Below are 249940 nucleotides of genomic sequence, written 5' to 3' on the forward strand. Positions count from 1 at the left end.
GAATCCCCTCCTGCCGTTTAAGGTCACATAGTCACGAGTTCCTGATTAGGATATAGATGCCTTTGGAGGAGCCCACCATGGATTTCCTTCCCTTCCTCCTTTCTTTCCAAAAGACATTCATGTATATTTTTATTGTCATTGGCTTCACTGACTCTTTTTTTTTAAATATTTATTTATTTTGCCTATACGTATATTTGTGTGAGAGTGTCAGAGTTACAGATAGCTGTGAGCTGCTATGTGGATGCTGGGAATTGAACTCAGGTCCTCTGGAAGAGCAATCCAGTGCTCTTAACCATGGTGCCATCTCTCCAGTCCCCTCCTCCACCCACATGCCCCCGTTTTTGTTTGTTTTGTTTTGTTTTCTTTTAATTTTTTAGAGATAACAGCTCACATGCCCCAAGGTGCCCTGGAAATAGCTATGTAGCTGAGGATGGCTTTGAACTTCCGATCTTCCTGCTTCCATCTCTCAATTGCTGGGATTATAGCCACATACCACCAACGGTCAGTTTATGGAATGCTGGGGATGAGACCGGGAACTTGGTGCATGCTAGGCAATTCCTCTCTGGGTTGTGCCATGCCCCCAGCCCTCCTATAGTCATTTTAATAACCCAGAGGGCTGTGAAGAAGGGCTAGATGAGCACATTTGTTTCTGATGAAGACAGCAGAATAAGCAGACTTTGTTGAGTACTCCCTCGGGCTGCTCCTCTTAGACACCATTCGTTCCAAACACGCTTTTGTCAGCCAGTCAAAATTGGGAAGCCAGGTGTGGTGGCTCACACCTATTTTTCTAGCACTTGGGAGATTGGAGGGGGTTCAAGGCCAGTCTGGGGTTACACAACAGCTTATTCTCGTTCTCTCTCTCTCTCTCTCTCTCTCTCTCTCTCTCTCTCTCTCTCTCTCTCTCCCCCTCCGTCTCTCTCGGAATAGAGTTCCAGGGAAGTACAGATGATCCATCTGTTCTTAGAAGCGGTGCTATGGGTTGATTTGAGTGTGAGGAGGTATCCCCCACAGGCTCATGATTACCCCTGCTTGGTCTCCGGCCATCGTGATGTTTGAGCAGGTTGTGGAACATTTGGGTCACAGGGCACATGTGGCTAGCAGAAGTGAGTGGACTGTGGGTGGACTTTGAGGATTCTATCTGCTTCTGGTGCTGCCCTGAGCACTCTACTTTATGATCCATAAGAAATAAAGGGATACGGACACAGGCCACTACTGTCGTGGGTAGAGCCTCTCCTCTGCGGATCCTTCTTTGCCACTGAAGATGGACCTGGGAAACCTTGAGCCAAAGCAAACCCCTCCTCCTTTAAGTTGCTTCTGTCAGATTTTTTGGGGGGTGAGGTGGGGGTTGAGACAGGGTTTCTCTGTGTAGCCCTGGCTGTCCTGGAACTCACTCTGTAGACTCTGTGGCCTCAAACCCAGAAAGCTGCCTGCCTCTGCCTCCCAAGTGCTGGGATTAAAGGCATGTGCTACCACTGCCAGGCTTCTGTCAAAATTTTGTCACAGTGAAATGAAAACGAATACCAGAGGTCTGTAAGATCAAGATTCCCTCCTGACCTCCCAGGCCTGCAGTCTTGCAGGTCTCTAGGAGTGTGATTTATCATAAATATGGGGAACCATCCCCTTAGTCAAATAACTCCCAAACACTCCCTGGGCCTCTCTGTTATTCAGGCCTCGTTCTATCTAATGTCCCCAGACAGCCTCTTACCCGCCTACTAAATCTATTTTTCTTTTTTTTTTAAGATTTATTTATTTATTTTATGTATATGAGAACACTGTAGCTGTAAAGATGGTTGTGAGCCATTATGTAGTTGTTGGGAATTGAACTCAGGATCTCTGTTCACTCCAGCCCCAAGATTTATTTATTTTTATGTGTAAGTACACTCTAGCTGTCTTCAGACACTCCAGAAGAGGGCGTCAGATCTTATTACGGATGGTTGTGAGCCACCATGTGGTTGCTGGAATTTGAACTCAGGACTTTCAGAAGAGCAGCCAGTGCTCTTAACTGTTGAGCCATCTCTCCAGCCCCTAAATCTATTCTTCTTAATTTACTTTATTTCATGTTTGACTGTTTTCCTTGCATGTATGTCTGTGTACCAGGCATGTGCCTGGTGCCCCAGAGAAGGCGTTGGAACTACAGTTATGTAGACAGTTGAGAGCTGTCATGTGGGTGTAGGAAATAGAATTGGGGTCCTCTGTAAGATCAGCAAATGCTCTTAATGGCTCTCAGCACCCAAGTCATTTTTTTTTTTCCTTTTTCTGAGACAAGAGTGTCTCTGTGTAGCCCTGGGACTCACTCTGTTACTAGATTGCTAGACTGACCTCACTTGCCTTTGCCTCCCGAGTGCTGCCAGGCTCTAAATCTATTTCCTAATATAAAAAAAAATTGCAATGCAAGCCGGACATGTTGTTAGGAGGCAGAGGCAAGCAGATCTCCATGAGGCTGCCCTTATATATATATATAGTGAATTACAGGGTAACCACAGCTACACAGTGGGGTCCTGTCTGGAGGAGGAAAAAAAAAAAAGCAAAGTAAAAAATTAAAAAAATGCAATAAAGGCATCCAGCCTGGTTAGGGAAATGTAAAATGATCTCTAATTTCAGGCGATATGATTATATATACAGAAAAATAATGAAAACCCAAGAAAATGTTAGGACTAGCCACTGAAGTCAAAGCTGTCAGTGCAGTGTCATTTGCAATAGCATCAAAAGGAACGTTCAAGGTTGGAAGTGAAGTGCAGTGAAGGACTGAACTTTGTAAATGTAACTTTTGGTCTCCTGATGTGTTGGGGTCCAGGACTCACCCCACAGGACACATGGACACCAATCTCAGTTAAACGGGAAGAGTTTATTGAACACACACTCCAAGACTGATCGATCAGGGCAACAGCTTAGAGCTGTGTACTGGACATTCCTTTGGGGCAGCTCATAAAGGCTAAAACTGCAAAAACCACAATGAGCTCATATCACGCAGGGAGTGGAAGTGTTTCCTGGTGGTTGCCTCTGACTTAAGCCATTTTAGATGTAATAGTTCATATTGACCTTTAATTTGATGGGTTCTACATGAAGATTATAGCTGTGGAATTTCTTTCTTTCTTTCTTTCTTTCTTTCTTTCTTTCTTTCTTTCTTTCTTAGGTTGTGTGTGCCAGTTACCTTGGGTTTTTTTTTTGTTTGTTTGTTTGTTTGTTTGTTTTTGGTCTTTTTGTTATTTTGTCTTTTTTTTTTTTCCCCAGAGCTGAGGACCGAACCCAGGGCCTTGCACTTGCTAGGCAAGCGTTCTACCACCGAGCTAAATCCCCAACCCCAGCTGTGGAATTTCTTAAGATTAACAAACCTCATAATGTACGAGACATAACAGGGTCTGTGGTCAACACAACGTTGCTCTGAGTCAAGTTATTTTTTTCTGCATTGATGACTGGCAGGCATATTACAGCAACAATACGAAGTATCTGGCAGGCATGGAACAAAACGGCTACAGCTGTGCTGGGGAGACAGGCTTCAACAGATGTAATTGTCATTTCCGAGGCTTACTACTTCTGCTAACCTAGACCTGGTCCTGGAAGCTTCTAGCCTATGTACAATCTAACCTAGGGCCTAGAATGTTTTCAGTCTCTGGGACTTACTGCTAAATAAGCTCACCCCTTCCTGGTTCTTTCTCATCTCCGCTGGCTGGTCAACTCAGCTGTCCTGGCTCAAGCTCCTCTCCAAGTTGACTGATTCAGTCTGGCTTCTCTCTCTCAGCCTCTCCTGAAATGCCCTACTTGGTCTCCAACTAACTCTAGCAATCTGTTCTAATCTTCTGGTTCCTTTTCCTTCTCTGTCTGGCCTATTCTCTCTTCAACCTGTATGTAAAACTCACCTAGTAAAACTGCCCCCTTTCTCATTCTCTCTTTCTCTCTGCACCTCTCTCTTTAGTAGCTTCTCTTTCCTCTCTGTTCTCATTAGAGTCGGGCGTGTCCTATTCTGTCTTTCTCTGATTCTTCACTTTGTTCACCACTCAATGAGGCGTGACTTCAAACATGGGCTTCCTTCTCCAAGCGTTGGGATTAAAGGTGCCTGAACCACACCCAAACTAAAAACAGTTGTACTTTTTCAGTAAGTAACACAACCTTGGGGTTCAGTGTGATTGAATATCCTGCAACAGAACTCTGAAAAGTTTCAGGAGGTTATTGAAAGAAATGAAAGAAAAATCAGATGAATGCATACAGCTCTTTGGTACTAGAGCCTCCAGATCCATGATGTTTCTGTAAGAGGCTTGTCAGGTTGGGTCCCCTGCAAGAGAAGGTCACACAGTTTCAATATAGTGTGCAGGAAGAATGTCAGTGTTGGGAAACTTAGCACTGTGTGGTCTGCCATGATGTAACCAAGGCCCTGCCCTGCCCCTGGTAAGTCAGTAAAGCAAGCCTGTAGGAGTCAAGTACATGGTGTCTAAGTCAACCAGACCCTCACAGGAACCAAGCTCTTCCACTGTGCGTTTACTTATTTGTTTATTTAATGTATGATGAGTACACTGTCACTGTCTTCAGACACTCCAGAAGAGGGCATCGGATCCCATTACAGATGGTAGTGAGCCATCATGTGGTTGCTGGGAATTGAACTCAGGACCTCTGGAAGGGCAGTCTTACCGCTGAGCCACCTCTCTAGCCCCCACTGTGCATTTCTGTTGCTTGGCTATCAGCTCCAAAGTAGAGGTAGTCACACACTCACATTGAAGAGTTATTGCAAGGGTTAAGCGATCCTGTGTGTCAAGTACTCTGTCCTCATGTGGTTAAGGAATACCTTTCTGTTTCTTTATTTTTTTTTTTAACGTGTGTGTATGCACGCGCGCGTGTCGCGCGCACTCGTGCAAGTGCTCACAGTTACAAGCCATTGTAAGCCAGCTGTGGTGGATGCTGGGAAGCTAACTTAGGTTCTTTGTAAGAGAAGTAGGTGCTCTTAACTAACTTCCAGCCCCTGGGTTGTGGTTTGGTTGTTTGTTTGTTTTGGTTTGGTTTTTTAATGTAAGAATGGCCTATAAACCTCATGGATAAAATTTTTCAACACTGGTGTCCATTTCCCTCCCTTTTAGTCAGGGCCTGGCCAAGCCATCCGGAAACTCATGATCATCTTGCTTCAGCCTGAGTTCTAGGAATCCAGACACTTCCCACTATGCCCAAGCACGTTCCTTTGCTACCGCCTTCCCCTTGAGAGGCGGTATCAATTATCAGGGAGGTCTGAACACTTGGAGATTCAGCTGGGCATGGTGGCACAATCTTTAAATCTCAACACTCAGGAGGCAGAGGAAGGAGGATCTCTGTGAATCTGAGGCCAGCCTGGTCTGGAACATAGCAAGTTCCAGGCCAGTCAGGGATACATAATGAGACCCTATCTTAAAACCAAAAAAAAAAACCCCAGAACCAACCAACCAACAAAAAAATTCCCTGGTGACACTTTGGACTCTATGAGATATCAGTTGTTATTATTTACTTCAAATCACTTGGGGGGAACAGGAGGCAGGGGTGGGTTGTGTTTAATGCGGCCTTAGAGACGAGGATAAACCCCAGGAGCGCAAAAGCACGGCACCTCATAAGACAGGGAAGTAACTGAGGTGCCCGCTAGGCTAAAGTCGGCTTGCTTTGCCGGAAGTGAAAGAAAGACTCTTACCAAGGCCCAGAGAGGTGAGATTGCTGACTGGGATTTACATATGAGTTTAAAAAAACCAATATAAAGAATATTGGTACATTGGCTACTGCTGATCCCTTCGGCAGACAATCTAGATGAGAAGCTATCAGTAAATGCCTTAATTCTTCACAAACACTCAGGTTTACAGAAACAAGCCTAAAAACAAGACTCTTGGGCCCTGCTGAAATTTGCTCTTGGGAGAAAGAAGACCTTCATTTTTTGTTTAACCCCTCGTTCTTCAACTGCAGTTACATTTCAGGGAAAAGCAATTTTATTCTTTATATTGGTTTTCAATTTTGACTTGTCTCACTTCAGCTCCAACAAACCTGGCTTATCACTCCTCTTGATGAAAAGAAATACTGTAGGCTAGAGCGACCATGCAAGGCTGCATCCAGCTGAGGCTGCTTGCCTCTTCGACAGATCTTTTTTTTTTTTTTTAAGATTTATTTATTATTTATTATATGTAAGTACACTGTAGCTGTCATCAGACACTCCAGAAGAGGGAGTCAGATCTCGTTACGGATGGTTGTGAGCCACCATGTGGTTGCTGGGATTTGAACTCCGGACCTCCGGAAGAGCAGTCGGGTGCTCTTACCTGCTGAGCCATCTCACCAGCCCTTGACAGATCTTTTAATGATTCTTTTTAGGCAAGGTGTAATGGGGCACACCTTTAATGCAAGCACTTGGGAGGCAGAGGCAGGTGGATCTCTGTGTGTTTGAGGCCAGCCTGGTCTACAGAGTGGACAGAACAGACATGCCTACGTAGAAAGACCTGTTTGTTTAAAAAAACCAACACCTGTCTGGCTGTCGTTTTAAAGTTTTAGGTTTATTTATGTTTATGTGTAGACATGTGTTGCCTGTAGGTAGTGTGTTTGTGTAACTATGTGTGTGCCTGGTACCTAAAAGACCAGAAACTGCACTTACAGAAGGTAGTGAGCCATCATATGGCTGCTGGGAGTTGAATCTGGGTCCTCTGGAAGAACAGTCAGTGCTCTTAACCACTGAGCCAGTTCAAGTCCTTAACAAAAACTATGTAACATAATGTCTGATAATTCTATCTATCTATCTATCTATCTATCTATCTATCTATCTATCTATCTATCCATCTATCTATCCCCCTCTCTCTCTTCCTAGGAGGTACCATCAGACGAACCCAAGTTCATTGACATTTTTCAGAATAATGGCCCAGTACTCTTTCAAGGCCAGTGTCAAGGGGATGAACCTGTGACTCACAGAGGAGCTCTTGGCCAGCACACAGGCAGCTCAGCACTGTAGAACAAAAATCCACAAAAATGAAAGTGTCTGAAGAACCAGTATGTGGGGATAGTCCAGATTAAAGGAGGCACAAAACATGACATTTTAGTGGCAGAGCGTGGGCCTGGATCACTTTAACCAAGAATAATGAGTTTAGTGGCTTCTTCTGTTTGGGGTCTAGAGACTGTCAAATGGTGATCTTGCTCTGTTTGTTTTTCGACCTGTCAGAGTCATGACGATCGTGCTGGGGGTCATATAAGAAGATGCCTGTTTTGTTTCTTCAGAATGTCCCCCAGAGTGTAAAAAGTACCTTAGGTTTTTCTAAGAATGCCGGGCAGCAGGTCTCCAAGAGACTTGGTAGTTATTTTTAACAGTCCCCCCCACCCCCATGTTGAATTCCCTGTAGCAAGCCCGTGGTCTCCTGCTGACCTTCATTAGCCGGGCGGTGGTGGCGCACGCCTTTAATCCCAGTACTCGGGAGGCAGAGGCAGGCGGATTTATGAGTTCGAGGCCAGCCTGGTCTACAAAGTGAGTTCCAGGACAGCCAGGGCTATACAGAGAAACCCTGTCTCGAAAAACCAAAAAAAAAAAAAAACAAAAAAAACCAATGTTCAGGACGCCAGTCCTAGTCTGACCGCTCTGCTCTTCCTGTTTTCCAGCCTTTGCTTCCCCACCTTGTGTGGTTCCAGAAAACACTGGGAAGCTCTGCGTTGCTCACAACTCCCCTCTTTGCCTTTTCACTCCTCCTCATCGTGATAAGACTTCTGATCTTTATTACTTTTCTGTTGCTGTGAAAAACCACCATGACAAATCAACTTAGGGAAGAGAGAGAGAGAGAGAGAGAGAGAGAGAGAGAGAGAGAGAGAGAGAGAGAGAGTCATTTTGGTTTAAGGTTCCTCATGGAAAGAGTCCACCAGGGAGGAGCTGGCAGGGAGACCAGGAAGCGAGCCGCCGGCGTGGTGGTGGGTAGCGGCCAGCGTGGTGGTGGGTAGGAGCATGAAGCTGAGAGGTTATGTCTTCAGGAGCAAACCTGAAGCAAAGAGCAAACTGGAATTGAGGCACGGCTGTGAACTCTTAAAGCCCTCCCCCAGGGATATACATCATCCAGCAAGGCCACACCCCCTAACTTCTCCAAACAGCATCACCAACTGGGGAACAAGTGCTCAGATACTTGTGCCCATGGAGACATCTCATTCTACTACATGAACTTTAAAGCCCTTTGGATGAAGTGGAAACTTCTGGTTTCGTTGGAAAGTCAGTTATATCAAATGAGGTTTTGCTGGGGCACACATGAAAGGATGTTTTGCTAAAGCAGACACGTGAAGGAATGTTTTCCAGAAGCAGACACAGGTGAAAGGATGTTTTGCTATAGTAGACACATGAAAGGGTGCATGATGTTCAGAAGGAATATAAATGTGACCCCACAGGCGGTGGGAGCTTGACGTTGGTTTGACTTGCTAGTCTCTGCTAACGACACGCATGCATTGGTTTGTCTCACATTGCATTGCTGAGCTCCACTTGTGGTGATGCCATAGAGAGATACTCATCAAAGAATTTTTCCGGAGGTTCTTGTGGCTTCTTGACACTTCCTCAGTGGCCTGGGGGCAGTTGTCGAGCCTAGTGTTTTTTTGTTTTTGTTTTTGTTTTTCTTGCTGGTTTATGTGTGGTGTCTGCCAAGAGTACTGGACTGCAGCTGCTGATTCATATTTGGTGTTTGCTACTGGACTGAACTGCTGATATCCTGACATAGAAGATTAGACTTGCCTCCAAAGAAATATTTCTAAACAGGTCTACCTCCCCTGTGTCCTAATAACGTTTCATTTGTATTACCTCTGGTGGGTGGTGGGGAGGTTGAATGCTTACTAAAAATAGATTGAGAAAAATTTATGACTACATTTAGTGCCTTGGGCATCTAGAGGGTGAGTCTCCTTGTGTGTTATTTAGAGCTAGACTAGGTGGATGAGACTCTGTGTTAGTGGTAGAGCAACCCTGTGCACAGCATGGAGAAGGTTGCTTCTAGAGAGAGTCAATTATGGAGATTTCTTCATACAGTTTCCTGTGTTCCTTTACCCCTGAGGATGGGACAGTTGGGTGAGATATGAGAATCAAGAAAAAGTGTGTATTTAAAGCCACGTGTGGTTTCTGAGTTCCTTGTGTAAAAAGCTCCCTGGGACCCAGGGCAAGAGAGCAGAGCTGACGATAATGGCACATACCTGTAATCCCAGCATTTGGGAGACTGAGGCAGGAAGATCATAAGTTTAAGACTGGCCTGGGGTACCGAGTACATTTAAGGCCAGCTTAGAGCTTGAAGCAAGACTCCATCTCAAAGTAAATAATGCTCTTCCCCTTCTTGTTCCAGAAACCTGGGGGGCTGTGCTTGACTGAGAAGACATGGCTTGGTTTGAGAACCACACCATGCACAACCAGTCCTGAAAATGTCACAGTAATGATAGGACAACACCATTCTCTAAGCTATGAGTCTTTTGGGGTGGACTCTAAGTTTCCGAGGAGTATACATTTTGCCAAGAAGTCTAACAAGAGCCTGAAGAAAATACAGCCAAGTGATGCCAAGGACTAGTCAAGGAGAATGTGTTTGGAGTTAAAAGCTCTCTCTCTCTCTCCCTCCAGGGTTTCTCTGTGTAACAGCCCCGGCTGTCCTGGAACTAGCTCTGTAGACCAGGCTGGCCTGGAACTCAAGAGATCAACCTCCCTCCGCCTTCTGAGGGCTGGGATTAAAGGTACTAGACACCACTGTCTGGCAAGGTCTCTTCTTTTTTGTATGTGAGTGTTTGCCTACATGTATGTCTGTGTGTGCTATGGCATGGCGTATGGTGCCCATGGAAGCCAGAAGAAGCTGTGAGGTGCTCTGGAACTGGAGTTATAGACAACTGTGAGCCACCATGTGGGTGCTGAGAGGCAAACATGGGTCCCCTGCAAGGGCAACCGGTGCTTTTAACCTCAAAGCTATGTCTCCAGCCCCTACTTCCTGCATTCTTAAAGGCAGACCTACTACTTTTCTGCAAGTTAAACTTCACAGCAATTTGTAGAACTTAGGACTAAGGAACGTGTGTGGGGATGGCTTGTCATGAGCCCTGGCATAATGACACATGCCTGCCTGTAAGCTCAGTGCTTGGGAACATTAACACAGGAAGATCCAGAGTTCAAGGACAGCATGGTCATAAAGCCAGCCTGAGCTACAGAACAAGATCCCAAGCTGACAAAGAAACAGAGGTCATCCAGTGTCCTGCCTGGTTCTGCAAATCTAGAAAATCAACTATTCAGGTGAGGCTTCCCTGCCACACTTAGATTGCAGGTCCAGAAGGATGGGGAGCAAGGAGGAGCAGGGGGGAGTAGGGGGAGTGAAGGGAACAAAAAGTTCCTGTTAGGGACAAAGTCCCAAAGGAGTTGCCCCCGCTGTGTTTGCTGAGCTTTCAACCTCTACTTCCTTTTCTGGGAATCAACTTCTCCCAACTGCTGGTGGAAAACAGCCGAGCTGGACAAACATCTTTTCACCTCTTGAGTGTGGACGTTTGCTCCTCCGTGCCCTGTTTCTTGAGGGACTCCACCCTGGGGACTAGAAAGGCACATGTTTTCCTTTAATCTCTCCTCAGACTGTTTAAAGCACCATCACAGACTGTGCGGCTTAGAAACAGACGAACACATTTGTGTCCTTTCACGGTGTCGAAACTTAACCGAGTAACAATTACATTCAGGAGATGTGTTGCTGTGGTCAAGAGGAATTTGCCAAGGATTGCCCTGAGAGTCAGCCAAGACAAACCCGGGTTCTTTTTATCCTTAACTATTAATATCAGTTCTCAGATCACACTGTAAATATATGTATTTGGATGGATGGATATTACAAAAGCCATAGTAGAGTTCAAGGAGTTTTGAAGAGGCTGGACACGGAGGAAGCTGGAAGTGGATGGATATGTAAAAAGGGCATGGTGTGGGTGTCGGTCAGATGACTGAGCCTGGGGAGATCTGGGTACGCATACCACTGTGGAGCCAGGCCATGGAGTTAGAGTTGAGTGGAACTTCAGCGTTAAGTCTGGCTACAGAAATGAAGTGTGGGACTGTGAGAGCCATAGAGGTAACGTCCAGGAGGATTAACAGGCAGATGGATGGACGCAGTCTGAATAGACCCTGTGAGTAGCTGGGACTGAGTTAAGCTGAGCCAAGCCCTTGGGATAGTTGAGAGTTCTTTACCTGTTGGTCCTTTGTGACCCTGTGGTCAGAGACAGGCTGGTGGGGCCATTGCTACGTCAGGGTCAAGTGTCTTCCTCTTTGTAGGGACTAGGAGAGGGAGTTACACTCTTTCTCCAGTCTGGTGCCTGCTAATCTTAGGCCTGGTTTGCCTGACATGATTTTGCTATGCCCATGTGCTCCTGTAAGCTCAGTCTACTTCGATGAATTTATAAGGTAGCATCCTTTCAACTTAGGAATGAGTTATATATCAGCTTGTGGCTGGGTGTTGGTAACAGAAAGATAATGTTGCATTAAGTGTCCACCTAGGTGCAGACTCAGCCTATTTCTCTATTATACTAAAAACTCAAGTCAAAAGCTACTTATGAAGTGGAGCCACTCAGGGCATGACACGGCCTGGAAAGCCATTGCTTTATACAATATGGAGTGCTTGGGGCAAGTGTTCGGGTTAGTTTTTTTTTTTTTTTTTTTTATCAGTTTGAATAAGCTAGAGTCATCTGGGAAGAAAGAACACCAATTGAGGCTATGCCTCCATCAGACCTGCCTGTGGGCAAGTTAGTGAGACATTTTCTTGATTAATGATTGACAGGGGAGGGCTCAGTCCACTCTGGGTGTTGAGGACACTCTGACCTCAGACTGCCTCTCAGCAGGAGAGTTCTCATTATGTCCTGAGTTGACCTGTCCCTTTGTCTGTACCTACTTATGCATCTGACACAGTCTAGCTTGTGGTCCGCTGTTCTTAATCAAGGATGTCTCTGTAAGGGATTAGGGCTTAGCCATCATTGCAGAACAGTTCAATAAAGTAACTATGATCCTGACGCTAGCTTGCTTGGATTTGCAATGTGGCCCTGCCTTTCATTAGCTGTGTGATCTTGGGCACTTTACCCGACATTTCTGGTTTTAGTTTTTTTTTTTTTTTCTTTTTTGTCTTTTTTGAGTAAGTTAAAATGAAAATAGCATTTGTCTCATTGCATTGTTGGGAGGAGTAAGTAAAATATGTAAAGAGAGTGGAACAGTGCCTGGCTCAGAGTAGCTACACATAGCATCTGCTCTCAGCATCTTCATCAGCATCAGCATCAGCATCAATATCTTTATCACCAGCCTTTGCTCTCACTCATTCAACTCTACTCGCAGAATGCCACCGAGAGCCAGACTCTGCTCTAAATGGTGGGATTACAGTTATGAAACAGGGCAGAGCCGGGCGTGGTGGCGCACGCCTTTAATCCCAGCACTCGGGAGGCAGAGGCAGGCGGATTTCTGAGTCCGAGGCCAGCCTGGTCTACAAAGTGAGTTCCAGGACAGCCAGGGCTATACAGAGAAACCCTGTCTCGAAAAACCAAAAAAAAAAAAAAAAAAAAAAAGAAACAGGGCAGGTCTCTGTCCTCATGATGTCCATGCTGAGGGAGAAGGAAATGGAGATAAGCCAGCAAACATGATGACTGGCAGTTAAATAAAGAGACGAAAAGAGCTACAGACAGACACATCATGTGATAGCAAGGGACTCAGAGCCTCTCTGAGGCATCTTCAAGTTTTTGTTCTTAAAGACTTTTTTTTCTTTTAAACTTAAAAAAATGACATTCAAGGTGAGGTAGGGTCCAGCGTGGTGGTGCACACCTTTAATCCCAACACTTGGGAGGCAGAGGCAGGCGAATTTCTGAGTTCAAGGCCAGCCTGGTCTACAGAGTGAGTTCCAGGACAGCGAGGGCTATACAGAGAAACCCTGTCTCGAAAACAACGACAACAAAAAAACGTGAGGTAGGAGTGGATGGGTGGTTGGGGGAGCACCCTCATAGAAGCAGGGGGAGTATTGAATAGGGGGTTTGAGAAGGGGAAACTGGGGAGGGGGATAACATTTGAAACGTAAATAAATAAATAAGCAATTAAAAATTAAAAGATAAAAAAATGACGTGTGTGTGTGTGTTTGTATTTGTGTGTGTGTGTGTGGTGTCTACACCCACGTGTGCATGCATGGATTTATACCCCACACCTCCCCAAACATGCCTTGATGTATGTGTGGAGGCCAAAAGAAGACAACTTACAGGAATTAGTGCTCTCTTCCACAATTTGGGTCTCAGGAGTTGAACTCAGGCCATCAGGTGTGGCTGCAAATACTTTCGTGAGACCTTTAGAGGGACAACAGGAACCACTTTCTTTGTCTCTGTAGCACACTTTGAAGTTTCTTCCCTAACCCCCCCCCCCCCCCCCCACAGGCTCTTTGAGAGCCATGATAGTTAGTGTTGATTGCTCACTTAATGGGAGAATCTAACCTCATAGGAGACAGACCTTTGGGCAGGCCTGTGAGGGAGCGTCTAGATTAGGTTAGGGAGATCCATCCTAAATGTGGGCTGCACTATTTCATGGCCTGGGTTCCAAACTGAGTAGGAAGGAGAAAGTGAGTTGTGCACTAGCAGCCTTCCTCTGTGAGCCTTCTCACTGCAGACGTCATGACATGACCAGCTACCTCATGCTTCTGGTGCCAGCCAGCCTTCTCTGCCATGTTGGACTCCATACCCTGAACTCTGGGTCAGCACAATCCTCTCCTTTAAGTTTCTTCTGTTGGGTATTTTGTCACAAAAACAGTAAAGATGATGGATACAAAGCTTGCCTTTTGGGACCCTGATCCAGCTGAAGAAGAGCAACTGTATCAGCTCCTCGCAGTGTGGGCACTGAGTGTTTTCATGTAGGATGGATACATCAGCTAGAGATGCTTCAGGGAAGCTGCATGCCCAAACAAAGGGCTGGGGCCGAAGGGAGTCAAAGCCAGGAAAGAGTGAGTGTGGAGGGAGGAGGGAGTAAGAGAGCAGTCCAGGCAGGCCTAGTCAGGTGCTGTCTCACAGGAGTCTGGTCATGTTGTGAGTCTGAGCAGATGTAGGGCTGATAGATTCTGGAGTTCCAGTAAACTTTAAACAAGGCAGCTCGTTACCTATTGGGAGAGGGGATAAAATATTATTGGGATATGATGTGCATCCACTTACGTATTGTCTAGGGTCCTTTCTGTGTTAAGTGAAAGAGTTGAATAATTCTAACAAACATAAATCACATGTCCTGAAAAGCCGATTTTTTTTTATTGGCAGTAAAGAGGAGGAGGAAGATGATGGTGGTGGTGGTGATGATGATGATCATAAGTAGCCTGCTTCAGGCCAAAAGCTAATGAATACAGTAGTACAATATTCCTAGATAAAGGGAAGGGACTCTCAACGAGGGATTGTTAGATCAAGTTAGCCTGTAGCCTTGTCTTTGGGGGGATTATCTTGATTGTGTTAATTGAAGTGGGAACATTTGCCCATAGTGGGTGGTACCATTCCCTAGACAGGAGGTCTTGAACTGTATAAAAGAAGAGAAGTCCAGCTAGCTGCAGGCACACATGCACTAGCTCATTGCTCCCTATTCTTGACAGTAGATGTGACTTGTTGCTTCAGGTTCCTGCTGCCTTGACTCCTCCACAGCGATGACTTAGACTTATGAGTGAAATAAACCCTTTCTTTCTTAAAATTGATTGTGTCAGGGTGTCTTGTCACCACAACAGGAAACCAAACTAAGACAACTATTTTCTTGGGAAATAAAGGATAGAAAATGTCTCATAAATGTATGATTTTTTAAATACATTAAATATATATGATCTTTATTTCCAACAGCCTACTAGATAGTTCTACCATTACATTCTCTCAGCACCTCCATTTTAGTATATTTCATTCCCTTTCAAAGTTTCCTACCATTCTAACTGAATTCTATTTATTTTTGGCTACAAGTGACCATCAGTTCTTGGTTATCCTGTGACAGATTGCTCACTTCCTATAACCACAAGTTTTTTAGTTCTAGAGGTTTAATAGAATTTTTGATGAATTAAATTATTTTAATTAAGTTTTAAATTTTCTAGGTTGTTTTTATCATTTTCTTGTTTTTATTTTGTCCTCTTACTTTGTTGGAAACCTAAGAAAAAAAAGTCTAGATTACCCTAGAGAGGTAATTTCTCTTGAGAGGATGACAAATATCTTCATGAACTGGGGAAGAGACTAATGAAGAGGAAAGGAATTGACCACTTTTGAAAGCATGCACATGAACAATTATCTGCTTTTCCATTTCAAACCCAATCTGAGTTCTGAAAAGTTTTAAGATTCAGTTTTTTTAAGATTTATCTTTGTTATTCTGTATATGTGTGTGTGTGTGTGTGTGTGAATGTGTGTGTGTGCTCTTAACCATTTAGCCACCTCTGCAGCCCTTCTGATTCAGTTTTAATTTTTGTTCACACATATTAATTATAGATTATGTGGGTCAGGAACTTGACTCAATTGGCTAGTTATATCTTGAGGCATCTTATGGACAGCCATGGTCTCTCAAGCATGGTACCCAGCAGGGAACTCTGGACTACTTACAAGGGTATTCAGGGATCCCCATGCAAGGTTCTAAAACACAACGGAAGCGTTCTCTTAGGTAGTGACAGTCATCGGCCTACCCAGATTCAAGAGAGACGACATGTGGGTGAATCCTACCTTTTGATGATTGGAATGGCGAGTTTCCACTTCGGAAGAGCAGGTGGGAATGGCAAATACTTCTGTGACCATCTCTGGAACCTGCAGTCTGGTACATGTATGGTCTTGCAATTCTATTCCCTGCCTCCTCAGCCACACCACAATGCAAACATCACCTGGGTGGGAGTACCTTTGAAAGGTGCTTTCTGCATATTCTGTTCTTCCGTTCCTCTCTTCTCTATTGCTTCCCATACCCTGTGCACGATGAAGGCAGAAATGGGTCACCTGGCACACAGCCAAAACAGGGCCATTTGGCCTCACTAGATTTTGATATTAAATTTATGTTTTTGCAGAATCAGCTCCCCCATTGCATATGCTCAACAGCCTTGGCTTCCTGATGTTAAATCAAGGTTGGATGACAGCAGAGAACAATTCATCAGAGTCTGGAAGGTCTCCTGGAGAATCTTTAGAAGGGCTTGAAGATCCCTTTCTCATTCTCAATAGAAATGGTCTATACACAGTCAGAAACATGGCCCATGTAACCCTTGTGTATGTGACTTGCACAGACCTGGACAAATGTTTTGTTCTGTTTTGTTTGTTTGTTTGTTTGTTTTTGACAAGATTTCCCTACGTAGCCCTGGCTGTCCTAGACCATGCTGGCTTTGACCCTACAGAGATCCACTTACTTCTGCTTCCTTAGTACTGGGATTAAAAGGCGAACACCCCCACATCTGGCCTAGACTATTTTTATTTAGTCGATTCTTGGACTTTTGGAGAAATTGTTGGGGGTGGGGTGGGGGTGAAGGAGAGTCTTTCATGAAAAACGTGTAAATCCATCAATCATATTTTTTACCTGGACCAGCAGTTTTAGTGCTCAGCAAGTTGTTTAGATCATGGAGATAAGAGCTCAGGACTGGGAGTGGGTAGATGACTGACTGATAAGCACCTTAGTCATCACTTGTGTGTTACTAAGCTGTGTTGTAATTTGACATAAAGATGTAGATCAGAAAAGAGAAAGTTTGCAAGGTCGTATTTTATGAAGACATTAGACAAAGGTACATGTGGGTGTGAATAGACCCAAACCCTAGGACTCTCCCATGAGTTAAGAATTCTTCCCGTTGGCTCACGGCTGGGAGCTTGCTGTGTGTTGGAATGCCTGCTTGCCGTGTCAGCAAGACCAGCTTCTCGTTGATTTTCAGCCAAACATTTTGCACCATATCTTTCCTCTCTGGCCTGAGCTAGTCCAGGCTGGTGTCAGACAATCTGGAGAGCAGAAGAAGACATAGTTCGGCTGTGTATCGACACCCAGCATCTAGTTTTTCCACCCTGGAGTTGAAGAATCATTTCCTGATGCTCTAAATTCACCCAAACATTATCTGCACAAATATCACCACAGATATTCTTAAAAGGCATCCTGACGGGCTGAAGAGATGGCTCAGGGTTTAAGAGAACTGGCTGCTCTTCCAGAGGCTCCAGGCTTGATTCCCGGTACTCACATGACTGCTCACAACCATCTGTAACTCCAGTTCTAGGGGATCCAATGTGTTCTTCTGGCATCCCTGGGCATCAGGAATGCTTGTGTACACAAACATACACCTAGGCAAAACACGCATATGCATAAAAATATAATTAAGTAAATAAATAAACATATAAGTGCCACTATACTTAGATTAAAAAAAAATAAAAGGACTTCTCAAGCCCCACCCCTGAAGACTGTTCATTTAGGAGTTTGGCTTGGGGCCCAGGAAATATTTCCTTCAGCCATAAGTCACGTTTGGCTCAGAGTTCTGTTGAATCTAGCTCCACATCCCTTTTCCTTAACATCTTCTATTTTCTGATTGCTTCAAACTGAAAGTGTTGGGGTGGGTCTGTGGGGGGGCACTGAGCAGTCCTGGGGGACAAAGACTGACATAAATCTCCGTCTCTAAAATACCTTCATTCCATCTAGCATGGGCCTGATTTTTTAGCTCGAAGATTATCTGGCCAAGAGTAGCATTAGACCAAAATGAACAGTTTTGGCAGTACCCTGTTCTTCGTCTTGCCAGTGTTGTGTTTGGCAGGTTTTGTGGGAAGCAATCTGGCAAAGCAGATAGTTCATCCTTTCAGAAACATCCCTATGGAAGTGAGAGGTGAGAGCTCTCTTGTCTCCCCAGCTAGGGAGGTGAGAGATGTCTTCTGACTCCCCCTCACCCCCTTTTTTGAGACAGGGTTTCTCTATGTGACTCTGGGTATCCTGGAACTCATTATATAGACCAGGCTAGCCTCCAGCTCCAGATCTGCCTGCCTCTGCCTTCTGAGTGCTGGGACTAAAGGCGTGTGCCACATGCTCAGGTGATCCACTTAAAACTCAAGACACACTTCTCATTATTCCAGTTCTTCATCTTGAACTTCATGTCATTTATAATAATAATATTTATTAATTAATTAATAATAATAATAATTATTGACAGAATCTTACTCTGTAGCCCAACTTAGCTTGTTACTATATAGTTGAGCCTAGCCTTAAACTCGTGCCATTCCTGTCTCAGCTTCCTGTGACTGCCTGGACTACGTAGTGAAGGCAGAGTTATTAGGGTTATAGATGTGTATATACACATCTCTCTCTCTCTCTCTCTCTCTATATATATATATATATATATATATATATATATCTGCTTACCAGCGCTTTTCACAGTCTTTCAGTAGTTGGTTTGAAAGCAATCAGTAGGTCAATAATTATAAACCTGGTAACAGTCGTGAAGTCAGTGTAGAAGACTAAACCCACACAATTGTTTGGCTTAGTTCCTAGGGTTTGTTTTTTTTTTTTTTTTCCCCCTCATAGTTGACACTTTGGTTTTAGTCAAATGTGGTAGCTCCTTTATCTCCTGCCATGGCTGGCTCAGAAAAAGGCTGTGCTCATTCTAGCCAATGAGGCTGGAGGGGCTGAGCTCTGGAGCTCAGTCCCTGTTTCCCAACCCCTCCCTCCCTCCCTCCCTCCCTCCCTCCCTCCCTCCCTCCCTCCCTCCCTCCTCCCCTCCCTCCTTGTTTCCCTCCCTCCCTCCTCCCCTCCCTCCTTGTTTCTCTCCCTCCCTCCTCCCCTCCCTCCTTGTTTCCCTCCCTCCCTCCCTCCCTCCCTCCCTCCCTTCCTCTTTATCTTCTTTTCTTTATAAGATTGCATTATTTGCTGATGTGTGTGTGTGTATACATGTGTGTGCATGTATGCCAAACGCATGTTCACACATGTGTCACTGTATCCATGTGGAGGTCAGAGGATAACTTCCAGCACTTGGTTCTCTCCTATCCTGTGGCACTCAGGTCTTCAGGCTTGGCAGCAAGTGCCTGTACCTGCGGATCACCCTATCTTCTCTCTCCTTTCTCCTCCCTCCCTCCCTCCCTGCTTTCTTTCTTTTTAAACATGTTTTCATACTATTTTGTTCATATTCTTTCCCATTTCCCAACTCCTTCCCAGCCTCCCTACTTACCCAACTTATTGTTCTTTTTCTATCTTAACCCCTCAACATCCCTACCCCACAAAAACCCCATGGAATCTGATTTGTATCAGCCAATTACACTGTTAGTTCCAAAGATCTTCTCCCAGCCCCACACGGCAGTGCTGGTGGGAAATAGACTTCAGCCAGGTAAACAGAAGGATTTTTATTGGTACATAATCCTAAAGGCAGGTTTCTGTTTATCAGAAAGGCAAGTTTCCTAAAGTGGGTTTCTCTTTGCCAGGAAGCATCCTTAATCCTTCTTCCCTCAAAGTCTTAGGTCAGGGCACCTAGTTCTCAGTCAGTCTGGACAGTTTGCATCCACTCAGATCCCCACCCTGCTGACAGACATGTAAAATCTGCTTGCTTTTCTGTCATTTGCTCTTCTTTCTGCCTACTCCCACCCACCACCTACCCTGAGGAGACCTTGGCAGTTTGATCCCCACCCCACATAAGCATTATAGTTTGCTAGTCTCTTTGTGCCATAGCCTATTCTGTTAATCCCACAGAATGAGACTAAGGTGACCACCACCATTTGTTAGCCAAATTCGATGCAAACGTTATTAAATATTGATCAGGAAGAAGGATAGTGGCCAGGTCCATACTCAGGATTCCCACACAATGGCCAAGAATTACATTAGTTAGGTGCTTATAAAGGCACAGCCCACAAGGGTACATACTTTCTGCCTTCATCCAGTAGGGGGCAGGCATATATATGTTCCGACATATTTCCTGCCTATGTGTGATCAAGCACAGCCTGTGCAGTTTGTGCAACCAACCTTGTTTACGGAAGTGAAAACTTGCGGCTTGTTATCTCACACGAACAATGGCTCCCAGCATTCCAGGGAGTTATCTGTCCCCGGGCAAGTGGGGCTTACAGGTTAGAGGCATTTCTGTTTTATAGATCTTTTAACCACAGTAATGTAAACTTAAAACAGAACTTTAGCCCTCCTAGTATGTGTGAAGGTTCACATGTGTGTATGTGTGTATACAGGCTTGCATGTGTGTGTTTGCGTGCCAAATGTTAGCTGTGCTTGCTAACCATCTGGAGACAGCTCACAGAGGGCCTCTGAGTGAGCAGAATGGGCTTTTAATTGCTGAGCCATCTCTTCAGCCCCAGAAGTTGTTTTTGTCTCTCTTTGTTTCAGTTTCTATTGAGACAGAGTCTTGTTATTGGCTTACACTTGCTTCAAGCGGATGATTCTGCTGCTTCAGCTTCTTGAGATGCTCAAATTACAGATATGTGCCATTGTGCCCAGCTGGAGAAAATACCCCCTTTCCCTTGTTTTAGATTTATTTATTTTTATTTTATGTGTATGAGTGTTTTGTCTGCATATATGTATGTGCATCTTGAATGTGCAGTACCAGAGAAGACAGGGCTGAATGCCCTGGAACTAGAATAAGAGACGTGCTGTCATGTAGGCGTTGGAAATCAACCCTGAATCCTCTAGAACAGCAGCCAGTGTTCTTATCAATGGAGACATCTCTGCAGCCCTCTTGAGAAAGTTTCTTAAGGTCTTAATTCCATCTTCTCTCTCTCTCTCTCTCTCTCTCTCTCTCCCTCCCTCCCTCCCTCCCTCCCTCTCTCCCTCACTGCCTAAAGCTAGTTCCTCTGTGGTGGCAAAATGCTGACCAATAGTGTTGAGGGCAGTCTTTTCCAGACCTAGAGGGATGTCTTTCCTCATCCAGCAAGTCCTCAGATTGGACCACCTTGATCATGTGTTTGCTTGTTTTACTGAACTTGGGATCAAACCCAGTCATTATGAAAGCTAAGCAAATTCTCTACCATAGAGTCAGGTCCCCTCCCCTCCCCAGCCTCTTCTTCCTTCTTCCTTCTTCCTTTTTCCTTTGTGTGTGTGTGTTTGTGTGTGTGTTGAGACAGGATTTTCTTTGTGTAGCCCTGACTGTCCTGGAACAAACTCTTTCTCTCTCTCTCCCACCAGGCTGGCCTTTGCCTCCGGAGTACTGGGATTAAAGGCCTGTGCCACTGCCACCGGCTCTTCCTCTTTCTTCTTTGAGCCAGAATCACGCCGTACAGCTTAGATCAGGCTGACCTTGAATTTAAGATCCTCTTGTATGTGCACCAGTGCTTAGTTCCCAGGCCAAAGTTGCCTGATACGGCCAGTGAGAAATGAATCTCGACTAGGCACAGGTTGGGGGAGTCACAGCGAGACTGAGGCTGTGACAAGTTTATTACAAGTAATCAGACTCTTTATACTGTTATCAGAAACAAAATATAATGGCAGCTGAGAGGAAGAATACAAAGGTAGTTGCTAAGAAACAATAACATTTTCAAACTATACAGGGCACACAAGATTAGTGTCTGAGACCAATTGCCCTGTCAATTGGTCGATATGCTTCATTGACTTCTAAGGAACACAAATATCTTAGTTTGGGTTGTGTTGCTGTGAAGAGACACCATGACCATGGCAAGTCATTGGGGGCTGGCTCACAGTTTCAGAGACTCAGTCCATTATCATCATGGCAGGAAACAGCAATGTGCAGGCAGACATGGTGCTGGAGATAGAGCTGAGAGTTCTACATCTTAATCTGCAGGAGAGTCTCTGTGCCACACTGGGCATAGCTAGAGTATGGGAGACCTCAAAGACCACCCCCTAACAGTGACACTTCCTCCAACGAGGCCACACATACTACTACCAGGCCACACCTCCTAGTAATGTCACTTCCTATGGGCCAAGCATTCAAACCTTTTAGTCATACCACCTGATCAAACCACCACAACAGAGAAACCGAGGTGGCAGGAATACATCACTGTTTGAGGAAATGCCCCTGTTTCAGGAACTGAAAGCCACACAGTGCCCCAGGAGGTACAGACTTCAACCTGAACAACTTATGACACTTGTACCTCAAGCCGACTAGACCAGGCCAGTTCCATGATTCCTTACATTCTTGCTCAGCCTCTTAAAATTATCAATATACATGACTGTAGCTGGTTAATCATGTGTGTTTTAACATCACTTATAGATTGGCTTAGGTCTAGTGCGTTCTGGTCCCCCAAACAAACAACATTTCTTTACTGTATCCTTTACTGGAGATGGGGATGGGAAAATTATAGCAAGATTTCTGATGGGGTAGGATGCAAAGGATGCTGAGACTCTTACTTGCTTATCTGTGTGTGTGTGTGTGTGTGTTTGTGTGTGTGTGTGTGTGTGTGTGTGAGAGAGAGAGAGAGAGAGAGAGAGAGAAAGCAAGTACCACAGGATGTTATATCACTTGCCCTCAGTGCTCATTGACAAATGGGGACTCTAGGGGGAAATCCTTTTTTTTTTTTTTCCTTTGTTTTTTTTTTTTTTTTTTTTTTTTTTTTTTTTTTTTTTTGAGACAGGGTTTCTCTGTGTAGCCCTGGCTGTCCTGGAATTCACTCTGTAGACCAGGCTGGCCTCGAACTCAGAAATCCGCCTGCCTCTGCCTCCCGAGTGCTGGGATTAAAGGCGTGCGCCACCACTGCCCGGCCGGAAATTCTTTTCTTTAAAAAATACTTATCTGTATTTTACATTTTTTGGACAACAGCCTGTTACTTGAACAACTTCCAAGAGAAAGGCTATGCCTCTGAGCGAAAGCTGGTAACAAATGCTTGTGGGTTTCAAGTAGAGGTGTTGGCAAACGGGAAGTACTGGCCAAGCCTTACAGAAGCTCAAAACTGCTTCTCTTGTGCCCCTGTTACATCATCTCTGTTATATTTCCCCTGTACTAGTGTGGGGAAGTCATTTCTGCTTTCTCCAGAGATACCTGTCTTAGTCTTCTTTATAAACCACAGAGTGTGTCGGGAGCCTGGAAAGGAGACCGAGACCATGCGCATCATCAGAGGGACACGAATGCAGAAGTGAAGGAGCGGCTTGGTCCTCCACTTCCTTGGGCAGAAGGTGCTGAGTGTCCTTTGCTTTCTCAGAGGCCTCTGTGTGACACTGGCTGCAGACCTGTGGAAGTGGCTCCTGAGTTTGATGGCTGAAGAAACTTGGTTCCAGTTGTGAGGCACTGGCCATCAGGGGCTCTTCCTAGGACTTGCTGCCATTTCCAATACCTCTTCCTAGAAAACACACTCACTCACTGGTGGTTGGATCAGAAAGGATCTCTGTCGGTAAGGTAAGGTGTCTCCTGTCTGACCTGTGCTGGATGTCTTAGCCTGATTTCTGAGTCTCAGCTCTAAGACGTTCAGAGCTGACCAAGACCCTTTTGGAGTCATCTCGCTGAGATGAACTGACATTTTACTGTCATTTTGAAAGTCATACTTACCAAAAGGATTGGAATACTCTGAGGTGAACAGTTAAGGCACACTGGTGTCAGGGGGAAATCCATGTTGGGGAGGAAATGAGGCAAAAGACAAAGGATCATTTTATGTTTCCTGTTAATGTATCCACCACCCCCAAGTGGAAATGCCACCAGAGCGAAGACCTTGCCAGCCTCGTTAGATGTTGTATTTGTAGCATCCAAGATAGTCAAAAGTGCTGGGCACTGGTAGTATACATTTTTAATCCCAGCACTTGGCAGAGGCAAAGACATGCAGGTCTCTGAGTTCAAGGCCATCCTGGTCTACCACATGAGGTCCAGGACAGCCAGGGCTACACAGAGAAATTCTGTCTTGACAAACTGAACCAAGCCAAATCAAAATAAAAAAAATAGTCAAAATTATTCATATACTTGATAAACAGAAGGCTAGCTAGCTGGATAAATAAATCCTTATAGTTTTCTAGGGTCACATTCTGTGGGATTTCTTTAAAAGTTTTAAGAAGTAATTCTTATATTTATCTATCTGTGCTATAGTGTTTGTGAATCAGTTCTCTCCTTTTACCGAGTGGGCCTGGCTGTCAGGCATGGCAGCCAGTGCCTCCACCTACTGAGCCATCCTACCATCCCTTTTTTTGTTGTTTCATTTTATTTATTTGAGACAGGGGCTCATGCAGCCCAGGTTGGCCTTGAACTTATCGTGCAGCTGAGGATGACCTTGAACCCCCAAAAATCAGCCTGCTGAGATTACAGACTTGTCCTACCCTGTCTGTTTTTATATGCTGCCGGTTATTGACCCCACAATTTTGCACACGGTAGGCAAGCACTGTACCACCCAAGCTCTTGCTACCTTCCCAGCAGGAGTTCTCTTCCGACTCTCTTACAAGATTAGGTCTCTTTGCCGCCGAGGTTTCGAAGCACTTGAGTTGAGAGGCACCCACTACATTGATGCTTTCCCTCTTCTCTCCAACCCCTTCCCTGGAAGACTGTATAGTTGTGGAAATTGCAATTAATTAATTAATTTTCTATTTGCGTTGAGATAGAACCTCACTATGTAGCCCATGCTGGCCTGGAACTCTCAAGGTGAAAATCAAGCTAGCCTAGAACTCACCTGCATCTGCCCACTCTTCCCTTCCCCTACCTCCCAGGGCTGAAGCTACAGGTGTGCACTGTCAGTCATGCATGGCTGAGGTGGGCACTAGCTGTCTGCTCCGAGGTCAGAGAATTGGGGAATCCTCTCAGCTCAATGCCCAGGGCCTATGAGAAGAACAAGGCAGTGACTGCTGTCTGTGAAGGAAGGACCTGTGTCATCTATGCATCTCTCTCTTTATCCATTCCTTAGGTGATGGGCACCTAAGGTTGAGGGTGCTGGTTGCTCTGTCCCAGGACAGGTGCTCTGAGTCACATCCCTAGGATGCTCCTTAGAGGGAATCCACACTCCTCTCCATCCAGTGCCTTAACTTAGCTGTTTCAAGTCATGGTGCAATAAACACAGGGGCTCAGGCATCTCTGCTCAGGCATATGCTGCTGACATAGGGGCCATTTGCAGCTGTATTTACTTATTTCCTTTTTTTTTTTTGAGGCAGAATTTTATGTAACCCAGGTTGGCTTCCAACTTACTGTATAGCTGAGGACAACCTTGAACATAAGAACTTCCTGCCTCTTATCTCCTAGGTGCTGGGGTTACAATTACATGTCAAATGGGTTTTATATAGCACAGGGATGGAGCTCAGGATTTTGTGCCTACACACTGAGTGCTACACACTCAGTCTTTCAGTTCTTCTTCTTCTTTTTAAAAAAAGATTTATTTATTTATTTTATGTATATGAGTACCCTGTAGCTGTTCATATGGTTGTGGACCTTCATGTGGTTGTTGGGAATTTAGGTCCTCTGCTCAATCCAGTTGGCCCCACTTGCTCCGGTTCAGCCCAAAGATTTTATTTATTACTATATGTAAGTACACTGTAGCTGTCTTCAGAAGAGGGCACCAGATCTCATTACGGGTGGTTGTGAACCACCATGTGCTTGCTGGGATTTGAACTCAGGACCTTCAGAAGAACAGTCAGTGCTCTTACCCACTGAGCCATCTCACCAGCCCCCCTTTCAGTTCTTTATATAGTCTGGACAGACAGACACCTGTGGCCAGATGTTCGGTGGGATTTTTTTGCAGAAGAGTGACTGGTTCTGATTTAGTCAGGGAATTTGTAGCTAGAAGAATTCGTTCATCTTTTAGCTCCAAAGGCTTATTTCAAAACTGAAGCTTTGGGCTGGAAGGCAGCAGGTGTTCCTTATTTTAAAATTTCAGAAAAAGGACAAAGCCCTAAGACCTGCCACTAAGTAGGTTAAAAGACGAAGCTGATTATTTATTTGGGCGTGGTTGCCAGAGCTCTTGATATGCAAATGTACCTCAGAGAAGGTATGCAAATCAAGGCGGGGAGAAGTGCGGATCTTCCCCGGGTCTCATCGGAAGAGCAATAAATCCTTCCTTCCTTTCTGCTGCAGATTTCGAACTCCAGTCGCCCGAAGTGTGCTAAGTCGTTGCTCTGGCGGTGGGGTCCACACAGCCCGTTCCCATATTGCTGGGCGACCTCATCTGGTCTCCACTTCAGACCTGTGCCTCCTTGCTTACGAAATGGCACATTATCTTCTGAAAGTTGTAGGTGTAACTCTGCCTCAGCCCAGGCTGTTCTAGTTTGCTTGGAATCCGCATTGTTTTCTCTGGTTTGCCCAGCCTCCTACCCTGCTTCATTCGTGACATCTTGAGAGGCTCGATTCAAGCCTCCCTTCAAATCCAGAAGCGTTCTCTGACTGCAGCCAATCAGGGCAGCTTGCTTTGATTTCCCACGCTGCACCTGATTATCTTTCTGATTGAGTAAATAAATAAAGCTACTCGCGGTGTCTTTGGTGCCTCATTATTTGATTAAAATGAAATCTGCATCAGCCATTGAACAATAAGTTTCTGTTGGCCCGGGACTGTTTTACCATCTGTCCCCTGCACTGTGCAGGATTAGGCATTGTTTGTGTCTGTGCTCAGTAAAGGCCGGTTGGGAACAATGACAAAACAGTTCATCGTGTTGATTCATGCGCTGAACGTATCAGACAAGTGAAGAAACCTGCCACCACTTGGTCTCACCACAGTTTCCCAGAAGCTATTTTGGATTAGGGGTGGGGAGATGGGCAGCTCGGTCCTGACAAGCAGCTGCAACTGCCTTCATTTGGGCAGGGCGTGGAAGAACGGCTCTTTAGAATTTCATTCTATGGAGTGTACAGTGACTGGGCTTGGAGTCTTGGAACACACTTGACTAGAGCCTTAATCATGACTGACTGCTTGGCTCACAGGGAATGGAGCAGGTGTGTGCCCATCATGGGATACCCCAGGCAGGGACAGAGAGGTCTGCTGAGTAGGATGGAGGCAACTTGGGGGACTGTCTGGGATTCTAGGTAAAATGAAGGGTGGCAAGTAGGATCAAATACAGAGAATGGGGTATCCCCAGCTATGGTGAGCCCTGGTGCGTGTGCCGTGCTGGGATCAAACCTAGGACTTTGTATGTGCTAGGTGAGCACTCTGTTAACCGAGCTCCACCTGCAGCCCCTGGCCTCTATCTCACAGGTTTCACCACCTCCCAGTAGGGTGATCCTGGGGACTGAGCTGAGAGCACATGGGCCTCTGAAGGACTCTCAAGCCTGTAGCATTCCTAAGCCTCGTTTTCTCATCTGGAAAAGATGCATAGTAAAACCACGTTATGAGACATGAAACACTCACCAGGGAACTGAGAGAAATACTATGAGGACAGTTTGCTTCCTAGAAATGACCCAGGAAGTGTCGTCGTCTGTCACTGCAGTCCACCACAGTTAGCCTCCTCTTGTCTTAGGGACTTACAGATGAGTGATGGCCCTGGCCTAATAAGTTGCTTACCTTCCCCAGCCCTGACCTTAACTGCTGCCTCGGAACTTTGTACGTCCTGTCTTAACACATGCCTAACACAAAGTCATCTGACTATGTTCCTGATGGAAAAGGACACACGGCCATTAGCTCTCTGTGTTAGATCTTGGCCCAAACTTGAGCCATTTGATTGCTCAGGCTGATACATCTTCCAGCCTTCCTTTTTGTGACTTATCTAGATGCCCCTTCCCTAATTAAAGAAAGACCTGCATGATGTTATCTAAAGTCATCATCCCCTTGCAGAACACTGTCTAGTCCTTGCGCCTGAGCACAGATCAGAGCCAGAAGGCGCACAAGGAGCTTCAGGCAGAGTCACCCATTTTGGTCTTTCTCTCTTTCAGGAGCCAAGCCAGCCCTGAAGACCATGAACTTGTCTTCTGAGCATTGCAACATATCTGACTGGCTGAGACTAGAGGCAACCGTGAAGGCCTCTGTGTACGTGGTGGCTTTCTCAATCGCCACATCTCTCACCGTTGTCATTATCGCAATAGTGTCACAGAGCCTGCAGCTGAGGAAAGAGGTGCGGCTGGTCCTCCTCTGCCATCACCTGCTTTGTATCTCCTCCTACTGTGGCCTGGGGGTCGTCTTCCAAGGAATGCGGGCCTTACTGGCCAACAGCCCCCTCCTGCTGTGTTGGCTGGTATTTGGGGCGCAGCTAAGTGTGGGAGAAGGGATCCTCTTTACTCTGACCTTGATGGCTCTCAATACTTACCTCGCTATTTGTTATCCATTGACCTCTCCATCCTTTGTGGATTCTGCTAAGTACAGGATTCTAGCTGGGACTTGGACCATGGTTATACTCAAGAATGTTGGCTTATTCCTCATAGAGGGTACTAGCCCTACTCCGGCCTCTGTTTTCCAGTCTGCCCCGCTCTGTCCTGTGATTTTGAATGGTATGCCTGCCAGAGTCATTGGCGTGTTTTCCCTTGCCTTTCTTTTATCCCTCATTCTTGTGAGTTACTGTCTGATATACCGAGAAGGGAAGCGGGCTGGCCATTTTAACAAGTCAAACATCAAGGCCCGGAGAACTGTCCTTGTTCATCTACTTCAGATAAGCTTACATGTGATACCTACCCTGATAATCATAGGTCTGGGAAAGCGGTGTGGGGTGTTTTTCTTTGCTCTAAATCTGGCCCTTTTTGGTATCTTCGCTTTTGCACAGTGTTTCAACCCTTTGGTCTATGGGCTCCGCAACAGAGATCTGCAGAGCAAACTGTACCCTTGGCTGTGCTGTCGGAAGAAGCTGCTGCCTTAAAAAAAGAAGGGGCTGGCTTAAACAAAACTTCAGCTCTTTGGAATAACTCCAGACTTAATGGGTGTGCTAGCTAGGGCTGGGGACTTGATTTGTGTAAACTGTTGCCTCTATTTGGTTTTGAAAGCACTGCAGACTTCTCTGCTGTACCTCATTAAGATGAGCTAGTGCTTTTAACTCTAAACCCAGATGAGCATTTCTGACGGCCTGATCTACTGTAGCCATAGCACAAAGGACAGGAATCACGTGGTTATGAAGTCACTGGAAAGGCTAGAGGAAACGGAAGTCAGGGACCCCACTGATTGGTGTGAAAGACAGACCCAGCAACCATGGACTATGGAGGTTGCGTGGGCTGAGTAGGCACTGGACACTCACATCTTGACAACTTTGTTTGTTAGGAGAAACAGCAACACAATGTCTTCTACCTCCTTCCATCTTCTGTGTGTCATAAAGAAGCCTGTAATTGGTGTAACCTAACTGTCCATTGAGACCCTAAAAGCAAAGGAATCTGGGAAATGTAGTTCTTAGTGTTACTGATTTGGCAGTGTGGGAAGTTACCTCACTAGGAGGAATGAATGAGACTGGAAGAAGCCAACCCATGGGCCACTCTTACTACACATAGTTTTATTTACTATATAATAATGATACAGCGATGATATATCATTAATATAATGATATCAGCAATGGCAGGCATTACATTCCCCACACTATGCAAGCCATTTACACTACATCATATCCTCACAACAATTTTGTAATTGTTCTTGATTTACAAATGAGAAAAACTGGGGTTGAGAGAAGACTTACACGAGCCTGGGAGGCTTTAAATCTTGCAATTCTCATAACTTTTTTTTGCATATTTTTTGGCACAGAGTAATCACTTATCTTAAAAAATTAAAAAGAATTTATAGTTTTAGATTTTTCAAATCTTACTTTTAATATGGGTTCTTAAATGCTTTAACCTTCCTTCTATCCCATCACCCACCAGAGGTAGTAGAAAAGAAGAGCTGTTAGGATATGGGGGCAGTGGACCTGTTTAGAAACTGTTCTTTGGAGCAAATCCCATTTGTGTTATCAGGAGATCGGCAGTTCATTCACAGGAATCATCAGTTGCAGCTTGATCCATGTGCAAACACTTCACGAACTATCAATCTACGGTAGTGTTGGGATAGCAAACATGAATCAGCAGTGGCATGACCTAGCAGAGACAGCCAGGTCTCAGACGAATCAGCGTGAATCAGCAGAAAGAACCAGGACTACCAGGGACATCAGGAGAAGTTCTTTGCCTTGCCTCTCTCAAAGAAACAATGATCACTGAAGACTGGAGACCAAGAAGCCTTCTTTGCAGAGCTAGCTATGCAAGCAAGCCCCCCTCACAGTCTGTTGAGTCCTATTTATACTCCCTCCAAACATCACGTGTCCTCCATGGGTCTTACCTCACCACGTGTCTTGCCTCAGCACGTGCATCTGTATCAAATGACATCACTCTGCCAATTGGCTCAAGTCTGCAGAAGTGGCAAAAAGCATCAGGCATACCACCTTTGATGTGTTTATCTCTATGGAGTCCCTACAAACAATGACCAATAAACAATGGTAAGGCGTACCAATACCAACCAGCATCATCTATTGTCTGTTGGGTCCTTCTTAACATCATGCATCCTGCATCCTTTCACATGCTTGCTTTAAGCAAAACATCCTTCCACCTGTGTCCACTTCAAGAAAATGCTCGTTCATGTGTGTGCCCCAGCAAAACACCATCTGACACAACTGACTTTCCAAAGAAACCAGAAGTTTCCACTTCAAGAATTATTTGTGGGCTGGAGAGATGGCTCAGCAGCTAAGAGCACAGATTGCTCTTCCAAAGGTCCTGAGTTCAAATCCCAGCAACCACATGGTGGCTCACAACCATCTGTAATGGGGTCTGATGCCCTCTTCTAGTGTGTCTGAAGATAGCTACAGTGTACTCTGTGATCAAGTAATATTTAAGAAGTTTAGCAGGGCGTGGTGATAGACGCCTTTAATCCCAGCACTCGGGAGGCAGAGGCAGGCAGATTTCTGAGTTTGAGGCCAGCCAGGGCTATAAAGAGAAAAACAAAAAAACAAACCCCCAAAAAAACCCAAAAACCAAAACCAAAACCAAACCAAACCAAACCAAAAAAGAATTATTTGTGTGTGTGTGTGTGTGTGTGTGTGTGTGTGTGTGTATGTGTGTGTAAGCCAGAGGACAACTTTTAGGACTTGGTTCTGTCTTCCTTTTATGTAGCTTTCTTTACTTGGTCATCAGGCTTTCAAGACAAATACTATACTTGCTGAGCTATCTTGCCAGCTCAACTTTTTCATTTTTAAGAGCCAAACCAATTACCCGAGAAAGCCAGATCTTGACTCTCCACTTTGCTTTGGGTCTGGACACTGGGATATGGAGGAGATCCTCTTTCTTGTCCATCACTCTGACCACATTCTATGGTCCTTGGACCATCCTTCCTATCAGATGCTAGGGCGTCTGTGTCCTGCCTACACCCTTCAATGGTTCCAAGTTCTCCTCCTCCCTCCTCCATCTTCTCTCAGATTGAGAGATAGAGCACTTGTACATGCTAAGCAGGTATTCTGAACTACAGCCCCAACCCTCAGTTGCTTGTCTCTTCTCTAGGTGTTTACACTAAGTTTGCCTCTTCCTGCAACCCCAATCCTAAGAAACAAAGCTTCATCATGTCTTTAAGGGCAGGCTCTAGGTCTTATTTCCTTTGCCTAAGGCAGCAGTGCTTAGCAGCACTTAGCAGTACTTAGCAGTACTCAGTAGTGCTTAGCAGTACTCAGCAGTATTTAACTCAGAGTCCGGTAGACTTTAGAGAACCACAAACTGGAAAGAGGTGTCTTCCTCCAAACTCTTGCACCACAAAGCCAGGCTCTTTGCATTGATATAGTAAACACTTAGAGAATAAAGAATCCTTTAGGGCTGGAGAAATGGCTCAGCAGTTTAAGAGTACATACAAATTGCTCTTGTAGAGGAACCAAGGGTTCAACTCCCAACACTCACATTAAGCAGCTCTAGAGGACCCAATGCCATCCCCTGGACACCATAAACTCACAGGTGCACATATCCATTTACACACACTTATAATTATTTTAAACATAATTAAAAATTGTTTATGGATTTTCTTTGCAACCATCAACTCCCAAATAATGACATGGAGACTTATATTTATTATGAATGCCTAGGCCTTATAGCTAAGCTTGTTCCCAGGTGGCTCATAACTTATTTATTCTATTCTAAGTTCTGCCACATAGCCTGTTAGTTACCCCTCTTTCTTAGTCTCAGCCTGCTTCTTCTTGTGTCTCCCTGGTGAATCCTCCCTGATTCTCTCCCAGAGTTCTTATCTCTTCCCAGAAGTTCTTCCTTCTACTTTCTGCCTTTGCTATAGGCCACTAGCTTTTTTTCTTTTTCTTTTTTTTAAAAGAATTATTTATTTTATGCATATGAGTACACTGTCGCTGTCTTCAGACACACCAGAAGAGGGCATCAGATCCCATTACAGGTGGTTGTGAGCCACCATGTGGTTGCTGGGAATTGAATTCAGGACTTTTGGAAGAGTAGTCAGTGCTCTTAAACACTGGTCCACCTCTCCAGCTTTTGTCGGTCAGCTTTTTAATAACACAATCAGAAGGTGAGAGAGGGAGTATTTACAAAACACTGAGACAGGAGATGCTTAACAATTTCAAAGTCCCACCTGTAACTGGATCTTTGCCAGTTCAGAAATCAGCATTATTATAATACAGAGACAACCTGTATATCTCTGGGTCAACCTAGTCTACAAAGTGAGTTCTAGAACAGCCAGGGCTTTTTACACAGAAAAATCCTGTCTTGAAAAGCTAAATCAATAAAAAATAAAATAAATAAACAAACAAACAAATAGGCCAGTCCTGAAACCATATACACACAAACAATAAAAAGACTCAGCAAACTGTATTTAAATGTATTTGAACATAAACATTCACATATGTATACATGGATATATATATATATATATATATGTATATATATATGTATATATACATACGTACATGTATGTGAATGTATTAGTCAGTATTATATTGCTATGAGGAGACACTATGACCATGGTAACTCTTACAAAAGAAAACATTTAATTGGGGCTTATTTACAGTTTCAAAAAATAGGTTTTCTCCATAGATGAAATAAGCCAATTTAAACTGAATTAAGAGTTAAAAAGGGCAGGTTTACCTTGGCAAGTTCATTGGTCCCAAGGAAGGGGGCCAAGGAAATTGCCATGTAGACAGGAAGACAGAGAAGGGGAAAAGAGAAAGAGGGGAGGGGGACGGGGACGGAGACGGGGACAGGGAAGGATAGGGAGAGGTGTGAAATCCTTCATATTCCAAATTTAAGCTTGGATAAGATGCAGAAGGAAGGAGAGGGAGGAAGTGGTGGTTAAAGTCACTTGTAACTAACCGGGTTCCCCGTAAAACCTACCCTTCCCACATGATGTGCTGCTAATGAGACAGAAAGGGTGGGAAGATGGGCAAATATTTAGAGAAGTTGGACTGCAAATATCCCTAAGAAATTAAGTCACTCAAGCAAGAAAATGCAACTTATCTAAAAATTCCAGACCTCATATGCATGTTCCATTTACCCCTACTGTAGCCATGCCACTACTATGTGGGACTTTGCTGATCTCTGTTTAGCTTGGGAGCAGACAATGGCTAAAGTCAGACCAAACTTGGAAACTCTTTAAAAGCAAGAGGGAAAAGGTTGACATTTTTATCCTTGTAAGAGAATACTGAGTGAATTCAGGCCATTTAGAAGTTTCAGAAATTCAAACCACACTTAGAAACCTGAATTATTATTTTCCTCTGAGAAGGTCAAAGATTATGACTGGGAATGTCTGCTGGGTAGCCAAGCAATGACATGTACTTACACTGGTGGAGAGAAATTATTTAAAAAATTATTTTTATTATTTTGTGTGTGATTTTGCTGCATGCATATATGCATCATGTGTGTGCAGTAACCCAGGAGACCAGGAGAGGATGTTGGATCCCATAGGACTGCAGTTATAGATGGTTGTACTGTAGATGCTGGGAATTGAACCTGGGTTCTCTGTAAGAAAAGCCAGTGCTCTTAACCACTGAGGTACCTCTCCTGTACCACCAGAGTATTCCTAAGGGATAAGAGGACCATGTGATGACGGGTCTGGCCTTGAGGACATTGGAAAAGACTGAGCCATAAGGCTTCCTGCCTCCAAGTGAGGAGCTCTCTGATAAAAGGTTGGAGGATACTATAGAGGGCGCTGCTGAAGGAGAGGGTGGAGGTGGAGTAAGAACCATCTACCAGAGGCAAGCATCCAGAGAGGTGAACTCTGATTGAGTTCTGTAAGAAAGAATGAGTAAGCACCAATTTTCCTACCCAACACACAAACGTGTAGCTCAGATTTTATTTTTTCAAAACCTCACTTTTAAAATGGGTTCTTGAATACTTTAACTCCCCCTTCTAGCCCTCCACCCACCAGAGGCAGTGGAAAAGAAAGGTTATGAGGATATTGGGGAGGTGGCATGGAGGGGTGCTGCTTTCTGGCTTGCTCCTCTTGGCTTTGCTCAGTCTATTTTCTTGTAGAACCAGAACCACCAGACCAGGGATGGCACCACCTACAATGGGCTGGGCTTTTCAGTTTCAATGACTAATTAAGAAAATACCCTACAGACTTACCTGTAGCCTGATCTTATGGAGGCATTTTCTCAAATGAGGCTTTCTCCTCTCTGAAGACTCGAGCTTGTGTCAAGTTGACATAAAAATAGCCAGTATATGGGGACTTGCTAGGCCCCTCCAGCAGGATAAATAATGACAAGGAGGCATCTATAATAGTTTAAAGCTCAGGCCTTTGACTTGGACAGTGTCCTGGCCACTCTAAACTTAACCTAATTAGCCAGTGACCCACCATATGGCTAGCTCTATACCTTTCTCTGCTCCCTCCATGTCCTTTTTGAATCTCCCCTTAAGTCATTCTCTGCCCGCAAGTTCTGCCCTCCATTTTCTTCTCTGACTATTGGCTGTCAGATCTTTATTACAACTAATCAGCATCGAGACAATCTCTGGTACATTTCTAGATTGCCTCTAGGCATAGAGAGCTGTCTGAACTTCAGGTACCTGAGCAGGTGTGAAAGGACAAGTATTTACAAATATAAGGCTGGTGATGGGCCATAGAAATGACAAAACCAATATCCTGCCAGCATTTGGTCCTCTGCCCTACAGAATTAACAATTGAAAACACAGAGACACACCATTACACAATGTGAAAAAAATATTATCCCAACAAGCTAGGATAGGTATCAAGATGCTATGATGAAACCAACCTAATATAATGAGAAATAAACCTGCTAGCAAGCTTAATACCATCTGCAATCTTAATAATGTAATTATCCTAACATAGCTGACATACCCATGTAACATGCTCATGGACTGAGAACACAGATAGACTTGCCTTGCATGCTTAGGGCCCTAGATTTGACTCCAAGCACTACCAAAGCAAGCAAGCAAACAAACAAACACCTAGTAGTTCAAGACTTTTTTTGTAGTAAGAAATCAAAAGAAAGTCATAAATCATAAGTTCTGACTGTTATAAAAAGGACATATTTTGGGGAGTGTGGGATATTATCCTATCTCTCATATTTACTAAACTGAGATTCTTCTTTTTTTTTTAAATTTATTCATTTTACAAACTAATATCGGCCCTTTCTGTCCTCCCAGGACCCCATCACACAAGTCCTCCCTCCCCCATTTCATTCTACCTTCTCCTTATCTTTTGAGAAAAGGAAGGTATAACACCCCACCCCCACCCCACCCCCATATCAAGTCACTGAGTGACTAGGTGGATCCTCTCCCACTGAGGCCAGACAAGGCATTCATTTAGGGGCACGGGATCCACAGGCAGGCAGGCAACAGACTCAAGGACAGCCTTTGCTCCAGTTTTGGGGGACCTGTATGAAGATCAAGCTGTTCATCTACTACATATGTGCAGGGGCCAAAGTCCAGCCTGTGCTTGCTCTTTGGTTGGTGGTTCAGTCTCTGGGAGTCCCTGAAGGTACAGGTTAGTTGACTCTGTTGGTCTTCCTGTGGAGTCCCTGTATTCTTTGGGTCCCTCAATCCTTCTCTTAACTCTTCCGTAAACCTCCCTGAGCTCCATCTCACGTTTGGGTATGAGTCTCTACATCTCTTTCCATTGTCTGCTGTGTGGAGCTTCTCAGAGGACAGTTATACTAGCTTCCTGTCTGCAAGCATAACAAAGTATCATTAATAGTGTGAGGGACTGGTTCTTGCCCATGGGATGGGTCTCATGTTGGGCCAGTTATTGTTGGACATTCATGCAGTCTCTGCTCCATCTTTGTCCCTGCATATCTTGTAGGCAGGACACATTTTGAGTCGAAGGCTTTTGGGTGGGTGGCTATCCTTATCTCTCCAGTGGGAGTCCTGCCTGGCTATAGGAAGTGACCACTTCAGGATCCATATCCCTCACTGCTAGAAATCTCAGCTAGAGTTGCACCCATTAGACCCTCTGGGGCTGCCCCCTATCCCAGGTCTCTGGCATGTTCTAAAGATTGGCCACTCCCATTGCTGATTTCCTTCTCTCTCCCCTGCTCTCCATATGTATGATCTCCACCTACCAGCCCTCTCCCTTTCCCATCCCCTTTTCTCACCAGTTCCTTCCTTCCATTAATGTCCAATATCTATTTTGTTTCCCCTTCTGAGAAAGATTCAACCATCCTTCCTTGGACCCTCCTTGTTATTTGACTTCTTTCGGTCTGTTGGTTATAGATAGCATGGTTATCCTATACTCTATGGCTAACATCCACTTATAAGTGATTACATATTATGCATGTCCTTTTGTGTCTGGGTTACCTCACTTAGGATGATATTTTAATAGTTCTATCCATTTGCGTGAGAAATTCTTGATATTCTTGTTTTTAATGGGTGAGCAGTAGTCCATGTGTATATGAGCCACATTTTCTGTCTCCATTCTTTAGTTGAGGGAATCTGGGTTGTTTCCAGTTTCTGTTTATTATGAATAAAACTGCTGAGCATAGTTGAGCAAATGTCCTTGTGTGATGGTGGCACATCTTCTGGGTACATGCTCAGGTGTGGTATAGCTGAGTTTTGAGGTAGAACTATTCCCAATTTTCTGAGCAACTGCCAAGTTGACTTCCAGAGTGGTTGTACAAGTTTGTCCTCCCCCAGCAGTGTAGGAGTATTTCCCTTGCTCCACAACCTTGTCAGCATGTGTTGTTCTTTGAGTTTTTGATCTTAGCCATTCTGATGGGTGTAAGGTGGAATCTCAGAGTTGTTTTGATTTGCATTTCCGTGATGACTAAGGATGTTGAACATTTCTTTAGGTGTTTTTCAGCCATTCAAGATTCCTTTGTTGAAAATTCTCTATTTAGCTCTGTACCTCATCTTTTAACTGGGTTATTTGGATTATTGGTATCTAACTTCTTGAGTTCTGCTAAGGATCAACCTCAGCTTAGAGAGGATTCTGAGGAAGGAGTGTTCACCACCCACCAAAAGAATGACTAAAAGTCAAATCATGGGTACAAGCTGATTAGCCTTGTAATCTGCTCAAGATGGCTCCCTAGACAGCTCTCTGTAGATAGCTCTTGGATCTGTAGTATGCTCAAGATAGCTTTCTGCTCAAGACAGCTTTCTGCTTGAGACAGTTTCCTCTGCCTGAGACAGCTCTCTTTTGCTCTTTTGCAGGAAAAAGATTGTAAAAAACCTGTATTTGTTCTCCAAGCAGTTCTCTCTGGGTAGCTGCTAGAAAAAAAATTCTAAAAGAACTCTGTTTTCTCTCCAGACAGCTCATCCAGGTTGCTTAGCTCTTGCAGACCAAAGCCCAGTCTTTCATTTGCATATCAATTCAGTCATTTTCTTGAGGTTCTTTTTTGATTATCCCACGAGTCAGCATTTTATGACTGTAGCAACTTGATTCTAATAAAAGAACAGCAAATTCTTAAAAAACAAAATAAAACAAAACATGGCAAATGAATTCAGATATCTGCTTGCTATAAGTAAAGACAATAAGCTAGCTGGGTGGGCTTCACTCCTGGGCTTCAACTAGCTCTGTCCCAGGCTAACCTTGAATTCAGGAATCTACCTGAGTAGCCCAAACAATAAACTTAGCTGATGGGATCTTGCCATGAAATCACCACTCTCTAAATCTTGTTATTTCCTTCCTTAATATCTTTCTGACAAGATGGCTCACACTGCAGCAGCCTCTGTTTTTTAGGTCCATGAAGCCCCCTTCATGTAATTCATATTGCATCCTTATATTTTGCATAGTTGAGAATATATTGAACTCACGTTGCCAAACTCATTCTATGAGACAGTTTTATTCATATCCTTCACCTGTTTGACTATATTTTCTTGTATTTCTTTATGTTTATTTGCTTCCTCTTTTAATGCTTTTACTTGCTTGAATGTATTTTCATGTATTTCCTTAAGGAATTTATTCATGTCTTTTTTAAAGGCTTTTATTAGCTTCATTAGATTAAATTTAAAATCCTCTTCTTGTGCTTCAGTTTCATTAGGATATCCAGGGTTTGTTGTAGAAGGATAGCTGTGCACAACTCACCTCTGTAGGCTGTTCCAGATGGATCAATTGGGATAGTGGGCAACTCTTACTGGAATGGGATTGGTTGGGCAGGGTTCCAAGATCATTAGTTTTGGGGTTCTTGAAGGTTTCCACGGGGAAGTGGGATTCTCTTGGTTTCCCACAAGACTCCTCTGGACCGAAGAGTGAGTCCAGAGCTAGACAATGTAGCTCAGGGGACCATGTGCCACCCCCTGAGATTGTTCTTTAGAGGTGAAAACGACCAAAAGACTTTGTGTTATTGGAGAGTGACTAGACACAAAGATATCACATTATATCCATCAGCTTGACTACTACCAAAACCAACCAAACAAATAGAACACAGCATGTTGGCAAAGTTTTAGAGAAAATGGAGCATTGGTCCATTGTTAGTAGCATTGTAAAATGTGTGAGAATATAGAAAGAAGCATGGAGTTTCCTTTAAAAACTTGAGCCGGGCATGGTGGCACATGCCTTTAATCCCAGCACTTAGGAGGCAGAGGCAGGTGGATTTCTGAGTTCAAGGCCAGCCTGGTTTACAGAGTGAGTTCCAGGACAGCCAGGGCTACACAGAGAAACCCTGTCTCGAAAAAACCAAAACCAAAGCCAAAGCCAAAACCAAAACCAAAACCAAAACCAAAACCAAAACCAAAGCCAAAACCAAAACCAAAACCAAAACCAAAACCAAAACCAAAACAAAAATTATTGTGCCCCAGTGGAACCATGTGGTATGCTAGTTAGTTTTTCGGGCTGGTGAGATGGCTTGCCGGGTAAGAGCACCGAATACTCTTCCAAAGGTCCTGAGTTCAAATCCCAGCAACCACATGGTAACTCACAACCATCCGTAACAAAAGTCTGATGCCCTCGTCTGGAGTGTCTGAAGACAGCTACAGTGTACACACATATAATAAATAAATAAATAAATAAATCTTAGAACTGCCAAAATGATTTAGCAATTTCACTTCTGGACATAGATCCAAAAGAGTCAGAAGCAGAACATTAAAGAAATCTCAGCAAACTCTCCACTGAAGCATTATTCCCCATAGACAAGAGAGTTAGTGTTCCCTGCAGGCTCATGTACTGGAATACTTGGATGCTAGTTGGTGGGGTATTGTGTAACCCCTGAGATGTGGATCTAACTGAGGGAAATAGTCACTGGGAGAAGGGTGCTGGTTGCAAAAAGCACACCTTTCATCTCAAGAGGAATATCAGATAGTTTAGTCTGGAGCAAAATATGATTGAACAACCTGGGAGCACAGACTTAGGTTACCCCAAAAGCCATGTACCAATGTGGCAACAGTTTCATGATTTCTATGGTAAGAAAATAAAATCATAAATTAAGGCAATTTTCTAATACATTGGTGGGAATGCTGGATAGGTGGCTATAGCAAAGTGGGGGGACCCCTCTATCGGCCTCAGATGATATCTGATGACAATCTTACCCTTTGGGTTGGTGGAAGCTAGGGGACTATTAGTATATTCTAAAAGGGTTTTAATCTTATAGTCATGGGCTATTAGGTCAACCACAGAGGTAGGTGATGCGTGGCTCTGAAGAGGGCATAAGGTAGTCTAAGATAAGTTTTCCCTAGATTTGAAACATTCCAGCTCTTTATTCCTATGAAAATTCTACCAGTCAGCCACCATTATAGAATCCTTAACACAGCTGCAGCTTTAACTTCAGGTCACAGGACCTTACAGTTTGTAGTTTAATATTATTTCCTGGTCCACCGAAACGTAAACAAGTATCTTCACGATTCTGCCACCACAGTGATGAGCTACCCCTGGGCCATGCCTACCCTGCTGTGATGCACTGTACCCTCAAACCAAGAGGCAAAGCAAATGTGTGTCCTTTACATTGTTTCTTGTCAGGTGTGTCACCACAGAAACCTGACACTAGGAAGTGAGTCCCTGATGTCATTACTTGACAGGTGGTTTATACACATTAGGAAGAGGCCTGTGGGAGAAATAGAACGAGTTGGCCTTGAAAGCTAGAGCAGCCCTAAAGTTCAATGGGCTGTTCTAGTGGGAGATTTAAGGTTGAGACTGTCAACCAGGTTCATGAAGTTTCAGAAAGACTCTAACAGGAACTGGGGTAGAGGTCAATTATGTTACAGTTGGCATGGAGTCTGCCTGCATTCTAAAAATTTGAGTGAGACTGAATGTTAAAATATTTACATTTAATTTAAATTTAAAATATTTAAAATATAAAAATAAAGTGACTTGTTTAGTGAGGAAAATTTCAAGGCAGTGTATCACCTGGGCTATAGAATGGTTACTGCCTACTGTATTTACCCAGATTTACAGTGAGGGAAGGTGAGAAGACAGGCAAAATGTGTAACTTGGAGAGAAGGACTATAAACTGGTTGAAGTTGTGACACTAATATGAAGTTTGATGAGCAAAGGACCTCGATGCTTGTTAATGTTGGGGACAGAGCAGGTGTAGGTAAAGTACATGCAATTGTTAAAAGATTAGCAACATTATAGAGAAACCTCCGACTTTTCACAAGGACAACAGGAAAGGTGCTTTGAGGGCAAGAACCCACTCCTGGGAAGCTTCGGAAGATAGCAGTGTAAATTCATTTGCAATGAGAGTGTGTCTAACAATGACAGGGCCTCAAGGGAGCCCTGTTGAAAAATGGCTGCTTAACTAAGTAAGTGTCTTTTTAGTTCAGTTATGAAGTCACAGAAAGGCTGTGGTAGTTGTTCAAGGGGGACAGGCTGAATCTTGAGCTGACAGCAGCTGGGTACCATCTGCATGGTACTGATGTTGCAAAGTTCAAAATGCCAGAGTGAGGGAGTCATGAAAGCTTGCAACACGGTTCCAGGAGGCCACTGGAGCCAAGCAATGCGTAGCAGGGTGTCGTGAGCGTGCTGTGTCACAAACAGAGGTAAACGTATTTATGTCTTTCTAAAACATTTTATTGAATAATAACAAATCCACAAGCAGTGGTTTCACTGTCAGATAGCCCCACTTATCTTAATGACCCTGACCAAGGCAAACAGGCCATTCCAACATAATTACTAACTCTTAGCTGATACATTAAACATAAGTTTATAACTTACTAACAACATAAGTCATACGTAACTTATATCTCTATCTACCTCTATCCCTATATCTATATATTACAGGCTAGCTACCAAGAGTTAAGGTGGCAAACACTTGACAAGCCAGAGTTGGGAGACAGCTGGGAAGTCATGGGAGTCTGTAGGGTGAGATAACAAAGGACCTGGAACCCTCTGGATAGGCACTGAAGTCATGGTTGGATTTGACTGCAGGGTCATGGTTGAGCTGTAGAGTTGAGTTCCACTGCAGAGTCTAAAAGGCAAGACTAGGTCCAGATGAGTGGATGAGCAATTGCCCTGGATGGCAGTGCAAGATGGATCAATAAGAGGATGGTAGATGGCAACTTGAGTAATCTGTGGCAAAGTGGGGACCAGGCTGAATTGAAGGCATTGGGACTTCAGGAATTCTTCACCCATTAGTCCCTTGATGCACCTACAGAGTGGTCAGATGATAGGTTGGTGGGGACCATCACCATCACCATCACAGGGCCAGGTGTTCTCTTTAAAGGGCATAGATGAGGGAGCCACGTGCTTTCTCAGACTGGTGTGTCTGATATCTTGGGTTTGGTTTTTCTGATATGATTTTAATTTGCTTATAGGAATCTACATACAGTCCCAGGTCACTCTAACAAGTTTATAGAGAGGTCCTTCTCTATACCCAGGAGTAAGTAATTTATCATCTGTGTTGTGTAGTCAGGGTTAAGCAGATGGTGCTGTTCATACATCCAGCCAGACACAGAGTCATCTCACATCTGCAAACAGAATCTAAAGCTCCTTGTAAAAAGAAGTCTCTCAGCCGGGCAGTGGAGGTGAACACCTTTAATCCTAGCATAGGTGGGTCTCTGAGTTCGAGGCCAGCCTGGTCTACAGAGCAAGTTCCAGGACAACTAAGACCACATAAAGAAACCCTGTCTTAAAAAATCCAAACAAACCAAAACCCAAACCCCACCTCTCACCCTCCAGAAGGCAAGACACAATCTGAAAACAACAACAACTATGACGACAGAAACCCCTAACACATTCCTTTACACACTAACACCAGGCCATATTCTCTTCATGGGATATCCGAGTCTGCTGTGCATGAAGCTGTAAAGGTGAAGCCTATATTACAATGGAGATCAGAAATCCAGGAAGTTTGCCAAGGCAAGCTGCAGTCACTGGGTGGAAATGGCCCACGAGAGGAACTACAATGGCTTTGGGCAACAGAGCTGGAGGGCCAGGGCTAATCAAGCCTATGTACGGGAGCACAGATGAGGTCATCAGTCTCAAATGCAGAATGTGGAGCCACAGGGTGTTTTTGCATTTGCCCTGTTGGATTTCAGTCTTAATTTGGTTTGATATTTCCTGACTGTGTCTATTCCTTCCTTTAGTAATGGAACTGTGTGTTCTGTGCCATTGTATGCTGGAAAGAAGTGAATCCCCCTTTTGATTTAATAGGGGTTAACATAAGAGATTGACTTTAGTCTCAGAAGAGACTTTGGACTATTTGGGTAATGTTTAAACTGTTAGGACACTGGGAATTTTAAAACTTGGGCTGGATGCATTTGCATTATCAGATGACCATATACCTATGGAAGCCATGACAGCATGCTATTATTTGGTTGTAAAATGTCTGCCAATGGCTCATGCCAAAGGCATTGAACACTGGATCTCCAGTTGATTGTGGTGTTTTGGGATGTTATGGAACCTTTGGGAGGTAGAACCTAGCTGGAGGAAGCGAGTCACTGGGGGATGAGACTTAAGGTTCATAGGCTGACCCCACTTCCTGTGTCTCTCTGCTTTCTTGGATCAGTAAGATGTGAACAAATGGCCCCATATTCCTACCACCATAGCCGGGGTTGGTGTCTTCCACTCTTCCTTCTCTGCCTTGATTACCTTTGAACTGTGAGTCAGAATAAATCCTTCTTCTCTTATGTTGCTTCTTGCCAGGTAGTCTGTCATATGGAGAGAAAGTAATACTAAGAGGAAATAACTCAAATATCCACCACAGGGCTGGCAAAAGAGCTCAGTGGGCAAAGGTGTTTGCTGTAAAAACCTGACAGCCTGAGTTTAGTCCTCGGAGCCTACATAAAGGTAGATGAAGAGAAATGTCCTCTGATGCCCACACGAACACTGTGGTATGTGTGTGTGTGTCCCCCTTTAATCAAAAAATATTATCCATTACAGATGAATGGCTAAGCAAAGTGTTGTATAAGCTTACAGCACACAGTGGAATATTAAGTAGCCTTAAAAAGCAAGGAACTTCTCAGGCTGGGAATGAATGGTAGCACACACCTTCATTCCCAGCAGTGGAGAGGCAGAGGCGGAGAGACAGACAGAGAGGCAGAGGGAGGTGGATTTCAGGGACCTCCAGGACAGCCAGGATAAGAGAACCTATCTTAAAAAAAAAAAAAAATGTCAGATTCAGTCCTGAAACACTGTATGATCAAAATTTTTCTATCAATTCCAAAAGCCCCCTGTAATTTGTGGTTTCTCCTGGAATCCTTGTCCTGGAGCTTCTCCAAGTAAACTGAAGCATTTTTGGAGATGGGAAGGTCCAGCAGACATGTCTGAGCCAGCAGTGGGACACTTAGCCTGGGCCTGCTACCAGACCCAACCTGGTTAAATAAGAAATGAGGCCACACAGGTCTCTTCCAACTCACAACACAGAGCACATCTCAGCCACTTCATTACACTGGCTGGGAGGCTTGAAACGTGTGGCCAACAGCAAAAAGAGACCTTTTGCCCGCATAAGGAGCCCTCCCACACACGTGCCTAAGCAAGAGCGTTTGGCTTGTTGTTCTTTGCCACTCTTAATTCTCTGATAGACTTACTTCTGTTCTTGCTCGACTCTCATGTTACTCGTGTTTGATGACAGCCATTGAGAGCATTCCTGATCCCTTAAAAGGCTTCACTAGTTCCTTTTAGCTTCCAGTGTCAAGAGGGACCCACAGTGCTCTCTAGTGGTAGGTAAGTGCTCTACAGTCTTGGGCAGCAGTCTAGGGCTTTAACTTCTTATATAGACTGGCTATGTCTAGAGAGTTGCACTAGGACACCTGTTCAGAAGGAATTCCTACCTTCTTGTGGCCATCTGAGGGACCATGAGAGATGCTTGAGGACTGGGCTGGGTGAGTGGGTTGGAGAAGGGAAGTAAGCAAGGCGATAGGGCCAACCGTTCTGTGCCCAGGGCCATTTCTGCCTTCAGGAGAAGCTGGTCCTTCTGCATCAGTCTTGCTGGTTTGCTGTATCACCTGACTGCTGGACCACTTTCCTTCCCAGGTCCTTCTCCTCCTCCACACGCAAAGGATAGAATTCCTCAGGTTTCCATCCTTAGCTACAGTCTGTCCAGATGATTAGAGTCACTCTCCTGCTGCAGTTTCCACCTGTGTCCTCAGCTTCATGTGCCTCGTCTCTCCTCAGCTCCTCGGGTTCTAATGCTCAGCCACGTCTCCTCTGCAACCCACCCTCCAATCGCACTTTGCTCCTTCTTTGGAACTTCTATTTTATATAACAGGCTCCATACACCACAGACCTGGGGCTTCAGCCTGCCTTTGTCTTGTCTCTCACCTTCCAAATCCATCCCATCGTCAGTCCTATGGATACTCACTTTAAGTTTATTCAAAATTTTCCTGCTCCAGTAAGGTCCATCAAGTAAATAGGGTGTTGGTAATTTTTTAATGGTCATATATGAGGAAGTATTGAAGGCTGCCACTCAGCTCCATGAAGATCCTTAAAGCAGAGGAGAAAAGCTGTCCTCCCATGGAAACAGAGACCCATTTTTCCTCTGTAAGAAGGAACCAAACTGAAGCCATTTTGAGTAAACCTTCCATATTGAATAGTGGCCAGGTAAAGTTCCCAGGACCTCCTTGGGTAACTGACACCCTGCTTGGCAGATAGAGACATGTACATGCATAACTGACTTCCTGGTTGGCAAACTGAGACATGAATGCTAAGGCAAGTTGTCCCGCTGCAAACGAATAAGCCAACCAATGAGAACAGGAGCTGTCCACCACAATGGACTGTTTCTAGGAAAGTCCCCTCTCCCTAAATCCTGATAGATGGAAAATGTAACTTTCACTTGGCACAGATGTGTGTGAATTTCAAGCTTAAAAGCTCTGTAACATTCTGGCTTGGGGTCACAGTTCAGCTCCCGATCACTGTTCTGTATCCCCGATCAATCAATAGATGCTTGATTACAATAAGTTTTTTGTTATGGCCATAGACCTGGTATTTGAGTTGTGTTGGATCTAAGCAGACTCTGCCGTAAATCTTCTCTTCAAAGCAGAGGCTAATAAACAGTCAGCATTACTGTCAAGAAAGTGCTGACCCCCTTCCCGGCCAGGACAAGGGAGCAAAGGAAACAATGTCTGAAAACCTTACATCCCTGTGAGGGTTAATGTTGCCAGCTTGACAGGTGTTGTAGCCACCTAGGAGATCAACCACGAGGTACATCTGTGAGGCCTTATGTGTCTCTGGGTGTGTCTGTGAGGGGTTATTTTGATTAGTTTAATTAAAGTGGGAGGGCCCAATCTATAAGTGAGAGCATCATTCTTGGGGCTGGGGTCCTGTATTGAATAGACAAGGGCTGAGCTTGAACTGATCCTCCTGCTTCCATCTTCCATATGCTCTTCGTGTCAGGAAATCACTGTTTTGTTTTCTTTTGTTTTGTTTTGTATTTTGTTTTTTTGAGACAGGTTTTCTCTGTATAGCCCTGGCTGTCCTGGAACTTACTTTGTAAACCAGGTGGCCTCGAACTCAGAAATCTGCCTGCCTCTGCCTCCCAGGTGCTGGAATTAAAGGCGTGGGCCACCGCTGCCCGGCGTTTCTTTTTTTTTTTTTTTCTATTGATTCTTTGCAGGTTTCTAGTTGTTTGTTCACACTTACGAATGAGGGTCTGAGTCTGTGACCACAGCTCCTTCAGGGCTGGGATGGTAGGTGTGGCTTCACCCCTTCTTCCTACACAGGCACAGTACTAATGGACAAGGACTCTCTCTACCTCTACCTTCATGGCCTCATTATGCTCCGTTACCTCCTGAGTCTCACCTCCAAATACTGTGTAAGCTAGTGGGTCTCAACCTTCCTAATGCTGCGACCCTTCAACACAGTATCTCATGCTGTGGTGACCCCCAACCATAAAATTATTTTTATTGCTACTTCATAACTATAACTTTGCTGCCTCTATGAATTGTAATGTAAATATCAGATGTGTCCGATGATTTTAGGTGACCCCTGAGAACCAAAGGGGTCTCGATCCACAGGGTGAGAACCACTGCCGTACATGACTTAAGCTTCTCTCCTACTAACTCATGATAGAGATTTAATTTCAACACAGGTCTTGATAAGGAACATCAAGGCCATAGCAATGGCTATGGGATTTTATATGTGTCTTAAAAGTTTACCCAGTATCAATATATTTTATAATATCAATGGAATTTGGTAGTGACCGCACACTAAGCATTCTTGACCTCAGTGTCTTTCAATCAGCATGATAAAGGTTGGTTTACATTGTAAGTGACACGTGGGGGCGGGGATCTTTGCTTTAAACTTTGAATGAAACTGGCCAAGGGTCAAGCCAGTGTCCTGGGCAAGGAGACACAGCACCATCTCTGCTAGAAGTTCTCATTTGAAAGGAGCTTATAGGTAGGACTATGCCTGGAGAACACACCTAAGAGGTAAGGAAGGCTGACAACAGTTAGTGATTCTGCCAGGTGATTGCCCTTTGCCCTGGAGGGGGAGGGGGGTCTCTGCAGACAGAGCTTGGTTGGATCATCTTGCCACAAGCACTAAGTGTGTGGCATTGAACAACACTTGGTCTCATGCTTACTTCTTGCACGAAAGCCGTCTCCTTTGGACACCTTTAGTTTATATCCACTTTAATATCAAGATAGTTTTCAAACGCACAGAGACACCAACAGCTTTATTTTTACTGTCTAGTATTCATGCACTTTGCCATTGCAAGTCAGCTGTGAACAAGGACATCGTGAGCGTGTACCCCAGTGCTGGGTCAGTTGTGATGAGGACCACAACTACGAAGGTCCTCAGAGCTGGGACACTCAGAGGCTTGAAGGCAAAGTTCAGACACACACACACACACACACACACACACAGAGAGAGAGAGAGAGAGAGAGAGAGAGAGAGAGAGAGAGAGAGAGACAGAGACAGAGACAGAGACAGAGACAGAGAGAGAGTGGGAGCGAGCACAGGAGCTGAGCACATATCAGGTCAGGAGTTCATCCGCTAGGCACCCTTCTTTTGAGGTTTGCTCTTGGTACAGAACAAAAGTCCTTTCTGCAAGAGAAGAGGTTGACAAGTGAGATTACTCTGGAAGTTTCTTCTCTTGTGAATATTGATGTTTCCCCCCTTTAGGAAACACCTGTATCTAGAGATCAGGCTAGGTGTGGGGAGAGAAACGAGCTTCCCCAAACCGCTCCCCTTTTAAGTTTTCCCTTAGTGATAAGGTAATTCTCCCTTTTACTTAGACCTAAGGCCCAAGCTCTCCTTCCTCAGTCCCTTCTCCATTTTCTTTTTCCATTCATCCTCTCCAGGTAAAACCCATACATGGTCATCCCTGTGATGTTTGATGTGTATTTAGAAAAAACAAACCCTTTATTTATTATTATGGGAATGAGCACTCGACACAGTCACACATGGAGGTCAGAGGTCAACTCTGTGCAGTCAATTTTCTCCTTCCACATTTACTTGGGTTCTGGTGATCAAACTCAGGTTTGAAGTTTGAACAGATTGCACCTTTACCCTCCATGCCATATTGCTGGTGCCCCTGTTGTGGAGCTGGGGAGCCATGCAACTGGGGCAGGTGTTTGTGTGTCAAGACAGAAGTTAAGGTATATCCAAACCCCCAAAATCTCATTTTGAGACCAGCAGGAATAGGACTGTTCCTTTCCTGCACGTCCAGGTCCATGTAGCCTTACACTCCCAACCTCTGCCAACCCTGAGGTGGCCCTTTAGCCTGGCAGTCAGGTTACAGGTTCAACTTCCTCTCTCCTTATAAGGTCACATTTGGCAAGCACCTGGGATTCCTCTTCATGCAAATAAGGCATTCCCAGAACCCTGGCTCTGGTCAATGATGTCTATTCCCCTCAAAAGCCTCTACCCATTCCCCAAAGATTTAAATGGCCTTTGTTCTGCTCCAATTAAAGGAGCTGTCTCCTGAGAAGGCTGTTTGTTTCTTGTGCTCTCACCATCAACCAAGATCCTGTATTGCACCCACCTGCCCCCGTTTAGTTGGTGTGTAATAAGCCTGGATACCCAGAGGAGGAAACGCACACTGGGCGGCACCTTGTGATAATGGTTTGCATATTATGGGGAGGCTATGTCTAGGAATTGCAATGACTCATGCCTTCTGCAACTGTTACAAGTTAGAAAGAGAGTGTCACAAGGTGTAGAAGGGAGATTGCTACAGTTGAAGTGGCTGAAAACATCTCACATGTTCTTTATGAACCAGGCTTTCAATAGAAGCTTATCAGACTGAGGATACAAGGAATTCTTTGGCTGCAGCTGGTTTCCTTCCAATCCACCTACTCAAACTCACCAGGCTAAAGCTTCTTAAAGCTTTTTTTTTGTTTGTTTTTGTTTTTTTGGTTTTTTGAGACAGGGTTTCTCTGTGTAGCCCTGGCTGTCCTGGAACTCACTCTGTAGACCAGGCTGGCTTCAAATTCAGAAATCCGTCTGCCTCTGCCTCCCAAGTGCTGGGATTAAAGGCTTGTGCTACCACGCCTGGCTAAGCTTCTTAAATCTTACTTGATCACAGAAACCTTGGCCTCCATTACTCTCAGCATATTCTGCTTGCACTAGGTCTTCATCATGTGCATCTATCTGTGGTTCTAACTTTGCCATCTACAACGTTTTCTGCTTGAACATCTGGCTCTTTGTAAGTCATGCTGTTGAGTCAAAATGGGAATTTATCTACATTTTTGCTATTGAATTTCCACCCACTCTTCCAGGATATGAATCCATCACCCTTGGTCATTACAATACCTGCTCCAGCTGTCTTAATGTCTCCCCGTTACAACGTATAGCTTTCTTCCAGTCTTTTGATGTGGCCCTTCTCCCTTCATTTAAAAATTCCTTTACAGTGAGCCAATCTCCTGCCTCATTCTGAATGCACTTTTTTGAGACTCCTGTAAGAAAAAGACAGGCCATTCCAGGACCCACCTGGATCCTCTGTGACTTTACCACAGACCTCTGAGTCTCCCCGCTATGGCTTTTCACCGTCCCAGAGCAAGAGGGGATTCCTCTGGGGTGAAAGAAGAGGCTCCCTCTCTTAGCTTCAGGGGACCATAATCCCTGTAACAGGCCACCGAGGGAGTGGGGCAGATTCTTGTAGCAAGGACAGTGTCCAGTTCAGAGGGCTCACAGACAGACGGCTCATGTGGTTTCCAGATGCATCTCCACGGAAAAGTCTGGAAACTTCTTGGGAAGTCTTTTTGTTGTAGCTTTTGTTTTTTCCCTCTTACAGCCTGGCTAGCAGGGTCTGTTTCTTGACAAGTTACTCAACGGGTACACTCTTCCCTTCTGGCCTACCCATCATCCTGGGACCAGAGCATCAGAAGAGCAGGCACTCACCTTGTTTCAGTTTCTCTTGGAACAAAGTCCCGTTGGCCTTACCACAGGTCACAGGGAATGTAGGAGAGAGAAAATCCACTGCGTCATTCTTGGTCTTCTCTGGAACTGAGAGAGCAAACAGACTCGGATAAGTGAAGTGACCTGCACTGAGAGATGAGGTCCAAGGTCATCACCTGCAGACAGCCCAACTTCAGGACAAGTCTGCCAATTGCACCAGGAAAGATTTGGCAGCTCGGAAGCTCAGAGCAGGGATCTCAAGCTAAGAGTCAATTGAAACATTTGTGAAAGGGTTTTAAAAATAGCTCCTGGTAGTTCCTGCTTCCTTCCCCTCCAGTCTCATAGGGGAAGCAGGGAGAGTTCATGCAGGGCTGTCTCTTGGAGACAGAGGGAAGTGCTGTAAATGAGTGTTGAGTTTGAGGTTGGTGTAAGAGAAGAACATTAATTAATTAATTACTTTGGGAAGATGGAGCCAGGAGTGTTACGCTGTGGGAGGAGGGGCTTCCAGGACCGAAGAGCATGGATCTAAAGAGCCCCAAAGGATGCCCAGCTTAGAAGGAGCCAGGCTGGCATTCAGGCTAGCATGTGGACTGGTTTGTCCCATCACCCATCTCCAGTATCCTTTCAAAAAACAGTACAGTAGATGAGAATCTGGAGCCAGAGGCAGACTCTTGGCTCTGCGGTTTCCTAGAAGGACCGCTGAGGTTGCAATGCTGTTATCCAATTTGAGTAGGAGGTTTGCTGCTATCACATCCTAATTTGAGGGAGAAGCAGAGTCACAGGGAACCCTGAACTACTGTTATAAACCCTGTGGGGTGGGCAGATTAGCACAGTGTGGAGATCTATGGTTCTCTGTCTCCATGGAAACATCTTTGCTAATTCCCTATAGTAAGTAAAGAAGACGGATGTCCTGAATATGCTTGCAACAGATGAAGAGGCAGTGGGGGCTTGGGGTACTGTGAGCAACAAGTTCACATGCAGGGTCAGGCCATGAGCATCACCCCCTCTTTTGCCTGTTGCAGGTACCCCTTGTATCCCAAATGCAAGGGGCCTTTAGTTCTGAGGACTTCTAAAGCCATGAACCTGACCAGAAAAGGCAGTCTGCTGGTGAGTTCTCACTGGTGCTGGGTTTGGCCTAGCCTCATTTACCTATTTCAGTACAAGGCCTCTAATGATGGAGCCTGAGGAGCAGCCTGTGTGTGACTCCTCAGCAGCAGCCAGCCCTAGTCTAAGGAGCTGCAACAGCTGGTGTAGGCCCTCATTAGCGTGAGCAAACAACCGGGAGCCTGTAAGTAAGCAATTAAAGAGAAAAAACAATTTCCTGATATGAAGGAGCTTCTATGGAGGAAGCCTGATAAGGAAGGGGAGAAATGGGATGGAAAAAAACCTAATTAGCAATCCAAAGACCAGCTTGTGGATGCTTCCAGAACACAGGGAGAAATGCTAAAGTGATGGCTACACCTGAGAAGGTGGCATGTCCAGGGATGACCCGTGGACCAAGGGCCTGGGCAAGGTGGAAGGGCTGAAGTAGGGTGGCTGGAGATGTCCCAGACAGATCAAGACCATCAAGAATTGCATCATTCATTCCAACAAAAAGAAGGCAAGCATCATCCACTTAATAGATGGGGTGAGTGGCTCAGACATGGAGAGAGTGAGGAACCCTGACAGTGACAGGGAGCTGGCCCTGGGATGCAGACGGGCCAGAGCTATCTCTGTATCGTCTCGGCAGGAGGAACTTGCCAGCTGATGGGGTGTGTGGTACCTCCTAGGTTGCCCGTGCTCCAGCAGATGGCTCCACACCCAGAATTAATTGGATTCAGTGAGATATGAATATGGGAGGGGCATGTGCTGGAAGTCAGGGGAAGCTGTAGGAGGACAACAGTCAGCATGGGTCGGGGCTCCTGCCTCCTCAAGTGTTTCATAAAAAAAAAGACTAAAGAGGCATCTGGGAATATTCGCTTTCTCATTGTAAAGAAAAAAAAAAGCATTTAGAAACACCTTAAGTGGATTTTAGCTCCTCTGAGTCTTTTACCTTTTTCTTGAGTTCGATCATGACGATCAAATGACAGCATGATGGGCAAGGGCATGATGGACTTACCCCGCCCAATCAAGCCTCTGCATAAGCTCCCAGAGAAACAATCCACGCTATGCGCAGTACAAGGACCGTCCAGCAGAGGGAAGCATAGGCCCTGGTATGGGCATTCATAGTGTCCTGGCCACTGTCCTGATTTGTTAGTTGTTTAGGTATAAACAGAGGCACAAGGTAGCCAGACACAAAACAGAAAACAAGACTGATTCACTTCTGACCTCCAGTGCCACCCACACAGTAAACAGAAGGCACACAGACAATTGACCAAAAGTCTGAAAGAGCCTTGAAGAGAAGTCCCTGGGGCAAGCCACATCCGGAGACCTATCTATGCTCCTGCCCCTGGACTGGGGCAGGTGGAGGTGGGGGTGGGGGTGGAGTGGGAGGGGTGAGGAGAGGGGGAGGGGGGTTGGGAGTTGGGGGGATTTTCTTGTGAAAGCAATACTTATTTAAGGTGGTTTCTATGAGTGTGGAGCACAGAGGGAGCAGGAAGATAGGATTTCTTCTGTGTGACTATGAGGAAGAGGTGGTGGTGGTGGTGGGAGCACACAGTGTGCTCTGTTCTCGACAGGGATTAGTCTGTGGCCTATCTTATAAAACAGCAATTATAGTGCTGACTAAGAGAAACCAACTGGAAGGACTGGAATTTGCAAAGCAGTGAGGTGCTCTCTGCTACTGGGGGCTGGGAGAGTATCCGTGTTCCACGAAGGCGTGGAACATAGAAGAGCATCCCTAGTGACTTGCAGAACCTGGGCTGTTTAAATAAAAATAAAAGAATAAAGAAGAAAAGGAGGGAGAGGAGGAGGAAGAGAGAGGAGGAAGAGGGAGGAAGAGGAGAGGGAGGAGGAGGAGGAGGAGGAAGAGGGAGGAAGAGGAGAGGGAGGAGGAGGAGGAGGAGGAGGAGGAGGAGGAGGAGAAGAAGAAGAAGAAGAAGAAGAAGAAGAAGAAGAAGAAGAAGAAGAAGAAGAAGAAGACAACGACAGAGGGAGGGGAAAGGGAGGAGGGAGACTGTGGGGGAGAAACAGAAGACTCCAGAGCTCATTTCTTAAAGGAAGCAGTAGTTTTTGTGCGCCAGAGATGTGTGGTGGGATCAAGAGTTGGCTCCTCGAGTAATGGGGCTTGCTAAGTAAGCCTGGCACCCTGAATCTGATTCTAGGAGCCCGAACTCCACAAAACTCATCCTCTGCTCTCCATAATACTCACCCTCTGACCTACATACACACCCTTTGGCCCACGAGCCCTTTCATAACAGTGCGGGTTGCCTATGCATAGTTATGTCTGTATATGGGTGTTTTGTTTTGCTTGCATGTATAGCTGTGTACCACGATCATGCCTGGTGCTCCCGGAGGCTAGAAGAAATCATTGGATCTCCTTGAGCTGGAGTTAAAAGATCATTTCGAGCCACCATGTGGATGCTGGGAATCAAAACCTGCGTCCTCTGGAAGAGCAGCCAGTGCTCCTTAACCTTTGAGCCGCCTGGGAAGAGCCTGGATTTCTAGAAACAACCCTGATTCATAAGCTGGAGATTTTCAGTGTAGGGTGAGCAATATTCTCAAACACAGATTCTTGGCAGTGGCGATATTGTCCTCAGTGGTCAAACATTATATTTTGATAGGAGGGGGAAAAGATGATCAAGCACACACATAGTCCAGTCCATGCATGTCTATATATTAGTAGTCTTAAGCTATCACGAGAAGGTTGTGGTGAGAAAAGAAATATCCAAAGGGCTCTTTAGGGCAGTGGAAGTCTGGCTTAGAGCAGTCTGGCTGCTCTGACTGTGGGTCCCCGCTGGCTACATCCTGAGACCCATGGTGCCCCATCCTTACCTTGTGTGGTTTTTCCTGCTGTGCTGGTCCTCTTCCCATGCCTCTTTCTACCACTTGTTTTTGATGCCTCTTTGCTGATCTCTAAAAGAAAGAAGAAGAAATAAACACTGTTCTTTGTCAGTGGACACTCCGTGAGGAGTCTCCCAACCCTCGAAGGGCCTCACATACTTCAGAGCTGAGGATTGCAGACTCCAAGTTGCCTCCTCTCCCGAGGATGGGAAAGTAGAAAGTTCAGTATAGAAAGAACACTTCTGTCATGTCTCCAAATTACATAGTTGTCCCAAGAAGAATATGTATGTGCCTGTGTTGCTAGCTCACAATATAGTTCAACACTTTCCAAATGTCTGAGATGTTATAAAGTCTTATATGAATAGAAGACCTGTCCAAGATGGAGAGCCAGATGTGGAGGGTCACATGTTGAATCTGAGTACTTGGTAGGCAGAGGCAAATGTATCTTATCTCTCTGAATTTGAAGCCAGGCTGATTTACATAGTGAGTTTGAAGCCAGCTAGGGGTACATAACAAACAAACAAACCAAACCAAATCAAACCACTGTATCCAAAAAAAGAAAGGAAGGAAGGAAGGAAGGAAGGAAGGAAGGAAGAAAGAAAGAAAGAAAGAAAGAAAGAAAGAAAGAAAGAAAGAAAGAAAGAAGACGGTGCTAACATTTTTTGTTTGTTTGCTTTTGGCAGTCAGGTACATGGATCTTACTATGTAGCTCCGACTGGTCTGAAACTGGATATATAGACCAGGCAGGCTTCAAAGAGATTGGACACAAAGAGATCCACCTGCCTTTGCCTCCTAAGTGCTGGGATTATAGGCACAGGCTACCACACGCAGCTGGCGTAACAGTTTATTTAAGCAGAGAACAACAGTACCAGAGATAAGGATTCAGAGTCTAGCTGACAGATGATGGGGCTGGTTAAGAGCATGCAGTGCCCTTGCAAAGGACTGGAGTTCCATGTGCGGCCAGATTCTCTCCCCATCCTCAGCCACAGCCACAGCCAGGTGCGTGAGTTCAGACACAGCTCTAAGCATCTACCTGTTTCTCATGAAGCCCGACATCACTGAGAACTGCAGGAGCTTGCATGGACACCCGTCTTCTAAGTTTGTTTTTGCTTCAGAAATAATTTTCTCTCACATGCTTACATGACCAAATTATTTCACTTTAAACAAAGATTTTTTTAAAAATTATGTTTTTTAAATTATGAATAACGGAGAAACAGGTAGACATAAACAACACAGACGTAGACCTTGGGGAGTTCTTAGTAATCTTTAAGACTGTTAAATCTAAAGGGTTGACACCCTCTGCCTTAGGTCTCGACTGAGGTGACCTGTGGCTGTTTCTTTATCAAAAACTCCTTGGCCATTCATTGCCTCTCTTTGCCCCTCGCCTGTCCTCTCTGAAAATCTCTCTGCTAACACGGAGGTCATGTATCCCCCGACCCCTGCGCCAGCTCTGAGAGATTTGCCCAGGCTGAGCCTTCCCAATGGCAGGTGCCACCCACAGCCTTACCTTGTGAATTGGATGTCTGGGCACACCTCATCCTTGCTCTCAGTGTCTTGGTCACCTCCTTCACGTTCGTAGATGAGTCATCTTTCCACAAAGTCCTCCGACTCACCACCGCCTTGATCTTCTCTTGAACTCCATGTCCAGGTGAGGCCACTCCTGCTGAGACGACTCATGAGTAGTTGAAATGGAGGTTCCTGGAACACCCCTTCCTTCCTTCAAAGGCTCCCCATCCCAGCCCCCCTTCCAGATGGCTGTACCTCACTTTTGCTGTTTTCTCTTATGTGCACCATGCTTTCTCCCCCCACATCACCATAAGTTCCCACCCCAGGGAGCTCTTATAAGAATTAACCAGGTAGCTGGGCAGTGCTGGTGCACACATTTAATCCCAGCACTTGAGAGGCAGAGGCAGGCAGGTTTCTGTGAGTTTTGATTTCTTGAGGCCAGCCTGGTTTACAGAGCTAGTTCCAGGACAGCCAAGGGCACACAAAGAAAAACCAAACCAAACCAAAAACCAAACCAACCAACCAAACAAAGATTTAACCAAATAAATAAATATGGAGGGATTCGGGATTGGAGCAGATTCTGATTCCTGTTTCTAAGACTCGTAAACCACGAGGCACAGGCCTAGGATTCTTCAGGCAGTGAGGAAGGGACTTCCATGTAGCACCCATGTTCAGACAGGTAACACCCGAAGGCCACTGGGCACCTCTAAAGCATCGCAGGGACAGCCCTATGCCTGTCGTGAAGAGAGCTTCTGGGCTTCTGTGTCACTGGAGGGGTGGCCGAGGCCCAGAGGCTCTGCAGTGGACAGGACTGGTGGATGAGTGGCCTTCACTGAGGAGGGGAGGACACAGCACTTTTTCCTCTCGGGACTTTGGAAGCTGCCTCCCCAAGGACAGCTGCATCCACTGGCATGAGAACACCTTTCTGAAGCTTTTCTGGGGGCTTTTCCCCTGAACTGCCTCTCAGGGCTAGGACCCAGGCTCTTCTGCACCTTATCTCAAAGTAGCAAAGTTTATTTACTCTCCGTTTAGTTAGGAAGGATGGCTGCCATCCTAGTGTGTATAAATAAAGAGGAAACCTGACACTCTGCACCCTTCACCTTGGGCTGTGTAACCTGCCGTCAGAACAGGATTCCAACATGTTCCAGTTCACCATTCACTCAGTGGCAAAACAGGTCTGGTGAAATTTAAAGCCAGTTCGATGTGCTGACCAGAACTCCTGTGTGCCTGCCTACCCAGTGAGTTCAGAACAAATTCCATCAGATCTACAGCCTTTGCTGAAGCCTCCTCCTGTACCCCCTTGCTGGAGTCTCCTCCAGCATCCCCTTACCCATCATCTCATCTTGACGGGGCTTTTTTTTCTGCCGTCTTCTTTTGGAATTTGACCAGTTCAGACGTTTTTTTCTTCTTGCTAAGAAGAAAAGAAAACAAAGTCTTTTATAGTCACATAGAGCTGTCAGTCTTTTTTATTTAAAGAATTCAACTATGTTTTTGTCTGTTAATTGTGTACTTGCATGTGTGTGTGTACACGCACGTGTGTATATGTGTATGTTTTAACTCCGAGTTATCTCTCTGATCTCAACCCTAACCTTTTTAAATGATCAGCTGGGAAGGAAGAAGAGATCAGAGTTTTGAACTAGAAGGGACAAGCTTCAAGGACAAGTGTTAAAATGAGAATTCTTTGAATTAGTTCTTGGGGAATTAAGCTAGGGAACAGATAATGGTAGAGCCTAAGGATGACTTCTGGGCATGAGAAACCAAGAATTTGTGAAGGGAAAACAAGAACCAGACGTGAGGAGATAAAGACTAGAGCAGCTGAAGTATTAGATAGTTTGCCTGCTATCCCAGCACTTGAAAGCATCCAGGACCATGGAAAGAACTGAGGTGGGAGAAAACAGACTTGGAAGGCTTCCAGGAAGCAATGGGGAAACCAATGGATGACAGTATCAGAAAGGTCAAAGTGTTTTTATCATTATTATCATTATCATAATTATGACATTTATCAGTATGTGGAGGTTGGGCATATGTTCCATGGTACACATGGAGAGGCCAAGAAACAACTTGTAAGTTGGTTCTGTTCTTCCACCATATGGGTTTCAGGGATCAAATTCAGGTCACCAGGCTTGGTGGCAAAGACCTCGAGCCAGTGAGCCATTTGCCAGACCAATGACACATTTTAATTGACTGGTGACATCTCAGAGTAGAAGATGGGAGAGCGCCAAAGGCGAGGTGGGAATAGGTAGTCAGGTGGACATCCAACCTGCTTGCCACCATGAGGTTTAAGTGACAGATAATGGATGTTGCCTGCCTATGACTTACCAGAAAGCATTGTCCTTCTGGGGGAGGCTAGTGTACCAGTCACACCAAGCAGTTGTGGATGGGAGTTCAGTGAATTTGAGCAATGCTTGGTTCAATATGTCTAAGTGCCTTCTTGTTACCTATAATTTTTGCAAAGCCTTTGAGGAAGGCGGAGTGAGAAGAAAATGAGGAGACACCATGTGATTGCAGACACACAATGGATGCTCGCATCATGGATGCTAGGATGTGCTACAGCTAGAAGAACAGGAAGCGTCACATGGGAAAGGATGTCTGTACCTTTCTTGTTTGCAGGTGTGCAGAGTACTTCCTGGGCCATTTCCAGGTCATTTGCTGCTGGAGAGTCATCTTTTACCACTACAAAAGAAACGGAATTCACATCAGAGGTGAGCATGGACCGAAGAGAAAATGCAGAGGAAAGTCAGCTGGAGAAATTGGATAGCAGGGAGAGAAGGCAGGGGTCTGCCAGCCCGTAGGGTTCCACCTAGATCTGACCCCCTTGTTATCATTTTTAAAGTGTGTGTTATGCTTGCATGTGTGTCTGTGCACCACATGTATGCTTGGCTCCTGCAAAGGCTAGAAGAGGGTATCAGATACCTTGTGATTAGAGTTACAGATGGTTGCGAGCTACCATATAGGTGGTAGGAATTGAACTCAGATCCTCTGGAAGAGCAGCCACTGCTCTTAGGCACTGAGTCACCTCTCCAGTCCCGACCATCTTGTTATTGTTACCTATGCACCTGCTAACAGCAGATACATTATGAAATTTGGCTTGCTTTGATGCAATAAGAAAACCAGAGGGGCTTGAAACCATAACAGATACAAAGGTCCATCTCCTTAAAACTGTCTGTTTTGAAAATTGTCTTGAATTCTGGCTTCTTTAGGGTTTGGTAACTGAGGCACATTGTAAGCTGTCTACAGACTTTTGAAGTCATTCCTTTCTTTTCATATCATTTTAATATCATATATTCTAGTTTTCTGTACAATGTAGAACTGACTAGCACTGAAGGACATTTCCCATAGTCAGGGTGAAGTCAAGGAAGGAGAACCAGCCACATCAGCTACATCACCCACCACTGGGGACAGACGGGGCTTCTGTTTGCCTGTCTTGCATTTTATTGGGGCTGTTTGAGCATCACCTATTGCTGTGACTTCATTACAGCTACAAGGTCACACAGTCCAGGCCTGCCTTGTCCTCTTCTCTCTTGAAGCTCACTACAGTCTCTTGTGGCTGAGGAGTCACCTCTGTTTGTTGACACCGTAATGATTTAGAGTCTAAGTCTAGCAGGTGTGAGGGGACTTTGTGACTTTGTGATTGGTGGATCCATAAGTCTATCTTTCCAGTCCTGCTTCCTTGCCCTCCCCATAACTCTACCTCCCAAGCTTGGGTGAGGGGCAGGAAGCTTGGCTGAGATGGGAGCAAGAGCAGAAATAACAGACAGCCTTATAGCAAGAGGACTCAAATTCTTTTCTGTTTGGTAGGAAAGTGGAGATGAGCTTAAGCTATCCCAAGCAAGGTTGCTGAGAGTTAAGTCAGCCTTAACTAGCATCACCATGCATGGTGCCGGGGGAACCCAGAGGTCGTGCTCCTGAGTCATCTTGCTTGTTACTCTTGGATGTTAAGTTGTCTTTGACAACTGAAGGAGGAAGGAAGGGGTTCAGTTACTGAACTGCCTGTCAGGGAGGAAAGTGCATGGTATACACGCCCAGGAAAGGAGAACAGTAAGGCCAAAGGCGGATTACCTGACTCGGGTCCTGAGGGACTGTGGAGCATCTCTCGAGAGTCTTCCTTATCTTTTCTCTGGTGATCTCTGGAGGACACTGAGAAGAGGGAAGAAAAAGAATTGAGGCTTTCAGGATGAGCAGCAAGTAGGGGCCAGAGTGGTAAAGAGAACAGTGATTCTAACCAGTAAGGAAGGCAGGTGACCTGGGAAAGGTAGGATAGAGAAGGGACTGAATAGTTTAATAACAAGATCTCTTCTTCTTCTTCTTCTTCTTCTTCTTCTTCTTCTTCTTCTTCTTCTTCTTCTTCTTCTTCTTCTTCTTCTTTAAAAAGATTTATTTATTTATAAGTACACTGTAGCTGTCTTCAGACACCCCAGAAGAGGGAGTCAGATCTCATTACAGATGGTTGTGAGCCACCATGTGGTTGCTGGGATTTGAACTCTGGAACTTCGGAAGAGCAGTCGAGTGCTCTTACCCACTGAGCCATCTCACCAGCCCCTCTTCCTCCTCCTCCTCCTCCTCCTCTTCTTCTTCTTCCTCCTCCTCCACCTCCTCCTCTTCACTTGAAAATGTAGATAATGAAATCTTCTATTAACATTAGCTTTCCGATTATGTTAAAGTTATTTGAATGGCAAGTATCAGAGGAGTGGAGGAAAAGTTACTGAGTCCATACTCCTTTATTCCCAACTCTGGAACGCAATGTCAGTCTTCAGCAATGTCAGTAATACATCCTGCTATGGTTAATGTAACTAAACTTTATTTTTATAATGATGCTTTAGGGAAGGCAAGTGGCACAAGTCTGGAAGCTCAATTAGGTCCAACAGACATAAAGTTTTCATGATATTTTCTAATAATGTTAATAGCATATATATGTCTTAGAATCGGAGTCATCTAAAAATAAACAAAGGGGCTAGGGGTGTAGATCAGTGGTGGAGTGCTTATCTGGCAGGCAGTAGGCCTTGGGCTCTACTCTGGACATACTATGACATAGAAAGGAATGAATAAGGCTGAGACTCAAAGGCTTCTGGAGCTAGGGAAGAATCATCACTGTAAGTGTGCAACAATCTATGTGTCAACTAGGAACAGGAGAGAGAGAGAGAGAGAGAGAGAGAGAGAGAGAGAGAGAGAGAGAGAGAGAAAGGAGAGAGGGGAGCCTCACATCTACCAAGGAAGTGATCTTCCACTGCGCTACACCCCAGACCCACACCAGTATTTTTGACTTTTGGTTTGCTCCGTGAGTCTAAGGACAGCCCTCTCTGCTTCTCTCCCCTTTCTTTCTCCTGAGGTTGCAACCACAGCCTCTCATTTGGCATGTGCATAGTCTCCCTCCACAGCCCAGTCAGTGTTACTTTGCACAGAGCCAGCAGAAGGGCTGGGCATCCTTTGCAGGTCTTCTTTCTGACCATATCAGTTCTTAGAAGGGGGAACAAAATACCCTGGGAAGGAGTTACGGAGACAAAGTTCAGAGCAGAGACTGCCACACCTGGGGATCCATCCCATAAACAACCATGAAACCCAGACACTATTGCAGATGCCAACAAGAGCTTGCTGACAGGAGCCTGATATAGCTGTTTCCTGAGAGGCTCTGCCAGTGCCTGACTAATACAGAAGTGGATGTACATAGTCATCCATTAGACGGAGCACAGGGTCCCCAATGTAGGAGCTAGAGAAAGTACTCAAGGAGCTGAAGGGGTTTGCAGCCCCCTTGGAGGAACAACAATATGAACTAACCAGTAGTCCCAGAGCTCCCTGGGACTAAACCACCAACCAAAGAAAACACACAGTGGGACTCATGGCTCTAGCTACAAATGTAGCAGAGGATGGCCTAGTTAGTCATCAGTGGGACGAGAGGCCCTTGGTCCTGTGAAGGTTCTATGCCCCAGTATAGGGGAATGCCTGGACCAGGAAGCAGGAGTGGGTGGGTTGGGGAGCAGGGGGAGGGGGGACGGGATAGGGGGTTTTCGGAGGGGAAATTAGGAAAGGGGATAACATTTGAAATGTAAATAAAGAAAATATCTAATTAAAAAAAATCGTTACTGGCAGCTGAAGGAGGAGGGAAAAACCACAGGTTGCAGGGAAAAGAGTAAAATGGCCCAAAGCAGTGGTTCTCAACCTGTGGGTCTTGATTCCTTTGGCAAACCTCTATCTCCAAAACTATTTACACTGTGATGCATAACAGCAGCAAAATTACAGTTATGAAGCAGCAACGAAAATAACGTTATGGTTTAGGGTCACCACAACATAAGGAACTGCATTAAAGCACAGTAGCATTAGGAAGGTTGAGAACCACTGGCCTAAAGGCTCAGGAAAGGTGAAGTACCAAGGGCAGAAGTGGGAGTGTCCAGGAATAGGAAGAAGATGCTTTAGCATCTGGGCCTCCCTGGTCACTGGCAGCGCTTGTGATTTTCTTAGAGAGGGTTGTGTATGGGTGGATGCAGAGAAAGGAACAGATCAACAAAAGACAGCAATCTGGGGTTCTAATGGACTGGGAGCAAGCCTCTAGGTAGGACAGACAGGCTGGATCTGTGGCTTGCCTGGAGTGGTTTTTCCTTCCTGAATGCAGCCAGGGAGAGGCACAGCTTGGGGAGAAGGACTGGGCTGCTCATCCAGGATCTCAGTGATTGGCTGTGCGGTTGCTCTGGGGTCACAGACTCTCGGTGCTGAGGACAGATGACTTGGCAGCGATAGCTGGGGTCGGGGTGGTGGCAGCAGTGTCTGAAGGGAGCACCCTTCTGCTGGGTTGGCCAGGTCTTCAAGCAGGGTCGGTGGGGGTCTGTTTTTCTCTTCATAGGTATAACCAACTGGAATTAGCAAAGGAACACATGTCAGGACCCTGAAGACTCAGAAGTTATCTGGCAGACAGGATTGCCTAGTTCATCTTTCCGCACAGGACCAGAGGGAGAGTTACTGGTTTTCCCCAGGTGCACAGAACAGGTTCATCACCACATGAATCCATTTGTGGCCTCTTCTGACTTTGATTTATTCAGGCACTCAGTGCTATTTAGTCCCCAATCCATCACCAAAAATGGGTTGACCACATAGAAACCTACTACTGTAGAAGGTCCCTAAAATATATACATATATAAATGTTATTTAAATGGAGTTACCATATAATGAGGGAGACAATGCCCTGATAAGTTACCATATGCTACCAAGTACCAGGAATGGAAAACAGTCCATCTTTTTGGAGTTATTGGCTAAAGGAATCCCAGAGGTTCCTCCTACCCCTAAACATTACAGGCCAATGCTATCGATTATCCTCCACAACCCTGTTGGTAAGACCCTATTGCTGAGGGAGGAACAGACATGAAGCAATCCAGCTGTTGCTCCATTAGAAGCTTCATCCCTACTGACTAGTGTTCATAGTGTTGGAAGGTTCTATGGACACTACCATAGGAGGAGTTATCATCAATGTCACCCAGCTAGGAATGCTGTGAGCTACAACAGTGACCTGCTTACTTGATGTACTTGCTGATGCAATGCTGGCACAAGTGTTATGCAAGTGACCAATCACCTTTTGATTGGATGCGAGGACTGTTTTATGAAATGGGACCCACACTCAACACTGTTAATGTGGTCAACAGCACATGATTAGATGGGTCATGGGCTCTAGAGTAAAACCTACTACAGTTAATCTAAATGAATGCAGCCACAAAACGACTCCTGACGATGTTTTGCTATCCCCATTGTGCTGGCTCTTCTTGGTTGTCTTCTTGAGAACATCTGGAACGTAAAAGACTCAAGTGGCTGGGTACACCTGTGAGAGACTTTCCTTAATTAAGCCATTTGAGGTGGGAAGACCTACCCCAACTCTAAATCTTTTGAGTTGGAAGATCCATCTTTAATCTGGGCCACACTTTCTGCTGGCCATATATAGAAGTCCCAATTCTAACAAAGAAGATATTTGCAAGGAAGAGTTGACAGGAAAGGGAAAGTCTGTTTTCTCCCATGGAGTCAAGCTGGGTCTGTCAATCACACTCCGGGCTAGGCCCATGCTCAGGAACCGTTAGCCAACACAGAACGATGGACTCCATGTTTCTTGTTTGTCTGTTTTATTTGTGTTTACTTGTGTTTTTTGTTTGTGGGGTTTGGTTAGATTTGGGTATTTTAAAGAGAGAAAGACTATGAACTGGGTGGGTAGTGGGGGGAGGATCTGAGAGAAGGTGAGGGAGGGAGAGAATATGAAAATGGAATATGGAAAATCTTTTGAAAAATGACTGCTAAATGAGATAAAGTTTGGAGCTAAGATGAAAGGATGGACCATCCAGAGACTACCCCACCCAGGAGTCCATCCCATAATCAGCCACCAAACATAGACTCTATTGCATATGCCAGCAAGATTTTGCTGAAAGGACCCTGATATAGCTGTCTCCTGTGAGGCTATGCCAGTGCCTGGCAAATACAGAAGTGGATGCTCACAGTCATCTATAAGATGGAACACAGGGCCCCCAATGAAGGAGCTAGAGAAAGTACCCAAGGAGCTGAAGGGGTCTGTAACCCTATAGGTGGAACAACAATATGAACTAACCAGTACCCCCAGAGCTCGTGTCTCTAACTGCATATGTAGCAGAAGATGGCCTAGTCAGCCATCATTGGGAAGAGAGGCTCCTTGGTCTAGCGAACTTTATATGCCCCAGTACAGGGGAACACCAGGGCCAAGAAGTGGGAGTGAGTGGGTAGAGGAGCAGGGTGGGGGAAAGGTATAGGGGACATTTGGGATAGCATTTGAAATATAAATGAAGAAAATATCTAATAAAAATTTACAAAAAGACTGCAAAATAAAATGAATGGAAAAGAGTTAAGAAAAAATGGGTTTTAACACATAAAAATGGGTATTTTTTATCTAGATTTAATTTTCTCTAATTTTGATTTTATGGAATTTAGTTAATTGTGTGAAAGCTATAATTTTAACATAGGTCTCTAGAACATATTTGTGTTTATCATTTTCTTAAATAAATAAACTTATCTCCCTGGATCAAATGAAACAAAACCTCAAAACCTCCCTACCAGGTTCTTTTCTTTTTTTTTTGAGACAGGGTTTCTCTTTATAGCCCTAGCCTGTCCTGGAACTCACATTGTAGACCAGGCTGGCCTCGAACTCAGAAATCTGCCTGCCTCTGCCTCCCGAGTGCTGGGATTAAAAGGGTGCGCCACCACGCCCGGCTTCCTTACCAGGTTCTGTTGGGACCTTAGTCTTCTGGTTTCTGCTCACTTCTCAAGTTTCACTGCACCCTATGATCTGGCTGCCTCGATCTGAGCACCCTAGGATCTTCCTTCTCATCCCAACATCAGGCCCTTGGCTTTCCACACACTGTCCCCTTGAATAGATTGTGGTTGGTTTCTATTAAGATTGTTCCTCACCATTTATTTCAGAAGTAAAGATACCTTGACCCCTGAACAGGAACCTTCATAGATAGCAACAAAGGCTCAGAACAAAACCACAGAACTGCACAGCCAGAGCGATGCTTGAGCCCTGGCAGGGCTCAGATGAACTTAGCGTATCCTTAGTCTGTGGTCCACTGGCCCTGCTGCTAGGCCTAGAGGTAAAGGTGTCCCTCAGCTGCTCTCTTATCTTAAAGAATCCTCTCTCCCCTGGGGACGATCCTTTTGAGAGCGACACATCAATGTCACCAATGTCACAGTGCAGTGTGCCTGGTGTCTCTTCTTTCACTGTCTGCTGGGTCCATGTTCTCCAATCTCAAGTGGTTTTATTGCCTGGTCCTCTCACTCTCAGTCCAACCCTCAGCCCCGTGGCTGCCCCTCTTTGTGTTTCTTTATCTATCCAGTTCTGTAGTCTAGATGCCGAATGTCTCCTCAAAGCTTAGGTTCCCAGGTGACACTACAGGGAGACGGGATGATGTGAAGAGCTGGGGCCAAGAGGAGGTGTTAGGTCATTGGGAGCAGCTCTAGAGGAGATTGTGGGGTCCAAGTCTCTCCTTTCTCCATTTTCAGAACACACGGTGAACAGTTTTATTTTGTCACACATCCTGCGGTGATACAGTCTTGCTACAGGCTCAAACTGTATCACAGGTCAGAGCCCCCTAACTTTTTCTCATTGTAAGTTCATTATCATAGGCATTTTGTGACAGAGATAGAAATCTGACAAGTGACTGTGGAGTTACCTCTGAACTTCCCCTTCCTTCTCTGTCAGGAGCAACTAACAATGATGTCTCAGGTGGTTTTAAGGTCATGTGAAATGATCATATAAAATGTCTGGGACACCCACAGTCACAAAGAGATAGACATTGAATCCATTTCACCTCTCTCTTCTCCTCCTCCTCCTCCTCTTCCTTCTCTTCCCTCCTCCTCCTCCTCCTCCTTCTTCTTTCTCTCTCTCTCTCTCTTCCCCTACCCCCCCCCCCCATCTTTCTTTCTTTCATAGCAAGTCCTGACATTTCAGTTGCCCTATGTGCTCCCTGGAGATGGTCCTGTACTTCATATTTTCAAGATGGGTGTGTGTGATGGCTCACTTCTGTAACACCAGCACTTGGAAAGAAGGCTGAGGCAGAAGGATTACATTTTAAGCTATTCTGGACTACAACGTGAGACTCTGTCACAACTTACACCTGCACTAACATTCATTGAATAGCTTCAGTAAAAACACCTGTGTCCTATAGAGATTCGAATCGTGGAAGCTGAGGTCAGAGTCAGCCAGGATGACGCTTCCAGCAGCTGTTGTGAGCAAGCATGGTTTATGCCTTTACACAGGGAAAGCAGGCATTGGAATGTGCAATCCACACTGGAAACAAACCCAGGCTTTTACTGTAGCACCACTGCACATGTGACAAGGATTGGAGAAACCACATTACCGTTTCTGAAGCTTCTGAAAATTGCCACCAGGCTGGGGTATTCCCGTAGGTTGACCTGGCTGAACAATGTCAGCAGCACTGACGGCTGGAAAGTCTGCTCCAGACTGGTGAGAATATTGTGCACCACTTTGGACAGAGGGACCAGATTTTGACAGGCTTCCAGAGATTCCTTCAAAGAGTGGAGCAGAGGGTTAGTTTGAATGAGTATTCACTGAGCGGAGAGCTCTAGATTTGTGGTTTTCTATATTGTAAGAAAGCTACTTTGGGGGCTGCTGAGGATGGCTAAGTGGGTGCAGGTGTTGGCTGTCAAGCCTGATGATCTGAGTCTGATCCCTGTGATCTGTAGGGTGGAAGGAGAGCACAGATTCTACAGGGTGTCCTTCAGCCTCCACCTGCACACCATGGCACATGCGCACCTCACTCCCAAATAAATAAATTACAGTACATAAAAAACAATATAAAAGTCAGGCTTGGTGACACGCCTTTAATTCCAGCATTCAGGAGACAGGCAGTCAGATTGCTAATGTCTTCTAGTTGAGGGCATCCTGATCTACAAAGTGAGTTCCAGGACAGCCAGGGCTGCACAGAGAAATCTTGTCTCAAACAGAACAGAACAAAAACCTCAAATTTAAGAAATCTTCTTTTTTAATTTAAGAGGAATTTTAGTATAAAATATAGAGTTAAATCTTTAGGATAGAAGTCATTGAAAGAGAGAACTGGCTGCAAAATTCTTCCAGTGTCTGCTAGGCCTGGTTAGCTAGTCCTTGGGTGCCCAGATGGATCCGGTGATGGGACAGGTGATACCCTCCCCAGGTGGAGCCCTGTCCAGGTGGTGTTGCTGTCCAGGTGGGACCCTGCCCAGGTGGGAGTACTGCCCAGGTGGGGCCCTGCCCAGGTGGGAGTACTGCCCAGGTGGGAGTACTGCCCAGGTGGGAGTACTGCCCAGGTGGGGCCCTGCCCAGGTGGGAGTACTGCCCAGGTGGGGCCCTGCCCAGGTGGGGTCCTGCCCAGGTGGGGTCCTGCCCCAGTGGAGGAGGAGGGCATCCATCCCTGAAAAGACAGTCAGTAAATAGCCAGTTGCAACTGAGAACAGTGTCATAAAGGAAAGCACAGTTGTTGGAAGGAAAATGTGAGTCTCAGTGAGTGAGTGGGTACCCTCACTGGGCAGTGCATTGTGGGCTGTGGGCTGATGAAGGAGCTGGAGCTGTGTCAGACTTGGAAAAGGCTGCTGCAATTTTCTTTGTAGAGGAATTTTAATCCAGAAACAGGGCTGCTCTGGCAAGTGATCATCATATCCAAAGACCTTCTAGGTCTGTGTGATCTGGCTGGAATACAGACACACCTCTAATCCCAGGAGTCAGAGGCAAGCAGATCTCTGAGTTGAAGGCCAGCTTGGGACAGAGCAAGTTGCTTGTAAAGAAAAGCTTAGGTCCAGGCTTGGCAGTACTTGCTTTTAATCCTAGCACTCAGGAGACAGAGTCATACAGGTCTCTAAGTTCAGTCAGTCAGTTGAGTGCAGTGCAGTGGAGCTGAGTCAGGGAGTTGGGGTCAGTGCAGTGAGTGCAGTGCAGTGGAGCTGAGTCAGGGAGTTGGGGGTCAGTGCAGTGAGTGCAGTGCAGTGGAGCTAAGTCAGGGAGTTGGGGTCAGTGCAGTGAGTGCAGTGCAGACTATTAATCTAAGAACTCCAAGAGCTTCCAGCCACCAGAAGCTAAACAGGCAAGAAACAGATCCATCTTTGAACTTACAGCACCTACAATATACCCTATCACTAATACAGCCTCAAGACACCCTTTCTCCCAACCTCCCTTCCTGCAATAATGATCATGGTCAAGTTGGGCCTTCCATGTTCTAGAAACCTTGATGGGTTGTAGTCAGAGATCTCAATACTGGAACATACTTAATGAAGACTGGACAGCTTTGTGGAGGGTCCACAGGCCTCACCTTGTACATTCTCTCAGTGATGAAGGAATTGTCCCGGAGCGCTTCGAAGAAGGGGAATGGCTTGTTGATGGCATAGGCAATGTTCACCTTCATGTATATGAAATGCTGGAGAAGAGCCTTTTCCAAGGCTTTGGTCAGAGTGAACATCCTATAAAAAGAGGCAGGCTGAGAAGACAGGCAAAAGTTCTCAGGAGCATGGGGACTGGCTCTCTGCATAAAATGGATTCTCAAAGGTAGACACCCTAGTCTTCAAGCATCCCTTAGCCGTCTACAGAGCAAAGTCTTGCTAAAAGATCCATTGGTAGAGGAGATAAAGGCAGTGCCCAGCAACCACAGAGGCTGAGAAGGACAGACAATGGCATACAACCATCCTGAAAGGGATTTTAAAACATAAAGTGGGTTTTTAAAAATCTCTTCTTCACTGAGTATGTCCTATGTCCAGCCTTTATTCCAAGGATGGAGTTCACACAGCATTGCAAGGTGGTCACTGTCATCACAACTCCCTAACTGTGGTGAACTCTAATGCAGGCAGGGGTGGGGAAAGTGATCTCATGCTAGATTATACAATCTGGAGGGGGCTGAGTACTAATCGAATCTTGACATTCTAGATGCTGGTTTACAGTTGAGAGAGTGCTTGGCCACAGCCTGAGTGTATGTATAGAGAGAGTTGAATATATATGAGCTGGCTTAGAACAGATCACCTCAGTGTAGCAGAGCACTATCTCATACCAATGCTTATGAGAAAGAGACCTCCCAACATGCGGAGCTAGAAACCTGGTAATATTTAGACACTGAAAAATCACTCACAACACTTTGATGCAAGCAGACAACACATGAATAAAATCAGGAAGGATATATGAAAAATAGGATTGGTCAAAGTCAACGCTTGATTTTATGACCCCATTTCATTCTTCAGGATGGACCTGGGTCTTCTTATGGAATGTTTCTAAAAATCGACTGCTTCCAGATCATGAGAAAATAACCAGCGAGTTATAACAGAAAACTTCCAGGTGACAAACTGATGTAAGAAGGCAGGCCCTAGTAAACCTTGCGTTCACAGAGGGGGCGCTTTTGTTGTTGATTGGCAGTAGTGGGGATGGAGTCCAGGACCTGTGCATCTTAGGCAAGTGCCCTATCGCTGAGCTGCATCCCAGCTAGCAACACAGTTCTGTTTGTTTGTTTGCTAGTCTTAAACACAAAGAAGGCAAGGGTCCCCCTTTCCTCTTTTTAAAAACAGAATATTAAATATTAAAGAGTATTTCCAGGAATTTAATCCCAGCGTCACATTGAGTAGACTTGTCTGTCCCTTTCTTCTTCTTTCCCAATCTCTTAAACTTAGCAAAAAAAGTTTGAGGAGAAAACAAAAAGAAGCCAACTTCACAGTAGGACTGTAGAGCAGGGAGATGTGTCACAGGATCATCCAGTCCGGAGGGAATCCTGGCAGACCGGGGACAGGTGGGAGGGAAAGCTGTTGAGGCTATGCGTGGGGGAGGGGAGGCAGCGTGAGCATGTGCTCTGGGTTCTGCTTAGGATGGCAGCAGCACTCAGACCTACGCTGCTGTGGCAACTTTGCCATTTGCCACCAGCCACAGTTTCCGAAGATGGAAGTCAGATCTACAGAGGTTAAGTACCTCTGCCAAGGACACCAATCTACAGTAGAGTGTGTCTGTCTCTGATATTTTGTTTTTCACTGTGCAAGATATGGTATCTCAAGCCTGAGGAAATGGTGCAAGCCTTTAATGCCAGCACTGGAGGCAAAGGCAGTTGGAGGCCATCTGGTATATATATATATATATATATATATATATATATATATATATATATATATATTAAGTTCCAGGACACTCAGGGCCACACTGTGAAATTCTGTCCTGAAGAGGGGAAAAAAGATCCTGTGTCTCAGCTGCCTGCATGCAGGTTTTTATGTTAAGGGGCCTTACAAATAAATTAGGGAAAGACAAACACCCATTAGGAAAGACAAAGCCCCAAACAATCAATAAAATGAGCATCATATACAATGAATGCATAATTAAGCTGGAAAAAATCAGACAAGTCGGAAAGGCTCGACAGTGCACAGTACTATCAAAGTGACTAGGAGACGAGACATTAGCCACAGTCCCCGATAGGATAGAAGTGAAAAGCATTTCAAGTGTTCTGTGGCTCATTTGGAATCAGGGTCACCAGCTGTAAAAATTATATTTCCCTTGAATTTTCATGCACAGTAATGTATTTCAGTGAAATGACCATGGACTAAAACCAAAACAAAGCAAACATACAAAAACCATCCATAACCTGCTAGAGAGAAGTAAGGGCGCCCCTTACTTTCTTTTTCCCAATAGCTCCATAGTTAGGCAAGTGTTGGAAGATGATGACGGCACCGCCCACCGTGGACACTTGCAAGGTCCAACCTTGGGAATAGGCACTGGACACTGTCCCCAAAGTCTGTTTCAGAAAAAGAGTTGTGTGTATAAGCCCTCACTGCCCTCCCCTCCCCTCCCCTTCCTCCCTCTTATCCACCTCCACTCCAGGGTCCGAGCCAGGATAGGAGCCATGCTCGAGTCTCTGGAAAAGATTACTTAGCAAAGAGAGAACCTGGGAAGTCTAGGGTACAGCAGATAAAAGCTGACCCCAAGAATCAGGAATCTAGCTGCAGAGCCCAAGAGCAGAACGTACCTGGATGCCGGGGACTGCCACGGGTTCTCCCGAGTTCTCCCAGGATTAGTTAAGGGGTTCCTGGATCCTTCCTGGAAAAGCCTGACAGCCCAGTCTGGACCCGAAGTTATGCTGACTTGGAAGTCCCGCGGGGAGTCAGGCTTCAAGAAAAGAAAAACGAAAGTGATCTCAGCACACTGAGCAGGAAGCCAGCAGGCCCGCGCCAATTCCGCCCTCCACTTCTCCACCCCTGCCTTGTGCGGTTCCCCAGCGTGGTTAGCAAGCATTATGGGTTTCAGGGGCACTTGCTGGGAATCCAGATCTGCCTAGAGTGGAGTGACAGGCAGGGAGGCAAAGGATTAACACTGGAGAACACGGGAAGGGTGTGTCCACTGTCCCCTTCCTAACCTGGGGATCTATTCCCCCAGTGGTCTCATTGTAACCTTTAGGAAGTGTTCTCAGACTGGATTGGGGTGAAGGTTATCCTGAATAAAATTGCTAGAAATTATTAAATTAACAACAACAACAACAACAACAACAACAACAACAACAACAACCTGAGCTGGCATCTTTGAAATGTCTAGAATTTGTCAGGATCACTATGTGAGAAAATTGAAATAAAACAAAAGGCAACCACGTGACTCTCGAATGAGCCTGAGCTAGGGTCTCTGAGTCTTCAACTGAGAAGAGTTCTATGTAACCCCGTCTAATATTTCCCAAATGTATTTGATCCATGAGACACCCCCACTCCCCACCCCCAGGACACCCACGAGGCCTCTGGGACTTTAGATTTGAACCAAGGCTAGCCCACACAGGACAGAGCTTCTCTGTACTTCCTATGGAGACACCGACGGTAGAATTTGCAGCCAAGTACAGTTAGAACAGTAGGCTTGGCCCAGAGTGTCCCAGGGATGGGGACTGTGTGTGTGTGTGTGTGTGTGTGTGTGTGTGTGTGTGTGTGTGTGTGTAGGCTTGGCCCAGAGTGTCTCAGGGATGGGGACTGAGTGTGTGTGTGTGTGTGTGTGTGTGTGTGTGTGTAGGCTTGGCCCAGAGTGTCTCAGGGATGGGGACTGAGTGTGCACTAATGCTAGTGTGTGTGTGTGAGTCTGCATAAGAATCACAAGCATGCTTATGTGTCAGAAAATTACCCCACCCTCGAGAAACCTCTAAAGCAAGAAAAGTTATTACATCAGACAGATATGAATAAGGGCAAAGATTTCATTTGGAGTCACACATACTAGGACTACAGTAATGATGGTAAAACCTCACCTGGTAATTCACACCACGTGAGAGCTCATTAGACTTACACGTTTAAGACAGTTTTATAGATATGTAAAGATGCATTTACCTAAAGTGATGATTTTGGTGAACTTTACCAAATATAATCATGCCACAGTGATCACACAGGCCCAATCCTCTGCCCCCCTAAAGCCCCCTTGTTCTTGGCAGAAAACCCCCTCTCAGATTCCAGCCCCAGAGAACCACATATCATTGGTTACACAGCTAAGTTTGGCCGGTGCAGAAATGCCATATAAATGAACACATAAAGTGTACTCTTTTTGGTGTATGCCTTCGTTTGCATCCCTGTAGTCTCGGGACCTGTTCCTGCAGGTCAGTAATTTGTACCTCTTTAGCAGAGGTCTGAGCCTGGAGCCCTGGACAGGCCCTCGTCCCTAGCCACCTTTGTCTCTGCTTCTGTTTTGCCTGTTATTTCCAGGCTTCTGTTGGTTGCTTTTGTTTTATTTGCATCTTTACGCCTGTTTCTTTACCTTTCCACTTCAGGCTGGTTTTCTAACTTACAGAATGAGAATGAGCATTCCAGGTAAGAGCAACAGTTGTGCAGAATAAATGTAAGGCACCCATTCTTCAAAAATGGTACTGTCCCCGACTGGCTATAGCCTCGGCTGTGATCCACTTCTGAATTCTGTGAGTTGCCTCTTGTTCTCAAGACCATGGTGAAATTGCTGAAGCCCTGTGTTGCCTCGCTGTCAATGTCACACCTTAGCTAGCTGCTCTGCCTGGATTCTCTGCACTTGCCTTTGGTTGGTTGGAGGTGTGTGGGCGGAGTTGGGGGCGGTCTCTTGCTCTAGCTACCTTCAGAAGCTTCAAAAACTTTATGAAGCCACACCCGACTTTTCCTACTCTGCTGCTCAATTATCAGGTCCCAGCTTCTCTGGTTCTGACTTACTAGGGTGCCAGGACAGTTACAGGTCTGAGAGACTGCAGACAATCTAACTCTTCCTGGTCTTTCCAGGCACCGCCCCCGCTTAGGGTTAAGGGACCACTTCCTTCCTATCCTAACCAGCCAGCTGGCCTTAGACAGCTCTGAGCCCTTCGCTGAAACAGACCCTTCCACCTTCTTTCCTTAGAGGGCAGCAGGCGTCCCAGGTTTCTGGGGACTTGGGCTGTCTTTGCTCCTCCCCTCTGGGGCAGAGACTGGGGGTGGAGGGCAGTGCGTTAGTGCAGTGTTGTCATAGTTAAGCAATTTCACTTTCCTTTTTCCTCCTCTTTGGAGGCCCCTGAAGGAGTTCTCTCTGGGCTTCCCAGAGATTCAGAGGGGGTTCGGTCTACCCTGATCCCAGTTCAGGGTCCCTTGGAGTCTGTGTAGGGGATGGCAGGAGGCGACAATGAACTCAGCAGCAGGTAAGTCCCATTCTCTCTTGTCCCTTGTCTCTGCTAAGATCTGCCTTTAAATGTGTTACTAGGGCCGCCCAGGCTGGGTCCAAGGCCCACAGATATTTGAGACAGTGATCTCATAAGGAAAAGAAGAACTGGGCAAGGCAGCCTTCTCTGCAGTAGGCTAGCTGTCACCGAGTTCAATGGTCGCCCTAACTCCTCACTCTGCTTCATTTCGTTGCTTCTGTCCCAGAGCTTGTCTGGTGCTGTGTGGACTTCCTGTGAGCTCCTGTAGGAGTGGTTGGTTCATTGTGACTTCTGACCTCTCTTCTCTTTCCAACGCTCACTCTAAAGGACAGCTCTGTCCAAGAAAGATCATTTAGAGTAAGTTCAAACCTGATCCTGTCAATTGCTGATCTCCCCAGTCGTGTGGTTGAAGACAGCTCTGGCCTGAGCCCACAAGTCCTACTTAGGTCAGGTCCCCGGGAGTTTCCTAGCTCAGAGGGAGGAAGTGAAAGATGAGCAGGTGGGGAGTGGGTGATGCTCTTAACCCTTTCAGTTCCTGTTGGTTGCTGAGCTGGTTAGAAATGGATGCAAATTCTCTCTCTGTCTCTCTGTCTGTCTCTGTCTCTCTGTCTCTGTCTCTGTCTCTGTCTCTCTCTCTCTCTCACACACATACACACACTCATATTGCCCTAGTAGTGGGCATGGCTTGGGTCCCCAGCACCTATCCTAGGGCTTCCAACTGCCTCTCATGCCAATTCCAGATCAGACACCCTTTTCTGCCTTCCATGGACACTGTACTTGCGTGCAGGAAGCACCCTGAGACAGACTTGTACATACATAATTCAAAATAAAAATAGAAAAGATGAGACGAAGGTGTGTGATGCCCCCCACAGGGACTCAGTCAGGGCTACTTCTGCTCCTGCAGATGTCCTAAAAAAGCACCATTTCTCCTGTGACACTGGTCAAGTCCACTAGTGATACTAACAGTGTGCTGGGTCTTTGGGGAGTAAATAGGGTGGTTAATCACTGGCTCAGTGCCTTTCATATCAGCAGGTGGAGGTATCTGTCTCTGAGTGTGTTTGCAGTTTCTGTCTTTGAAGACATTTTTGTTGTGGTTATCAGTCTGACAGGCGTAGGGATGGCTGCATTAATCTTTGCTACCCTTGCACTATCTGTGGAATTCATAGCGTGTCTTACCTTCACTAGCCTGAGTAGAGATTTAATAACGTATTGATCTTTCCAAAGGATGTGAGCATAATGCCCACTTCTTTTAATTCTATGGATTTCTACTTTAATCTCATTGAATCTTTGTCTTCATTGGGATGAAATCGCTCCTCATAAGAGTGTCCATTTATGCCTCTCTTACCTTCTGACATATACAAAGCTGTATATGTCCCCTTAGCCACTGCCTTTGCTGTGTCTCAGATTTAATAATTTTTAGACTTCAGTGCTTTTTTAGTGTAGGAGAAAGGGTCACACTTTTGCTTGTCTTACCCCATTTTTAAAAAATTACATTCATTTATTTATTGTATGTGTGCAGGTGCCACAATGTGTCTGTTGAGGTCAGAGGACAACTTTGGGGAGTTGGTTCTCTCCTACTACCATGTAGTTAGTTCTTAGGGGAGCAAGCTCATGTCCGCAGACTTGGTGGCAAGGCCTGTATCAGCTGAGCCATCCTCCTAGACCCTCTTTTATTTACATTAGTTACAGTTTTTAAACGTACTCTGTTTTATAATTGTGCTATTATTAAATTATCCACATTTTGACTCATTATGGACACAGAGAAATACCTACCATGTTTGTAAATATTTTCATTTTACTCTTTTTTTTTTGGCTTTTCTTTCTTTTTATGCCCTTTTGGTTTTAGTAAAACATTTTATGATTTTTTTTCTTGAATTCCTTTACCTATTTTTTGTCTCATTTTGTTTTTCTTTTTTGTAGTATTGGGGATCAATTCTGGGGATTCTCTTGAGAATTATTTTTGGAGAAACTTTCATATCTTGTCTCTGTTTTTTCTAGACAGTGTGTGTGCACATGCGCATGTTCGCATGTTCGCTGCTCATTACTTCGTGGCATTTGTAGTTTAGTTTTGACACCTTGGCACTTTTGTATTTCTGATTAATTTGCTGCATTTTCTAGTTGGGTCAGTACATCACACGTGAAACTACAGTATTTGAATTTACCGTCTGTGAAATAATTTAGTTCCAACTCAGATTTTATGGGGAGTTCATTTCAGATTCCACATGAAACCTGGGTGTAGTGAGATCCCTAGAACCCACATGAAACCTGGGTGTAGTGGTGTGTGTTTTTTAACACCAGAATTAGGGAAATATAGACAGTTGGATCCCCGGAGATGACTGGCTAGCTAATCTGGCTGAATTAACGATATCCGGGTTCAGTGAGAGACCCCATCTCAAAACATAAGGTGGAGAGAAACTGGACTCCTTGCCCAGACATATGCCAGGCACATACACATGAGCAAGCACATATACATAGACAGCCTCCTTAAGTTTAAGATAAAAATTATTGTATAGTTTTTTATGTTATTACATGTAAATTTTAGGTTCTTTTTTTTAAAAAAAAAGTCCCTCTCAAGATTTTTTGATATCAGATAACTTTGATATTCTTTGTGTTTGTTTGTTGTGTAGTCCTGACTAGCCTGGAACTTGCTATATAGACTAGGCTGGCCTTGAATTCATGGAGATCCTCCTGCCTCTGCCTCTGAAGTTCTGTGATTAAAGGTGCGCATAACCACACCTCTTTTAAAAGAATTATGGAGAACCCCAAAAGCTATCTCTTGGTGTTAAATTTAATGAGATTTACCATTAATTATAAGTTATAGCTTCAGGCATTTAGAATATTTATCCATTAAAAGTAGTACCAAAGAGTTCATCATTATCACAAGTGTGCATCCTAATAAAAAATAACAAGATTTTCTAAGATAAAATTAAAGGGGAGATACAGTCTTGCTTTACCTTCTCACAAACGCCCTTACTTTCCTGCTTGGTCAAAGTCACAGACTGCCCTGTTTACTTCTGAGTTCAGTCTGCTGCGATGCCACAGCCCACGGGCATCTGTGAATATCACCCAACATTTTTGGGCAGAGGAAAGAGAAAAGGGGCAGATGGTATTTCAGGATTGTTCTGAGAATAGTTTGTCCTTGTTGGCATCTGAAAGAGTCTTGAGCAGGGGTCGTCAGGCTATACCCTGAGGGGCATCATTCTCAATTGTTTAGCATGTAGGTATTGGCATTTTAAGTGCTTAAAAAAAAAGACACATCTTCAGTGGCAGCATGAGGAGATGTGCTGATGTGGATGGGAGAAATCTCACCAGACTCCATCCCTAGATGAAGAGCCATAGCTATTAATGGCTGTTAACAAAGAGAAAATCAACCAGTATTCTCCAGGGATGAACCCTCTGTTAGGTTATCCAGTGCTTAGTGGTCAGCCCTAAACACACATGCATAGGAGTGCAGGTTGTATGTATGTGTGAGTGAGTGTGTGTGTGTGTGCGTGTGTGTGTGTTATGTATATATGTGTGTGTTTATATATAAAACAATAATTAGAGTGGTTTTGAGAGAAAGTTAGAAAGGAAGGCATGAGGGGATTGAGAAGAAAAGGGAGCAGGAGAAACGATGTAAATACAGTATTCATGTATGAAACTTTAAAAAAATATATAAATTTAAAATAAACAAAAGGCAAACATGTACCCCAATTTATTTGATTTAGTTTTCTTGTTAACTATTTAGGTTAGCATGAAAATGATGGGTCTCAGCATGGCATCTTCATACTTACATACCCTATTTTTGCTCATCCCCTTCCCCTCTTGCAGGAGTTGGTTCTCTCCTACCCTGTAGGTCCCAGGATTGAACTCAGGACATTAAACTATAAGGCGAGGACATTTATCCATGGAATCTTCTCACCAGCTCTCCTTCCCCCCTTTTTTGTTTTAGAAATTGATTTATTTCTTCATTATTTGAGACAAGGTTTCACTGTATAGCCCAGACAAACCTTGAAGTCACTAGATAAGGGCCAACAAGATGCCTCAGTGGATAAAGGTCCTGACCAGGCACCGGGACCTGAGTTTGATGCCCAGAACCCATACAAGAGTGAAAACAGAGAACCAACTCCTCAAAGTTGTCCTCTGATGTCTACATATGCAGATATTATAACAATACTAACACTAGGTAAAGTGAAAAAGAGGAAGTCGCTATGTCAGCCATGAAGATAGGATGCTGTGACGATAGGCATTGAACCATGCCCAGATGATTTCTCACTTCTGTCATATGAACATACGTCATAATTGGTTTCCATTTGCCACCCAGAATGGAATCAATTACACAAACATTCCTATGTGTCATTGGGCTTCTGGGCCTTTCATTCTCAGAGGATCCTCTCCCTAAACACTGTGGACAGAGAGAACTGGCCACCTGAGATGTCAGGCACTGTAGCAGCAGTGTGGTTAATAAGTGCTGGTTCTAAGCTACCAGTGAGACCCCATTACTGCAAGAGATGGGGAACCAGGAGGAGAGAAGAAAGCATGTGGAACCATGGATGAACCACACATGAGCCACACATGTCTCAGTCCTGGGTCAACTGCATTGCCTTTACAAATGAGCTGGAAGAAGAAGTTCTGCTTTTTTTTTTTTTTTTTTAAATGCCATTTCCATTTACCCTGAGGTTTATAGATTGTGTTCCAGTTTCATTTCTTTCTCTTTCTTTCTTTCTTTCTTTCTTTCTTTCTTTCTTTCTTTCTTTCTTTCTTTCTTTTTTTTTTTTTTGAGGCAGGGTTTCTCTGTATAACCCTGGCTGCTCTGGAACTCACTCTGTAGACCAGGCTGGCCTGGAACTCAGAAATCCGCCTGCCTCTGCCTTCCGAGTGCTGGGATTAAAGGTGTGCGCCACCACGCCCGGCCCAGTCTCATTTCTGTTGCTATGATAACGTACACTGACACAAAGCAACTTAGGGGAGAAAGAACAGGTCCAGGTTACAGGCCATCGTTGCAAGAAAGTCTAGGTGGGAACTTGAAGCAGTTGGTCATGTCCACAGTCAAGAGCAGAGAGCAATGAGTGCAAGCATGCCTGCCAGTGTTCAACTTGCTCCCTACACTTAATGCCACCAAGCCATTTCCTTTTACCTAGGGATTGGTGCTACCCACAGTGCACTGGATCTTTCCATATCAACTAGCATAATGCGGACAACCCTGGACAGAAATACCCATAGATTACCCTAATCTAGACAATCCTTTATTAAGACTCATACAATCCAAGATGATTATAGATTGTGTCAGGTTGACAATTAAAACTAATCACAGTACTGGACATGATGGAACATGATTTAAATCTGAGCACTCAGGCAGCAGAGGCAGGTGAAATCTGTGTGTAAGGATAGCCTTGTCTACAAAGTAACTTTTAGGCAAGCCAGACTTACAGATGATAACCCTGTCCCAAGCAAATCAAACCCAAAGCACCAGAACTTGCATCACTAAATGAGATGTTTAAATTTTTAATTTTATATTAGCAGACCATTCTTCATGTCAGTAATTATCCAGCCATTGGTGGCATCTTGTAAGCCAGTATCTACTTCTGCATGGAATCTATCCCCTAGGACAATCCCAGAGGACCAGAATGAAGAGGAGTCAGATGACTATCAGCTCATGTTCAAGCACTTCAAAGAAAACAAGGTGGAGATCGCAAGTGCCATCACCAAGCCGTTTCCTTTCCTCATGAGCCTTCGAGACCGAGACTTCATCTCAGAGCAGAAGTTTCAGGTGAGTGTGGAGAATGAACTCAGTCCTGACAGCAAGCCTGCCCTGTGCTGTATCATGCTGTACTTCTGGGTGCAGCCAATAGGCTGAAGCACCTCCAGGGATGAAGGGATATCACCTTTGTAAGTCAGAAGATAACTGGAGGGATAGACATCACAGGAACCATTTACATTCACCTCTGTAGTAATCGAGGCTGAGGCACATAGTGACAGCGACGAATAGCAAGCAGGAATGCTCCGAAGTGCAGAGCATCCCAGGGTCACTTGTGTAATGTAACAACAGAAACTAGGATGCAAGTAGACACACCTAAGATGGGCTGCCTTACAAAGCCTAATTACTCCAAATCCAGAGCCTGAGGCAGTTGGGTCATGTGAGGACAGAACTTGGGGAGTCCTGCTTGCTTCTCTATCTTCAAGTTGTTCCTGGTTTTTCAGGCAACCCTGAAGCCCTAGAATGAGGTACAGGTCAGTGATGGGATCTGCGGTGATAACAAAGACCTTTTCTTCTTTATGCACTCTCTTTGCCCTGTGGCTAGGATGCTATGCTCACTTGGTTTCCTCAAGCTCTTCAGACCAGCTCAGTCCTTGGGGAGTTAATTGTCTGGACCCCAAGGCTGCCACTCATGGTCTGTTAGGGCCTGGCTTTTACAGACATATCATTTAATTATTCATCAAACCCTCTCTTCCCTGTCTACTATTTGTCAGCATCAGAGCTTCTTTCAGATGAGCTAGGGTCTGTTAGTACAGAAGACATGTAAGATGTCACCTCGGTATTTGCAAAACTCAGACATTTCACAAAAAAAGTGAAATGGTGTTTGAACCAATGTAAGCCTCATATAGCCCATAAATCCATCATGACACAATTCTGCATTCACTATTTTAAGGAATATCAAGAAACATGTAAGAACCTGGTCCCAGTGGAGAGAGTCGTGTACGACATCCTCAGCACTGTACAGAAGAAGTTTAGCCGGGATCTTCTAAAAGTGATATTCAGCAAAACACATCTGAAGGCCTACCCCGACTTAAAGGAGACTCTAAAACACTTCTTCCTAAATGGTAACTATAGCTCTCACCTGCTTCAGGGAAGGAAAGACAATTTCATTCATTTATTCATCCATCCATTCATTTATTTTTTTTTCACTGATAGTTGACATATAATTTAATGAGAGACTATGTCATGCCAAGCACAGGGGGGATATAGGAAACACATATGGCTCATGTCGTCAGGAGCTTACACATAGGCCAAGTAACACAGAGATAACTGCTCAGCCGGGACCTGATTTTCATGCTATGAAACACAGTATGAAGGATGAGTTTCTTTAGACAGGAGCCAGCTCTATCTGAGGCTTGCAGACATATGCAATGGTAAAAATGCAAAATTTGTCATTCAGCAGAGTCCTACTTCAGTTTTCTTCTTTGAAGAGTAGAGAAATCACAAGGGGAGCCCAGGTTGGGCCCAGGCACTCAAGAGGGAAGCATGTGTCAACAGAGAGTGTGAAAACAGAGTGGACTTTTAGAACCAAGGTGCTGGCACGTTGTGGAATGAACATAAAATCAGCAGGTCTCGGGTAGAGAACAGCCTCTGTTGTTCCCACTGGCTCCCTGTAGCTTCAGCTTTCTGGCTCCCCTACCTCTAGAGGACTATCCCTTGCAGAAGGCACAGTCCATCAGTTCTGGTGTAGACTGTTTCTGCAGAACTTGGGTGTGGTCCCTGTTCCTATTGCTTGGGCATTTTGAAATGCAGCTCTGAGGGCCAAGAGCTGGGGTTTCACTCCTCACTTGCCACCCAAGGGTCACTTCCTGTGTTGCCAGCAGGATGCACTTTTTCAGTCCTGCCTGGGGAAGCTTCCTCTTCAGGGCTGTGCTTCTCTGTAACCAGAATAACTTCTCTGACTCAGTTCAAGCAGAGTCTCTCTATTTCTCTCTCCATCTCTCTATTTCTTCTTCTTTCTTTCATCCTTGATTTATAGTAGCTTTCCCCTTCCCTCCCTATCCCCCTTCCCTCCCCTTCCCTCTCCCTCCCTCCCCTCTTCCTCCTTTTTCTTCTCTTCCCTCCCTCCTTCTCTTTCCTCTCCCTCCCTCTTTTCCCTCTCTCTCCTCCTTTCCTCCCTTCCCCTTTCCCTCCTTCCCTCTCCCCTCCTTCCCTCCCTTCTCTCTCCCTCCCTCCCTTTCCTTCCCTCTCTCTTCCTTCTTCCTCCCTTCCCCCTCCCTCCCTCTCCACCTTCCCCCTTCCTCCCTCTCCCCTCCCTCCCTTCCTCCCTCTCTCCTTCCTCCCTCCCTCCTTCTCCCTTCCCTCCTTCCCTCCCTCCTACTCCCTTCCCTCCCTCCTGTCTCTCTAAGCCTTCTTTTCCCCTTCCGAAGCCCCCTGCCTTTCCCGTCATAGCTGTGTCACTTATAAACATCTGCCTTTACTTTAAGTCGTAATTGGCTTTCACACCCCTCTGATCATTTTGAAGAGCTATAAACCATGATATAAGCATTCCCACTGCCTGTCTGTCTCTAACCTTCCCGGGTACCAGAAGGCTTAGTAGGCCGCACAGAAACACCAGAGTCTGGTGTGCACCTGGATATGTAACTGAGATGCAGTTCGGCTTACAACTGAAATCCCTAATAGCTTTCTTTCCCTTCTCCCTGATCATGTCTACTTCATGTTACCTGGTCCTCAGAGAAACAGCAGCCAAGAGCTGAGGGTCAGCACCCACTCAAGCCTTGAGAAAGCCAGTTATACCTTCACAAAATCTTGATTTTACATTGAATGGTTATTCAAAAAGTTTCTGCAAATCATGTCCTTTATCTCCACAAGCTTGCAAATTTAGAAGGACAAACTCTGTTGTTCCACAGTGCTTTATGCCCAGGAAGAGCACTGGGGACCAAAGATGAGAAGAAAGTGATAAGGGTGAGCAGAAAGAGACAGACAGAGCAAGGCTCTGGGTGAGTGGGGCGAGCATCTCGGATGAGGTGAAGTAGCTCACCTAGGTGCTGGGTGCTAGAACCCAGAGAGAGTGCTTGGAAGTCTCTGCTTCATAACTGTCTGATTTGGTCGTTGTCTTGCCTCTCCTCAGTTTCTGACAGTCACGGGACTCATCAGAGGATAAATGGAAGAAATGCTGAAGAGAGGCCCAGACTGCCGTCAGTTGTTAGGGAAGGTGATTATGTTTTTAGAACACAAAATGACTCACTGATACTATTTTCCTGCCTTAATCCTTCTCTAATGACCATTTCCAACACACACATACACACATGCACACACACACACACACACACACACACACACACACACACACACATACACACACACAAGCATATAGCTATCCATATATCTACCAATCTATCCAACTATATATACCCATCCACTTACTCACCCACATACCAATACAAACATCTAGCTATCCATATACCTGCCAGTCTATGCTATTCATCTATCTATCTATCTATCTATCTATCTATCTATCTATCTATCTATCTATCTACCTATCTATCTAATCTATCATCTATCCATCCTTTCACTCAACTATCCATCCATCTAACCACCCATTCATTTCACTCCTCCTGATCCTCCCCATAGATGGATAGATGATGTTCAATATTTGAATTTTCTCAGGAGACACAAGCAGTATAGAAGCGTCACGTCAGGGTGTTTGAGTTCTGTCTTGAGTGTAGACCATACACTAAGAGAAGGAAGCCAAGAACTCTAGATGCAGCCAAGAATATTGAGTTATGAGTGACAGTGTTTCACCTAATTAGACATGGAGTCCTAATGTCAGCATTTGGGGTACACTACCAAAGAGCACTGGTCCCCTTCAGCCACTTTTCCATGGTTGGGACAGGAGCGTGGGCGTGATGAATAAAATGGAAGCTGAGCCTGGGAAAGACTTCTGAGGAGAACCTGGGAAGGGGATGTCCTCTTCATCCACAGTGAACAGAGACATCTATGATAGGAAAGGATGATGAGCAGATCACACAGAAAGGGAGAAGAGGAGACATTTAGATTCAACTTTGTGGGAAAACCAGGAACAGCAAGCTAACCAAAGAGACCAGACTGAGCTGGGGAAATGAGTGCTATGGGGGAAAGGGCTAGGCTCACTTACACCACGAGGTGCAGAGTTGAATATGTGGAGAAGATTATATAAAACAGAGATGCTAATAGACAGTGTAAAGCACTCATGAGCCCTACACACAGAGAAAAAAAGTGAAGAAGAGTGAGTTAAAAACCAGTGGGAAGCCAGTTAAATGACACTTGCTGCCAAGCCTGTTGGCCTGAGTCTGCTCCCTGGGACTCACATCAATACAGGAGAGGGCTGATTCCTATAAGTTTTCTTCCGACCTCTACATATGTGTCATGGTATGTGAGAAACTCTCCCACCCCAAAATGAATATATCAACAAGCAGCAGCAACAACAACAACAACAGTAAAAATAACAATAAGTTGAGAGCAAATCTTATCTTCTGGGAAGGGAGGAAACAGTTTGAGACTTTGGAAGGAAGGAGCTAGGAGTTGAAAGCAACTTCTGGCCTAAGGTGATTACGTCAGCTGTGGGGTTTCAGACTGTGGTGCCCCCAACTCTCAGAGTGGCATTGGAAAACATGCAGGGACAATCAGTCTCTCCCAGTCATTCTTATCTGTTCCCACCTGTAAGTTAATGATCCCCAAACATGAACTTCACACCTGTCAGCTTCCTCATCTGCAGGCCTGGCTATCTTCCTTCACCCCCTCCACAGACTTCTCTATCTGGATGCTTCAAAAACTGCTGGTGTCTCTGTTTCAGCCCGGGACACTATTTCTCCATTCTGAAGCAGGGTTGATACTGACTGCTCCTCCCTAATGTAAAACCGTCTTCTACTTACTACATCTGTCCATTTTTTTTTTTTCCAACAGAAAAGGCAAATCAGATCTCTCTAATTCCAATTTATTTTATTTTATATATATGACCATTTTGCTTGCAAGTATAAATATATACACCACATGCTTGCCTGGCATCCAAAGAAGTCCCAATAGGGTGTCACATTTTTGGGAATCCAAATTGCAGAGCATTGTGAGCTGCCACGTGGTGCTGGGAATTGACTCTGGATCCCCTGGAAGAGCAAAAAGTGCTCTTAACTGCAGAGCCATCTTTTCAGTCCCACAAATCAGATCTCTTATTTCATCTTAAGACTAAACAAACAGCCCTTGATCTCACATGCCTTTTCTCATTTCATCTTGCCCCATCAAACGTACTCTCTAGAACTCAACCAGACACTCAGGGAAATGCAGTTGGCAAAGCTTCCTCTCTCCGTGAGTGAGTTCAGCAACGTCCTGGTGTGAGCAGCATTGGCTCCTTTCCTCTCTGAATGCTGCAACTTCCTGTCTGCCTCTCTTGTCCTAGAGAAAGAACAGTGTGTGAAACTTTCTTAGTTATTTTGGTTTCTTGGTTCTTCTTTGATCTATTACCTGTTGTGGGAAATAGGGAGAAATACTTGTGATTGTTGCTTGGAACAACCTAACGCTTATGGGTAGAATATGTGGGTCCTTTACTCATGTCAAAGTATTGGTTACTGGAGAAGGACTGTATCTTGGTCTTCTGGCTACTTGTGATACAGAGTCAATGTTGTCATTTGGATTCCTTGTACTCCTGATTTTCTTTATATGAGTACACTGTAGCTGTCTGCATCACATCCCATTACAGATGGTTGTGAGCCACCATGTGGCTGTTGGGAATTGAACTCAGGACCTATGTGAGAGCAGTCAGTGCTCTTAACCTCTGAGCTATCTCTCCAGCCCCCTGATTTTCTTATATTCCCTGAACTTCCTGGTTCCACTTGAGCACACTGAGGTATTATCTGGTCCCTCTGCATGGTTGATTGACTTCTTGTTTCTCTTCAGCATCCAAAACAAATGATGAACAAGCAGAGGAGATGCTTAGCCTCCCACAATGCAATGGAGGAGGTGAGTCTTCATTTGTGAGTCTGCTAGAGAGAAAGACCCCACCCCTTTTCCCATCTGACCCTGTTCTTTACATACTCAGAAGAAGTCATAGAGGCAGAACCAAGGATCAAAATAATGGGGAATGAGATGTATAATGAAGGAACAGATGGGTGGTCAATCCTTCTCTGGTGACAGAGAAGAAGCCTTGTCAGGCTCCTCTTCAGAGTCTCAAAACATGGCCATTCAATGCAGGAGACACTAAGCCACCTTATAACTTTCTGTTTGTCAGAGGCCACGCTCCTGCGGCCATTTTCCTTGGCCATTCTGAGTCAACTGAGTAATTGTTTCCTACAGAGGGAAGTAGTTCTTGTGAACAAACGCGTGATGGACAAGAGCCCCAGGATGACCTGCCCTCATCCCCGAGACAAGAAGCAGGTGAGCGAGGGGAGCACAGTGTGGTCTGCAGGGTTGTGGAGGCTGAATTCTGAGCTGGGGTTTCCTGCTGTGTTTGCTCTGTATGCACATCACCATGAAGAGAGGGTCATGCACTGGCTGTTCTTTTATTTGCCTATGGCATTCTGGGTAATTTCAGGGTGGTAAAATGTCTTGAGAACATCATGAAAGAATATAATTTATTAGGTGCTCACAGGTCACCTTTTAAGGAATCTGCTGGGTGGGAGAACACTCTTTGCTTTTGTCTTTTCACATTCACTAAGGTCGTAATATATTGAAACTATAGGACAATTTCTTGTTCTAATTTCTTGATCTCCATGGAAACCAAGTAACATTGATTAATCTTTTTTTTTCCTTATCTTTTTTCTAAGAACCTGTCAAAAATTCTTAAAGGGAACTATTGTATCATTTGTCTGATACAATTCAATAAAACCCAAAACTATTTGACCCATATACTTCATGTTATCTGGACCATATACTTTCCATGCATTCTTTGATACATATGACATCCCTTCATTCCTAAAACTCTTAAGACTTAGTCAGGGGAAATTGTTACAAATTTAAGGCTCTAGGTACATAGAAGTGAATAAGATGCTGGCATGTTTCAGAACTTGAAAAGGGCAAGGAGATCAGAGATCAAGTTTCCAGATGATTCAACATGGGCTCCACGTTCTCTGAGACAGATGGTTAGGTTCTTGTGGTCTGAACCCAACATGGACGTTCAAGGGTCTTCTGACACTCAAGGGAGCCTACAAGGGCCCAGTATAAAGAGGTTTTACTTACCAAATAGGAATGCTTAGTAAGAGAAGAAGAAGAAGAAATATCTCAGAGAATTAGAAAGCATGTGAATGTAGTATTACATAAGAGTGGGGAGCCCCAGAAGAATAGAGCTAGGAAATATTAACATAGAGGCCATGTAAAATGTAGTACATACTGCAGAGGTAAAGGCGGATGATGAAGACAGCAGATTCCAGGGAGAGAAAATCTAATGCTAGCGAGAGGTGCAAAGATCTTCCCAAGTACCATTTTTAACTGGTACTAACCAAGTTGTTTTAAACTAATGAAGAACTATGTTTGTGAGTCCAATTCTCTCAGAATTGTAGAGGATATGTGCAAGAATTGAACTGAGCCAACTGGTGGATCTTCATAAGTGGCTATGTGTGTGTGTGTGTGTGTGTGTGTGGGCTGCTGGTTGATTTCTAGTAGGCAAGTAGAATGTTCCTGATTGGTGGCTGTCCAGAAGTATGACTATACAAATCATCAGTTGGCTTGTACAAGTTCATTTGCTGGATGATTAATCATTAAACTTAATGATTAATTAGGATTATTCTGGCTACTGCTTCTTTATAGAATCATAGAATAATGCATTTCCTTAGGAGTATAGGAACTTTTAAAGATTTGTTTTTAATTCTGTGTATGTATGTGTGTCTAAGTGTGGTTTGTGCATGTGCATATGAGGAAATCCTAGAGGCCAGGAGAGGATGTTGTAACCAGAATAGAGTTGCAGGTGGTTGTGATCCATCTGATACCGGTGCTGGGAACCCAACTAAGGTCCTCTGGAAGATCAATGGAAGCTCTTCACTGCTAAGCCATCTCCCCAGCTCCAGTACAGGAACTTTCCATTTTTGGTTTCTCTTTTGGGAAGTCCATCGTTTGAAGCTTACAAGAGAGACAAGTAGTGTCTGTATTGAAAATGTCTTTTCTGTTAGAGGACACTGAATCCAAACTCCTAATCCTACTTCATTAAGTAAGGGTTATAGATCAATGGTTTGAGAGAATTGTGTCTGTGGATAGGGAGAGAAAAGGGAAGTTACAGTATTTTAATAAATTATTGGCTTAAACGGCCGAAGCGGCGAAGGCGGCAGCAGCGGCGGCGGCGGCGACAGCTCTGGGGTTCGCTGTCTCGGGGTGTGTCAGCCACCGCTGCTGCTCAGGCCTGGAATGTACAGATGGCTGGCTAAGGTTCTCGGCACCATTCTTCGCTTGTGCGAGCCGCCCGCGCCCGGGGCCCACGCCTTACTCAAGAGGCGGCGCTCCAGCAGCACTCTGTTTTCTACTGCAGTGGACACTGATGAGATCCCAGCCAAAAGACCAAGATTAGATTGCTTTATTCACCAAGTGAAGAACAGTCTCTACAATGCTGCGAGTTTATCTGGATTCCCGTTCCAGCTGACCACAAAACCCATGGTGTCTTCTGCTTGTAATGGAACACGGAATGTGGCCCCTTCTGGAGAGGTCTTTTCCAACTCTTCATCTTGTGAGCTGATGAGTTCTGGATCCTGCAGCAGCATGCTGAAACTGGGTAATAAATCTCCTAACGGAATAAGTGACTATCCAAAGATCAGAGTGACAGTGACCCGCGATCAGCCACGGAGAGTCCTGCCCTCCTTTGGTTTTACGCTGAAATCGGAAGGCTATAATAGAAGGCCAAGTGGTCGTCGCCATAGCAAAAGCAATCCAGAGAGTTCCTTAACATGGAAGCCTCAGGAGCAAGGTGTGACGGAGATGATTTCTGAAGACGGTGGCAAGGGTGTGAGGCGTCCCCACTGCACCGTAGAGGAGGGTGTCCAAAAGGATGAAAGAGAGAAGTATCGAAAGTTATTGGAGCGTCTTAAAGAAGGTGCTCATGGAAGCACGTTCCCCCCCACAGTTTCACACCACAGTTCTCAGAGAATTCAGATGGACACATTAAAGACCAAAGGCTTGGTGGAGGAGCAGAATCATGGCGTCAGAACAACCCATTTTGTTCCAAAACAGTATAGAGTTGTTGAAACAAGAGGACCTCTCTGTTCAATGAGAAGTGAAAAGAGGTATTCAAAAGGAAAAGCTGATACAGAGAAGGTGGCGGGACTCCGACTTGAAAAGGAAGGTACAAGAGGACATCAAATGGAGCCTGATCTGTCAGAAGAAGTGTCTGCCCGACTTCGCCTGGGAAGTGGAAGCAATGGCTTACTCAGAAGGAAAATATCAGTGCTGCCTAGAGGTGTGGAGGGGCTGCTGGCAACCCTGCTCAGAGCCCTGGACTCTTCACCCCACACAAGAACAAATGCTAATTAATGTGTTTTGTTTTAAAGCGTTATTTCCATATGAATGTGGGAAATACAGGATCTGTTATATGAATTGTTCTGTGTGTTCACACGAATTCACTCACTCATTGGGCAGTGCCCTTTTCCCACTGCTCTTTTATAATTAGCTATAAATAATTTGGACTATTTGTTTCTGAAAAGAATGTTAATCAAACTGCCAGTTCCTGCTGCAGAGAGATATCAGCAGGGGTAGGAAGGAGGTGTTCGCTAGCTTCTCCAATGCTGGAGTGCGAACTGCCGACATACAGTTAAGGTTCTCTCTTTTAAGGCTTGAAAATGCCAGAAGAAATGACGATGCTCTGTTGTAGGGTCTGGCTGCCTTTTAGAGAGTCAGATGCTATGACATGGGCACAGTTCGTGGAAATGTGGCCAAGGAACTCGGTCTGTGCATCCTCGAAACGGGGCGTGCGCATCTTAGAGACTTTCTTTTCTAGAACCGAAGTAGCTTGGCTTCCTCTTGAAACTGGATTCAAAGTGTAACTGTGAGCATACATGTTAAGTCGTAGGTCTGGTGAGTGAGTGTGTGAGCCTCGCCAGGGAAGGGCTGGCCTGAGCTGTCTGCTTCCGAAGATGCTCCTCAATGGAAGCCTATTTTTCCTCAGAGTTTTTTTTTTTTAAAATATATATATATAAAGCTGAAATTAAGTTCTTGGCTCATCAGCATGCCCTACTCCAGCCCCACTGAGCCTTTGGAGAGAGATTTAGTACTTGGCTCTGAAGTTGCCAGGTTTACAGTCATCTATTTTGCATATGAAAGTTTGTATTTAACTTTTTTGTTCATTAAAAATCTTACAGATGTGGTTATGCATTTTTAATTTCAGAAAGTTGGTCAGAGCATATTTTGCAAGATCTAGTGCCTAGTGTTGCTTTTATGATGTAATAAAAGACTGGCAGAACCTAGAAAAATAAATTATTGGCTTAATATAATGCTATACAATGGGTTTTGATAGTATTCTTTTCCCATCACCAACTCATCCCAGATCCTCTCCAAATTCTGTCTCTTGCCTGTATTTGTGTGTCTCTTGCTCTCTCTTAAAAAATCAAAACAAACCGAAAAACAAACAAACAAAAATACTCAAACAAGAGAAGCCTCCACCCCCCAAAACCACAAGGTTTGTGTGGTCAACTACTCCTGAGTGTGGAGCCCACCCTGGATGGGGTTGGCATACCCAGTGGTGCTGTAGAGCTTGACACCCCATAGAAAATAAACGTCTAGATGAGCCACTGATCTTCTCAAGCGAATAACATTACATTGCTCATCAAGCAAAAGCAGAACATGAAAGTACTAAGATAACGAGTTTAGGAGAGACGGGAGAAGCTACTGTGATTAGGCGAGGCATTCCAGGGAAGGGACAAGGGCTTTTATCACATCTAGTCAGGTCCTGGTGGCTTAGAACAACTGATTATAGAGACAAGCACAGATGAACCTTTCAGAACCTCTGAAACACGTCTGTGTTCACATAATCTGGAAGTTCCATTTTCAAAAAGATCTCAACTTCACAGTTGAGGGGCTTTGTCAAAGAAAGCAACATTCCCCAGAGAATAGTCTAGAATGACAAGTACTGGTGGGGACGTGGAGCCACTAGTGAACCTCCTCTCTTGTTATATAGAGCTACTTGACAAATATGTAAAGCCCCCGCCCCCCCCCCCACCATTCCACTGTGAAGTGGAACCATTAGTTAAGTCCTGCTGATTATTAAGTGCAAAACTCAGAGTGGTTGTGAGAGCACAAGGAGGAGCCCGGGTTCTGCTGTGAGAGACTGGCTTTGAGACAGCAACCCCATGACAAATGGAAGGATGTGTGGTTCTCAGTGTGAACAGTGTGTTGCCATGGGTGGACTACCAGGTTCTCAAGAGAAGCAGGGGCTAAAAGGGGGACATCAATGACTTGACAGAAGTTGACTCAAGATTACATCCACAGTGAGAAAAATGACTTACTCTCACAGACTGGCAAGGCGCCATGTGCCTTTGTGAACGTTCCATGGTAGAGTAGGACCAAGCTTCTTTGTACTTTGGCTTCTGTCTGGTGGGTGGGTCCACATTCATTAGTTTGTGAGGCTGGCTTGGCTTGAGAACTTGTCAGACCTTCACGTCCATCTGTCCATCCGTCTGTTTTGCTCCGTTATTTTCTGCTATTCAGAGAGATGGGCGAATCAGGGGCAGACACAGGAAAAACACTTTTTAAAAGTTCCCGAGACTGAATGTAGCAAGAATAAACATAGAGACAGAATATTTGCTACATGCTGTACCTACACATTAAGATAGAAATTTCTCTATGTTGATTTCTACACGCATCGTTAACTAACCTGACTCAGAAATAAAAGCACCATGAAACAAGTTCCGGTTGAGACTGAGTCGCTTGGTGTGGTGGTTCAGGGACACTATCTGAATGGTGCACAAGCAGTCCAGCATTTGCATCTGTAGGACACTCCCAGCAAGCCTTCAGATGATCTTGTGGGGAACACCGTATGTGGAAGCTGGAGACCACCGCTCCCATACCTGAAGCCGAAAGCTTGTTGAGTAAAGGTCCTGGTAGGGGTGGGAGGAGACACTGCACTCAAAGCATATGGCTTCTGCGGAAAAGGCCACAGCTGGTTGTGCCTAGAGCTTCGAGAAGCAGGTAGTTCAGGGTCTGTAGACTTTGCAAAGCAGAAGTGGTTATGCACAGGCTACCCTGAAACAATCATCCAAGCAGTTGGCAGGTGACTACTGCTGATTGGCTGGATTTAAAATTTGTACCACCGCTTCTGATTGGGTAGATTTCAGATGCATGGTTAGCAAGCAGGTAGTCAATGGCTAAATGGGAAGGGTTGGGAATTGGTAACATCAGCAAAGGTTACCTTTGACTGTTTTCAAAGCACAGTTTTATTCTTCCTCGTGGAAGATAAGAACGTTAAATCTTTCTTTATGACTACATGTAGTAAATTAAAGGTGGGAAATGAGAAGTAATGTAGATGTGGAAAGAGAATGACTCCATTTGATCTCGGGTGTGATTGCTGGAGCAGGCATTCTGTCCACTTCTTAATCTTTATTGTTGTTGTTTTTATTTTTCCAGAAAGCAGCTCCTCTTTAGTTCAGACTATTTGTGCAGTCAGCAGTGGGGGCTCTCCTCTGTCTCTATCTCAGGATCCATGCACAGCCATTTTCTTAATTAGGGTGCTAGATACAGGGTGCTAGATTACGATGGAACCAAGAGAGGGGTTGGAAATGCTTGCTTCTGACCTGCTGTTCTATGAGAGACAAGGTGACTGTGCCCTAAAATAATCAAACAGATATAGTTTTGACAAAGGGGGCAAGACAGGAGAGGAAAAATTAAAAACAGGAACTGAAAGAAGGGAAATGTAAAAATATTTTGGAGGAACAAGAGAAGGGGTGGGATCAATACATTTACAGGAAGGTCATGTGTCACCCCTGGGGGGAGGGGCAATAGAAGATCAACGTTCAAGGCTACCTTGGGTTTGAGTAAATTCAAGGTCAACCTGGAAAATTAGGTGACAAACCTATGTACACCCACAATTTTGGCCCAGGAACACAGCAAACCACACGTGAAAAGAAGTGTTCCTGTGTCATGTGTTCCCCAACATGTGTGCCAGAAGACCTGGAAACAAGGATGGGGAGCAGCCAAGGAGGTAAGGAGTAGATAAGTCTGCCCAGCGGTCCTGGGTTAGGGATGGCTCAGTGAGAACCCATAGCTTCTAGTCCAGTCTAGTCCAGTCCATCCAAGAATTCAGTCCTCTGCATTTTCTTGTTGGGAGCTGAAGAGAAGCAAGAAACTTTTACAGAGCCATGTGGGAGGAGATAGAGTCAGTTGGTCACAGGTAGATGAAGTAGAAGAAATGTACTCTTTTTTAATTCATTAATGCATTCATTCACACCCCAAATACTGCACTCCCAGTCCCAGTCTCCCCTCCCCCCCTGAGTCTTTCCTTCATCCCCCTCTCCTTCGCCTCTGAGAGACTGAAGATCTCCCCCTTATGAGTATCCCTCCCACTGTAGTGTATCAAGTCTCTACAGGATTAGGTACATCTTCTCCCCCTGAGGCCAGACAGGGCAGTCCTCTGGTACATTTGTCCTGGGAGCCCTGGTCCAGCTCCTATAGGCTCTTTGGTTGGTGGCTCAGTCTCTGAGAGCTCCCAGGGCTCTGGTTTACTGTTGGTCTTCCTGTGGAGTTTCTATCCCCTTCAGGGCCTTCAATCCTTCCCCAAACTCTTCCATAAGGGTCCCTGAGCTATGTCCAATGTTTAGCTGTAGATATCTGCATCTGTTTCAGTCAGCTGCTGAGTAGAGCTCAGAGGACAGTTATACTAGGGTCCTGTGTGTGAGCATAACAGAGTATCATTAATAGTATCAGGGATTGGTTCTTGCTCATGGGATGAATCTCAAGTTGGGCCAGTTATAGGTTGGCCATTCCTGCAGTTTCTGTCCCATCTTTATCCCTACATTTCTTTTAGCCAGAACATATTTGGGGTAGAAAGTTTTGTAGGTGAGTTGGTGTCCTTATCCTCCCAGTGGGGTTCCTACCTGGCTACAGGAGGTAGCATCTTCTGGTTCCATATCTCCAGTGTTAAGTGTCTTGGATAAGGTCACCTGAAAAATTAAACTCTTCAAGCCATCACTTATCTTGTCTGCTGCTCTGAGGTACTGAGTCACACCCATTCTTCGCTGCCACCCAGGACTGCTGAGTCACCTTTTGTAGCTAGATATTTTTTAGCTGCTATGCTATGATAAGGCCACCCCTACTGTGTGAACCTCTGCTTTGGAGAAGGAAAGAGGTCAGGTCAATCTGGTGTGCATTCCCAACCAAAGCCCTCAAGTGTGTCAAAGAACCATTTAGGGCTTGCCTACAACACTTCCTACCAAATTCTCATTTTATTTGTACAAAAAAATGTGTTAACATATAAAATGTCTCATAGGGAGGTGGTGGTGGGGGAGGGCCAAAAATGTCTAAGGTTCTCCCTGGATTCCCAGTTGTCAGTTCCCTGTGCTTAGATTCTACTAAGAGGGAGGAAAGAAATGGCGATTCAAGCTTTGCTGTAGGCAAGGTCTCTGCAGTGTGAATGGTCCTAAGGGTTGTAACTTCTGTTTGTTATTTCTTTCCCCATCGCCACTTTCCATCTTCTAGAAGTTGTGGGCACCAGGAGGAACATTCCTGCAAGAAAACCCAGGAAGCAGAGAAGTAAGGAAACAGTGGCTGTTTACATGCTTTTGATATTACTGATAACTAATCCCAGAGTCATAGAGTAGACTTTGGTGACCTTGAACCTGTTATTTTAATGACAAGGACACTCTCTACATGTGTGATTAAGCTAGAAACCTTGGCGGGAAGTATGATTGTTTTGACCATTGGTGTAGGGGTGACTAATCTGATTTTATGGGTCAGGCAAGGAAATAGGTTGTCTCCTAGAGACTCCAGAAACAGGTGAAGGGTGGTGGACAGCTGGACTTCAGCCACATCAGACTTTTAACTGACATAACGCTTACATAAACTTGTGCTGTTTTAAGCTACTGAAAGACTGGTGCATATTTTGGAATAATCAGGAACTGCATAACCTTGGCCATGACAATGACATCCCACATATCTGAGTGTGTCCTCATAAGATGATATTTCTCTATAGGGTTTCAAAATCACCTACTGACACATTTCTCAGAACATACCCCACTGGTAAGCAATGGATGAGCTTGCTGAAAGTAGCATGCAGTTCCAGCATGTTCTTAAACATTCAGAAGTAGCTTTGAAATTACCCAATGAGGAGAGACTGAAGATTTGTTTGTCATTTGCTGTATTTTATTATATTAAATTTCATTTTATTTCTGAGACTAGCTCTCACTGTGTAGTCCTGGCAGGTCTGGAGTCTGCTTTGTAGACCATGGTGGCCTGGAACCCACAGAGATCTGCTTGCCTCTTGTTTCCTGAATATTGGGATTAGAGGCATGTTTCATCCAGCCTTTGGGACCTTTGAGGAGGAATTTCAAATACTAGTGTGGAAAAGGCATGGTGTGCTGTGACAGGGGATTTGAAAAACGCAGTGAGGACTCAGCAGGAAGTGAGGAGCGTTCTGGAGAAAACCTACATTTCCTCAGTCTACACCCTTCTATTTGAACATATGACCATAAAGGAGGGTTCAGTGTCTTTGCAATTCTTATTTTACATTGAATGTATAGTGGAAAGCACAAATCCTAAGCACACCCTTTGAAGGATCCTGCTAATTGTATGTTTTAACAATAAAATCTTGTGGAGACACAGAACATGACCTTGAAGCTGACAAGGTTTTCTGTGCCTTTCGTTGCCCCTCATTCATCAAGGCAGACACTTATTGTCCAAGGATACGTAGTTTAGGTTGTTTTTAAGTGCTTTATGAGTAAGTTTTCCCAGCGTGTTCTTTAGTGTAAAGGTTGCTTTCTCCACAGGATGATTCTGCTGTGAACTTTTGTTGAAGAATGCAGTGGCAGTTGGCTCCTTTTTATTGCTATGGAGTCTACTTTGTCTGAGTACCCCAATTTTTTTGTATGTTCTCCAAATGTTAGATCCTCAACATTCCCACTTTGGGACGTGACAACGGTGTTAGGAGTGCCCATGGAGACATCTCTCTGTGGCTCTGTGCTTTCAAATTCTTACAGAAACATCTAGGGGTGACATGCTGGTACATAGGGCACATTTTTTCTTGTCCCTCTGCCAAGATCCACAAAGACTGTGATGAGGAGCAAGCCAGGAAGATGCTGCACGCACAGGCCTATGTGGGGACTAATGAGGAGTAAACAGGAATGTCCCTGTTTTACAAGGCAATGCTGGCAAATGGACCTTTTCCTGCTCCGTTTGCTAGCTGTGGGTCCTGCATTCTATCCATTCTCTGACCATGGTTTTAACAGAGTGGCATCAGCTTAGCCCTCTCCGTGGGGCAGAGCCCACCAGAGTGAGGGTCTGGCAATAAAGGTGGGTGTCATCAAAGCTTCTCTGGGGCAACCCAGACCTCCTAAGTGAGAGGTATACCCTCAGGTGCCTGAGGTTCTGCTCTGATATCCTGCCATGTCATTCCAGAGGCTGCACCCTCACCTGTGGGCTTATATTTTTCAAAACCTACGTACATAGGGGTTCTTAAACACTCCAACATCTCTTACAGCCCACTGAACAAAGGTAGGGGAGGAAGAGAAGTTAATAGGAGGAGGGGGACCTGGACTTGTTTAGAAGTAGTTCTTTGGGGAGACTCCAGTCTTTGTTGTCAGCAGTCCAGTCCACTAGCAGAACACCAAACATGGATCGGCAGCAGAGGCTCGATCCAGAAGAAACCACGACTCTCTGCAGATCAATCTGCAGGAGGCTGCAGAAGGGCTCAGAAGCCACTAGAATATCATGAGAAGTTCTTTGGTGCATTTTTTCTCTATGAAATCACTTTGTGACAAGTGAAGATCGACAAAGAAAGCAAGGCTAACCAATGCAAGAGCATTATCCACTGTCTGTTGGGTTATACTTATACTCTTTCCAAATTTCACATGACCTCTCAAGGATCTGCTCCAGCAAAACATCACATGCCCCTTCTTCACAAGACAGCTTCCAGAAAAACACCATATGTCTGTTCTCCGCAAAGCGAGGATTTCATTTCACATGTCTGCTTCAACAAAACATCCTCTCATACGAGAGCTTCCAGAAAAACATGACATCACACAACGGAGTCTCCAACGAAATCACAAATTTCCACTTCACTCATCTTTCATTCAGACCATTTCCTTTTCTCACCCAGTCCCAGGCCATCAGGGCCTGAAAGTAAGGCAAAGAATTTCCATAGAAGGAACCAGAATTAGACTGGAAGCCCTGGGTACCAGAATAGAAGCCTGAGTTTCAGAGTAGGTCCATGTGTCACCTGTAGCTCCCTCCCTACTTCAATCCTGACCATTATCCAGGAAGGTCTAGAGTTCCTTTCTGGGGACTGTTCTCTGCAGTGAGCAAACTTCCCTATCCAGGTGTGTGTGTGCGCAGGACGTGAAGGTCAAAGAATTAGCACTGGTATGTGCTTTCCATTTAAAAAAAATAGGGGTGTTATTATCATACTGCAAATGGTCCCAACAGCCAAGTGTGTGACAGTGATGTTCCTAGCATTACAATGGTGCTGCCACTCTTAGCTGATCTGTAACCCAAATGTGGCTCAGCAGACTTAAGGCACCAACTAAACCCTCAAGAGGGTTTCAAAGTTCTAAGCCAGATGCCAGGGAAAACTGCTTTGTAGTAGGTCTCAGTCCCTGAGAGAAGCTAGGTCATTTCCCAGCAGGAGGTATCAGGCTATCATGCACAGTAGCCTCTGTAGGAGATACCCAGTGCCAGCAACCATTAGTAGAGACAGGCACTACTCAGTCACAGCATATTTCCATAGCCCCTGGGAAGGGTAGCATAACATGCTAGTCTTGACTTCTCACAGGACTGAGCAAGTATTCAACCCAGTTGGTTGAGTTGCCAGCTTGAGCAATGGCCATATCTGCTTTCAGTTTCATGTAACTGGCTTGAGCAGTGGGCACCAGCTTAACTGAGCTCATGAGCCATGCCCAGGTGAGTCTTGATGGAATTTTTCAGAAACTGGTTCTAGCTTGAAGTACCCTGGACCCCAGGAGTATCGTGGGGTTGGAATGTCCTTTAGTATGCCATTCTCTTTGGAAGACCACATCAGTCTTGGTGCTTCTTCTGTTGTCATTTTTGGGTCTGTTGTTGACTCTACTCAAGATGGATGTCTTATTTGGGAAAATTCACAAAGCTTCCCTCTGTGCAACAGGCCTTCACTTCCACCAATAAAGCTATTGTTCCCAGCCAATAACAATCAGTGAACATCCAGAGGGACCCTATCCCAAACAAAGTGCTAGGCAAGGATAGACATGTGCCATTGTCTTCTGACCTTTGCACGTGTGCACTGGAACGGACATGCCTGCCCTCATACACACACATGAACATGGAACACATGAACATGGACATACATACATCCTATATTTCAGCACACACAGATAAACAAATAATATCAATCCATCACTGCACCACTAGACAGACCTTCTACATCTCCAGAGCTGGAGGCCCATGAGTTTGGATAATTAAAGAGAAAACCCAACAAAAGATTCTACTAGGCTTCCTTAACGTCCCTCCACCCCAACCCTGGCCCTTCTGGTGTTATATGAAACATGTGAGAGGGTTCATGCTACAACTTGAAGAGAATAGAGACTAAGAAAACTCTCCACATGGAAGTTGAGAGCGTTCCTTGACTTCCAGTGTAGCATTCTCTGGGTTGGATTTGCACGGTAGATACATGCCCCAACATTTATCATTCCATTAGCAGGAATTAGCCTTCACAGGTGTTCAAAGGGAGGTGCTCTCCATGGCCACAGCCCAAGACACATGAAGAACTGAAATGTAACTCTGGCATCAAATTGCATATGACTAAACTGTTAAGAATTGTGCCCATTTCTAAGATCTGAAGTTTGAAAACAGTATCTGAATGCTGCTTTTATTTAAGGCCCAGAGAATTACATTATATCTCTGAATATCGATTCTGTTCTTTTGTTTTGTTTTGAAGGAAAAAAGAAAGGTCACAACTGGTCAAAACCAAAATGGAGAAATCCAATGAGTGTACAGAGAAAACGTAAGCAAACTGAGGGACTGGTACAGCTCTTGTGTTTATTAAGGTGTTGCCCATTGCACACTTGGGGGCTCGTGAGTTTCTGAGTCATGATTGTGTGTGTGTGTATGTGTATGTGTGTATGTGTGTGTGTGTGTGTGTGTGTGGTATTCACACAGGTACATATGGGTGCACATACTTGCCCCCACATGTGTGGGCCTGAGGAGGATGTCACTCTCTCACTCTCTACCATATTCCCTTGATAATTGTCAGTCAGCAAGCCCCCATGAGCCTCTTGTCTCCAGTCCCTTAACACTAGTTCTATAGGTACATACCTATGTACTTTTTACGTAGAAGCTGGTATCTGAACTCATAGCCTTATGCTTATCTATTTATTGCCCTGTACAATCTCCACCCTCCCACAAACATTTTATAGCTACATTAAGATATGGGTTAAGATGCTGTAACAAAGTGTCTTTTACAAACAGTTTGTTTCTGGTACATGTGGCGGTCCAAAGTTGAAAGGGAAGTGCTGTCATCCTCAGAATAAAATTTTTTATTGATTTAGAAAAATGTCTAGAAGAAGGATGAATGAAGCAACCAGGCTGCATGTTCATATGTTAAAATGTATGTGTGTGTGTGTGTGTATGTGTGTGTGTGTGTATGTGTGTGTGTGAGAGAGAGAGAGAGACAGAGACAGAGACAGACAGAGAGACACACAGAGATAAACCTGCCAAAGCATTAATTTTTGCCTAAATTCAGGTCTCTTAATTATTTATCTGTCTAGAGAGAGACAGATATACTTGACAGAAAAATAACTGACAGTCCATGATTGTAAATGTGCTCATTGAAGGACTGATGGGATGGCTCTGTGGGTGTAAGCAAGAGGCCCTGAGTTTGGATCCCTAATACCCACATTAGAGTGTGGGCATAATGTACATATCTGTAACCCCTCACTGGGGAGGCACATCCAGGTAGATCCCTCACGGTGCTTGATTAGTAAGTCTAGTCAGATCAGTGAGTCCCAAATTGACTGTCAGACCTGTGGCAACAGCAAGGTGGAGAGCTATTGAGGAAGACACCAAACTTTGATCTCTGGCCTCCACAGGCACACACACATGCACACATATGCAAAGATACATACATTGGTTATTGGAATAGATGTGATGTCTATATTTTTATTTGTTTTTTAAAATATTGAATATGATCAGCCTTTGTCATGAAAGGTATTCTTTAGGAATACATACACTTACAAACACACACACACACACACACACACACACACAGAGAGAGAGAGAGAGAGAGAGAGAGAGAGAGAGAGAGCACAATTGACCTTAGAATGTTTTGAACAATTTAATCACAAATATATCTACATGGTGGTGTTTCCTATAATCTTATACCTATATTGTGTATATATTTACAAACATCCCTGCTGTCTGATTTTAGTGATGGTCTAAAAGATTCCTTTCTCCTAAACAAAAGCTAAATGCTGTTTTCCAAATGATTATCAATTTTGTATCAGGTCTATGAAGTTGGCATTGTAATCCAACTTGATATTAATTTCACCAACTAAGAGTCTTATGCTCTTGACAGTGTCCTGGCTGTGCTGTTGACAAATGTGTACATTGTTGTTTGAAAAGGAGAAAAGGGGGCTGCATCCATTTTTTTGAATGCGTATTATGAAAACCACACTATTTGGGCTCAGGTTTTTGAAAACTCTTCCATTAATTATCTTCATGTGTAGGCAAATAGATTTCTTTCCAACATATTAATACAACTGAATCCTGCATGTGCTTTAACCCTGACTTCTGTCTGGAAGACCACAGCTCCTTGTTGTGAGCTCTTATCCACGGTGTGCGGAGAAAGCACCCTGAGGTAGCAGGATGCCCCCCTTGCTCCTTCCATTTCCCCTGTGGTTTGGCTCAACTCCGAGTTTGCCTGTGTCCCTCCTAGGTGGCAGAATAGCTGTTGTCCAGGCAGATTTCAAGAGAAAGAAAATGAAAAAGAACCCAGGACGCACTGCTAAGATCAGGGGTAAGACAGCTTCTGTGGGTCTTTCCCTTCACCCTTGTCTGGTAAGGTTGGGGGTATCTGAAGATTAAACACAAAAGAAAGCAAAACCAAAAACACTACTCAAGCTTACATTGATAACAATTTGAGAGTAAAGCTGTTAGGAGCAAGAGCATATATTGTATTTATACCACCAATGTGTCTCTCCTAATATCTTCTTTTCTTCTTAGTTGAACCGTATTTTTATGGAAATACTTTTCTCTTATATATCGGTTATTAAAATGGCCAGATTTGGAAGAGGAAAGCAGATTTACTCTCAGTCCTTTCCTTTCCCTCTTTTGGTGAGTTCTTTCTCATCTTGGATAGGCCCTGTAGCTTTCCAGGTCCATTTCTGCAGCAGCAATTTTCCACAGGAGAAGCTGAGAGCCCTTTCTGACCTGGTACCCAATTTTTGAGACAGGCAGACCATGTCTGAGAGAACAAAGAGCAAAGGAATGAACCTTCATGCTTTCTCCAATTTAAAGCACTTTCTCTCTGTTAGCCTGGGCAAACCCCAGACTAGAACATGCAAGTAGGGCTGGCACCACCCCGCTTTTAGTGTTCTCTTGGAGCTCTGCCTCTATTCCCTAGCAGCTGCTGTACAGCCATTGGGTTGGGGAGATTGAAGAGAACAGAGATGACTGGGTGCTTGACCAGGTGTCTTGTCTGGTGGAAGATGTTGGAAGTATAGGATGCTCTCTCTCCCATGATATGCTGCCATCACTTCCACAGTAGGGAAAGATGAGGGGCCAGACATCAGGTTCACTTCATTAAAGAAAATTTGCTTTCCTTTGGGGGTCTGGTGTTAGCCCCGCTGGCATGATATGATCCCACTGATGTGTTCTGTGGTCGCACTGTGGTTTGGCCCTTTGCCTTAGGATGTTTAGTATCCCAGGGGACCACCTCAACCAACTCAACTAGAAAAAACGACTTTTCATTTTTCCCTCTTCAGAAACTCCTATGTCATTAGTGACATGAGCAGACTAACAGGTCACTTTATTTGCCATTTACTAAATTGGTCCCAACTATTGAGCCTTCTATAAAGTTTTTGAATAAACAGCAGAGAATTGACAAATCTTTCATTCTAAAGTTTAAGACTGACCATAACAACTGTTTTTAAATAACTTTAAACCGTGTTCCGACCACAATTGCATTTATGGGGTTAGTGATGGATTTCAATTTAGTACATGGGCAAAAATGACTCCGGATGCAACAGGAACCCAGTCTTGCCTTGCTCAGTTATTCTGCTTGGAAATAAAATGTTGTAGGACCTAACATGTATCTAGATCTAAATCCCAATCTCCCTATACCAACTTCTCTGTTGGCTAAAATAGACATCAGTGTTTTCTCTATCTCTTCAAAATACAAGCCTTAAGCATGCTCAATAAAAGGTAACGCAGCAGACCTTATAGTCCCACAATGAAAATCACCACACGGCAATAGGGAGAAAAGATATCTCAATTTGCTGTGCTGGCTGATGCTGCTGCCAAAACTTTGACACCAAGCCAGGCTGGAGTAGAGGAGGGATAGTTGCCGGGATGAACCAGGTGGAAATCTCCCCAGTAGGCTATGAACATGGGACTTAAGAAGGAGGAGGAATGGGCTAGTCCCAAGCATGACTTAGCCTTCTAGAGTCTCAGTGGCATCTTGAACCAGGAGGAGGAGAGTTCCTTTGAAAGCCACTTTGAGTGGACGACCTTATGTTGCCTGGTGGTCCCACCATCCACAGAGAGGAAGCAAGAGTTTTAATTTCTATGACAGCGTATGCAGCTGAATTACCTACCAAGATGCCTCCTATTTACTCACTGTGTCTGAGAGAGTAACAAGAATTTTGATGCTGCAGCTGAAACAAGGTCCAGAGCCCTGGGCCACTACAAGACTGCCTGCCTTGACCTGCAGACTCTCAAGAGTGTATACAATCTCTGCCACACACAGGGTGCCACCCAGCAGTGATTGTACAAGAAGGTGACCAGAGTGTTGGGCAAAGACCTGAGTCCAAGTTTTCTCTTCTTTTGACCAAAATGGACTTGGACAAGTCCTTTGTCTCTCACCTCAGACTCATTTCTAACATTAAGAGGGTCATCTACGTCAACCCCTTCAGTCCATTGCAGGCTTGATCGCAAACTTAGTCTCAGTACCATGGACAGTTCACTGCAGGCTCCCTCCCACTCCATCAAAGTCTCTGCACTGATGGCAGGGAGAGCAAACTTCTCTTCTCTTCCTTGAGGTATTTTCATCTCTACTTCTGTGGAGTTGCATCTCTCCACCTCCTGTATTGTTTTCAGATTGTTCTAGAGCTATCTGGGCTTCTCTATCAGCTACAGACACAAAACACTCTTGTCAGGGAGAAATGAAGCAGGGCAGACATACAGATAAATTCGAATTGATCCACCCAGCTCTGCCTATCATCTCCTCTCCCTGCTCACCAAGTTAGTACTAAAATGGGGAGATAAGAGGACCATATCTGGCTACCATCTTTAGTAAATAGCACATCTGGACAGCTCCTGCCATAACCCAGCAACAGCTGTATGTTTCATGAAGCAATCAGTGGGGCTAACCAGAGTGAGTGGGAGTCAGGACAGTTTTATTGAATCCAGATTTCTCTGCTAATGTCTTATGTTTTTTTTTTTTTAATAAATTAGGGGTAAAGTATTTTGTCACTATGTATCTAATATGCCACTTGCAAGAAAGATTTAGAAGCTAGAGATGTAAGGGTCAAAATGTCCCAAGTGTTAAAGGAATGGCCCCAAGAGGGAGAAGGAGGAATTGAGCAACTGAAAAGTGAGACACAAGAAGAAATCCTCTTTTCAGGTCTAAGAAGACGCAGAAAAGAAAATGCCAATTTTAGTGCTGAGTTGCTTCCTGTGACGTGTGGTAACTTGAAGGGAGTGTTACACAAGGATAAATTCAAACAAGGTGGGTTTCATGGTTTTTATTTTGCAAATGCTAAATTTTAAAATCACATGCAATAGTGCAACTATTACTTAAGGAACTGTGGGGTAAGCATGGCTTGACATCAGGAAGGGATCCTGACGTGCTATTTTCACACTTGAAGAAACAATACATAATAGATGCTCACAACAATGTGAATATAGCCACGAGATGCCCAGAGACCAGAAAGAAGCCCATGAACTTCCGTCCATAGATGGAAACTACTGTGTAGTTTCATTCTGGTCAGACACAAATGGGAAGAGGCTATAAACATCTGTCTTCACATCCCTGCGTCATTAGCACCAGGGTATGACAGTCACGGGAAGACCATCACAGGACTGAGAATCAGAGAACCCAATTTCCAGCCTCAGATTGGCCAAACAAGATGTTCTCATTCTATAGAGGGAGGGAGGGGCTTTCTGAGCCTGAAATTTTTCATTTTGAAATAGAGGACAATAATTTAAAGCCTCATCCATGGGGATTAATGTATATCATTGATATAGCATATTCTTCAATAATATGCCATAAAGGTGTACAAGAAATAAAGCCTCAGTATGATGGTCTTCATCTCAGAGCTCTCTTAATAGAAGCCTGTGGATGACAGTTAACAGAAAAGATTACATTTTTACTCTATTTTTAAGAGTTTTAGTGAGTTATAATTCATACACTGTATAATTCAGCAATTAGAGTCTGTAGATAAATGGGATTTTCTTTTTTGGAACATCTGAAACAATTACCATGAGAATATATTTGCCTCCCTTTGTCACTCTACTAATCAATCGCCCACCTAATTCTGTTCTATAAATCTGCCCACTGTACCCATTTCATACAAACAACATTCTATAATATACACCACTTGTGACTGCCTGCTTTCATTTACCATGATGATTTCAAACCACACCTGTGTAGTTTATGCAAGATATAGTTTTCATTTCGGAATAACATGATATTCCATTGTATGCACATATTACATTTTCATCATTCCTTCATCAGTTTTGATTATTTCTGTTTTGGGATGTAATAAATAATGTTTGGAGAATTCAAGGACAACATGTGCAGGAATATACATACTCGGTTTGAGGCACACTGAAGGGAAGTTGCTGGGTCATGTGGTGAAAGATTATATGTTGAACTCACAACATAGTAAGGAATCAAATGTTTTTGGTGGTGGCTACACTGTTCTTTTTTTCCACCAGCAATGCAGGGGGCCTCCCACTTCCCTACGTCAAAAGCTGCTGTTTCCTTTCGTCTTCTCTTATGGTTATCCTGGTGGGTGTAAAATGGTGTGGTAGGAATTTTGTTTGCATTTTCATAATAATGAAGATGCCAAACACATCATTAGCATTTTAAAAAATCATAATCTCTATTTCCACGGGATAAGATTTATGTTTGATGCTGTCTACCTACGACTGCAGGGATGGACAAACACCTGTTCAGTATTCCCTTTAAATTGGATAGAAAATGATGTCACCTAATCCTGAGTTGCAGAAACCAGTGGCAGTCTTAGTCATAGCTGCAGGTTCTACCTCCACCTTGCCTGGGGCACCTGAGACTCTGGTTGTTCTCCAGTTTGAGACCTCAGCATCAGTCTAGACCCCAGTCACACTGTGGACCCCAGTCACACTGTGGAGTCGATTGCTGGCTTGTCTGTTTCTTGGTGACCCTGAAGTAGTTTTAAAAGGTGGTGATTATCATCTTTTTTTTCACGCATGAACATGAAAGAGATATGTAAAGTTTCATGAAGCTCTTAAGGGAACCCCGGGGTTGAGCTGGGACTCCCGAAGGCAGGCAGGAGGCTATTGACTTTCAGCACAGCTTTGATAGCTCTAGATCCAGTGTGGTGGGAGATCACGAATCTGGGCCCTAGGTACAAAGCAGGCTCAGAACTAACCTATTGTGGTCTTACAGGGATATCTGTGATGTCCATACAGTGTCAGGATGGAAACTGGTTCACACCCTCGGAATTTGAAACCATGGGAGGCTATGGAAAGTCAAAGAACTGGAAACTGAGCCTGCGCTGCCATAATTGGCCCCTGAAATTCCTAATCCAGGTATAGCAAATGAGGAGAGGGAGGTCAGTGCTTCAGATCAAATAACTATTGAGTTATGGGGAAGCCCTGATACTTCAGGAGAGAGACACCCTTTATTCACAGCCTCATGGAAGGTACACCCTTGTTGGTATTGACAAATGAGAGATACAGAACCTCTGAGGTGGAAATGGTCATTTTGAATAGGGGTTTTTGGAGAGAAATTTCTGCCTGAAGCCCAAGTAAGAGTTGACTGTCAAACAAGTGGGAGACAGTCTAGGGCAAAGAGGACATTCGAGGGCTGGAGAGATGGCTCAGTGGTTAAGAGCACTGACTGCTCTTCCAGAGGTCATGAGTTCAATTCCCAGCAACCACATGGTGGCTCACAACCATCTGTAATAGAATCTGATGCCCTCTTCTGGAGTGTCTGAAAACAGCTACAGTGTGCTCATATAAATATAGTTAATAAATCTTAAAAAAAAAAAAAAGAATAAGGACATTCAAACAGAGTTCCAATGAGGGCCCCTGTGTAGATATAGGGAGTGTGCTGTGTGTTTGGCGTAACCCATCCTTTAAGGTTTGTAAATGTAGCTTTTATTTGCTTGGAGTAATTATCATCTCTGAGGTTTACTGCCTCTGATGCTAACCTAAGCCTAGGCCTAGAAACTTCTAGCCTCTGTACAATCTTATCTAGGCCTAGAATGTTTTCAGCCTCTGAGACTTACTGCTGATTAAGCTCACCCTTTCTACTGCCTTCTGAACTGTGGCTGGTTCAACTCAGCTGTTCTGGCTCAAACTCCTTTACAAGCTGGCTGATTCAATCTGGCTTATCTCAGTTTCTCCTGAATTGTTCCGCTTGGCCTCATGCTAACTTTGGCAATCTGTTCTAATCTTCTGGCTCCTTCTCATTCTCTGGCGCATTCTGTCCTCAGCTGTGTCTAGTTTGTTCTCTCTTCAGCTGGTCTCTCTCTTCAAAAGCTCTCCTGGTAAAACTGCCTCCTTCTCTTTTGTTTTCCTCTCACTGCACTGCCCCTTAAGTAGCTCCCCGTTCCTCTCTCTTCTCCTGAGAGCTGGGCAGATCCTATTTTGTCACATCTTTTTCTGATTTGTCACTTTATCTGCCACTCAATTAGACATCACTTCCAAACACTGGTGCTTCCTTCTACAATCTAACTTCACCTTCATTGTTTGGGATTAAAGGTGTGTACTAAGGGTATATCTGTATTCTAGCCAGAGGGATTAAAGTGTGACCTAAGAGCTGAGCCACACTATAAGTAGAAAAAGTTTTTTCAGTAAATAACACAATCTCAAGGTTCACAGTGTTAACAAATATCCTGCAACAGAGGTTGTTGGTGCAGGATTTAATGCCACTGTAATTACCCCAAATCCAAAACTCAGACAAGAAATCAGTTATATCCTTGAAGTTAGAAATGGCAGTTGAAGACAAAACATCTTGGCAAAAGCTTTAATCTCAGAACTTCGGATTCAGAGATAGGAAGATTTCTGTGTTTTCAAGGCTAGCTTGATCTAAATAGCAAGTTCCAAGACAACCAGGGCTAGGCAGAGAGATCCTGTTTCAAAAGAAAAAAGAGAAAAAAAGAAATGGAAGTTCAAATATATGCTCATCATTGCCATCATTATTTGGTGTACAAAGTTGAACCCAGGGCTTCAAGTGAACTAAAGAAGACCAGCTCTAAGCTAAGCCCAGCCTTCTTATTTTACTTTGTTCCTATGCTGCTATGATGAACACCATGACCAAAATCAACCTGTTGAAGGAAAGGGATTATTTGGCTTGCAGTGTACAATCCATTACAGTGGGAAGCCAAGGCAGGTACTCAAGACAGAAATATGGAGGCATGAACTGAAGCAGAAACCATTGCTTAAGGCTTGCTCCTTGGCTCATATTCAACTTCCATTATTATATAACTTCGGTATACCATTTCTAGGGATGGTACCACCCACAGGGGACTTCGATTTCCTATATGAATCCATTATCAAGAAAATGCTCCCACAGAATTGCCTATAGTTTATCTGAGATACACAATTCTTCAATTGATGTTTGCTCTTCTTAGGCATGTCAAATTGACAGCCAAACTAGCCAGGACACATCTTCAATGTTATTAGAAACAGCTGGTCTCAGACATGATTTCATCATCTCTCTATTTAGCAAGCCTGAGTATTTATTCTAGAATTCTTAGCTTAAATATCTCTTCCCTTCCTGACTGTCCTAGTCCTTCAGCTCCCAGAGCTCCTTCTTAAACTGTATGAGATTGGTTCTGTATGCTGGCAGCCACAGCACATGCCTTTAATCCAAACATTTCTGAGGCAGAGGGAGGTGCATCTCTGAGTTCAAGACCTCTACAGTAAAATGGCCAGGATACAGGAGCAGGAAAAAAAGGAGGAAGAGGAGAAGGAGGAGGAGGAGGAGGAAGAAGAAGGAGAGGAGAGGAGAAGGAGGAGGAGGAAGAGAAGGAGGAAGAAGAAAGAGGAGGAGGAGACAAGGAAAGAGATCCTTTTTCTTTCACGAGCTTTTTCCTCATCCCCCCCTCCTAAATCAGGATTTTTGTCTTTGTGTGCTCCAAATTCATCAGAGTCTGTGACACTCTATATGCAAGCAACGACTGGCTGTTGACTGGGTGGTCCTGGTGGAAAGTCAAGCTGAAGTGGGTCAGGTAGATTTAAAGGTTGAATCAGTGATTGTAGGAAAACATTCTCAGGACTTAAGGAAGATGCAGCAGAGAAAGATGGATGTAAGGTGGGTCTTTCTAGCTGTCACAGGCTAGAGTCCATAGGTAACAAGAGGGAAATGGAGTCAGACAACCTGGGTCTGAACCAGGCAGAACTTTTGGAAGGAGGTTGGAAATGCAAGACTCATACCACTGAAATACGGATACCTACATACTCAGGTCCTTTTATCTTGCAGAGAAATTTTCTACCCAATCCTCCACGGATATATCGCAAAAGAAAAGAGGTGAGTGCTCACCATGTGAGTTTTACACACAGCATCTTACTGATGGTGCCTAAGTTGGGCTGTTATCCTTAACGTCACCTCTCATTCCCTCCTCTACTGCCTTCTTTTCTGGTTTACAGCCTGTGTCTTCCTTCCCCCATGCTCTTGTATTGTGTGTAGAGCTACATCCTCCTTGAATGTTGACTGCTTTAAGTTGGAGAAGTTAGTATGTTATTAGCACAGACTTCAACAGGCCACATATCACTGAACTCTGGCTTCAAAGCTCACTAAGAATCTGAACTCCAGGCTAGCGTATAATTTGTCCTTGGCATTAGTGTCTAGCTTGCTTGAATTCTGAATCCCCAGGATGTTTTGCCCACTCCATTTTCTAGAAGGAAGCTACGATATAACTTGTCCAACAATTACTTTAAAGGCCAGTGCCTCTACCTTCCCCGGCATGCTAAAAGCATCTCAGTCTGGGTCTCTCAAACAAGCTAGAACTGTCCAGCCAACAAAACCATCCTTAATTCTTGGGTGCAATATTTCATAGCAACAAGAGGCAGTTGCCTCTTATTTTGTGTCTCTGTTTGTAAGAACAGAATTCCCAGAGAAACAGAATCCAAGATCCATTTCCATTTTTATAAGTCTCCCAGCTTCATCTGCTCAGAAGTGTGGACTCTGGAAATTTCTATGTCACAGTCAGCATCACATGCCAGCTTCTCAACTTATGATAGAGCTGTTTAAACTTGCTGGTGATGACTGGTTTGTGTCAGAAAGTCTTGGATTCTCATTACAACCATCACATCTGCATTGAGATACCCAGAGTCTCTTTTCCCAAGTGAAGCCTTATTTTCTCGTCTGTGTGATGCTTAATTACAAAGTATACACAGAATGCCCAAGGACTGGAAGAGAAGATTGTAACAGTAGCCCTGACTGACCCCAAGTATTTTGTCAAAGTTGCTATCTACATTAAACAATGACCAATAGGGTGAAGTAGGGAATTCTAGCACAGTGGGCAGTAGCAGGACCACCTCTCAGGTGAGTATATCTTACATCATGCTTGTCTCTAGCTCTCAGCCCAGGACTGGAGTTAAGAGCTGTGACTCCCTGTATCACAGAAGGGAAGGATGAAAAGTCACTACAGCAGATGTACTAAGCAATGTGAATTCTACTGTTGCCTCTTAACATTGCAGCCAGCATGGCATCCCTTTGAGTTTTGAATACAGAGGAGGGAGGCCAGCAAGAGGAAGAGATGTGGCCCTGGGAGCCTTGGTTTTATTTGATTTTCAGGGGGAGCTATAGAAGGTGATGGATTTTTCTCTCTGGGGTTACTTGGACTCTAGGATTCTGAGCCTTATGGGTCCTTGACTATGATTGGAACATCTTCAGCCTCATTCTCATGGTAGCTACTCTGCAGCGGGGTGCTGTTGGCCATGGTGGACATATCCTGGGTTGGCAAAGAGAAAGAAAATAGCCTAGAGCCTTGAATGTTTGAGGCTAAGTAGAATTATTCATTTAGAAACCAGACCCTGCTTCCTTGCATGACTTCACAAAGGCTCCTTGGGGACTAGAGCCAGCAAGGGGACCTTGCTTTAATCCAAACAATAGTTTGATGATCCTCTTTTTCTCCTAGTAGATGCACACGTCCATAAAAATAGATATGGGGGGGGTAGCTATTTTAAGAGAAACACTTTAGGTAGAATGAATTGAACCAGTATTTTCAATCAATGAGTTCAAGAGTGAATACACTCTGTTAACAGTTCCTGGGAACCCCCTGAAGGTGCACGAGGCCACAACTTCTACAGACTTGGGTCAAAGTAAGATTGAGAAACACGTGTGACTGGTCAGGATGGAAAATCCCTAGTGAGAGATTAGGGAGAGGCCTTATGTGACTACAGTGTCTCCTTTGATCTTGTTGTTGGCTTTATCCTCTAATTTGTTTAGATGGGAACTATAAACAAGCTCAACACTTGAGCTGTTCCTACCTAAGAGCCTCTAAATAATTAAGCAAATTTTATAGGCAAGATGACGCAAGGCTGGAATCCCAGCACATGGAATGCAGAAGCAGAAGGATCAGGAGTTCAAGTTTAGCCTTGGCTATATAGGGAGTCCAAGGCTAGCCTGGGCTAAATTGAGACATATCTCAGAAGTAAGATTAATGCTGGTGATGATAAAACAAATTTAAGCAACTGTCATTTGACTGTTTGAATGAATAATCAGATCTTATACTCACTCAAATCTTCTCTTTCAGCAGAGAACACAGAACTTGCATCGTTCCCCAGCTGACTCTAGTGTAAGTACTGACTCCTAGCTACAATTCCTGAAAGGCCCTGGCTCGTTGGTGCTTTGCCTGTGACTTGGTTGCCTCTCCCTTAAAGAGACTCAACTCTCAATTTAGGTATGCTGTATGGGTGAAGTGCCATCATTACCAGACCTGTCCCACAACCAAGGCAGGAGGAGCCACACTGGGTGTTTGGGTCAGAAACATCCTACTACATGGCCAGCATGGGTTCTTGTATCCTCATTTACCCTAGAGGTGGGAGATAGAGTTCTAGATCACTGGAGTCCCTGGGACAGAACCTGACATAGCAGTGGGCCTGGCTGGCTTTGGATGAAGGGTAAGAGCAAATACAGGAGGAGACAGCATTTGCAAAGGGCAGTGTATGGAAAGAAAACATCCTAGCATGTATCCAGTGTGCAGGTAGAACTCAGGAGGCCGGGCCTCCTGTGCAAGTTCTAGGTCTGGACCTCTCCTTGTCCTGCAGAAAGTTGCCTACAGAGTGAGTGGGCTTTCACAGAAACCCTGGGGCCAGGTCTGAAGAGAGCCATGGGGGTCCACTGCTGATCGGAAGCAAAACCATCACACTGAGCAAATCACTGTTTTTTTTCTGTGTCAGCTTGGCTGGTGTTTGGGCATAGGCAAACCATCCTAACACCTAAGGTCCTGTCCATTCTCTGCTTGCCAGTATCCTTGGACTTTGTGGATCTTGCTAGAATAAAGAAACGTTTTAAATAAGCTTAAAGGTTAGTGTTCAGAAGACAAAGAGTCCGGTGCATTTGGGAAGTGAGAGGTTTGAAGCAGGATAGGTTTGTCATGTATGGAGCATGTTATAAATGGTAGAGACAAAGAAAAGATCAGGGTACAGTAGGAACATGGCCCAGAGTTTAGCAGGATGAGTTTGAGCTGCATCCAGGGAGCCCTAGAGGAGACATGGCTGGGCATTAAAACACAAGGAGCTGAGGAGAGATGAGACACCATGAAGCTGAGGACACAGGTGGAAACTGCAGCAGGAGAGTGACTCTAATCATCTGGACAGACTGTAGCTAAGGATGGAAATCTGGGGAATTCCATCCTTTGCATGTGGAGGAGGAGAAGGACCTGGGAAGGAAAGTGGTCCAGCAGTCAGGTGATACAGCAAACCACCAAGACTGATGCAGAAGGACCGATTTCTCCTGAAGACAGAGATGGCCCTGGGCACAGAATGGTTGGCCCTATCGCCTTGGCTACTTCTCCCACTCACTCACCCAGTGGTGGCCCAGTCCTCAAGCTACGCTTGTATTTGTCCCTTAGACAATCACAGGAAAGTGATTTCCCAACAGCCCATGGACTACGTAGAGGTGTTTCTTCCCCTCTTTTACACCATATCTTCTTCCTTCTCTTCCTCTCTTCTTTCCCTGATATTTTTGAGAAAGGGTCTCATGTAGACCAAAATAACCACAAACTCACTATGTAGCCAAGGGTCCTGACCTTCCTGTCTTGACTTTCCTACTATGTGCCACCATACCTGAATTGTGATTTTTCTGTGTTCCTATAGAACCACCTCTCATTTCTCACACTGTCACCATTCTCCTTGAAGTTGGGACCAGGAACGCATGTGTTCCTCTCCACATGTTATTCTGATTCTTCCTGGTTCCCGTGGTAACAGAAGTCATAGGAAACCCCAGCAACATACCAAGGGAGGTTGTGAGGAACTCATTTGAATACCTTTCTGAATGGCAGAAACAAAACCCACTAAAACTCTCCCATGAGGACAGAGTGGGGCAGGGAACTAATAGACCATCCTAGGCTCTCTCAACTATTTACGGTTTTTGTCTGTGTGTGTTTCATTGTTGTTGTTGTTACAAGGCTTCAAGCTGTCTTCAAAACCATGACTGTACTGCCTTAATCTCCTCAATGGGGTGCCTTAATCCATATACCCACCCCATTTCTGACTTTTCCAGATGTTTAGGCAGTATATAACATTGAGCCTTAATTTTGGTGTTATGCCAAGCTTCCCACAGGCAGCAGCAGTTTGGTCATAGTCCACTTCTGCTACTCCTTGAACACACATGTATTTGTACATTGGTTTTGATAAATAGATCTTACTCTATAGTAACAAAGAACAAATAATGTCAAAGATTAGCTTTTCTAGATGGAAATTAACTTTGACTCCAGGCAGTCTGTGTTAGTCTTGGTAAGACGTTCAAACCTCTGTTGACTTGAGGGATTCTTTTCCCTTTCATAGGACAAAGTATCTTTTATGCCTGCAGAGAGCAGTGCATTAACGAGTGCATGTTCATGTTCCTCTTACTTTCTCTGCTCTCATACCCAGGAAGCCACAGTGGCTGGGTCTAACTATAATGACCCCAACCTAGAATACACATCTGAAGAGGTTCTCTTCTCAGATGATTCTTCTGTTGGGGTTTTATGGCTGTGAAGAGACACCATGACTAAAGCAACTCTTATAAAGGAAAACATTTAATTGGGGCTGGCTTACAGTTTCAGCAGATTAGTCCTTTATCATCATAGTGGGAAGCATGGCAGCATCCAGGCAGATATGATGCTGGAGAAGAAGCCGAGAGTTCTACATCTAGATGTGCAGGCAGCAGAAGGAGCTTATGTGTCATACTGGGTGTAGCTTGAGCATGTATAACCTCAAAACCCATCTTCACAGTAAAACCCCACCTTCAACAAGGCCACACCCACTCCAACAAGGTCACATCTCCTAATAGTGCTACTTCCTATGAGCCAAGCATTCAAACACATTATTAACCTATGGAGAGCCATATCTACTCAAACCCCTACAATTCTAGATTATAACAAGTTCAAGAATAAACTTACCATGTCAATCTCCAACCCTGAGTGACTGACATGACTACAGTCCTTGGATTTTAGTGACAGTGACTCATGTCTCAACATGCCCATTCTCTTTGGTCTTGTGGGATTTTCTACAGGGTTCCAAAAGCCACAGATTATTTTTTGTTTTTTGTTTTCTTCCTTGAACCCACTTGCCTGGTCATCTGTAGTCATATCCTGCCATCTCAGAGGCCCTACCACAGGCTCTGGGCCCTCTAGACAGAAATCTCTACAGATTCTTTCTTCAATTCATGGTATGCTCACTGCTTAATTTACAGGATGTGGTATTCTCTTAGTTTATTCAATTCAATTAAATCCCTAGTACATCTCCCTTAGAGAGTCAATGTCATTATTGTTATAGAGGCAAGTGAACTAAGTATTTTATTTCAGAAACTTCTTTTATCTACATGCTAGAAATATTAGATTATGTAAAATCTTGTTTTATGGCTAATTGTCTTAGTTAGGGTTTTATTGCTGTGAAGATATAACATGACCAGGGCAACTCTTATAAAAATTTTTGTTTACATTGGGTCTGGCTTACGGTTCAGAGGTCTAGTCCATTATCATCATGGCAGGAAGCATGGCAGCATGCTGGCTGACATGGTACTGGAGCAGTAGCTGGGAGTTTTGCAACTGGATTAGAAGGCAGCAGAAAGTGATTGTGAACCTCTAGGTCTGGTTTGAACTACCTAGAACTCAAAGTCTGCCCCCTAGTGATGGAATTCCTCCAACAAAGCCATACTGGTTTCAACAAGGCCACACCTCCTAATAGCACCACTCCCTATGGGGGCCATTTTTATTCAAGCCAGCACCCTAAGATTCTGGGTCAGGATCTTTGGTTTCACAGGGAAGATGGGGTCTGGTTCATGCCTCCCTTCTCCCAGACTTCACTGAAGACCAGAAAGCCTTGTTTTGCAAATTGTGTTCCATGTTTTTCCTAAATCTACCAGGCAGAAGCATCGATTTCCTTGTAGATTCGTGAAAAGGCCACCTTGTGGAAGATTGCCAATGATGATGATGTTCTATTTTCTAGATTCAGAACTCAGATGAATGTGAGGTGTGCCGGGATGGAGGAACACTCTTCTGCTGTGATACTTGTACCAGAGCCTTCCATGAGGACTGTCATATCCCAACAGTAGAAGCTGAGATGTAAGTGGAATGTGATCCCTTCTCTGTCTCCTAGTACCTCCGCCTTGTTATATGCATCATCCTATGGAGTGGTAGTGTGGGTCTTGAGGTGGGAAACACAGGGGCTCTTAACAGATACCAAACAGGAAGACCCAGAGAGCTGTCTCAAGATGCTGTCAGCAAAAGGTTAATATTCTCTGTGTTAGGGAGCCATCTCTCCTGATATAAAGGCTGGGTCCTTTGCCTACACACCACTACTGCCTTTTCTCAAAGTTGTGCACCAAACCCTCTTGTCCAAAAGATTGGGGGTAGAATACACTACTTTTGTTTTCTATGTACTTATGAAAGAAAAATAAGCATGACTGACTACTTCCCACATTTCACCACATTGCAATGGACTCTTTGAAGTTCAAGATTCCCAGAATTTTTTTGAAAACCATTTTACTGTGCCTAGTCTCCATGTGCTCCCAGCAACCTCTGTCAGGAAATGGGGACCCACCACTCATTACAAAGCCCACTTTCCAAGGGCTGCCTCCTGCCATGACATTGACAGGGGGCTGGCAACTTAAGATTCTAAGTGGGGTCCTTCAGTGTCCGAGAATCCTTGCCCCAGATAGACTGTCAGCCATTCCCGAAAGCATAATAGCAGGCATAGGAACAGTGGCTGTTTTCACTGGTCATGTCCTCTGCTCACTTCCTGTCCATCCTTTCAGAACACCATGGAGTTGCATCTTCTGTAAGATGCAGTCCTTAGGAAGTCAACCGAGTCTTCCAGAATCTGAGATACTGCAGAGGGGGATGGTTCCCCAGGAACAGTTGGTGAGTCACTGTGAACCAATCTTTTCTCCTTTTCCCTGGATAAGGACAGACAGTCTTGGAGCCAGAAGAATAGCATTCACAGAGAGCCTGCTCCATCATAGTGCTGTTGCAGCATATAATTTGGTATAAAATTCAGTCATACAAGTTTATAACCAAGAGGCACTCATGTTGGGCAGATTTGCAGATGGGTTTGAGCGGTGCCTCCCCCCTGGGTACATGTATAGACTCTGCCTTTCTAAGTCACTTTGACTGAGTCCCTTTTTCTTGCAGAGGTGTGAGTATGTTCTCTTGAGAGTCTATTGCTGTTCTGAGAGCTCCTTTTTTTCCAAGATGCCATATTATTATTATGTAAGTAACGGTGGTGAACCCCTGGTCCCTGGCTTCCATGATGTCTCATGACTGAGAGGGCCATTGTGGGATTTGTGATCTTAATCCCTGAGGGGCACAGGCTCTGTTGTTTCTGTAGACTTTCTGGGACCCCATGGAAGGTAAATGCTGAGCCGTGGCATTCATTCTCCTGTGGCTATTTCCCTCACCAGTTTAGAGAGATGACTGTGGGTGTGCAAGAGCCTATGTGGTTGGACATAATCAAGAAAAAGCTGAGTGACCAGGCTTACTGCCAAGTAGAAGACTTTGTGCATGACATGAGGCTCATCTTCCGGAATCACAAAATCACGTTCAAGGTCAGCATCCATTGGTGCCTGCATCTCATCTTCAGGGTTACTCTGCATCCATTTTCTGCATGCTGGAAAGTTTAGTGTCATACATCTTCCTGTAATAAGGATCAATAAATAAGAGATCTGGAAGCGCCAGACACAGTGGTACAAGCCTGGGATGGTAGCATTCAAAAGGCTGATGGAGGAAGAATGTCTTGTGTTCAAAGCCTTCCTGGTATGAGACTATCTCAAAAAAGAAAAAGAGATCTGGAAGTGGATTTTCTTTTTGGTTTAAGATCTAGAATGTGTTTCACTAACAGGAAGGTTCCCAGCACAAGAGACCTAACTTCTTTCCTGGTCTACAAAGCTATTGGGTCACAAAGAGGAAAATTAAGCCAACACCCCCAATACACACACACACACACACACACACAGAGGAGAATAATTTTAAAAATATATGTATGTCAAAGGTGGGCATGGTGGCATAGGATTTTAATCCCAGCATATGGGAGGCAGATGTAGGCAGATCTCTGAGTCTGAGGCTAGCCCAGTCTATATATAGAACAAGTTCAAGGATATCCAGGACTACACAGAGAAATCCTATCTGGAACCCCCCCACCCTGTGTGTGTGTGTGTGTGTGTGTGTGTGTGTGTGTGTTTGGGAAAAGACACAGTGTGTGTGCATTTGAGTGTAGAAGTCTGTGGAGTCCAGAGGCATCAGTACAGTGAATTGAATTGGGTCTTTAGCAAGAGTACTATATGCTTAATCACCGCTCCACCTCTCTAGATCCTAGCTTAAATCTTTGTGTGAGTATATGAATATATGTGATGTGTATGTACACGAGTGTGTGCATGTTTATGTGAAAGTTCAGATGTGTGTGTCATAATAGTCACGAAAGTCAAAGTAGAGGGCAACCATGTGTGTCGTTTTTTTCCATCTCAGCTTCTTTGAGACAAGGCAACTGTCGACCACAGTGGAGTGCATGTAGCTTTCCACAGGCTTGGGGGGATCTGAACTCAGGTCCTCTCACTTGTGTGGCAAACACTGACCCACTGAGGCATCTCCCCAGCCCGAGATTGCCTCTTACTCCCCATAGGCAAGATTCTCAGAAATACCAAACTCTAAGGTCCTTTACATGTGAATGAACCACGCACCTAACGGAGATCCTCAGAGAATAGAAGTACCAAGAGGGAGGATGTGTTTCTGTCACTGATAATGAGTACCACCATTCTTGTCTGCCTTATGCTTTTTTTTTCTAGGACCCTAAGTTTGGTGAAATGGGACTTAGACTGGAGTCTAAGTTTGAGAAGAGTTTCAAGGAAGTGTTTGCTATTCGGGAAACAAATGAAAATAGTTGACTGAAATCAGAGACATGGCTGGTGTCCTGGCACAGTCTGCACACCTGGCCATGTCTGGCCCACCTGCAGCAGCAATGAGTGTTCTTTACAGACACTATCATTCCCGGATGATTACTCTTGGTCATATGGAAACAGGTGCAGCTGGGAGTTACAACTCCTGGCCTGGGGTCCATCCCCCTTTCTCCCCATGAAATCAAGAGTATGGTGCATTGCTGCTCTCTGCTCTTCAAGGGTCTAGGCTGGAGCCTGTCTCCAGCTGGCTTTGCTACACCACCACTCCAACCCCCTCCCCCAACATATATGTTGTTTTTCTTGTCTCTTACTCTCCTGAGAGCAATCCACAATAAACCATAAGCTTCCAAGACTTCAAACCATGTGGTGGCTCATTCCTGTAGCTTCAGTCCTTGAGAGGCTGAGGCAGGAGGATAGCTGCAAATGAAATGCGAGCCTGGGCTACATAGTGACTCTCAGCTACCCTGGCTTATAAAGGTTTCTGGAAAAAACAAACCACTCATCAAGTAAGACAGAAAAAGGCTCTCAACTCAGGACCTGTGTCTAGAAGACTCACTATAAGATAATGTCCCAGAGGCAAAGCCTTAGGGTGGGGTTCTCAAGGTAGGTCACTGTCCAACCAAAGGTTCTCAGGTGTTAAACCAGCACTGGGGCCAAATTTTAACCTGTAGAAAGGCATTACAGACGATGTGAGCTACACATAAAGTGGAATATTTGACACAAAGTGGCATATTTGATAGTAGATGGAGAAAAGGTCACTGAAAGAAAGATGGGGTCTGGTGACACTTGCTGCGTTGCACTAATAGATGGATATTAGTTCCTTAGATCTAGCAATCCCAAGTAATCATGAGGAAAGAGTCACTCATACCTGCAGCCATAAGTCAGACTGCAGCAAAAGCATGTATGTGCTGGGCCCTTGTGTTCACAAAGACAGAACTCCCAAGAAGACTGCATTCTAGGTTCAGGAAGTGTCTTGTGCCAATGTCAGGGTTCTGAGACTCAGAGTGAGGACTTTGAACCTGTTTCCCTGAACCTATTTGTCTATGAGAGAATCCCTTTACTCTTCCTTGGAATTAAGAGCCATCTGTGTCCCCCATCTAGCTTGAATAAAGACTACACAGGGGCCTCCCAGCATGGCTCAGTAGACAAACCAAGGTTAGGGCTGGAAGCCATGTGAAAGGGGCCTCACATTAAAGGAGTGACAAGCCTAGCCTACAGGAGAGGCATGGAGATTGTGTTTGGGTTTATATACTGGATAAAGAAAGCTGGAAAACTAAACTGGCTGACAGAGTTATCAATAGTTTAATTTTTAAAAACTTATCCTTGGTGAATTTCCCATCATGCACTACAATTTCCACTCATCTTCTAGTCCCTTCCTATCCCCCTCCACCCTGGCAACCTCCCCCCACCCCCAAAGAAAAGAAAACAATGACAACAAAAGCAATCTTGCCATGAAAGCTGCAGTGTGTCACACAGTAGACACAGTATCCAAACAGCTCTTCTTGCAAATGTTCATTGCAATGAACATTTGGTCATTGGTTTGATTCAAAGCTCTGCTCCACCATCAATACTGGATCCTCCCCAGGATGCATCTCAGATATCCTGTTGTTGCCTTGTGTCATGGAGATCCTGCAGCTTTGGAAGAGCAGGACTGGTCCATTCACCTGCTCCAGCAGTTCATAACTGGGGTAGATGATGGGGTTGGTCAGGTCAAAGCCCTGTATCTGGGCCTGGTGGTAGCTGAGTTGGTTAGCCTGGCACCCATGAGTTATCAACACTTAAGTGTTCTTCTGTGCTGTAGAAGCTAATCAGCCTAGTGATGGCCAAAGGTCATCGGTCTAGGCTGTCCCTGGGCAGCTCCTGTATGTTCCTCCTATTTTCAGCACACATTGATGAAGTGCTGCTTCATTATTGGAACCATGACCACAGACTCAGGGTTACAAATCTAACTGAAGTAGTGAGATGACTCTACTCTCTAGTACTGGAGAAAAGTCCATGAGATAGATGACCGTGCTCCTTAGGGTCACTCAGAGACATGAACTTAATGAGGTGATCAGGAATACTGCTGGGGTCATGAGCATCCTTGGTCAGCTTAGCACTGGCTGCTCTCTGAAGGATGGAACAATGGTGAGACCATCTCTCAATTCCTATTTCTATAGTAACAATAGAAAGATTCGGTTCCAGATAACCAGAATCACTCAACTGTTGCAGCCAGACTAAGTGATTTCTGTAGAGAGACAGATGGAGACCTAATGCTACTGAAAGCAGGACAATGGGGCAACCTATAAAAATACTGCTTTATACAAATCATCAAAAGAGTGGTGGGGAAAGAGGGCACATGGTGGAAGTCAGCTATCCTATTAAAAGCCAGAGGTAGAGGGAGGGCTGTAACCAGAGTCCCTTAGAAAGTAAAGACGACTTAACAAGTGTCTAAAACAAAACCAGATCTGATGCTATCCCTCCATCTCCTTCAGCAAAGAAAAGGAATTTTCAGGCTTCTTAGAACATTGCCTGCATCATTCCTGTCAATAAGGCTGCTACTAACTCCAGCAGAATGTGTAGAACAGCCATGTGTTTGCCACAGGTGTGTCTTTGCTGGAACTGGCTCATTTCTGTGAGCAGGAAAGCACAAGAGTGTGTGGTTCTGAGCTGTGTTTCTCTTCTAAAAGGCGTTCTTCATGGCTGTGCTGATCAGTAAGGGCCATGCCACCCTCTGAGTGGGTAGAAAGCTCAGGGGGCTTTGTCTGGATCCTCTCGTACCTCCAGAATCAAGCTGGCTACGGGAGTGAGCAGAACTCCTTTGCTGCTATTTGGTGAGAAATAAGGAAGCTTGTCTTAACTGTTGGTGAAGAAGCTCCTGCCTACAAACTGTTACTCAGGCAGTGACTTTGGAAGCAAAAAACCCAAACAACCTGAGATTTCTACAAAAGGAAGAACTCAGACAGGATTTGGGAGAGATGTCAAAAGTTGGGAGGCAGCTAGCCCAGAATTAACTTCCTGCTTCCCTTTGTTTGAACTTGGGAGCAAACACCGCCCTGTTTAGGGCAGGAAAAAAACAAAACAAAACCTTTGGCAGGAGGCTTTGTGGTGAGTATAGTCATGAAAAAACAAAACACAAAACAACCAGGGTCTGGAGAGTGAAGAGCAGATCTCCAAAAAATGAAAGTCCAGGGCTTGTCTGATGCCCTCTGAACTGAAAGCTGAGCATTGCCTTTCATAAACAGATTGCTTGCAATCTGAGCCATTACAATCATGTGTCCCCTCTGCTGCAACAAAAGCCTAAATTCTGGCCTAAGCAGGAGTTGGTCAGTAGCTACCACTCCAATCACTCTTGTACAAGAATGGGGCCTCAGAACCTAAGAACACTTTTACTTTGCCAAGTGCCTTCCAAACAATGTGTCCCATGATGTTTCTGTATCTTCAGTCTTTCATTTGACATGCAACCTCTTCCAGGATGGCCTGAAAATTGAAGTTTCCCCTCCTGAAACCTTTATTCTACCTTGTTTTGAAGCTGTGTTGTGTGGTTTTCCAAAGCATGACAGCCAAAGTTATGCTTTGAATTTTAATTACTGTGTCACAGAGATCTGTGAAACAAGAATGCCTCTGTGAAACGAGACGCATGTTTTCACATCCCTACACAGATTTGTTTGCACCAACTACATAGGATGTGCTTGATCACATGTAGGCAGGAGGTACGTATGTAGGGAAATGTGTCAACATGTATGCTTGCCTGATTGGATGCAGGCAGGAATTATATCAGGAAGCATAATTCCCCCTGATTGGACACAAAGGAAAATATGGTGGCCTTATGGGGCCACTCATTTAAGCTTCTGTGAAATTTGCCATTCTTTTGTGAATCCAGAAATAGACCTGGCCAGAGTTCATCCTGACAGTATCAAAGCTTGCTTCCAATTTGATTCAAAGTTATGATAGCCATCTTATTCTCACCCAGGTAGATTAACACAAGGCCAGAATGTTCTAGATTTCTGTATGAACAATTCTGCCAATATTATAGCTGGAAACTAGGGTGCGGGGTATTCAGCGAAGGGGAGACCCTTTAATAACATTCTTCTGGAGCTGCTTTGGGGTAAGTAGGTGTAGGTAGCAACGTTCTGTTCCCTGTGCACCTCACCTCCCAAGAGTTACACTTGACTGTGGAGCTGGGCCTTCAGGTCTCAGGAGTGCCAGTCAGACACTGGACAGTATAGTGATAGTTCCGCTCTCCCTGTGTGCACTCCTCTGGGTCTTCAAGAAGGAACTGAACCAGCAACATATAGACATTGAATTCCCATGCACACATTAGCTTTGAGATGCTTCTGCAAAGTCTTGTTACTTCGAGTCCTGTAAAATCATCCCAAAGTTTCTTATTCTCGATCGAAGTAGAAATGGAGACATGGCTAAAATGTGGGGCACTAAAAGACCCCAAAGGCTAACCTCAGGCATGGCCTCAGGCTACTCTTGTGAGTCATACCCACCCCAGCTTCATACCAGCCTATCCCTGTGCATGTGAGCTAAGGGATGAGAAAGAGGCAAGCAAACTCTCTGCTGGGAGACCTGTCAGGGTAGAGGCTCACCTCAGGGCACCAAGTCCCTCAGAGAAAGTGCTCCCAGAAGGAGGAACAGAGAGAACATGATATATCCTAATGATCCATGAGGGGCCTCCTAGAAAGACTCACTGGAGGTGACAGCTCATCACTACTTATCACATCTGCACCTCAGAAGGGAGGACCACATCTTTGTCCTCATGCCCCGGTGGCCACTGCTGCAGCTTCCTCCTGCCTTTGACTTCTAGGCTGGGATGACAAGTCTTCAGAGACCCAGGTCTTTCTCTGACCCAATGTCTATGGAGTTGGGGGATGTCCTCAATCCTGGGTCTGAGAAATCTTGTCCTGGTCAGATTCCTGGGTCTCCTGCTGGCCTGAGAGATACCTTGCAAGTGTTTGACCCTCCTTCCCTGCTGTCTCCTTACCCAAGTCACTTCAGCCAGGGACATGACAACCAACCCTGGGGGGATCCTTTTTCCCCTCCTAGACACAGGAGCAAGAGAGAACAGTTTAAGTTTCTGTGGAGGGGTTTTAATTGTTTTGTTTGTTTGTCCCATCTTTCCATAAAGAAGGCATTCTCAGAAACTGGCTCAGCTTGTCCTGGTGTACCCTTCTGCAATCCTCTAGGTCCCCTTTCTCCTCCCTGCTACAACATTCCAAAAATGATGGATGGGACAGGATCTCGCAGCAGCACCCTTGAGATTAGAGAATTACTTTCGTTTTTCTTTTCCCCATCAGGGTGGAGCCCTCTCTGGTTTCTTAGTGCTTGGGCTCACTTCCTGCTCTCAGCTGTGGCCCACAGCAAACAGTCCAGAAGCCTGTGCAGACTCCAAGGGATCAGAGCTCACTGTCCCAGGCCCCAGGCCCCAGGCAGGTGTTGGAAGATGGAAGACAGCAACGCCAGCCCCAGGTGGGTCTTTTCCCCTCTGTAACCTTTACCTCTGACAACACGGTTGATTTTATGTCTTGAGTTAGTGACCCAGGCTTCAGTCAGTCCAAACGGCCTGACATGAAGTAGCTTTGGCCTATAATGAGAGGGGACAGATTTGGGGGTGATGAGGCGAAGACACACACACACACACACACACACACACAGAGAGAGAGAGAGAGAGAGAGAGAGAGAGAGAGAGAGAGAGAGAGAGAGAGAACATCAGCATACCTGAACACTTGAGTTTGATAATCCGCTGCCGAGAGAGACCAGCTTGCCAGATTGTACACAAGTCATTACTGTCTTTATGACCACTGCTCAGCTGTCAGAGGGAGACTTTGGCCACAGCTGACAGGGACTCCGGTGGCATGGTTCTGTTATTATCTTGTGACCCAAGCGGTCTCAGTTCCTCTGCCTCTCTATGCATTAGAGCAGGACTCCTGCAGGAAAGTCACCTCAGGGAAGAAGTCCAAATAGCAGACGATGCTGGGTAAACAGTTGGCACCCGCTGCCCTGTTTCTCCTACCTGTCTGGCAGGACTTGTCACCAAGAAAGCTGTGCGCAGGCTCACTCCTGATTTAAGCTCTCACTGTCAGACCACGATCCAAGGAAGACAAAAGACAAGAAAGGGCCTTGATCGCAAAGGTCAGGGCAAGCCACATGTTTCTATTTCCCTTTAGTTTTCTGTTCTAGGTGGATGTTAGCTCTGGCAGGAAACAGTAGAATTCTGTTTGCCCCAGCAGTGGTAACTCAGATGCGCTACTGTGCATAAATAATGTTGGGCAGTGTTTTTGTTAGTACGAAGGAAGTCATACATTTTTTTTCAGTACTGCAGATGAACCTCGGGCTTTGAATATGCCTGATTATATATCTCTATTTTTTAAAACTTTGACTCAAGCTTTTGCTAAGTTACTCACAGCAGTGTGGAACTCATTGTATAGCTTAGGCTGACCTTGAACTTGTGAGCCTCTGAGTGACTGAGGTTACAGGCCTAGACCACCAGGACCATTTCAAAGTAAAATGTGGTTTATAAGCTTTCAAACTTGTGGAAATATAGAAAGGATAAGACCCCTCAGCTGCCCCCATATACTTAGCCCACTCCTTGGGCTCAATCTTCCTTATTTATATTTAATTTTAAGGCACAGGCTCTTGGTCTTTTTTATTATATTGTCCAGGCTGACCTGAAACTTGCTATGTAAACCTGCCTGGACTTGGACTTCAATAGAGATCCACCTGCCTCTGCCTCCCAAGTACAGGGATTAAAGGTGTACAATACCATACCTGGGTCTTTCTTATTGTCTACAAAATACTTATTGGGCGTGTGTGTGTGTGTGTGTGTGTGTGTGTGTGTGTGTAAGAGAGAGAGAAAAGAGTGTGTACACTACTAGGGAAAGTGCCTTTGGAGGACAGAAGAGGATGTCAGATCCCCTGTAGCTGGAGTTATAGATGGCTATGAACTGACAGACTGGGAGCTGAACTCCAGTCCTTTTGAAGAACAATCATTGCTCTTAACTGCTGACCTATCTCTGCAGCCCCTTTATCTTACCCAATGCATTTCGTGTATAATTTGTTTTCGTTAATGTGTATTTTCATTTTGTAATGTTGTGCAGTGTTTTCAGCCTTAGCCTGTTTTAAAAAGTAGAAACTTTGGCGAGGTCCTCCGTGTAATGAGGGTACACTTACTTTACTCTTTTTCACAGCTCCCTGCCGTTCAGAGCACTTGTATATGAACCAAGAAATGTATCATTCAACGTCATGTTTATTTATGTGTGCACACGTGTGGCAGCTTTGCGTGTGTCATGGAGTCAGGGGGCAAAGTAGAGGAGGTGGCACTTCCCTTCTTCCGTGTGGCTTCTGGGATCTGAGCCAAGTCTTCAGGCTTGGTTGCTGGCTCCTTTTCCACTGCGCCAGCATGCCAGTCCTTTCCACGAGTTTTAAACCAGTTTAAACCAATCTCCTTTTGATGAACTTTCGCTCACTACCATTGTTGACTGTCACCCACAAGCTGTGGGAACGTTGGCCGTATAATGCATTACGCTTATTGACTAGTATTTTGTCTTGTATCAAAGATATAATCAGGGGACTACGGAGACACAGGGTGTTACTTGCTTTATAGACGCTGCCAAATGGCTGCTGAGGAGGCAAAGTCTATGCATTTTCCTGCCAGTAGCTACTGAGATGAGGCCTCTTCCTCTCTCAGCCCAAGTATGCAAGGCAATAGAGATGTGTGCTGTTTTGCAGTCTCTCTATTAAGCAGGAAATGGGTTGTGTTTCTTATGCACTGGCCCTTCAGCTCCCTCTCCAGCACTGGTCTGTTTTCGATATCTTTAGTCAGGTGTTCATTTATTTTTTAACAGATTTAATTCATTTATTTTTCTTGTATAAAAACCCTTATGTGGTTTTTATATGCACTTCTTCTATGCACTGGCTAAATGTCTTGAGAAACTGTAGATATATTCTCTCTTGTCTTTTGGCACTGTGTATAGTGAGTTTCCTCTTATACAAAGTTAAATTTGAATTGTAGTATTGATCGTGTAAGAAAGACACATCCATAAATAAAGTGATAACGGAAGCCACTGAGAAAATCAAGCACCCTTGGGGTGTTGGGGGTTTTGTGTTTCTGCTTGCTGTGACTGCCTTTGAACCTAGAGCTTTGTGCTTGCCGAGCAAGTTCTCTACCTCTGAACTATATCTCCAGCCCTCCCTTTACTTTTTAATTTGAGACACAATCTCATTCAGTTGCCCAGGATAACCTTGAAACCGTAATTCTCCTGTTTCATCTTATGAGGCCTTGGGCTTAAAGGCCTGCCCTACCGGGCCTGGCATGAGTTTTTGTTTGTTTTGTTTGGATCACAGTTCTGTGTTCTTCAGGTAACATGTGGGAGTCTATCTCTATTCAGGGAAAGTTTGTTTCTTTTCATCTGTCTCTTCTTTTAAACAAAAGGATTCTACCCTGGAGCCACATTAGCCCCCCAGTTCTCACTGCTCCTGTGCTATCCTTGTTAGGATTTTTATCTTTTTATGCATAAGGCTGTCTCCGGGTCTTCCCCCATGACAACCACTTAACGTTTAGTAGCTTGGTTTCTTTCCTTTACAGCTTAAAAAAAAATCTGTGTGTGAATGCAGTGTGTGTATGTGTGAGTGTGTGCAGATGCAGTATTGTGTATGTGTGAGTGTATGTGTATGAATACTGTGCTTACATGAGCATGTGTGTGTAAATGCAGTGTGTGTGTGTGAATTTGTATATTCTTAGACCAGGGAGTAGCACCATTTGGAGGTGTGGCCTTGTTGAATTTGAAGTAGGTGTGTCACTGTGGGTGTGGGCATAAGATTCTCACCCTAGTTGCCTGGAAGTCACTAGGAAGTCACTGGAAGTCACTTCCACTAGCAGCCTTTGGATGAAGACATAGAACTCTCAGCTCTGCCTGTGCCATGCCTGCCTGGATATTGCCATGCTCCCACCTTGATGATAATGGACTGAACCTCTGAACCTGTAAGCCAGCCCCAAGTAAATGTTGTTTTTTATAAGACTTGCCTTGGTCATGGTGTCTGTTCACAGCAGTAAAATCCTAACTAAGACAGTGAGCATGTGGGTGTATGTATATGTATATGAATGCACTGTATGTGTATGTGTGTGAATGTTGTTTATATGTGTGTGTGTGAATGCAGTCTATGTGTATGTGTATGGGTGTTGGGTATATGTGAGTATGTGTGTGTGTCTGTGTGTATCTGTGTATTAACACAACATATATATATATACAGTATGTGTGTGTATCTGTGTATTAACACAATATATACATATACATACACACCATATATATGTATACATGTATATATATATATCACATGTGTGGATATCAGAGGACAATGTTGGGGAATAGTGCTCCCCTTGCACCTTGTTTGAGTTTGAGGCAGGGTCTCCTGTTTGCCTGTGTCCACTAGGTTAGTTGGAAGGTGAAGTTCCCAGGGAGTCTCCTGCCTCCATCACCTATGGAGCTGTAGGTGTGCTGGAACTTCAGGCATCTGCTGTAGCATCCAGAGTTTATGTGAATTCTGGGAAGCTGAGCTCAAGTCTTTACACTTGGGGATCAAGTCACTGAGCCACCTAGCTAGTCCTGATTTCTAACTGAATCTTAAATATTATTTCATTGTTTTATGTGTATGAGGGCTTTGCCTGCATGCATGTCTGTGCAACATATCATGTCTGGTGTCCCAGGAAGTCAGAAGAGTGTATTAGATTCCCAGGAGTTCCAGACAGGTGTGACCTACCATGTGTATGCTGGGAACTGAATCTGGGTCCTCTGGAAAGGCAGCCAGTGTTCTTAACCACTGAGCCATCTCTCCATCTCCTAATTTCTAATTTTAACAGAAATACATTGTGGTGAAGGATAATATAAATTTTACAAGGGGTCCTAGCTCATCTCCATGGTTTTGTAAGCTCCTCTGTAACCTTGTTAATTCCTTGCCTATCTTCACCATGTGTCTACATTGGTTCTTCTGCTCTGCTAAGTGCTTTGAGAAGACTTTTCCGTATAGCTTCTGGATCATTCTTCTAGACAGGGTCTTCCATTTCACTGTCCTTGTTTATTATATGGTTGCTGTGGTTATACCCCATCACTTATGGTTGGACATTGGGCTGCTCACACCACACCTAGATTACCACAAGGTGTAACCTGGGTGTTGTTTTTGTTTTCTATCTGATGTCAGTTTCTAAGGACATCATTGATCAATCAATCACCAAGGGATCCTATATTCCTTTGTGTTTCTGGGCACTCTCTTCTCTGCCATTGGCTATGGTGGCCCCTCTGCCATAAAGCATGAGGTGCCATCACAGTGGGTCCTGATCAGTGAATGCACTGTGTGAATGGGTTTGGATGAGAATGGCTCCCATAGGGCCATAGATTTGAATATTTAGTCACCAGGGAGTGGCACTACTTGTAAGGATTAGGAGGTATAGTCATGTTGGAGAAAGTGTGTCACTGGGAGTTGGCTTAGAGGTTTCAAAAAGCCCATTCTAATCCCAGAGTCTCTCTCTTCCTGCTTCCAGCTGGTCCAGATCTAGAACTCTCAGCTACTTCTCCATCACCATATCTTTCTACATCTGGCCATGCTCTCTGACCTGATGACAATTCAAATTGACAAGTCAAATTAAACCTCTGAAACTGTAAGCAAGCCACAATTAAATACGTTCTTTTTAAAGAGTTGCTATGGTCATGGTATGTCTTCACAGCAAGAGAACACTAACCGAGACACACTGTATTTGTGAGACTTCATTTGCTGCTCCCAAGCTACAGCAGCACAGAACACTCCAAAACAGGCAGAGCTCACATAACCTAGAGGAAACCACAGACCTAAGCTTGGAGCATTTCCAGCATGGGTCTGTCCCTTCCTCTTGTTCATTGTAAAGATGGTATGTGGTCTCTGAGTGAGGTAGGACTGGACTCCTGTTGACTGTCACCCTGTGTGGCTGCTGGTTTCTATCCCAAATATCTGTAAAAGTGGTTAGACTCAAGTTTCTGGCCCTGAAAATGTAAAAATGGCTCGTCTTTTATTTCTTTTTAAAGTATAAAGTGTGTTTTAAAATGAGATTTATTAATTTTGGTTTTCTGTATTAGTGTTTTGCCTGCATTTGTGCATCACTTATGTGCAGTGTACACCATATATGCTTGTTGCCCATAGATGTCAGAAGAGGGCATCAGATGCCCAGGAACGGAAGTTATGTGTGGTTATGAACCACCATGTGAATAATGGGAGTCCAACCCACGCCCTCTGCATGGAGCTATCTCAACAGCCCCTGACTCAAGTGTCTTGACCCTTAAGCCTCATGTTACCCCGTCTCCAGTCCCTTTGTCATCTATTGTATTTTTATTTCCTCTTCTTGTTTTATTTGTGGGGTAGAGGAAGTGGCAAGAAAGGGCTTCTCTGTGTATCCCTGGCTATCCTGGAACCTGCTCTATAGACCAGACTACTCTTCAACCCAGAGATTTGCCTGCCTATGCCAAGAAAGTCTATTACTCTCCGGGCTAGAGAGAGAGTGTAGCAGTTAAGTGGACACTGGTTGAATTCCAGGCACCAACATGGTGGTTTGCAGAGACCTATAACTGAAGTTCCAAGAAAATCTGACATCCATGGACACCAAGCACACATGTAGTACACTAATATACATGCAGTTATTATATTCATATACATAAATGAAAAACAATAAGTCTTTTTTAGAAGAAAAGAAACCAGATGTTCTGCAAGACAATGAAGGAAGGAAGGAAGAGAGGGAGGGAGGGAGGAAGGAAGGAAGGAAGGAAGGAAGGAAGGAAGGAAGGAAGGAAGAAGGATGAAGGAAAGGAGAAACAAAGACATAGAAATAGAGGGAACAGAAGAGTAATTTGTAAAGAAAAGATAATGGGATTTTTCAAATGGATAAATGATATCAGCTCCTAAACTTAGGAAAGTCTAAATGGGATGAATTAAAACAAAACCTTTTGTGAGGTCGATTCTTATCATGAAAGCATCCTGAGTTTGCCAAAAGCTTTTTCTGCATCTGTTGGGGGTGATATGTCCTGTATTCTATTCATGAGATGTAGTCCAGTTATCCATTTGCAAATGTTGAAATTTTTGCTTTGCTTCACCTAAGTGGGGGTGTAAAGCCTGATTTTGTGTGTCAACTTAACACAAGCTGGAGTTATCACAGAGAAAGGAACCTCCCCTGAAAAAAAAAATGCCTCCATGAGATCCAGCTGAGAGGCATTTTGTCAATTAGTGATCAAGGGTGGGAGGGCCCATTGTGGATGGTACCATCCCTGGGCTGGTAGTCCTGGGTTCTATAAGAAAGCAAGCTGAGGGGGCTGGTGAGATGGTTCAGTGGGTAAGAGCACCCGACTGCTCTTCTGAAGGTCCAGAGTTCAAATCCCAGCAACCACATGGTGGCTCACAACCATCCGCAACGAGATCTGGCGCCCTCTTCTGGAGTGTCTGAAGACAGCTGCAGTGTACTTACATATAATAAATAAATAAACCTAAAAAAAAAGAAAGAAAGCTGAGCAAGCCAGGGGAAGCAAGCCAGTAAGCAGCACCCCTCCATGGCCTCTGCATCAGCTCTTGCCTCCAGTGTGAGTTCCTGTCCTGACTTCCTTTGGTGATGAAGGCCAGCCTATGTGGAAGTGTAAGCTGAATAAACCCTTTCCTCCCCAACTTGCTACATGGTCATGATGTTTTGTGCAGGAATACAAACCCTGACTAAGACATGGAGTGACAGGAAGTGCCTGACATTTGTGGAAGGTCTTCTGGCTTGGTTTTCTGTTCATGAATTATATAAAGGAGGCTCAGTAGCCAGACAAGTTGATAGTTTATGCTCCTTAGACACAAGTGCCAAAAGCTATCCTTCGCCGGAAGGAAAGGCTGTCAGTTGGGTTACCCATTATATCTCTGACACCAGCTGGCTTCTTCTGAGCCTGGAAGAGGTGCTTATTTGGTATCCTTGGTCTACTAAGTCTAGAAGCTATGCTATGAAGTTAGCCAGGTTGCCTGTTTGGCTATTTGCTAGCTGAGGCCATAGGTAGGCTCTGAGCCAGGTGGGGTTACTTGCTGCTTAGTTAGGTAGAGCCAAACAATACTCTGCTATGAGATACAGACAACACACTGTCTTGGGGAGTAGACAGGCAGACAGACAGTGTAGCCAGACTGACCTGCTGGCTAGGCAGGAATGGTAAGTATGTTCCTTGGACAGATGGGCTGCCTTGGCAGAGCAGAACAGCTGACTGGGCTCTCCCACCAAGAGTGCCACTGATAGTGGAGACACAGCTGCAAACCTCCCCCCCCCCATCTTATCATTCTGCCCTGTTTGTTGTTTTCCAGTGGTCTATTGAGTCATTCAGTGTTCATTGAGCAAGACAGATGGAGACATCCACTGGGACAGAGTTCTGGGAAGCTCTATGTTTGTTTCTATACTGGTTTCCAGTATAGAGAGACCTTAGGTCCAGGGTCACAATCTTGGTAAGGCTAATCCTAGACTGAGGAGGGACAATGCAGCCAAAGCAAAATGCTTCTCTTGCCCTTCACACATGGCTTTGGTGGCCTGTGGGTAAGGTTAGTTTCATCTTCCAGTTGTTGTATTTGATTGTGGGTGGGTGGTAGTTGCTGGTTGGTCATTCTCTATTGGGGACTAAGTCATAGACATCCTGACATCAACAAGATTTGTTGTTGTTGTTGTTTTGTTTTACTTAATGCTGTCTGTCATTTCCTGGCATTCCTATTCAGACTGTGAAAACATCACTCAGGTAGTCTCTTAGCTTGGTTTCTGTGGCAGTGATACAACACTATGACTAAATACAATTTGGGAAGGAAAGGGTTTAACTGGCTTATAGTTCCACATCATAGTCCATCATTGAAGTCAGGGCAGGAACTCAAGCAGAATCCTGGAGGCAGGAATTGAAGCAGACACCGTGGCGTAGCTTACTGGTTTGGTCAACTTGCTTTCTTACATATCCCAGAACAACCTGTCCTGAGGTGGTGGTGCCTACAGTTAGCTGTGCCCACTCACATCAATCAAGAAAATGCCACACAGACATGCCTAACAGACAACCGTTGTGGAGGTATTCTTTTTTAATTGAAGTTCCTCTTTTCAAAGAACTTTAGCTTGTGTCAAGTTGACAAAAACCAAACAAACGCAATTTAATAATCCAAACTAAACAGGACATACTATGTGTTCGTTAGTCACATTTCCTCTTTTGCTTGTACACCAGAGAAAACAGTGCAGCCTGTCAACTTTCTCACTCTGTGCAGCCTTTTGAGTGTCCACTTTCATTTTATGCATTTGAATATAAATGCAATGACTTTTTACAGAGCTGTACACCCAGCACCACAGTATGAGTTTAGGATGTAGACCTCCCCCATCCCTAAAGGAATCCCTTGCAGCTATGTGCAGTCCATTCTTGTTCCCCTAAGTCAAGCAGCCACTAATACATCTTTCTGCATAGATTTCATTTATTGGCGTTTCTTGCAAATGGAATTATACATTATTTAGCCTTCTGGGTTTGGTTTCTTTCATTAAGGAATAAATGTTTTTGAAATTCATCCACATTGTAGAATGTATTAGCATTTTGTCCCTTTTTATTCCATAATATTTCATTGCATAAATTGTCTACTGTTATTTTTCTACTCACCAATTAAAGGCCATTTCAATGGCTTCTATTTTTCAGCTGTCAACAATACCTCCAGAAATATTTCCATATATTTCGGTGGGAATATTACTTTTCACTACTTCTATATGAGGACAAATAGTAGTGGAATTTTAAAATCATAATTAGCTTTGTGTTTAACTTTATTTTTTGTATGTCTGTGGTCTGCAGTATATATGCATGTATATACAAACACTCACATGTGTGAGAGCTCATGTCTGTGCAGATGCACATATATGTGTGCACACATGTGTGAGGAAGTCAGAGGTCCATGCAGAGCTTCCTTGTCCATCGGTCTCCATCTTGTACATTGAGGCAGGGTCTCTCTCGATTGAACCCATAGCTTCCAGTTCAGCTGTTGGTGCATTGGGGTTAACTCAAGACATTTATCTTATGTATGTTAGTTCTTCGAAGTCTTTCTTTCATATATAAAACCTTATAGTTTCCACAATCATCTATTGTACTGACAACCATTTTCCCATGGTATTTTCTCCTCTAGGATGTCCACTGAACACGAGAACACAGAGATGCATCCCTTTGAATGTATGTTCAAGCACTTCAAGACACAGAAAGTGGCCATTTCTAATGCGATAAGAAGTACATTTCCTTTTCTTGAGAGCCTCCGAGACCGTGAATTCATCACTGGTAAAATGTATGAAGTAAGTAAATTTACTTCATCATAACCTGGTAAACAAGCTCCAAATTAAGTTACACTTTGATATCCCGATTCAAACTTCAAGTCAGATGACTGACATGGTTTTAAGGTTGAACTTAATTTTTAAAAAAGATTTTGTTTCTTATATGCATGTGTGTGTTTATGTGTTCCTGTGTGTGTGTGTGTGCATTTGTGCATGTTTACATAGGATACCCACAGAGCCCTGAAAAGGGCTCCAGATTCCCTGGAACTGGAGTTACAGGTAGTTGTGAGCCACCTGATGTGGGTGCTAGGAATGGAATCCAGGTCCTCTGCAAGAGCTACACATGCTCTGACACACTTAGCCATCTTTCCAGCCCCAGGACTAAATTTTGACCAAGAAAGCTCATGGATTTCCATAGCATTTTGTAGAGTTATCAGTTACAATAATAAATTCATCAACTATGAATTAAAATTAAAATCTGGGTTTCCTATAACTGATACTTATCATGAAGATATTTCTGGAAGTGTTCTCTCTAGGGATTAAGGGAAATGAGAAGCTGAGGCCTCAGGAGATGGTACTGCTTCTATCTGAGGGAATGGTGTTCCATGTCAACTTCTGTCATCAGTGAATATTGCTAGATCAGAATAGGGGTTCTCCATGGACAAGCAATGTCTCGTGCATTTCATACCATGTAATATATGCAATTAAAACTAAACTAATCTAAACTAAAGAACTAAACTAAAAATCAAAGGTGATTTTAATGAACTGTCCAATTATTTTATCAAACTGACTTCATGAGATTTCAGTTAGTACGTTTTAGTTTAATAAATGTTTATTTTAAAAACCTAGCTTTGAGAACAATAAGACGTACAGAGTGTTTAATTCAGACAAAATTTTTTAAAAAGTTTATTTATTTATTTATTTATTTAATGTAAGTACACTGTAGCTGTCTTCTGACACTCCAGAAGAGGGCGTCAGATCTCTTTACGGATGGTTGTGAGCCACCATGTGGTTGCTGGGATTTGAACTCCTGACCTTCGGAAGAGCAGTCGGGTGCTCTTACCCACTGAGCCATCTCACCAGCCCCAGACAAAATTTTTAAAAACACTGTTTTTATTTTACAGGTGTAAGTGTCTTGTCTGTATATCTCTGTACCACATGTGCCCCTGGTGCCTTTGGCAATCAAAAGAGAATGCACCAGATCCTCCGGAACTATATAGTTATACAAATGGTTATGAACCACCATATGGGTACTGGGAATTGAACTCAGGACCTCTGGAAGAGCAGCCACTGCTCTTAATCACTAAGTCATCTCTCTAGCCTCTCTAGTGTTTCTTTTGCCTTATGAATATGCCACTCTCCAGTAGGGTTCGAAATTAGAGGGAATGGACCTCTTATTTCCTTCATGATAAATCAGGGTTAAACAGGAGGCCAGAACGTGTCCTGTTAATAAAATAGACTGCCAGCCGGGCATGGTGGCACATGCCTTTAATCCCAGCACTTGGGAGGCAGAGGCAGGTGGATTTCTGAGTTCGAGGCCAGCCTGGTCTACAAAGTGAGTTCCAGGACAGCCAGGGCTATACAGAGAAACCCTGTCTCGAAAAACAAAAACAAACAAACAATAACAACAACAACAACAAAATAGACTGCCAAATCTATTTAAAAAGTAGTCTTGCTATGAGATATACATCAGTTTACCTTCCTTAAAAAAAAAAGTGGGCTGGCGAGATGGCTCAGCGGGTATACTGACTGTTCTTCCGAAGGTCCTGAGTTCAAATCCCAGCAACCACATTGTGGCTCACAACCACCCATAATGAGATCTGACACCCTCTTCTGGAGCATCTGAAGACAGCTACAGTGTACTTATTTATAATAATAAATAAATCTTTGGGCCAGATCGAGCAGGGACTGAGCAGGGTTGACTGGAGTGAGTGGGGCCAACCGTAGTGAGCAGAAGTCCTAAATTCAATTCCCAACAACCACATGAAGACTCACAGCCACCTGTACAGCTACAGTGTGCTCACATACATAAAATAAATACATACATCTTTAAAAAGAACATATTTATTTTTATTCTTTTGTGTTCACATATTCTGCCTGCATCTATGTGTGCATAGCACTTGTGTGTCTGGTGCCCATGGAGGCCAGAAAGGAACACTGAATCATCACATGGAACTGGAGTTACAGATGTTTGTGAGCTCTTGCGTTGGTGCTGGGAACTGAACTTGGGTCCTCTGCCAGAGTAGCAAGCACTCTCACCCACCGAGCCATCTCTTCAGCCCCTCTACACATTTAAAAACAATTAAATATACTGTTTATTTACTTAGGAGCTGTGTGTGCATCTTTGTGTTGTGTGGGCATATGTGTATGAGTCAGGCGCTGTGTATATGGAGAAGAGACCAAATGTGGCTAGGTGGCTTCTTCTTCAGCTTCAGATGATGATCTGAGTCCCAGGGATGGAACGCAGACTACCAGGATTAATGGCAAATGCCTCCACCCACTGAGAGATAGCCCCATAGTTGATCTTTAACCCATATTTCCCTTTCAAAGTTGGCCCTTCTTACATGTAATATAAATGAATATGGTATCCCAAAGTCACCAGTGATTATTTTCAAAGAGACAATATTTACTTGTTTCATGAAGTAGTCATGCAAATATAAAGTTCCCCCTTAGAAGATATGTTTGGAGGGGATTGAGGTACCCTAATTATAACTATTTTTCTAGGGCTCTTCTGTGACATGGAAGCCTGCACTGAAATTTTCTCTATTCAATATTTTTATTTAAGGATTTGATAGATTCCTGTAGATCGCTGGTCCCTGTGGACAAAGTGATCTACAAAGCCCTGGATGAACTGGAGAAGAAATTTGACGTGACGGTACTGTGGGAATTGTTCAATGAGGTCAACATGGAGAAGTACCCCGATTTGAATCCCATTCGTAGAAGCTTTGAATGTGGTAATTGGGTTTTATATCGCTCCTTGAGAGCACAGTCCTTTTTGTTGTCAACAAATGTATATTAAGCTTTTATCATGTGCCGTATATCATGCAGAGCAATTGAGGATATAGCATTCAACAAGACTACTGTGTCATGAATCATATGAAAACTTATGACTAATGGCTGACACCCTCCAGATCTCTGCTGCTGGGCGTTTAGGCTCTCAGGACAATGGGAGGCATGCCATCATCAGGCTATGTAGAAGAGGGTAGGATTAGAAGTGCTGATTGTCAGTAGGGTAGCACTGTTGTGTCTCTCAGTGGGCATTCTTACATGGCAGTCCATCAAATTGGTTACCGCCCACTTTGAGTGACGACTCAGCTGTGGGTGCAGAATCCATCTTAGCATAGCACCTCATGCTCATAGAAACCAACAATGTGTGAGTCAGTTCTTCAACCCCGTCCTGCCCATCTTCAAAGCTGCCTGGGACTTCCCTTTGGTATGTGCCAGATCCTAGACCTTTGATCCATGAAAGCCTTTGCTTCTTCTTACCATTGTGATACCCTGGAAGTCATGTTTTTCTTCTATTTTACCTGTTGTGATATATATCTTCGCTGCCCTCTGAACACTGGAAGAGGAACACAGCTCACAGAGTTTGTTTTCCTTTTTTGTTCTTGACCTTGAATGTCTCTTTTCTATATGGGCAGAATAAAGTTGACTGTGGGAGTCTTCTCTCTCCCAGGGCATGATGGATGAATTTAGGCATAGGAAACCCATTGAGCTTGGAGTGACTGGAGGGCTATAAATTCCTAAATGTGTAATTTTGAAAAACTGCCCCTGGTTCCTGCTAGAGATGGCTAATGGTTTCCTCCTCTTCTTCTCTCTTCCTTTCCTCCCATTTCAGTGTTTCCCAATGAATTGTGTTTCCAAGGAATTGATAGAGGGAACCCAAACTCCCAGCTAAGTCTTGAACAAGGTAATTACAGCTGCAGAAAGTTTCTTATCTCCTCTGAGAATAGGAAATAAAGGTGACCATGAAAAGAGTGTGAATGAGAAGAATTAGAGACAGCAAGGTGGGCAGTGGGTATGAGCCTGGTGTTAGCTTTCCTGTACTGGGACAAATTACCAAGGAGGAGCTGGACATGCAAAACCCTGAGGCAGGAGGATTGTGAGTTTGAGGCCAGCCAATTTACATAGGAAAACTCTCTCAAAAACAAAACAACCCGGCCAGTCAATTTCTTTGGATTCATGGATTTAGAGACTTTAGTCCAGATGGTTTGACCACTTAAGGTCTATGGTGGGGCAGAACTTCAAAGTAAGGGATTGGGTGAAGCAAAGTTGTTCACTTTATGGGGTCCTGGGAGCAAGGAAAGAGAGGAGGTACCTGTGGCCCTTCAAAGGTACACACTTGGTGATCCAAGTTTCTTCTACTGGGCTCTGCTGATTAATGATATCACCAGAATCCATTAGTTCCATTCTGAGGGGCAGACCTCTAATATATGAGCCTTGGAATGAAAACTTTGACCAGCCTCTAATGGGAAGTAGGATCCTGGCAGAGCAACCATGACATCAGAGGATCATCCTGATACCCACGATGAAGGAATCTGAGGCCAGTGTCAGGAATCCAGACTGAAAGAGACTGAGTACTCAGAAGTCACTGCAATTTAGAAAAGCCCCTGAAGGAGATGATCCATTTTAAACTGTGAAGGGTGAAGCATTGTGGTCCATGGTAGCCTCAAAGAGGAAACACTCTGTTAGAGAGATGCTCCTGTTATTTTGTGTACCCTTACATCTCTTACCACAGATGTGTGATAGGTGGGACTTACCCACAGCAACCATATCTCCAGACACCAGCAGGGTGTCTTATGGTTTAAATTCAGATAAGGGGCTCAGTGTTATAATAAACAGAAAGAATGAAAGACAATGACAGAAAGATCCATTTAGTTTTTTGCTTTGCTTAGCATCTACTCTTGATTCCTGTCTAACCCCTGCTGCCATTAAGGATTGGTATCATTCAGATGGCCAGTTTATAGAGGAGAAAGCTAAAATTGGGAGAGACCATGTGTGGAGTGTTCATGGGGTCAAACGAAGCAAGAATCCAGGCATTCTGGAGGCAGGGTTTGTGTTCTTGAGCATGTACTGCTAATCATGAAAACATGAAACAGCCATAGGGGAAATACGGAGAGAAAACATAGGAAGGAAGCAAGAATGGAAGGGAAGGGAGACAAGCTGTCACTGAATCCTGAGGAGAAGGCCAACGGGGATGAGCCATCTGATATATACTTACTCAGAGGCTATTGTGTGAAAGGAGATAGGGTCCAAGGACTCCTGGGAACTCATGTAAGGCCACAGGGCAGGGAAGCTCTGGGGACCCATGTGGGCATCCTCTAGTCAGGGATATGAAGACCAGTCACCTCTAGGTGCTAGCGTGGCCCAGGCAGGACTCCACTCAGCCAGGGGTGATCCTTGTATCCTACTCCATGACCTGAGTCTGACCTCAAGAATCAGGGGGAACTTAACAACTCCAGATGAACTCTGGATTGGTTTCTCAATGGGCTATTTAGCCCTTTCATCAAGATAAGGAACCCTTCTGCTCCAACTTCTGAAATAAACATCTTGGTTTTTCTTTTTCTCCTTAGGACCTAGTGCCAGCTATTCTCAAGGAAGCCTGAATGGGTCATCCTTAGATCTCTCCTCATCTGAAGGTCAGTTCTTGCTGACTCTGTAAGCATTGCTGTCTCCTACCATTGATCCCAGTTTGCCTTTGTTACTGTGATGAAACACCATGACCAGAAGCAATCTGGGGAGGAAAGGGTTTAGTACATCTTACAGAATGTTGATTACTGGCTTGCTCAGCCTGCCTTTTTCCATATCTTAGGACTACCTACACAGAGTGATACCACCCTCAGTGGGCTGGGCCTTCTCATGTCAGTCATTTGCCTACAGTCATTTGCCCAGTGATTTGCCTACAGGCCAATCAGATAGGAGAAATTCTCTCAGTTGGGAGTCCCTCTTCCCAGATGATCTTATCTTGTTTTGTTGACAAACAAAATACAACGGAACTGAAAAGTCACCCATACACTGTGAGTGTGGGGATGCTCTTTCTTTGTGTTTCTGATGTCCACATTATCTACACCCATACTTTCTCCAAGTTTAGGGTTTAAATGTTGGGGCCTTGGGCTCCTGGGTTGCGTAGAAAGGGTTCCGGCTTCTGTAGGTGTTGCCTGTATATGCAGATCCACAGTGGTTTGCCTGTGATTTGCTTGACTATGACTGGATAGTGCTTACCTGCTCTGCTCTTGTGTCCAGTGGTGGTTAGAAGGGTGTGATGAGAAGGCTCCTTCTGTGAGGCAACACATGGTCCCCTTTGGGTTTACCTCATCAGATCATGACACATCTGGACCCCCTATATGATGCTTCATTTGCTATCACTGGGCTAACGGGATGGGAATCCCACTCTAGACAAGATGGATCACTAAAAAAAAATCCTTCGGTTTTTTTTTTCTATTGTTGTTGTTTGTTTATTTGTTTGTTTGAACAGGCTTTCCCAGTATAGCCTTGGCTGTTCTGGAGTTGTACACCAGGCTGGCTTTTGAACTCACAGAGATCAGCCTGCCTCTGCATCCAGAATGCTGGGATTAAAGACAGGCACCACCACTGCCTGGCTCCCTTTGATGTTCTAATTAATCTGTCTACTTCCTTAATTGAATATCTATTTAAACTATTACTAATTCAGAATATTCTAAATTCAAGGCATTGATTATAATGGTTTTCTTTTCTGATATATTGGATATTGATATAGGTATTGCATTTATCTTCTCAATAACTTAAAGATAATGATATGTCACTCCATTTTCAGAGGATGCAAAGTTCATTTCAGGGGTTCTCATCCTTCACCCAACTAAGTATTGGGATTCAGTTATGCCTTAAGATCCTGGCAAAGTAGAAATGTCTGAGCTGAAATTCTGCCTTTGTGAGCCTAGACAGGTTACCTGGTCTGTCTGGGCCCCGGTGTCATCTCCTGTGAAAGGGATGTGACAATGGTACATGCTACAGAGGGACGTTAAGTGACACTGTGAAGGGCATTCATAGATGTGTTTATTCTTTCATCGCTGTTGCAGGCATTTCTTGTTATTGTTGTTGATTCTCTGTCAGTGTCACTTGTACCTACTTCCAGAATCCAGACTTCTCACCACTGCATTAAATGGGTATTTTCTTCTGTCTGTGTATCTAACGTGTATACTGACTATGAATTATCAATTATTCCTCAGGCTGGAGAAGTAATGATAGAAGAAATTCCAACCTCATGCAGGCAAACCAAACTGAGAATCATCAGCTTGCCGAATCACCAGGCCACCTTGGTATGTGTGCTTTAGTGTTTATTCCTTTCCCACGACTCGTCTCTGGAAACACATGTCTAGCACTTTGGAAGACTTTCTGTGGAGGTTCCAGGTGGAATAAGCCACTTAAAAAGAAATTTTCTAAAATTAATACTTCAAACTCTAAAATGCTTTAAAAGATTGGTTGTTTTGTTTTATGTGTGTGTGTGTGTGGTATTGTCTGCGTTTATGTATATATACCATGTGTTCCCTGTCCCCCTAAGATGATGGAAGACAGTGTCAGATACCCTGACATTGGAGTCATGGACAGTTGTGAGGTACCATGTGGGTGCTAGAAACTTTACCCAGGTCCTCTCTGCTTTACAGCAAGTGTTCTTAACCACTGTGCCATCTTCCCATCCACCACCACACCTCCATACAAAAATAAACCGAAACAAGCAAAACAACAGCTTTCCAGAGTGGCTTTTGATATAATTGTTATACATTTCAAAATCTTCCACTTGAACTTTTTTTTAGCATTTGAAAAGATAGCAATATCTAAGAGCCTGAATTCTTGACTGTTTTTCTGCAGGTGCACAGGGTGGGAATAAGAAGCAATGAGTGGGTGGGATTGTGGTCAGTGATGAACAAAGGGAAGGGATGCAGAGGGGAGAAGGGATGCAGTGGGGAGGAGGAGTGCAGTGGGGAGGGGGGATGCAGTGGAGAGGAGGGGTGCAGTGGGGAGGAGGAGTGCAGTGGGGAGGAGGGGTGCAGTGGGGAGGAGGAGTGCAGTGGGGAGGAGGAGTGCAGTGGGGAGGAGGAGTGCAGTGGGGAGGAGGGGTGCAGTGGGGAGGAGGAGTGCAGTGGGGAGGAGGGGTGCAGTGGGGAGGAGGAGTGCAGTGGGGAGGAGGAGTGCAGTGGGGAGGAGGGGTGCAGTGGGGAGGAGGAGTGCAGTGGGGAGGAGGAGTGCAGTGGGGAAGAGGAATGCAGGGAAAACCAGTGAATTCTTCCTGAGTGTATGGTCTGGAACAACTCTATCTGGAAATGGCATCCTAATGATGTCCATGGCAGGGTTCAATGGGTGTGCATAAATAACGATCCACTCAGATGGGCTGAAGAGTGAACAATTAGCCATCGATCTGTATATCAATCCAATAGTCGGAGCCAACAGAGACAGGGACTGTGGTGCACACTCATGGGGTAAGGACTGTAATCAACCCATGACCCTGAAAGGCAGCTCTAACCTGTAGATTGGGACATAAAGTACACAGCCAGGGCCACATCCCATGTTAAGGCTTCTATTATTAACTTTTCAATTATTTTTCTCTGGAACTTAACATGAAACTGTACTGCATACTATATTATTCATTTACATACTGTTGAGTTTAGGGGACTAGAATAGGCTGGAAAGACAGAATCTGCTATGTGCCAGGGAGGTTCCCTGTAGGGAAAGAGAAGGTGTCAGTCCTGAATTTGCTCTGGGACCTGGTCCCCACTCAGCCCATGCTTGGCTCAGACCTTACCTCTGGTCTCAGGCCCCTGTTTTGACAAGATTCCTTTCTAAACAGCTTCCTACAGTGTTCCTAACAAGAGTGACATTTGCAGATGTTTATAGAGAATTGAGAAAGCAAACCCCAGGGTTCCTCCATCCCTATTTTGGGCCTCAGTTTAAACCCTGCCCCACCCAACCCTTCCCTCCTCCAAGTCCCTCCTTCAAGCTAACCCTGCTCCAGATTCTGACTACCTAATCACCCTGTCATTACCTTCTAGGCTCCTTTAGCCCCTCCCCCAGAGTTTTCAACTCTCTCTGTCTTCAGAGTACTCTCTCATTTCCTATTGGATCCTGATGCAATGGAGAAATAAGTGTTTATAAAACAAAATCCTTTCTAGTTTTTAGTTTGCCTGAAGGTGAACTCTTAGAAGACTGGTGTGAAACCGTACATATTAGTGCAGTGAGAAGAGATGTCCCCACCCACACCGACAGCAATGCTAATGAACTGGAAAGGAAACCTGTACTCATGCCTAGAGGCCCAGGTTCTGGGCCAGGGGGTAAGATGGACCCGAGGTGAAGGGCTCAGAAGCTCTGAGAGGGAGGCAGAGGAACAGGCTGATGTCTGATGCAGGAAGAAAATATTTAGGCATGAAGAGGCAAGGATGGAACTTGCTGTACTGTTGAGACCTGGAGCCGGTGGTTGGCAAAGAAACTCAAAAGGCAGGAAAGAGTTGGAAAAGCCTTGCTAGGGAAAAGAGGCTAACAGCAAGAGTCAGAGGAATTGTCCACGGAGTCACAAAGCACAGATGCCTTCCAGGCCTGGGAGAGCCATGCGTGCAGATTAGGCTAGAAGTAGAATCAAGAGATGAAAAGCAGGCTGAGGGATAATGATGGAAGCTGGGAAAGAGCAAGGCTCTGTGGGATCTCACCAATGGTCTTTTTATCTTCAGATTCCTGTGAACTCCAAGTCCAACTGAATAACGGAGATGCTACCCCGGAGTCTTACAGCCTATTGCCTCAGCATGAAGAAAGTAATTATTGCTGACCTTCCTGACTTTGTTTTGTCAGATGTTGTTTTGTTTATTTGTTTGTTTGTTTAAAAAATCTTAATTGTTTTCAAATTTGACTATCGAAAAAGTATTATGTATATTTGGGGTTGGCAGTATAGCTCAGTGGTGGAATGTTTGTCTAGCATGGGTGAGGTCCCTGGTTCATTCCCAGCATCTCTCTCTCTCTCTCTCTCTCTCTCTCTCTCTCTCTCTCTCATACACACACACACACACACACACACAATCTCAGAGGCCATGTGATATTTTAAATAGTCATTGTGGAATGGCTACATCAAGGTATGAGTATTACCCCATTTTTTTTTGTAACAAGAATACTTAAAATGCATTACCTCAGAAATTTCTTGAGAACACAGTATATTTTTATCATGTTGTACAATGGACCATTTTAAAGTTATTCTTCTGGACTGAATTTCCCCTCCTCACCTCCACTCTACCCTCTCTGAGTCAGACCCTTCACATGCCACCTAAGTGAAATCATGCAGCTTTTCTGTGCCTGGCTTGCTCCGTGTAACGGTCTTGTTCATCCGCGTTGTCTCAGTTGATGGCGTCTCCTTTGTTTTAAGGCTACCTGGAAGTCGATCCTGTGTGGATACTGCATTTTTCTCCAGCTGCTGGAAGCTGTTTAGGCTGATTCCAGATGTGGAGCTTGTCAAGCTGTGACTTGACCCCTTTAGCAGACTGATTTTAACTCTCTGGGCTATGTTCACAGTAGAGGATTGTCAAATCACATGGTGTTCTATTTTCAGTTTTTGTTTTGTTTTGTTTTTTTTAGGAAATTTCATACTGTTTTTTCTTCATGTCAGACTCTTCGCCTCCTTAGTCTTACGCTCAAAGTACCACTGCTGTCTTGCACTGGTCCTGGACCTGAAATAAACTGACATTTAAAACAGTGGGGGCCAGTAAGGTGGCTCTCAATTCTGGTGACCTGAGTTCAAGTTCCAGGCCACACTTGGTAGAAAAGAGAGAAGTTATTCCCACAGATGTCTTCTGACTGTCACACACACACTGTGGTGCACATGTGCTAAACAAAGAAACAAATGTAAAACATATAGAGGGGGCAAAGTATGAGGAGAGAAAGATAGAAAGATAAACAGATATCAAGAATAGGGCTAGATGGGGGAAGCCACAGAGAGACAATGAGGGAAAGTGGGCAGAATGGGCTTTAAAAAAATGACAGAAATTAGCATGTTATCTCCATTGAGAAGGGTAATACACCCCCTTAGCAGCATGAGCCTCTGATCCCCCAGATTACAGGAAACCCCACTTTTCTTGGGCTTAACCACTGTACATGATCTGTTGATTCCTAAACCCACACTGGTCTAGCCCAGGCCTGTCTTCTTTCTTGGCTTACTTTTTGCAAGTGTCTAAAGACCTGAAGGATGTCTGTCTGTGGCGACTGTTTTGTTGCCTTCTGCTCAATAATGTAACAAATGCCCCCCCCCCACACACACACACAACTTAGTGGCTTAAAGCTTCTTCCATCTTATTTGGCATCTGCATCTCCAGTCTGCCGCTGTGTGTGCATTCCCGTCCCCAGCATCCCATATATGACCCTCATCAAACTCACTTAAACTAGAGGAACACGATTCCCTTTGGCTCTGACTCTTCCATGTTGTTCCCTTCAGATCTCTTGTCTTCTGCCAAAGAGGGATCTTCCAAAAATGAACTGGGCTAAAGAGACAGCTCAATGATTAAAAAGGCTGGAGCTCTTACAGAGAACCCAGGTTCAGCTCCACAACCATCTCTAAGGCCAGTTCTAGGGCATCCTACACCCTTTTCTGACCTCCTGGAACACTGCATGTATAAACTAACATGGGGGGGCTGGGGGAACACCCACTTACATAAAGTAAAAATAAAATAAAATAAATGCAAACCAGTTCATGTGGCTTTTAAAGGCCAATGCTTTCTGTAGCTCTCATCATTTTTCTGCATTACCAGACAATGAGGGTTACAATGAGGACTGGTGGCCATGCTCATGCCCCTGTCACTTGCCTCTTCTCCTAACAGCTCGCCCCACATGCCTATTGTCTTCAGATTCTTGCATTTGCTATGTTCCTGTCTCTTCAGCTTCTGCAGGTTCTGGGCAAGATGTGATTTTGGGAGGCAGTTGGATGTAATCTCTTAAGTTTGAAAGCATACATGTCGCAGAGCTCAGTGATTACATTCCTCAGCAGAGAAGAGGAGAAATATGTGCGAATCACTAAGAAGTCATGGGAAAGGCTGGGAGTAAGATACACACCTCAGCCCTAGCACTAAAGAGAAAGGAGGATAGAAGAGGAGGGATCAGGAATTCTAGGTTATCCTGATCTAGGTTATCATTGGCCTGGGCTACATAAAGCCTTGTCTCAAAACAAATGATTCAACACACACACACATACACATGAAAGAACGTTCCTAGTAGTATTATTCTTAAAAACTAAATAATTGAAACAAAGAAAGTCAGCATATTTCTATAACATCAAAAACAATAATACAGAAGACTCTCACAAACATATTAATATATATAGTACTTATTTACATATATATATATAGTACTTATATGTACATGTGTAGATCTGGGTGTGTTTGGTTTCTTTAAGGATAGAGAACTAAAAAGATGGTTATGATTTCATTTATATTGATCACATAAGTAGCAAGATTAATCTAGGTCTTAAAATTGGAGAGAGTGGTTGGCTATGAGAAAGACCATGGGGACAGTAGAATGTGTCACCTGGAGGCCTCTGGAGCGCTGGTCATCTGCTTTTTAATTCAGGTGATAGTTTCACTTTACAATCATCTACCTCCCATTTTTATATATAAATGTTATACTGAAGTTAGAATTTTTAGTTTTATCTTCATTTATTTTTTTGAAACAGGGTCTTGCTTTGTAGCCCAGGCTATCTGTGAACTTATGTCCCGCCATCTTAGCCTTCCCCAACTGGGATTGCAGGTGTGTCTCACCATGCCTGGTTAATTTTTATCTTTAAAATATCAAAATCAATTCTCTATCCAAGGATTCTAGGAATGGCTAGAAAGGAAGATTAAGAGCAGAGAGGGCAGGAAATTTCAGGAAGAGGGATCATTCATGGTATTCAAAATGCTCTTCTAGAGAGTTAAATGAAAATACTTTGTGTATATCTGTATGTGTTTGTGTGCGTGCACATATGTGTACTTGTCTGCATGTATATGTGTGCATGTGTATGCAGGGGCCGGAGGTCAGTCTCTGGTTATGTTGTCCTTTGCAGCTATTGTCCACTTTTTTTTTGAACCAAGGTCTTTCATTGGCCTGGAGTTTACTAATTAGGCTAGGGTGGTTGGTGGTTGGCTGGCCAGTGATGTCACAGCATCCACCTGTCTATATCTGCTGAGTGCTGGGAATGCAAAAGGCTGCTGCCACTCATGTGTCTTTTTATGTGGATCCTGGGTCTCAAACTCGGGTCCTTGTGCTTAAACACCAAGCCTTTACAAACTGGGTTGTCTCCTCAGTCCTTGAAAATAATTTATTAATTGTAATTTGGCCAGGAGCTGTGCAACTCAACAATGAATTCCAGATTAATCCCTGTTTTGTGCAACTGATAGATGTAAAGAAGGAAAATTCATCATTTTCCTTGGCTGGTAACCAACAAACCCGAGCAAGGACCAACCAAAATGAGGACTCTGAGGTAATAGGTAAGGATAATGGAAAGAATTGTAACAGTATCCAGGCAAGGGGATTACATATGTCATCAGGGACCTTGGGGTAGCCCACATAGTCAGGAGGAGGCAGGAAGGGAAAGAGGCCCACCAAGCCAACCTTCAGACTAGCAGAAGAAAGTGGGGGGAAATTAAAGGCAGAAATGAGAAATGGAGGTTAATAAATGTTGAGGTCAGAGGACTTTTTTTTCTGAAGAGAGATGAGGAAGAGGAGGAGGAGATGAAGAAGAAGAAGAAGAAGAAGAAGAAGAAGAAGAAGAAGAAGAAGAAGAAGAAGAAGAAGAAGAAGAAGAAGGAAAGAAAGAAAGAAAGAAAGAAAGAAAGAAAGAAAGAAAGAAAGAAAGATAGAAAGAAGCGGCAAATGGGGATTGGTATAGGGGGAATAGAATTTAAGGAAAAGAGAGAGAAAATATCAGGGAATCAAAATACATATGAGAAGAAGTAGACAGGGAAACATACCCAAGACAGGCATGAAGCTGTCCATCACTGGATCCAGATGAAGAACAGGAGTGATGGACAGGGCCATGAAGAAAACTAAGGAGCAAAATGAGAATGAAAGAAAGAGGCATGCAGGGAAGTGTCTTAGTCAGGGTTTCTATCCCTGTACAAAACATCATGATCAAGAAGCAAGTTGGGGAGGAAAGGGTTTATTCAGCTTATACTTCCACACTACTTTGGTCATCACCAAAGGAAGTCAGGACTGGAACTAAGCAGGTCAGAAAGCAGGAGCTGATGCAGAGGCCATGGAGGGATGATACTTACTGGCTTGCTTTCCCTGGCTTGCTCAGCTTGCTTTCTTATAGAACCCAAGACTACCAGCCCAGGGATGGCAATACCCACAATGGGCCCTTGCCCCCTTGAGAAAATGCCTTACAGCTGGATCTCATGGAGGCACTTCCTCAACTGAAACTCCTTTCTCTGTGATAACTCCAGCCTGTGTCAAGTTGACACACAAAACCAGTCAGTACACCCACCTATCCCATTCAATATCCCATCCTCCACCTCCAACACACGTTAATGCTTGGGAAGTGCCTTACCACCCTGAATGTGCCTGATCTCATCTGATCATGGAAGCTAAGCGGAGTTGGGCCTGGTTAGTACTTGGATGGGAGACCGCCTGGGATTATCAAGTACTGTAGGCTTAGTTAGTCTTGGCTGGGAGGGAGCACCTCTGTATAGAGGAGATGCATGCCAGTGTCTGGGATGGAACATCTCTGTGCCAGTTGTGGGCTCACAGCCTTGAGTTAACTGTTTGGGCCTTCCTAGTTCTCACACTCAGGTGTCCCCTGCTGTGTGGGTCTGCTATCACCCCTAAGATGCTTAAGAGACTTTCCTTTGTACAGAACTCAGCAGTGGGGATTCTGATGATGGAGAGAACTTCTCAGAAGCTACAACCACAATCCCCTCCCAGCCAGGTAAGGAGACCCAGGTAACAAGGCAAGCTGTGGATATTTGAGTCACAAGCTACTGTGTTATGATGGGGTTTGTCCCAAGTCTGTTCTGTATGCTGGATCTCTAGGACCTGTTCTGTGCATTGATTTTTATTTGATTCTTTTGGGAGATGCAGGGAAATCATTACATACTATTTGGGGGATTAGGCTTATCAATCAATGGATCTTCTTATATTCAGATATAGTTATCCATTGATGACATGATACAAACAGTCTGTGTGTGTGTGTGTGTGTGTGTGTCTGTGTGTGGGTGTGTGCCCATGCATGTATTCATGGAGGTCATGAGACATTCCCAGGTGTTTGTCCTTTCCATCCACTTCTAACCTCCTGTTTGTTGTTGCATATGCCAGGCTAGCTGGACCCCAAGCTTCCAGGGATTCTGTCTCTGCCTCCTGCCCTGTTACCTGAACCTTAGGATCATAGACCTATTCTACAGTGTCTGACTTCACCTCATGGCTTCTGGGTATCTAAAACCAGGTCCTCATGCTTGTGGAACAAGCACTTTGCCTCCTGAGCCATCCCTCCAGCCTCATGAGTTTGTCTGTTTAAATGATTATCGAGTTTATTAAATGTTAGACTCATCCAGGATTTCTATAGAAAGCAGAAAGCTTACCATTCCTTTATTAGAAAGTCATAAAGCCATTTGTTCAGAAACTTAGACTACAGTCCAAGGAAAACTCATCAAGCTATATTGTGTAAGCAGAAATAGAAACTTGAGATAAAACATTCTAAGACCCAAAGAATTATTTCTGACAAAATTTTTCAGGTCATGGCTTACAGAGGAATTCCCCCAAATACTTTACAATTAATGTGCGCTTCTTTACAATATCCTTAAAGAACAACTAGAACAGACATCAACATCCTTTTTCCTAGCTTGAAAAAAGCAACCACAGATGGCATGTACCTGCGTCTTCTCCAAAGTCAAATGGATAACTAGACTGGCATTCTGAATTCTAGGTCAGTCCTTTTATAAACTGTGAGATAGGAAGGTTTTCAGGTGTGATATCATGGGCCTGTAATCCCAGCACTCGGTGGGCGGAGCTCAAGGTTATCCTTGACTGCACCTGACTCTTTCTCAAAACAAAGAGAAACACACAACTGTGCACATGTGTGTGTGTATGTGTGTGTGTGTGTGTGTGTGTGTGTGTGTGAGAGAGAGAGAGAGAGAGAGAGAGAGAGAGAGAGAGAGAGAGAGAGAGAGAGAGAGAGAGAGAATCAAATTGTTGAATTATCTCAGCCCTATCTATTTTGTTGGAAAACTTAAGATTCTATAGTGTGCCCTCAGTGATTCATTTTCCCTTTCTGATTTAAATCTGATTAGATCCAGAAGATTTTAGAAATGTGCTTCCTCAGAGAAAATACACTAGGGAAAGACCTGAGATCAAATGAAAATGCTTCTTGGTGTTTACAGTTACAAAAGATCAAACTCTTAAGTGATGCCTTCATTCCAGCTGCCAGAGTGTCTTCTAAAGGAAGCAGAAATGTTTCAGGTTTTAGACCACTCACATACTCTTTTAGTGTGAGCAAACCTCCCCACCCACTAAGCTCTCAAATGTGTTTATGGTTTCAATGCAAAGATTATTTTTTATAGACATGTGGGAGGTATCAGATCAATGGGGGATGTTCAACATAAGATTTTCAAGGCCTCTCTGTGTGTGCACATATGTGTGTGTACATTCATGTGTATGTGTGCATGTCTCTGTGCATGTGTATGCACATTCATGTTCATGTGTGCATATAGAAGTCAGAGGTCAACATCAGGTATTGCTCCTAAATAGACAACCATCCTGTTTTTTTGGAGAGAGAGTCTCTCACTTGGGGACTAGAACTCACCTATTAGGCTTCTCTGGCTAACCACAGAGCCTCAGAGAGCCACCCTCCCCATCTCTCTCTAGCTCTGGTATGACAATCATGAACCACCATGCTCAGCTCCTTACTTGAGTTGTAGGGTTCCAAGCCAGGTCCTCATGCTTGTGAGCCAAGAACTTTATCAACTGAACTATCTACTCAGGCTCTTCCACATAAGACTTTCAAGATTTCCCTACAAAGGACACAGAGGCAGGGATGGTGGGAATTCAGAAAGATGAGCAGGAGGGGTAAGAAGTCAACGTTTTAGGAAGAAAAGGGCTAGGTGATGTCAGATGGCCCCTTGCCAGCAAATTGCATCTGCTGTGGGGATCAAAATGGAGTCTCACCAACCTACTGGGCTGGGGATTTAGGAAGGCAGACCCATGTAGTCTGGATGGAGGTCAGGCTTTCTAAGGGAATGTCAGCGTGCTTCCAATTTTTCTTATTAGTGAGTTTTCTACTGTACTGGTTTTTTGCTCACAACCAGAGGGTTCCAAAGAATTCTTTTTTGTACAGTGACCGATATCAATGACTTATTGAGAAACCACATGCTCATGGCACAGGATTGTACCAGTTAAGATGATCAGAATGCAGCTTCTAGACTATGAGGTGGCCAAATTGCACTGAATGTCTTGAATTATAATCCAAGCATTCTCTACAAGCCTTGATTTAGCAACCCCAGGGTACCACCTTCTACATGTTTCTTCTTTGGTCTGGCTGGGAAATCAAAAGCCACCACAGAATAGTTTATTATCTGGACAAGCCCAACTGATAGATAAAATAAAATATAGCAAAACAATGCTAGTAAAAGGACACTCTCTTTACTCCACGAGACCATGTCTACTGATACTAATAAGGTGAAATCGTGCATTGAGTTTCTGCTGTGGCATAGTAAGCATAGAATCCCTATGTTCATTGGTGATCCTGATATCAGTCAGTAGCTTAGAAGGTCTTTAAAAACAAGTTATGCTATTTATTTATTTATTTATTTATTTTGTTTGTTTGTTTGTTTTTCGAGACAGGGTTTCTCTGTGTAGCCCTGGCTGTCCTGGAACTCACTTTGTAGACCAGGCTGGCCTCGAACTCAGAAATCTGCCTGCCTCTGCCTCCCGAGTGCTGGGATCAAAGGCGTGCGCCACCACGCCCGGCAAGTTATGCTATTTCTATAGTGAGCAGATTTAAATTGGCCTAAGGGCTGGAGAGATGCCTCAGCAATCAAAACCTCTTGCTGCCCTTACAGAGGACCCAGGTTTGGTTACTAGCACCCATATCACGTGACTCACAACCAGTTCATCTCTCCAGGGCAGAGACCTCCTTTTGATCTCCAAGGGCATGGAACAAGCATGCAACACACAGACAAACATTCATACCTATAAATTAAAAAAAATATTTTTAAAAGCAACGACAGATATCCCTGTCTAAATTATAGTTAAGATGTTGGCATATGTTACGTTTTTTAAATTGGGTTTAAATGAACAAAGCAGCACCTGGCCGTCATAGAGTCTTAACAGGGAGGCGAGGTAACTAGGCTATTGCTCATTTATAGATGAGAAAGCTAGAGCTACTCATGCTCAAGAGTCATGTCAGACGCTCACACAGAAACAAAGAGCAGATGGATGGTGGTGACCCATGTCTTTAATCCTAGTACTTAGGACTCGGGAGGCAGAGGCAGGTGGATCTCTGTGAGTTCAAAGCCAGCCTGGTCTACAGAGGGAGTTCCAGGACAGCCAGGGACGAGAGAAACCCTGTCTAAATAAAACAACAACAACGACAGCAAAAAGAATTACACAGCAGTCTAGTGTGGGTCCCAGTTTTATGGCAAAGGGCCTCTAGATTCAGTGAGGAGGACATTCGTTCAGTCTGCCTAGGACTGCAGGCTCATCTGATCTAAAGCCACAGAGTTTGATGCTGAGAACACATAATAGCTTTCCTCTCTTTTCTCTTACAGCGCCTGCATATTCCAGAACACCTCCAACACTGAGAACAGACAGAAGAGGAGGTAAGAGAAAATAAGGGCTCTGCAGGAGAGTGAATGAACTGTGTATTCAGCAACAGACTCACTCTAATTCTAGGCTCTAGTCTTCAAAGTACAACATAAATTTGCCTTTAATTTTAGGTAATTCCTACCTTAACTTTTATATCAATCAGGTAGGCTAAGTTCTTTAACAGATGAGTCCAAAATGTTAATGATTTCATATAGTAAAAGCCTTTTAATATTTCATTGGAGTTCCATTTTTTTTCCTCAATAAACATCCTACAGATTTTTAGATGAAGAGTCACCTGGTCCCTGTTCCTAGTGGTCATCAGGGAAATAGTCAGGTAGAAGAGTCTCCATCTTTGCCTCATACTCCCTCCCATAAGAACCCGGAGGGAAAAGTATTGCTGTCAAAACCTATTGACCAGGATTAAAAATCCACAGAAGACCCCAAAAGGAACAGAGGGCCAGTGCCACCAGAGATGGCCCTGGGGTGAAAGTTTCTCAGCTTCAGGCTTAGGTGGTGAGGATAAAAATCTTAACTTAGAGATCACACAGACTTGAAAGGACAAACATGGTTCCAAGGGCAGAGACCTTCCTACCCTGGCATTCCAGAGCCTTGCAACTTTTTTCCTACTTTCTTCCTTGTAGGATTTTCTTTTTTCTTGGTTCCACATCTTACACTGAGACTCTCGGTGACATTTCTGCAGTGAGAGGGTACTAGCATAGCACCCCTTCTCTGTCTCTGTCTCTCTGTTTCTTTGTCTCTGTGTATATGCACGCACACATGTGTATAGACAAGAGGATGTCATTCTTTGGGCACCATTCCTCAGTGGTTATCTATGAGACAGAGACGTTCACTGGCCTGGAGCCCACCAAGTATGCTGGGCTGGTTGGCCAGTGAGCCCCAAGGACTTGTGTGTCTCTACGTCTTTAGTACTGGGGTTATGAGCATCATGCGCGGCTTTAAACAAAAAAACAAAAAAACAAAAAACCCAAAAAAACCCATGTGTTCTGAATCAAACTCAGGTCCCCATGCTCGCCAACCACTATATTTCACCGAGTCCGAATCCATAAAACAATGCTTTCAGAAGCCTGGAGCTCAGTACTGAGCTGCGGAACTGGGGTGAAAAGCAAAGGCCGACTTGTCTTCACTCCAGTTCAGTATCTAATCTCAGAACTTCTGCTCCCTGACGTGCTTTATTGTGACCACACGGCACAGCATACCATACGCCACCTGGGAGGCCATCTGGAGGTTTTGAAAAACCAAAAAAAAAAATCTATCAGGTCTTGAAGAAACCTGGAACAAGTCTCACTTGGCTATGAGTCCTATGGCTCCGCCCAGCACTTCTCACCTCGCCCCTACTCTAACACCCCTCCCCCCATCCCTCACCTGCAACCCACCCTCTACTCCTACATCCCCCGTTTCCTGCTTCTGATCCCATTTAACCTCAACCATTTTGAACAAAAGCTCTCTTGCCCTCTTGGCCTTGCCGTTCCTGGCAGCTCAGCTCCTGGATATTTCTTGGTGCACTTGCCCCACCTCTCTGTTCTCTGGCTCCTGCTCCCACCTCCTCTCAGGACCCCTTTCAGCCTGCTGGCCATGTTCCATCTACAGTCTTCCAAATGGCCCTGACAGTGCTCTCCCTACGTGGTCTGCAAGGATCCCGCTTAACCACACCGAGAAGCAGCCATGTCCTCATTTTTTTTTCCATTCAAAATTATTATGAATTGGGGCTTGGTGGAATAATTGTAGTTGAACGGCAGTGTTCCTTTTATTATATTTGTTACATTTTACATTTGTATTATTACATCTATGCCAGACCCATCAGTCCCTACATATTGAATTTGTGGGATGATTTGCAGTGAGGACTAAAGGACTCAGGATCTCCATCCTGACAGAAAAGATCATGAAAGCATCTTTATAGTCCATATACTCTCTACTATTTAGGTAGTCAGAGAATTCCTATGACCGTTTTAGTTCTAGATTACTGGTTTTATTTTCCCTTTTCGTCCCAGATACTTCTGACACTGAGAGCTCTATCATCATTAGAAGACGGAAAAGGACAGGACGTAAGAACAATTTAAAATTCTAGATGTAGCAATTACTTCTCTGTGTTACTAAAGTTCTAAATCACTCTGATTTTTAGATACCCTTTAAAGTTAAAAAAAAAATTAACCTGGGATTTTAGATCCTTCAGATGATGCTCTTTTGGTTCCAGTGAGTTTAAGATATTTGCTATGACACATCTCAAAATATTCAACAGCACAAGCCCAGTACAGGCTCATTTTTTACCCCAGAGAAGAGGATGAAGTTGGTCCTAAGTGAAGAAGTTCACTTTGTTCCACATGATCGTCTGGGGCCCTGAGGTCTTAAAGATTTACTTTGTCATTCACCATGCCCACCACTCCACAATAAACAGAAATGGGAGCAGATGGTGCACAGATAAATTTCTGAAGGGGCATGAGGCACGAGAAACAGACACAGAAGAGAATGACCACCATAGAGTTGTCTCCACCCCCAGCACTGGGGACAGCTTTTGGAGCAAGCTTGACCAGCAGCTCTGATGGAAGCAAGGTTGGCCTGCTGACAGGATTGTCTCTGTGCCTCCCAAATAGACTGCAGGTCTGTCCTGCCTTCTCACATAGGCTGCAGGATTGCCCACCCCTACTTCTCCCTTCCACATAAACTGGCAGGATTGTGCCTTCCTACACACTCATACAGATTGCTCTGTATGTGTGTGTGTGTGCGTGTGCGTGCGTGCTCCTGCACATGTGAGTAGAGGCCAGAGGTTGATGTTACCATCTTAAATCTTTCTACCTCACTTTTTGAGACAAGGGTGGTCTCATTGAACCTGGAACTCACTCACTGAATCAGAAAGGGTGGTTGGTGAGCAGGCTTCAGGTGTCCTCCTGCCTCTATCTCCTCAGCTCTGGGATTATAAGTACCCACTTCTGCACCCAGGTTTTTTTTTATTAGATATTTTCTTCATTTACATTTCAAATGATGAACCCAGTTTTTTACATGAGTATTGGGGATCAGGCTCGAGGAACTTTACAGATGGAGCCATTTCTCCAGCCCTCTTTTCCAGTTTTTCTCAGAGAGAATCTCTTCCTAGGTTGGTTCCTAGGACACAGACTAGAGCTGTTCAGGACTTTTGTTTCTTCCTGCAGGAGTATTATATAGTTCCTCTTCAGAACTGAGTTCAGAAGAGGAATCTCAGGAATTCCTAAGAAGTGGATCAGGAGGATTAGGATGCTCAGCCTTGGCCCACAGGATGTCAGGAATTTGATGACCAAAAGCAAGCCTCCGGGACTAGATGCATTTTGTGCTAAACACGATGACTGCTGTGTGCATCCGGTTATCCAGGGAGCTTCTTTTCAATCTTAGAAAGTGGAGGAGGCAAGAAATGACTATGAACGCATGCTTAACAGGTTGAATCCTATCAATTAAATGGATGTGCTTATGTATTGCTGATATGGAAGAAATAAATAGCAGAATAATAGTTATTTTTTTTGCCGAGCAGTGGTAGTACATGCCTTTAATCCCAGCACTTGGGAGGCAGAGGCAGGCGAATTTCTGAGTTCGAGGCCTGCCTGGTCTACAAAGTGAGTTCCAGGACAGCCAGGGCTATACAGAGAAACCCTGTCTCAGAAAAAAAAAACAAAAAACAAAAAACAAAAAACCAAAACAAAAAATAGTTATTATATATATATATATATATATATATATATATATATATATATACTCACTGCCATGCCTACTGTGGTGGTTTGTGGAGGAATGACGCCCCACAGGCTCATATTTGAATGCTTGGTCATTGGCTACTTGTGAAGGATTAGGAGGTGTGGCATTATCAAAATGGGTGTGGTTTGAGGAAGTATGTCACTGGGGTGGGCTTTGGGATTTCAAATGTCCAAGCCAGGCCCAGGCTCTCTCCCTGATGCCTGCTGATCTAGATATAGAATACTCAAATACCTCTCCAGCACCCTATCTGCTTGCATGCTGCCATGTTTTCTGCCATGATGGTAATAGACTAAACCTCTGAAACTGTAAGCCAGCCCTAATTAAATATTTTTCATTATAAAAGGTTCTGTGGTCATGGTGTCTCTTCACAGCAATAGAACATTGGCTAAGATACCTCCTAACACAAAGATCCTGTATTCATAGGGTCATTTGTAATGGTAAAAGACGCAAAATACAACTAGCCAAGTGTTGAGGTTTGGTCTTTTGCTAACTATTACAATGCTGTGTGGGCCCCCAAGACCTGGAGTCTGCACATAGCCCCTGTGATCCCAAGTTATTTCTGCTTGGTAAATAAAGATGCCAACAGCCAATAGCTGGGCAGAAGAGATGTGGATGGGGTTTAGGTTTCTTGGGCTTGGGCTCAGAGAGAAAACACAAAGGCCACTTTCTTTCTTCTGAAGAAAATGCAAGAGGAAGAAGCAGAAGCAGACATGGGTTAGGAGTAAAGAAAATGTGGCTCTGTGGGCTGGCCTATTGGAATTAAGAATAGCCCAGATGAAACATAGTAGTAATTCAAGGTTATCGATAGGAAATAGATTCTAACAACATAGAGTATAGTATCTGCCTGCACTTGTGTTGTCCAAGGCTTATTGTAAATATAAAGGTTGTGTGTGTCTTTCATCTGGGAATGGAAATAGCCAAGGTGGGGTAGAAAGGCTGGTATTTAAATAAATTTTACAACAGCCAAGTGCTGTAATTATAGACACAAAAGTTTCAGACTGACCATTGTCAAATTTAGCATAGTTTCTGATAGATGCCCTTCACCACCTAGTTAGCTTATGTTATCTCAACATACTTTTGGCAAGATCATAACAGCCTTGAGATTTAGGAGGCCAACTCTTGCTATCCACATTTTGAGTAGAGGAAAGAAATGTACAAATGTGTAAGAGTTAAAAACAAATAAGGAAGGCTGAGATCTATCAACCCATGTGTCTCACATTTAGTGACTATTGTATGTAATGAGAGAAAGAAAGCTTGTTTCCATGGTCAGAATCCAAAAGGGTGGTTGGGAACCCAGAATATTCAGTTAAATGTATCAGAACCTTATATAACCAAGAAAGCATATTTAATAATAATTTAAAAGCATGTAAGGGTAAAGAGAGATGGCTCAGTGGATTAAAGTGCTTGCTACTCAAGTGTGATCGCACTAGTGTTCAATATAAAAACCAGGAAGGCATGACACCCTACTTTCCACTGTACAGGAGGCAGAGATGGAATCCCTTAGACAAGATGGCTAGCTAGACTACCAAATCTGGCAAGCTCATGGGTTCATTGAGAGACCCTGCCTTAATAAATAGAGGGGAGAATGGTGGAAGAAGCCAATATAAATTTCTGCCTCCTTGTGCATGTACACATACATGTACACCACACATACATGTAGATAACATGTGTACACACACACACACACACACACACAGGGGGCCTGGGGACAAAACTCAGTTAATAAAGTGTCTGCAAGGACCTGCATTTGATCCCCAAAATCTTGTTTGTTTTTTAAAAGAAAAAAATGTGCCTTATACTTGCAATCCCATGTCAGCACAGTGGGGACAGAAGGCTCCTGGGCCTCACTGACCAACCAGACTTGCCTACCTGGTAAGTTCAAGGCAAGGGAAAGATCCTGTTCCAAAAACAACACAGTGGAGTGCGACTTCAGAATGACACCTAAGGTTGTCCCCTGACCTCAACATGCAATTGCTTGCATATCCACCTGTATATGTGGGCATGCATGTACACAGATCCTAAGATACATGTATAATATGTGTAATGTAAGATATGTAAGAAATATTGTAACATATACTAATACAGTATGTGCCTACATGTATGTGATTATATATGTATATATATGTATATATATATGTATATATATATATATATATATATATATATATATGATCATCACAGTGACCATCACAGTGACCACTATTACTGACCACACAATGAGTACTACAACTTAACTACTGACTTTAATTATCACTATGGTCATCTGAGACTGGCTAACCAGCTCAATGAACACTACAACTGACCACCTTTATAGTCATGGTAGTCACTGTGGTTGTCATTAGGTTGGTGAGTTGTAGTGGTCTCTGTAGTGGTCATTGAAGTGGTCAGTTGTAGTGTTCACTGTGCCAGTCAGTAATACTTGTCCCTGTTGTAGCCATTGAGGTAGTTAGTTGTAGCAGTTACTGTGATGGTCGGCCATAGTGGTCATCGAAGTGGCCAGTTGTAGTGATCACAGTGATGGCCAGCTATAGTGGTCACTGTGGCAGTCACTGATGTGGTCAGTTGTAATGCTCACTGTGAGGCTCAGCCACAGTAGTCATTCTGTGAATGAGTGAGTGAGTGAATGAATGAATGAATGAATGGAGACAGAAAAAAAGACAACCATAAAAAAGAAGGAACAGAGGCAACAATTTTGTATACTAAATATCCAGAAATGATTAACAGAGAAATAAAGGGGAACAGTAAATCAGAGCACTGTGGACAAAAAGCAGCACAGGAGTTGGGCGACATGAAAATGTCTTCAGGTTGGTGCAGAGGCAGAGCAACAGCCAGGAAGTGTAGCAGGATGAGGCATGGTCTGTTGGATGGGGGTATAGTTACTAGGAAGCTATGTAATTTTTTCTCAGATCATTTGAGTGCCGAACATTCTGCAGGAACATGCTCAGGGTGTTCCTTGGTCACACCACCTCCAGTCCTCAGTCTATCACTTTTATCACATCTGATAAATCCAAACCTCTTCAATGAACACAGGAAGAGAGTTGGAAGGGATACAGCCTAGTAGGGTATGGTGGAGATCTTAACTACAGCATCTTTGTTTCCCTTGAGGGAACCAAAAAGGACTTAGCTGGGTTCCTTGATGGAGGCAGGGACTACTTGGTAGATGATGTAAGCAGAAAGAATAGGAAAGGCATACCTCTTGGTTATACCAGAAACATGCAGATAAAGTCTGAGACTGACAGGTATGTGGCACAGAATTATCACAGAAAATGGCAAAAGACAATAGTGTGTTCTGTGTGAGAGGAGCTGGCCTTTGGTTGCCATGACAGCAATGACCTGTGAGGTGAAACAATGTATATGATGGAGACAGGGACAAAGACATTAACATACAAACAGCCCCCAAATCAAGATAAGAAAGAAGAAACAACTAGAATAAAATACAAAACAGAAAGGAAGAGTGTGCTGAGTGTTCTTTCAACTTGACACAAGCTGGAGTCATCTGAGAGGAGGGAACCTCAACTGAGAAAATGTCTTGTCTTATTAGTGATTGATGGGAGAGGGCCCAACCTATTGTGGGTGGTACCACCCCAGAGTTGGTGGTCCTGGGTTCTGTAAGAAAGCAGGCTGAGCAAGCTGTGGGGAGCAAGCCAGCAAGCAGCATCCCTCCATGGCCTCTGTATCAGCTCCTGACTCCAGGTTCCTGCCCTGCTGGAGTTTCTGTCCCAACTTCCTTCCATGATGAATAGTGATGCAGAAGTATAAGCTGAATAGACCCTTTCCTCCCGAAGTTGCTTTTTGTCATGGTATTTTATCGCAGCAATAGTAATCCTAGCTAAGACAGAGATGGAAGTCGAAACAAGGTCACCTCATCAAGAAAAGATCCAGAGACATGAGCATGGAGAAGAATAAAATATACATAGATGATAAAGGAGCAGCCTGAAAACTGTGGGTCATATAAACTAGTTAATGTGTTAAAAGGTGATAACGATCTATAAGCGGGAGGTGGTATAAACAGGAAAGAGGAGAGAAAAGAAGAAACAAGGGAGGCAAGATGAAAGGGCCGCAAAAGCATCTGGGTACAAAGGTGTGGCAGACAGCTGCCCTGGGGTTTCACTATACAGTTCTGAGGCAGCAGAGTAGCCTTGTGCCTCACCCCGATTAATTACCATAAGCTTCACGTGGGTATTTCATCCACCCTGGGCTTCAGTCACCAGTCACAACCTAGCTGTCCTTAAAAACTTAAGTCTGTTTTGTAAACACAGTGCTTGGGGCCTCTGTCCAAGGTCCTGATGTTTTTAGCCTTCTTCACTTTGATGTCTCCCACAATGACAGAGTCAGTGTTTCCAAAACCCAGCCCATCATCTGGGTCACCACTGTTTCTAGATCTAATTAACTGAATCTGTGCGTTTGAGATGGTCACAATCATTTAGGAGTGGCAGGTATGAAGTGAAGAACCACAAAAGGGAAATGTATCTCAGAGGTAGAGCCATCCTTTGATGTAGACGTGTTGAATGTCACTAATGTTTGGGAGTCTTTGGAGGGGGCAAAATAAAAATTCCTTGCAAATCGCAATTAGAAGCAGAACTAGAAGTGGCATGTGTTTGTGTCCCATGCGAGTCCCAAAAGGTATGCTGAAAGGCTAGATTGGAAACTGACAAGCATCTAACAGGGTGGACGAGTCTGCCTCAGGGTCTTAGAATAAAGGTGGCTTATAAATAACAGGCACTGTGGCACGTGACCGTGGTTCAAAAAGAAAATCAGACTAGCTTAGCAGGAAGTGAGGGGACAGTCTCCCAGCTACAGGATGTTAGAAACCTGAAACCAACCCCCACTTCCTGCTGCAGTCAGTTGTGAGCACTTTGTATCGAGGACCAGGTCCCGTGAATTCAGATCCCAAGACCAGTGTAAAAAGCTGAAAACCATGGTGCACACTTGCAACCCTAGGGATGGGGAAGCAGAAACAGCAAGCCCCTGTGAGCCTGCTCACCAGCTAGTCAGTGCAATTGCAAGCTCCAGGCTCAGTTGAGAGACCTTGTGGCATAAAATAAATAATATGAAGAGCAAGAGTGGAGGATACCTGAGACAGACACATACACGCATGTACATGCACACACACATTCACACATACAATGCCCCCAGGCTTTCCCAGCAGTAATGCAAATTGCTGTAATACTTGTGACTTTTCTTTATACTTTACAGTTCTCTGACCACTATCTTTACTATACCTTAAATAGAGCAAAAGGAATGTTTTAAAAAATTGTAATTTAGTTTTTTTTCAAAATATTATATTTTCATCAGATTTATTCTGCTTTTAAGTGTTCCTTCTAGACTGGTATGTGTCTTTCAAGAATATATCAATATATATTAACATAGCATGTAATGACATTATTTGCATAAATTAGATAAATCTATATGTTTTCCTTTTCTTGCTTTGTAAAAAAAAGATCACAGCTGGTCAGGGGACACAGTCTACATTTTTACACACTATTTGTTTTAACCTAATAATGCTGACTTGTATACTTTTAAATGTGCACTAATTTGTCATACATAACAGGTTTCTTTATGATCTTTTCCTGTATTAATGTACTTTGATCCTATTTGCCCTTAACGGAACCGCCTTAAACCCTGCTTGAGGATCCTGTTAGCATCCGTTGCTTTCATTTTGGCATAGCAGTCATTTCTCACTGCCTGTTGTGTGTTCCTCTCTCCCTGCTCCTCTCTCTCTGCTGCCTTGCAGCCGCTCTTCCACGCTGTTAACTCCCGAGCACATGTATCTCTAGGATTTCTGTCTCACTCCTTGGCTTTCTGGTAAGTTATTAATAGAATTTATTGCCATTTCCCCCACAGTGGTCCCTAGGTCTCATATTGAAGTTGTAGCCATTTCCACCTGAAGATTTAAAAAAAAAAAAGGGATTAAAAAATGTTCTATATTTGATTTTAGAGTGCTTGCAAGAAACCTGACCATTTTTTAATGTTTACATCCCTAGTCCCCATGGGATTTGGCTCTTTGTATAAATAGGATACAAGACTCAAAAAATCATCTAGGTGTGATGGGGCACACCTTTAATCCCAGAACTTGGGAGTCAGAGTCAAGTGGATCTCTGAGTTCAAAGCCAGCCTGGTCTATGGAGTGACTTCCAGGACAACCAGGGCTACACAGAGAAACCCTGTCTTAAAAACAAATCAATAACAAAAGAGTCTGTAAAACCATCCCCTATGCTACGGCGCAGTGCTGGAGACGCTGCCTGTCTCCCCGTCCATGTCTTGGTCCCCACCCCTCGCACCTTTGGCACCTGAGGGAGCGACACAAATGGACAGAGTGGAGGGCTCATAGCTACAACCACCGAGATGACTTGCTGGAACTGGATTTTAGAATAAATTCAAGAATATTTCCCCCTACCCATTAGTCCATTGGAATCTCTGATTAGAATTGCATTCATCTTATTAATTAATTAATTGTATTCATCAGATTGATCCAAGAACTCAGTGTTCTCCCATAAAAAAAAATTTATATAATTTCTACACACTTAAAAACTGTATGTTGAATAACTATGTTTCTGTGAATATTTTTCACTGATGACCAGCATAAATTTACGTGAGACAAGATTCTCAAAATCTTTCCTTGAAGCCCTTGTATTGCCTACCTTCATGACCTCTCGTGAATCACACTACTACTGACTCAGCATAAAATCTTACAAGTGTTTATAGGTTATATCATGGCCAGAAATCATCAAGTAAGGTCATCTGTCAGAAATAGAGGTCTCTTTGGAAATTAGCTTCATGAGAAGTACCATTAATTTCTAATTGCAAGATGCTTGCAATGACAAATATGTCCTGGTGAACAGGGCAAATTGATAAGGTTATGAGTAGGAGAGGCCCCCTACTTCACTAGAGAGCAGGAAGTAACCTCCTCACAGGATTTCTCATTTTAACACCTCATCAGATCGGATCTCTACAGTAAGACTTGTGGTGCAGAGTACTGTCTCCCACAGCATTCATTGGAGACTTGGCTTCTCTCTCTCTCCTTTCTTCCTTCCTTTCTTCTTTCCTCCCCCCCCCTCTTTCTCTCTTTCTTGTTTGTTGGTTTGCTTGCTTTACTTTTTTTTAAGATAGGATTTCTCTGTGTAACAAACAGTCTTACCTGTCCTGGAGCTTGCTTTGTAAATCAGGCTGGTCTTAAACTCACAGAGATCCACCTGTCTCTGCCACTAGAGTGCTGAGATTAAAGGTGTGTGCCACTACCACCCACCTTTTCATTTAATTCTTTTTATATTTATTTTATCAAACATATGAGATAAATTCTCTGAAAACAGATATCAAGTTAGGGTGATGGCGCACATCCCCTCACTCTCAGGAGGCTGAGGCAGGACAGAAGGATGCACCTTATTAAAGGCATTGAGATTTTAAGCTTAAACAGAAACCACATTTGCTTGCTCGTCCTTTCCAAACCTGGTTCTCCTAAAGCTCTGTTCCTGCACAGATGAAGCCAGGGGGAAGCCCAGGAACTATGGTTGGCCCTTAGAGCAGCATTAGAATGGCATTTGATATGAAAAAACTAGCTGGAAACTACAAAAAGCCAGGGGGTGGTGGTGGTGGTACATGGCTTTAGGCAGAGACTAGTGGATCTCTGTGAGTTCAAGGCCAGCCTAGTCTACAAAGCAAGTTCCAAGACAGCCAGGGCTACACAGAGAAACACTGTCTTGAAAAAAGTAAATAAACAAAACAACAACGATGAAAGAAAGAGAGGAGAGAGAGACAGAGACAGAGAGAGACAGAGAGAGACAGAGAGACAGAGACACACATTGAGAGAACAAAAACCCTGGAAACTCCACAGTGGAGATTTGGGGTGAGGTCAGTGTGTTTTTTCTCAGTACCCCCTAAAAGACTCCCCTATTCAGAGATGTAAGTTCCTTCTATTCCTCCGGCCTCCCGAGTTTCCACACTCTTAGCAATGCTATTAGTTAAGACTCAACCTTCCAGCACCCAAGCCTTTGGGGACACTTAAAATCCAAAGCATAACAGGCTCGCAGTGATGCCCCGCACACAGAAAGCACCTAAGTGTTATTTCTCATTATTATTTTTATTTTCAGTGTGTCCCTTGGGAAACAAACAAAAGTGCCTGAAGTTATTTTCTGTATTAATTCTAGAGTGAATGAATTGAATCAATGTCAGGCAAAGGAAATGGCATCTGGGTAAACCCGGGCACCTTAATTTGGGTTACTATTGCTGTGATGAAACACGATAACCAGAAAGAACCTTGGGAGGAAATGTTTTATTTCACTCGCAGTTACATATAACAGTTTGTGCTCAAAAGCGATGAGAACAGGAACTCAGGCAGGGCAGGAACCTGGAGGCAGGAGCTGATACAGAAGCCATGAAGGGTGCTGCTTATGGGCTTGCTCCCCACAACTTGCTCAGCCTGCTTTCTTATAGAACCCAGGACCACCAACCCAGGGATGGCACCACCCACAATGGGCTGAGACCTCCCCCCACCAATCACTATGTAAGAAAATACCTTATTGCCAGGTGGTGATGGTACAAGCTTTTAGTAATAGAGGCAGGAGAATATCTGTGAGTTCAAGGCCACCTGTTCTACAGAGCAAGTTCCAGAACAATCAAGGCTACACAGAGAAACCCTGCCTCAAAAAAGCAAAGATAGACAGAGATAGATGATAGATAGATAGATAGATAGATAGATAGATAGATAGATAGATAGGATGGGTACAGAGAGAGAGCAAGAGAGAGGGAGGGAGAGAGAGAGAGAGAAATAAAAAGACAGAAAAGAAAAAAGAAAAGGAAATATCCTACAGGTTTCTCTACAGGCTGATCTTCTGGGGACATTTTCTCCTCTCCGATGACTCTAGCTTATGTCAAGTTGATATGATGTCAGAATACCAGGTTAAATATCAAAGACTTGTTAATTACAAAGCTATGAGCTATATATTTTTATACTATGTATTAGACTTTTTACAAGTAGTAGCATAGGAAATCTGAAAAGCATTGTTATGTACATTGTAATCTTTTAGAAGCATCTGGTTTTGGTTTTGTTTTCTATTTCCTCAGGGAAAAAGAGAGAGAGACTTGGAAGCTACTTAATACGGAACATCAAAATCCCAATGAAAACAAGCTGGAAAACAGGTTAAAGACAAAAAAAAAAAAAAAAAGCATGATACATTTTCAGTACTAAATTTTCATTCTTTATGTTACATAATTCTAATAATAAACCCATTTCCCTGACTGCTTGATGAAGCCATAGTAACCATGGAGAAATAAGCACAATTTAGTCAGTTTCCAAAGTATGTAGAAATAAGCACAATTTAGTCAATGTGGTCAGACAAGGTCCCTACAGCCTCTTCTGAACTTCCAAGGGCAGAAATAGCTGTAAAGCAAAACAGAACAAACACCTCTATGTGACAGGTGATATAGTTTACCCTCCTCTGGACCAAACCCATGTGGTCCCTGTGCAGACATGAGCCTGTTAGTTCTTCCCATCTGCAAAGTGAAGCAACGTCATAGATTGGCTGTCATCAAGGTCAACCCAGCTCTTTGGGTGACTTCCCAGTCTATGACTCTCCCTGAAACTTGGTAAATATTGTGAATATCCCCTTCTCCTGCCTGTGGAGCGTCTTCCATGGCTTCTGGGTATAAAGCAACCGGAGGGAGAGGGAGAACAGATTGTCCTGTCATAGTCTGTCTTAAACCTGAACAGCTGTCTGAGTCAGCCCCACTGCCCCACTTGCAATTGGCAAGTGAGTCTACAGCTTACCCAAGCTTCTCTTCCAGCCAGAGAATTGCTGTGAAGAGGGAAGTTGAGCAAGTGGAGGGAGGAATCTGCCCCACTGAGACCACAGTCTCCCCTCTGGCCCAGATCTGACAAATTACTGAATCATTAGTCTAAAACAATGTATCTCCTCTCCTCCCTCTCCCTCTCCCTCTCCCTCTCCCTCTCCCTCTCCCTCTCCCTCTCCCTCTCCCTCTCCCTCTCCCTCTCCCTCTCCCTCTCCCTCTCCCTCTCCCTCTCCCTCTCCCTCTCCCTCTCCCTCTCCACCCCCCCTTCTCTCTCCCTTTCTTCCTTCATCTCCCTCTCCCTAAATCTCTTTCCCCCTCCCTTCATATGACTTTATATCTCATTATATGCATGTATATGTGCATACACATGCATGTGTTTGGCCATAAATTTCCCACTTAGTATAGCAGAAGCATTTCCCATGGTTAATAGTGACTAACTTGCTTTGAAATTAAGACATCAAATGACCCTCCTAGAAGATCAACATCCTAATGCTGTCACCTTGGGCAGTGTATCTCCCAAATACAGCCATCAAGTTCCCACCTACAGAGTTTCTTCTTGCCAGAAGAATCATGTTTCTTCACAAATTCCCTTGCTGGCTCTCAGCCCAGCCATCAGCTACCACTGACCCTTCTAGGCATAACCTTCACCTTTATGCTATTTCTGAGTGACTCTGATAGTCTCTCCTTCCCCAACTTATCAAGGGCCAGAGGCCTATTTTGGTCATGGCAAACCTTTGGTTTGGCTTGAAGGCAATGTCTGACAAGTATATCTAGAGAAATGTAACCTCTCTCCTGGGCTACATACTGAGCCCAGGCCAGTATGTTCTATAGAGTGAGGCGCTGTCTCAGCAAATCGATAAACAGAACAACCAAAAGAGGAAAGAACGCCTCTTGCAGGAGGCCTGGAGTGGGGAAGGTTAATGCTGATAGAAACACACTCCCTGTCTCCCACTATGCTCTGTGTAGCATGCTTAGACAAGAGCCCAGGGTTTCTCTGTATAGCCTTGGCTGTCCTGGAACTCATTATATAGACCAGGCTGTCCTCAAACTCACAGATATCCATCTGCCTCAGCCTCCCACGTAGTCTAAAGATGCCAGCTTTGGACACAGGCTGAGAAGGAACAAAAAGCCATCTGTACTCCCCAACTTTATCATCTCAATAGATTTGACCATTACAGTCCCGATCATGATTATGAAGTGACTTGTTCTCTCTCTCTCTCTCTCTCTCTCTCTCTCTCTCTCTCTCTCTCTCTCTGTGTGTGTGTGTGTGTGTGTGTGTGTGTGTGTGTGTGTGTGTGTGTATGCGTATGTGTGTGATCTAGACAACGCAAAAACCCTGCTAATTATCACCTTTACATCTAGATTGGAAGTCAGCAATCTACAGCCCAAAAGGAAAACTTAGCTTGCCAGTTATTTATAAACAAAGTTTTATTTGAGCACACCCTTCTATTTACATAGCCTGTGGATGCTTTCTAATTTGAAAGGTGAGGAACCACAAAGGAAATTATGGGCCAAACAACCTTGTCTATTTACTGTCTAGGCCTTTGTAAGAAATGTTCCTGACTTCTGATGTGGATTTTGATATGTTTCACAAAGTACTAAGCAGACTAATGGAAAGTTAGCTTTAAATGGTGTTTTTGTAAAATGTTGCTCACCCTGTGATGTTATAAATAAGAGACATGTATCTTGTTTTCTCAGCTGTCCTAGCAAGAAGTGCCAATACTTCTTCACAACGACGCAGAAAAAGAGGTAAAAAATGTGATTAATCACATTTTTTGAATAAAAATATTTTTAAATGTTTTGAGACAGGGTCTCACTATGCAACACTGACTGGCCTAGAACTCACTGTAGAGTAGGCCAGGCTTCCCTTGAACTCATCAAGATCCCCCTGCCTCTGCCTCTGAGTGCTGGGTTTAAAGGCATATGACACCATGCCTGGTCCTAATTTATTTTTTTTAATGTATTATACTGGATCACATAGGCCATTTATATACTAGTAAATAAATGAACTTTGAGCGTACTCCACCAGGACCCATGATCCTCCACTTCCCACTCCTGTTAGTTTCCTTTGTCTCCTAGACAATTTTGCTCCTACGTTCATGTCATTTGTACATACAATTTTGTGAGGGAGGCATGATGACACATGCCTTTAATCCTAGCACTCAAAAGGCAGAGGTAGATGAATATTTGAGTTCAAGGACAGCCTGATCTACAGATCAAGTTCTAGAACAACCAAGGCTACACAGATAAACTCTGTCTCAAAACAAAACAAAGTAGTAATTTTGTGTCTCTGTATGAACTCTTAAGACCCACAAGTGAGAGCAAACATACTTTTGTTTTTCTGAGACTGACTAGATTTGCTTAATATGATGATCTCCCAGTTATATCCAATTTCCTGCAAGTGGCATAATTTTGATTTTCTTTTTTTATGGCTGAAAGAACAATTTCTTTACTTGCTCCTCTGCTGGCCCCTGAGGTGGGTCCACAGTTTCTCAGGAATGCTTCAACAAGCGTTCATAAGTCTTCTTCTACACTCTGTGCACTGACAAGTCAGATTTCTCAATTGACTGATGAAACCAATTCCACCCCTTAGCATCGGTCAATTTCAACAGCACAAAGGAGGGTTGATAACTTCCATCATCCCATTGAGTAGTTAGTTGATTTGGGAGAGACCCAGAATGGCATAGGCCTTCATATGCTGATTATTCTTGAAGAAAGAAAGAAAGTGTGTGGCTCACATGCTGTTTAGTGTATTTTTTCTTTTTTTTCTTTTTTTTTTTTTTTTTTTGGTTTTTCAAGACAGGGTTTCTCTGTATAGCCCTGGCTGTCCTGGAACTCACTTTGTAGACCAGGCTGGCCTCGAACTCAGAAATCCGCCTGCCTCTGCCTCCCGAGTGCTGGGATTAAAGGCGTGCGCCACCACGCCCGGCTAGTGTATTTTTTCTTACCCACATAGAAAGCCACAGAACCCTACAGACCTTGGTGGTGACACAAGACCTGTATTCTAATCCCTAAAGTCCTGTGTGACTTAAGCCATACTTTTGTCCTTTTCTAACTCAATTTGCTTATCTGTAAAGGTGTGACATAGGCTTTCAGGTGAATTAAGCTTAGTGCCCAGCTGGACCACTGTTGTTCTGATAGACTGTACTCTAAAGTAACTGTGCGATACCTACTCCCAACCCCAGTCCCGCTGTATCTTTGATGGATCCCCTTAACTGTAGTAGGAAACACTACTGCGGAAACTCATTGTAAGGCCTTCATTGTCTGATTCAATGGAATTAGATCCCACATACTCTGGGCTCTGTGTTCAGATGCCAGGAAATGAGGGTGATCTTGGACAGCTGGGAGGTTGAAGAGATTTTGACAAATGACAGGAAAATGAGACATATTTTACTCACCAGCGTACAGGCTGCTAGCAGGCAGTCACCAGCAGGCACCCTGCTATATGCTGGCACACATACAGGCAGGCTGAGTGGAGGTAGGCACGCAGGCCTGCAGACCGACACACAGGCAAGCCAGTAAATGTGATAGTTCCAGCCCCTGACCTCAAGGCCATATTTATACAGACCCACACAAAAGTGTCACACTGCCACAACTATCACATGACATCACTGTTTACTTTGGGGTCTCCAGACATCCTGTGTCAGTCATTTTGTGCTAACTCATTGTCCCTACCCCCTTCCACCATGTCCAGTGTCAGCCATGTTTTGGCTGGCTTATCTCAGATATCCAGAGTAGCGCCATGTTGTCTCAATATAAGCGCTCTTGTGGCTTCCTATTTCCAATACATCCGCCCCTGAAGGGTCTGCAGGGTCCCTCTGGCGCCTACAGAATCATCTACAGCAGTGGTTCTCAACCTGTCCGACCCCATTGGGGGTTCAATGACCCTTTTACACGTGTCGCCTAAGACCTCCACTATCAGAAAACACAGGTATTTACATTGGGATTCATAACAGTAGCAAAATGACAGTTATAAAGTAGTAACAAAAATAATTTTATGGTTGGGGGTCACCACAACATGAAGAACTGCACTAGGGTCACAGCACTAGGGAGGCTGAGAACCACTGCTCTAGAGCTAGTACTGCTTGAGCTCCACCCCCACCCCCACCCCCACCCCAGGCAAGCACAGTAAAGGAGAAAACCAGCAAATCAGATCAAAGGACAGAGATGACACCCCCTCACTGGGTGTCTCTCCCATCCCACTTTTCTACCATAAATGCATCCAATAAGACAGTGGAACAGAGTCTGGGCATTATGTTGTTTCCCATCTACAAAACTCTGAAGCCCTGATACAATGAGAACTAACTCTCCAAAGCATTAGGAAGAAAGTCGTCAAGCAGTGACTGCTGTAGCCAACAAGTCTGGGAGTGGAATTCTTCTCACCAAAGTTCTGGCTGCTGCGTAGGAGTCCAGAGGTTGGGAGCAGGGTGTGTTGTTATCTTTATTAGCATCTAATCATGCCTAAAAGAAATAATACGTACTATATTATAAAATGTAACTAATTCGTGTGAAAACCTAATGCATTTTTAGTTGTACAAGTAAGATACCAAAGTGGGTGGAGGGAAGGCCCTGCACAGTTCTAGAATAAAGTGAAATGTGTCCCTGCAGGTCCGAGAATTCCCAGAGAAGAAAATGCGGATTTTGGAGGAGCTGAGCTTCCTGTGGTATGTGGCAACGTTCAGGGGTTCCTGAATAAGGAGAAATTTAAGCAAGGTGAGTTTCAGATCTTCGGTGCCTTTCAAAGTCACAGTGTAGGGGGCAGGCACCTGTGTTGAGGGTGTCTCATCCCGGATCTAGTTTATGGGACTCGAGATATAGGTAATGTTATGCCTGTTAACGAGGTGAGAGGTTGTGAGGCCAAATTAACAATAAGAAGAGGGTATGAGCCGGGCTGTGGTGGTACACTCCTTTAATCCCAACACTTGAGAGGCAGAGACAAGCAGATCTCTGAGATCAAGGCTAGCCTGGTCTTCAGATTGAGTTCCAGGATAGCAAGGATGAGAGAGAGAGAGAGAAAGAGAGAGAGAGAGAGAGAGAGAGAGAGAGAGAGAGAGAGAGAGAGAGAGAGAGAGAGAGAGAGAGAGAGAGAGGAGAGAAATCTTGGCATTACTCACCTGGTGGAGACTACCTGAGCCTAGTGCCAGAATTTCTAACAGCCATGAGTTATGAAGGCACCTCTCTCTGTAGATGCCCAGGAGGGAACCAACTGAGTCGTATGTGTCGAGTGTACTCCTTGCAACAGTTTCAGCACAGCGAGATGACATTTGCAGATGCCAGTCAAGGGCTGACTGTGTTGGATGGTGGTTACTCAGAAGAGTCTCGGGGTTGCTGTGCATATCCTGTGTTTATCTGCATCACACCCCAGAGAGGCTAGACCCAGGGCTTTGTGCATATTAGGGAAGCATTCTGTCATGAGCTCTGCCCCAAGTTGCAGTTTTGCATGTTTAAATATAAAACCATAGCTTATCAGGCTACCTCCCATTCCCCTTGAGAAAAAGGCCCATAAGATGCCCATCTAGGGGCTGGTGAGATGGCTCAGTGGGTAAGAGCACCCGACTGCTCTTCCGAAGGTCCAGAGTTCAAATCCCAGCAACCACATGGTGGCTCACAACCATCCGTAACGAGATCTGGCGCCCTCTTCTGGAGTGTCTGAAGACAGCTACAGTGTACTTACATATAACAAATAAATAAATCTTAAAAAAAAAAAAAAAAAAAAAAAAAAAAAAAAAAAAAAAAAAAAAAAAAGATGCCCATCTAGTATCTCATACCAGAGTGAAAACTTCCACAGCTGGGCAGGAAATGTACATGTCTGAGAGATTCATCATCAACCTTTGTGGGTCTGTTACCTGTAACATCTGTCAAACTTTAATCTAAGTTAAAAGGGTGGGGCAGATATTTGAATTGGAAGAAAGATACACTCAAACTTCGTGTTTACCAGTATATTAGCCCATTGTTCTTGGCTCTATTTTAGTATTCAAGTAAGGCTACTCTATTTAACTTACAGATTTAGGGGCTAAAAAGCCAAGATCGTGCAGCCTATTGTGTAGCTTTTGGTAAGAGACTGCTGGTAGGTGGCTTCATGACAAGAGAACGTGTAGGAGGAAGAGATCATATCGTAAGACAGGAAGCCAGCAATTGGGGGTCCCATGAGAGTTACCATCATCCCTCCTGAGGGCAGCTCCCTCTATGATCGAGAATATCTCATTCTCATATACCAAGTCAAGGACCAGGTTGTCAATGTGAGAACCCTGATGGGGAGACACTCATAGCTAAACCCCAAGTCAGTTGCTCTGTCATCTCTGTCAGGCTCTCTAACACTGAACTTCCTCTTTTTTTGAAATGAGAATAAAATTTCTCTCACCGGACTGCAATGAGAAATAAAGGACTATAGGTAAAAAAAAAATACAGTGAAAATGATCATGGTTAAGGTACAGAACTACTGTTCTATCACCCATTGACTGACCTTCCTCCTACAATACAGTTCTTTCTTTAAGATTTATTTTTGTTTTATGAGCATGGGTGTTTGGCTGCATGTGTGCCTGTGCCTGGAGCCCATGGAGACCAAACGGGGACATCAGAACTGGAGTTAACAAGTGCTTAGATGCCACCTTGTAGACTCTGAGACCTGAACCTGGGCCTCATGAAAGAGCAGCAGGCAATTTTAACCACTGAACCATCTCCCTAGCCTCAATAGGTTCTTTTGTTATCAACAAATAGGCGTTTTCCCTACAATTCTACTGTCTATGTGTAATCTAGCTATTCCCTCTGGATTATATTTCCAAAACCACTTTTAACATCCAATAGCTATATGTCAAAAATATGAGAATATTTTATAGCTAGCTATCATGAGCTGGAAGAGTGATGTTGTTGATATAAGACAGGACTGGCTGTGGTGATAGCTAGTCCTCCTGGGTGGATTCACAAGAGCCCAGCAGGGAACTTTGTGTCCTCACTCACCTTTCTAAAATGCAAGTTGGCCCTACCCCGGAGCACAGTAAAAGGAGGAGAATAAATCCTGTTTGTGTCTCAGAGACCTTCCTTTGCTATTCTCTTTTCTTTTTTTTTTTTTTTTTTTGGTTTTTCGAGACAGGGTTTCTCTGTGTAGTCCTGGCTGTCCTGGAACTCACTCTGTAGACCAGGCTGGCCTCGAACTCAGAAATCCGCCTGCCTCTGCCTCCCAAGTGCTGGGATTAAAGGCGTGCGCCACCACGCCCGGTCTGCTATTCTCTTTTCTTTTACTATTACAGTAGAATACTTTAAAAGGTGATGTTAAGGGCTGGGGAGACAACTTTGTGGTTAAGAGCATTAGCTGTTGCTCTTCCAGAAGACCCAGGTTCCATCCCCAGCAACCACAGGGTGGCTCACAACCATCCATAACCCCAGTTCTAGGAGAGACAATGTCCTTCTCTGGTTTCTGTAGGCAGAAAGCATGCATGCTGTCCACAGACCAACAAAACACCCGGCAAAACACCAGTACTCCTAAAATAAATAAATGAATTCTTTTTAGGAAAAGTTCAAAGGGCAATGTCAGCTAGTCTCTGTCCTTGCCTGTCAGGTTGATGTGTGGCCCTTGGTGACTCACAGGGAAATGTAAACCTTCCTGACTGAGCCTGAGCCCCAGAACCAGCATGATGGTAGGCCAAGAGCAGGTGTTTTCCTAGCTGGCTCCTCAGTTTATCCTGTCTTACAGGCATCTATTCGAGGAGTATACGGAGTGAGACAGGACGGTTATTCACTCCCATGGACTTTGAAATTGAAGGAAACTGTGAAAAAGCCAAGAACTGGCGGCAAAGCATCCGCTGCAAGGGATGGACCCTGAGAGAACTGATACAGGTATTCTGCGGGCAGAAAGCGTCTGTGGTTTCTGGAGCCGTGGTAGATGAGAAGTTTCTTCTGTGTGACAGGCAGCTTCCAATATTCTGGGGGAGCAGCAACAGATTCAAGGCTCTCTCAGTGTAGCTGGTAGCTTCAACCGAAGATTTCACAGTCATAACTCACTGGTAGAAGATGTTAGCAGAATCTCTGTGTCTATCATGACTCTTGTTAGCCAGGTTCCATGGCATGAGTGTTGCCAGCATGCCATGGAGGTGTTTGTTACCTTGGCTGGCTTGTATTACAGCTTAATCCTCTTAAATGGATTGACTCCCATCCTTCAGATGGTAGGAGAACAGACTGTGTGTGGCCTTTTCCATTAACTGATTGTATAAGATTTGGTAGCATGGATATAATTTAAAATCTGACAGGGGGAGGGGCAGGTGTGTCTTTAAACTCGGAGTGTCAGTGATGAAAGAAAATAAATTACATATCTGAAAATAATTCAACCACATGGATGCCTGAGTTACAGAATGTCCCAGCAGGATTTCTTCCAGTAAGTCATCCCACACTTAGTCTTGAAAAGGAATAGCTGGGTGTGGTGGCTCACACCTGTAATCCCAGCCCTTGGGAGACAGAGGAATTGCCCAGACTTTGTAGTGAGTTTCAGGACAGCCTAGGTCACCAAGTAATACCCTTAGCTCCCTCTATGCCAAAAGAAAAGTAAATAAAAGAAAGGGTAATTTAAAGATTGCATTATTTAAAATAAGCCCTTCATACCAACGCTCTGAACTGGGGGATATCAGGAGGTCCCCTTGATAGCTGAACCTATTTCATTCGACTCAGGGTACACTGTGCTCTCTGTCACATATCTCAGGTGGCCTTTCCCTATGTCACATTCACAATAAAGGAAAAGGGATTGCTCATTGAGTATTGACTGAGCTGCATCTAAAGCTGTGTGGTTACAAGTGTGAGCCCTTGGCCAGAGCCAGGCTGCACCTTCATGCTGCAGTTAGGACTGTGAGGAGAGTGCCAGCAGGAAGTGATGCTGTAGCTCAGGGGTGGGATGGAGAGTTTTCACAGAGTTGGGTGGTAAAGGAAGATAGTTCTGACAAAGTGTAGAATGGGGCTTTCTGCACGGGGAAAGAAGAACATGAAAACAGAGCCTCAGTGTGTTAGGAAGCTGGGGGTGATTGTGTGGGGGAAAAGTCTAAAGGTTTCCCTGACTCACTGTGGGGAGCATGGAAATAAATAATTTCCAGGGAGTTACCTTGTATCTAACAATGGAACATCCAGATAGCAGTATCTAGAAAGCAGTTAGAAATACCTAGCTCAAGAAATAAAAGCCGCCGGGCGTGGTGGCGCACGCCTTTAATCCCAGCACTTGGGAGGCAGAGGCAGGCGGATTTCTGAGTTCGAGGCCAGCCTGTTCTACAAAGTGAGTTCCAGGACAGCCAGGGCTACACAGAGAAACCCTGTCTCGAAAAACCAAAAAAAAAAAAAAAAGAAATAAAAGCCAAGACCAATCCTATCATTAATCTCTCTGTCTTTCAGAAAGGAGTACTACAAGACCCACCAAGGAAAAAGGTAGTTATATCCCACAGTCTCCTGCCGTGATGTCTGAGCCTGTTGTCTACAAATTGTTTGTTCTCCTTCCCCACGTGACCATATATACCTTTTAAAATTGACCGATTTGGATTTGACCAGATTTGAATTTATCCTATGGTGTTCGTGTAGTTGTTGTTCTACAATGATTTGCTTCTTTGAGCATCAAAATATCTGAGGTAGAGATGGGAGCCGACCTTGAGAGCTATCCCACAGGTGATCGCTTCTGTCTTTCAGAAGGAAAATCCACGAAACCCAAGACAAATGAAGAGACAGGTAAATGCCCTGTGACCTTCTGCTACAGTGTCTGAGGCCAACAGCTTCAAACTGTTAGTTGTCTATCTCTGTCACGTTATAGTTGTTAAATTCGCTGATGGTGATAAAAATGGATTCTATAATCTGGTATCATTGTGGTTGACATTTTTTTAAAAAGTTTTTATTTATTCATGAGACATCTTTTTTTGTTGTTTTTTAAAGATTTATTATATATATATGTATATGTGTATATGTATATATATATATATATATATACACACACACAAACTCACTGAAATGTATAAACCAGCTCCCAAAATGTATCCTTTGCTCTCCACCTGAGGGTCACAAGAGTAACCCCACACATGCATAAAATGTGATTTTTAAAAACCTGGGGCATGGAAAGATGGCTCAGTGGTTAAGAGCACTAGCTGCTCTTCCAAAAGACACAGGTTTGTTCTCTGCATTCACTCGGTAGCTCATAACCATCTGTAACTCCCGTCCCAGGGACCCCTCTCCCCCTTCTGATCTCTGACTTAGATATAGCCGTGCTTTTCTTGTTTCTCTGCTAGGGGCAGGGCCCTCCGCACTCCAGTCTCTGGATAACTTACTGGATGGCTAAAGTCTGAGTCTGCTGAGTCTGCTGGTCCGTGGGGCACAGCTTCAGATGCACAGGTCTCACCTGATGACTGTGCATTAGAACCCCACAGACTATTCAAGAATCCAGTTCAGTGAACTGAAATTGCTGGTGATGGGATCTGAGATATAGGTCTTCTCCCTCTGTGTTAAGGATCAAACCTAGGGCCTCATTCATGTCAGGTTAAACATTCTACCCTGAAACTACACTCTTGAACCTTGAATTTATTTCTCGTCCCACGAGTGGATTTTAGTCTATAGCATGTTGAAGACTATTACTAAATAAGAGAACAAATTTCTTGTTTAAAAGGGGGGTCAGGGATGGAAAAATCGCTCAGCGGTTAAGAGCACTTAATGCCCTTCCAAGGACCTGGGTTTGAAACCCAGCACCCACATGGTGGCTCACAGCCACCCGTAATTCTAATTCCAAGGAATCGAATTTCTTCTGACTTCTGAGGGTCCCAGGCTCACAGGTGGTATACAGACATACATGTAAGAAAAACATCTGTACACGTAGAGTTAAAATAAAAAACTAAAGGGACAAGAGCCTATGCTCTTAGTGGTAAGGTGTTTGTCTGGTGGTAGAGTACTTGCCTAGCACATCAGGTGCGCTGGGTTCAAATCCCAGCACCATGGAGGAATGACCACTATAAAGGGGAGCTGGGGTGCATGGTGGTGTACCTCAGTGGTACAGTGAGTGCCATGGCCTGGATTCCTTGCCCACATTAAAGAGGCAAACCTCAGGCCTCCAAAGGACTCTAGACAATGGAACCCCATGTGGATTTGAATGGGTGCTGCTCTTTCTCCGGACTCGCTTGAAGTGTTTTTAACAGGATGATGAATCAGAAACCTTGGCCCAACGACCTGAAAATAGTGTTCAGCAAGCATAGTCACAACACCTGCCATTATAAAAAGCAAGGACTACTCCAAGATAGATGGAGATGCATGCCCCCACACGTGGTAGTTCTGTGTCATAGTAAATCTCTAAATGAAGAAATTACAAATTATGATTTTATTCACTTCACCTATGAATTGTTAGATTTTTTTTTTCTTTGACCCCATCAGGGTTTTCACGTCAAGATAATATCTCTCCCTCTCCCTCTCCCTCTCCCTCTCCCTCTCCCTCTCCCTCTCCCTCTCCCTCTCCCTCTCCCTCTCCCTCTCCCTCTCCCTCTCCCTCTCCCTCTCCCTCTCCCTCTCCCTCTCCCTCTCCCTCTCCCTCTCCCTCTCCCTCTCCCTCTCCCTCTCCCTCTCCCTCTCCCTCTCCCTCTCCCTCTCCCTCTCCCTCTCCCTCTCCCTCTCCCTCTCCCTCTCCCTCTCCCTCTCCCTCTCCCTCTCCCTCTCCCTCTCCCTCTCCCTCTCCCTCTCCCTCTCCCTCTCCCTCCCCCCCCTCTCTCTCTCTCGTGTGTGTGTGTGTGTGTGTGTGTGTGTGTGTGTGTGTGTGTGTGAGACAGATATATAGGCCATATCAGACCACATTAAAAGCACATAAATGCAGGTTTATTAGATTCTGCTCCCAGGCAGGCTCATCAGTTCCAATGACGAGGACTGAGGAAGTCATGTGCCCAGGTTAAGGTGAGGGTGGGGGACAAGTATAGCTCTTTAGGTGAGGGGTGATAAGCTGGGCTTGTGCCCAAGTATGGTTAAGATACGAGCACTTAGGCAGGGATTGGGGTGGCTGGCAGCATCCGGGGAGGAGGTTGCGACAGCTGCCAAGAATGCAGAACTGGATGGACTCTTGGCGCCTTTCCGTTGTTTGGAGGCTTCCTCGTGCGGGTAGTGTTGGGGGAAGAAGGCAGCTTGCTTGTACAGGGGTGAGCGGAGATTCCAGACAAGCGTAAGGGATTCTGCACCTCGAAAGCAGCAGGCCCTTCAAAAGCTCAAGAATGAGATGAGACTTAGAAATTGAGATAGGCATGATTGGTGGAGGGTTGTGTCTGAGGCACGGGGTGGGCGGAGTCAGGCTTCACATCCAGGCTTGGCATATGATTGGTGGAGGGCTGGGAGTCTGCGACACGGGGTGGGCGGAGCCAGGGTTCACAACCAGGTTTCACGTATAAGCTGTTAGAGGCTAGAGAACCGCTGTAAAAAAGGAACAGTCAGTGTTACAGATCGAAACAGATTCCCTAGAGAACAGGTTATGAATGTAGCAGACCCAAACCAAGGCCAGAATATAGATCTGAAAGTCTAGGGGTGGGGTGGCCATGGGAGGAGCTAAGAACATTAGGGTAAATGAAATGAGTCAAGGGTGCAGGACAGAGCCCAAGGAATGCCCACATTCTAATAGCAGAGGCTGATCTTCAGCCCTGGGTGGTTCCCCTGGCCACATGCCTTGAACATTAGAAATGTGACCTTGGAAGGGGAATCAGAACCCAAGCTAGCCCTGGCTACATGAGACCCCTCTAAAAATAATGATGATCATGATGATGAAATTAATTAGCTAATGAATTAAGCCAGATACAATATTATATTTTGGAGTCAGGCTTTCCTGAATAATAAATTTATCAGGCTATCTTTAATTCAACTTTCTTGCTACTGTTGTTATTACAACAGTATTTCTGGTATTTCACTCTCAGAATTTGCTGTCTTCACAATATAACCTTTTCTAGTCTGATATAGCCCAACAATTCTATGAACTTTATTTCATACCAGAATGTCTTCTAAAATCTCTGTTCAATAATACTTCTTAGTATTTTGAGGAGATGGGCTGGAGAGATATATCAGTAGTTTAGAGCACTGGCTGCTCTTCCAGAGGACCCAGGTTCAATTCCCAGCACTGACACAGCAGCTTACTATCTCCTGCAATCCAAGTCCAAGGGCTCAGATTCTCCCTCTGGCCTTTGTAGGTGTGTGTGTGTATGTGTGTGTGTTTATGCACACACATACATATATACATATATCGTGTTTGTGAATGTGTATGTATATGTGTATGTATGTGTGTGCCTGTGTATTAATATGTATTACATTTATATACATAATATGTAATATATTATGTATATATTATGTATATATTAACGCACAGACACACACACACAAATAAATATTTGAAACGTACTTTGGACTGGAGAGATTTCTAAGCCACTTTGGTATAGGCAAAGGCCATTTGTTCTAGAATTCTGGGGTCACACTGATCTTGAAGTTGTTTACAACATTTCTTCTTGTAGCCGGGAAATCCAAAAGCATGTAAAGTATGCGGCCAACCACGGAAAGTGCACCCTTGTACTGCTTGTAAAGAATTCTATCATAAGAATTGCCACATCCCACCTGTGGAAGATAAGAGGTTAGTAAGACAGCCCTGTCTCCAGCCCTTCTTCATCAGAGCATACTTCACCCCTACACACACACACACACACACACACACACACACACACAGAGAGAGAGAGAGAGAGAGAGAGAGAGAGAGAGAGAGAGAGAGAGAGAGAGGTGTGCTGGCTCTTAGTCTCAAGATCCAGAAGTGTCCAGTGCTATTTCTCTGCACTCATAGCAGGAATCTGATAGAAATAAAGGCCTTGCAGGTGGTTACCTGTAAGAAGCATTGCTCCATCTTATCTTCCTGGGGTACTCCATTAGGGTGATGACACCATAGAGTGGTTGTTGGTCTGAACCATATATTATTCTTCCCCACTCCGGAATTCCAAAGTTGACACAGCTGGGTTGTATCAAGCCTTCAGAAGTCCACCGTAGCATTCTACCAAACTAGTTAGTGCTGGGTTCCAGAGCACATCATAAGAACTGTGAATTCTGAGTGTCAGCACTTCACCCCAACCAAAGCACGTCTTTGCTACAGATTTGTCTCTGGACAGAGGTGGTGTGTGAGATTCCAAGAGGTGGACCAGGGATTTGGTGGATCTGTGGATGGTGTGGACAGAACTACTGTGACCCAGAAACTGGTCTCTACTGGAAACCCTCTAACAGAGCATTGTCCTCTGGAGTCATAAGACCACCCACAGGCTCCCAGAACACCATCTCAGAGAATCATTGGAAACATCTTCTGACTAGTTAGACAAGCTACCTAGGCACAAAATGAATCAGCTCTTTAACTCTACCCACATGCAGCTCTCAACACCCTGCCAGGGGCATTTTGTAATGGGCACCTTGAAAAAATACTGGATGGACAAAAAGAGAGGCCAGTCTTGTTAAGATGGATCATTGAAATGAATGAAAGTTGGGGTCTCTTAGTCAAGGTTTTTATCACTGTGACAAAACACCACAACCAAAATAAACTTCGGAAGGGAAGACTATTTTATCTAACAGTTTGTAATCTACCACCCAGCAAAGTCAGAATGGGAACCTAGAGGCAGACGCTGATTCAGAGACCATGGAGAGCTACTTACTGGCTTGCTCCTCATAGCTTGTTCAGCCGATTAATTTCTTATATTACCCAGGACCACCTGCCCAGGGGTGGCACCACCCACAGTGAGCTAGAGCTCCCATATCAATCATCAACCAACAAAATGTACCACAGGCTCTCCCACCCACAGACCAATCTGGTTAAGGCATTGATTTTCCTCCATTGAGGTTTCCTCTTCCAAAATGACTTGAGTTGACATGAAACTAGTAGGCATGTCAGGTAAAGTGGAAAGCATTTAACACTGTGAGCAAATCTCCTTTCCACTGTTTCCATAACACAATTTCTGGCCACAGTCCTTACAATGCCAGGTGAAAAGACACCGGTAGCTTGTTCTCAGCAGGACTGAGAAGCAAGATCTGCTTTCTGGTTTCCTGACTGTATCTCTATAGTCTGGTTGGTCCATCAAGGTTCAAGACTCCTTGTTTAAGGCAATAAATTCACTGTTAGGGCCAAACATAGCTTCTTGTCAAACACCCAATGCTTTTGGATGGAGAAGTCGATGGGAATCTATCACTTCCTTGGGTAAACTCCTCATTCAACATATTGACTTTTAATGGAAGGGGTTATCCTTGCATTTTGAGCCTACATGGAGATCCAGTATAGGGTCCTCCAAGAGCAAAGGTAAACACAAGGTAGAAACCACTCCTCGTTGTTTAACAGAGGTCTTTATCAGCCACAGGAAGGGGGGTGGTGCTGGTTTACAGACTCTGTCTGTCTTGCTCACTTTATACCTGACCTCTCAGTAGCTCATGGCATTGTGCCTTCTGCAAGAGAAAGAATCAGTTAAGGGGCCAAAAAACCCAAGCATGTCATAAGGAAGCTGAGGTCCTGAAGAGGAAGATGTCACCTGAGGAACAGCAGGTGAGTCCGGGCAAAGTTGAAGGTCCCCTTTTTGGTTGGCAGAGGAACTCAGTCTCACAGCCGGTGAGGAACAGAACCCCAAGGTAAATGGTGATGTCCTTTGATCATGTGACCCAATGCTAGACTTTGGACTCCAGGGAGTAGCTGCATTTCATATTTGTCTCAAAGAGGTCAAAGGTCTGGGAATTGTTCCTTGCATCTTGGAATTTAAATATGCCTTTTCTCTGTAAGTTATCTTCCACTTAAAAGTGACTACCTTTCATTTTCTGCAGAAATGTGAGCTGCTTCTTTTGACTATCTATTGCTATTCAAAAAGTGCCTTTTTTATCCTCAAACCAAAGCAAGTGAGTAAAGCAACAGAACTGCAACCTTGTGATCTTCTCCTCATACTTGTGGGCTTTCTCTTTGCCTTGTGGATGGGTCCCTTTGTGTAGGTAGCCATACGTAGCAAATGACCATAGTCTGGGAACAGTATATACATACTATTTGTATATAGAATACAATTTGTTTCTTATGGTTCGAGAGACTGGAGGTCTGAGGCTGAGGTGCCAATATGATTGGGTTCTAGATAGGGTCTTCTACTTCTTAGTTGTTTGGTTATTGTTGTTTTGTTTTCTGTTTTTGTTTTTGTTTTTGTTTTTGAGACAGAGTCTCACTGTGTAGCTCTGGCTGACCTGGAACTGTGTAACCAGGCTGGCTTCAGACTCACAGAGGTTCATCTGCCTCTGCTTCCCAAGTGCTGGAGTATAGGTGTGCACCAGCATAACTGGCTAAAAGTCTTCTGGGATGCAGATGCTTCACTTCTGACTGCTCTCTCGTATGGTGAAAAGAGAGGGAGGGGGCTCCCTGGAGTCTCAGTGAGGGCACTCATCCCTCTCACAGGTACTACACCTCCAAAACCTAATGACCTTGCAGTGCCCTTACTTCTCAGTGCACCAGGGGTTTAGACTGGAGTGGCCATGCAAACATTCAGACAGAGTCCATAGCCATGGGAGTGTGGGAAGGCCAACTCAGGATTATGCTGATAGCTCTGCCTTCTCTGCTTTCCTCAACAGAGGAAAGAGAAGTTTCCAGACCTCCGGGAGCACATGTGGTTAAACAAAATCAAGAATAGGCTGAATAAGAAGGCATACCATTCGGTACAACGCTTTGTGGAGGACATGCGCCTCATCTTTCACAACCACAGTATATTTTATAAAGTAAGTGCCTCTGTTGTGCTTCCTTTTGGCTCTGAGTTGAGTCTCTTTCTCTACTCAGGTGGATGCTATAATTTCTCTCATCAAGGGGTAAGCCCTGTACAAGTCAAATCTGAGGGAGGATTCTAGAAGTCCCATGCTACAGGAGGGGAAAGCCACGGTGACCCGAGGAGGACCAAAGGCTCCACTTTCAGACAGGTGATTTCTCACCTGTGGAGAGCAGTAGGTTACAGAGCTGCTCTTCGTTACAGGGAACAGCAGTGTGTTTTAAAGACAGCTAGCATTTCCCATCTATAAAAGGAGAGAAATCAAATGTCTCAAATTGCAAAACCTCACATTTCTGAATCTCTAGTGCTGTAGAAAAAAAAAATCTCTTACCCAGACACTATTGCATATGCCAGAAAGATTTTGCTGAAGGGACCCTGTTATAGCCGTCTCATATGAGGCTATGCCAGTGCCTGGCAAATACAGAAATGGATGCTCACAGTCATCTATAAGATGGAACACAGGGCCCCCAATGGAGAAACTAGAGAGAGCACCCAAGAAGCTGAAGGGAGAGGGTGCACGCCGCAGTGGGTGCAGGTACATGTGTGTGGGTCACACATTATTAGAATCTTTCCACAATGTGGGGGTCCCAGGAATTGGACTCAGGTCTGGTTAGGGGCAGGTGCCTTTAACCACTAAGCCATCTTGAAGGCCCCACTACCTCCTCTTAATTGGGTTTACCCTCACTATTTGGAATAGTCTAAGTGAGGTTCTGTGTTATCCAGAGGGATGGCTAACTAAGTGTGTTCAGCAATGGCTATCATCAATTTCCTACTTCTTTTTCAGAGCAGGTTCAAAAATCTTGGAATCAGAGTAAGAAACAAATTTGAGAAGAATTTCAAAAGGATTTTTTCAATCGAGGATACAAGCGAACATGAACCGTGCAATCACACCGTTTTGTTAACCTAGTCCTTTCTGGTCCCTCCAGTACCCGTCCCTCCAGCAGCCAACAGCATGATGCTCAGAGAGCCCACCTTTATGTATAGACAGCCTGCCACACTCCCGTCTCTAACCTTCTATATCGTCCTTCCTGTTTGATCATCTTTCTAAAGAAAACTTAGGGCATACCATATTCGTCACCCTGGGGAACGGCCAGGTCTGAGCCTACTGAGAAGACCACTCTGGAAGCAGGACTGCCCCCTCCCCCATTTCAAACCCAAGACTCATAAAATGCCCTCCGAAGTGTCTTGTCTAGGGGTGGCCTTGCCCCCTCTAACTCTGTGACAGGGAGGAGGAACCAACAAAGCCAGTCCAAGAGTGAAAATACCATGTCCTTGAAAGCAGCTAGAAGGAGACCATCTCTAACAGAGGTTACAACTGATTATCCTGGGATGTAAAGTGGGAAAGAGAAGCAGGACATTCAGCCACAGAAGCCCAGTCATGGAGAGAAATCTCAACTGGAAACTGGCTGACTGTTGTTTCCACAAACAGTTCCTGCTGCCTGTTATGAGCATCCAGTTTGATGGCAGTTTCTCTCTCGCTCGCTTGCTCGCTCGCTATATATTCTTTTATCTGGAAGCCCCACCAGAGGTTAACTCTTCTCTGTCCTGAGCTCTATTGGAAACTCCAGCTGATTGCTTCTGCAGGACTTCCCCTGGATTCCCCTCTCCCTGTCCATTCCCCCTGAATATTTGAAGTACATTTTGAAGTACATGATTAACATGATGTTTTGTCATGTTGTTTTTTTTTCTATTTACTCTTTTACTTAGCTTGTTATATGCTTAATAAATTCATCATTTGAAACTGAAAGTATGGCTACCATTGTCTGTTCTCAGGACTGTGCAGAACACAATAAGGTGGGTGTCTTAGTCAGGGTTTCTATTCCTGGACAAAACATCATGACCAAGAACTAAGTTGGGGAGGAAAGGGTTTATTCAGCTTACACCTCCAAACTGCTGTTCATCACTAAAGGAAGTCAGGACTGGAACTCAAGCAGGTCAAGACGTAGAAGCTTGGAACATCTTCTGGGTATATGCCCAGGAGAGGTATTGCTGGTTCATCCAGTAGTTCTATGTCCAGTTTTCTGAGGAACCGCCAGACTGATTTCCAGAGTGGTTGTACAAGCTTGCAATCTCACCAGCAATGGAGGAGTGTTCCTCTTTCTCCACATCCTCACCAGCATCTGCTGTCATCTGAATTTTTGATCTTAGCCATTCTATGGGAAGCCACATACGCCATTACAAGATGGCGCTGGCTACCCCTGGCCACCACCCATAAGTTTGGGTAAACAACCAATGTGCGCATGTGCAGTAGAGTTTTTTGCCGAGTCACTGCCTGGCCTGAGGCATGTAAATGAGGTACTGAAAGCATAACCAATCGGGTGTAGACATGCCTGTCCTAGGCCTATATAAGCAGCACTGGTTTTCGGGCTCAAGGTTTTTTGCCTTCGCAATCAAGCTCTCCCAGTAAACGTGTGCAGAAGGATCCTGTTGTGGCGTCTTTCTTGCTGGCGAGTCGGGCACTCACAAGTGGTGCTGAAACCTGGGAAAACGAACCATCTTCAGGCACAAGTGAAGACCCCCTGTTACAGGGAGGACTCAGAACTGCATCACGGGGAGAAGAAGTGTTCCCTCAATAAAGGCTGTTGAGAAAGATTCGACCTCGTGGATTCAGAACTCTTCAGCTAGGGAACGTTGGTACCGGTAAGTAAAAAGAAATTAATGTAAGTCTCTGAGAGGTATGCTTTCCTACGGAATAGATCTGGTAATTGTTGCTGGGGTTGTGTTGCTTGTTTTCTTTCTTGTCCTGATATTGTGTTATTGTCTTAATTTTCATCGCCCTGGACACGAGTGTATCTGCTGGGAATAGCTTGGCAGATACATAAGCTCATAAAGCGAGTGTAGATAAACTCGTGAGTCGATCTTGGGACTAAGAATTTCACATAGATAGGTGAGTGTCTCAAGAACACTTTAGTCCAGGACGATCATGAGTACTGGCCAGTCTACGCCGTGAGTAGGGCCAGTGCAAGCCTTGCTTAGAGAACGAGGTTTAAAGATTTCTGAAAGTACAGTGAGAGGGTTCTTAAAAGAGATAGACAGACTTGCTCCTTGGTTTGCCCCCACTGGGTCGCTGACACTACCTAGTTGGGAAAAGTTAGGGAGAGAGATAGCAAGAGAGGAAGCTGAAGGGAAAGTGAAAGCAGAAACAAGACCACTATGGAAGTTGATTAAGGCTTGTATCCAGGACAAGAAATGTAAACCAGCTGTTAAGGAAGGGCAGTGACTTTTGAAGGAACACCAAGAAAGCATGTCAGAAACAGAGAGAAATGAAAAGGAAGGAGCACACAGAAAAATAAGTAAAGGAAGAGATATAAAAAGAGAAAAGGAAAAGAAACCAAAATATAGAGATTAAAAGATAATATAAAGAATGAAGATCGAAAAATTAAGTCAATTTACCCTCCTCTCGAGGACTTTGAGTTATTAGAATTATCTAGCTCGGAGGACTCGGAATTATCAGCAGGGGAGGAGGAAGATTTGGAGGAGGCTGCTGCAGAGTATGAGGCAGAAAGATCTGGTCCAATAGGGAGGAGTTTCAGTGCTCCCCCACCACCTCTGCCTTATACAGAAAAGAAAACAACTCTTTTTGCACTCCTAGAGGGTTGCATAAAATATGCCAGGCTTTTCCTGTTTTTCAGGATCAAGCTCAACAGCGATATTATGAGCCAATATCGCATAAACAAGTGAAAGATTTAGCAGAGTCAGTAAGGACCTATGGAGTCAATGCCTCTTTTACTCAGTCCCAAATTGATAGACTGGCTCACCATGCCATGACTCCTTTTGATTGGATGAGTGTGGTAAAGGCATGTCTTACGATGGGACAGTATCTAGACTGGAAGTCTATATGGCATGATCTGTGTTTGAGTCAGGCCCGTGCTAATGCTGCTGCAGGGCAACAAGCATGGAGCTTTGAAATGCTTACAGGTCAGGGTCAATGGACAAACAATCAATTAGGATACCCAGTGCAGGTCTATGATCAAATCAATCAGGCAGCAGTGAAAGCTTGGAAAGCATTGCCTAATTGAGGAGAGGTATCTGGTAATCTGACAAAAATTATTCAGGGAGCTAATGAGCCGTTCTCTGAATTTGTGGCTCGCATGATGGAAGCAACCGGACGCATATTTGGTGATTCTGAGGCCACAATGCCGTTAATTGAACAATTAGTTTATGAGCAATGTACCAAAGAATGCAGAAATGCTATCACACCTTGGAAAAGGAAAGGACTACAGGCGTGGATGAAAGCCTGTAGAGAAATAGGAGGACCCCTTTCAAATGCAGGGCTGGCTGCCACAGTTTTGATGGCGCAAACGAAAGGAATAACCTGCTATAATTGTGGACAAACAGGTCATATGCAAAAGCAGTGTACAAAGGTTAGAAAGAGTAGGTTTGAAAAGTAAGTACCAGGTATTTGTTCAAAATGTGGGGAAGAAAGACATTGGGCAAATGAATGTAGATCAGTTAGAGATATAAAAGGAAGGCCAATACCTCAGTTTAAAGTGCAACAGCCAAAAAATGGAGTGAGGGGCCCCCATCCCCAGGGCCCCCAAATGTATGGGGCACTCCAGACCACAATGTCCATGAGGCCACCCAAAGACCGAGGAGAGCCACTCTCCAGGTTCAGCAGGATTGGACATCTGTGCCACCTCCAGAGTAATTCTTACACCTCAAATGGGGTGCCAACCTATTTCCTCAGATTTTAGAGGTCCCTTACTGAAGGATACAGTGGGCCTACTGTTGGGTAGGTCCTCTTCTGCCTTGAAAGGATTGGTAATACATCCTGTAGTTATAGACTCAGATTATAAGGGACAAGTTAAGATTATGTGTTCTGCACCCCGAGATATCGTGGCCATTTCTCCTGGAGATCGCATTGCTCAATTGCTGATTCTTTCTAGTTTGCATAACATGTTCTCTAGTAGCCAGAATCCCCGAAGGGATAAGGGATTTGGTTCTACAGGAACTAATGCAGCCTACATATCTTTAGATTTGGATAATCATCCCACTTTACAATTACAAATAGAAGGAAAAGCCTTTCAAGGTATAATGGATACAGGAGTGGATAAAAGCATTGTATCCAGTAACTGGTGGCCTGCTTCTTGGCCTATTAATCAATTATCACATAGCCTAGAAGGATTAGGATATGAGGCTACCCCAACTATAAGTGCAAAATCCTTACAATGGAAGGATAAAGAAGGAAGGACAGGGCTTTTTCAACCTTATGTGCTCCCTTTACCTGTAAATTTATGGGGAAGAGATGTGTTGTCAGCCATGAATTTTATATTGACTAATGATTATTCTCAGAAAAGCAAGGACATGATGAAAGGAATGGGATATATACCTGGACTAGGTCTTAGAAAAAATTTACAGGGTAGAATTTCACCAGTTGAAGCCACAGAAAAAGCAGATAAGAAAGGGCTGGGTTTTTTCTAGGGGCCGCTGAGGAGCCTTTGCCCATTCCGTGGTGTACGGAGGACGCGGTATGGGTTCCTCATTGGCCTTTACCCTCTGAGAAGCTAAAAGCAGCTAAAGAATTAATACAAGAACAATTAGACCTGGGGCATGTGGAACCCATGCAATCGCCCTGGAATACCTCTATTTTTGTTGTAAAGAAGAAATCGGGTAAATGGAGATTGTTACATGACCTAAGAGCCATTAATGCACAAATGCATGTTATGGGTCCTGTACAAAGAGGACTCCCCCTACTTTTAGCTCTACCTAAAAATTGGAGAATTATAGTAGTGGATATTAAGGATTGTTTCTTTTCCATTCCACTAAATAAGAAAGATAAACCTAGATTTGCATTTACCCTGCCTTCTACTAATTATATGGAGCCTGATAAAAGGTATCAGTGGCAGGTATTACCCCAAGGAATGGCAAATAGCCCTACCATGTGTCAGTTATATGTAGGAAAAGCTTTGCAACCAGTTAGAGATGGTTTCCCCTCCTTAAAAATATGTCATTATATGGATGATATCTTGTTATGTGGACCTGAAGAAGAAAGTATACAACAAGCTTATGGCTTGCTTAATGAAACTTTAAAAAATAATAGCTTGATTATTGCACCAGAAAAGGTACAGCAGTCTAATGTTAGTCATTTTTTGGGAGCCACTATTACTTTATGGTATGTTACCCCACAAAAGATTAATATAAGAAAAGATCATTTAAAGACATTAAATGATTTTCAAAAATTATTAGGAGATATAAATTGGATTAGACCTTATTTAAGGATCCCTACTTCGGAATTAAAACCTTTATTTCAAATTTTAGAAGGAGAATCACATATTACCTCATTGAGACAATTAACACCTGAGGCTTCTGAAATTCTTAGGAGGGTAGAAAGAGCTATCCAAAAGGCACAGTTAAATCATATAAATGAGCAAGAACCTTTGTGCCTATGCATATTATGAACCATAAATTTGCCAACTGCTGTGTTATGGCAAGATGGCCCTATAGTATGGATACATCCACATATATCCCCTAATAAGACTATAGAGCATTATCCCACCATGGTGGCAAATATGGCCCATAAAGGTAAAAAAAGTTCAATTACTCACTTTGGAAAAATGCCTGATAGTATAATTATTCCATATACTGCTGCACAAATGCAAATATTGTGTGCTACTATAGATGAATGGGCCATTCTTAGATGCAGTTATTCTGATTTAATTGATAATCATTATCCTTAACATCCTTTATTACATTTTATGTTATTGCATCCAGTGATATTTCTAAAGGTGACGGCTAATACCCCTATAAAGGGAGCCATTGATAGTTATACAGATGGATAATTCCAAAACAGGAATTGGAAGTTATGTGATTAATGAAAAGACTGTATGGTTGCAATTTACACCAGGAGCCCCTCAATTGGTGGAATGTTTGGTGATTTTAGAAGTTTTTAAAAGGTTCCTTATGCTCATAAATATTATCTCTGATTCTGTTTATGTGGTTAATGCTGTATTAACATTAGAGACCGCCGGAAATTTTAAGCAGTCTAGTCCAGTATCTGAAATTTTGATGAAAATACAAGATTGTATTTTGATGCGTGAACACCCCTTTTTATATTCAACATATTAGAGCACATACATCATTACCTGGACCTATGGTTAAGGGAAATGCAATTGCTGATTCAGCTACCAGAGATATGGTTTTGCTATTACAAAGTTCTATAGAAGGTGCTAAGAATTTTCATCAACTTTATCATGTCCCTGCTTCTACATTGCGACAGAAGTTTAAGCTCACATGAACAGAAGCTCGAGATATTGTCCTATAGTGTGGTAAATGTGTAGAATTTATTAATGCACCTTCTGTGGGCGTTAATCCTCGTGGATTACAACCCCTAGATGTTTGGCAGATGGACACCATGCATATCCCAGCTTTTGGTAAATTACAGTATATACATGTGTCCATTGATACCAGTTCTGGTGTCCTACATGCATCTCCCTTGATGGGGGAAAAGGCAGTTCATGTCATATTCCACTGCTTAGAGGCTTGGGCTGAATGGGGCAAGCCCCTGCTGCTAAAAACAGATAATGGTCCTGCATATACCTTTTCTAAATTTAGTCAATATTGCAAACAAATGCAAGTGAAACATATTACTGGATTGCCCTATAATCCACAGGCCAAGGCATCATTGAAAGAGCCCATCGTACTTTGAAACAATATTTGCAAAAACAAAAACAGGGAATAGAGGCTATGATGCCAAAGATGACTCTATCCCTTACAATATTTACTCTTAATTTTTTTTAAATTGGATGATGCTGGAAGATCACCAGCCGAAAGGCACGGGCAATGGCCTCAACCGCCCAATGAAATGGTCAAGTGGAAAAATGTCCTTGATAATAAATGGTATGGCCCAGACCCCATATTAATCAGATCCAGGGGAGCTATTTGTGTTTTTCCACAGGGTGAAGATAATCCACTTTGGGTTCCGACATGACTGACAAGAACCGTGAAAGATCAAGATGAATCCCAAGATGATCCTGTTATTCTTACTCCTGATGATTGAGACAGTGATAAGTATACCTTTGTGGGCTGTAGTGAGATCATGGCCAGTACCCTTACCGGTACATTCCAATTCTTCTACCTTGCCTTTGTTTTTTGCAACTGAATGTTTTTTGGATGTGCTTGTGCACGACAAACTCCTCAAGAGCCATGGGTGTATAATAGTACGAGTTTTCATTTAAATTATACACTATGCTTTGTGCATAATGTGGATAAACCTTTTACACCCTGTATGTTTTTAAAGAAAAAGATTATCTCTAATTGGGCAGATCCCATTAGCCAAAATAAAGTGAGCTCTGGAGTGTTACTTAATGCTTTAACGCAAGTTGTTCAAGGAGCACAGTCAGGCTCAAGTGATGTTGGAAATAATGTAACTTCACCTATAAACATCACCACTATTATGATAAAGGGAAATGTGACTATTCCCAAAAGATCACGATGGCCTGTTGGCAATGCTACTGCTATACGCAGCATGCCCTGGTGTCATCCAGACCTTGCATTTCCTATAGTTTTTTCACCTTGTCAATCAAAAATTTTTCCTCGGAAAGAAATAGCAAAGGGTTTTGTTTTGTCACCTCCATTGGATTTTGCCGTAATGAATAATAAAGGAGATGCTACAGGGAAAGAAAATATTTGGCCATATTACCAATGGATTTTAAGTAATGAGGCAGGTGCTAGTACCAGTTTGTCAGCCTTTGCATTGCTGACTGGAACCTTTTATGAGATATTGAATGTTTCTGCCACACGTTCCAATACTTCTGCTCATTTAGATAATGTGACATCTAATAGAGTTATCAGAAATATGACTACTTCTCCAGTAGAATTTTGTGTCAATCCTCCATTTTTCTTTATATTGGCTGAATTTCAAAATAATACAGAATGGTTAGATTGTACAAATGTCACTTGTTTTTTGACACAATGCTGGAATGGAACCAATTTCTTAGCCTTAGTGGTACATCTACCAACCTTTGTCCCTGTGCCTGTTGAGGCAGATCCAGAGAAGTTCCCAATCATGAGTCTTGTTCAGCAAAAGAGAGATTTTGGAATCACAGCTGCCATTGTTGCTGCCATTGTGGTGTCCATGGCGTCAGCGGTTACCGCAGGAATTGCTATGGCCAATCAAGTTAATACTGCTGACACCATAAATCAGGTAGCAGAAAAAACATCTGAGGCATTGCTTAGCCTGCAAAGGGTAGATTCTCATATCGCCTCAGGGTTATTGTTACTGAATCAAAGAGTGGATGTTTTACAACATAACATGGAACAGATGATAGATGTCATACAAATGAGTTGTGTGGCATCAACCCCATCTGTGTGCATTACTCCCATTAGGTATATTAATAATTCTTTTATTAAAAAGTACAGATTTATCGAATTATCTGAAGGGGAACTGGTATCAGGAGCTGGAAAGGTTGCAGACGAAGCTGCAGATACAGATCCTGAACCTTAATGGAACCAGAGTGGAACCAGTGACCCTTGGAGACTTTACCTCTTGGCTTACCTCTGCATTTTCTTACTTTAAGGAATGGGTGGGAGTGATTTTGTTTGGTGCTGCCATATGCTGTGGACTGGTATTCATGCTTTGGTTGGTTTGCAAATTCAGAACCCAATAAAAACGTGACAAGGTGATTATAACTCAGGCACTTTTAGCCATTGAAAACAGCGCCTCCCCTGAAGTTTGGTTATCTATGCTCAAGAATTAGTCGGCATCTGAGTTCTCTGCTCTTGTACCCCACAGATTTATGGATCCGTTGCACTGGGATGAGAGAGACTCAACGATCATTGATCAGCCCTTGCACATCCCTGAGGTTTCCTCATTGCACGTGGTAGGGTGATCATGATTTCCCTGCTAATTCATTCCCTTAAAACTTGGCTGGCCTCTTTTGTAGAGTTCGCCCTATGTCATTTAGCAGTTGCTATCACACAGCGCCACAGTATCCAAAGACGGGCAACTTTCCTCATGCACAGACCAACCTAAGACACGGGGCCTGGTGGGGATAGGGTTACCCTATGACGGGTAAGGCTGTGACACTAGAGGAATGACCTAAAACAGGAGCCATGGCAGATGGACATAATTGTACAGGCCTAGTCCAGCATCATTTTATTAAAATTAAAAGGGGGAGATGTGGGAAGCCACATACACCATTACAAGATGGCGCTGACTACCACTGGCCACCACCAATAAGTTTGGGTAAACAACCAATGTGCGCACATGTGCAGTAGAGTTTTTTGCCGAGTCACTGCCTGGCCCGAGGCATGTAAATGAGGTACTGAAAGCATAACCAATCAGGTGTAGACACGCCTGTCCTAGGCCTATATAAGCAGCACTGGATTTTGGGCTCGGGGTCTTTCGCCTTCGCAATCAAGCTCTCCCAATAAACGTGTGCAGAAGGATCCTGTTGTGGCGTCTTTCTTGCTGGCAAGTCGGGTGCTCACACATTCTGACTGGTATGAGGTGGAATCTCAGGGTTGTTTTGATTTGCATTTCCCTGATGATTAAGGATGTTGAACCTTTTTTCAAGTGCTTCTCAGCCCTTCGGTATTTCTCAGTTGAGAGTTCTTTGTTTAGCTCTATACCCCATTTTTAATGGGGTTATTTGAATTTCTGGAGCCCAGCTTCTTGAGCTCTTTGTATATATTGGATATTTGTCCCCTATCAGATTTAGGATTGGTAAAAATCTTTTCCCAGTCTGTTGGTGGCCTTTTTTTCTTATTGACTGTATCTTTTGCCTTACAGAAGCTTTGAAATTTTATGAGGTCCCATTTGTCACTAGCCATTGCTGTTCTGTTCAGGAATTTTCCCCCTGTGCCCATATCTTCGAGGCTTTTCCCCACTTTCTCCTCTATAAATTTCAGTGTCTCTGGTTTTAAGTGGAGGTCTTTGATCCACTTAGTCTTGGGCTTTGTACAAGGAGATAAGAATGGATCAATGTGCATTCTTCTACATGATAACTGCCAGTTATGCCAGCACCATTTGTTGAAAATGCTGTCTTTTTTCCACTGGATGGTTTTAGCTCCCTTGTCAAAGATCAAGTGACCATAGGTGTGTGGGTTCATTTCTGGGTCTTCAATTCTATTCCATTGATCTACCTGCCTTTCACTATACCAGTACCATGCAGTTTTTTATCACAATTGCTCTGTAGTACAGCTTGAGGTCAGGCATGGTGATTCCACCAGAGGTTCTCTTATTGTTGAGAATAGTTTTTGCTATCCTAGGTTTCTTGTTATTCCAGATGAATTTGCAAATTGCCCTTTCTAACTCAGTGAAGAATTGAGTTGGAATTTTTATGGGGATTGCATTGAATCTGTGGATTGCTTTCAGCAGGATAGCCATTTTTACTATATTAATCCTGCCAATCCATGAGCATGGGAGATCTTTCAATCTTCTGAGATCTTCTTCAATTTCTTTCTTTAGAGACTTGAAGTTCTTGTCATACACATCTTTCAGTTTCTTACTTAGAGTCACACCAAGGTATTTTATATTTGTGACTATTGTGAAGGGTGTTGTTTCCCTAATTTCTTTCTCATCCTGTTTATCCTTTGTGTAGAGAAAGGCCACTGACTTGTTTGAGTTAATTTTATATCCAGCTACTGCACTGAAGCTGTTTATCAGGTTTAGGAGTTCTCTGGTGGAATTTTTAGGGTCACTTATATATACTATCATATCATCTGCAAATAGCGGTATTTTGACTTCTTCCTTTCCAATTTGTATCCCATTGATCTCCTTTTGTTGTCGAATTGCTCTGGCTAGGACTTCAAGTACTATACTGAATAGGTAGGGAGAAAGTGGACAGCCTTGTCTAGTCCCTGATTTTAGTGGGATTGCTTCGAGATTCTCTCCATTTAGTTTGATGTTGGCTACTGGTTTGCTGTATATTGCTTTTATTATGTTTAGGTATGGGCCTTGAATTCCTGATTTTTCCATGACTTTTATCATGAAGGGGTGTTGGATTTTGTCAAATGCTTTCTCAGCATCTAATGAGATGATCATGTGATTTTTGTCTTAAGTTTGTTTATATAGTAGATTACATTGATAGATTTCCATATATTAAACCATCTCTGTATCCCTGGGTCATGATGGATGAGCATTTTGATATGTTCTTGGATGTTCCAACTGGAAATAAGGACACATGCTCCACTATGTTCATAGCAGCCTTATTTATAATAGCCAGAAGCTGGAAAGAACCCAGATGTCCCTCAACCGAAGAATGGATACAGAAAATGTGGTACATTTACACAATGGAGTACTACTCAGCTATTAAAAACAATGGATTTATGAAATTCTTGGACAAATGGATGTACCTGGAGGATATCATCCTTAGTGAGGTAACCCAATCACAAAAGAAGTCATTAGATATGCACTCACTGATAAGTGGATTTTAGCCCAGAAACATAGAACACCCAAGATACAATTTGCAAAACACAAGAAAATCAAGAAGAGGGAAGACCAATGGGTGGATACTGCATTCCTCCTTAGCATAGGGAACAAAATACCCATGATGGAGTTACAGAGACAAAGTTTGGAGCTAAGACAAAAGGATGGACTATCCAGAGACTACCCCACCTGGGGATCCATCCCATAATCAGCCACCAAACCCAGACACTATTGCACAATGCCAGAAAGATTTTGCTGAAGGGACTCTGTTATAGCTGTCTCATATGAGGCTATGCCAGTGCCTGGCAAATACAGAAGTGGATGCTCACAGTCATCTATTGGTTGGAACACAGGGCCCCCGATGGAGAAGCTAGAGAAAGTACCCAAGGAGCTGAAGGGGTCTGCAACCCTATAGGTAGAACAACAATATGAACTAACCAGTACCCCCCAGAGCTCATATCTCTAGCTGCATATGTAGCAGAAGATGGCCTAGTCGGCCATCACTGGGAAGAGAGGCCCATTGGTCTTGCAAACTTTATATGCCCCAGTACAGGGGAATGCCAGGGCCAAGAAGTGGGAGTGGGTGGGTAGGGGACCAGGGTGGGGGGGGGTAATAGGGGACTTCTGGGATAACATTTGAAATGTAAATGAAGAAAATATCTAATAAAAATTGAAAAAATGTAGGAGCTTATGCAGAGATCAAGGAGGGAGGTTTCTTACTGGCTTGCTTCCCCTGGCTTGCTCAGCTTGCTTTCTTATAGAACCAAAGACTACCAGCCCAGAGATGGTACCACCCACAAGGGGCCCTCCCTGCTTGATCACTAATTGGGAAAATGCCCCACAGCTGGATCTCATGGAGGCACTTCCCCAACTGAAGCTCCTTCCTCTGTGATAACTCCAGCCTGTGTCAAGTTGACACACAAAATGAGCCAGTATAACGGGTCAACAATCACCACAAGATGCTATTGTTATTTGAAGGCAGTTATTCCTATAAGAAGTGAGAGAGTAAGGGAAGTGAGAGAGAAAGGCCAGACAATGGATGCTGTGACAATTCACCCACAGACATGTGGACTCTGCTCAGATGCTAGAATAAAGGAATAAATGCCTTCTGTGTCTAAAACTGCAGTTTACAGAATGGACATGTAAGATTTTGGCTCTCAGTGTACTTTTTCTTCTGCATTTTAGCTGGACAGACTCATGCTGAATGTAAAGCTTTCTCTAACTTTAAACTCTGTGAGACCACAGGAAAAAAAAATCCAAGCTGTACAAGGCTTGCCTGAGACTTGTAACAGTAACCAAAGGCTTGGTAGTCGAACATCAGGTACAGACAGGAACTCTCAGTTGGCTACATTGTGCCATGTGTGTAATTTGGATTCAACTCTGGTTTTGAAAGTTATTAAAATTCCTAAAGATATTGATCTTCTAATAGTAACATTTGTAACGACCAGTTTTAAAAAATAAAAATGCATGTTTAATCGAGATGATTATTTGTGCTTTCCCACACAAGTAATTTTAGTTAGACCTTAATCTCTTTGTGAAATGAGTCTTAGTAAAATTAGGATTAGGTTTAAAAACTGCTTTGAGGTGGCTAGTTTTATGTCAACTTGACACAAGCTAGAGTTATTTGGACAGAGAGAACTTCCATTGAGAAAATGTCAGCACCAGAGTAGCCTGTGGGGCATTTTTTAAGTATTATTATTGATGATCAATGTAGGAAACTCTAGCTTAATATGGGCAGTACCACCCCCTAGGCTGGGAGCTCTGGGTGCCAACAAGAAAGCAGGCTGAGCGAGTGATGGAAGCAAGCCAGTAAGCAGCACTTCTCCATAGATCTCCATCAGTTTCAGCCTCTGGGTTCCTGCCTTGAGTTCCTGTCCTGACTTCCCTGAATGTCGAACTACAAGCTGTAAACTTAAATAAACCCTTTCCTCCCTAAAGGACTTTGCTCATGGTGTTTATCACAGCAATAGAAACCCTAACCAAGTCCTGTTTTGTTTTTGCAGGTTTTTGTTTGTCTGAAGTTTCTCTAAATGTTATTCAAGATTTAGAATTATGAAACTGGTAAAACTGCCCTTCTGGCCCACATCAATGAGCTCAAAAAGAACAGCCAACATTTAACCCTTACAGGCCAAGGTCAGCCAGCACCTCATGGATAGGAAGCCCTAAGTCAGGCTATGGAGTCTCTGACAATTGGATTCTAACCCATGCACATTCCATAGGAAACAGAGTTAATGGAGAGAAACATGTTCCCTGTATGTGGTGGATTAAATAGGAATGGCCCCCATAGGCTCATTTATTTGAATGCGTGGCACAGAGGGAGTGGCACTGTTAGGAGGTGTGGCCTTATTGGAGTAGGTGTGGCCTTTTTTGGAGGTGTATCACTGTGGAGGTGGGCTGTGAGGTCTTATATATGCTCAAGCTACTCACAGTGACTCAGTCTCCTACTGCTTACAGATCAAGACAAAGAACTCTCAGCTCCTCCTGCAGACTCATGTCTGCCTGCATGCTGCCCTGCTTCCCACCATGATGATAATGGACTAAACCTCTGAAATTGGAAGCCAGACCCAAATTAAACGTTCTCGTTTATAAGAGTTGCCGTGGTCGTGATATCTCTTCTCAGCAATAAAACCCAAACTAAGATAGTGTGCTTCCAAAGGAAGGGACATGGTCAACAGGACCCGGCAGACGACACAGCTGATAGAGGAAAGTTTAGGGAGTCAATGGGTCCCACCTAAATCCCCAAGAGGAACACATACAGAGTCTCAATAGACTTTACAAACAAAAATATTTAACTTTGGCCACTTACATAGTTTTAAGCACCCAAAAGCAAAGAATAATAATGATAATGATGATGATAATAATAATAATAAAGCTGCTGTTCATATAGCCAACTTTAGCCAGTTTTAAAAGGACAGTCCATAAAGTTACTGAGTTCACTTGTTCAACATTAAACCCTATTTTTCAGAAAGCATTTAAAACAAAAACAAAAACAAAACAAGGGAGACTGGAACAATAAACCAACTGGGGACATAAACTTTCTCTTCAAAACAGACCCAGGTAAGAGCTGAATAGGGTGCTTGCACACCTGTAGTCCCAGCACTCAGGAGGCAGAGGCAAGCAGATCTCTCTGAGCTCAAGGCCAGCCCAGTCTACATAGTGAGTTCCTTAACAAAGCAGGGCTATTATCTATTTAGAGAGACACTATTTCAAAAAAACAAAATGAAACAAAACTTGGGTAGGCCTACCAGGAAAAAAAATTTTTTGAACATTCCCTGAATCTATCAATGGCTAAGCAGGCTGTTTCTTCCATAATTCATTAATTTATTTGGGAGATAGCATATCCTTCACGGTTGCTATCTGTTCTTTTTACTGGAAGCCGGCCCTGGAGGAATCCTGCTCTGCCCTGGATTCTGTGTGGAACTTCCAAATGACTGTCTCAGTGGGGATTCTGCAGTCCATTTCTGCTGGCTCTTTGAGCATCCAATTAGATGATGTTAGGTTTACCTAGCTTATCTTGTCTATCTATTACTTGCTATTTATTCTTTTACTTTGGCTTGCTATATACTTAATTAACTTACTCATTCAAACTCAGGGAAAACAAAACTATCCTATTAATTTCTCTCATTCAATGTATTAGCTGAGGTTCTCTAGAGAAACATAATTTAATATATATTATATATTGTTAGTTATATATTATTTATTAATTAATATAATTGTATATATTACACATACACAAACACACACGAATGGCTTACAGGCTATGGTCTGGTTAGTTCAACAATGGCTGCCTACAAACAGAAGGGCCAAGAATCCAGTAGCCGTTCAGTCCACAAGGCTGGATGTCTCAGCTGGTCTTCATTATACACTGGAATCCTGAAGAAGTCGGCTCTAATGCCAGTGAAGGAATGGCCTTGTACATAAAATGGATGAATGAATGAATGAATCTTCCCCCTTCAAATAATGTAACTAAGAAAAAAAGTTCCTCACAGGTGTACCTGCGTACATTTAGGTTTTAGTTAATTCCAGATGTAGACACAGAGACTATAAAGAACAGCTATCACATTCAGTAATCTGGGTGAAAAATTTACAAGTAAAAATACCCAATCCTTCTTTAAAGGGTCATGATGACATAGGAGTTAACACTGCAGGAAGTAAGGCCAGGACCCCACTGCTGATTATATTTTAGTGACGTAGGGGTGATCCAATCAACAGCCTACAAAATGAGTTGTCAGAGTGGACAAAAGTAACCGCGGCGATGCCTGGCTGCTCCCTTGATTGGATGAGTAACACATGATTGCTTCTCTGGTTGGATTGCAGGGCACCCAGTGAGGGTGTGCACCACTCTCCGCTCCAGTGCCAAAGGTGCTCAGAGAGTGCCGTTCCAGTAATTACTTCATTATCCACCCGGTTCTCACTAACCCAGGCAGTTATTTCTCACATTTCCTTAATAATCTCCATTTGCTCTGCTCGTTCCTGATCCGCATTTCCTTGTTTTCCTAGGAAGTGAGATGGTGAACTCAGAAGTCAGAGGCTCAGGGTGACCTTGATGACCATCAATCCCCAGACCCCCCGAGTTCTAAGAGTTAACCTTACCAAGCATTGAGAAAGTCTCCATCGCTCTCAAAAGCCCACATCAAATGTGTAGCAGTGAAAGATTTACTCCTCCAGCCATGTGGTTAGATTTGGAAAGCAAACTCTTTTGTTTTATTTTATTGCTTTTGTTTGGTTTGTGTTGTTTTGAGACGGGGTCTTACTGAGAAAGGCAATCGAGGGATCAATTAGCAACTAGGGACTCCGCTTGCATTGAGTTACATGTGAACAGCCCTCTCCCAACGACTCGCTCAACAACCTGGGATTCTCACCTACATCACCTACATCACCTACAGTTAACATACTAACTGGCTATGCTGACCTGTAGCTTCCAGCGACCTTAATTGGCCATAGCCAACTTCTCCTTTGCCCACATGAGAAAGCCCTGGGCAGTAGGTCAGATGCTATGGAAAACATGCTTGCTCCAGGTCCAATGTTCCCTTGTAGTGTATCTATTCTATATTTTCTGCTTTGTTTCTTTATATTGTACTGGTTTTGCTCCTTTAATTCTTTGAACAGCATGACCTGGAAATGTCTGATCCAGACAGAGACTCGCAGTAATATCGCTTTGTAGCCCAGGCTGATATCCTGTCTCATCCTCTTATATATACAGCTATATAATGTATATTAAATTACACACACACATACACGTGCAAAGAAATGGGGATAAAGGCCAAATATAATATATATTTTTTATTATGCTTCAGAATATTTCCTGCCCTCTCTGTTGTGGGTCAGAGAGACTATCCACCAGAAAGGCTGCTGGGACATGGATTTAAACTGATAGAAAGTCTTCCTTAGCCATCCAGGGACTATGCTGGGTGTTCAGGATCCCAGAGCAGCCCCAACCCTTTCTAAGGGTGAACTATTAAGCACAAAAACTATATTTTGAGTTGACATACTTAGTTAACAAGGACAGTTAGCCGGAAGCAGAACTACAGAAGCCAAAAAGAAAGCAAGGTTAGTGTATTTAGAGACTTTCCCAGAACTATGGGAGATTGGGTCTTTGTTTTCATTTTGGCAGATGGTGCTGCCCACATACTAAGTTTTACAGCCTGATTGGCTCTTCCAGCTGTGCTAAGGTCTGGGACCTTGATACACTCTCCTCATCTTCCTAAGTGTCAGAAAACATAAGGTGCAGAGACTGAGCCCCTGGACTCCTTGATGTCCTCCAAGAGTGGTTGGCCCAGACACAGGAGGTGTGAAATCCTGCAGGAAGCTCTATGTTCTGGAACGCCGGGGCGGGGGGGGGGGGGGGGGCAGAGTCCTCAGTCTCTTTGTCCATCTGCCTTCTGAGTCCCAGTGCCCAGGGCTTGGTCTTCCTCGTCCTCATCACTGCACTCTGAGCTCTCACTGCTGATCACTGCACAGCAATATAAAACCCCTTAGGGCTCTCAGTGAATGATCAGAAAGCTCATTCCACTGGAAGCCCAGGATGCAGACAGCAGGAACGATCCAGAAGCTTGGGTAATGTTTAGGTAGCAATACTCCTGCCACAATTGGTCCCTCCTGAGTGTTCTACTTTGAGAGACACCATCCTGGCTTTCGTTGTCTCAAATTTTTGCTTGTCATTTCTCCATCTTTTTTAACTCTTCCTTTTCCTGCTGCCTCTGCTTATTTCTCTGCCTTTGCGGGCTCTTAACTCTTCCGTCTCTCTCACTCTGTGGATCTCCAGTGCTTTCTGCCTTTGTTATGTCTCTTCTCCCATCCCTCACTACACACACACACACACACACACACACACACGAACATGCACACGGGCACACACACATCCCTGGCTTCCTTGTCTAATATAACTCCTGGCGGCTATTCCTTCCCAGATGTCTTAAAGCTCTCCCATTGCTTACCTGCTTTCCCAGTCAAAGCAGGGGCAGGGCCCATGGCTCCTGCATCCATCTGGGGCTCCCAGAGCTGCAAAGCTGGACCCTAAGCATAGGCTCAGCCAGTCACCTCCACTCTAAGGGTCACCTATCACCACAGGCATCCTAAATTATCCTTACCAATGATCTCATCCATTTGGTTCTGCTGTATCTCTGGCTCCTGTAGGTTATCTTGTTTCACAAAACAGGGCTGTGACCATTTTTCATGTGTGCATAGGTTTGTCCCTGAAAAAGAAGAGAATGTTACTTGGAGAGTTCTCGTCTGCTCCCTTGGAAAAACAACTGATGGGGTCCAGTTCTTTCTCCCCTGACACTTGACTGCAGAGGACAAGCATAGTGATAAAGTTTTGTCACCTTAGCCAGGAGTGATGGTTCACATCTGTTATCCCAGCACTTGGAAGGTTGAGACAGGAGGGGTCAATCATGAGTTCGAGGCCAACAGGTCTACATATCTGCATATAATAAGACTCTGTCTCAAAGACAGAAAGAAAGAGAGTGGAGAGAGAGTGGGGAGAGAAGGAGGGAAGGAAGGAGTGAGCAAACAAAGGAATGAACGGACGATCCTTTCCCACTTAGCTTTCTAGCTTGCCCTACAGTACACCTTCCTTCCCTCAGCCCTCAAGTTCATTACTCCCTCGACTCCATCTTTTCTGTTTTCTCTTTTCCCCTCCCTTTTACTATCATTTACCAACTGATAATTATCTCAGCTTAAGTTTGCCTTCTTTAACATAACTTATTTTTTTTAACTCTATTAAGACCTGAAGTTCTCCTGCCAGGCAGCAATGGTGCACACCTTTAATCCCAGCACTCAGGAGGCAGAGGCAGGCAGATCTCTGATTTCAAGGCCAGCCTGGTCTACAGAGCAAGTTCCACGAGAACCAGGGCTACACAGAGAACCTGTCTCAAAACAACAAACAAATGAAAAAGACCTGAAGTTCTCATTGTAATGCTTAGGACTGTTCTATATTCAGGTTCTCGCTCCAAAGATTCAACCAGCCATGGATCAAACACACTTGGGACAAATATTTTACATCTGCACTGAGAAGGAACACATGTTTTTCTTGCCATTATCTCCTAAATGGTGGGGAAAGGCAGTGAATAATTTCTTACGTATTGTGAGCAAGCTAGACATGACTTAAACAAGAGGATGTGTGCAGGTTACATTAAAGATTTGAACATCTGTGGATCTGGATATCCATGAAGAGGACTTAATTCCCCGAGGATACTGAGAGACAAACTATCTGCATAAATGTAATTCCTACGATTGCTTTTATTTTCAAAATCTTGTAAATTCTGTAGTGTGTGTATGTGTGTGTGTGTGTGTGTGTGTGTGCATGCGTGCGCCATGGTGCACTTATGGAAATCAGAGGACAACTTTCAGGAGCCAGTTCTCAATTTTCAGCGTGTGAGTTCCAGGAAATGGACTCAGGTCATCAGGTTTGATCCCTTTTCCTACTGCACCATCTTGCTGGCCTTGAAGTTTCCCACATAAACACATCAGCAATATCACCGTACCGACAAGCATGTCCCAATATTCAGTGTAAAGAGTTAGAGCTATTATGTGACAAATCTTATGATACAATCGTGCCAGCCAGGTCACTTTCTCAGAGCAGGATTACTGGCAGGGCCTGGAGGCAGAGGAAAAAGGACTCAAAAGAACTCCTGGGCTTACTGCTTGTAGACCTGGACATGTACCCACATTAGCAAAGAAGGATCTTTGGCAAAGAAGGAGGAACAGAGGTTAAAGCAAGGAAGATTTTTCCAGGCCAGCCTGGTCTACAAAGTGAGTTCCAGGACAGCCAGGGCTATACAGAGAAACCCTGTCTCCAAAAACAAAAACAAAAACAAAAACAAAAACAAAAACAAAAAAAGCGCGGAAGAAGAGGCTGAGCATAGTTTGGTGCGCTTCACTTGAGTTGCCTAAACTGAAACGGCAGTCTGTGCTCACCACCCCATGAGGCGATAGGAAAAATCTATCTCAGGTCAGCAGGGAGGCTGGCCACCTGTCCTCCTGCCCCTGAAGCATCCCAGCAGCTGTTTGCAGAGGTTGCCTTGGCAACGACATAAGTTGCCAAGCTGGGAGGTTGTGATGGCAGTCGCTTAAGTGGCTACAGCAGCTGGCCACTCAAGATGGGCTGAAGCTGGGCATCCAGAGTAGTAGCTAGCGGCTGAAGAGGCAGACTCTTGAATGAAGGAGACCTTAGGGTTGTTATGGCAATAAAGATAGCCCCAGCAGCCACAGAGGCTGGAGCAGATGTAGCTGCCAGGATGACAGCCCTGCCAGGCGCAGAGGCCAGTGGTGTCGATGGCTGGCCCTGAGTCCTGCTTGCAGACTAGTGGAACATGCTTGTTTGGGCTCACTGCAGGGTGGAGCTGTCAGTCAAAAGTCTGGGTGTTAGGAACTCTGCTTCCCCACCCAGGTGGTTTCATCACCACGCATAAACACACAGGACACACACACACACACCGGGGCAAGGTGGGACTCTTCCCGTTCTATCGCCCTCGTTGAGTCCCCTCCCTCCCTTCTTCCTCCTAGAGATCTTCCACTGTGATCTTTCTTACTTGTAAGTCTGAGGATCACACACATTCCCATGCCACAGTGGTGACTTTGACTTTAACCACCCAATATAACGACAATCTCCATACCAATGTCTGTCGAGCTGGGAAAGTAGGGTAAGGCTTAGCTCATCTCTATAGCTCACTACGTGATGGTTCATCTATCTGTGCTCTATCCTCAGCCTCTACGTGGTCTCACACAAGGCACTCTTGGGTCCCCTTTGGCCCATACAGACAGACAGGACAAGAGCAGCCATCAGCCAACAGAGCAAGCAAGAGGCTAAAGGGGTCAGATTCAAGGAGACAGTCTCTTCTAAAGCCGCACAAGCGAGAAGCTCCTTAATGTTGGATAATGAACATCTAGCATCTCCCGGGCCTCAACTGACTTGCCTCCCTCACATCCTAGCACGAAGCTCCAGTCTGGCTCAGGTGTGTGAAAGGGGAGAGGTAGAGGAGGGGAAGACAAATATCTCATCTCTCCACAGAATGATCTAAAACACGAGTCATATGATGTGAGATTTGGGTTAGTATTGAAAGGGCAACATGAATCCCATTGGGCTCCATTTAAGGACCTGGCCCAATTTCAGAAAAAAAAAAAAAAAAAAAAAAAAAAGGCCATAAGGCACCAGCTTCAGGAACAGACCATAGAATCCAGAACGAGATCATAAAACCCTCTCCCAAAGCACAGCCTGGGGATAGCCACAAAATGGGAAACTAACTCATCTCGGAATGAGCCATGCATGCTGGGCAGCCCTAGCTCATCCTATGGTTAAACATTCATAACATAGATGCAGACCACTGACCACCTATGGACCCCTAGCATCTACCAGTGACATTTTAAATTACCTAAGCCTTCTAGAGAGTTCCCCTAGTTCCCTTTCTGGGGTCTCCATTTTAGAGAATGGTTGAACCCCACATGCTGGTTGTTCCTACAGAATAAACACTGTTTTTGCATGCTATCTGAGTCTGGGGTCTTCCTTCAGCAAGTTTCAGACCCTTACAGCATGATGGCCTGGGGGTAAAGCACTTGCTTCATTCGACACCACACTGGTGTGCGCCCCCCCCCCCCAGCCCATCATCCACCCACACAGTCATAAAAATAACAAAGTAATTTTTAAAGGTGAGAGTCAACCCCATCCTTTTCCTTGTCTCTCACACAGCAGTAGGGGAGGGGTCTGGTCTACCCGTTCCTCCTTTTAGAGCTGGAAGGTATTAGGTTTACTGGAAATTTAAGAGACAGAAAAAGGAGAGGGGTCCTGGGAGCCATGGTTGGGACAATGTTGTTGTTCTGAGCTTGGGTGTCAGAAGCTAATGATGAGCTGCACCTCAGGAGGAAACATGACCACTTGAGGACCCCAGCGGGCACCCAGTAAGCCCTGCTTATTTATGTCTTCCTCTTTCAGCTCATTCTCCTCAGCTTCCTTCAGGAGTCCATCTATAAGCACCACGGCTTCTCTCACAAGGAGGCATTGGTGCATTTGGGCTTCACCAGATTTGAGGGTCACCCAACTTCTATCTCTCTTGTCTCTCCAGTGAGACTTCACAGCTCACTGCTCACTGTCTGTTTCTCCTTGACTGCTGTGCTCCAGCCTCTATTTCTACTCTTGAACAATAGCCCCACCCCCAATCGGGATTTACCAATCACCTTTGCTATTACCAATTGTCTCTTCTCCGGTGCTGTTCATCATTAACCCACAGTTCCTAGCCCTTCGCAGCTCTCCGTTAAAGAATCCTTAACTTGGAACCCACAGTCAGAGACACAGTCTACACTCATTGTGACTGAGCAGAATGGGTCTCAGCCCCATCAGATTATTTGTAACTTGACACAAAGCCACACTGCAGCTGGAGCAATGGCTCAGTGGTTAAAAGCACTCGATGCTTTTGCAGAGGGCCCAGATTCAGTTCCTGGTACCAGCATGATAACTCCCAAGTGTCTGTAACTCCAGGTATAGGGGCTCTGACCCCTTCTTTTGACCTCTGTGCATAGCAGGCAGGCATACAGTGCAAGTAAAAACACTCATACACATGAAATAAAATAAATAGGTGATTTTTTAAAAAACCATCACCCATCTACTTCTCCTACCCCTTCAGAGTTCTCTGCACAGCACTGCCCATCCCCCGCTCTCACTCCCCATCCCCCACCACCACTGGAGCTCTGATGTCCATTCTTCTTTTGCCTTAGTTCTAAGTGCCTTGCTCATAACTTGGGTGCACGGTGGCAAGCTTCTGTTCTTCCTGTTTGCGTTTCTGGGGCGAGGATCCGTCCTGTAGCTCTGAGCAGAGGGAGAAAAGCGTTAGTCCCTGCCGGTCAGCAAGGAGTGCATCACCGCAAGCCCTGGACCGTGGGGTTGGAGTCCAGTGGGAACAATCGCACGGATGGAGCGTCTGTGAGTTTTCATAGTCTAGTGGGAAGTTCAAGCCCTTGGGTCACTCTGAATATCAATGGCTTTTTTTTTCCTTTCTTTTTTTTTTCTTTCTTTTTTTGGTTTTTCGAGACAGGGTTTCTCTGTGTATCCCTGGCTGTCCTGGAACTCACTTTGCAGACCAGGCTGGCCTTGAACTCAGAAATCCGCCTGCCTCTGCCTCCCGAGCGCTGGGATAAGAGGCGTGCACCACCACCGCCTGGCTATCAATAGCTTTTATGGCTGGAAGAGTTTGTCTCTTCCTACAGGGCAGACAAGAGGAGAAAATAAAACAAAAATCCCTGGTTAGGGGGTGGGTGGGTGGGGAGGTGGCCTATAAACTGATGGTTCTCAACCTGTGGGTCAGGACCCCTTTGAAGTTGAATGACCTTTTCACAGGGGTCCGCTGAGAACATGGGAAAACATGGATATTTACACTAGTGATGTTCTTATTCATAACAGTATCAAAATTACAGTTATAAAGTAGCAACAAAATAGTTTTATGGTTGGGGGCTCACCATAACATGAAGAACTATATTAAAGGGTTGCAGCACTAGGAAGGTTGAGAACCGCTGCTATAGACAATAAACTTGAGATTTTGGGGGTTTGGGGTTTTGTTTTGTTTTTATTAACGACTATGTATGATAGCATGTGCTCTATATGTGATGAATGTAGGTCTCTGTGGAGGTCAGGAGAGGGTGTTGACCCTGAAGCTGAAATTACAGGTGGTTTTGAACAATGTAGGTGCTGGGAATCAAACTCAGGTTCTCTGCAAGAACAGCAGATGCTCTTAGCTGCTGAGTCGACTCTCCAGCTCCTCTCTTGTGTTCTAAGGATGATGACACAGTAGAAACATCATAAAAAGTAATTAACTGGGGGTTGGGAACTTAGCTCGGTGGTAGAGAGCTTGCCTAACAAGTGCAAGGTCCTGGGTTCGTTCCTCAGATCCAGGGGGGAAAGTAATTAGTTGCTCAATTAAGTGTAATGAAATCTTATTTCAGTTCATGGGAAGGCTTGTCCCACAGGCTCTACAGACCCTCAGGGAAGAAACAGGAGTTCCCTCTGGAGTAGAGTGAATAATGTCATAGACCTACAAAGGTGGTGGTGGTGGTGGTGGTGGTGGTGGTGGTGGTTAAAGGTCAAGAGCATCAGAGATGGGGTCAGCAAAGAGGGGAGCCTGAGATTCCATGGGGGAAAAAGGATGAACAGAGAGCACAGGAAGGAGCCAGACACAGATATCCCCAGGGCAGTTCAGGCACAAGGAGAAAAAATGGGGGCTTCAGGAGCTAAATTGGGAGTGAAAGAAACGCCAAGATTTCAGGAAAAGAACTGGAGAGGCCGCCCACAAGGTGAGACAGAGCGTTAGCTGTTATGTCCACAACGCCCGGTTCAGGCAATGGCACACCGTGAGCAATTTAGCTATATAGATTAAATGAATGAAAATAGAGTTGTATTTAAGTAGGGCATTTATTTCAATCCCTGACCCTAACTAAGTCTCGGACACAGAAAGAATTTAAGAGCTGAAGAATGGGAGTGACGGCTATGAAGCGCTGTCTTCTGGATATCGTTTGACTGCCCAGTTCACAAACAGAGCAGCTGCGATTGCCTGCATAAGAGCGAGCCAATCAGCTTGTCAGCACTGGCGGGGAGGGACTCACGAGGCTACACCCTTAGCTGAGTTACTATTGGCAGCGAATGGTTTCTGGTGGGGGGGAGGGGTTCTTCGGGGGGCGTGGCTGCTGGTAGGTTGTTCGCACTGCAGTGGGTGTCCCACACCTATGTACATAGGTGCAGCACTAAATGTTCTGTAGGTTATAAAAAGGAGACGAAGGAAGAAGATGGAGACAAAAACGACAGTGAAGAACATGGAAGTGTTAGGGAGGGTTGGAGGGGATTTGATGAAGTCAGGGTCAGCTTAGAACTCATATATTGTATATATGTATGTTTGTCAAGTAATAAACAAAAAAAAAATTAAGATAGGATTTCACTGCAAAAGGGCGGTGAGAGAAGGAATTACCAGTTCCCAGGCTTTTATGAATCTCTCTTAACGCAGGATATTCCTTCAGGTTCACGCTGTTAAACAGAGCCCATAGAAACGATGAGTCCGACAACCTCTCCAGGTGACTGAGAACATTGTACACCACTTTCGTTATGGGAACCGAGTTCCTACAGGCTTCGTAGGAATCCTTTTAAAAAGTTCAACAGAGAGAGTGTCAAAGCATAGTTTCATCATACACAGGTCGACATTATAATGAAACACTGTCTGGGGGCCTGTGGATTCTAGTTTCTCTGGGAAATCCCATGCAGCCAGAGCAGAGGCAGTCCAGGAGAATGACTTATTTCTTGGTTCTCATAACTTGAGCTCCCAGCTAAACTTCCATATGAATATTTCCTGGCCTGTATTTCATCTTTTTAATAAACAGATTATAACTTTGCTATTGGCAGAATGAGGAAAGATTGAAGTTCCTTTCTCGGAAACCTGGGGGTGTTCTTTCCAGAATTATAAGTCAATCTACTTTCCTCCGCCAATTCCTGTCTTTGTTTTCCTATAAATCATTGATTGACAAGCCTTAGACCCCTGTAACAGTATTATTCTCATTCTTTAGTTATTTTAACCTTGCTTTATTGTAAGTCGCTAATCAGTATTCATCAGTGAGCAATTTCTCCTTTCTTTCATTTTTTTTTCTTTTGTAGGTACATGGTGGGGAGGGGCGTGGTGGTAAGGAAGGTATTAGAACACAGCAAATGCTACTCAGTCACATTACATCCCAGCCTTGTTGCAATTCAGCCACAGTGCCTTCAATTAGAAGCAAAAGTGGTTTGTTACTTTCTGCATGATAGAATAGTTAACAACAGGGCTGGAGAGATGGCTCAGTGGGTAAGAGCAGTCAGTGCTCTTCCTAAGGTCCTGAGTTCAAATCACAGCAACCACATGGTGGCTCACAACCACCCCTAATGTGATCTGACGCCCTCTTCTGGTGCTTCTGAAGACAGCTACAGTGTATTTATGTATAATAATAAATAATTAAATCTTTGGGCCGGAGCAAGCAGGGACTGAGTGAGCGGGGCCAACTGGAGTGAGCAGGTTGACCAGAGCGAGCAGAGGTCTTAAAATTTCAATTCCCAACAACCACATGAAAGCTCACAACCATCTGTACAGCTACAGTGTACTCACATACATAAAATAAATAAATCTTAAATAAATAAATAAGTTAAGAATAATTAACAACAATTAAAGGGTGTTCCCATGGAAGGTATACCAGGCTTTTTAGCCAACTAGAGAACCGTAGCATCCAGGATGGCAAATACCAGTTAACAGACTCAGTTGTGATGGGGTAATGAACACATGTCACTTACAGCATAGATTTTGTCTGTGATGAAGGAGTGGTCCCTTAGGCTTTCTAGGAAAGGAAACAGCTTGGTAATTGCATGGGCAATTTCTATTTTATTTTCCTTGAAGTAATTTAAAAATACTTCATTAAAACGTTCCTCTTTCTGGATCACTCCAAACATGCTAAGGTGGAGAGGAGAGAACATAGTGAGAAAATAAACATGGGGATTTCGTGGGACATTTCCCAGCCTCCCCCACAAAAGAAATCCAGGCCCAAATGACTTCACACATAGGGTTTTAAAAAACAAACTACCAAACTCAAATAAACTCTGCCAGTACACAAAGAAGAGAAGAAGGGGAAGAAGGAGAAGAAAAGAAGAAGAAGAAGAAGAAGAAGAAGAAGAAGAAGAAGAAGAAGAAGAAGAAGAAGAAGAAGAAGAAGAAGAAGAAGAAGAAGAAGAAAAGAAGAAGAAGACTACAGAGGAAGAGAAAGAGGAGAAGGAGGTAGGCTTTGGGGAGGAAGAGGAGGAGATAAATGATGGAAGATAAATAACCATAGCTACCATTGTTTTCAGGGGACTATATACTTTAAAAAGCTAAAATAATTTGTAAGCAAACTAATAGACTTAATTAGTAATTTCATCAAAGTATCTGGTATCAAAAGCCATCACCAATAAGGATAAAACTATCAAAAAGCATGTGGAAATACTAAATGAAAATCACAAGCCAGACACAGTGGTACACACCTGTGTTTCTTATACTTTGAGGCTGAGGCAGAGGAGCCATGAGTTCAAGGCCAGCATGGACGACAAAGACCCTGTTTGGGTTTGTTTTTAAGACTTTTAAAATTTTTAAATGGCTTATGAAATATAGTAGATGCATAGAATGTAATTTTACTCAGCTATAAAAGTGGAACTGTGAGCTCTGAGGGGAAGTGGGTAAAAATGGAAAATATTATATTAAGTGAGGTAACTCAGGCTTGGAAAGACAAACCCTACATGTTCTCACCAAGATGCTGTGGTGGTTTGAATAGGAATAGTCTCCATAGACTTATGTGTTTGAATGTTTGGTCATAGGGAGAGGCACTATTAGGAGGTGTGGCCTGGTTGGAGTGGGTGTGGTCTTGTTGGAGGAAGTGTGTCACTGTGGAGATGGGCTTTGAGGTCTCCTATGCTCAAGGTACGACCAGTGTGGTACACATTCTGCACCCTGCAGATCAAGATGTAGAACTCTCAGCTTCCTCTCCAGCACCATGTCGCCCCACAGGCTGCCATGCTTCCCACCATGATGACGATGGACTAAACCTCTGAAACTGTAAGCCAGTCCCAATTAAATGCTTTCCTTTATAACAGTTGCCATGGTCATAGTGTCGTCTCTTCACAGCCAGAAAACCCTAAGAGGAAGTCGAGCCTAGTTTCTAATGGATGCATTTATGTGGGAGTGACTGTGTGTTAAGGAAAGAGTGGAAACCAGGAGAAAAGGAAAAAGAAAGATTACAGCATGCTGAGTGTCTGTATGTGTAGCAGAACAATGTGAGTTCAAACTGAAAGGGTCCTGGGGGTGGAAGAGCTTAAGTGGAGAGATGGAGCAGGGAGATGGGGAGAGGAGAAGAGTAGAGGTGGGGTCAACTAAAACTGTGTATGGAAGAACACTAAGGATACCAATGCTTGTTAAACTAACAAAAAATTAAATCATTTGAACAGAGCACCCTGTGTGGGTGAATAGAGGCACTTCCAGAATCTATAGGTTAATAAGCAAAAATCTCAGTACCAGTAACTTATGAATCAGAGCGGCCTCTGCAACCTTCAAAACAATGTAGGCCTGCCGGGCGTGGTGGCGCACGCCTTTAATCCCAGCACTCGGGAGGCAGAGGCAGGCGGATTTCTGAGTTCGAGGCCAGCCTGGTCTACAAAGTGAGTTCCAGGACAGCCAGGGCTATCAGAGAAACCCTGTCTCAAAAAAAAAAAAAAAAAAATGTAGGCCATCTCCAATCCTGTTGCTTGTCCACCAGAACTAGATGGTAAGATCCTATCCATAAAGACACCAAGAGCCTGGTCATAGGTCATAGAGAACCCAAGCTGGACCTGATCCGGAAACTTCCTCCCTGTGGCTATTCTTCACAGTTTGGGGAGGTACTTTGACAGTTGTTAGGGGAGAATTGTCATCAGTAGTCATCAGTGTACCCCATGTGCAAAATACTGACCAGCAGGGCAAGCTGAGTCCACTGGTTGAATAGTAGAAGTCAGCTATGGCTGCTTACACAAGATTATCACAACATCAGGACCCTCAAGATCCTGTCAAGGAAGCGGGAGAACTCATGGCCCACCCACCCTGAGGATCGATGCTTTGTTAGTATTGAACTTGGGAGACTTCTTCTTCACTGGAACATCCACAGATGGCCATGTGCTCCTGTACACAACTCTAATGAAACCGACTGGGTCACAAAAAGACAGGAAAATAGAAGGGAGCTGGGTAGAAAGAGGAAAGGGATTAGTGAGAGATGGAATATAATGAAATGCATGAAACCCACTACTATGTATGATTTAAATATATCAATAAAAACATTCAAAAGGAAGAGGGGCTGAGGAGGTGGCTCAGTTGGTAAAATGCTTACCATACAAACATGAGGACCTGACTCCAAACCGCACACATGGAAATAGAGAGATGACCCAGAGGTCAAGAGCACTTGCAGAGGACCTGCATTCAGTTCCCAGCACCCACACGATGGCTTGCAACCATCCATAACTCTAGTTCTAAGGGCTCTGACACATATGGTGTGTGCACACAGGCGGGCAAAAGCTCATTCACACAGAACAAAAATAAATAAATCTCTCCAAAAGATTTTTCTGTATTTTTAAATGATGACCAAATTTTCAATGGATTTTAAAGTTACAACACTAATAAAAGAACCAATTAGCATTGGCATTAAAAAAGAAAAAAAAAAAAAAAACACAGCCAGTCATGGTGGCACACACCTTTAGTCCTAGCATTTGGGAGGTGGAGGCAGATGGATCTCTGTGAGTTTGAAGTCAGCCAGGTCTACAAAGCTAGATCTAGGGCAGCCAGGGAAGTTACACAGAGATAAGAAAGTAACACACACACATACACACGCAGAGAGACAGAACAGAGAGAGACAGAGGCAGGGGGAGGGGGAGAGGTGTACCTGTAATCCCAGCACTAGAGAGTTGGAGACAGAGGGATTTCTGGGACTTGCTGGCCCACCAGTCTAGCCAAATCAGCAAGTTCCAGATGCAATAAAACCCAGTCAAAAAATAAGGTGGAGACTGAATGAGGAAGAACATCTGATATTGACCTTTTACGTGCACACATGAATGGAGTTGCGCGCGCGCGCACACACACACACACACATGCGCGCGCACACACGCACTCTCGAGCGTGAAAGGAAAGCTGAGTACTTTGGGATTTTGTGACTGATCCCAGCAAATTGTTTGCTCAGTCAGGAACACCCCCAACATCCAGGTATGGTGAATAGGGAGACAGACAGCATCCACAGTGCCAACCCAGGGCCTGTCTGACCCAGGGAGCCAGCAAGTGCAACAGGGGAGGGCAAGACCACATCCCTCTTTGGCCCTCAGTAAGTCTGAGCAGATTAGGTCAGGCTCATCAGAATAGAGAAATGTAGGGAGGCTCCACGTTAGAGCTGCAAGATATGGAAACATCATGAGTCAGAGAGAATGTCTGCGGATTACAGAGAGCTAATTAAGCTAGCATCTCCTATCCATGCCTGTTACCCAACCATGATCTCTGGAGGAAGCAATTGATATAAACGGATGGAACCTTTCCATGCTGCATTAGACCTTGCTTATGTTTGACTTTAGCATCTTCTTAAATGAGACTCTCTGGGATCATCCGAGACTTGCTGAGTACAGATGACAACAGACTCTGAGGGTGCTTCACCAGGGGCATGGGGTGGTGGCTCAGGATGTGTCTTATCCTGCTCATCCTCTGTGCAAGCCTTTGTTAAATAGATGACATGACAGAAAACTCTGGATGTTTTACAGATTGGGAAAGACATTAGAGAAACATCTGTATGCATCTAAGGGAAGCAGGCTGGGAGATCTGTCGGCACAGGGTGCAAGGGCCAGGAACTGCTGTAAAATTCTTACAGTATTATGGTCTGGTAAGATGCATATGATAGCTGACAATATTACTGACAAAATCCTACTACAACCTGTGCTTGTAAATGTAAAGAAGATGTGCACATTTGGGGGACTCTGGAATATTAGCAGATTTTCGTGCCTCATCTTGCCCAACCTGCACATCCTCTGAATAACTTGATAAAGAAGAGTATAATATAGGGTTGGGCTATAAAGGCTTAAGAGGCTTTAGAGAGAGCCAAGATCCTCGTAGGACATAAAAAAACAAAAAACAAACAAACAAACAAACAAAAACCCGCTGTGTGTCCCATACCACTGCAGTGTCCCTTCTGGATGGAAGCCACGGGGAATTCAAAAGTTGATAGCTGGAGCCTCTGGCAAAAGCAAACTGTACAAATGGTTTCAATAGCATTTGGTCTCAGCCAATGAAAAGAGCAGAAGTCACTATACAGCACTAGAACAACAACTGTGATAGCTGTATAAAGTGTTACAACTGGAGGGATCTGAAGGGTAAAAGGTCCAAGCCCACCTCCTGGTGAAAAACCTAGCAAAACCCACCGATCCCTGAGCACCAAATCCCACCGAACCCTGGGCTGGGCTTGATCCCTCACTAATCCCCACCCTGGAAATCTCTACCCTGGAAAACACCTCTTCCAAGAAACCCTATCTAAGCCTTTCAACTGCCAGTTCCCCTGCAGCTTCTCAGCTGAGCAGAGGCAGCCCCCTTCCTGTGTCTCTCCCAGTAAGTCTCTTGGGTGGTCTGTTGTGCAGTGGAACTTTGTGGTATTCCTTGGCTCTCAACTACCAGGATACCGACCCCCTCAGAGCTATAATACTTCCATTGGGGGAGACTGTGGGGCTCAGTGTCAGGATGGGCTCAGGACCCCCCCCCCAAGGCCAACTTCTTAGCACAAAGATTTATTTGCTTCAGAGAGACAAAGGGTGGGGATTTAGAGGCAAAGACAGGAGATAGAGGATGGGGGGGGGGGGGGAGGGAACAAGGGAGAGGGGAAGGACTGTCCCTGGATAGAGAGGAGACAGATGTGGCCCATAGGAAAATGGCAGTTTATAGTGGTAAAAGGGGAGCCCCGTGTTAAGATGAGGTGTTTAATTTTTACTGAGCATGTTAACTAGGTGAGCCAAAGGGGGCTTTCGGTTGCTGGACTTCAATACTTTGATAGCTGGACCTTGGTAGTCAGCCTCGGGAGGAGGAAGGCCCAAATATGGGAAACTAGCCTTGGTGGCTAGTTTCAGGAATGGACTCTAATTGGTTTTAGGCAGAAGGAATTGGGAGGAAGGGCAAGGCCTTCCAGAGCCATGATTGGCATGCTCAGACTGGCTAGAGCCCCTTCAAAGCCTTTACCCTCTGAGCTGTACCACTTACAGAATCCATAACTAGTTCCACCTCCAATGACTGTAAAAACGGCTTATCTGATAAAGGTCTAGAATAAAGGCTGAGATCCATTTGGTGTAGCACAGAATCAAACCCTACAAAGGTGGCATACATACTTACAATAGTGAAATGTGGTGTCTATAAGCCCCCGTCCCAATGCCATGCAGGCTGTCCCAGGGCCAAAGTCCTTTAAGGCCACTGAGCAATCTTTAGTGACTGCACCAACAGCTAAAGAGTTTAAATCCAATAGTACCATACACAGGAGGAAAGGGAATGAAAATCCTCGGGCCCAGGATGGACTACCTCCCTGTGAGTCATTGGCCAGAGAAGCCCCTGAGGGTTCTCAAATGATATAGGCTATTGCTACTGTGGTTGGCTGTATACCAGGGCTAAACAATAGGACCTTATTGTTGAAGACACTACATATCTGTGTGTTTTGACTATAGGGTGAGAAATTCAGCTGTGACATAACGGTAAACCCACATCCTGCTGGCTGGCTCCCATAGTATCAGAAGGAGCCACACAGGCTGCTGGTGTGGAACTGTCACCCAACACCTCTGCTTAGCTATTGTTCCTGCATTTTGAAATACCGGCTTTCTAGCAGGATGTGCCTGCTTGTGCAATAGTGGCTCAGCTGTCATGGGTAAAACCTTCCCATTAGATTTAAGGCCCACTCCACAAAAGGGAGTTCATGTCTGGTGGTGTCAGCCAGTACAAAAGCATGCAGCTGAGGAGGTCATAGGCCTCAATGGGAAAGCAATCTCTAGATGGATTTTCTAGATGGAGTTGACGTGCCTGATAAATGCCTTCTAAATACGAGTGTCTGCACCCATAGATCACTGTCAGCTTCAACTCACAGCTCCTGGTGAAGCTCCAGATAACAAGTGGCTTGTTACTGTGGCATGGTGGCCTGTTTCCTAGCCACATAGGTGGACATCTATAGTCACCCCCTCCAAAGTTCAGGGACAAGATGAGGTGGAAAGAAAGTAATGAGGAGAGGAGAAAGGGGTGGAATACTGTGTAACAGTTTCCTCGAGATTAAAACATCCTGCAAGTAAGATCCTCAAGCAGGAAGGTAAACAATTCAACAGCTTCAGGAAGTCCCTAAAACCGACCAGATCCATTCAGCCCCTCTCTGCCAGAGTTAGAAGTCAGTGCTCAAAGTCCTTCTCAGGTGAAGGGAAGGCAAGCTGCTAAGAAGACTCTCAGAGCAGAGAAGCAGCAAAGAATTGATTCTGGATCAAAACAGCTTCCTTAAAGAAACAGAAACCAGCAGGGCTGCCTGGTTGAGGTTTAGACCCACCGAGGCACCAGGAAAGGACATTTCCCAACCTGTTTGAGCTGCCTGCAGGCTGTGTACACTGTGTTCCAGATTCCTAGCTTTGGGAGCTGTTGGCTTTGTTGGGCTGGTATTTGGTGATGCAACTTTGAGTCATTTCTGTTCCTGCAAGAAACCCCTCACCCATGTTCCTGTAAGTAACCCCAGTAAAACGCGTTGGTTCACCAAGTAGGACATTGGTAGTATCCTCAGTTTGTTCTGTCATGGCTTCTATAATGGTGAACATAGTGTTTAGAGGATAAACTTGCTGTGCAAGCCTTGTAAAAACAAAATTGTTTTGAGCTTGTATAAGCCATAAGGAAGTTGCCCCTACCTTGAATGTACCCTGTCAGCTAGCCTGAGATAGACTATTTCCTGATGCAATTGAGCTATTCTTTTTTTTTTTTTTTTTAAGATTTATTTATTATATGTAAGTACACTGTAGCTGTCTTCAACAATCCAGAAGAGGGCGCCAGATCTCGTTACGGATGGTTGTGAGCCACCATGTGGTTGCTGGGATTTGAACTCTGGACCTTCGGAAGAGAAGTCGGGTGCTCTTACCCACTGAGCCATTTCACCAGCCCCCAATTGAGCTATTCTTAAAACCTGCTGATTGTTACAAAAATATTTCACCTCCTCAGCTATCCCAACAAAGTAATGGGGTCACAAGATCAAATAGGCTAACTGTTAAATCCCATTTTTGTATGAAACCCTAGCTTGGATGACTGAGGTACCTGCTGGACATCTGTTTACAAAATCAAGCCTTGCCTGCTCAAAGACAGGATATGAGTTGATTTGACTTACCCAAATTACAACTTTATAGTTTTCACCTTTATAATCTTTGAACTAACAATAGGTAGGGCCTTACCTGGGGAACTCTTTCTGGTTTGGTCCTGGTCATTTTTGTTTGTTTGTTTGTTTGTTTGTTTGTTTGAATAAAAAGCTTTTACTTTACTAAAACCAAAACTTGAGACTGTGAATCTCTGAACGGCCCTGGGCCCACACCTGCTTCCCTGTCTGGAGTGAGTAGATGTGTAATTGTTCTTCCCCATCCCTGCATCAAGAATTGTAATTAGTAGCTGCTGAGAGGTTGCATCTGAGGGATGAACCCCCTTATAGGTCATCTGACCCCAAGTGGTTCTCCCTATACACACAGACATGGAAGCAACATTAGAGGAACTCAGCAGGCTGTGCACATGTGCATGCATACATACATACATATATACATACATACATACATACATACATACATACATACATTGTGTAAGTATAGCAGTAATAACAAAAGAGGAAGAGGCCACTGCTTTGCAAAGGAGTGAAGGGGAACAGGGGACAGGAGAATGGAAATGATGAAAACACAGTAGCTATGTATGAAATTCAAAAGCATTAAACATTTCAGTTTAGTCTTAACATCCCTGCTGAAAACCCACTATCTATGTCTACTCATGTATCTCTCTTCAATCCATTTGTTAGTCCCCATGCCAGAGCACCCCACTGCCTTGGTAATTGCAGGTTTGAAGTGTTTCAGAGATGGAAAGGGTCACTCATCCATCTATCTGTATTCTTCTCTAAGACCGTTCTGGCTCTTCAGGGGCCCCTACAGTGCCATACGACTCTGAGGTTCAGCATCTCTATTTTTTTTTGGGGGGGGGGAGGGAGCCCAAACTATTAGGATATGGTGGGAAGGGCTGTTGGAAATTCTATAGTAGTTGTGTTGAATCAGTAATTGTTTTGGATGGTGTTGACATAGCTCAACAAAGGCAAAATGGGACCCAGTCGGAGCAAAGTCTTGGCAGATCACCCCAGCTTTCTATTCTGCTGGATTATAGCTTTTACCAAGAATCAGTCTCCCCAAAACAATGCTGGGTATTGGCAAAGAAAGATTTCCGGGGTCCCTGTCCTCCTCCCTCAATTAGGCCACGACTGGGTGTGGGCAGGGCTGAACTGGGAAGTCAGGGTCTGAGTACACTTTTGAAATTTAACGATTTTAACAGAAAAACGAAACCAGGAATTAAACTTGGACAAAGAAGTGCTAAGCCTTCATCCTAGCCCTTAGCTCTTCCTCTAGAAGCAGGAACTTGCTAATGTCCTTTCCTGAACGCTAGTTGGTTCACCCCAAACCACACTGCCGGTGCGATAAAAATGAGCAAACACATATAGACAGCTTCAGGGGCTAGCAAGTGGCACCTCCTCTGCTTGCCCCCCACCCCCACCTCCCAGCCTCACCCCCACCCCCACCCCCGCCAACCACAACCCTACCCCACCCTACCCCAGGAGGAGCAGCGCAGGGCACTAAGGGGAAATCAGCAGTGGCCCTCTGGGGGCAGACTCCACCCCTTCCCTCCCTGAAGGATATGACCTCAGACGGGGTGCTCCCCTGAGGCTGGTTGGTAAATGGCTCCGGTCCTGACCCTCTTACAGGAAGGAGTACAGGACATAGCAGCCCAAGTGTACCACTTTGGAACCCTTGAGATGAGCAAGGAGAAACAGCACGTGTCAGAGACTTTCTCTGAAAGCCCTCTTCTGCCTAAAGGCAGGTCTTTCGAGAGAATTCCCTTACAGCAGTGCTTCCCTGAGAGTTTCATGGAGAAGAGTGATGTCTCATGCCAGGAGAGGAAGCTAGAAGTCAGCTCTCTCAGAGAAACTCTGTCTCAAGCCACCATCCATTCTATCCGTTTGTTTTCACCTAAAACACTTCACAGGCTGCCTAACACCCCTTCCCCTTCCAAAAGAACGCTTAAGCACCTCTCTTGTTCGTTAATAAGTTTGCTTTCTGTGGTGCGTTCATCTGTCTGGTATCGGACTATTTCATAGACTCATTTAAGGAGTCCTCTGGGAGTCAAGGCCTCCCTCCATCCTCTCCCTCACCTCATCCCAAACACACTTCCACCCCCTCGCCAGTTAGCTACCTTGGGTCTGGGGGAGTCCGCAGGGGACACCTTCAGCCTTCCTCACGGCGGGCGTCAATTCTGGTCAGTAGCAAGTACAGAAAGCAGAGCGAAAGCTAGAACCTCGAGCTGGGGTGGGTTTAGGGAAAACTCTAGTGAAATTTGCATTTACCTCCTTTGTGTCTTTCCCTGTACTCCGTTCCCTCTCGGGTCTCTGCAAAGTCTATCCTGCCCTCTGGTGGTAGCACTTGGTTACTGCAGCCTTAGAAATACAGGTTGAGAGGCCTTCCGCCTGAACCACTTGGACCATAATCATATTTAGCTTTCAGCCTCCGAGAGCATGAGGCGCACATGTATGTATACAAGGGTTTGAGATACATACATATAGACAAATGCTCATATATTTAAAGGAAAAATGAGGGATTTGAACTCCGAAGGTTCAGAGTTCAAATCCCGGCAACCATCTAATGCCCTCTTCTGGTGCATCTGAAGACAGCTACAGTGTGCTTATGTATAATAATAAATAAATCTTTGGGCCGGAGCAAGCGGGGTTGACTGGAGCAAGTAGAGGTCCTAAAAGTCAATTCCCAACAACCACGTGAAGGCTCACAACCATCTGTACAGCTACAGTGTACTCATATACATAAAATAAATAAACCTTTAAAAATAAAGGAAGCCGGGCGTGGTGGCACACGCCTTTAATCCCAGCCCTTGGGAGGCAGAGGCAGGCAGATTTCTGAGTTCGAGGCCAGCCTGGTCTACAAAGTGAGTTCCAGGACAGCCAGGTCTACACAGAGAAACCCTGTCTCGAAAAAACAAAAACAAAAAACAAAAAACAAAAATAAAGGAAAATGAATATATCTTTTAAAAATTAAAAATTCTAAGACACCGGGAAAACACAAGATGACTTCAAAGGCTTAAGTCTGTGTTGGGCTAAGTCTTAGTGCTTGTCCAGTCTATAGACCAATCACACTGAAGTTTTGATTTTACTCACAAGTGAGTTTCCTGCCTGACACCTGGAGATGGCAGCTAGTGGGAGTTTCCCCACATCTTGAAACAGAAGATAGATTTTCATCACATAACTCATCTGACCTCCTGCCCCTGAAATGCTCCGTTTCCTCCCATGATGCCCTAGGAACCAGCAAGGAGAGTCATAGATGGGGGCCAGAGCTCACTCAGTGCAATTGTCATAAAGCTGGGGCTGGTGGCACACTTAATTCTCAATGACCCAGTTACTTTATTTGTTTTCATTGAAGTGTGGCTCACTGGGCTGCTGAGATGGCTCTGTGGGCAAAGGTGCTTGCTACACAAGCATGGAGAACTGAGTTTGACTCCCAGAACACACATAAAGATGGGAAGAGAGAACCGTTTCCACAGAGTTATCCTATAACCGCACTTTTGGTTTCCCCACGTCCTAAGCACACATACATAATAATCATTTTTGTTTGTTTTTCAAAACAGGGTTTCGCCGTGTAGCCCTGGCTGTCCTGGAACTCAGTCTGTAGATCAGACTGGCCTTGAACTCAGAGATCTGCCTGCCTCTGTCTCCCAAGTGCTGGGATCAAAGGTGTGCACTGCCACCATCACCTGGCTAAATATTTTATAAATGAATTGTACCCTGAGGTTGAAATTCAGTCATTTACCTTTATAGTTCTGATACTATTTTTTAATGGTGTGGAAGTAGGGTTTAATGAAGACATTGTAGCATAGCCTTAAGCAGGAGAAAGAAGTACTAAGAAGAAGAAACATAGACTCAAGAACATGGATGTGGGCTTCTTAAAGACAAGTCACCTTTGGGGAGGTTTTAATCTTTTTTTATGCTGTAGTATAATTGAGCACTTTAAAAAATCATAAAACTTTAAAAATCATAAACAAGCAGTTATACAACTACCACTACTATCAAGATAAAGTGGTTTTTTTTTTTAATTTTTGTTTAGTTTTGTTTTGTTTATTTGGTTTCGTTTTGTTGGTTTGTAAGTCGGGGTTTCTCTGTGTAGCCCTGGCTATCATGGAACTCCATCTGTAGACCAGGCGTGGAACTCAGAGAGCCACCTGCCTCTCCCTCCCTGAGTGTTGGGATTAAAGGTGTGCACCACCCCCAGGGCCCAGCAAGATCCAATTCTTATTAAGTTAGGTGAAGCCACTCAAAGCCTGACCCCTTGGCATGCTGAGACCTTCCGGCTGAAGGAAGTGTGACAGGTGTCCTCTGTGGTACCTAGAAGCAGAAAGGAATGTGAACAAACAGGCCTTGCTCAACCCACCTAGCCCAGCTCATTCCTACAGCTTAGACTTCCTCTCTGCCCAACGGTGCTTCCACGCAGCTGTCCATCTAAGCAGAAAGGTCCAGTTCTCCCTGTGTCTGTGCGTCTTCACTTTCGAAGGCTCCCATTTCACGTACTATTTCAGTCGATAAATTGTGCACCCTTTTCTTTCAGCAAGCTGCCCTTTGTTATAGACGTATCTGTTGTAAACCTTTCCTGGGGTGAAGAAAAGATGTTTTGGGGGGAAGGGTGAGATGGTCCGGTGGGGAAAGCACTTGCCACACAAGCCTGACCTGAGTTAGAACCCCTGGCACTCAGGGAGAGGTAGAGGAGTCCTCTGATTACCATATGGGAGCCATGGCATGGGTGTAGCCCCTCCCACAGTGCACAGAGACACCATCATCATCATCAGAAATAAATCCTTTCTTTCTTACAACTCCATTGTTTTGGCTTTAGCATTTAAGACTAGTACCCAGGGACTGGAGAGATAGCTCAGTGGTTAAGAGCTCGGACTGCTCTTCCAGAGGTCCTGAGTTCAAATCCCAGCAAGCACACAATGGCTCACAACCTTCTGTAATGAGATTTGATGCCCTCTTCTGATGTGTCTGAAGACAGCTACAGTGTCTTTTATTTATAATAAATAAATAATAAATAAATCTTTAAAAAAGGACTAGTATCCGGGGCTTTCCCAAAGAAATATTTCCTGTATCTGTAGAACACACAAATAAACAAATATATGTCCAACCGTACGCACTGCATAATGGAAACCCTGGGAAGAGGGAGGTCAGATTCATTAAATACGTGATTATTTATAGACACAATAGAACATCTTCAACTAAGAAAACAATGAGGTTCTGATACCAAAAGAAGTTTAATATATGTCCAAAAGTAATTATCAAACAGTATCCATGGTAACATGCTACCAAGCTTGAGGCCACAGCTTATACCCCACCCAAGAAATGAAATTCAGCCACCCAGCCTTGAGAATCCAATTAAAACCACCACATTAGCAGGAAAGCTGAAAAGGGAGATGTATTTCATGTGGCCACATAGGGAAGAGGGACAAAGAGATGCAGATACGTTCCCTCAAGTCCATCTTTAGGGTCCCAAAGTCCGGTTAGAGCTTAGATAGAGTGGGGATACGCAGAGCTAAGCAGCCCCGCCACTGACCTGCCGCCATCTAGACTTCACACTTATTCTGTTTTTAAGGTGTCTGACAAGCTGTCCTTCTGTTTCTGGGAGACAAGCTCCCTGCTCTGGCTGGTGCCTTTGCCTTCACCCAGCGTGAGATTGATGGGGGGAAAATCCCCACTTCTTGAGGTTAATTTTTTTCAATAATCTGATAGTCTGAGAAACACTAGTCTGTCTTTAAAATACCTTCACTTCTGCCAGGTCAATTGCAGTAGTGAGGATAATAATGATGATAATAGTTATGTGTTCAGAGGGGAAAATCGGAGATTTCAGGGAGACATATATAGCAAACTATTAATAATAGTGAATTGCTCCATGGAGGAGTGGTTTAGGGACTGGTGGACTTCTATTGCCCAAGAACATATCTCTATATTAATCTTTAAATTATACTTGTTAGCATCTAAATAATAGTGTTTTAAGGAAGAGTCTTGAAAGCTGGGAACAGTGTAACAGATGTGCGTGTCTGCTTTGCAGACAGATGTCTTCCATTTATAAGGTTGTTTAAAAATTCAGACTCATCTCCTTGTTCACTGACCCAGAGCACAGCAGACTAAATGTTTGACATGGGAAAATTCTTGAGGACAAAGGAGTTTATTCAAGCAGAACTGACAGCCATGAGCTGTCTTATAATCAGCAGAGGCTGCCTTCCTGCCTGTGCTGGGAGGAGGGAAGTCAGGGAGAGCCAATGAGAGGGCAGGAAAGGACCCTCTTTCTGGGTTATGACTGTACCTATGGCCTTGGCTTTGTCCGGTTGTTGCAGTGGTGGCTGAGATGGAGGGCAACTGGGAAGAAGTTGCTGGAAGGACCCCTGTGTGAGTCAGAAGACCTCAAACCAGGGACATCAGGACATCGTTAACAGAGGAATGTGGAGGGAGGGTTAAAGAGTGAACAGGAACTCTGCCTTGGAAATTAGCATAAAACCTACCTTCCAGACAGTTGTGTTAGTGCATGCTGGATGTCCCAGTACTCAGAGAGTATAGGAAACAATTTGAGGGTAGCCTGGTCTACATAGCAAGATTCTGCCTCAAAAATAGAAGGAAGAGAAGGCAGTTCCTTTGTAAGAATAGTAAGATGATCTCTTAACTGCTCGGCTGATACTAATGCTGGAAATCAAACGCAAGTCCTCTGTAAGAGCAGTGTATACTTTTTCATCATCTCTGTCTCTGCCTCTCTCTTCTCTCTGTCTCTGTCTCTGTCTCTCTCTCCCCTTGAAACAAGGTTCACTAAGTAGCCCTGGCTGTCCCGGAACTCACTATGTAAACCAGGCTGGCCTTCAATCCACAGAGATCCACCTGCCTCTGCCTCCCGGGCACTGGGATTAAAGCTGTGTGTCATCACACTCCACTGCTGTATGCCCTTTTAACTTCAGAGTCCTCACTCTAGCCCTGTAATGGTTTTAAACATCAGCTCACAACCTAGAGTCACCTAAAAAGAGAGCCTAAGTAAGGAATTGGCCTATGGGCGTGTCTATTGGGGAAAGTTTTGATTGTTGATAGATGTAAAGAGCCCCAGCTCATTGTGGGCAGCACTATTCCCTACGTAGGAGGTTCTACAGATGACAGCTAGATAAACAGCAAGCAGGCAAGCTAGCAGGTGTGAATTCTTTTCCCTCTGTGACTGTAAATGTTTCTAAGTTCCTGCCTTAATGACTCCACAATAATGGACAGTAACCTAGAATTGTAAGTCAAATACATTCAAATTGGTTTTGTTTGTTTCTTGGCTTGTTTATTTGAGACACAGTCTAACTACATAGTCCTAGCTGGCCTGGAACTTCTATGTAAACCAGATTGGCCTTGAACTCCCAGAGATTCTCATGCCTTTGCCTCCCAAGTGCTGGAACTATAAAGCCTTGTTTCACCCTGACCAGGCTAGTTTCTTGACTTTTTGTGGTTGCTGTTGTTTTGTTTGTTAAAGTTGTTTTTTTGTTGTTGTTGTTTTGGTTTGGTTTTTTTTGTTTTTTGTTTTTTGTTTTGTTTTGTTTTTTGTTTTTTCGAGACAGGGTTTCTCTGTATAGCCCTGGCTGTCTTGGAGCTCACTTTGTAGACCAGGCTGGCCTCGAACTCAGAAATCCTCCTGCCTCTGCCTCCCGAGTGCTGGGATTAAATGCATGCGCCACCACGCCTGGCTCAAAAGTTGTTTTTGATAAAAGTATTTTGTTGGAGAAACAGAAGGGAAACTATGTCAGGTTACACCCTGTAGGTGGAACTCATAGGACTTTTTAGGGTGTATGTCCTTTTGCAGATGGCTTATCATCTGGTGAGTACCTCTAGATGTGGCTCTCTGGCACTCGGATTCTGTTAAATGAAAGACCTGTGTGAACTTTACTTACATTCCTGCAGTGTAACTTCCTTCCTCAGCTCATTGGCTGAAAGAATGTGACTCAGGAAAGAGAGTGAAGGTCAATGTGTCACCTGGACAGACGTTGGCACAGCCTGTCACCTATACTTCAGGGCCACAATCTGAAACTTTATCTGCTTGACAAGACAACCATTGTGTACCATGCAATCCCTCCTCTGGTCCTCCTATCACTACCTTCTCCAAAGCCTTACATCCCTGGTTCTTTCTGGAAAGCAGAATATTATAAGACATCAATCCTCTGACCCTTTGGTTTCCTATTTTACATGCCTACTGTGCCCATGCATAAAACTGGAGTCTTCTCTCTCTTGTTCAGTTTGTCTACTGTCAACTTATTTCCAGAGATCTAAACTGTTAGATGTGCAAAGAGTGGAAAGAACGCTTACAAGTCCCCCGTACATGGTAGAATCCCCTTCCTTCTCCTGTCCATTGATATGCCACATTTTACTTACCCATCTGCTCACCGATGGACACTGATTGCTAAGTCTACGTTTTACCTGTTGTGCAGAGTATTGCTGGGAGCATACAAATACAGTCATCCCTTTGTGCCTCTGCTGGCAATCTTCAGAACATGTACCCCGAAGTCACTCTGAGCTTTCCTGTAATAGGCCAGATCACCTCTGAAACATATAACAGGCCACGGTTATCCCGGGTTTGCAAGCTGCTGCCTACTTGTCCAAGGGTGTTCCCATCTTATCTCTAGCTCATTTGACTCACGGCCTGCTGGACAGCAGGGCAATTGCTGTATTCATGGACAGGAAACCAAGGACAGCTCTCATTGTGTCCAGTCATTGTGTCCAGCTCTTCTACCCCTTAAGATATCGTTACTCCTTCTGGGTGAGAATAAGAACATAGTTCTTGAGCCAAATATGGAGCACACTTTAATTAAACACTGGCCAAGATGATGGGCTGTGGCCAGGACCATTCCGGGATTCCCTGAAAATGACAAAGAGTAGGACTTTTTTTTTTTTTTCCCCAGAGGCTTCTAAAGGCAAACCCGTAAGGCTACATATTGCCCACCAGGTCCAATCAGGGATGAGCACATATCCTGATAATCTTCCTGCCTGTGTACCTCCTGCCTACATCCAATCTGGACAAGCATCCTCCCTGATATATTTCCTGTTATATACCTCCTGCCTACATGTGATCAAGCATATTTGGTGCAGTTGGGTCAAACAAACTGGTTCAGGGTAGCCAAAACATGTGGCTTGTTATCACAATAACCTCGAGTATTTCAGGAAGTATCTATTCTTGGACAAGGTTAGAGGCATTGCTGTCTTATGGATCTCTTAGGCATAGTAATTAAAACTTAAAACATAACTTTGACTTTGACCCTCACAATAACACACACACACACACACACCCCTACCTGCTGGAGTGTATGAATGACACACATCCATTTCTTAGTGTAGTCTTAGATAGAGCTTATATTTGATACTATGCTATTTCAGGGCTTGCTTTTGTGTGAGAGCCTATTGTTGCCCGCCGCTTTTGTTCCCCCTGGTAAGAACACACTCAGGGCAACCGGAATCTTCTGCGGCACAAGCTTTATTGCTTACCCCATCAGGAGCCAGTGGAGAAGAGAGCCAGAGAGAGAGAGAGAGAGATGGCGGAGCCCCCTCCCTTTTATGGAGGACTGTCCTCCGCCTCGGACGTGTCACTCCCTGATTGGCTGCAGCCCATCAGCCAGAGTTGTCATCACGGGAAAGGCAGAGCACATGGGGTGGGAAACTACCCCAGCGCATGTGCAGATGGTTTGTTTATTACTTAGAACACAGGTGTCAGTGCCATCTTATAATGGCGAATGTGAGGACGGCTCCTTACAGCCTATCTTTGTGGAAGCAGGTGAGATGTTTTTCTGTCCCTGTGTGTATAACACAAGCTTGCCCACCAGCTTCTTCCTACCAGCCAACTGTGTGGGCCCAGCACTGATTTCTAAGAACAACCTTTCATTTCATTAAATTCTATCAGAAAATTTCTTATACTTTTTGCCAGAAATATTGACCCCCGTTACAATATTGACCCTGGAGGCGGTCAATAATTATACTACACACAAAACATTTTTGTCTCGGACCAGTTTGGGCATGATTTTTCTTTTAAAGATTATTGACATGTACAGAATTGCCCACTTATTTACTAAAAGAAGCCAGTGTGTCACAGGGGCAGAGGGTTGGTTCCTCCACTCTCCACCTTTGTCCAGATGACCTCAGATTGTTTTGCTAGTGTCAACCAGGATCAAAAATCCCCTGGGAAAGTGGGGCTCCCCCTGGGGTCCCCAAGGACAAGGAACTTGGAAGAAGCACAAGTGAAGAAAGAGGAAACCTTGGCCTCTAGTTCTTATGCCGCTGACCTTTAGTGGTTATTTCCAAAGAGCAAGAGTTCCGAATGTTCTCAACACAAACACAGAAGCCTGGGGTAATGGGCGTTCTGATAATTCACATGTGAAAGAGCTCATTGGCTAGTAGTGTCGAAATATACCAACAGTTCCTACACAGTATCCATTAATAACAATAATTTGCAAGGCAGGCCCCTTTCCACCACTATGGGAAGATAAATGTGAACGTCCTAGGCTGGCCTTCCACACTGAAGTTCTGTGTCTCCTACTCATTCCTAGACTGACACTGAAGCCCCAGCCTCAAAAGAACCATTCCTGCCCCCTTTAATAGCAGAGGGCCCTTGAGCCTTACACCCCACTTCATTTGTATATTAAAAGACTTATCCCTTTAATCCCAGCACTCGGGAGGCAGAGGCAGGCGGATTTCTGAGTTTGAGGCCAGCTTGGTCTACAAAGTGAGTTCCAAGGCATCCAGGGCTATACAGAGAAACCCTGTCTCAAAAAACCAAAAAAAAAAAAAAAAAAAAAGACTTATCAGTGACTGACCAGGCTTACTCCACCTTGAGGAAGGACATAAGGGTTTAATAGCCTTATTGTCTATCACCTCTTCCTCTAGGGCTCTGTTTTCTCAAAGTCTGATCTAGGGGTTTGGGGATCGTCAGGACTCTTTGATAAAAATGAAGCCACACGGCCTAGACACTGTCTTCTGCCATCTAGGACAAAATACATCTTCAGTAAAGACTGGAGGGACAAATGTCAACTGTGGGTAAAGGAGGAGCTGGTGGCAGCCACGGTTAAGAGCCCTCTTAATGACAGACCTCTTCGCCACAGTGCTGCCTGCCTCAGAGGACCATCTCAGTTTGGCTTCTGCTACAAACAGGAGGGAGAAAATGGGATAAATAGAATATAAGTGGACTGTTGGGAAGGAGCATGGAGTCCCCCAGAAGAACAAAGTCTGCTGCTATCCAGGTGGAAACGGGTTCTGAGACACAGAGCAAATTATAGAATAAGAACGTTTTCTTGATAAAGATGTGGTGCACACCTTTAATTCCAGCCCTTGGGAGGCAGGGAGATCTCTTGTAGGTCTTTGGTTGAATTTGCTGCTATCCCTGTGTTAAGCACCTAATAAAATTTAGGAACTGTTCTGGCTACTGAGTGCTGGGTTTAATGGGAACCACCGAAAGTCCTTTGCCCACACTCAGGAGCCAGGTTCCTCCCTGTTTTCAGTGACTCAGAGCCCATGCCCCATCATCGCTAACAGCAATGCAATGCATTTCCACTGTCTCTAGCAGGCTGTATTTTCCCCCATACCTGTGCTCCATATCCCCTATAAACTCTGCCTTCATGATATGGTCCACCACTGTCTCCACCCCTGCTCAGAGGCAGCCATTTTGCATCCCTTCCCACCAAATAAATCTCTTGCCTGAATTCTGTTGTGTGGTATGATTTTTGTGGCATTCCTTGGTTCCCGATGGCCAAGATACTCTTTCAACACATAACCCTCTCAATGAGGGCTAGCAGTTGGAAAGAAAACCCTCCAGGAGCACAGGACTACAAGTAGGAAACAGCCATGGACAGATGGTCCTACCCATACACTGTGCACACCTTTAGTGTCCAGGAGACCTGGAAAGGCAACTGAGGGAGAAATCTAGAAGCCACGTCCCCTGAGCTGATGAATCAAATTCTCCCTAGTAAGCCACTAAATACAATGGAGGCCAGGACTGTGGTGCACACCTTTAATCCCAGCCCTTGGGAGTCAGAGGCAGGAAAATCTCTTGTGAGTTCAAGGTCAAGCTATCTACACAGTGAGTTCCAGGACAGTCAGGACTGCATGAAGAGACCCTTCCTCAAAATAAATAGATTAAATAGACAAATAGATAGATAAATAAATAAATCTTTTTTTTTTTTTTAAAAGACAGGATCTCACTATGATGTGATAGAAGGCCTCAGACTCCGAGATCTGCCTGCTTTGGCCCCCAAGTGCTGAGATTAAAGGCCTGCTCTACCACCTCTGGCTACAATGGATATAGTCACTTAAAGTCTGAAAACCTAGAAGGAAGATAGTGACATAAGCACTGAAAATAAAATTCAGGAGCTGGGAATGTGGTTCCAGTGTTCAAATGCTTGCCTGGAATGCATGAAGCCCTGGGTTTGATCCCCAGAACCACCTAAAATGGGTGTGGTCACAAACACACACACACACACACACACACACACACACACACACACATGTAACCCTAGCACTTGAGAAATGGAGACAGGAAGATCCTCCTCCCGAGTCACCACCCTTGGCCACAGAGTGACTCTGAGGCCAGTTGGACTACACAAAGAGGTCCGAGATTTCAGGGAGACTTCCATGGGCCTGACATCAAGTCTTTGAGAGAAAGACTCCTAGGAATGTAGCAGACAACTTGTCCACTGGGAGGGGAGCCTGCTTGCCTCGTAGAAGAGCTGGCCTTACCTGAAAGGTAACTGAACATGGAAGCTGAAGGCTCTGCATTCCTAGGACTCTGGTGTTGCTATAGGGAATGGGTTGGAAGGGAGCCAGCTGTGGAGTAGGCAAGGAAGTAATCAGTGGGAGAGGCTGAGAAGATGAGGGCCAGGAAAGGATGGAAACCTGAGGAGTCCAAAGGGATCCACAGTCAAATGGATGCTGTGTGGACAGGAACGCACAAAGGGGTGGGTAGATGAAGATTCGTAACTAGACAGGTGATCGTCGCATCCCTTGATGAGTAGCAGGTTCTGACTTGCTGATGGTCATTTGAACCCCACAGCTGCCTTCCCTGGGCTATCTCTAGGATGGAGTTTCCTTGTTTGCATTTGGAACACTATAGTGCCCTAGGCCTGTCCAAGAGTAGCCAAAAGGATACCAGGACCTACATCCAGGACAGTGACATCACTTCTTCAGGGACCTCAGAGGAGTCCCTCCCTATGTCCCAAAAAGCCTGTCTTCCCTAGCCCTCTACTCGGTCTTCCTGTTGGCACTGAAGTGTATAGTTCTTCCTATAGAAATGGCCAGCTGAAAGAGCAGGCACCTAACTCAGTCCTCTAGAGATGGGAAGGTACTGAAGATAGGCACACAAGGAATAGACCTTCCACAAGGTCAGGAGGAGGGGGTCCCAGAGCTGGAAACAGGCATAGAAGATGAAGCTCACCAGGGTGGATCCAGCCTTGTAAATAGTCAGGGAAGGGCAGAAAGGGCACCTATGTGGCTCCAGACGAAGCTGGCTTCTTGAGTAATAACACAGCTGCTGTTGACTGTGGCTTGCCCTGGTTTGGCCTGCGGCCAGCATTTCTGAACATCTCATTTTATGCTCACAAAAGAGAGCAGGCATATCTCCCTAATTACTATTAGCCGCTGTGTTTTTTGTACTATGGGACTACTGATTGATCCACGCCTGCCTCTGACCTCTCTAGTCTCAGGCTGTGGCCATCCCTATTCTGAGCTCCTCAGAAGTGCATGGGTCTTTCTGCCCTGACCCACATTAGGGTCCTCATAGTGGAGCCCTGAGGTTATCAAGTGGTTACTCGATCCACAAAAGATCCTTCCCTAGACTGCCTCGCTCCTTCAACCACCAGCTTCCTTCCGGGTGTCCCGCGCCCATTACAGCATTTGAGCTCCTACATCAGCAATTCTTCTTCAGGCTCTTCCAACAGGAAAGTCCACATCCTCCTGATCCTAGCCCTACCTATTTACCCCATGTCAACCACTGCCTCATAGCCCAGTCAGAAGAACACAGGGCTCCTGCCCAGACCTTGCTGTCCCACCCCCAACATTCCCTCCTGTCCTGTTTTCCACAGTACTCTCTCCTGTTTCAATCCTGGGAAGGTCAGATCAGACCCCAGCATCCTTCCACTCCAGCTCTGGGCACTCCGAGATACTTGCTCCCTGAGTCTCAAGGGACACATTGCCCTCCCCATGGAGGAGACAGAAAGCCCCTTCTCAGAACACAGCAGCTTCTTTCTGAAACTACAGAATCACCCATAAAATGATAACCAGGACACTGACTGCTAAGTGATACCAGGTACCTAGGCAGGATGTAGGCTGGGGGTGGGGGTGGGCAGAGTTAAGAGAAACACCCAGTAGAACACAGAGAGACAGTCCCTACACTGTAACCATCCTCCTTCAGCAGACGCCAGTCCCATCCCTTTGGTCACAGCCTGAGAGACTCCAAAGGAACGGGTAGTCAGCAGCTTCTGCTGGGCTATTTGTGGGTACCTAGATCTGCCCCCCCCCCCGCAGCCTTTTCCAGCAGGCATAGTTGATGGCAGCCCCCTTATATCTCCAGGTCTAACAAAGTTGGGTCCCAGGATAACTGCCCTAATGTCAGTCTTACCCTCTGACAGTGTTAAGAGACACAGTGTGATAGAGGCAGAAGGTTGTCCCCTAACAGTCATAGGCCACGCTTCTGAGCCCCTCCCCCCATCCCTATTTCCATTCTAGCCTCACCTCAGTACAGCACTTCAGCTCTAGACACCCAGTGCCCCTCAGGCCTGGGAAGGGAGAAAAGGGCCAGGCCTCTACAGGTGTGACTTCAATAAAGAGGAAGAGGCCTCCAGGTAGATTCCAGAAACCCAGCTTGTATGGCCCAGGGACAGCCCTCTGCAGAGTCGTCATAGATGGACAGCCAGTTGCTTCAAGGCTACTGTAGTCTCTGCATTTCCAGCCCCAAAGATATTCCCTTGTCTTGTCATTTCACAATCAGCTGTTGTCAGAGGCAGAGGGCTAGAGCCCCTGACCAGCTCCTGTCTACATCCCTGTGAAAATGGCTGAGTGTGACAGACCTTGAAGAGCCCAGATCCAAGCTGCAGTTCTCAGACTGAGGTCATGGGTGGGGGAGGCAGAGCAGGCAGGGGATTACAGACCACGTGGGAGGTTTAGATCTCTGTCACACTAGTTGGCAGTTTCCGTCCTCTTACACCCAAGCTTCCTTCTTGGTTCTCTGCCTGACCCAGGGCTGTGGTGAGTGTGCCTCCAACTGCAACCTATGACAGCACCAGACGGGGTGTGAGCAGTGTTGGTTCATAGTTAAGACAGCCAGCACAGACAGAGCCACCTCTCAGCTTCACACGCACGCGCTCTCTCTAACTGAGGACTCTCATAGCTGCTGAGAGACCACACAAAGACTTACAGAACACACTAAGGCATGGGTCCAGGTCTCAGTAAGAACTCAAGGCTGTGACTTGACTGGGCACGGTAGCTGAAGAGTACAGGAATCCTCGCATACTCTTCTTGCTACCCTGCCTCCCCAGCAGGTCTGCAAGTCTGTGCCTGAGAACGGCAGCTTTGTGACACTCACATACCCTTCCCACCCAAAGCCGCCTTTCTCCTCCCCACCCCCACTGACCTCAGTGTCTGAAATTAGAGACTAGTGCTTTGGGGTTAACACAGGACCTAACATAAGACCACAGGCCCTACACAGACACAGGCACACTGTGGTCCATGAGAGGGCAGAGGGATCCAACCTTGGCATTCTAAGGGGTAGGGTGAGAAGAGACAGGTCTGACCTTCTACTGGCTGCAGATAAAGAGGAGATTCAGAAGTCAGCCTGGCAGCACCCTTCCCATAAGGCCTTGTTCCCTGCGTGCTCACCTTCCCCCAGGCCTTCCTCCGTCACCACTTTCCAGAGCTCCACTTCTGCATCTGAGAAATGAGCACATATCTCTGAGGGCTGTGGTTAGGATCAACTGCAACTAGCTAGGCGAAGTCCTTTCAAGGGAGCTAGACACAGACATAGACATAACGAGCAGGTCAACAGTAACCTAGGCCTGCCTAATCGACTGCCTTTCCCCTGATAGGGAAGCCTGCACAGCTGAGCTCAAGTACTCAACATGCAGCAGGCTGTTTCCCCCAGACCCCCAGGCCTCCGGTTGCTTTCTCCCCGAGTGTTCATGTGGTCTTCCCTCTGTGTGCATCTGTACCCTAAGCTCCTCTTCTTACCCAGGTAGCAGACTCACAGATTAAGTCCACCTGAGGGAACTCACTGAGCCTCCTTCAAGATAGGCCGTGTACCGCCATACTTAAACACTGGGAGCAGGGCATTCAACACATGAGGGCTCTTTGGGTTGGTTTATTTTGTTTTGTTTTTTTTTAATTTGTGTGTGTGTGTGTGTGTGTGTGCGCGCGCGCGCGCGTGCACGAGTGTGTGAGCGCACACGCGCGAATACCATATGCATCCAGGTAGACAGGATGCATCAGAGCCCCTACTGTAACCAGAGTTACAGTTGCTTACTGTGGATGTTGAAAACCGAACCTGGATCTTCTGTAGGATTAGTAGGTATTCCTGACTGCTCTGTTATCTCTCCAGTTCTTGATTGAGATTTTGTTTTGTTTTGTTTTATTCTTTCTGTTTATCCTTTGACAATTTCATATAAGTATATAATGTATTTTGATCCCCCTCCCTTCACTCTCCTTCAACTCCTACACCCTTTGAACCACTCCTCCACAAGGAAACCTCTTCCTACTTCCAGGTCTGTTTGTCCCGCCTCTCTTGCCAAAACAATCGCACCCAGGTCTAGGCATGTGTTACCATCCACCTGAATTATCCGTAAAAGCCCCTACCTGGTCTCCCTCCTGGGTGCTCAGCTCTGCTGCCTCGAAACAGCAGTGTTTCCCTATTGTGATTGATGGTGGCGTTAGTCACACATCGTGAACATCCAACCATGGGACAGCTCTAGCCATTTGGGAACATGGTGACTATTGTCCTGCTGCAGGACCTTTGCACTGACCCCATCTTCTGCCCAAGAGCCCTGGGGTGACTCGCCCTTCAGACCTTGCCTGGCACTGATCAGAGGCTTTCTTAGCCTCCCTGTGCTAATAAAAATGGCTCCCAGTCCTGCCTCTCCCTGCCTGCTTTCCTTGCTCCATAACTACATGTGTCACCGCCAGGTGCAAGAGGGATACATGATGTGTGAAAAGGACCGGGTCTGTTTTATCCTGTGCTATGCACATGAACAAATGAATAAAGGGCCAGAGGAGCCAGGAAAACCCAGCGGGCTGATGGAGTGGGCTGTGGGCTTAACCAACTTACTGAACCCTCTGCAAGAGGTGACATGGCTTGTCCCTCAGACTTGCCTTCTCAAACCACCCTGAAGAGGAGGGAGATACGCTAAGCAGAAACTCCCAACTGGAGCAGAGGCTAAGAAGGAGATGAGTGGTGTTGTGAGGCAGCGTGCATGGAGAAGCTTCGCTTGTGGAGAAGTCGGTGGTCTCAGTGAGAGCACCTACTCCTGGGACAGAGAAGGTAGCTCCTTGGGCAATGTGTTCCCATGACATGAATATGTTTCTGGGCTCAGTCCCCAACACCATAACCTCACTTAAAGCAGGTTAGTGGTACATGCCTGTGATTCCAGCACCTGGGAGGAGGTAGCAGAAAGATTAGAAATTCAAGGCCAAGCCTTTAATCCAACGCTCTGGAGGCAGATGCATGGGGATCTCTGTGAGTTCAAGGTTAGTCTGCTACACAGAGAAACGCTGTCTCAAAAATAAAAATGAAAGAAAGAAAGAAGAAGAGGGGCTGGTGAGATGGCAGAGCAGGTAAGAGCACCGATTGCTCTTCTGAAGGTCCTGAGTTCAAATCCCAGCAACCACATGGTGGCTCACAACCATCCTTAATGAGATCTGACACCTCTTCTGGAGTGTCTGAAGACAGCTACAGTGTACTTACATATAATAAATAAATAAATAAATAAATAAAGCTTTAAAAAAGAGAAGAGATGAGAAAAGGAGAGGAAAGAAAAGAAAAAGAGAATAGAAGTCTAAGATCGTCCGTAGCTGTGAGGCCATGTGTGTTATTGTTGATATTTTAAAGCTGCTCTGCTGCCCCAGTCTGCTTCCTTAGCCTCTTTAGGCTAAGAGAATAAGTGCCATTTATTTGCCCTTAACGCTCTCAAGCCCTTGCATTTTGAGGCTGGCCTTGGCTTCCTTTCTTCCCACAACTTTGGGCTCTCGTCATCCTTACAACAGAGTCTAGGATGCATGTATACCTGGAACTCCTGGGAAGGCCTCGATGTGACAGTTTCCACAGCTTCCTTAACATCTAAGATACTGTATGTGGTTCCCCATGTCCTTCTCAGTTTAGAAATTGCTGCCAAATCTGGGCCACATTTCACTCAGTCCTCTGCTGGGGACTCTGGTCACCCCCTCACAATACTGTGGGATAATGAGCCCTTGCAGCTTGGGGACACTACCTCTTCCAGGTCCTTACTCTCCAGATCACCTCCCTCTTGACCTCTCAAGACTACAGACATGGGGACATCATCCTCTGACCTAAAGGAATTGACTCATATGTTGTGTGACCAAAGAAATCACCATGCCATTCAAATCCATCTTGATGAACCAATGAAATTATTGGGGTTATTTACAGGAACTTAGGTTACTTGGGAAGCTACATAAACAAAAAGCCCCACCCCAATTTATGTGACAACTCATAAAATCTGCACCATCGGTGTCCCCCACTCCAGACGACCTTCTGCTCCTAAACCCTCTAGCACTGTGTGTGATTCTCAACGTTCCTGATGCTCCAGCCCCTTAATACAGTTCCTAGCTTTGTAACATCCACCATAAAGTCATTTTTATTGCTACTTCATGACTATAATTTTGCCACTTCTATGAAGTGTAACATAAATATCTGATTTGCAGACAGCCTTAGTTAAAGACCTTTGTGAAAAAGTTGTTGGCTCCCAGAGAGGTCACAGTTCGCAGGTTGGGAATCACTGCAAGTCTAGCAACTGCCTAGGTCACATGCAGTGAAGTAGAATTACATGCAACTCGGAGGTAGGCTGGGAGCGTAAGCAGAACCCATGTGAGGATATGAACACACACACACACCCCTTCCTTAAGGGAATGCTGATACACCTGATCTTGTGAATGTTCCCTTCCATGAATCAAGACCACAGCACATCTACTGTAAAGAAGACATAGTTCTATAACAGCGGTGAGAATGCAAGTATATCTGGGGCCCAGGCAGGACAGGTAACCATCTAGCTATCAAATACGAGTGAGCGGTGGGGGCTGGTCTAATTTCCTAGGGCTGCTTCACCAGTACCATGTGCTAGATAATTCAAGACCAGCAGGAACCCATTACAGCTCTGCAAGCGATCTGAGATGGAGCTGTGTGTTGGGTCACACGTCTGAGAATGCTGGGAAGGACTCATCCCAGGAGACTCTCTTTCTTGGCTTCCAGGATTATTATTATTATTATTATTATTATTTTATTTTCAATCTTTGGTACTCCTTGGCCTGTAGAAATATTGTTCTGGTCTCTGCTTTTACTTCCACATAGCTTTCTCCCTTTTTGTATGTCTATGTTCTCTACAGGGGTCCATACTATTCCAAGCTGATCTCATCTGAATAATCCTATTTCCCTGGATGGCAAGCTCAGGCCTAGAAATGAGGCATTTAACATAAGAATTGGGAGAGGAAAGAACTCAGCTTTCATAGAAAGATAAGATCTGGAAAGTAAGAGGGAGGCTGGCTCTAGGGGCAGCCCCCAAAGGTCATTGTGGCTCTACAGAACCTCGAGAGAAGTCAGAAAGTCTGACTTTCTGTGAGACTGATTCAACAAGTTAAAAAAAAAAAAAAAAAAAGAAATTTACTGGTCCCCACCCACCCATCCACTGAAATGTGTCTAATATAAGCAGCCAACTTATTACCCATTGAAGACTCTCCCAAAAGAGGCCACTTTTGGCTTGACCTAATTTCCAAAGCCAGGTTGGACAACACACAGGGTTGTGGGGGAAGAAGGGTGAAGTCAGTTGGGAAGGGAAGCCCTAGCCAGCGTTTCAGTGAACTGCTTCTATGTACGCAGGAGACTAGACACCAGGGCGGGGAGTGGCAAGAGTGCACATAGAGGCAGACTAGTTTCTCACAAGGCTCTGCTTCCCTCAGACCTTCTTCGGAGGACTTCCTGGGTCCCACTGACCATGCTCAGCTGTTCTTCATTTTCCAGAAACTTCCAGCACTATTGCCAATGAGGGATCCAGTGGCCACCTGTGGCATTTATTAGTATCAATTACTGTTCTTACCTCTGTGACAAAATGCCTGGTAAAGCAACTTAAAGAAGGAAGGATGGGGACTGGGGACATGGCTCAACAATTAAGAATACTTGCTACTCTTTAGAAGGTCCAGGTTCGGTTCTCAGCACCCACACAGTGGCTAATGCGCTCCTGTGGCCTTTGTTAGTACTGCACACACATGATGCACATACATACATATAGGCAAATCCTCACTCACATAATATAAATACATCTATTAAAAAATAATAAAGCTGGGCGTGGTGGTGCACGCCTTTAATCCCAGCACTCGGGAGGCAGAGGCAGGTGGATTTCTGAGTTGGAGGCCAGCCTGGTCTACAAAGTGAGTTCCAGGACAGCCAGGGCTATACAGAGAAACCCTGTCTCGAAAAACCAAAATAATAATAATAAATAATAATAACAATAATAATAATTATTATTATTATAAAACAAAAAGAAGAAAAGCAGTGGGAACAGGAGGCAGGTGGTCTTGTCACATTTGTGATCAGGAATCTGAGAGCATTGGATCCTGGTGCTCCAATGACTTTTTCCTTTCCCCCTTTTCAGTGCAAGACCCCAGTCTCCACATTCAAGGCTCCTCATCAAACCTCGCTAGGGATTCCTTACAGGCATGCCTCCTTGGAGGCTCCAGTCAGGTTGACTTATGAGGGTGAACCACCACTATATTGGTGTTTGTGATCTGGGGGGGAGGAAGGTGGGAGCACCTGAAACTGGAGGAGGGTGAAAAGACGTGGGGCCACTCTGAGTATTTATCTTGATCTGTCTCTGCCACTGTCACAGAACACATGAGCCTGGGTCAATGTGTACTCATGATTGCCAGGCTAGAAATCTCAAGAGAATGTCCCTGGCACTGCCTTCTTCATTTCTGGCAAAGGCTTGGTGCTTCAACTCATGGTAGACAGTGAAAGGGCAAGTGGTCACACACGGACGAGGCTACACACCAAGGACACTGCTGCTTCACACCAAGTAACTCTCATGGTAACTGATCTACTTGAAAGAACTCCTTCCAGGGCTCTCATCCTCCTTGATGACCCAATCGTCTCCTGAAGGTCCCACTTTTGGGACCAAGCCTGAGTGTAAGTTTTCCTGGGGACAAACCATATCTAAATCTAACCCACAGCAGCAATCTGGGAGGTGGAACCAGGCCATGGCTGTCTGATGTGGGGACAGATGTTCCATACCCCCATTACTCATCCTCATGACTGCCAGCACCCCAAACTGCACCCCCGGGCAGGGACACCCCGTTCCCACCTACTCACAAGTACACACACACACACACACACACACACACACACACACACGGGTGTTCCTCACCCACTCAAACCAGCTTCTGCATCTCAATGGTATCTGAGAGCTTCTAAGCAACTTGTAAGGCCCATTGACAGAAAGAGCCTGGCAGATTTGGTGTTGGGCTCAAGCAGAACAGGTTTCAGGCAGAGTTGTGAAAGGTCTAGCCCAAGGAAAGTGGATGAAGGAGAGCTGTGCGGTTAGCGCTTCCCACTGTCCCTGGAAGCTGAGCTTGCCCCTCATGGCATCTGCCCATCACGCCTGAAAAAGAGAAAGAGGAAGTCGAAGTGTCAGGAATGAGGGGGGAAGGGCAGAGGCTCTTCTTCCCTCTTGCCAAACACTGCAGGGCTGACCCCCACCCACTCCCCTCAGATGGAATCCCACATCCCTGCTGGGAGCTGTCTGCCCTGCCAGCCAGTCCCAGGTAGCCTACTCTGCCTGGGCAAAGCACACTGTGACTGCATGAACTTGCTATTTCTGAAACCAGAGGAGGCAAAGGGAGTGAGGGGGAGTCCTCCACCCAGCCTGGGCCAGCTGGTTGGGCTAATTATAAAGTTTTCACAGCCCAAACAAAGCCCATTAAGCTCCTCTATTCTGGAAAATGAGTGCGGATCAGTGGGGTCCCCTCAAAGTGCTCCCTCTCCGTCTAATCTGTCTCCCTTTCACCTTCCTCTCTCCTCTAGCTGCCACCTCACAAAGATCCCTGGTTTGGAAGTTACAGTGAAGTCCTGTGTCCCTAGCCCTGGCACAGTGCTAGAACCAAAATAAGCCCCAGTGAGTCGCATGGAATGAATGAATGAGCACTTTAATACGCAGTGCGCCATGAAAATACTCCTGGAGGGTAAGGCTAAAGTTAGTAAGTACTGTAAGGTCAAAAGAGCCCAGGCTTTAAATCACCCAAGAAGTCTATCAATAGACTGACAGACTCTGAGTAAGTCTGGCCTCAGACACCCTCACCCCCAACCTTCAGAGGGGCCCCTGTCCTCTCTCTCTCTCTCTCTCTCTCTCTCTCTCTCCCTCTCCCTCTCTCTCTCTCCCTCAGATTCAGTACTACAAGTGTTTGTTCAGGCAGTCTTGAAGTTCATGCTTTATGTTCCCTAAAGAATCCACACCTAGAACTTTTTTTAAAAAAAAAATACTAATTTTTACTTTATCTTCCTTTTATTGAAAATAGATTCTTCTCTTACATAATACATCCAGATGATGAGCACCCCTCCCCCTACTTCTCAAAGTTCCTCCCCATCTCCCCTCCCCTCCCTTTCTGTTTCTCATTAGAAAAGAGCAGGTTTCTGAGAGATAATATTAACATATAATAAGATGAAGAAAGAACTACCCTATCCAAATTGGACAGAACAAACCAACAGAAGAAAAAGAGCCGCCCAGGAAAAGGCCCAAGAATCAGAGATCTAGCCAGGCATGGTGCTGAGATAGTGGTACTGTTATACAGAGAACCTGTCATGATAAACTAGCAATCGAGAGAGAGAGAGAGAGAGAGAGAGAGAGAGAGAAAGAGAGAGAGAGAGAGAGAGAGAGAGGAGAGGAGAGGAGAGGAGAGGAGAGGAGAGGAGAGGAGAGGAGAGGAGAGGAGAGGAGAGGAGAGGAGAGGAGAGGAGAGGAGAAAGAGAATCAGAAACCCACTTGCTTCTACACCCCTAACGTCTCTGTGAGTTCGTATGAACTTTGCTCTTGTTGGTGCAGAGGCCTTGCTTTCCTGGTGTCCTCCATCCCTCCTGGCTCTTACACTCTTTCTGCATCCTCTTCCATGGGGTTCCCTGACCACTGAGGGGAGGGAGTTGACAGAGATATCCCATTTCCAGCTGAGCATTCCAAGGCCTCTCACTCTCTAAATAAGGCCTGGCTCTGAGTCTCTGTGTTTGTTCCCATCTTCTGCAAAAGCAAGGAGCTTCTCTGAGGACGGCTGGGCAAGGCACAGATTTATGAATATAGGGTATGTACTCATAAATACATATGCATATTCATATATATTTATATATGCATATATTTGAATATCATTAGGAGTCCATTTATCACTACATTTTTGCTGTTCTTGTAGTTTTAGACCAGTAGCATTTGGTTTTTATTTTATCTTAGGTTCCTGGGATATCTAGCCTCTGGTCTTGGTCACCCAACAGTTTCAGGTATGGCTTCATCTCCTAGAGAGGACCTTAAGTCAACTCAGACACTGGTTAGTCACTCCCACAAGCTTTGTGCCACCATTGCCCTAGCACATTTTGTAGACAGAACACTATTGTAGATCAAAGGGTTTGTAGCTGGCTTGGTGTTTACAATTCTCTTTTAGTGGCATGCAGAGTACCTTCCTATACCAAAGATGCTAGGTAGGGGTGAAGGCTCTATGTAGGCACCAGCTTGACTTCTCCATGTTCAAGAGTTGTATGGGTGCTGTCTTCAGCAATGGGGCCTTGCTGTCAGTTTGTGGAAAGCAACCTGTAGTCTTGATAACAACCTGGGTTGTTTGGGGATTCCCAGGAGACCCCTTTGACCAACAACTCAATTTGTAACTAAAGGTACTGGAAGCTTTGTTTGTTGACAGAGATGGCCAGTTGGGAAGCTGTCTCCCCAATTACTTGCTGATTTCACTTAGAAAGCTTTGTGTATATATTTTAGGAAGTTTCTGCTGTATTAGGTTTCCATGCTACCCCTCAGATGGCCCTGAATTTTAGCTGTCTCTCCAGATCTTCCAGTTCCAGCCCTCCCCCATCCATCCACCCATAACCATCTATTCTGTATTCTTTTTATAACAAGAGCTATCTGTCCCCTCTAGTCCTTTACACTATACTTATGACCCTCCGTGGTTCTACAAATTATAGCTTAGCTATCATTGACTTAGCAGCTAATACCCACATGTAATCAAATACCTACCATATTTGTCTTTCTGAGTCTGGGCTACCTTACTCAGGATTTTTTTTTCATATAGTTCCATCCATTTACCTGTAAATTTCATGATGTCTTTTTTTTTTTAAGCTAGGCAATGTTCCAGTGTGTAGAAGTACATTTTTAAAATCCATTCTTTGTTGAGTGACATCAAAGTTCTTTCCAATTATTATCAACAGAGAAGCAATGAACACAAGCAAGCGAGTGTCTTTGTGGTAGGATGAAGCATCTTTTGGGTATTTGCCCAAGAGCGGTATAGCTGGATCTTGAGGTAGAGCAATGCTCAGCTTCCTGGGGAAACGCCATGCTGATTTCCATAGTGGCTGTACCAGTTTGCACTCCCACCAGCAACGCATGAGCTGTCACTTGTTCTGCTGATCTTAGCCATTCTGACACACATCAGCAGATCTTTAGAGAGTTGACATTGACATCCTCCTTCAGGGACTGCCCCTCTGTTTCCATGTCGGCTGGGGCAGGGTAAAGCAGGGCCTCAGATAATCTAAAAATTAAAACCAGAGGCAGAGAGGGGATTCCCCCAAGGTGGAAAATAGAAAATGGGGCTTTTATTAGGTGGCTGGAATGCTTCAGTGTTGGAAGAGCAAAAGAGCATGAAGAGCTATAAAACCGTACATGAAAAGATCTCTTTGGTCCAGGCAAAAGAGGGAATGGGAGTACCCAGGCTAAAGCCCTGAAGGACCAACCAGAGTCAAGCGAGGTAGCACAAGCTTATGGGCTAGCAACTTGGGAAGTAGAGGCAGGAAGATCAGAAGCTTAAGGTTGTTTTCAGATACGTAGCAAGTTGAAGCCAGCCTGGAGATCCCATCTTTAAAATAATAAAACAAAACACCAGCATTAGTGATGGGGTACTCTTTGCTTTTCCTTTCCGGTTTAATCAATTTCCCCGCCTTCTTATTTGCCAGTTTCCAAACAGAAGAAAAGAAAAAATGAAAACTAGGGTGTATCAAATGCTCCCTATCTTTGCTCAGCACCCCGTCCATCTGTGTTGGCCGCCTTCTCTCTCTAGCTGTATTTAAGGATTTCAAGAGTGAGCTGTAGACACTGGGACACGTCAGCCCCGAATATTTCGGCTGCCTCTCCTAAGAATCGTGCACTTCTACAAAACCACAAAGCCACAGAGTCGGTGGTGGATATTTGAATTAAAAAACAAAAAAACAAAACTTTCTAAGTAGTATTTCTTCTAAATAAAGACACTTTGCATGACTAAAAAAATAAAGGAGCGTCAGGGATTGGAGCTAAGCCACACTAACCCAAACCCAGATCTTCTCTGAAAAACTTCTAAACTGGGTTCTCCTCGGAAGAAAACAAATGACTCTTCAGCTCTGCCTAGCATCTCCCACGGAAGCTTCTAGAACAATTCATATTAAACAGCAAGCCCCCCCCCCCAGGCACATACTTAGGCTTCCCACAATGGTGTCATGAGAGTTTTTCCATCTGTGGGAGATCCTCACATAGTAGGTGCTTACTAAATCCACATAAAAACTTAGCCTTTGTGGCAACAGAAAAGTCCCAAAAATCTATGTCATCCGTGTCTGCTCAAGGCTAGCTCATCTTGAACAAACTCAAACTCAGCCTCAAAAAGATGGTGTTACTTAAGACAGGTCTTCTAGCCCCATCAAGACCCTAACTCTAGCTGATCTGAGAAGACTTCCCTGGCCTATCCTCTCAGTTTGCCTTCTTATACACATTTCTAGTTTATTTGTGCCTAGTGTATTAGTTCTTTTCTTGTTAAAATAACTAAGATATCAGAGGCTCAGTGTTGTGTAAACAGAAGTTTGTGTAGCTTTAGAGTCCCAGAACTTGCCTCTGAAAAGGATCATCTGGCTATCCCATAACGCTGTAGGTGCCACCAGGGTGGGCAGAGAGCAGTCAGTGGCAAGGCAGGAAACAACAGGGCTTGAGGGGCTGGGTTTGCGCCTTACTGCGGTTCCATGAGAGCAACACCCATCCATGCAGGAGTGACTTAAACACCCCCTACTGGCTTCCACCACTCCAGCGTCACTACCAAGCACAGGCAAAACCACAAGACTAACCTATATCCAAACCACAGCAGCAATATCAGACCTCAGCTCCAGCTTGTCCACTGCTTTACTCTGTGGGCTCCCCAACCGCAGCCTAAGCCCCGCCTCTTTTCATCCTGCCACAGAGCTTACAGAGTCTGCTGGTTGGTTCTAGACCCGCAGCAATGGCTGCAGCTTCTGCTGCTGTTGTTTCTCTCTCCTTCTCCTCCTTCCTCTTCTTTCCCCTCTTTCTGTTTGCTTTGTTTTGGTTTGGTTTGGTTTCGTTTGGCTTGGCTTGGCTTGGTTTGGTTTGGTTTGGTTTGGTTTGGTTTGGTTTGGTTTTTCCAGACAAGGTTTCTCTGTGTAGTCCTGGCTGTCCTGGAACTCACTCTGTAGACCAGGCTGGCCTCGAACTCACAGAGATCTGCCTGCCTCTGCCTCCTGAGTACTGGGATTAAGAGCACCACCAGGCCGGGCGTGGTGGCGCACGCCTTTAATCCCAGCACTTGGGAGGCAGAGGCAGGCAGATTTCTGAGTTCGAGGCCAGCCTGGTCTACAAAGTGAGTTCCAGGACAGCCAGGACTATACAGAGAAACCCTGTCTCGAAAAACCAAAAAAAAAAAAAAAAAAAAAGAGCACCACCAGAGCCCACCCTGGCTTTAGTCTTCTGAAAGTCAGAATTACTCCAGAAGCCACTCTTGGAGTGGCAGGCACTGAGCTAAACACCTTTCAGACATAAACTAAACTAATCTTCATAAAAGATCATAATGCATATATGTATGGTCCCTAATTTACAGATAGAAGTGCTGGAACTTCTCAGAGATGAGCCAAAGTCACACAAGGGATGGTCAGTAGCTCCCAGTCGTGTCCCCTTTCAGAGTGGTGGAGATGGACTGCAGGGCAAAGGGAGCCTGTGAGGGTTACTAAGCAAGTTAGTGGAGGTCAGGGAGAATATGGCACAAGGAGCCAGCTGTGATGGCCATGAACTCTACACGCCCCACCCCCCACCCCTCAGACAATGCCACCACTGAGGAGAAGACTCAATTTTCTCTTCCAGCCTTCTCCTTGGATGCCCTGTAAGCACTCAAGGACCTAGAGAGGTAAAAAGAAATGTAACGTATTTATCCATCTTCTTCCCCACTATGCAGATGTCCAGACCGCAGAGTCTGGGGAATGCCACAGCCCCACCATTAGCATCCTGTTGGCCTTTCTGCTGACTGAGACCAACTGTGAGGAAGGCACCTGCTCTTGCCCGCTAGAGATGTGTCCTGAGATCCTGGCATTGTCTCCAGGGGAATAGGTTTGGGTTTTTTCCCCCTACCACAGTTGTCCAGAGGAAGATACCTCGCATTCTTCCATAAGACATAAGACAGCTGTGTGAGTTCCAGAGGGAGGCCAGAAATGCTGTGCTTGGGGTTGCTGGTTTCTTTAGAAAGGAGAGGAAAATGAAGGGCTGACTTTAATAAGTTCCTTTATCGAGTTTGAAGAGCTCATGATGCAGAAAATATAGGAAGAAGAAACCAAGAAAGCTTGGTTCTTCTCAAAAGATCAGAGGAAAGTTTTTGTTTCTTTCAGAAAATCAAAATGCAGTGCTTGTGTGTGCAGGATGGATGAGCGGGAACATGTACTTGCTTTGGCCTAAGATCTCGTGTAGCCCATGCTGACCCTTACCTTGCTATGGAGCCAAGGATAATCTTGAACTGATCTTCTGTCTCCACCCTATCCATGCTAGGGTTGCATGCAAGGACCTGGTGTGACTTGGTGCGCACAATGCTGGGGCCCTGAATTCTAAGCCCTAGTATTGGATTTCCACCAGAGCCTGGGGCCTGTCCTCGTGGTCCCGGCAGTTGACTGAGGAGTAAGGTCCCTTCGGGGGCCTTATAGGTCATATGAATGCTAGGTATGCAGTCTTTCAACCAAGCAACATCCACAGCCCCATGGGTTTGAAAAATATTAATGAAACCTAGAAGCTCTGCCTTGAACCTCTGTTCCATTTTCTTGGGGATATTTTTAGGATGTATTGAAAAAGTTGAATTAAGAAATGAAAATTAGGGCTAGTGAGATGGCTCATTGGTTAAGAGCACCGACTGCTCTTCCAGATGTCATGAATTCAAATCCCAGCAACCACATGGTGGCTCACAACCATCTGTAATGAGAAACAAATAATAAAGAACTATGGGCTGGAGCGAGGCTGGAGCGAGCAGGGCCGGAGCAAGAGGGAGAAAGAGAAGGGTAGAAAAAAAAAAGAATGAAAATTAGCAGGACATAATGGTACATACCTTCAATCCCAGTATTTGGGAAGCAGAGTCTCTATGAGATCTAGGCCAACCTGGTCTACATAGTGAGTTCAAGGACAATCAAAACTACTTAGTGAGACCCTGTCTCGAAAACAAATAAACAAAAGAAACAAACAAGCCAATAACTGGGCTTCTGTACAGGAAAAAGTCTTGAAGACAAAAGGGTTTATTTCATGCATAGTTCCACAGGACAGAGGCCATGGAGGGATGCTGCTTACTGGCTTGCTCAGCCTGCTTTTTTTTTTTTTTTTTTTTTTTTTGGTTTTTCGAGACAGGGTTTCTCTGTGTAGCCCTGGCTGTTCTGGAACTCACTCTGTAGACCAGGCTGGCCTCAAACTCAGAAATCTGCCTGCCTCAGTGTTGGGATTAAAGGCATGCACCACCTCGCCCAGCTCTCAGCCTGCTTTCTTTTTTTTTTTCTTTTTTTTTTTTTGACAATTAATTTTTTAATTGATACTTGTTCCTACACTTTTTTTCTTTTATGCCACAAACTCAGATAGAAGCGTCCTCTCTCTGTGGACATCTGTATCTTGAACTTTTTTTTAATTGAACCCCAAGACTATCAGTGTCCAGGGAAGGCACCACCCACAATGAGCTGGCCCTCCCCTGTCAATCACTAGTTAAGAAAATGTCTTATAACTGGATCTTTAGAGGCATCTTCTCAACTGAAGTTCCCTTCCTTCAGATAATTCTAGCTTAATTTGTGTCAAGTTGACATAAAGCTAGCCAGCACAGGCCTCTAAGGGGAACTTACTCCCCTGCCACTGCAGGGACCTTGAGGACTGGCCCCTCCAGGCTTGGGTGGAGGGCCAATACTAGGGTTTAGAATTCAGGGTTTAGTCTGTGGGCAGACACAGTTCTCTGGGAATGGCCTTCAGAGACCACAGCAGCTGAGCAAGGGGGGCTGTAACTGAGCACTCCCACCTCAACAGGCCAAGGGTGGGGTGCCTGGGCGGGTGGTGCTAAAAGCAGAACAGCCAGGCAGCCTCCCAGCAGAGAACAAGTGGGCCTTCTTCCGCTCAGAACCCCTTCCTAGCAGCAGCTCCCAGCAGCAGGGGCCAGAGCGAGGAAAAACAGAGTCTGACTCAAGTCCCCATCCACTCACTGACCTGCCAAGCCTTTGGACCATATCCCACGTCCTCTGGGGTGCTTCTCACCAGGTCCCTATGCTGACCCTTCTCCTAAGCCTCTCTTCTGTTACAGAGCAAGTCTCGGAATGCCAGCTAGGCTCTGTGGTTCCGTGTGATTGACTGCAGATTGATTTGGCTCTCCAGAGACTAGCACCATAAGCCACCATCTCCTTCCTAGCCCTTCACTAAGACGCCCTTGTACCCTCCCATGTTCAAGTACCTGTCAGTTCCTGCTTCATCCATATCTCCAAGCCTTTCTGTGCTAAGGGTTCTCCAGCACTGGGGGGGGGGGGGGTTCCGGGAAGGTGGTCCTGTATTCTAAGCACTCAGCTACACTGCCTTCTCTCCTCTGCATCTCCTGACCAATGCTTAGTTCCTCAACTTGGGCCACCCTAGCATCAAAAAACTATCTCTGAATCTCTAGTAAGAACTAAACCCCAGTATCCTGCCCTGATCTTGCTCTTGGTGTTTCATTCATTCATTCATTCATTCATCTAGTCAATCAACATGTACTGATTGTCTGGTATGTACCTGTGCTGGGTACCAAGAGTACAGCAATGAACATGAGACAAAACATACATACCTCTGTCCCAGGGAGTTTCCATGTGGGAAGGAGAGTGACAGTAATGGAGGGCCAGCCTCAAGTTCACTGGCCATAAAGGAGATGGCAAAATGGATGGGGAATGCACAGCTACAGAAGACAAAGCATTCTGAGTGTTTCTCTTTGGGCCTCCTGACCAAGCCAGGCTCCTCATTGTACGTCCCCGGGAGCCCAGGGATTCCTTACAAGTCATTCAGAAGTAAGGGTTTAACAGGTCAAATCAAGGCTTCAATAGATTTCCCAGGCTGCCCAACAGATACCCACCAGCTCAGGTCTTTTTGCTTTTTTTGAGGGGGGGAGGCTGTTGTTTGTTTTTTAAATAGAGTTTCTCTGTGTAGTCACAGCCATTGCTGTCCTGGAACTCATTCTGCAGACCGGTTGGCCTTGCAGTCAAATATCTATCTGCATCTGCCTCCCCGAGTGTTAGGGTTAAAGGCATGCACCACCACTGCCCAACTCAGGCCTTCTTAAAGCTAGGTCGGAGGGACAAGCCAATGGCATGTATTCAGCCTTGAACCCTCAAAGAAGACTCCTGAAAACAAAGAAGCAATGGAAACAGAGCCCCAGTATTCAGTAGGTATAAGGGTAAAAATGGAGCATTGACAGGTGGCTGAGAGATGACATCCCTGTCTGGGTAACGATGCCTGAGGCCTCCCCTGATCCACTTGTTCGTTAATCTATTCAGGGATCTATCCCTGAGAGGGTCAGCTTTAAAGTTACTTTCAGAGAAGTTATTTTCTTATCTCTCCCTCTCGGTTTTGTTGTTGTTGTTGTTGTTGTTGTTGTTGTTGTTGTTGTTGTTGTTGTTGTTTTTGAGACAGAGTGTCATATCCCAGGCTGGCCTTGAACTCCCTATACAACTGAGACTTCTGATCTTCCTGCCTCTACTTCCCAAGTTTATACAGTGCTGGGGTTGAACCCAGGAAAACACTCTACCAATTGAAGTGCAGCTCCAGCCCCCATTTTCATATTCTTTTGTTTGTGGGTTTTTTTTGTTTTGTTTCATTTTGTTTTTGGTTTGGTTGGCTTTTTTTGGGGATTATTTTGTTTTTAAGACAGGGTATTATGTAGCCTAGGCTGTCTCATGCCTGTTTGTAGTTGAAGATGATGTTAAATTCTGGTCCCCCTGCCTCTATCTCTCAAGTCTTCTTGTGTGTGTGTGTGTGTGTGTGTGTGTGTGTGTGTGTGTGTGTGAACCAGATAAGGACCTCAGGTGTTATTCCCCCTCATGTGCCATCCTGCTTGTCTCTTGAGACAGATCTCTCATTGTTTTGGGTCCTTGGTTCCAGAGTCTCTCAGTAGACTGAACTCAAGACACCAGCTTAGCCCAGAGTCTCAGCTAAAGGCTCAGCTGGGAAGGGTCCACTTCCAGGCTCCCAGGATCACTCCCAGGCTTGCAGGCAGAACTGCTGACCTGAAGTTTCCATTCCTTATTAAGTGGATCTCTACAGTTCACTTCACCATAGCAAATGAATGAGAAGAGCCATGACAGAATGTAAAAGAGAAGACAGCAGCCATCCTTTTATAATTGATCTCGGTCTGTGTTCTTCTGTTATGACAAGAAGGTCTGAGGGAATACAGAAATACATTCTTTTCCCAAAGCAGCAAATACCCTAAATCCACCATAGCTTTTTTGTATTATTTTTTATTTTTATTTTTTATTTTTTATTTATTTGGTTCTAAGAGAGGATTTCCTGTCAGACCTGGCTTTCCTGAAACTCACTCTGAAGGCCAGGCTAGCCTCGAACTCACAGAGATCTGCCTACTTCTGTCTCCCCAGTGCTGGGATTAAAGGTGTGCACCATCATACCTGGCACTTCCATTCTCCATATAGATACAACCTCTTGCTGACTTGGAGCCCAAAATGCAAGAGAACAAGCTCAGTGCAATGTATCAGCTTCGGTTCCCAGTGTTAGGATAACTGGAAGCAGGCATGCTTGCCCAATGACTTTATTTGTTTACCTAATTGCTGAGAATGCACAGGGAGGATTTAGATCATCTGGTCTGTCCTAGGAGCAGTTCAGGCCCCTCAGACTTGCTCACCTGTTGACCAAAACAGACCAAAACGAGGTTGGAGACTGTCATGGCTAGTTCTATGTCAACTTCACACAAGCTAGAGTTATTTGGAAGGAGGGAAACTCAACAGAGAAAGTGCCTCCTTGAGATCCAGATCTAGAGCATTTGCCTACTTAGTGACTGATAGGGGAAGGCCCAGCCCCTTATGGGTGCTGACTCTGGGTTCTACAAGAAAGCAGGCTTAGCAAAACCACGGAGAGTAAGCCAGTAAGCAGCATCCTTCCATTGCCTCTGCATTAGCTGCTACCTCTAGGGTCCTGCTCTGCTTGAGTTCCTACCCTCACTGCTTTTGATGATAAACTAAATAAACTTTTGCCTCCCCAAGTTGCTTTGTCATGGTGTTTCATCACAGCAATCGTAACCCTAGGACAGAGATGGAGATGGATAAATGGGGTGGTAGCTATAGGTAGACTTATGGAAGAGTGCTTTCCGAACATGTGTGAGGCCCTAGGTTCAAGCTCTACATAAGACAGACAGACAGACAGACAGACACACACACACACACAGAGAGAGAGAGAGAGAGAGAGAGAGAGAGAGAGAATATGTGGTTCATACCTATAATGCCAGAACCTAAATACTTGAGAGACTGATACAGGAGTATTGTCCTGAGTACAAGGACATCTTGGCCTACATAGAAAGTTCCAGGCCGGTATGGGCTATAGAGTGAGACTCTTTCTTTAAAAAAATAAAAATAAAGAAATATGCCAAAATAAATAAATATTTATTTATTTATTTATTTATTTTTGGGTTTTGTTTTGTTTTGTTTTTTTGTTTTTTTTGTTTTTTCGAGACAGGGTTTCTCTGTATAGTCCTGGCTGTCCTGGAACTCACTCTGTAGACCAGGCTGGCCTCGAACTCAGAAATCTGCCTGCCTCTGCCTCCCAAGTGCTGGGATTAAAGGTGTGCGCCACTACCACCCAGCTAAAATAAGTATTTCTAACAGTTCACATGCATAGATTATTTAGTACTTTGTAAAGTGACATTATGTTATCTCACTTAGCTCTCAAAAGACAGAAGATACCAGTAGCATGATAATTTGGGAGTTGGTAACCCAGGTCATAGCTTTCAGCGCAGGCCTGGGAGGCCACAGTGAGTCAGAGGCACATGAACTTGGTCTTCACTTCCTTCCCCAAGTGGTTCTGGCTTTAAGTGTTTATGAGAGTCTCCCAGAGCTGCTTTATGAAAATGCAGTGTTGGGTCTGAATCTCAGGGGT

At 44.6% G+C, this 249940-nt stretch overlaps 4 protein-coding genes and 1 pseudogene across 17 annotated transcripts; 3 read left to right on the top strand and 2 right to left on the bottom strand.

Moving 5' to 3' along the window:
* The first annotated feature begins 27479 nt into the window (after nucleotides 1-27479).
* LOC110304130 (odorant receptor 131-2-like) lies at nucleotides 27480-30101 on the top strand. The gene has a single exon (XM_085842146.1). It carries the CDS (start codon nucleotides 27605-27607, stop codon nucleotides 28493-28495), a length of 891 nt encoding a protein of 296 aa, XP_085698272.1. The 5' UTR covers nucleotides 27480-27604; the 3' UTR covers nucleotides 28496-30101.
* A 16941-nt stretch (nucleotides 30102-47042) lies between these two features.
* Sp110 (SP110 nuclear body protein) lies at nucleotides 47043-72579 on the bottom strand. 2 transcript variants are annotated; one of them, XM_021159795.3, is made up of 13 exons: nucleotides 72405-72579; nucleotides 70626-70765; nucleotides 67953-68100; nucleotides 66012-66180; nucleotides 61737-62003; nucleotides 59221-59298; nucleotides 57757-57834; nucleotides 56492-56572; nucleotides 55163-55315; nucleotides 53647-53727; nucleotides 49738-49842; nucleotides 49150-49292; nucleotides 47043-47442 (listed from the first exon to the last, which is right to left on the bottom strand). In XM_021159795.3, exons 1-13 carry the CDS (start codon nucleotides 72465-72467, stop codon nucleotides 47392-47394), a joined length of 1557 nt encoding a protein of 518 aa, XP_021015454.2. In that variant the 5' UTR covers nucleotides 72468-72579; the 3' UTR covers nucleotides 47043-47391. The 2 variants fall into 2 exon arrangements, with proteins under 2 accessions (XP_021015454.2, XP_029330718.1); XM_029474858.2 differs by having other exon boundaries at nucleotides 55163-55318.
* A 107-nt stretch (nucleotides 72580-72686) lies between these two features.
* LOC110292152 (sentrin-specific protease 2-like) lies at nucleotides 72687-117426 on the top strand. Of its 5 annotated transcripts, XM_085839034.1 has the most exons (20): nucleotides 72687-72765; nucleotides 73120-73247; nucleotides 78834-78996; nucleotides 79877-80048; nucleotides 82055-82138; nucleotides 84853-84915; nucleotides 85249-85329; nucleotides 91961-92062; nucleotides 93556-93609; nucleotides 97979-98044; nucleotides 99974-100054; nucleotides 102881-102985; nucleotides 104909-105051; nucleotides 107951-107998; nucleotides 110229-110270; nucleotides 114127-114242; nucleotides 114935-115040; nucleotides 115311-115388; nucleotides 115580-115723; nucleotides 116957-117426. In XM_085839034.1, exons 2-20 carry the CDS (start codon nucleotides 73216-73218, stop codon nucleotides 117053-117055), a joined length of 1779 nt encoding a protein of 592 aa, XP_085695160.1. In that variant the 5' UTR covers nucleotides 72687-72765; nucleotides 73120-73215; the 3' UTR covers nucleotides 117056-117426. The 5 variants fall into 5 exon arrangements, with proteins under 5 accessions (XP_085695160.1, XP_085695163.1, XP_029330703.1 ...); XM_085839037.1 differs by having other exon boundaries at nucleotides 72704-73247; nucleotides 110232-110270; XM_029474843.2 differs by lacking the exon at nucleotides 82055-82138 and having other exon boundaries at nucleotides 72704-73247.
* A 4966-nt stretch (nucleotides 117427-122392) lies between these two features.
* Nucleotides 122393-183152, top strand: LOC110292222 (nuclear autoantigen Sp-100). Of its 8 annotated transcripts, none has more exons than XM_029474812.1 (22): nucleotides 122393-122521; nucleotides 132209-132368; nucleotides 135133-135301; nucleotides 136186-136257; nucleotides 137921-137986; nucleotides 139553-139642; nucleotides 142043-142123; nucleotides 145664-145810; nucleotides 147178-147249; nucleotides 151082-151132; nucleotides 153128-153181; nucleotides 163917-163991; nucleotides 166341-166391; nucleotides 169251-169355; nucleotides 172333-172475; nucleotides 174009-174041; nucleotides 174297-174335; nucleotides 178115-178230; nucleotides 180045-180162; nucleotides 180435-180506; nucleotides 181218-181361; nucleotides 182190-183152. In XM_029474812.1, the coding sequence occupies exons 1-22, from the start codon at nucleotides 122496-122498 to the stop codon at nucleotides 182310-182312; spliced, it is 2007 nt and encodes a 668-aa protein (XP_029330672.1). In that variant the 5' UTR covers nucleotides 122393-122495; the 3' UTR covers nucleotides 182313-183152. The 8 variants fall into 8 exon arrangements, with proteins under 8 accessions (XP_029330672.1, XP_085695155.1, XP_029330683.1 ...); XM_085839029.1 differs by having other exon boundaries at nucleotides 182195-183152; XM_029474823.1 differs by having other exon boundaries at nucleotides 180048-180162.
* Nucleotides 183153-199476: 16324 nt separating this feature from the next.
* LOC110292377 (uncharacterized) lies at nucleotides 199477-218382 on the bottom strand (annotated as a pseudogene). Its single transcript, XR_015046077.1, has 6 exons — nucleotides 218270-218382; nucleotides 208558-208714; nucleotides 207218-207386; nucleotides 204991-205071; nucleotides 200363-200467; nucleotides 199477-199725 (listed from the first exon to the last, which is right to left on the bottom strand). The product of XR_015046077.1 is annotated as an uncharacterized LOC110292377 (transcript).
* Nucleotides 218383-249940: the final 31558 nt, after the last annotated feature.

The sequence above is a fragment of the Mus caroli genome, unplaced genomic scaffold (assembly GCF_978045245.1).
Source record: "Mus caroli unplaced genomic scaffold, Mus_caroli_1 scaffold_1, whole genome shotgun sequence".
Lineage (NCBI taxonomy): Eukaryota > Metazoa > Chordata > Mammalia > Rodentia > Muridae > Mus > Mus caroli.

Excerpts from the sequence above, each read along its gene's own strand:
- LOC110304130 (XM_085842146.1), top strand. The coding sequence starts at position 27,605 with ATGAACTTGTCTTCTGAGCATTGCAACATATCTGACTGGCTGAGACTA.
- Sp110 (XM_029474858.2), bottom strand. The coding sequence starts at position 72,467 with ATGGGTGCCTTACATTTATTCTGCACAACTGTTGCTCTTACCTGGAAT. Across the intron at positions 68,101-70,625 it reads TGGCAGTCCCCGGCATCCAG|GATGTTCACTCTGACCAAAG; the intron begins GTACGTTCTGCT and ends CTCTTTTTATAG. Across the intron at positions 49,293-49,737 it reads CCAAGAGAAACTGAAACAAG|GAGTCTCAAAAAAGTGCATT; the intron begins GTGAGTGCCTGC and ends TTTTTCTTACAG.
- LOC110292152 (XM_085839034.1), top strand. The coding sequence starts at position 73,216 with ATGGCAGGAGGCGACAATGAACTCAGCAGCAG. Across the intron at positions 92,063-93,555 it reads GATGGGGAGCAGCCAAGGAG|AAGTTGTGGGCACCAGGAGG; the intron begins GTAAGGAGTAGA and ends TCCATCTTCTAG. Across the intron at positions 93,610-97,978 it reads AAAACCCAGGAAGCAGAGAA|GAAAAAAGAAAGGTCACAAC; the intron begins GTAAGGAAACAG and ends TTTGTTTTGAAG.
- LOC110292222 (XM_029474812.1), top strand. The coding sequence starts at position 122,496 with ATGGAAGACAGCAACGCCAGCCCCAG. Across the intron at positions 135,302-136,185 it reads TCGTAGAAGCTTTGAATGTG|TGTTTCCCAATGAATTGTGT; the intron begins GTAATTGGGTTT and ends CTCCCATTTCAG. Across the intron at positions 137,987-139,552 it reads AGATCTCTCCTCATCTGAAG|GCTGGAGAAGTAATGATAGA; the intron begins GTCAGTTCTTGC and ends ATTATTCCTCAG.